At 54.0% G+C, this 215,444-nt stretch overlaps 7 protein-coding genes and 1 long non-coding RNA gene across 10 annotated transcripts; 2 read left to right on the top strand and 6 right to left on the bottom strand.

The window, feature by feature from the left end:
* Positions 1 to 12,700: 12,700 nt before the first annotated feature.
* Positions 12,701 to 16,285, bottom strand: LOC148109612 (uncharacterized). Its single transcript, XR_015725412.1, has 3 exons — positions 16,227 to 16,285; positions 15,080 to 15,252; positions 12,701 to 14,221 (listed from the first exon to the last, which is right to left on the bottom strand). It is a non-coding gene; the product is annotated as an uncharacterized LOC148109612 (long non-coding RNA).
* A 37,194-nt stretch (positions 16,286 to 53,479) lies between these two features.
* Positions 53,480 to 54,811, bottom strand: BLOC1S4 (biogenesis of lysosomal organelles complex 1 subunit 4). The gene has a single exon (XM_045789526.2). The coding sequence runs from the start codon at positions 54,752 to 54,754 to the stop codon at positions 54,098 to 54,100; it is 657 nt and encodes a 218-aa protein (XP_045645482.2). The 5' UTR covers positions 54,755 to 54,811; the 3' UTR covers positions 53,480 to 54,097.
* Positions 54,812 to 57,736: 2,925 nt separating this feature from the next.
* Positions 57,737 to 64,674, top strand: LOC123787069 (MORF4 family-associated protein 1-like). The gene is made up of 2 exons (XM_087864288.1): positions 57,737 to 61,951; positions 62,120 to 64,674. The coding sequence occupies exon 1, from the start codon at positions 58,007 to 58,009 to the stop codon at positions 58,364 to 58,366; it is 360 nt and encodes a 119-aa protein (XP_087720414.1). The 5' UTR covers positions 57,737 to 58,006; the 3' UTR covers positions 58,367 to 61,951; positions 62,120 to 64,674.
* Positions 64,675 to 64,747: 73 nt separating this feature from the next.
* On the bottom strand, positions 64,748 to 67,353 carry S100P (S100 calcium binding protein P). The gene is made up of 2 exons (XM_045789512.2): positions 67,115 to 67,353; positions 64,748 to 65,021 (listed from the first exon to the last, which is right to left on the bottom strand). The coding sequence occupies exons 1-2, from the start codon at positions 67,250 to 67,252 to the stop codon at positions 64,872 to 64,874; spliced, it is 288 nt and encodes a 95-aa protein (XP_045645468.2). The 5' UTR covers positions 67,253 to 67,353; the 3' UTR covers positions 64,748 to 64,871.
* Positions 67,354 to 80,289: 12,936 nt separating this feature from the next.
* On the bottom strand, positions 80,290 to 82,667 carry MRFAP1L2 (Morf4 family associated protein 1 like 2). Of its 2 annotated transcripts, none has more exons than XM_045789510.2 (2): positions 81,834 to 82,667; positions 80,290 to 80,984 (listed from the first exon to the last, which is right to left on the bottom strand). In XM_045789510.2, coding segments are annotated over exons 1-2 (354 nt in total). In that variant the 5' UTR covers positions 82,186 to 82,667; the 3' UTR covers positions 80,290 to 80,982. The 2 variants fall into 2 exon arrangements, with proteins under 2 accessions (XP_045645466.1, XP_045645464.1); XM_045789508.2 differs by having other exon boundaries at positions 81,805 to 82,660.
* A 25,114-nt stretch (positions 82,668 to 107,781) lies between these two features.
* On the bottom strand, positions 107,782 to 109,055 carry MRFAP1 (Morf4 family associated protein 1). 2 transcript variants are annotated; one of them, XM_045789507.2, is made up of 3 exons: positions 108,948 to 109,055; positions 108,396 to 108,829; positions 107,782 to 107,908 (listed from the first exon to the last, which is right to left on the bottom strand). In XM_045789507.2, exon 2 carries the CDS (start codon positions 108,790 to 108,792, stop codon positions 108,409 to 108,411), a length of 384 nt encoding a protein of 127 aa, XP_045645463.1. In that variant the 5' UTR covers positions 108,793 to 108,829; positions 108,948 to 109,055; the 3' UTR covers positions 107,782 to 107,908; positions 108,396 to 108,408. The 2 variants fall into 2 exon arrangements, with proteins under 2 accessions (XP_045645463.1, XP_045645462.1); XM_045789506.2 differs by lacking the exon at positions 108,948 to 109,055 and having other exon boundaries at positions 108,396 to 108,941.
* A 13,007-nt stretch (positions 109,056 to 122,062) lies between these two features.
* Positions 122,063 to 153,353, bottom strand: LOC148109611 (epididymis-specific alpha-mannosidase-like). Its single transcript, XM_087863922.1, is given in 19 exon segments — positions 122,063 to 122,283; positions 123,674 to 123,794; positions 124,549 to 124,661; positions 126,092 to 126,229; positions 128,395 to 128,587; positions 128,665 to 128,775; positions 129,914 to 130,166; positions 130,776 to 130,967; positions 135,375 to 135,649; positions 137,268 to 137,401; positions 139,002 to 139,140; positions 140,144 to 140,334; positions 141,689 to 141,887; positions 143,233 to 143,410; positions 144,663 to 144,751; positions 145,521 to 145,693; positions 148,486 to 148,591; positions 150,769 to 150,915; positions 153,177 to 153,353. Coding segments are annotated over 19 exon segments (3,111 nt in total). The 5' UTR covers positions 153,315 to 153,353.
* A 3,716-nt stretch (positions 153,354 to 157,069) lies between these two features.
* On the top strand, positions 157,070 to 194,640 carry LOC123775776 (epididymis-specific alpha-mannosidase-like). Its single transcript, XM_087863921.1, has 19 exons — positions 157,070 to 157,258; positions 159,520 to 159,666; positions 161,844 to 161,949; positions 164,741 to 164,913; positions 165,684 to 165,772; positions 167,026 to 167,203; positions 173,004 to 173,202; positions 176,431 to 176,621; positions 177,611 to 177,749; positions 179,575 to 179,708; positions 181,328 to 181,602; positions 186,023 to 186,214; positions 186,824 to 187,076; positions 188,212 to 188,322; positions 188,400 to 188,592; positions 190,538 to 190,675; positions 192,107 to 192,219; positions 192,974 to 193,094; positions 194,420 to 194,640. Exons 1-19 carry the CDS (start codon positions 157,121 to 157,123, stop codon positions 194,638 to 194,640), a joined length of 3,111 nt encoding a protein of 1,036 aa, XP_087720047.1. The 5' UTR covers positions 157,070 to 157,120.
* The last annotated feature ends 20,804 nt before the right edge of the window (positions 194,641 to 215,444 follow it).

Here is a 215,444-nt window from a genome sequence, read left to right as displayed (position 1 = left end):
GGTCTTCCCTTGGGCAGCTCTTTCTCACCAGCTTGCTGGCAATTTTGTTTTCCGAGGTTCATCTGGTTTGAATGTACCTTATCACAAGCCTCAGTGTGTTCATTCAATCAACACCTTCTGAGCACCTGTGCTAGGTTTGGCTCCATGCCGGGCGGAGGTGTCCCTGCCCTCTCGGAGCTCCCTTTAAAAGGGAGGGAGAGGATGAAAGGGTATGGGAAAGCCAGGGTGGTCTGGAGCAAAAGAGAGGCAAGTAAAGGCGAATGGGAGTCGAGCTGTCAGGTGCCGCCAACCTGGGATTTCACAAATCGGTGAAATCTCCCTCCAAATATGAGGGATTTGCAGAGCGATCTACATGTTACATTGGTGATATTGCTGCCATCTACACTCATCATTTTGTGAAAGAATTTATGAACAGCAAAAAATAAAAATAGTAGCAATGTATCTCAGATAGTCTCAGAAGGAAACACAGTTGGCAATGTTATAGCTACACACACACACATGCACACAAACACACACATGGAGTTTGCTGGCCTTATTTTTCTCATTTTGCCACAGACCAGATTTTCTAAACCATAAAGTAGTGAAATCAGAAGGCTTCTTAGGGGACGAAGTATTTGAGCAGGATTTGGCTAGGATTAGTAGGATTTAAAGATGGTAGGGGAAGATTAGAGAATGAAAGTATCTTGGTTACTTTGTTTCCTTAACAAAATTGCTCCCTGTCCTTCAGATTGTTTTGATGAAAGTCCAGAAGGTTTGGCTGACTCCAACCTCAGGGCCTTTGCACTTGCTGAATCTGCTGTTCCTGTATGTTTGCAGAGCTGGCTCCTTCTTGTTCCCGTATGTTTGCAGAGCTGGCTCCTTCTCAGGGCTCAGCTATAATGTCTTATGTTCAGAGACACCTTCCTAATCCCCAATTTAGAATTGCCTGCCTTCCCCGTCATGAGGCAACCACCCTGTTTTGTTTTTTTTATTCATCGTTCTTATCAGTATATGCAATTATCTTGGTTGTACGTTTGGTAATTAAACTCATCTTCCCCCCAACCCCAAGACTGGCATCCCAGGAGAGCTGTTGTTTTGTCCGTAGTGGTCACTGACCCATTACAAGACTTGCCAGTTTGTGGGTAAATGACTGAATGGCCATCTGTAATGTAGTCCGAGTGTCTACATGGAGAGAAAACGACTCTGCTTACTCACGTGAGCAATTGGGAACAGCGTCTCAAACACGAACCCTTCACTCCAGTGTGCCGCCCTGCCCGAGACCTTCTTTAAAGCTCTTGAGTAGTGACCAGCGCAGTTCAACCCAGCATAACAGTAGTTCCCGGGCTCTGGAGGGCTGTAATCCGCAGGGAATGAAAGGAGGCCAGAGGACGCTGGTGTTAGGCACAACTGGGGTGGAAGCAGAGGGGTCCCACTTGAGGATTTTCTAAAGAGAAAGCATCTTGGTGTCAGCGTATGCTGCAATCCTCCATTTCGGGTCTCCAGCCCCAGGACCAGCTGCTGCTGCTCTTTGACCCCTGCATGCAGCTGAGGCCATGAGAGGGGGCGTATGACAACTCCTAGCGCCCTCTGACCTGGATGTTCTGGAGGCCAGCAAGGACTCGGGCTGATGCCAGCTGGGGCAGTGGTTTTGTAACCACATTCGTGAGTCCAGGATGCCGCATGGCACGCTGGCAGAAAGCAGGAGCCAGGCGTCCTCCACTCTGGGATCTTGGGTATGTATAAAATCTCCCTCTCCGGGGCTCAGTTTCCCCTTCTGCACAGCAAAGGATTTAGGCAGGAAGATTTCAAAAGTATCCTCCTGTTTGGTTTTTTTTTTCCTCTGAACTTTGGAAACAAAATTTCAATGAAGCCAACTTTGATCAAAGGGGGGAGGCTATCTGGGGGGGGCAGGAGGGTTACAGGAAGTCTCTGTACTTTCTGCTCAGTTTTGCGGTGAACCTACAACTGCTCTTTAAAAAGTGATTTTAAAAATTAAAAAATACGTACAAATCTCAGCTGCCACCCAACACTCACATTACCAGCTCCTGTTTCCTGACCCCAGCTTCCTGCCAAGTGCTCCGCTCACATTGTCCCAACCCCAGCATGGTTGGCAGGGGGGAGGTGATTCCCATTTGCAGTCAGAGACGTGGAGGACTCTGGACAGGTTAGTGTCTCGCCCCTGGCCACGCTGCTCCTTAAGTGGCAGGTTAGGTGGCTTGCCCCGGGCCATGCTGCTACTAAGTGGCAAGCACCAGGATTTGATTGTAGCCCTGTTCTTGCTACTGTGCAACACATTTCCATTAAAGTCCTTCCTGAGTCGGCTTTTAAATGAATGATGCCCAGATAAGAGCCCTAAAGAAGCTTCCCCCATTGCCTCCCCATAGGCCAACACCCTCATTTAGGAGTCTGACAGGTCATCTCAGCTCCAATGCTGCCAGTCAATGTAGTCAATAAACCCCTCCTTCTTGGTTTATCCCCCTGGTCTCCCCAAGCCTACAGCTCCTCCTGACACCTCTCCTCTCAGCAACCCTGCATTCCCTTCAGAAGCAGTAAATGCCATTCCAGCATCTGAAGAGCAGAGGTCAAGGGGCCCCTGGCTGGCTCAGTCGGAGGACTGTGCGACTTTTGATTGCGGGGTTGTGAGTTTGAGCCCCACATTGGGTGTAGAGATTACTTAAATAAATAAAACCTCAAAAAAATAAAATAAAATAATAAGGAGTTGAGATCAAGCCTTTGACACAGCCTCACAGTATGACCTTGAGGAGCTCACTGAACTTCACAGGGCTTCCATTTCCTAATGTATGAAACGATGGAGGGACAATGGCCCCATCCTGCTCAATGTCAGTTACGTTAAGGGCCAAACACAATCAAAGTTATGATGTCCTCTGTAAACTCAAAGATACCATGTAAATGTCCAGTCTCATTACCTTTTTTCAGACTTATTTCAAGGGCTGATGGCATTATCCTCACTCCTGCCACTCCACCCCAGTTCACAGAAAATTCAACGGGGTCACCAGAGACCATCCAATCTACAGGCGGGGTGGCATGCTGGGGAAGCACACGGGCTGGACCACTGGGCTGAACCCAGGCTCTACCACTGAGCTGGCTGACATAGGGAAGCTATTTTGCCTCTCAGTTTCCTTGTCTGTAAAATGGGTATAATGTAACAGTATCTACCTCAGAGAGCTGTAGTGAGGGGATAAGTAAATCCACATAGGGGGTCAGACCAGTCCACAGCACACAGCAAACATGCAACCCTTTTCACTTGGCTGCTGCCCTGCTCCTAAACCCTTCTTTGACTTCCTCTTGCTCCACCCCTTGTCACCCCACTGCTTCACCCCTGTCACTCGGCATGCTCCTGGTGCTTTCATCCACCCTGCAGCCTGAACTCACAAGGAGACAGAAGGATGCTTATATGTCTCTCGGCACCCTGACCTTTCTCTGAGGCCCCAGACCTGCCTCCTGCACCTGTTCACCTTGCTGGGTGAGGCCTCTACCCCAGCGTGTCCAGCGCTGACTTGTGGCCTTCCCCACACAAGCCGTCCCCCGTCGCCCATTTCCATGTTGTGGAACTCCCCCCCCACCCCACCCCCCTGCTGAGCTAGAGTCCTCATGCACTGCCCTATCGAATCTGCTTCAGAAATGGACTGGCAGTGAGGCTGGGTGTGAGTCCAGCAGCTGTGCAGCCTTGAACAAGTTACTTCCCCTCTCTGAGCTGGCTTCCATATCCCCAAAACAGAAACAACCAGAGCACCCTCAGGGAGCAAACACTAATCTCTCTTTTTTTTTTAAGATTTTATTTATTTATTCGACAGAGATAGAGACAGCCAGCGAGAGGAGGGGGAGTGGGAGAGGAAGAAACAGGCTCATAGCGGAGGAGCCTGATGTGGGGCTTGATCCCATAACACCGGGATCACACCCTGAGCTGAAGGCAGAAACTTAACCGCTGTGCCACCCAGGCACCCCCAAACACTAATCTCTTGACTCGGCAGCCCAGGACATGAAGCCCATTCTGACATTTAGGGAATCCTCCCACCTAGTGAGCCCGAGTGGGAAGCGAGACCAAGGTCTAGCTGCGGGAACCCGAAGACTAGACATTGACCACACCTCCTTTCCAACCTGCCGGCCTCAGCGCTGATGGCTTGTCATTAGTAACACGAAGCGATTCATGAGGCTTCCTCTGCACTGTTTACTCCTCCAAGCCCAAGAAGACTCTGGGTCTGGGCAGTTGGTAGGTAAAGGGCTTGAAGGCGATTTTTAATCAAGATATTAACTGCGAACATAGCCTACCCGCAGCTTGTCGGCAACCAGGCCTTTTGTCTTAGAGGCTGTTCCACCCAGGTGATACTTAGAGGCCTGGAGCAGGTGATCTGGAAGCCTGGAAGGCTGTCATCCCCTCTTCTCCATCAGAAGAGGCTCCCCAGCGGCCAGACCAACAGGAGGGCCTGGGAAATAATGGAAGGGAATGCTGTGCAGAGAAGCAGGTCCCACCCCTGGGAAACCTGGGCTGGACCCAGATCCTCTCCGTTTACCCCCACGTCTTAGTCTGGACAAGATCTTGCACCTTGCTTCCGCGGGCACAGCATGGGGCGGATCCCAGCCAGGTAAGGACGGCAGGAATCCGGTCTTTTCTTCCCACCCCTGAGTGCACAGAGCTGATGTGTTCTAGCCACACTTCGCAAGCACTCACGGGTGAGCTGTGTGCTGCATGCTGGGGACCAGGGTGAATCGGACGCAGAGCTTTTGAGGATCGCACTGACTCCTGGAGACGGCACGGCCATAAACAGAGAACTACCCAAGAGCGCAAAAGGAAGGCAGGCACACTGGCCAGATATCTGTTGAGTAGCTGCTGGATCCCTTTCCTGGGGCTTCTGTAAAAAGTACCCCAAAGGAGCTGGCTTACGCACCGGAAATGTGTTGACTCAGGCAATGGAAGCTGGAAGTCTGAAACCAAGGTGTCAGCAGGGTGTGCTCCCTCTGGAGCCTCTAGAGACTTCTCCCTTGCCTCTTGCAGCCTCTGCTGTTGGCAGCCATCCCTGGCGCTCCACGGCTCACAGATGCAAAAGTCCAATCTCTGCGAACACAGCACAGGGCAGCTCTTGCCCATTTCTCTCTTCTTCTTATAAGGACGCTAGTCATATTGGATTAGGGGCCCACCTACTCTAGGATGACCTCATCTTAACTAGTTACATCTGCAAAGACCCTATTTCCAAAAAAGTTCACTGAGGTGCTAGAGCTTAGGATGTCAACATATTTTTTCGGGGGGGGGGACACAGTTTAACCCCTAACACCTGCTATGTTCTTGGCCTTGCACATTACACACACTACCACACTTGACCATCCAGAGAAGGGAGGGGCTATTGTTGTTTTCATGATTGGGAAACACAGCCTCAGAGATTGAAGTGATTCTCACGGGTCCACGGTTCAGCTGGTGCTACGACCGGGACCCCAAGCTTTCAACCCTTCTCTCCTTCCATCTGTCCAATCAACAAACCACTTCTGAGTGCAATGGGACAGGCCCGGGGCCACACTCTAGTAAATCACGCCAGCAGGGCTGCATGGAACCTCCAATCTAAGGCTGGAGAGGACTATAAAATGTTGAAATATATCATTACTAACCGTGATAAAATTTGCAAGAAGCAGCAAACTGGAGGATCGACTTAGCTGTAACTACTTTAGCCTGGTCAGCGAAAGGCTTCGCTGAGGAAGTGATGTCCAGATTGAGTCTTAAAGAATGGGAAGAACTAGGTTCTTCATGGTCAGGAGGGCAGGGGAGGCCCAGGGGAGGAAGAGACACACAAAGGTCTTGAGGCAGGAAAGGTCATAGCACCCCGAGAAACTGAAAGCAAGTTGGGCATGGCTGAAGGATGTCAGATGACTTTGGAGAAGTGAGGTGCACGTGCGTGTGTGTGTGTGTGTGTGTGTGTGCGTATGAAAGTGTGAGCACAGTGCAGATCGAGCAAGGACTTTGGAATTGCTTCACGGTGCAGATGGGAAATGTGGATGCGTGGCAGACACGCTACGGAGCGCTTCACTTAACTGCTCAGCAAGTTCGGATTGAGCTCACGGGACGTGCTTCGTGCTCTGGTCAGTTCGAGGCTGAGGAAGACTAGCTCTTGGCTCTGGGGGTGTTTGGAATCTCAAGTCTCATGAGTGCCAGGTCAGATCTTGGTTGGAAAACGTCCACAAGGCAAGGCCACCACTCAGGAGTTAATGTCTGACTGAGGGGCAATGAAGCAGGAGGAGGAGATGGGGTTCTGAGTCTTGCTTGTTGGGTGACCCCGGGCAAGTCGTGCCCCTGCTTGGGGCTCCTGAATCCTTCCTTGCAAAGCTCTTGGTGCTGTGTGCACTCTCAGAATCTCTGAAGTGGAGAGGAAGAGGACAATCCCTTCGGTGACCCTCTGCCCTTGACTTCAGGCTCTTGTGATGTTGCAAGTTCATATCGGGTCAAGAGCCAGACTCTGGCTCAAGCTGTCTGACTTTGGGTGGCCACTGAGCCTGTTTCCTCATCGGTAAAAGGGTATTAACATATATGCCTTGCAGAGAATGGGCGTTTAGGACTCTTGCTACACCTGGAATTGCCTTCCAGGAAGGTCGAACGAATTTTACCGTTAGCAGTGAATGCCCTTACTGAGCACCTACTATGTGCAGCTATTGTGCTACGAACTTTCACTTGTAGGGGCGCCTGGGTGGCTCAGTCGGTTGAGCATCTGCCTGTGGCTTAGGTCATGATCCAGGGTCCCGGGGTTGGGCGCCACATCCGGCCCCCTGCTCAGTGAGGAGCCTGCTTTTCCCTCTCCCCCTGCCCTTCCCCATAGCTCATGTGCTCTCTCTCTCTGGCTCTGCTCCCTCTCTCAACTAAATAAATAAAATTTTAAAAAATAAAAAAAAAGAAGAAGAAGAATTTTCACCTGTATTGTTTCATTTCAATTTCACCCACCATCTCACAAGTTCCCATTTTACAGGTGAGGACACTGAGGGTCAGAGAGGAAGTGACTTGTCCAGGGTCGCTGGGCCCGGCAACGTGAGCCAGGTCATCTCTCCTCTTCTAGTGTTCTTCCCACTTGCAGCAGCCAGAGGTGCCCCGAGATGGGATGGACCCTCTCAGGAGCAACATGCAAGGGGAGTATTTGTACATGGCCTGGTCACTTAGCCGAGATCCTGTAGGAGGTACTGGCATGGTCTGGACAGAATGATATCCCAGGAGCCCTCCAACCCTGCAAGTCTGAGGCAGGATTGATGGGTGGGTAAAGAGGGCAGTTATTAAGTGACACGCTGGGTAGGAGGCAGGGAGGGTGGTGGTCACAGTTGGAGTCTGGGGGCCTGAGGCCCAGTCACTTTGGGATTCCCCCCAGGGGCCTGGAAATTCCAGACACCAGGTAGGTCACTGTGGAGTCTCCTGGCTGCACGTGGTCACTCCCGAGGCCACTGTGAAGACCCGACGGAAAGGGCAGCAGATGGATGCCGTTGCCAGGTCATGCTCGCGTGGGTACGTTCTGATGCTTCAGCACCTCAGTCCAACCCAAGTTTACGGTTACCGTGACTCCAAGTTCAGAGGACTAGCTCCTCCGCTGGTCAGTTGCATGGCCTTTGGGCAAAGTTCCTTCCCCCTGCTCTGAGCCTTAACTTCCTTATCTCTGAAGTGCATATGAGGATAATAGTATCCACGTCCTAGGCTGTTGTGGGTTTGGAAGGAGATGGATAATCTATGTAACATGCTTGCTCCCTGGCACAAAATCTGAACCATAGGAGATAATGTTGATTACGATCATCAGGAAGGCTGGTGTCATTTCCTGGGGCTCGCAGAAGGCTTTGTTTGGCTGTTGCAGACTTTGCCTGGAGAGAGAACCCGTGGCCTCTATGGGTAATGCATTCAGAGAGGAGCTGAGAGATCTTTCCAGACCTGGCTGAGCAGGAGGGACCATCATGGGAGCCGACATCGGCCGCCAGTAGGAGGGAAGGTTTAGGTGCAAGGAGCGCAGGAGCCAGGACATCTACCTGTTGGTCAAGCTGTACAGGTTTCTGGCCAACCTAACTCCATGTTTAACCAAGTCGTGTTGAAGAGGGTGTTCGTGAGTCGCACCAACCGTGGCCTCTGGTCCTGTCCCGGATGATGGGGAAGATGAAGCTTTTCCTGGCCGAGGGGAGAGACAGCAATAGTTGTAGGGATGGTAACCGATGATGTGCGTGTCCCAAAAGAGGCTTGTGCTCTGCGAGTGGGCAGCCGTCCCGGAGCTGCACCCTCAAAGCTGGGGGCAAGATTCTGGCCTTTGACCAGTTGGCCCTGGGCTCCCCCAAAGGCTGTGGCACCGTCTTGCTCTCTGGTCCATGCAAGGGCTGAAATGTATACAGGCATTTCGGCAAAGTCCCAGGAACCCTGCACAGCCACACCAAATCCTACGTGAGATCCAAGGGCCGGAATTTTGAGCGCACCGGAGGCGGCCCAGCCAGCTCCAGCTACAAAACTAACCCCAGATCCTGGCTTGTTATTAAAAGGATTTGGGATGCAAATTAAAATTAAAAAAAAAAAAGGAGCAGAGTTGTTTAAAGAGGAAGGAGGGCAGGGTTTGCTGGGCGTGTGCACTGTAACTTCCCCTTCTGTTTTCCCACCAGACCTTCCATAAAGCATGTGACCTTGACAATGCTTTTGGAATCCAGTGTGACTTTGGGGAGCATGAAAAGTGAGCTTCCACCCCCCACCCCCCACCTCCTTCGTCTGTTCTCATCTCAACGGCTAGAGCGGTCTGATTCTGGACCACATTGGATCATGTCTCCCTCCTACCCTAAACACTCCAGTAAACACACACACAAGGCCCACCCACCAGGCTTCTTCTGACCTGCTCTCACAGACCTCCAGGCCTCCTGCAGTAGCCACATTGGCTTTTGCTGTTCCCCAAGTCTGCCCGGTCAGCCTCAGGACCTTTGCACTTGATTTGCCTGCCCCTCCAGTGCTCTTTCCCCTCATACCTGTGTGGTTACTTCCTCACTGGGTTCAAGGTGGGTCAGAAGTTATGAGTATGCGTTTCCTGGGACTGCTCTAACAAAGTTCCACAAACTGGGGGGCTTAAAACCACAGAAATTTATCCTTTCACAGTTCCAGAGGCAGGAAGTCCGAAAGCAAGGTGTCAACAGAACCACATTCCCTCCGAAGCCTCTAAGGAAGAATCCGTTGTCTCTTCCAGTTTCTGCTGGTTCCAGACTTTCCTTGGCTTACGGCTGCATCACTCCAATCTCTCTGCCTCATGGTCACTGGGGCATTCACGTGGCCTTCTCTGGGTGTCTGTCTTCTCTTCTTATAAGGATGCTATTTGGGTTGCCTGGGTGGCTCAGTGGGTTAAGCGTCTGCCTTCAGCTCAGGTCATGATGCCAGGGTCCTGGGATCAAGTCCCTGTATCGGGCCCCCTGCTTGGTGAGGAGTCTGTTTTTCCCTCTGCCTGCTGCTCCCCCTGCTTCTGCTCTCTCTCTCTGACAAATACATAAATAAAATCTTGGGGGAGAAAAAACACTATTCATCAGAGTTAGGGTCCACCTGGATAAATCCAGAAAGAACTCATCTCAAGTTCCATCACTTAATTACATCTGCAAAGACCGTTTTCCAAATACAGTCACATTTGGAGGTTCTTGGTGGACATATCTTTTTTTTTTCAAGATTTTATTTATTTGACACAGAGAAAGAGAGAGAGAGAGCACAAGCAGGAGGAGCATCAGGCAGAAGGAGAGGGAGAAGCAGATTCCCCACTGAGCAGAGTCTGATGTGGGATTTGATCCCAGGACCCTGGGCTCATGACCTCAGCTGAAGGCAGATGGTTAACTGACTGAGCTACCCAGGCGCCCCTGGACATATCTTTTGGGTCCACTGTGCAATCCACTATATTACGTCCCTAGTAATCTTCCATGGTCGTAAATAGCACAACCCCTGCGTTACTTGGGTTTTTCTTCCTAGCACTAAGCATCGCGCGCTTCCTTGCATGTTTGTCTTTGGCTCGCTCCCTGCGCTAACTGTAAGTCCCAGGACGGCAGGCTGGGCTCTGTCTGCGTTGTGCACTGTTGTATCCCCAGCCCCTAAAACAGGGCCTCACACACAGCAGGTGCTCAAATAAGGATTTGTTGAACGAATAAATGAAGATCAAAGGATGCCAAACATTTGCAGCTCTGTTTGGGTCATTCCTAAGAATTGTTACTGACAGCTCATGATGCTACAGTGTTTAGAGAGAAAATGAATATAATTGATACTTCTTAAAATGGATGTTATATTTATGTTTACGTGCCACAATTATGTCATAGCCTGATGACAATGCTTAAGTATCCTTGGAGGACGCTAGCATCCTCCAGAAAGAAGTGAGAAGTTACATCAGGTATGCTTGTGGCACAGAGGCGAGTAGCTTTGCTTCTCAGAGCCAACATGGAAAAGTTGGACTGGGTGACTCTGCTGCTTGGCAGTCACAGTGCCTTGGGCAAAGTTCCTTTCCTGGGTGCCTGGGTGGCGTGGTCCGTTGAGCTTCTGACTTTTGGTATCAGCTCGCGTCGTGATCTCAGGACCCTGAGATCAGGGTCGTGAGAGTGACCCTGCATCGGACTCTGCACTGAGCCCAGAGTCCGCCTGGGTTTCTCTCTCCCTCTGCCTCTCCGCCCCCCAGAATAAATAAATACATTTTAAAAAAAAGAAAGAAAGAAAATTCCTTTCCTGCTAAGACCCTTTTTTCTTTTTTTATTAATTTTATTTATTTATTTGAGAAACAGCAGGAGTTGGGGGGGTGAGAGCAGCAGGCAGAGGGAGAGGGAGAAGTAGACTCCCCTCTGAGTAGGGAGCCCGATGCAGGGCTCGATCCCAGGACCCTGGGATTATGACCTGAGCCTAAGGCAGACTCTTCACCGACTGAGCTCCCAGATGCCCCTGCTAAGGCTCTTTCTGCTCAGACTGGGAGAATCAGTGGCAGGAACGCCACCTGCCCTGTCTCTTCTGACCAGAGGCATCCTCTCCACTGCCCCTCTGGAGTTTGGGACGGCCACAGCTGGGCGGCATCCCTCTGGAGGTGAATGGAGAGGATCTGGGTCCAGCCCTCACTTTGAGCAGGAACTCTGCTCACCCTTAGCCATCATTTGCTGTGGCAGAAAGGTCCCCAAAAGCATGACATCCAGGATAGAGCTTCTAGCAGGTGGAGATTTTGGAGGTTGGGGCTGGTAGGCTCCATGTGGGGATGCTGGGGTCCCAGAAGAGGATTCTCTACTCAGAGGGGTTGGCAGCCAATGGAGGCAGAAGGCTTTCGCAGGAGCTGAATGGAGCCAATTCACCCTTCACCACCCGTTCCCCTGATACACTGTGATCAGCAATACGGGGACAGGAGCAAGAAAGAAAACCCATGCCATTGAGCTTCTGCTCTGTCCCTACATCGTCTCGCTGCATTCTCAAAAGTACCCCCAGTCACTGTGCGAATGGGGAAACCGAGGCTCAGAGAAGCGAGTCACCGAAGCAGGGTCACCCAGCATACAAAGCTCCGTGCTAGTGCTGTCTTTCAACGTCACACGCTGCATGGAGCCTCTGCTCTCAGGGCCCTCAGGCCTTTACACCCGCTGTTCCCCACACCTGGGGCACTTCTCGGCTCTGATGAACTTACTTATCCTCCCGAGTCCAGCTCACGGGTCCTCTTGTCCAGGCAAATGTCCCGTGAGGTGCCTTGCTGTCCCCCCGTCTCCTGCCCCCCCCCCCCCGCACTGAGATGCATTTGCTGCCCTGTCTGTCATCCCCACAAGACTCTTTCTCTCCAGCACCTCCCGCCCAGCTGGCAGTCCGTGCTCCGCACAGGGGCTTGTAGAACCAGGCTCAAGGCCTGGCCCAAATGCCACCTCCTCCAGGATGCCCTTCTGGGGCCTGACCAGAGGGAAGCCTTTCTCTCCACCAGGAACTCCATTGGCCCGCCTCTGAATAACCCTACCCCACTAGGGTCTGCCCTTCTTCGCAGGATCTCTTCCTGTTTGCTTGGTTGTCTATTGCCTGTCCTCCCTAAGAAGACGTCAGGACCTGGCCCAGAACAGAGCTTGGTGCATGCAAGGTACTCGAGGAAGAAGACAGTTCCCAGAGCCCAGCAAGGGTGCCGGGGTGCGGGGAGGGCACTCAGGCTTGCTGGAGCTGTAAGAACGGACCTGGCATCCCATCTCTCCCCTCCCCAGACCTTTGAGCTAGAGGGGCCCGGATGCCCTCCCAATCTAACCCTTATGTAGGAGTGGAGACACAAAGCCCAGAGAAGGTGAGTGGTGTCCCCAAGTTCACACACAAGTCACCTGACACCCCATTCTCCTGACTCCATGCCTACTGACTTCTCTCTCCCAGGTTGCCTTCTGTGTCTTCCCTCAGTAAAGCATTCGACTCTTTCTGGAAGCCACTCTCTCTCCCTGAGTGTTACCCACTCAACGGACAATGGCCAGGAGGTTCCTGATGGGGAGTCTGCTAGCTCAGACCTGGGTCTGAGTCCTTCCTCTCATGCTTGCCAGCAGAGGGACGTGGGCAAGTTGGGTCAAATTTTTTTTTTTAATTGCAGTAAAATACACATTACATAAAATATACTCAGGCATTCCTAAGTACACAGCTCAGCGGTGCTAAATACATTCATAACGTTGTGCAAGCACCACCTCCAACCATCTCCGTAATCTTCACCTTGCAAAACCGAAACCAGGAAACACTCCCCGTTCTGCCCTCCCCACCCCCAGCCCCCGGCAGCCACCAACTACTCTGTTTCTAGGAGTTTGACTCCTCTGGAGACTTCACGTAGAGTGGAATCATACAGAATTTGTCTTTCCACAACTGGCTTCTTTCACTGAGCGCGGTGTCTCCAGCTCCATCCACGGCACGGCAGGTGTCAGCAAACCCTTCCTTCTAGGGCTGAGGACCATTCCGCCGCCCGATGCACTGAGTGTAGTGTATCCGCTCGTCCATTGTTGGGCACTTGGGCGGTTTCCACCTCTTAGCTATTGTGACTCATGCTGCTATGGTTCATTTTTTTTTACTCCTTACTCCTCATTTGAGAAATGGTGTCCCTGTCCTCGTATGCTTACATGAGTTCATTCGCCTGCTATTTGCTTAACGAGCCACAGAGGTCTTTTTAAATGGGAGGAAAATGCATGCCATGGGCAATTCTGTGGGTTCTATGAGTATTCATGAATCAAACGCTCATGGTCCGACGAGGCAGGTGCCGTCACCATCCCATTTCACCAAAGCAGGGTCTGCCACGTGGCTGGGCTTATCCCATCCCCCTGCTGAGTGCAGTGTGTCCACGGATCCACAGGGGGCTGTCCTCACAACCCACCGCCTCATGCCTGGTGATGAGGGCAGTTCCAGTTGCCGTGGGGAGGAAGATGGAGAAAGATGCTAGAAGGTTCTGCAGTTCATCTACTTGGCTGGAGGGTGCCCAGTTGTTCCTGCAAAGCAGATGTTCGACCCATCTTCTGAAAAACGAAACAATAGGGGCGCCTGGGTGGCTCAGTCAGTCGAGCGTCTGACTCTTGATTTCGGCTCAGGTCATGATCTCAGGGTCGTGCTGTATGTGGAGCCTCCTTGGGATTCTCTACCTCCCTCCTCCTCCCTCTCCCTCTGCCCTTCCATAGCCTTGCTCACATGCGCTCTCTCTCTCAAAAAAAAAAACAAAAACAAAAACAAAAAAACACCCCATCGGGGCACCTGGGTGGCACAGCGGTTAAGCGTCTGCCTTCGGCTCAGGGCGTGATCCCGGCGTTCTGGGATCGAGCCCCACATCGGGGTCCTCCGCTGGGAGCCTGCTTCTTCCTCTCCCACTCCCCCTGCTTGTGTTCCCTCTCTCACTGGCTGACTCTCTCTCTGAATAAATAAATAAAATCTTTAAAAAAAAAAAAAAAAAAACACCCCATCACCTAACTCGTTTCCGCAGCTAGACGGGGGAAGGCTGGAGGCATCCACACAGAACCCTTGCCTGAAGGGGAGATTGCCCTACGATGACCACGCCCTGTGTCCAGCAGACGCCCTCCCCACTTGCGGCTTCATTCATAGCACCACCGGGACATTGGGATTTCTGCCTCGAACCATCTGGCCTAATTACCCCTGTGGCTGGCACGGGACCTGAAACTGGTGTTGGTTTTGAGGCAAAGGTCCTGCTGCGTCCTCAGAAGAGCCCCCTCCCGTGCAACCCCCGAACCTCGGCTACCTTCCGGCCCGCGTCTGCGTTGGCTGGGACAGTTGTCAGCTGCACCAGGCCTGGAGAAACCAGCTGGTTCTCTGCATCCAGGAAACAAACAAACAAACGAACCTCTTTTACCCCGAAGCAGTTGGCAGTTCAGGGAGGCAGTGAGACGTCTAGTCCTTGTTATTCTTTTCGGCTACAACTACCTGGTCACTGACAACAGCTCTTCTTTCTTGAGAGCCTACTGTGAGCCAGGTGTTTGCACCCGTCCACTCTCCGACCTGCTCGGGGATCCCTCGAGGCCCCCACCCCTTTGTCAGGTGAGCACACCAAGCCTCTGAGGGGACCTGTGAGCGAGTCCCCCAAGGCCACTAAGCAAGGAAGCTGCGGAGAAAGGATTCGAACCCAGCACGGGCAGAAGCCAAAGCCATGCCCCGCCTCCACCCTGAGTCCCTGAGCGTTGCTTCCACTCCCGTCCTGGTTTTTTGCCTCAATTGTTCTGGTTGAAGAGAAAGTCCAAGGCTGCTGTGGGTGGGGCCTTGGGCAGGGGCAGGGGCTTGGAGGAGGCGATTCAGGGTGAAAGGTCAGCAAAACCTAATGTCTGTTGAGTCTGAGCTGCCAAGACCCTCAGAGCTGGGGTCCATGGAGGGAGGGATCAGGATTGAGGTTTGGGGTTCTTTGACCATAAACAGGCCTGAGGGCAAAGACTCAGTGCCAGTGGTGTATTATGGAGGTGAGGTCAGCAGAATAAGGGCCCCCACAGATGTCCACCTCCCTGTCCCCGGGACCTGTGCAACTGCAAGAGGAACTTTGCAGGGGTGATTACGGTTACGGACCCTGCAATGGGGAAATTATCCTGGATTATCTGGCCGATAATCTAATCACACGAGTCCTTAAAATTGGAAGAGGGAGACCAAAGATTGGGTCAGGGAGACACTGTAGGAGGACCTTACCTGCTGGGTGAGAAGATGGAGGAGGGGCCATGAGCCAAGGAACAACACCGGAAGCCTCTGGAAGCTTCCAAGGCTGTGAGCTCCTGCTGGCGAGGCAGGTGTGCCTAACCGGGCTCTGCTTCCTCTATAAGATGCACCTGGAGCTCCGTCTCCCTGCCACAGGGGCCCGGGCTCTGGTGGGAGTGAGCAGAGACCAGCAGGGCATGACTTCTGGCCGCCGGAGCGAGCCCCCAGGTGGAGCTGCAAGTGCTAGAAACTGCAGGTTGAAAGGAGGCCTCCATGGCGTCTACGCAGGATCGCACAGGGACGAGGTGGTGGATTGAGGCCATGGTGCGACTGTCTGGTTGAGGTCCGGAATCACAGTCTTTCTAAGATGCTGATCCAACATGTTACCCCCTGTTCTGAGCACCCTCTTGGCTCTGCATCGCCCCGCAGTCCCGTCCTGCCCCTTCTGTGAAGGGGGCTGCCTGCTTCCCCAGCCCAACCCTACATCGTGCCCCACGGGCACCCACCCTCCAGACGCACCCAGCCATTCACGCTTCTCCGCTTCTCCGTGGCTCATAGTCACCACACCTCCCTGCCTTTGCAAATGCTGTTCCCACTGCCTGGAACGCTCCCCGCACCTCTTCTTTACTACTGTGCTTTCCCATGTGACCTGTTTCTGGGAACCCTTCCCTGCTGCCCCCACCCCCAGGCTGGGGGAGAGGTGTCTCTTGCACCATCCCCTGCACGCTAGCCCCTCTTGGGCCCCCAGCTCACAGAGCTGTGCTCCACATGTCCCACCCCCAAGGCCGTGAGCTCCTGCGGGAGGGGCAGCTGGGCCTGACTCGGCTCTGCCTCCTGGGCACCCAGCCCAGGGCCTGGCACGCACGGGCTCAGGGGAAGACTCTGCTCTACGGAACCCGAGTCATGGGAAAGGCACGCGTTGCTGCCCACAGCCCAGCCCCTGGCCTCTCCGCCCGGCTATTTTTATGTCTTCCCCCTACAGAGCTGAGGCCTGCAGGGCAGGTTCTCCAACCCAGCCAGGGAGACCAGCCAGGCAGGGTGAAGGCACTTGCGGGTGCTGCCCTGGCCAGAGGCCAGCTGGAGCGGCCGTGGGGGTCCTCCTCTGGAGCACAGCGCCTTGCCCGCAGCCAGAGAACTGTACCTTAGAGCCACCAGCGACGGCAGGCACCAGCTCGCCGCCTGGACAGAGTCCCCTAAGATAGAGCCGTGTGACCTTGAACGAGTCACGCATGTCACCTTCTGTGTCAAATGGGTGGGGTCTAGCTCTCGCAGATTATTCTGAGGATCAAATGATAAGGCGATAAGTCTCATTGGAATGTCATTTTAAACAGGTAGCACAGTCACGTGATTCAAAACGCAAAATCTAGAAAAGGGGTATTTACAGAATCACAACGAGCTGTCACCTCACACCTGTCAGAATGCCTAAAATCAAAAACATGGGAAACAAGTGTTGGCCAGGATGTGGAGACAGGGGAATCCTCGTGCAGTGTTGGTGGGAGTGCAAACTGGTGCAGCCGCTCTGGGAAACAGTATGGAGCTGGTGCGTGGGGGGCTCAGTCGGTTAAGCACCTGCCTTCAGCTCAGGTCATGATCCCAGGGTTCTGGGATCGAGCCCCGCATAGGGCTCCCTGCTCCACAGGGAGTCTGCTTCTCCCTCTCCCTCTGCTGCTCCCCATGCTGTGCTCTCTCTCTCTCTCTGACAAATAAATAAAATCTAAAAAAAAAAAAAGGAGAAAAAAGAGCATGGAGGTTCCTCAAAAGGTTAAAAATAAAAGTACCCTATGATCCAATAATCACAGTACTGGGTATTTACCCAAAGGATACAAAAATACTAATTCAAAGGGATACACACATCTCTATGTTTATAGCAGGATTACCTATAACAGCCACATTATAGAAGCAGCCCACTGTCCATCGATTAGTGAACGGATAAAGCAGTGGTATATATACTCAATGGAATATTACTCAGCCATAAAAAAGAATGAAATCTTGCTATTTGCAATGATGTGGATGGAACCAGAGGGTATCATGCTAAGCAAAGTAAGTCAGTAAAGAAAGACAAATACCATATGATTTCACTCATAGGTGGAATTTAAGAAACAAAACAAATGAACAAAGGAAAAATGAGATAAACAAAATCAAGAATCTTTTTTTTTTTTTAGATTTTATTTATTTATTTGACAGAGAGAGCAAGAGAGCACAAGCAGGGGGAACAGCAGAGGGAGAGGGAGAAGCAGGCTCCCCACCGAGCAGGGAGCCCAACGCAGGGCTCGATCCTAGGACCCTGGGATCATAACCCGAGCCGAAGGCAGATGTTTAACCATCTGAGCCACCCAGGCGCCCCAAAATTGAGAGTCTTAACTCTAGAGAACAATCTGATGGTTACTGGAAGGGAGGGGAATGGGGGGATGGGGCAAACAGGTGATGGGGATGAAGTAGGGCACTTGTGATGAGCGCTGGGCGATGGGAGGAAGTGTTGAATTGCTGTATCATACACCTGAAATCAATATAACACTGTATGTTAACTATGCTAGAATTGTAAATATATATATATATACAATTTAAAATATATATCATTTGGGATTGTTGTAGCAAAAAAAAAAAAAAAGAGTATTTTACTCAGTGCCAGTCCAGCCCTCATCCCCAGGCAGCCAGCTGGCTAGCTTCCCTAGAGTCCGCCAGTGCGGCTGTGTTTTCTCTCGATCCCCTCCTTCTTTCCCTCCTTCTCTCTCTCTCTCTCTAACATAGAGAGAGCCAGAGTCTGTTTATAAGCATATATATATGCGTGACATACATCGCCATTGCAGGGAACCTCATCCGTGCCCCGAGCTTCGGCGCCGTCGCCGGTCATAAGCGGTAACTTTCGTACTTCACCGCCCGTCATCATCAGCTTCATAATCCCCAGCTGTCAGCTACCGTGCATGGAATGAGCACCTGCCAGGCACTGTGCTGGGCTCCCTGCAAATCTAACCTCCATTTTATGGATGAGGAAACAGAGGCTGAGGGAGGCTGGGTGACTTGGCCAAGGTCACATCGCCGGCTGGTGGCAGAGCCAGGAGTCAGGCGCCGGTTTGGAATCCCGACGCCGGTGCTCAGAGTCACTGAGCTTCCTCATGGCAGCCGCTGCGAGCCTGACCCCACACTTGCTCTGGACAAGTGTCTCTGCTTCCAGGTATGACAGGTGCACCAAGGCTGTCCCTGTGAGGGCCTCACCTTTGACGATTATTAGGGAGGAGTGTATCTACCCAGCCTCTCGCACATCCAGCAGGGCCTTACCTTCCTCCTGGAGTGACCAGTGTCAAGCTGGAGGACCTGTGCTGGGCAGCCCATCCCCATGCAGTGCCCTAACGTCCAGAGAGTCCGGGGACTTGGACTAAGCCACACAGCAAGGGAGTGACAGGCCCAGAGCCAGAATGGAAGCCAGCCCGGCCCAACCCCATCATATGGGAAATGTTTAATCAGTGCTGCGAGGGTGCTGACCTGTGCCTTATCAGGGCACCCAGAAACATCACTGGGAATCCAAGTCCCAGGTCCGGAGCCCTCTCATGAAACCCTGAGCTCCCGCAGGGCAGGGTCCCCACAGCTTACTTATCTCTGCGGTCCCATCCCGCCCCCCACCACAGCGCTGCTGGGACAGGGCCTGGAATAAGGCCAGATGAATGCATGAAGAATTCTGCTCCTCTGACATTAGGCGTTGCTGATTTGAATCTAGACTCATAAAATAAGAACTCTGGGCATGTGGAAATTCTGTAATATGTAGGTAGCCCTGGGAGTGGGGGGCCCTGGACTTCGGATCGGGGGCTTCTCTGAATCCCAGTTGTCCTACTTAAGGTTGTGTGACATTGGGCAAGTGGCTTAACGTCTCTGAGCCTGTTTCCTCATCTGTGAGATGAAGTAATAAAACCTACCACACACGTCGTGGGAAAGACAAAATCAGGTGGGTCCGGTTAAAGCACCGGGCAGATAAGGATAAAGCCATATGCACCCCACAACAGCCCTGACACACCCTGGGCCCCGTTTCTGTGCAGACATGGTTCTGGGCTCTCAAGAGCCTTTCTGGGGAGGACAGTGTCCTTTGTACAATTTGCTCTGAATTCTCATACCTCTTAAATGTCACTCAGTCGCCTGACACAGAACACGCTAGCTAACTTGTCCGCTGCCCGTTGTCCCTGCGCTAGAATGCCAGGCCCAGGAGGTCAGGGCCTTCTCAGATCTGCTCACCACTCCATCCCCAGTGCCTGGAACTGCCTGGCTCGCTCAGGGGAGCTGTCTGTTAAAGAGCCACTGAGCAATCACTCGCTTCAGTAAAAGATGAGAGGACATCTTCCAGCATCGTGCAGATGGGGAAACCAAGGCACAGACGGGTAGGAGTGGCTTCCTCTCTAAGGCATGACCACAGTCTCCCACCACAGGGAGTGGAGGGGCTCAGACTGTAGGCCCCGGAGCCACACTGCCTGGGTTCAAGGCCTGGCTCAGCTGCCTACTGGCTGTGTGACCTCAGGCAGGTCACTTGAGCTCTCTGGTCCTCAGTTTTCTGCCTGCAAATGGAAGTGAGAGTAGCAGCTGCCCCCACGGGGTTGTTGTCAGAAGACACGACGTCTCTCTGAGAAGTGACTGGCACAGTGCAGGACAGAGGACAGCTCCAGGAACTGTCAGCTACCAGTATGCCATCTGTAACAGTCAGAAGGAACAGATCCAGAGAGCTGACTCAACCACAGTCACCCTGTTCAACTCCAGCCGCTGTCCACCACCCCACACACATCCCACCAGCTGGACGTGGAGACCGACCACACGTGGGGAGTGACCCAGGCTGAACCCTGGGATCCCAAAACAGTTGGGGTGCTCCATCCTAGGCAGGGCCTGGCCTGGGGAACCTGCTATCAGCACCACCTTCAGCTCCTGGACACGGGCATGCCCGTGTTGTTGGCCCCCTGGCCCATTTGGGCTGCAGCTGCTCTGGCCTGGGCTGGGAAGGGTGCAGAAGGGAGTTGCAGGCTTGGCAGGGAGCCCAGGATGTGGGACAGGAATGGGGAGCTTGCCCAGAGGGAGGGAAGCCTGCCTCTGCCTTAGCCGTGCTCAGGCATGGACCCCATCCCATTAGAGGCTTGAGCTCCAGAAGACCCCCTTACCCGTCTCTGGAGGGCTTGACTTCCTTGACCAGACTCACAAGGACCTGATGGCAGGTCGGGATCCCTGAGTATCTATATATAATGAGCCATAGGTCTGTACGGCAGGGAATAATCATGTCCATAGTCACTCTCCCCCAGGACAGAATCAAATTCTGGTTAAGAACTTGGAAGCCGGAGGGGCGCCTGGGTGGCTCAGTTGTTAAGTGTCTGCCTCGGCTCAGGGCGTGATCCCAGGGTCCTGGGATCGAGCCCCACGTCGGGCTCTCTGCTCTGCTGGGAGCCTGTTTCTTCGTCTCCCACTCCCCTTCTTGTGTTTCCTCTCTCACTGTCTGTCTCTCTCTGTCAAATAAATAAATAAATAAAATCTTAGGAAAAAAAAAAAAGAACTTGGAAGCCCCCTCTGGAGATCACTTTGGGGAGGATCACTTGGGACAAGCTTCTGCAAAGAGTTGGTGTGATATGGTTCAAAGAACAAGGGTTTTGATGCCACATAGATCTGTCTCTGTTAATTACCATTTATGGGACCTTGGATACATCATGACCTCAGCCTCGGTCTGCTCATCTGTAAAATGGACATGACAGTTCTTCCTCATAGCCATGTTAAGTGAGAAAGCGTACATAAAGCCCTTCCTTCCAGAAAATCCTTTCCCCAGCAAGAAAGGACAACACATCAGTGATTCTTCGGGTGTCCCCAGGTAGGATGGGAAGACCCCGTCCTTGCCGTGGGGGCCCATCAGCCCCACCTTGCTACCATTACCCTCCATGGTTAGAGCGCTTTACTGGGAAGTCGAAGGATGATCAGAATGTCTCATGACCAGCAGGGCGCTTGTATTTCTCTGAATTCGGTTCATGCCTAGTGGCCAGGGGCTCTGCGGGACCCTCCCGCTGCTCCCGGGCCCGGGCTTTATGCACAGCTCCAGCCTAAAGGGGAGCGGTCCCATGCTCCTCTTTCTACCGTGGAGCGGGCCTGCCGTGGGGTTGGTACGGAACAGGTGGTCTGAGTGTCAGAGCTAAATTTGAGTCCTGACCCCACTGTGAGATTTTGGGCAAGCTACTTAATCTCCCTGAGCCTGTTTCCTCTTTTGGAAAGTGGCCTAACGTGGCCCTGGAAAAGGTTAGTCAGTGTCTGTGACGGGGCTCAGCAGAGAAAGAACGTCTTCCTCCCATCTCTGAGAAGGGGGTGCCTTTCTCCCCCGGCTCTGGGGACAGGCGCTGAAGACTGCAGGGGGTGGACCCTAGAGGGCAGGCTGAGCCCCCAAGAAGATGAGAGTTGCCCGATGAGGAGGCCTCCAACGCGGACTTGGGGGAAGCCGTTGGCTGTGCTCCCCAGCCCCAGCTGCCCCTGGGAGGGGCTTGCTGGGCCTCTCTGAGGGCAGGTGTCATGACGACTGGGAGACAAGCTCCGGGCTACAAAAAGAGGAGCTGGAAGTCTCTGATGGGCCCAGGACTGGCTCAGAGGGGGGCCGAGCCTGGGCGAGTAACTGTCCAAGCCCAGAACCTGGACTCTGCCACATCTGTTCCTTGTCAGCTCTGCTTGGGTCCCTTTAGAATCAGAAGGGCGGTGTCCTTGGTCTCCAGGGAAGCAGTGGGCAGTGGCTGACTAGGGAGGAAAGCAAGGCAGCCCAGCTGGGAGCCAGTGGGAGGAAGCCCCGCTGGGCCAGGAGAAGTGCCCCAGGGCTTAACAGTTCCGTTTCCTGTGAGTCCCCAGGAGCCTCCCACGGGCCTCTCACTTTGATGCCATGAAGCTGAGTCTGTCTTGAGGCCGGGGCTCCCAGCTGGGCAGCAGAATTCGGGTGTGGTGGCCTCCCAGAGGGGGCCACTGCCACTGGACTCGTGAGGCTGGAGAGAATGGGCGTGTCCTGGGATGCAGGCCCGACGGTGCGTCAGGAAGCTCCCTGGTCGTGGGAGACTGGCCACCCCAGACACTCACTCTGAAGGCACTGGACACGCCCTGGGGAGAAATGATTCCAGCAGGGACCTCTGAGAGCAAGGAGAAGAATCCTCGCCTAAGAGGTGTGTGCTGGTTGGACTCACGTGGGCGTTGCCCCGAGGGCCTTTTGTCAATGGGTTCGCACCCATGATCAGTTGCCTTGAAGCACAGGACCACCCTCAGTAATGTGGGTGGGCACCATCCAATCCACTGAAGACTTTAGGAGCCAAACTGGGTTTTCGTAAGAAGGAGATTCTGCCCGTGTATGGCAGAGCCTCAAGCTCGCAGGTCTGTCCTGCAAATTCCAGACGTGCCTGCCAGACCCCACAATCACATGAGCCAATTCCTTAAAATACATCTCTGTTTCTCAGGCGGAAGCTGACGGACAAAGCAAGAAACAGGCGTCCCGTCCCCATTCCACCTTGCCCTTTATTCCTGGAGAGCTGACTGGGGGACCGTGACGTCCTAGACACTATGCTAGACCCAGGGGGGGAGAGGTGGACGCAGCAGACACCCCACAGTCCAGTGGGGACGACCAGCAAGGAAGGGCCGCATGCACGTGAGTGGGGGGCCCCGGCTCGCAGCTCGCACCCTGGCTTGCAGACTGGGCTCAGCTGGTTCTTGAGAGCTGGTGGGCGCTCAGTGCAGTCATTCCTGTTGGTAGCTTGGAGCTGCCCGTGACTGGAGTATCCACACTGTGGAAACTGGTCAATGCCCCAAATCAGCACCCATCCCCACCCCCAACTTACAGCACACCACTGGCTAGAAGAATATAACAAAGGACCAACGTAGATTGGGGGGGTTGGGGGAACCAAGGAGGGCTTCCCTGGGGGGATGACTTCTGAGGGAGGCCCAAAGACGCATCGGGATTTAACTCAATGGGGAGAGAAGAGAATAGTGGCTAGCAAGAGGGAAAGGCGTGTGGGAAGGAGAAAGAGCCCTGTGGTTTGGCCACTGGCTCACTTGTCTGCGTTTCCCCCCAGACCAGGGGCACCTGGAGGGTCTACACTGCATGTCTTGCTCACCATCTCTGTATCTGCAGGCCGAGCAGAGCCACCCTCTGAGCTGAGCGATCTCAGACTCGTTATTACGCCTGCTTCCTCATCTGAAAACTGGGGATAGTGGAGGGTAGGTCTCCGAGTCAGTACAGACTCTTTTCTAAGCTCAGTGAGAAGCCACAGGGCAGAAACATGATCTGATTAATATTTTTTAAGATTTCATTTATTTATTTGAGAGTGAGCGAGGGAGAGAGAGAGAAAGAGAGCTCGCAAGAGGGGGTGGGGGAGGGGCAGAGGCAGAGGGAGAAGCAGACCTCCTGCTGAGCAGGGAGCCAGACCCAGGGCTCCATCCCAGGACCCCAGGATCATGACCTGAGCCAAAGGCAGACGCTCAACAGACTGAGCCACCCAGGCCCCCCTGATTAATATTTTTAAAACATCAGCGATGCTGCCTTGGAGGGAGTGGAAGTGGGGAGAGTCGCTAAATTACACCAACAGAGTTGGGGAGTTCTGAACGGGATGTGAAAAGCTGGATGGATTTCTGCTTGGGGCAGGTGAGGGATTAAGCTGCAAGTCTACCAGGAAGTCTTGGGCTACTGGGTTGGGATCAGAAACAACTAACGGATCTCCTTGCTCGGTCTTCCTGAGTCCTGACTTTTCATCTGCAGGTCCCCTCATGGCCCAAAATCACTGCCTGAGTTACCACCATTGTGTCTTCATCCCAAGTGAAAAGCAAGAGGAAAAGGAAGGGGGGGGGTAAAGCTTGACCAGCTCTCTGTCCCCCTCTTTTAAGGGGCTTCCTGCAAAGCTCCCCTCACCAACTTCTCCCGTGTCTCCCTAGGCAGCGCACCACACCTGGCTGCAAAGGGAGGCTGGGAGATGTAGTCTTTGGCCGGATACATTTCTGCTCCAAATGAAATCAGGGTTTCATTGGAAGGGAAGAAGGGAGGGCGAGACAGTGGGGAGGCAACAATCTCTGTCACAGTCTTCCTACCCGGCTCTCGCTCCCAGCCTGAAGTTTCCAATGCCCCACCCCCCATGGGGGACACCATGAAGCTCACGCTTCTTGCTAAGACCTACAAGCCCATCGCCACATGCGTCTACCTGCCCAACCTGCCCCCAGGCCTCTCCCTCCCCTGTGCCCACCCTCCAGGAATCCCAGACCTGATGCCTGCTCACGGTCACTCTGGGTGCCCTCGGGGCCCTGGCCAGGGTCTGGCCTCAGGTAAAGGCCAAGGTATGTGGGCGGGAATGGGTGAGCTTTCTGGGCCTGAGCTCGATCCCAGGGTTGCTAGTGACACGGAAGAAGCAGGGCTGTTCATTGTCGTGCCCTGGCTGTCCCATCTCTGTGAGGTCCTCCCCTGCGAGAAGACAGAGACGGGGTGGAGGCGCTGAGCGGCGACCCCGCCACAGGGGAGCCACTGCTTTCATGTCCCGGTGGGACCGCTGCTGAGAGTCCTCCGCTACCATGTGAGCTTTAGAAAGCAAACAAAGAGAAACGTTTTACAGGTGGACACACGGCCAAGGAGGCGACAGGACGCGGAGGCCGTCGTGGGCAGAGATCCTTTTAGAGCCCAGGGCGGCCTCTCCAAGCCGCTGGCAGCAACCCCCGACCCCGTCCCCTCATGGGTGGGATTGTGCAGCCTGAAGAGGGACAGAGGGAGGGGTCCAGACGCCCCAGCCACCCTGTGCACCAGGCCCTGGGCACAGAAGTGCAGGCTCACAGAGCCCTCTGAGGTCAGGGGAGTATTAGGTTTCAGCGGAGGGGAAACTGAGGCTCAGAAAGGTTAAGCAGCCTGGCTGAAGTCACCGGGCTCCCACATGCCCAGGGGACGTGTCACATCACATCCTCTCCCCCCACCAACCTGCTCCCTGCCTCCATGCAGCACGCTGACCCACTTTCTCTCTGAAGCCCTCCCTGACCCACCCGCTGTTGTAGGCACCTTTCACCCAGAACTTTCCTCCACGGTCCCCAGCACAATCATGATGAAATCACTGGTCATACTATTTTTCTTGAACACCTGTGTCCTCCACACAGGTGAGCTCCCCGGGCACGCCCCAGTGCTCTGTGGGCACACCGCATCCCGGTGTAGCTTGTCCACGACTCGCACATGCACAGTACAGGTTTGTTGAACGATTGCTTATAGGAGAATGTGTGTGTGTGTGTGCATGCGAGAGAGAGGAAACAGTGGGAACAAGTGTGGGCCAAGGAGCACCGGGGGACAGGGGCAGCCCTCTTGGGGGCCCAGGGCATGGCCCCCCACACTGCGGTTCACTGAGCTGGCACTGCCCCACATGCTTTACCTGGATGCACTCTCACCACCCTGACCAGCATCCATGCGGAAATACCCCCATCACTCTCCTTAGAGACCAGGAACCAGCCCGAGGGAGCTCAGTCCTGCAACTTCACCCAGCTCACCCCAGGCTTTGGGGTGAAGCAGTTAAAAGCCTCTCCAGGGTCAAGAGGCAAGGACAAGGACCCCACGTCTCAATGCAAGAAGCAGCAAGGAGGGGAGCCTGGGTGGCTCAGTGGGTTAAGCATCTGCCTTCAGCTCAGGTATGATCTCAGGGTCCTGGGATCGAGTCCTGCATCGGGCTCCCTGCTCAGCGGGGAGCCTGCTTTTCTCTCTCTCTCTGCTGCTCCCCCTGCTTGTGTGTGCTCTCTCTCTCTGTCAAACAAATAAATAAAATCTAAAAAAGAAAGAAAGAAAGAAAGAAAGAAAGAAAGAAAGAAAGAAAGAAAGAAAGAAAGAGGCATCAAGGGATTTAGGGGCTATGTTTTAAAACCTCTAGTATGCATGATTAGATCAAAGAAAAAATACCTAAACTTTACGAGTGCTTCCTCAGAGCCAGGCACTGGGCTGTATCTACTCATACAGATAATGTGACATAACATACACATTCTTTGTTTTAAAGTGGTTTTTAAAATTTTTTATTGATTAGTTTTTAAAGATTTTATTTCTTTATTTGAGAGAGAGCGTGAAGGAGAGCTTAAGTGGGGTGAGGGGCAGAGGGAGAAGCAGACTTCCCGCTGAGCAGGGAGCCTGACTCGGGCTCAATCCGGGGACTCCGGGATCACGACCTGAACCGAAGGCAGACGCTTCACAGACTGAGCCACCCAGGTGCCCCCAAAATGTTTTATTTTTAATATATTTTTTGTTGTTTGAGTTTCAGAAGTACAACATCGTGATTCCACAATCATCCTCCTTACTCAGGGCTCGTCACGATGAGTGTGGCACCATCTGTCACCGTGCAGCATTATTACAACATTGACGGCATTCCCCGTGCCGTACTTTTCATCTCCATCACTCATCTATTTTATAACTGCAAGTTGGTACCTCTTCATCCCCTTCACCTATGCCCGCCCCTGCAATCATCAGTTTGTTCTCTATGATGTTTTTATCTTTGTTGTTTCCTCATTTGTTTCATTTTTCAGATTTCACGTGTATTTGTCTTTCGATATCTGACTTATTTCACTCAGCCTAATACCCTTTAGACCCATCCATGTTGTTGCAAATGGCGAGATTTCATCCTTTTTATGGCTGAGTAATATTCCATTGTGTGTATATGTGCCTCACATTTTCTTTACCCATTTGTCTATCGGTGGACACTTAGTTTGCTTCCATATCTTGACTCGTAAATAACGTGCATAGAGGTGCAGAGATATCTTGTCGAATGAGTGTTTTCATTTTCTCCGGGGAAATACCCACCAGTAGAATATTGGATTATATGCCACAGCCGTAAAATACACGTTTATATTTGACATTCAAAATAAATGCAAAAGTTAAACCATGTGGATGAAAGTGACAAGGGCGGGGCGCCTGGGGGGCTCAGTCGATGAAGCGTCTGCCTTTGGTCGGGTCATGATCCCAGGGTCCTGGGACCAATCCCCGAGTTGGGCTCCCTGCTAAGGGGGGAGCCTGCTTCTCCCTCTCCCTCTGCCTGCTGCTCTGCCTACTTGTGCTCTCTTTCTCTCTGTCAAATGAATAAATAAAATCTTAAAAAAAAAAAAGAAAAAGAAAGAAGAAAGTTGCAGGGGCCATGCATCTTGCCTGCACATGCTAGTCACGGCGATGTTGGGGATCGGGGTGTCCTCGGGCACCCACATCTCCCCAGGCCGGGGCAAGCGGCCCAGCCGAGCTTTAGCAGCTGGCCGGCTCCAGGCCACTTCCATCCTCGCTCAGTCCTCCCAGCTTCTTTCCTCTGGATGGGCCCTTCAGCCTTCGGAAATCAGAGCCCTCTGCCCCCTTCCATTGCCAACAGCCGGGCCATTGCACCCCCCCCCCACCCCGGGCTGCATTTCTACAACGGGAACATGGGTTGAATGCCCAAATATGAGCCTTGGTCCACCCTTAGCACCCAGAGGTGGGAGGGGAGGACTGCGTGGTGAGCATTCAGGGCCACGCAATGACACTGAGTAACTGCTGGGCTGGGGGACAGAGCTGCCTTTGTCCTCGGCCAGCCAGGGGATGCCTCCCCTTGGAGGCGGGTGACATAGCGTTCCCTCCGAGGCAGGAGGACAGAGATGCAGGCTGCAGTTCACAGTCTCCGCGTTACGACTGGGTGGGGAGCATGTGCACGAAGGACATCTGGCAGGGACTGGGGCCCAAGTGGATGACTGGACTGTCGCGTGGGGCATGGTGTCCAGAAGGTCAGGCTTGGGAAAGGCGCCTTGATGTCTGGGGGGAGGAACAGGACGGGAGCTGTGGTGATGGGGCGAGGGGCGCTGACACCAGGGGCTGATTAGAAAGGGCCTTGGTGGTGCTTGACGATTGCTTGAACATGGGGGCCTTGACCACAGGTCAGGGTCAGATTTCTGGTGGAAGGTGGTGCTCGCACGGAGATAGGAGCCCGGCAGAGGGAGCAGGCTGGGGGCCCCAGGCTGTTGTGCCCGCCGTTTTGGAGGTGTCTGAGACGTCCAAGGAGAAATCACCACGAAGGTCCAGCGGGTAGTGGAAAGGTCTGGCCTGCGGGAGTGACCCGGGGGGCCTTCACCCCTCCTGAACCTCCACATCTGAGGATGTTATGGGGTAGAGCTTGATTCCCTAGGGGCCCAGAGGTCCCTCCAATCCTAAGAGCACCCCCAAGGCAGCCGCCTTCCCAGGGGCTGTGTTGTGCGCCAGGGGTCGGCAAGGACTTTCCAAGTGGCATGTGAGTGCCCAGGGCTTAAGGACCTCAATTTTCAGGTGGTCCCTATTGGGAGGCCAGAGCAGTGCTCCTTCCCCATTTCCCACCAAGCCCCCCACCCACGTCTCCCACCCTATGGGAGAAAGGCCTGGCTGCTCCATCCTGGATTGCAATCCAAGCCACAGTGTGGGCAGAGCTCTTCAATCCGGGCATGGAGCCAGGCCTTCCCCATCTCTGTCCCTACATACCTCGAGCAGGGGCAGGACTGGAGACGGACTGGCCGCTGTGGCTCATGTCAGCCACTCTGGGTTCACACATACAGCATGGGGAGAAAGAGAACTCTCTGTTTTCGGTGTGTTTTTTGGGTTTTTTTTTTTTTTTGGTTGGTTTTTTTAAGGAACATGACTCTCTCTTTTTTTTAATATTTTATTTTAGTTTTATTTTAAGCAGGCTCCATGCCCAGCGTGGGGCTCGAATTCACGAGTCTGAGACCGAGGTTGCACGCTCTGCTGACTGAGTCGGGTGCCCCTGAACATGAGTCTTTCCCTCTGTGCTCTCAGACCAGTTGTCTCGTAGGAGCTGAGCAAAAACTTCTCAGGAGAAACACTGAGGCCATGTCTTATCGGCGCGACTTACTTGTTCCCCTAACCGTGTCTCATTTATCTAGAACTCAGGAGGGAGGTGCTGGCCCTGATGAGTATTGCCACCTTTGCTGGAATTGAAAGATGAAGCCAGACTTCCTCTCAGAGAAAGCATGTCTGGGGGCGCCTGGGTGGCTCAGTCTGTTGGGTGTCTGCCTTCAGCTCAGGTCATGATCCCGGGGTCCTCGGATCAAGCCCCACGTCGGGCTCCCGGCTCAGTGGGGAGTCTGCTTCTCCCTCTGCCTGTCCCTCCTCCTGCTTGTGCTCTCTCTCTGTCTCTCTCTGACAAATAAATAAAATCTTGAAAAAAATGGAAAAAAAAAGATGGAGCAGGGGCACCTGGGTGGCATAGCGGTTAAGCGTCTGCCTTCGGCTCAGGGCGTGATCCCGGCGTTATGGGATCGAGCCCCACATCAGGCTCCTCCGCTATGAGCCTGCTTCTTCCTCTCCCACTCCCCCTGCTTGTGTTCCCTCTCTTGCTGGCTGTCTCTATCTCTGTCAAATAAATAATAAAATAAAATCTTAAAAAAAAAAAAAAGATGGAGCAACGTAACAATTTCGTTTTAAAACAGCAACCTTAGCAGGACGGTGGCCATGGAAGTCAGAATCAGCTCAGGAGCGTGTAACAACCCAGCAGCCGAATCAGCCATCCTTGAGTACGGATGGTGCCGGAGCGTCGGGCCCAGAGTCAGCCGTCGGGGGCAGTCGGTGACCCGAGAGAAAGGCACGGGAGTGGGCCGGGGGGCGGGGGCGGGGGCGGATAAAACAAAACAAAACAAAACAAAACAAAAGAATAATTTTAAAAAATAATAAAATGTCAACATTTACATTAGGAAATTACATTATTTGCAACGGTGTAAATTTAGTCTGAAGAATTGAGAATCCACTTAAAAATACACAACAGAGTACAACAAGGGGATCCTACCCCCTGATTTTTTTAAGGCGGGTGTGAGCAAAAGAGTGTGGAGATCACGGCTTAGAGGAGAGCCCTTCAAAAGCAGACCACAGCGGGATGAGCTCATTTCCCTGCAGTCCCTTCACGTAGAGCTGAGATTTCTGTTTATTTGTTTTAAGGCCCAGAGACGAGACTCGGGTTGAGTGAGTGTCAGCGGAGAACACACGGGCTAAGAGCAGTTGGAGGTCAAGGTCACCCTGCTCCGGGCAAGCCTGGCACTCTGGCAGCGCGCGTGGACCATGGGCTGGCTGCTGGCCTCGAGCTGGGCTGGCAGTAGGGTGGAGGGGCTGCCCCCGAGTGCGCGGAGCTCACCGAGGCCCCAGCTCCACTGGGCAGGGTCAGAGCCTCACCCCGCTCTTGCTGCAGTGGGGGCAAGACACTAAGGTTTCCCAGAGGGCAGCGAGGCACACGTTGGGAAGGTGACCAGGGAGGGACATACATGCCCCCAAATCTGTCCCTGCGAGAGCACCAGCACCACACGGCATCATTCCTGCGTGCTGCCTTACTCCGTGCCAGCCACGGGCCTAGTGCTTTCTGTGTCTAAGCCTCGAAGTGCCTCCCGCGTAAGGAGTGATGGGACCCGGGCAGCCTGACTCTGAGCCACGTCGCGTGGGAGGCACGGGCGTGAACACAGACACATTCTAGACCCGGAAGCATTGATTTGACGCTTCACTCTTCTGCTTACAGCGCTCCGATCTTGGGTAAGACATTAAACCTCTCTGACCCCGTATTTTCATCTGCAAAATGGTTCGTAAGGGCTACTATACTGGACCTTCAGGCCCCAAATCTTTCCGCAGTGGTGACTGCTCTATGCCCGGAAAGGACTGCTATCATCAGAAGACTTTGTGCCTAAATTTAGAAGGCTGAAATCTCTATTTTGAAGTGTCAGACAAGATAACACAGGAGGACAGCCCACCCTGACTTCTGCGGCTGTTCTGGTTGGCTCTGCTTAGAGCACAGTCTGGCATTGTCCATGCCCGGGCGTCCCCAGATGCCACTTGGGGACTGAGCAAACTTTCGTCCTGAACCCCAAATATCATAGCACCTCAGGGCCAGGAGCCATTCGGACGATCCCTCAATGGCCTCTTCTGAACATTTACGGTGAGTGGGCAGGAGCCGTGGGGCCTGTCTGAGAGAAGTCAGGGTGTGGTGGGGGCAGTGGAGTCAATACTCAGAGGGCTGGGTCTTGCCCCTGCAAAGCCACCCAACTCGGGCAGCTGGCTTAATCTCTCTGAGCCTCATTTCTTCACTTTGCTGTGCCCAGCCTTTCACCGGTCAATGCAATGCAGATTTGGGGATGAGTCAAAAAGGCCTTTCCTTCCAGGCACTCCCAGTTTCACGGGAGAGGGAGCCAAGGAAACAGACAGTAACAGTTGTCCCTTGTGCTGGGACAACAGGAGAACTTCCTGGAGGAGGCACCATGTTCCTCTTCTGTAGATTGAGAGAATCGTAATAACTCATGCTTTTTTATTTCAGAGTATAGTTTTATTGTGAACTGCTTTGTTATAAAAGTCATACATGCTCCCGGTGAAAATTTTCAAGAGAACAGAAAGGTAATAAGTGAAAAGGGTCCCTGGCTCATCCCCAGAAGGAACTAACTATTGTCCACAGGATCTCAAGTGGCCTTCCAGAAATGTTCTCTGTGCATGGAAACCCATGTGGGCAAAGCACAGGAACCCAAATCAACAGTCACAACAACTCCCACTTGTCGAGTGTTTACTAGGTGCTCGCTGATGGTGTTTGCTAACAACATCTCTTGGACATACTTCCACGTCCACAGTCAGCTTCCCGGATCCAGCACCAGAAGCCTGCAGAGTCGCAGGGAGCACGGTTATAGACATTTCCCACCGCCTTGGTTGGACTGCGCCTGGCTCCCGCCGGAACTTCCCTGTGGTTGAGTTCCCGAGTCCTTGGTTTCCAGACGGGGAAACTGCAGCTCAGAACATCGAGGCAGGGTGCTAAGGCCACGTGGTGGCCAGAGGCAATTCCATGCCATGAAGCACCATGGGAGGCTCCAGGGCCGGCGGGAGGCCACACTGTCCTCAAAGTCCTGGCTTCTGGGAGGATAAATATAGCCCTGGCAAGCCGGAGGCCGGTGTCGAAAGCAGAGGCTTAACCTGAAAGTACAGGCCAAAGGGCAGCAGCCCCTCCCCCCATGGGGCTGCAGGGCCAGACCCACTGCACTGACCAGTCTCTCCACCTTCAGGCCACCGGCCAGTGCTCCCGCCCACCCAGGTATTCACATGGGCCAGGGCTCTCCCCAGATATGTCATGCGGCAGCTTTGACCTGTGATTCCCCTTCTGGGAGGCGGTGTCCTGGGGATGGGTGCAAACCTTGATGAGGAAAGGGTTCTGCAGTGGACCCGGGGAAGAAGCATTTCGGTTACTTTGAATGTTTTTGGTTTTGTTTTTTAAAAAATTTTATTTCACACAGAGAGAGAGAGAGAAATAGCCAGAGAGAGAGAGAGCACAAGCAGGGGGAGCAGCAGGTAGAGGGAGAGGGAGAAGCAGGCCCCTCTCTGAGCAAAGAGCCCAATACCAGGCTTGATCCCAAGACCCCAGGATCATGACCTGAGCCAAAGGCAGACACTTCACCGACTGAGCCACCCAGGCGCCCCTCGGCTACTTTGATGTCAGTCGCTGGCTGTGTGATCTTTTTTTTTTTTTTAATTAAAGTGAAATTCATCATCAAAAAATCAACTTTTTTTTTTTTTTAAGAGAGAGGTCACACATGCGTGGAAGGGTGCATGGGGGAGGGGGGCAGGGGGAGAGGGAGAGAAAGCGTCTCAAGCAGGCTGTACGCCCACCAGAGAGCCAGACACGGGCCAGATCGCACGACCCCAAGATCACGACTGGGGCCCAAATCAACAGTTGGATGCTCGACGTACTGAACCACCCGGGTGCCCCCAGAATCAACTGTTTGAAAGTGTACAAGTCACTGGCATTTCTCATATTCGCAGTTTCGTGTGACCACTACCTGCATGCAGTTCTAAAGCATTCCCATCACCCCTGAAGGGGGCCCACAGCCGGGAAGCAGTTACTCCCCCTCCCCCAGCCCCTGGTGACCACCGTCGACGGCCTTCTGTCGCTGTGGACCTGCCTGGCCCGGCATGTCGTATAAACGGGACCCGACGCTATGTGGCCTCCTGCGGTTGACCGCGTCGCCTCGGCTGACGTGTTCTGCGTTCATCCACGTCCCTCCCTCGCGGTGGCTGAGTGATCTTCCCCCGCCGGGTAGACCGCATTGTGTTTATGTATTGTTCTAGCCGCGGCTCCGGCTCCGTGGGCTGTTCCCACCTCTGGGCCCTTGCGCGTGTGTCGTTAAGGCACTCGAACTATGTCAGCTTCACTTGTCACGTCTGCAAAATGGGGACAAGGAAAGGACCTACCTCGTGGGGTTGCTGGGCGGCTGGGTGGTTATAGAGGTGAGGCCCTGCCCCGGTGCCTGGCCAGGGCGCCATTGTCGGTTCTGTGCGGTGTTTGCTCACAATCTGACATTTATTGAGCACTTACTGTGTACCCTTTGAAGCACGGTACCTGTATTAACTCATTTATGCCAATGGTTTTCCTCCATTCATTAATTCCTCCAGCAACTCTAGGGGGCAGGCCCCACGGGTCAGTTCTGTTTCAGAGAAAGCCCGGGCCCTGAGGAGTCAGCTCGGGTGTGGCCCGTGGAGGCAGGACTTGAACCAGCCCACCTGACCCTGAAGCCCGTGTTCTTAATGCCCATGCTGGTCTACACTCGTGGGGTTGTTTACACAGCCATCCACAGGGATGCCTGCGGCCATCACCTCTGGATTGGGGCATGTGGGGATTTTCACCTTCTTTTTCCCCTGGACTGTCTCTCTCACATTTCTGTCATTGTTTTTACAATGAGCAAATAATCATTTTGTAATCAGAAAGAAACAGTAAATATGATTTTAGATCATAACACATATGTTAAGTGAAAAGAGCCAAACACAAGCTCTCAGGTACAGCTTGATCCCCGCAGTTCAAACCGTGTACGGAAACCCCCCCAGGGGACTGTTCCCCAACATACTAATGAGGTTTGCTGAGCCTGATGGGGTGATTGTGATGTTTGGTATAAGCTTGTTGTCTTTCTAGCTTTTCCAGCTGTATTTTGACAACAGACAAGTATCACTTTTATATTCGGAGAGAGATTCTAAAAACGAAAGACCCACCTCCCCAGCTGGGCCCCCTGGGTGTCTCCGCCTTGGGCCGGCTGGCCAGGTGAGCCCGATCTGCTGACAGGCCCGGACGCGCATGAGAAGTGGCCAATGGGAGGTTCCTGCACAGAGGGACTGGCCTGGGACTTGCTGGCCGGACACCGCCGTTGGCATTCCATCCAGAGACACAGAGACACAGACAGGACACTCCAGCCTCACCCCAGTGCCTAGACTGGGGCCACCTCAGCCTTGGACTGTCCCTGTGCTGCCCAGCCCACCTGGAGTTCCTGCCCCCCCACCCAGGGGTGTGCTTCCCAGATCCTCACGCTCCCTCTGGTACAATCGGCAGGGCCCAGGGGCGCACTAACAAGGGCGGCTCGTGATTACAAGAAAGTGTGTGTCCTGGCTGGTTTTGCGTGTCGTCAGGCGCCCCCCCCCACCCCCGCCAAGGGGATAAGTCTGTAGCTCCTTCTCCCTCTGCCTGACACACGCTGGAGTCTAGGCCCCCGTGCCCTCCCTGGCCCTGGTTTAAAGTGATCACAAGCACCAGGAAAAGTGGTGGCCTAGCCTCCCTGGACAGGGCTGTGCTGTATACGGCCAGGATGACCAGCCAGATGGCTAAACCCATGACGACAACCCAGCGGGGGTACAAGGCCTGGACCAGCTCTGTCTGGGGGTGCCGTTCCGCAGGGCTGTGGCAGACGGGTGGGAGCTCGACGAGATGAGCCGGGAGGAGAAAGACTTCTCGGCCAAGGAAGGGCGGGGAGGGCAGAGGACGCCGCCTCTGACCCCGTGGCCACCTCTGCCTTGGCAGGACACCCGGGCGAGCCCAGCCCAACCCCGACAGCCCCAGCCAAGAAAACAGGTCAGAGCAGGACGGACCCTGGCGGCATTGCAGGCGAGCTGGGCTGGGACACACGGCTTGAGCAGAGGAGGGTGGGTGGCCCGGGCTGGCCCCGGGGGCCTCCCTGGGGTTGCCGCTCCCGCCAGGACACCCAGGCTGCCCAGCGAGGTGTAGGTTCATCACAGCCCAGCAGGCAGGGTGGGAGAGCGGCCCCCAGCCCAGACCACAGGATGGGTGGGAGCCCTGTCCCCACCCAGCTGTCCTGACACAGCCCCACCCAGCCTCCTGCGGGCTGGTCCTGCCCTTAGCAGGAGGAGGCACCCGGCCAGGCAGGCAAACATGTGGGCCTCAGTGTCCCCGTGGGTAAATGAACGTGAGTCTTCCCTTGCAGATCTCCAGCATATCCCATGAGATAATGTCGGAAAAAGTGCATTGGGTCTTCACCGTTGCCACCATTATTACGACTTTATTAGTGAAGTGTCTACTCTTACAGGAGGACGTCCAGTCCGGTGGGAGAAGAAGACAGATCTGGATGTGATTCCAGCTCCACTCTGGGTAGCTACAGATTGGGGCAGATCACTTTTCCGAACCTCCGTTTCCCATCTGTAATCACCTAGGAAGAGTGTGTCCCTGGGCTCTGCGTTGGGGCGTGGCCAGCCTCGGGGAAAGGCCAAGGTCAGACCAGAAGGGCAAGGCTCGACTGGGGCAGCTCCAAAGAAGCAGCGTCCTCTTGGACCAACACCCGGCCACGGCCCGGGCCTCGGCGTGCGTCCCAGCCCGCGGCTGACCCCTGCGTCCTGTCCAGCCTGCACTGCTAACTCTTACAACCCCTCAGCCACGCACGAGCCCTGGCCGTTCATGCAGCGTTTCGCCTAGAAGGTGCGGCCACCCCCTCATACAAGTAGCACTGTTTCGCGGCTCCTGCGGGCAGGCCCTGTGCTGGGCACGGAGCCCACATGAGCAGCAGGCCAGCAGAGACAGACAGACAACCGCAGTCAGCCAGACAGCCAGTGCCTCCACCGACACACAGCCACAAGGGTTGGGGGCTGGGGAGGGTCAGGCAAGGCTTTGAGGAGGCGGCCTTTGGCTGATCCTCGGAGGGGCCCACGGCCTGGCTTCTGCCCCTCCAACCACTTCTTAAGTCCAGGCTGGTTGTTTGCTCCTGTGCCTGTTACAGAATGGGCGAATAAAGGAAGGAAGGAAGAAAGGAAGGAAGGAAGGAAGGAAGGAAGGAAGGAAGGAAGGAAGGAAGGAAGACACGGGTGGGGGTGGGGAATATTGTATTATCTTTATATCAGACTCTGAATTCTCTCAGGGAGAGAGCTCGACTCTGAGAAAGTACTTAGTTGAGCCTCTTAGGGGGGTAATGGAAGCATGGGAACGTTTGGGGACTGAATAGTGCCCCCCCACCCAGGCCTTCTTCCCCTCCAGGAGGCGAGTAGGTCTCTCCCCAGCCAAGACTGCCCAAGGGCTGGGAAGTCCTGATGGCCAGAGCCCTTGCTGTACTGTGTGGCCTCAGGCTAACCACTGACCTCTCTGGGCCTCGGTCATCTCATCTGTGAAATGGGATCGTGACCGCAGCGCGTAGAGGTCTATGTCAGGATGGGAGCGTTAGCGGGCAGCAAGGCTGTGCTCCTGTGGGATTGTTAGCCTGCTCCCTGCTCTCCGGAACCCCACCGGCCGTGGGGGGGGGTTCCATGGAGATCGAGAGCAGGCAGCTCTCTTCATTCATGCTCCTGGGCATCCCGGTGCCAGCAGGCCTGGCTGCCAGCCTCCCCCTTTAATGATCAGGTCTGTCCCTACACCCTGGTGTGTCTCTGTCTGCCTTAATGCATTCATTTAGGCCCCATAAAATAGGGTGACAACTAGCCATGTCAGAGCTAAGGAGACAAGGCGTTCCAGGGGCCTCCCAATGCAAACAGACACCCAGGAAGCAGTCTGGGGCTCTTGGTGGGCAGCTGGGCTGTGTCTGCCAGAAAGACCTGGCAGGGCCTGGGCCAACCCTCCTTAGAGGGGAGGTGAAGGAGGGAGACACAGGAAGACTGAAACAGAGAGGCAGAGGGAAGAGGACGGGGAGGGGGAGCCTGAGAGAGAAGGAGCTTGAAAGGACCACAGACAGGGTCAGAGTCAGGGTCAGAGACACAGAGAGAGACAGGGAGTCGGGAGGGTGGGAAGGAGAGAAGTCAGGAGGGCAGGAGGGCAGGAGGGCAGGGAGGGGAATCTCCTGAGGGGCAACCTGAACTTGACAATGGCAAGGCCTCCAGTATCTTACAGGTCCTCTTTAGCATAAGACTTTTTTTTGGAAAACCTCCCTTTTTTCTTACTCCCAATTCTCAAGTATATAATCAGCCACCCCACCCAACCCTGGGGCAGCAGCTCTTTCTGCCCAGGGGTTCTGTCCCCGTGCTTTAATAAAACCATCATTTTGCACCAAAGACGTCTCAAGAATTGTCTCAAGAATTCTTTCTTGGTCGTCAGCCTCTGGACCTCACCTACATTCCAAAACTACACCACACACCAGCCAGACTAAATGAGGACCCACCCATATGATCTCATTTGAACTTGATTACCTATGGAAAGACCCTATCTGCAAAACAGTCACATTCTACATGTGGGGGCGGGTGGGGTGGTTAGGGCTTCAAGAAATGGATTCTGGAGACGCACAATTCAGCCCATAGCAGTGCCTCTCATCTCACGCTCAAATCCCTGCTGCACTGCCTGTGACAAGGGCTGCCCAGCTTCGGCTTGCATACCTCTAATGACAGGGAGCTTTCTACCTTCCAAGGGATAAATGGTGGACAGTGATCTCTAGCAATGGCTGCCGTTCTTTGGAGTCCCTTCGGCCCTCCAGAAACCGAGAGGGCTATTTCATCGTCTTGAGCAATTCAAAACGGGTTGCTTTTGCCCTAAACAGCAGAAGAGCTTGCTTGTTTTGGAAGGCAAATTCAAAGGCAGATTCCTGCTGGTAGACTTATCTGTGTTTTGTTATCTGCCTTGAGCAGAAGTGACTTTAGAAGCCCCAGAGTGTGGACGCCTGGTTTGCCCAGATAAATGTCACGTCTGCACCCAAAGGAAGTTATAAATAGGCCACCTGGGAGGGGAGGGGGTGGCTTTAGGGGTGGCCACTGTGAAACTGAACATTATTTTCTTCCCACTCAAAGGATCTGGATTGTTGTTGTGGGGTCCCATCCAGATGGTGAGAGGGGGCCCCTGGGGACCTTCAGATCAAGTCTTACTCAATTCGGTTTGGCTTTAAAAATCCATTCTCAGAGCTCAGCAAAGGATGCGATTATTATTTTTGTACCCTGATTTCACACTGCCATTCAATTTTTTTCTGAAAATCTTTCATATTCCATACATAATACACATTTATTATAAACAGTATGAAAAATACACAATGTGAGGAAGAGGACAAACGTTACCTTGAATCCCATCACCGAAAAACACTGTTAACATTTCGATGCACCCCTCTCACGCTTCCATCAGCGGGATTATACTTTTTAAGAACGGATTACACTGTAGCTCCTTGCACCCACCAGAGGTGACACGTAAGAGTGGTGAGTAAGGGCTCCTGGGCGACTGCCTTCTGCTCAGGTCATGATCCCGGACTCCCGGGATCGAGTCTGCATTGGTCTCCTTGCTTCTCTCTCTGACCCTCTCCCCTCTCATACTCTCTCACTATCTCTCAAATAAATAAAAAGAATCTTAAAAAAAAAAAAAAGAGTGGTGAATAAGACAGCCAAGAGCCCCTCCCCTTGGAGCTCACAGTGGAGGAGAGACCAAAACAACACCTAGATGAATTTTCAGGCCATTTCCAATTTCCCCGTTACAAACAGGACGACAGTGGGTCCTGGTTCTGTGGGTCACCCGGGGCACACATGTCCATTGCTTAGGATGACTTTTTTTTTTTTTAAGATTTTATTTATTTATTTGCGACAGAGAGAGCGCGCATGAGCAGTGGGAGGGACAGAGGGAGAGGGAGAAGGAGGCTCCCCGCTGAGCAAGGAACCTGATGCAGGACTCGATTCCAGGGCCCCAGAATCATGACCTGAGCCGAAGGCAGATGCCTAACCTACTGAGCCCCCCAGGCACCCCAGGATGACTTTCTAAGAGTGAATTTAAGACACAGGGTCTCTGCCGTTAGAGACCAACTGTGATGATGGGCTTCACGCACATTCGTATTAGTAGCATGTCGACTCCACCTGCCTGCGTTAGACCTATAGCTTCTCTGTACTCGTGGGCATTCTGCAGCTTTCCCATCTCAGTGAACCCCTCCTCCCTCTCCCTGGCTAACTTACATACCCCGAGGAACAGAGTGCTCATTCCCTCCTTGGGCAACTCATTCCATCTCTGTGTGGCTTTGCCCAGTATTGAAATGAAATCAGTCTTCCTGGGCTTCCACTAGTGACCCTGGCTTTCAAAACTGCAGAGCAAATCAAGTGAGGCCTCTTCCTCACGTAGGCCCCGCTGAGCTTGGGGCCAGCTCCACATCCTCTTGGAGGGGTGACCTTGCACAGACCTTGCACACGGCTCCCACCCCCGCTGGATGTCAGTTCCTTCCTCAGGACTCCACCTGGGGATTATCTCACCTCCCCCAGGGAGCCTCCCCAGACCACCCCTCCCTGAGGAACAGGTAGTCTGGCTCTTCTACACCCCCGCCCCCACCCCCTCCCTGGAAGCTTCTGTTTCTTTCATCGGGCAGCCTCAGCTGTGTCTCTGCCCCCATTGGGCGCTGGAAAAAAACCTGTCATATGAATGAATGGAGGACAGGATCCTAGCGCCCTTATCTCAGACAAACTCTGACTGTGGGCTCACTGTGTGCCAGATCCGGGCCCCCTGCTGGGTCCACTGAGCTGTATCGGCTACACACTTGCTGCCCTGAGAAGGGGCTATTCCAGCTGGGACCCCAAGGACGAGGGTCCTCACGTGAAGGGGGCAGGCAGCAGAATTCCAGGCCCAGGGAATAGTAGGTACAAAGATCTTCAGATGGGACAAAGCCAGGGCGACCCCAAAATTGATCAGGGGTCATGTGCAGGGCCCTAGCTTATTCATTCAATCACTATTTACGGAGCGAGAGTGTGCGGGGCCCAGCGCTGCTGTGGGTCTGGATACCGCGGCCAGGAAGCTGGCCCCGGCTCGGCCCCAGAAGGGCCTAGAGGTGAGTGGGGAAGATCAGGTGAGTAAAGATACACACCTCAGGCAGGGATTCCTGCCTGTGGGGCCCTGACCTCATGAATTCGTGACTGATCCATGGAATCATGGTTTCACAGACTCACGGGCTCATTTCTTAATACAGGCGTTGGTTTGTTCATTCATTCATCTAACAAATCTCAACGGTGGCTTTCTGTGAACCAGGCACTGTGCTGGGCTCGGGGGAACGGGCCTGACCGAGACACACAGCAACTTGACCCCTGAAGGACACCCTCTCAAGGGACACGACAAGTGCCACCTACGTGGGGGAAATCAAACAGAGCCACGGGACAAAGCCATGGGACAGAGCGGCAGATCCCAGCGTGAGGAGAAACCACGGGCGCTCAGGATTGAAGCAGAGGCAGGAGGCAACCCCGCGAGGCTCAGAGGAGCGGCCGGTGCGAAGGCCCAGCACCGGAGTGAGCTTGGCATGTTCTGGGCAGCAAGGGAAGCCCGCTCCCCAGGGAGATGCGCGGCGGCCCCCGCCTGCACGCTGAACACGTGTTTGTCTGCAACAAATCACCCCTGAGCATGAAGGGGCTGCCGACGAGGCCGGGCCCGCTCTCGCCACACACGGTGTGTGCGCCTTCCTGAAAACCCGCAAAGGCAGCCTCCCCAGCTGGCACAGCCTCCTCCCGGGGAGGCCTGGGGAGCTGGCGGCCGGGCGGCGGGAGAACAGAGCTGCGTTGTGAGCTTTGCACAGGACGCTGGGCAAACAGAAGGGCGGGCAGGGCGGGCGGGCAGAAGCGCTCACGGAGCCTGCGATCGCCAGGCCAATAGTGCAGCCAGGAAGAAGCAGGTCTTTATGAAGGGAAGGGCCGGCACGGCCTGAAACGGAGGACAAGCCAGGCCGTCCATCTGCAGCCTCGGGGAGGCGGGGCCGGGACGCTGGCGGGCTGGACACAGAGCCACAGGCGCGCCTAGAACAGCGAGGCCCCCTTCACAGTCCGCAGACAGCTTGTCTCAAACGGGGGATCCACACCCACGGAGACACGCATCCGACCCCCTTGCACCTCCCTCCCCCGGGGCAGAAAAAATGTTTTTAATTTTCCCACGAAGAGCCGTGGTCCGTGAGTAATGCCGCGTGAGTCTCTGCAGCCCTCGACACCTGAGTTCACGTGCTCCTCCGCGATCCCATGAAGTGGGTGATCCTGGTCACCATCCCCATTCTGCAGGTGAAGAAACTGAGGGCCCGAGAGTTTCAGTAACTTGGCCATTTATATAAATAATTTACATTATTTACATTATCGCTGTAAATAATGGAACAGCGATGGAACCAGGTCTGTGCCAGCCCCAGGCCTGTGCGTTTCACCATCATGGCATGTGTGTGTGTGTGTGTGTGTGTGTGTGTGTGTGTGTGTGTTGTCTGGTGGTTGCAGGGAGTATCCAGAAACCTGACCTGGTCAGGACACCCAGGGTGAGCTGGCTTTGGGAACTGGTCAGGCTTACTTACAGCAACTGCTGGGGAAATCAGCCCCAAAGTACCCCCTGCCAGTGCAGGGGTGCGGGGGGGCGGGCCTTTCAGGCTGGGACATTTCTTTCGTGGGGTCAGGGCTTCGGGGAGCTGGGTCAGTCCCTGGATGGGCAGGAAAAGCAGCAGAGGCCCAGAGACAGAGAAGGGGCATGGGGGGAATGGAGGGAGGGAGGCTCAGGGGCCTGCTGAAGCTCCCAGCCCCCTGGAGGAAGCCCGCCTCCCTGGGGAAGGGGGATCCGAGGTTTATGGGGCTATAACCTCCTCACCGCTCACCTGCCTCCAACCAGAATCCTCCCACCCACCTCCCCAGTGTGGGCCTCAGAGGGTCTCAACCAAATCTGCCCCACCTTCCCCTCCTTTAGCTTTCCTGGGGACAGATTCCAAGGCCTCAGGACCCCCCCCTGTCTCTGCTCTCACCTCCTGCCTCACCTGACTTTGGACTTGGCACGTGAAGAGAGCTCCGCAAGCACGCTGGGCTCACGCCTCTGGGCCCGTGCCCCTGGGCTTCCCCTGCCCAGCGCTTGTCACAGCGGGATTGATGACTCATCTGTCCCACTCCCAGCCACTGCCCTCTAAGGGTAGGGTGGCAGGGGTCCCATTATTCTGGGATATGGAGCAGATTACCTGGAGACTTCCAGAAACAAGCATTTGTTAACACAGATCCTGTGGGTGGGGAATTTGGGCTCCTCTCTGCCCCACGTTGTCTGGGGCCTCAGCAGGAATCCTCTGGCTGTCCCCTGGGGGGCCTCCCCACGTGGTCCTTCCATGTCCATTCACTTGGTCTTCCTCACAGCATGGCAGCTGGCTTCCCCAGAGGGACCCTCCCCAGAGATGGAGGCAGGTGGAGGGGAGACCCCGGGGGAGAGATTGCTTGGTGGGTGGCGTGTCTGGGGCACTATATAAGGAGTGCACACGGGACTACGGGTGATTTTGGGAGATTCGGCTGCTGCCCAGCACGGAAGCCCCGAGCCCAGAGCAGGATCAGACCCCAGCGGCCGCTCAGGTTACCCTGCTCCAGGGAAGTGACCCGAGGCAGGATGTCCGGAACACAAGGCCTGAGAACATGCACTGACTTCTGGGAAATGGGGGGGGGGGGGACAGGTCCTGCCCCTCCTGGGACACGTGGGCAGACTCCTGAACCTTGGCAGGTCTGGCACAGAGTGGGATCAATGCGCATTTGTGTCGACATACCCTGTCACCTGGGTGACCCCCTGTCGGTGACGCCCTTAAAGATCTCTGGGGTCACCGGTGGCAGCTTGCTACGGACTGGACCTGCTGCTTGCTGAGTGCCACGGAGTGTCTGGATGGGACTTCACTCTGAGTTATTCAGGGAAGCCATCCAGTGACTCCCAGGGTCCCCAGGATGAAGGCCACAGTCTTTGAAGTGGCTTTGGAGGCCCCTCCTGCTTGCTGTCTTGCCCTAGCCTCAATGAGGTTCCCGCTACCTGAAGTCAACCATCCACAGAGCAAAATGCCCGCTCTGCAGGCCTGTGGGAGTCAGACCCAAGGCCTAGCTGCAGGTTCTCGCTCCCATCTCCGGCTTAGCCTTTTTTTTTTTTTTTTTTTTTTTTGAATATCTACAATTCATATGGCTGACGGAATTTTCACTAGTTAATTTGACAATAACAGCTCCATTGTATTATGTGTTCTTTCTCTCTGTTACTGTGTATTTGCACATGCTGTTCCCTCTGCCTGGAGTGCCCTTTGCCTCCCATTTCTCTCTGGAACACTTTGACTCACCCTGCAATGTTCCGTTCAGCTATCGCCTCCTCCAGGGAGCTATCCCTGACTACCTACTCCTACCCCGGACCTCACATAGAATGCCCAGGTTTTGTCTTGTGACCACCTAGGATGACTCTTTAGCACTCTCTCCCCTGCTGTTCCTTGAGGTCAGGGCCTGGGTCTTACTTACTAGCCAGGGCCCAGTACATGTGACACACCCCAAACAGTGTTTGTGGAATGAATGAGTGAAGGATGCATTTGAAATGAGGTCATCCAGGGCAGCCAGTCTGGTCCAGCTTCCCTCTCTACCACTTCCAGGCTATGTGATCTTGGGTACTTTTCTTGACTTCTCTGGGCCTCTCATCTCGAAGGCTGGGTGAGTCTGAAAGCTATGTGCGTCTGTCCATCAAACAGTGAGTATTTCTTTGTGGCGGTTCTCACCAGATTCTAGACTGGGAGAAATACAAGAAAGTAGGGCATATATTGGGTGCCCTGGGACGAAGAGCCAGTGTGGAGGGGGAGCCATGTGCCACGAGGCGGGGGGAGGGCACGGCCTTGAGCAGGTCTCCTCCCTGCACCTGGCCTTGGTTTTCTCATCTGGAATTTGAAGCCGGTAGGCTGGCCCTTGAACCAGGTGCTGGTGGCTTCACCCCGCTGCCTCTTTCGTTGCTCTCTGCCTTCTCAGGAGATCCACCCACCCCTCGGCCCCACTGAAGCCTCCTGCAGCCCCCACACTCCTGTCCACTTTAGTATTGAATGAAGTGCGTCTCTCTCTCTCTCTCTCACACACACACACACACACACGCATATGTACACATATCTCCGCACCTGAAAGCATGTGGCTTTCTGTCCTCTCTCCATGTGAGGGCTGTGTTCTCTGGTCACTGCCCCAGATTTATCCAGCCAAAGTCAGGACAAGTGACCAGGAAGTGGAATCCCCATAAACAGAACCCTTAACACCTGACACCAGGGCCGTCCTCCCCTGTCTTCACTCAGAAATCTCATGGAGAGGCACCAGGGGGCCATGCATGCTCCTGCCCCAGGGTCTTTGCACCTGCTGTTCCCTTGTAGTTAGCTGTTTTTCCCCTCATCACGGTTCGGCTGCCACCCTCTCCTGGTTCAGGTCTCAGCATGGATGACACCGCCTGCTAAAGTCTTCTCATTCCTGGGCCATCCCGGGAGAGGGAGTGGGGAGTGTCCTGCATGGGGCGTGGGATGGCACGTGGTCGGTGAGTGTGTGCTGGAGTGGCTTTCCAGGGCATGCGGTGCACCTCTGCTCACAGCCAGATTAGAAGCGAATGACATCTTCTCTGTGCTTCTGCTTCCCGTCTGAAAGGTGGGTTCTCACCCAGCGGGGCTGAGCAAGAGAATGCGAGTGGGGAGGGGGTATGTACTTGACTCAAGACCAGTCTGTGCTGGCTGTGGAATGTGGAAACAGGCTGCTGGGGGTCCTGCTGCCTGGAGCACAGCACTCAACCTGCGGGAGCCAGGAAGCCAGGGGTTGAGGAAAGGGGTGGAGGGGAAGATAGACAATGCCAAGAACAAAAGAACAGCCCCTGACACGGAGACCACCCAGGTAGATCTCAAGGGCATCAGGCTGCGTGAACAAAGCCAGTCTCAGATTAAGTGCTGGATGATTCCATTTATACACACCCTTGAAATTTTAAAAATATATATAGCCATGGAGAGAGAGCAGGTCGTTTGTGGCCAGGGGCTGGAGTGGGGACGGGGGCCTTGTAGGGGCGGCAGCACAAGGCAGTTTTCTGGGGTGGCAGAACAGTTCTGTACCTGGGGCGGTGGTGACAAAGAACTAGGTACAAAGAGGAAAAAGTGAGTGCATGGAAAGGCAGGAGGAATCCAAATAAGGGCCGCCGTTCAGTTAGCGGGAGCGTGCCAATGTCAATTCCTGGGTCCATCATTGCTCAGTGATTAGGTAAGATGTGTCACAGCAGGGAGCTGGCTGAAGGGCACACGTGAGCTCCCTAGACTATTTTTGCAACTTCTATGCGAGCTAAAACTACTTCAAAACAAGAAAGTTTTAAAAACCAAAAACACTGAGACTACTTCCTCTACCAACAGCAGAGCACACGTTCTTCTCAAGCTCCCACGGGACGTTTGCCCAGAGAGACCACATTGAAGACAGACCCTCATACACCCTACGTTGAAAAGAATGGAAACCATGCAATGTGTACTGTTGGACAGCAATGGAAGTGAGCGAGAAATCATAATGGAGACAGTTGAAAAAACCCCCAAATTCTTAGCGCTCAAACAACAGTCTTCTCAATAACACACAGGCAAAGAAGAAACGGCAAGAGAAATTGTAAAATATTTTTGAACTCAGTGAACCCGAAAACACAACTTCTGTAGTTGTAGCAAAAGCAGTGCTTAGAGGGAGACTGCAGCACTCAACACACAGATTAGAAAGCAGAAAGATGGGGCGCCTGGGTGGCTCAGTCGGTTAAGCATCTGATTCTTGATTTGGGCTCAGGTCATGCTGTCAGGGTCGTGAGACTGAGTCCAGCACTGGGTGCGGAGTTTGCTTGGGATTCTCTGTTTCCTTCTCCCTTTGCACCACCCCCACTCATGAACGTGAGCACGTGTGCTCTCTCGCTCTCAAATAAATAAATCTTAAAGATTTTTTTTAGAGACTGTATTTATTTATACAGGAGAGGGAGAGAGAGAAAGGGAGAAACAGATGGCCCGCTGAGCAGGGAGCCCGATGCGGGACTCAATCCCAGGACCCTGGGATCATGACCTGAACTGAAGGCTCAACCAACTTAGCCATCCAGGCGCCCCATAAATAAAACTTTAAAAAAAAAAAAAGAAAGAAAGAAAGAAAAAAAGGAAGGAAGGAAGGAAGGGAGGGAGGGAGGGAGGAAGGGACAGAGGAAGAAAGAAAAGCAGAAAGATCCAAAATCAATCATCTAAACTTCTACCTTACGAAACAAGGAAAAGAAGAGCAAATTTGGGCACCTGGGTGGGCTCAGTGGGGAGTCTGTTTCTGCTTCTCCCTCTCTCACTGCCCCCTCACCCTGCTCGTGTTCTCTCTCTCAAATAAATAAATAAAATCTTTTTAAAAAAGAAGAGCAAATTCAATCCAAAGTGGGCGGAAGGAAACCCACCGACACTGAGAAGGCTCTGCTCCAGTCTCACAGGTCTTGTACAACCTATTGAGAATTCCCGGTGGCATGCTCCCCCCACCACCCCGTGGCCGTGCTTGGGCTCCGCAGGTGTGCTGCCACCCCTGTCTGCAGCCCCAGCGCGCCCCAGCGCCTATTCGGCTTCTCCGGGTTCTCCCAAATCATCAGTGGCTTTGAAGTCAGAGTCTGCATGGCTCTGGCAGGTTGTGCCTCCCCTCGAGCGTCGACGGGCTCACCCGTGCACACTCCGAGGCAAGGGGCCAGCTGCTGCCCCGGTCCCCAGCGCTCCCTGGGATAACGGTGGCGGAGGGGGCAGCATGCAGGTCTCTTTTCTGTGCTCTGAGCTTCAGGGCGTGTGTGCTGCAGTGGACGTGGGGCTGTCCCTGTGGGCAAGAGCTGCTCCAGGCGCCCCCTCGCCCACTGCCAGGAAGGCCGGGTGTCCTGAGGACACCAGAGCAGCCAGCTGCAGCGACCACGGCCAGCGGCCCCCTGGGCTGAAGCCATCAGACAGCTGGAAGCTACCCAGGGGCCGTGGCTGTAATTCAGTAACTCCACCGCCAAGAAGTGGTACCGGGGTGCCCGAGGCTCCCACCTAGCACCCCTTCTAGAGTGAAGGAAGGGGGGACAGGAGGCTTGTCGGCACCCCAAGCACACAGGGGGATGGGGCCCCAGCGGCAGTTCTCACTGTTGGCATGGTCTCCAACCCCTCAGCCCCTTGCACCTGCGAGGATGGCCGCTGTAAACTAATAAACACGAGGGTTGGTGAAGATGTGAGGAAACTGGGACCGTGTGCACCATTGATGGGAGGGTAAGACGGTGTAGCCACTCTGGAAAACTAGGGAGCGGCCTCCAAAACCTGAAATTAGAACCACCCTACAATCCAGCAATCCGCTGCTGGGTATTGATCCAACTCAGTGAGAGCAGGGTTCCAGAGAGACATTTATACCCCCGCGTTCAGAGCAGCGCTCTTCGCAGCAGCCGAAAGGTGGGCGCAACCCAAGCACTGGCCAGCAGATGGGCGGATAAACCAGTGTGGTCCATGCACACGATGGAATATTGTCCAGCTCAGACAGGAAGCACATTCCGACACCTGCCACCATGCGGACAAACCCAGAGGACACTGCGCTCCGGGAAAGACACCAGTCACCAAAAGATGAACACCGTACGAAGCACTGAGAGCGGTCAGATTCAGAGGCAAGGCAGGCGGTGGGCATGGTGAGCTGGGAAGGAGGGGCGGGGGGCGTGTGTTCAATGGGGACAGAGTGTGAGTTCTGCGAGGCAAGAGTTCTGGGCACGGGTGGTGGCGGTGGCCGCACCCCAGCGGGAATGTGCTTAGCTGGACACACAAAGTGGTTAAGATGGTAAATTTATGTTCTATGTATTTTACCACAAATTCTTTTAAAAAGAATAAAAACAGGGGCGCCTGGGTGGCTCAGTGGGTGAAGCATCTGCCTTCGGCTCAGGTCATGATCCCAGGGTCCTGGGATGGAGCCCCTCCTTGGGCTCCCTGCTCAGCGGGGAGCCTGCTCCTACTTCTCCCTCCACGCTCCCGTGCTCTCTCTCTGACAAATAAGTAAATAAAATCTTAAAAAAAAAAAAAGAATAAAAACAATGACTGAACTAAAAAAAAAATTCAATGAAGGGGCCCCTGGATGGCTCAGATGGTTAAGCTTCTGCCCTCAACTCGTGTCATGATCCCAGGTCCTGGGATCAAGTCCCACATCAGGCTCCCTGCTTAGCGGGGAGTCTGCTTCTCCCTCTGCCTGCCCCTCCCCCTGCTTGTACTCTTTCTCTCTCTCTCCCTGACAAATCAATAAAATCTAAAAAATAATTTAAAAATTAAAAAAATAAAACAAATCAATTAGGAAAGAAGACAAGAACACCTGAACAACAGCAACTCCAACTTACACAACTTGCAAAGCAAACAACTCGCTGCTGGCACTTGGAACTGAACTTGTCCCAGCGACTCCAAATTCCTGCCTCCCAGCCCCCCATGTCCTGCCCCACCGGCTCTTCTCTCCGTTAGCGGTGTCCTGGGAAACCACATGCTGTCCACAGTCCACCAGCAAGCTTCCATGGTCGAGAGAGTGACAGGGATTTTGCGTGTGTTGGGGGAGGAGCCTGCCTTTTTCTCCCCCTGAGAAAACCCTGCAAGAGGTTCCCTGGTGTTGCCGGGACAAGGAGCTGAATGACCAGGAACAGAGCCTGGAAGGTGCAGCCCTCACCAGGAGCCCCCTCCCCGGTCCTCCTTGCCCATGGCCCGCTCATCCTCGTGTGTCTTCCGTTCATCCGTCAGATTTGGAGCGCCCGCTCTGGGCCAGGCACCCCGGATTCAGGGTGCACAAAATGCACAAAGGCCAAGCTCCTTGCCCTAGTGGGGGAGACAGACAGACAGACAAGACAGACAAATCGATAAATAAGCATGCTCATTCTGGGTGCAGAGAAGATGGAGAAGGACAGCAAACAGGGTGAGGGACAAGACTGGCCATTGTATACCGCCCCCCCCCCCCAAGACTAGCTGCTTCCATCCCACCTTCCTCCCCTCCCACACCCTGAGCAAGAAGAGCAGGTTTGGGGTAGAGCCGTAGTCCCCACACTGCGGAGCCCTCAGGAGTGGACAGGGCACGATAGCTCTGAATCTGCAGTTTCCAGGGCCCCCAAGGGCCGGTTCCTGAAGGCGGGGCTGGACCGGCACCTGGCCGGGCGGTCTTTCCTGCTGCGGCAGCGCCCCCTGCTGGGGCACGAGCTGTCTTGCAGCCTCGCGGGCCGCCCGGTGCGCCTGTACGCTCCCGCAGGAGGGGCCTGGGGTCTCTTTATTCCCATCCTCTGCCCCAGGGTCCCACACCACCCCCGCCTCCCTTTGGTGATGAAGGCCACAAGGAAGCATCGCTCATTCTACAAGAAACCATTCCCTTCTCTATTGCCAGGGCCGACGATGGGGGTCACTTTGAAAATAGTTTTTAACCTTTTGGCATGAAAAGGAGTCTCTTCAGAAGTAGTTCTGAAAGTATCAACGACCTGGGGCACAATTACGAAGGGGCCCTCTTAGAGCCCACAGGAATGCTTGCACCAGATTTAACAAATTCCATCGCTGAACCTGGGGCTGGACTGAGTTGGCATCTGACCCGCTCACCCGCTCGCCCATCCAGCTCTTGAAGAACAATCAGGTCTTATTTTTCCTGGTGTTCTCAACTGTCCCAGGATGCTTGGTTTCCCAGGAAACGCTTGATTGAATTACTGTATTCGCCTGTCTCCCATTCCATGTACCGCGCCTAGTTTTTGCCTGGCTGTTCATTCACTTGGCTGGCCTGACAGTCATCAGCTCACCAGCTGGGCGTGCTGGGCGCAGTGTTGCTGCTGACAATACAGCAGTGGTGCGGCGGCAGGGACGGAGCCGGTGCCGGCCTGGAGGCGGGGGAGGTGGACCACACGGAGGGACACAGCACTGTGAAGGGACCGCACTGGCTATCTTTCAGGATCAAGGTGAAGCCGGAGGAGTGTGAGCAAGGGGAGAGAGGCCCAGGTCAAGGTCATTGAACGGTTGGGAGCCAGATCCTTTAAGGTGTGGCAGGCCAAAGAACAGAATTCAGATCTTATTCTAATGTCTCGAGAAGCCAAGGATGGTTTTAGGCAAAGCCCGATGTATCTGGCCCATGGTTTTTAAAGACACCTCTGGCTGCCGCGTACCGTGTGGAGAGCAGTTTGGAGAGAAGACGGGGAAGCAGGGAATCACTTAAGAGACTGCTGAGGGGCCCCGGTGAGATGGGGTAGCTGTGGGATGACAGAAATGGTGTATTTGGGATGTGTTTTGGGTGATGCCTGCACTAGTTGTAGTGATGAATTGAATGTTAACTCTCCCCATTTTTTAAGATTTTATTTATGAGAGAGAGAGAGAATGAGCAGGGGGAGGGGCAGAGGGAAAAGCAGACTGCCCACTGAGCAGGGAGCCTGACTCAGGGCTGGATCCCAGGACCCTGGGATCATGACCGAGCTGAAGGCAGACACTTCACCGACTGAGCCCCCCAGGCGCCCCGTTATAGCGTGCACTATTAACAGCAGTTCATTTGAAGCCAAAGTCCTTAGAAGATACTGCTGTGAGAGGGTCCATGAAGCTTTGTTTCTGGTAGAGAAGGTGGGTCTCAAAGCAGGTAAGATGTGAGCGGCGTTCTAGCTGTTTGTGATGTGTCTTGCGTCCAAAGACAGCTGGTGACCGGGGCTCCCTGTCTGCTCTCCTGAGCCCGGCTTTCTCCTGATTCGGGTTCACCAACAGGGGAAAAAAAACCACCCTTAGAACTAATGCTTTCCCGAGCTGCCCCTTCTGAGGCAGCCAAGCTAGTTTAAAATCTTAAATCCCAGACCGTTATTGGTCTGCTCCCCTCAGGTCTTTTGTTTCAAGAAACACCTGAGTTTTATGCGCGCGCTGAGTGCGTATTTGTGTACGTGTGGTCTGTGGCTGCTTCTGCACCAGGGCCAAGGGAGTGGTCGGGAGACCTTGTGGCCTTGTGGGTCTGCCCCTCTGGCCCCTTAGGGACGCGGCTAGCCCGGTCTAGATAATACACTTCGCACGTTCACATGGGGCTAACTCCACTAACTGCACTTTTTTTTTTAAAAGATTTTATTTATTTGAGTGAGCGAGCCCAGGCAGGGAGCCTGGTGTGGGGCTCGAGCCCAAGACCCTGGGGCCACAACCTGAGTTAAAGGCAGACGCTTTACCAACTGAGCCACCCAGGCGCCCCCCAACCTCCGTCTACAGTGGCTCCGCCTCCTCACACATGGCCCCAGACTCCTCTTCCTACAGGTTCTGGCTGGGAGGCAAAGCAGCCACAAGGGGCTGACTAGCTCATTAGTACCCAAGTTTACACGTGTTGATCAACTGGCTCCCGGACGCCCGAGGCTGCCCTCGGACCAGCGGACTAGGCAGATGTCCTGTGGTCCCCTGGACACTAGGCAGCCTTGTGCTCCATAAGCAGGTGTGGGAGTGAAGGACGAACTGACTCCAGTGTGACTGGTGGGGTGTCCCTCCCAAGCTTTATTAAACCCCATCCTGTTTCTTCTTCTAGAAAGTGGGGGAGCTCCAGACTCCCGCAGCAGAGATGGGTCTTGCAGGGGTCACCCAGGATGACAGCTAGCACCCCTCCCCAACTTTATTGACTTACGAGAGGGGTTAATCTCCAGCTGGTCAGGGTGGGAGAGGAGGGAGCCAGAAGGTCTGAGGGTGGCGGCGCCAGAGCAGAGGGGTGCCCGGCTCCCCCAGCCCCGGTTCTCGAGACGAACGAGCTGCATCTAGTACCTGTCTTGCACCGTGCAGACCAGCTTCGAGTCCCCATTCCAAACAAGGCCCTGCACTCATCTCCCTTCAGAACCCTCAAGGACAACACAAGTGAGGAAAATTCCAGAACCCAAGATTGCTTAGAGATAAGCTGCACATGTAATCATGTAAGTGGTCATTGAAACCAGGGCTTGTTTTCCGGTTTTGTTTTGTTTTGTTTTGTTTAAGTTTATTTATATTTGGGGCACCTGGCTGGCCCAGTTGGTAGTGTGCAACTCTTGATCTCGGGGTTGTGGGTTCAAGCCCCACGCTGGGTGCAGAGATTACTTAGAATTAAGATCTTAAATAAAATACTTAATGTTTATTTTTTAGTAATCTCTACAGCCAACGAGGGGGATCGAACTCACAACCCTGAGATCAAGAATTGCACACTCTTCCCACTGAGCCAGCTAGGCATTGCCAGACCTTGTTTTCTTTTTTTTTTAAATAAGATTTTACTTATTCTTTTATTTGACACAGAGAGAGCGTGAGCGTAAGCGCACAAGCAGAGGCAGTGGCAGAGGGAGAGGGAGAAGCAGGGTCCCCGCTAAGCAAGGAGCCTGATGCAGGGCTCAGTCCTAGGACCTCGGGATCATGACTGGAGCCTGGAGCCGAAGGCAGACGTTCAAGTGACTGAGCCACCCACATGCCCCAAGGGCTTGTTTTTTTAATGTACTGCCAGAAAATGGGGCGCCTGGGTGGCTCAGTCGGTTGGGCGTCTGCCTTGGGCTCAGGTCATGAACTCAGGGTCCTGGGATCAGGTTCCCTGCTCAGCGGGGAGTTGGCTTCTCCCTCTCCCCTGTCACTCCCCACTCACTGCCTATGTGCATGTATCTTAAATAAATAAAAATCTTTAAGAAAATTAAATAAAATTATCCTAATTTTTCCAAAATTTGCCCTAATTACTACCTACTTTTTAATATAAAGCACGTTAGCAATATGGATGTTAGGTAAGAAAGCTATTTTCATATTCAGTGACTATATCATAGGGATATGCTAATTACTTACGGTACTACCCAGCGATTGCCCAACATTAAACCTACCTTCCTTGTGCTTTCAGCTTCTAAATTCAGGAGTTCCTTAATTTGTAATCAATGAACTTCCTGAATAAAAACTATAAATGTGCAACACTGAAGGTCCATGAAAGCGAAAGTGCAGATTACATTAGCAGATTTTTTTTGTCCAAGAGAGGGACAGAGCACTCACAAGCAGGGGGAGCAGCAGAGGGAGAGTGAGAAGCAGACCCCCGGCTGAGCAAGGAGCCAGATGCGGGGCTCGATCCCAGGGTTTTGGGATCGTTACCTGAGCCGAAGGCAGACGCTTAACCGACTGAGCCGCCCAGACATCCCGACATGATCAGGTTTATCATGATAGACAGCTAAGGGAGACTATGCCTACTCTTGTCAGCCTCTCTGATCTACAATAAAAGACGCAAAAGTGCTTATTTGAGGACTACAATCTAGGATTAATAAAACAGATTAATAAACAGATTAAGATTCAAATCAAGATCAAAGCCTGTTGTATCTGCAAGACATCTTGAGGATTCCATGCTGTGGGGTCATTCACATGCGTGATTTAACTATTCATTCTGAGAGGAAAGAAACAAAATTCCACGAAATAGTAGCTAAGTCTTTTCACATTTTTCACATTCTAAAGGAGTGTGAAACATCCCAAGCCGCTTTTCCTTACCCCACAATCACGTGCAATGTATTTTCAAACAAACAAAAAAGGAAAGATGTAAAGTCCTTTCCAGAAAAAAAGCTTTTCCAATAAAATTTAAAATTTTTATTAATATTTAAATTATAAACCAAATGTTAGCAACCACATACAGACATGTTTGCTGTGGACAAATCAAGATTCTGAGGGCATACTTGAAATACGACTGCAGAATTAGCTACAATAAATCAATACATCTTCTCAGAAATTGTATGATTTCCTTCGGTTTACAACCCATGATGTGCAAAGTTTAATATAATATGAAATAACTTACCATCTACCCTAAAAGTAAGCTACAGAACATGGAATCGCTATTAGGATCGAATAACAACAAGACTTGAACAGCTCAGAAGTTCTTAAGAGTATAAAATATAGAAACTTCGAAAGGTAATACTGATGGTTGAGCTGTAAAACCCGTAAGAATAACAGTTCAGCCACAGGCACAGATAAACTCATTCATTCAGCTTCCCCGACGCCCCCGACCGAGCAGCCCTCAGTTCAGCATTGGAGAACACAGAAAACCATACATCCTTACGTGAAGTCATGCAGACAGTGAGGAACAAGAGTGTGCAAAAAAGAAACATGCCATACTCCAACATCGTGGACTTTCCAGTTGGCTCGGTCCCCGAGGTCATCTCAGACAGCGTCCCCTTGCAGTGCCGGCCAGCCGACTCAGCTCTGAGGTCTCTCGCTGCAACAGGGAAAGTGGTCTTCGGTCCGAAACAGGACGGGCGGTTCGTAGCCGCTCTGCTGGGGCCTGCTGGAGGGCGCCTTGTTGAAGAAAGAGGGCACGGTGATTGTGTGCAGCAGTTTCCTAAAGGCGCTGGGGAACGCGCCCAGCTCGGCCTCCGCCCTGGCCACCTGCTCCTCCATCCTGGCCACGCTGGCGCCGATCATGCCCACGAAGGCCTCCAGCCGGTCGATCTTGCTGTAGACCTGCCGCATCTCTGTGGCCTTCGCGTAAATGCGAGGCACGCCCTCGCTGACGACGTGGGAGGAGTCCCCGCGCAGCATGTCCAGCATGCCCACGAACTCGTCCACTCTGGTGAGCAGGTCCTCCAGGCTGGCGTCCAGGGCCTCGACCTCAGGCCGCGCCCCGGTTCCCGGCAGCAGGCAGGCGGCGTAGCCGGCGGCGGCGCGGCGCAGCAGCGGCAGATCGCGGCCCGGCGCGCCCAGCTCTGAGCCCTCGTCCTCCCACGGCCCCGAGGCGCTGCTGTGGCTCTGGGACACGTTGCCGCTGTCCCCACTCCAGGCAGCTCCCTGGAGCTCGGCCTCGTCCTCCGCCGACCCCTCGGGCGGCGGCCCACAACCCGGGGGACGACCCTCCATGACCCGCTACGGCCGGGCTGCCCGCCCCGCTTCCGGCCTCCCAGCTCTGCTTCCGGCTCCTGCGCACGCACGCACGCGCGTGCACGCCCCAGCTTCCGGCTCCCGCGCGCGCGCCAATGCCCGTTTCCAGCCCTGGACGTTCGTGCGCGCGCATGTGCTCACCCTCAGAACCCTTCTTAAACTCTGAAGGTGTGGCAGAACTACGGCAAGATGCGTACAAGCTCAGTGCATCGTTTGCATGTTCACACACTCACGTAACCTCCATCCAGGTCAAAATATAGAACATGTCAAAGATCCAGGAGGAGCTTCCCACTGTCTCTAGTTTTTTCTTGCTGCTTATATTGAGATGAAAGAGAAGAGAAATAAACAGAAGGAAAGTCGCCGAAACCTTACTATTCTTGATGACTTTGAACATTCTCGGCTTCTTTCCACATTTTCCCCAACACTTGGTATTGTCAATATTTTCATTTTTAGCCATTCTAGTGGATCGTAGAGTGAGTGCTATCTCAGTATGGTTTTAACTGGCATTTCCCGGTTGAATGGTGAGCGTCAGCAACTTTTTATGTACTTACTGGCCATGTGGATATTTCCTTTTGTGAAGTGCCGGCTCAAGTCTTGCCCAGTTAAAAAAAAAGATTTTATTTATTAATTTCACAGAGAGAGAAAGAACACGAGCAGGAGGAGCAGGAGAGGGAGGAGCAGGAGAGGGAGGAGCAGGCTCCCCGCTGAGCAGGGAGGCTGATGTGGGACTCGATCCCAGGTCCCCAGGATCATGACCTGAGCGAAGGCAGATACTTCACTGCTGAGCCACCCAGGCACCCAAAGTCTTGCCCATTTTTAAATTGAGTTATTTTTCTTTTCCTTATTGATCTATAGAAGTTCTCAATGCAGTTTGAATATGAGTCCTTTGTCATATATCTTCTCCAGCTCTGTGGCTTGCATTTTTACTCTTAATGGTGTCTTCTGATGAACACTTCATAATTATAATAAATTCAAATTCATCAAACCAGGAACGTTTGAAGAATGAAAGGGGACACTCACGGCACACGATATAAAATCTTGGGCAAACCGTATCATATAATTATTATGAACTATAAGGATCGTGGGATGATCATTGAGGATCATGTATGTCCAATGCCCACTTAGAGCAACGGGTGGAAACTGACACTTGGGGATTTGTATTCCAGTTAACCAACTTGTTCAAGGCTACAGAGCAAGTAATTGGAGGGACTAGAAGGACCTAATCCAGGATGTGTCTGACTCCAAAACCTTTGGCATCAAATAACCTCCATTCACGGTCATGATAATTATAATACCATCACCACTTATATCTGCTGGTGCTTTGGTATTTGCAAAACACTTTCCTGCACATCGTCTCACTTACTTATCTTCCCGTTGACAGATATTCAGGCTGGGATCACCAGTCTTCATTTATGAGACTGGAGTACTGAAGCTCCAATCTGTGGCACTGTTGCAAGCAGGATCCCCCCAACATCTGGCTAGTGGGGCACTGGCTGAACAAGGCTGGAAAGAGACTCCATCCATTCCACAATGGCATACTCTCAGTGCTCAAATATTTTTGTTAAATGAATATTAAAGCAGCATTATACTGGGCCCCTGCTGTTTTGCAGGTCCTATAGGTGCTAGGGACCGAGACCAGAACCCATCCTTAAGGAGCCTCCAGTAGGCAGAGGCGCTATATATTTTAGGAAAGGAAGCCTTCTCTCTAAAGCACTCCCTAAGGCCCTACTTGTGTCCAGGCTGCCAGGAGGGGCTAAGGACAGAGCCGAATCAGAAGTGGCCCTTTATCTTGGGTTGCTCACAGTCTGGTGAAGATGATGCAGGCAGACTGGGTCGAAGGACCCAGAGGGGGTCCTGCAGGACCAACCTTGCACAGGATAGAAATCAAATGCAAGCCAGAGAAAGTAAAAGTAGAGTTCATTGAAGAGTGTGAGTGACAGAGTTTAGCAGACAGAGTGTCTGGGAGACTCAGAAAGGAAAGGAGAATGAGTCTCTTCCTCGCTTGGGGTTAGGGGCTTATATTGGAAAGGGATCTAGGGCACGTGTTCCTTCAGGAATCCAGAGTAGGGACCGATCAACGGTGAGTGGCAGGTGAATAATAGGTGTTATTCTATAAATCATCGAAGGTAGGGATTATTGATGCCAGCATCAGCCAAGGTTTGTTCAAAGCTAATGTCCTGGAAACATGTTTGGGATCCGACTCTTCTTACATGTTATCAGGTAAGTTTGGGGCCTAGGACAAAAATTCATAGAATGATTAACTTACTTGTTTCCCCTTTGAAGTGGGAACATAGCTTCGTTGGTTTATTCAGAGGCAAAGTATAGAACATGAGTAAGTGTGGCCTAGCAGAGAAACAGCAGAGACAGAGCCTTTCTAAAATGGAGTTCCTTCAGCTCCCCTACCTCAAAGAGGGACCAAAAACCTACTGACCAGAAGAACCCAAGGCAGCGAGAAAAAAACTCCCCCAGGACAACAATCTGGGAGCAAGGGGTGGGGAGGCCAGCTAGGATCCCTGGTTTTTTACTTAAGTGCCCTGTCCCAGAAGAGGGAGCATGTGCTCTAGTTAAGAGCAGCGACCGTAGACCCGAATGGCTCAGGTTCAAATTCTGACCATAAGCACGGTTTTTAGCCAGTTTTTTCATCCAACAGGTTTGTTATGAGGTTAAACGAATTAATCTCAGCACTTAGAGCAGTGCGTGCCTAATGCACTGGCTGTAAACATCAGCCAGTCTTATTCAAATACTAGGTAGGGAGAATTCCTTTCACTTAAAAAGATAAAGAAAAAGTAAAAGTAAAAGCCGGGGATGCCCTCGCGGAGGAGGTAAGCAAGGTGCCGCAGCGCTCCCAGAGGCTTATTAGAGAAGGGGGCGGGGCAGGGCGGGGGAAGCAGGTGGAGGTCGGCGTGCGCGCGCCCGCGGAAGAGTCCCCTCTGCGCGCGCGCCCGCCACCGAGCGGGTCCCAGGCGTGGCCGTAAGGAGGTCGGGCCACGTCGTGAAAGAGCCGCAAACACGCCCCCCGCTGGTGGTGGCTGCAAGTACCCCACGTTGGCCGGGCCGCAGTGTGGGTATCAGGCGTTGCTTCACGGCGTTGCTTCCCGTAGCGGTTCTGAAGCGGAACGCGTAAAAGGAGGAACATTTAGGGATCATTCGGGAGCACTGCTGTCGCACGGACGCCCGAGGTAAGGGTTTAGCCGTCCCCAGGGGTGCGGGCATGAGGAAGTGGCAGGAGAGATGCGGCCCTGGGAGATCGTCGAGCTGGCGGAGCCCGAGGAGGATTTCGAGCAGTTCCTGCTTCCAGTCATCAACGAGATGCGGGAGGACATCGCGGCCCTCACCCGGGAGCACGGGAGAGCCTACATGCGGAACAGGAGCAAGCTGTGGGAGATGGACAATATGCTCATCCAAATAAAAACGCAGGTGGAGGCCTCGGAGGAGAGTGCCCTGAACCATCTGCAGAACCCCAGCGATGGCGTGGAGGGCAGAGCGGCCAAGAGGTGCGAGAAGGCCGAGGAGAAGGCCAAGGAGATCGCGAAGATGGCAGAGATGCTGGTGGAGCTGGTGCGGCGGATAGAGAGAAGCGAGTCGTCCTGAAGGAGCGCGGGCGGGGCCGGGCCGGGCCGTTGCCGTAGCCGGATTCAGTGGCTTCCTGGGGGGTCGTCCTGTTGTAGGCGTGAAGGTGAAGCGTCAAGCTCACAGCGTCGGAAATTGCAGTGGGAGCAAAGTTGAGGTTGAGAGGAAGATGAGGCCGTGCTGGGTTGGACAGGTGCCAGGAGATGCTGAGTTTTGTGGCTCTTCCTGCCCCCGCTGGCATTAGAGAAAAATCAGAATAATTTCGGGTGTCTTTGTGAAACTGAGAAGTCACCTCCAAAGGGACAGTTGCTGGAGGTAGAACCCCCGAGGCACGAAGGAGGGTGGCGGCGGGGGGACCAGAGAAAACTTGGCCCTAGAGCAAAATAGGGGAGGGTTGAGAACACAGGGAAAGAAACAGAAGTGTGAAGCTGTCGGCCTTGACTAGAAATTTCCGGGTTCTTCTAGAAGGCAGATGTGTCAGAGGACTCTGTCAGAAAGAAGTGTCATTCTTGTGGATGGTTAATTTTTTTTTTTTTTTAATACCAGGATGCAGAATTCTGAGACTCAGCGTCTTGATGGTAAATTTCTTCCACTTGTGCTTTAGGGTCACAGCTGATGGACGCTGGTCACCTGGTAAGGATGGGTTGACACTTTGAGGAAGCTGAAATAGTTTGTTGTTTATTCTGTTTTTGTATGTGTCTTATCTGCATGTAGCAGTCTCCCGTAGGGTCAGTGGTGGATGCACACCAAGCCAGTAAAAGACTGACACGGAGCTTTTGCAGTGAAGGAAAATAGGCTAAGCCAGCATCGGGCTCCCTGCCAGCGGGGAGTCTGCTTCTCACTCTCCCTCTGACTCTTGCTCTCTCTCAAATAAATAAATAAATAAAATCTTAAAAAAAAAAAAAAGGCTGTTCCTTGGTGTGGCTGCACCCAGAAGAACGGGGAGCTAAGGCTCCAAGTCCCAAACTGCCTGATGGCTTACAGGGGAGGGTTTTTAAGGGCAAAATTTGGGGCAGGGGGTGTCTCCTCAGCAGGTGGGTGCTGTTGATTGGAGGTGAAGTCATGTTCACAGACGTTACTTAGCTATTCTGGCCCCATGGAGGTCTGTCTGTTTGATCTTGAGAGACTTGGAATCTGAAAATGTCTTTTTTATTTTTTAAGATTTTATTGGACAGAGAGAGAGAGCGCGCGAGCAGAAGCAGGGGAAGCTGCAGGTGGAGGGTGAAGCAGGCTCACTGCTGTACAAGGAGCCTGATGCAGGGCTCGATCCCACAACCCTGGGATCATGATCTGAGCCGAAGGCAGACGCTTAACTGACTAAGCCAGGCATCCCCAAAATGTCTTTATTTCTTATGTTAGAGATTTCATCAGGTACATCTGGTGTTCTGTGGTTAGGTCCTGTACGTGCCTAAATGAGCTACTTGTCTGTGTGTAAACTAGCGGGGTCGAACGATCAGCAAGCCTTCCCGGCTCTTGGGCCTGGGTCTGCATGTTTCCTGGCCCATCCAGCTGTGCCTGGGGAGGATAAGATCTCCAGTGTTCGTCCTTTCATCTGAGAGTTAACAGGGTGGATACCGGCTTCAGCTGGCGACCCTGGTACAGGTTTAGATTGTCCACTGCATTTTGTTCCTGAAAAATAACTGTTGTATGAGAAATACTCACATAAGGGAAATGGGACTTAGTGAGGAGTTGTTTCAGTGGTCATGTTTATTCTTGTTACTTTGCAGTGTTTGAAATGCTGGGCGTGGCCTTGTGTTTTGCTGTTACCCGTGTGACCTGATTGTTCTTTGGACCTTCAGAACATGTGTAGTCTTGGGGCCAGAATCTTCTATCTGTGGAGATGCATGGAAGGCACTGCTTGTGGTGACCGGTGTAGGGGTGAGACTGCTGTGGGGAGCACTGGGGAGAACTAGACGGCAGTGGGAGATGGAAGATGGTGGGGTGTGTATTCTGCAACTTCGGTTTTGTGCGACACAGGAGGAGAGTTGTGTCTTGTGGCATAGCGCCGGTGTCTGTGGTGTCACCTGGCAGGTGAGTTTATTTAGACAACCTTGCTGGCCCCAAATGACAAAGAAGTTTGGATAGAGAATGATGGAGTACCCCTCGCTGTCGTAGTGCCTGCACACGGCACAGGGGTTTCAGAGATGACATCAAAGAGACAGTCTCCAAGGAGCCGGGGGGATGCTGGAGAAAGGAAGAGGCGTCATCAGGGCCCATGAAGTCCCTTCTAGTCTATCAGGGTAGACCTGACCGGGATTTGAGGTCAAAATCAGACATGTGATAAGTAAGCATTCATTTGCCTCGAAAACCAAAGTTCTGTAGAAAACCTTTCAAATCAAGGTGTTGTGCAGATGACCAAAGCCCCTGTGTGTGTGAATACATTTCTTTTGAAATGGACTCTCTTCTTTCAGCACTGCCATCAGCAGGCGGGACCGGGCTGCTTGAAGTCTGGGGTTCTCTGTGAGCCCGGAACTGGGAGGGAGAATTGCTAGGGCCCGTGCCGTGGGGATGGGATGACAGAACCCTCAGCTCTTAACAGAGACCAACTGCAGGCCGTCGTCGGGTCTCAGCCCCTGCGTCTCGGCGGCCGCAGTGAGTGTAGTCTCTCAGTCGGGGGGAGTATAACAAGCTTCCTGTCCGGTCCGAGGCACCAGGAAGGTGAAGGAAAGGCCTGGGTCGAGAAGGGCTGGGACCAGTCATGGCACTGCGCTGTGTGAGGATCTTGTGGGAGCACGAGGAGGGGCTCAGCACTGCATGGAGGCGACTGGAAAGCTCTTCAGAGCAAACGACTTGCCCCCGAGTGCGGCGTACAGCCTCTGAGTAGAAACCAGTCGGGGCACCAGAAGCTCAGGGAACCACGTCCGCCGCAGCCCTGGGGTGACTTTGGGGGCACTGTGGGAGCCGGGGGGGAGGGGCAAGCAGACGAGAGGCTTCATCAGGGAGTTACTTCACCGGCAGCAGCCTGTGCTGGTGGATGCTCAAAGCCACGGGACAGGCAGGGTGCGGTTTCCGGAATCGCTAAGTGTGGTTTGATCAGAGCAAACCCACGTGCATGGCGACAAGCCGAGACACATGTCTTGGACGAATGTGTACTTCTGTCGTAAAGCACCTGGGCGCAAAGATAGTCCTTTACAGAGGCTGTTTCTGTCTGTGGAACCCTTGTCCATGCTCCCGCCCTGCTGACTTCTTCAGTGGGGACAGAAGTAGTGCTGGGAGCCCTTGAGACCCAGGAGCAGGGGAGCGTCCGTGGTCACATCCGTAGCGTGGGAGGCTTACACCGCCTGCGGTCTGTGCGTCGGTGGGACTTGGGTGAAGGCAAGAATATGGGGGCTGGTGCAGACGGAAGTTGAGAGCCTGACCTGGAGCAGGGGAGTCGAGAGACCCACTAGGCTTTCCTGGGGTCAAGACTTGGTGTCTCTCTGTCCGTCAACCTAAGTTAAACTGGGCTAACACTTCACCCCGAAGTCTTTGTGGCTCACAGCCCACGAAGTTTGTTTCTCGTTCCTGTCAATGTACGTTGCAGGGTTCCGTGTTCTCTCAGGTCGAGGAGCTGGCTGAAGGAGCACCCCCTCTTTGAGATATTGTGGGCCTTGATTCCGGAAACTTGTAAGTTGCTTCACGGATTTAAAAGCAGATGTGTTGGGGGTGGAAAACTTGTTACACCCGTGTGTGTGTGTGTGTGCGCGCACGCGTGCACGCGCTCTGTGGATGTGTACAGTGTATGCGTCGGTTTTCCCCTTGATGAACTGACCGTAGGATATATTCCTCCATTAGGGTGCGTTTCTTCTCTTCATTATCCCGGGCCGTGATGCTAAGCCTCCTTCATGGGAGCCTGAAGGGTCTTCTGAATCATCTTGGACCCTTGGCTCTAACGCGAGCGCTGTGGTGCCAAGCCGGTGTCTTCGCTCGTGCTCGTGATGCGGTGGGACAGAGAGGCACGCAGGGATCTCCCACTTGGACTCATGAATTTTCCCCTAATTGGGTTATGTATCTGGAACTGAAACAACTTCCAGGGCAGCTAGAAAATTTGAATTGCCTTCTGTCGGCAGCTCTGAAATCATTTGTCGTGGATGAGCCCGTCGTGCCCAAACGCCCCTTGCTGTGGAGTCTGAAATTCTGTGTTCTCTTCCGGAAGGCGTGGGAAATTCTCCAGCCGCCACTCGTGTCCGCTGGCTCGTGACGCCTGAGTCTTCCCTCGTGGTTTGTTGCAATACGACACAAAACAATACTTTCGTTTTTCCCGAGAACAGGCGAGTGCCTGACACGCACAGAGCTCGCTAGGCCGTTGTTCAAGTGTCTGCTTACGGGCTGCCGAACCAGAGAGGCCGTCTTATGCTCTCTCTTTAAAACAGCACTGCCCTCCCTGCTACTCTCTGCTCCTGTTTCATCTCACTGCCTGCCACGGGATTATGGATTTGTGTACTGTCTGACCTCTCCGCGTGGAAGGTCAACCCCTTGAGGGCAGGAAGTTTGTTTACTGCTAAATGCCCAGCACAAAGACGAATGCTTGGCTGCGCGGGGTTGGTGCTTAATACTCATTGAATGAACGAGCATCAGTTCAGTATGTAAATTAAATTTGATTGTGGGGCGCCTGGGTGGCTTGGTTGGTTGAGCGCCCAACTCTTGGTTTCAGCTCAGGTCATGATCTCAGGGTTGTGAGATTGAGCCCCACGCTGGGCTCTGCTTGAGATTCCCTCTCCCTTTCTCTCAAAAATAAATAAATCTTTAAAAAAATTTAATTGTGTCTGCTTACCAGTGCAGATAACTCAAACCTAAGTGTCCTTCTTGATTCCTCCCTCCGCAGCAACCCCTTCCTCCTTCCCTACTGTCACTGACACACATCGATTATATGACCAGAATGGAGCTTGGATGCATCCACCCCCTCCCACTGCCCTAGGCCACCGGCACAGTGCTCTCCTAACTGCCCCCCTCCTGTGGCTTTCATGCCAGTCCTGCTCCTTCACAGTCAGCAGTGCCTTGGGCTACACCAGGTCCCAGCTGACAACTATTTAAAAAAAATTTGTTTCGCAGGGACGCCTGGGTGGCTCAGGGGGCAGACTGGCACAGGGATCAGAGGCTGATCAGGGAAAAGTTTTCCATGCCCGAGAGGGGGTGCCAGCAGCTGGAGAAAAATATGAAAAAAGAGAACGCCAGAATGAGCTCTGTGGTATTGGAATGAAATTGGAGGTCCGTGGGAACGTGCGGTTCTGTGTATATGTCGTACAAATGTATAGAGCCGTAGACGTGCGTATGTACATTTATGTACACACTGACGTTCTCAAGTTCTGCCTGTCGGAAGCGGCCGGAAGCAGTGACACGTCAGTAGTAATGAGCACGCTTGGCTCTCTGATCTTGGCTGCTGCTTTAAGATTCATTTTACTTATTTTATTTATTTATTTTAAAAAGATTTGAGAGAGAGAGAGTGCGTGCGAGAGCACAAGTGGGGGAGAGGCAGAGGGAGAAGCAGACTTCTCACTAAGCAGGGAGCCCGGTACCAGGACTCGGATCACCACCTAAGCCGGAAGAAGACACTTAACCGACTGAGCCACCCAGGTGCCCGAATAAATAAAATCTTAAAAAATAAAAAAAGCATGGGGCGCCTGGGTAGCGCAGTCGTTAAGCGTCTGCCTTGGGCTCAGGGTGTGATCCTGGCGTTTCGGGATCGAGCCCCACATCACGCTCCTCCGCTATGAGCCTGCTTCTTCCTCTCCCACTCCCCCTGCTTGTGTTCCCTCTCTCGCTGGCTGTCTCTCTGTCACATAAATAAATAAAAAATCTTTAAAAAATAAAAATAAATAAAAAAAATAAAAAAAGCAAAAAAAATATTTTGCAAGCGTGTGAGCGCGTTTGTGCCGGAGCACGAGTGGGGGAAGGGGCACAGGAAGAGGGACAAGCGACTCCGGTGAGAGCAGAGGCCCCCTTAGATCAAAACGTGAGCAGAGGTCAGAGGTCAGACTGAACCCACTGAGCCACCCAGGTGCCCATTCGTTTCTTCTATAAGTGTGTCACTGTGTTTTACAGCCTTTGTGGCAAAAAACAAACCCCCCCCCAAAAAAACCCAAACCTAGTATCGTGCATTAAAGAGATGTGACTTGAAAACATGTTTGGAGAGATGGAGGGGCCGGGGTTGGACGAGTGGCTGTCTGACCGTCTGGGCGGAGGGACTTGCCGGCCGCGGGCCTCCGTGGGTCCCTTGTGTGTCCCGTGCAGGGTGAGCTCCCTCGGTGCCCAGCCCTGCGAGCCACCCCAGAAGCAGGGCCGGGCCCGCCGGGCGGCGGTCAGGAGGGGGCCCGCCCTACCGCTGACCCGTGTCCTTTCCCGAAGTGACAAATCAGGGGGCTCGCTGTGTTGGGGGTGGGGCTCTGCGGGGTCCGGAAATAATCCAAGGCCGCCAGACCGGGAGCGTTTCACAAGCATTTTACTGCTGGCAGGGGCGGCGGCGCCCAGGGTTCTGGAAGCCAGGGGCCGCGCCCTGCCCTCCCTGCCCCCGCCCCCCCCCCCCCCCGGTCTCCGGGCCTGCAGGGCGTCAGGGCAGCCCCGTCCGCTCGAAGTACTTGTGGCAGGCGGCCGTGAGCGCGGCCACAAACACGATGAACTCGCTGAAGTCCACCTCGGCGTCCCCGTTGGCGTCCAGGTCCTTGAGCAGTTTGTCCACGGCGTCCCTGTCCCTTTTAGTCTAGAGACAGAGGCCCGGGATCAGCTGCCGGCGGTGGGGGGACGGGGGGTCACGGGGCTCCGGGAGGTTGTGAGCCGCGCGCACCCGCAGTCGGGTTTAGGGCGAGTCGGGCTGGCGAGGGGCGGCTCGGGGCGGCGTGTGTCTCACGGGCGAGTCTGGAAGGGGGCGTCTTTGGACTGTTCGGGTGCTTTAGAAGGGGGACCGCCCCCAGGACGGGCCGCCAGCTCGGCGGGGTCACCTCACGAGCTCGCGTTTGGGCCCCGCACGGCACACCTGCCGGGCCTCGGGTCCTCACCGAAAGAGGAAATCCCGGGCCGCGGCCAGGCCCGGGGCAGGGCGGGGGTGCCGAGCCCCGGGCCGTCTGCGGGGGTCTCCCCCGTGCCGGTGCAGGCCTGTCCCTGCGGCCCAGTACCCGCAGCCACCCGCACTGGGGCTCGTGCGGTTCGCAGCCAGCAGCCCCCCAGGACGGCAGCTCCGACTGCACCAGGGGCTGGGGGACTGCGGCCCTCGGGGAAATCTCGGGATCAGTCACGGGTTTTCAAATTGTGTTCCCGGACCACCTGCCTTTGCCCCTCCGGCAGCCCCCAACCTTTGGGCTCAAAATCCGCGGCCCCCCGCCCCCCGTTTAGACTCAAATTTGGCTGGTTATCAGAACATCTGTACCCACGACCAATTCCCCACCCCGGGCAGGGGCGTTCAGTGAGCTTGCGGTTTGAGACTTTGCGGTGGTATTAAGCTCAAAAAGAAATTAAATCGCATATTTAGAATTTCATGCACATCAGCTTTGAGCTTTTGAATGGGGAAAAGGCTGAAGGAAGAGGGAGAGTGTGTTGGGGGGGATTTCTTGTCTCCACATTTCTGTAGCTTTACATTTTCTACCACAAACACGTTTACAAGAGACAAAAACAAATGAACTTCATTTAAAAATCTGTATCCTCACCGCCTTTACACACTGAAGGGCTCAGTGTGTTTGAAAGGAAGACTGAAAATTTTAGGCTTAAGTTTTCAAGAATCAGCTGGGGTAGACCCATTAGAGGGCAGGTAGGTGGGGTTTGGTGGGGCCAGGGGGGAGGCAAGAGGGGGAGAGGAGGAGTGTGAAAGAAGGGGAGCTGAAGAGCAGAGAGGAAGAGGACAGTAGGGAAAGGGAAAGGAAGAGGAGGGGAAGGAGAGAGGGGGAGAGGGGAAAGGAGGGGGGAAGGGAGAAGAGGGGGGAGAAAGGGAGGAAGGGGGAGAGAGGAGGAAGAAGAGGAGGGAAAGGAGGAGAGAGGATGGGAGGGGAAAGAGGAGAGGGAGGGGAGGAGGGAGAAAAGGAGGAGGGAGAAAGGGAGGGATGGAGGGGGAGAGAAGAAGGGGAGGGAAGAGGGGAGAGTGAAAGGGAGGGGGAGGGAGAGAGGGACCGCAGAGCGGGGAGGAGGGGAAGAAAGGGGAAGAGGAAGAAGGGGGCAGAAGAGGCAGCTGGAGGGTGAAGAACAGAAGAGCATCCTAGGGGAGGAGGACAGGGAGGAGAGCAGGAGGAGGGGAGGCAGTGGAGGGTGGGCCCTCTGTTTTGAGGTCCCTGAGGAGGCCTCCCTTGGGCAGATCCAGGCCCAGGGGCTCCGGGCAGAGAAGTGCCAAAGTGGGATCTCCTCCCATCTGCACCCATCAGCCCCACTAACACCAGGCCTGGGAATGCTGGGAGGCCATGGCCAAGCAGACAGGAGAGCAGGGGTGTTTGTGGCCAGCAGCCTCAGCCTCGGAGGGGTGCAGCTGTTAGGGACCAGCAAACCCAGCTTCACGGATGGCCTTGGGATTCCCCCATCCCCACTGCTCAGGTTCAGGTTTGCACCCCCACCCCAGCTCTCCCACTGGGTCCCCGCAGAGAAAGAATCCTGGTGGCTCCAAGTCTGTGTTTCAAGGACTGAGCTGGCCACCCCTGCTCCCCGCTCCTAGAGACCTCCGCCCCTAGGACAGCAGATCCATTGCTGGGCAGGTGGCCTCCCCCTGCCAGTTCAGCCAGGCAGCCCCTTCGGCCTCCCCCACCCTCCTTTCTCCTCCCGCTGGCCCGGGGTGCTCCCTGACCCTCCCCGCATGCCCCCCAGGCCCTGTGCCCCCACCTGCAGGAAGCCTGGCAGCTCCTTCTCCATGAGCACCTTCAGCCCCCCCTTGGTCAAGCTCTGCTTGCTGCCCTCCACACCCGCGTAGCGGGCAAAGACGTTAATAATCATGCCCATGGCTGTCTCCAGTTCGGTCATGGTGCTGGACGCCGACCCTCCTTCCTCCTGGGCGCCGGTGTGGCTGACAGAACGAGGGAATGTCCCCTGCAGGCTTCTTGGCGCTTTATAAGGCCCAGCCTCCTATTGACACACAGGGTGGGACCGACAGGGCCGGCCTGGCCTCACACCCTGCCCCTCCCCGAGGAGGTGCGTTGCTCAGTTCTCCAGAAATGCACTGGCGAGACTTCCTGTCTGAAGCCTTCCCCCAGCCCACGCCTCAGTGCACCCCACTTCCCTGTGCTTCCATGTGTCCTGGGGTCATTCAGCACTGACAACGGTCAAGGGACAGGTGGGGTCTGTGGGGTATGTGGGTGCCTGGCGAGCGTTTGTTGAGTAAGGAATGGCTGGACGGTCCTGGCCCTGCCCGTGTGGCTGTGAGGTGGGCCAGGCACGCCCGGGCCAGCGTGAGGAAGGCTGCTCGAGGGAGTGTGGGAATGACACGGTCTGGCTCCCAGGGCGCTTTGCAGAACACCTTGTGGAGGACGGACAGGCTTGCACGTCCGTCCCGCTCCCCAAACCCGCCGCAGTGAGGGGTCAGGGAGGCAGAGAGACTGCCTGCCCGGGACCAGATGCCGGGCCGCCTCGCCCCACCCCGCCAGGCTCCCCAGAACCCCCTGCCGGCTCTCTCTGCACCTTGCGGGGTGACCCCAGGGGTGCTGTGATTTCCAGACCTGAAACGCGAATCCTGTCTCAGTTTCCTGATGGCCGGTGTTGACAACTCAGTCTAAGAACCACGGGGCCGGGCTGGGAGCAGGCTGTGATGGAGCCTGAACTCTCTGAGCAGAGCTGCCCCTCCCTCCGTCCCCAGGGGTGGCACGGGAGGGAGGGCCGGCTGTTGCTGGGGACGCCTGCAGGGCCTGGCTGCCGCTGGGGACGCCTGCAGGGCCTGGCTGCCGAGGGAACCCCTGGACAGAGCTCGGAGGTCAGGGTGGAGGGGAGATGAAGCTAGCTACACGCAGGGGGCGCAGCCCCAGCTGGCATTGTCTGGGAGCAGCGGTCTTATGACAGTCCTTTCTCCTTTGGACACACTGCCTTTCCCAGGTCTCCGGCAGGGGATCATTCGGGAGCGGGGAAAGCTCAGCCCACCCTGCTGTGCTGGGCAAGGCCCTCTTAGGAAGGGACTCCAGGTCCCCAGCGGGCGGGCAGAGCCACCCGGAGGGCATCCCACAGCCCGGGACCTCACCAGCACAAGGCAAGGGTATCAGAGGCCGCGTTGTGACACCTGGTGAAAAGGAAGAGTGTTCAGGGCTGTCACAACAGGGCTCATGACTGTTGCAACAGGGGGGACACTGGCTCAGCTCCCAGTATAGCAGAGCCTGCCTGGATGGCCCAGGAGCAGTCAGTGGGGGCAGAGGGTGGGAGATTACCGAGAAGAGGCCGACAGGGTTGGGGGATTCCAGCCTCTGGCAGGCCCACGGCTCACCCGGCTCACCCGTCTGAGAGTGGGGGATGAGGAACTTGGGCAGGCTTCAAGGGTAGGGAGGTGACTTCCTGACTCTTGCTACAGCCAGGCTAGGCAGGCAGAAGACAGATGGGCCCAAGGATGAGGCAGGATCTCAGAGTGGGCGCGGAGCAGCCTGATGAAGGGGGGAGTCCCCAGAACTCCTGGGAGAAGACCTGGCAGGGGAAAGAGCCCCTGCTGGGGGCCAGGAGGGGCTGGTGTGTGTTCTCTAGGAGAGGGCCTCTCTGGAGCCTTGGGGGCGTGGAGCAGGGGGTGGTGGTGGTGGCGGACAGCACAGCACGGGCAGGGCAGGGCTCTGATCCCCACTAGCACTCTCCTTGCTAAAAGAGCAGATGCTCTCCCCCACCACCGGGGCCAAGAAAATTTAGTGATGAGTGTGTAGGTTTTTTCCCAAAGTTTTATTTTCAAACTTGTTGCAGAAGTCAAAGCAAGGCCACTCAAAGACCTCTCCTGGTGGAGATCTTTGTAGGGATTAAAAAAAAAAATGGGGGTGCCTGGGTGGCTCAGTGGGTAAGCATCTGCCTTGGGCTCAGGGCATGATCCCGGGGTCCTGTTGGGCTCCCTGCTCAGCAGGGAGTCTGCTTCTCCCTCTCCCTCCCCTTGCTCAGTCTCTTTCTCTCTCAAATAAATAAATAAAACCTTAAAAAAACCCAACGTGGTTAGAGGATCACTGGTTCAGTGAACACAGCTAGAAGAGAATGCCCGGTTAAAGGTCACTAAGACCTCAAGGTAGGTAATATGGGGGTAGGCAACTAACTTCCCAGACCAGTTCTTAACTCTTAAACATTTAACAGAAACCGCTGTTCCGAAGAAAAACTACCTGCAGCCCACTGACAAGTCCTTGAAACAGGCCGAGTGACATTCCTCTAGGAGCTCAGCTGTCTCGATGTTAATGCTTCGCTGGGGCAAAAGGCAGTACTGGCCGGAGCCCCAGGAGCCTGTGGGCCTGCCTCCACACAGAAAAATTCTTTTGGAGACTTCCTTTATCTCTATCTCCTAACATACATGTTGGGAATCATTCCCCAAGCGTCTGACCCACTGATACACATCTGAAGGGTCTCATGACTCAGACTTTATTGGACAGTAATAAATGACCTTTTCCCAACAACAGCCAGCCCCCTCAAAGTCCTGGAACCCTTGCTTCCAAAATTCCTTGAGAGACTTAACGCTCTCTCGACCCCCTCCCAACTTGAAAGTATAGAATGGGCCTTCCTCACGACGTGGCGCGGCTCCTTCTGCCTGTGGGTCCTGTCCTCCTGATTGAATAAAACCGTTTTGCACCGAACACGTCTCAAGAATTCTTTATCGGCGTTGGCTTCGCACCCTATTTCCTACATCAAAATCGCAGGCCCAAACTGGTGTCACTTAGGCCAAGTCCCCAAACTGGGCCTTCATACCTCATCTAGCTACAGTTCCAACCGCCCCCCAAAATGCGGTCCTAACCGGGCAGTCAGGAATGATCTGATCAGCCCCGGAAAGGAACCGGGCAGTGGCTCCCCAGAGGAAGCCGGGCTAACTTGCAGGAGACCCCCTGCTCCCCTCCTCCCAAGGTCAAGCGTGCTCTCCTAGAAGATCCTTTTCTTTTGCTAATAACATCTTGCCGCACCCTCTTTCCTAGAAAAAAACTTCCACTTTGTACAATTCCCGGGAGCTCTCCTCTGCTTGCTGCCTGGGGTGCGTGCCGGTTCCGGAATGCTTAACAAAGCCAATTCGAGCTTCAGATGGACCGGGCTGGCTTTTGTTATTTAACTCTTCATATATCTGGAAAGCTAGTTTCTTCCCAAAAGGAGATCGTGAGTTGCATCATGCAGAAACCCCTTCTGTCCCTGACCAGGTCGGGGTGATTTTTCTTTCTACCCTCCAGACCCGGGTACCCCAAGATCACTAGTGCCAGGGCGTCCTTTACAACATGGGGACTTGGTGGGGGGGGGCGGGTAACAAGAATATCAGCAAGGAAGCTGACCTGGGGGTCACAGATCAGAGAGACTGTTGTCTCTGAAGGGCCGGCCCCCAACTTGCTGGGAAGGGACCAGCATGGCTCTTCTGAGCGGGCTGAGCCAGAGAGAAAAGAGCTCCTGCGTCAGCACACATGCCCGCCCCCCCACCCCACCCCCACCTTATGCTCTCCCATAAGTGGCTGACAGTTGGGGTAGGGTACCGGGGTGGGGTGGGGCAGACAAGGCGTGGCCTGCAGGTGGGAACAGTTCACTAGACACTAGAGTCTGGGACACTCTGATAAAGGACGTCTGTGCTCAGCAAACACGACCGAAGGCCCCTCTGGTGTGGCTGCAGGTCAGCACAGACCCACCAGGCACAGGTCCCAAACCATGTTGGTGCGGGAAGTTCTTCCGAGTGCCCCAGGGCCCCTGCACCCGGCTGCATCGGTGAGAGGCATCCGCTGACCGCTGGAGTGCCTGGCCAGATGGGCCTGCCAGGGAGAGGTGAGAGAGCACAGGGCAAGGAGGCCCGGGCCAGAGGGCAACCAGAGGATGAAGGGAAGTCTGCAACTGCGCTATGGAGAGATGGGAAGTTGGGATGGGGGGGTGCCTGGAGGGGAGAACAGGACACGGAGCAGGAAAGGCCCTGCAGGCTGGCCTCCCTGGGAGCCCGTCCCATAGCCCTTATGGTACAGCAGAGCTCCTGAGTGACTTTAAACACCAGCTGTCAGGGCCCCTCTCCCCCAGATCTGCCAGTTCATCAGGCTGACCCTGCTGAGCAGCCAGCTGGAGACCACTGGGCTGGAGGGTTTTCAGCTGGGAAGAGACATGGTTGGACTTACCTTTCAGGCTAACTCAGCAGCTGGTATGAGATTCACTTGAGGAGAGTGAGGCTGGAGGCGGGGAGGCCAGTGAGGAGGCCCAGAGTAAGGAGCCCTCCAGGCACGCAAGCTCAGGGGTCCTGCAGCCACTGCCCAAAGCACATCTGGGAACTGGTGGAGGCCTCAACAGGGTGTGGAAATGAGAAGGAAGAGGGGGGCCTCACCATCTGATCCAGGCTTTGCAGAAGGGGAAACGGAGGCTCAGGGTAAGGACATGGGTGAGCAAGCCCAGGCTCCTCTCCACTCTCACTGTACAAACAACTCTAGGGTTGAACCGATTTTATCCTCGGTAATGTATCAGACAAATATTTGCTGAGGGAGGAGGTTGAGAGCTAAGGAAATGAGTTTCTCAGGAACAAGTGGTGTCAGGGGTCCTGTACCACGTAGCCGTGGGGGCAGGGGCCCAGTCTCAAGCCGAGGCACATGGCTCCCGGGGAAGGCAGCGGTCAGCGCTGTCTGCAAACGTCTTTCTCCAGTTCAGAAAACTAAACTCCATCTGCTGCCTCCGCTTGCCTTCTGAAGCCTGGAAGTGACGCCCGGAGCAGCAGCAGCTGTGCTGCCACCATGTGGATGAGGCTATAATGGATTCTTGGTGCTTGTGACCCAGAACCGGCCGTGTTTGCTTCCAGGGGCTGATGTAACCCATGACCACAAACAACAGAAACTGCTGCTCTCACAGATCTGCGAGTCCAAGATCAAGGTGTGAGCAGGGCTGCTCCTTCTCGGGGCCCCCGAGGGAGATTGTTCCCTGCTGTTCGCCTACCTTCTGGGGACGGCCTGAAATCCTTGGCGCTTCTGGGCGTGCGGCCACTGAACCCTGATCCTATCTGTGTTAAATGCCACCAAAGGGCCTTGAAGGAGAGAAAAAAGCCCACCCTCCCTGCTATATCTGAGGGCCTGGAGCCCTGCAGCCTCCAGACCGGGGCGTGGGGGGCTCGCCCTCCAGCCTCCTCCAGAGCCACGCCTTAGGAAACTTGGCTGTTTTCTTCTGCGAGTCAAGACTTGCAGGTGATGGGTATCGAAAACCCGTGACAGTCTGCTCAGAATCAAAGTCCAGGCTGGCTGGGGCAGAGGGGACGCAGGACACATTTCCATGTGTTCAAACCCAGGCCTGGCTGACTCTTAACGCGTTAATGTCCTTCAAAGGGCTCTAAGGGATCCTCCCGATGCTGGCATGAATTCTGCCCCGTGATCTGTTTTAAGCAGAAGCACGGGGGTGCTGGGAAGTGTGCGGGTGGCAGGAACCTGGCTCCTGCCCGTGGGCCCGGGGCTGCCTGGGGCAGGGGACTCGCCTCGGGGCAGTGCACCTGGGGCCTACCCGGCCTTGGCCCTGCCAGGCCGCTGACCTGCTCAGTGATTCTGCTGCGTCCCTTCTCTTCAAACTACTTTCCTCCCCTGTAAAATGAGGGGTTCAGATGAGACCTGTTCCAGGACTCTGAGCTCCTGAACCCCACGTTCTCAGCCAAGGTGCCCATCATCCTTGGGGTGCAGTATGTGCCGAGTGTACTGGAACCACCAGGATTTAAAAAGTATTTCTACTGGGATGGAGAAACTCACAGAAATTTTCAAGCTGAAGGGAGCCTTGTGAACACCTGTGGTTTCCATCTCTCGGGCCCGGTAAGTCGGTTCCGGGCAGCCCCGCCAGCCGGCTGTGGGGTCGGGCATCTTGACCCGTGGGAGTCACCCCGCCTCCCGTAGCTGGGTCCTGGGTGATGACAGGGGAGTGTTGGTTTGAGAACACAGAGGAAAAGGAGCTGAGACGTGGAGGAGAGGCTGTGATCTTGCTGAAGTCCACAAACCCCACATTTCCAGACCGCCTGTCCCCCACCTCGCACTTCCTAGCTCCACAGGGCTGAGTGTTAGGCTCAGTGTGGAGCATGGGGCTGGGGAGCCAAGGCCCAGGTCAAACTGGGCCGGGTTTGAGTCTGGTTCTGCCATGTACTGGCTGGGGACCTCTGTGGGCCCAGTTCTGCCCTTGAGAGATGAAGTATTACCCCAAGGGCTGTAGTGGGGGGACAGTGTCGCACCCACAGGCTCCCTGTAAGAAAGACTACAGTCCAAGGGGCTGGAGGTTTTGAAGACTGTTAACATTTTACCTTTAGTCTTTAAAATTTTTATTATTTTATATTTATAATTATAGTACTATTTTGTGTTTTAAATATAGGGAAGTGCAAAAAACAAACAAAACAATGGATCCTAAGCCTCCCACTCAGATAACTTCTGTTGACATTAACAGGAAAATCAAGTGGGTCCTGAGGCAGGAGAAAATCTGGCAAGACTAGAAGGCATACACACGGAGATGGAGAAGCCTTGCCCTGCCCAGCCCCCCGTCTCCCACTGCAGGGGAAATACAGACACTTGCTTGTGATTCCTTCCAGAAAAATGCTCATGTGTGCCCGAGCTTCTAGGAAGCAGCCTCCGCGCGGAAGTGTATGTCCTTCCCTTTCAGGCTCATGAGCGCCACCGCCATCGTCCACCTAACCCTCCCAGCAAGTGCCCGGCCACTTCATCCTTCTGGCCCTGCTGGCCTCCATCCAGCCTTCCAGCCTCCTCCACAGCCTCCTTCTCCCACGTCACGGGTTCCACAGTACTGGCTTGGGAGCTCCGAAGGCTGGGGTAGAGGCCAGCCCTCCTCTGAGTCCAGAGCCCCACCCAGGGCAGCTGCGGGTCGTGTCAGGACAGGGGTGGAGGCAGGGAGCTAGGAGGCTGCGGGCAGTATCCGGTCAAGGGGAGGGCCAGCATCCTGTCAGATTCCGCCACCCACGACAGGCTTGTGGAACTCCCCACAACGACGTGAGCAGAGCCGGCCAGAGTGCCCCAGGTACACGGCTGTCCAGATGGAAACAAACCGTTTCCTTCTTCCAACACTTCCCACCCTCCACGCTTGCGCCCCAGCCGCGAATACCCCGGCCTTCGTTCACACTCAGTGACCGCACTCGTCGTCTCGCTCGGGGAGACCCGCGGGCTCTGAGCGCACGCCTGTCCTGGAGCGCGGGTGCTGCTCCAACGCCCGCTCGGAGTCTCTCTCGCCTTCTCTCCGCTAACCTGCCGGCGTCAGCCGCATTCAGGGACTGGGGCTGAGCAGCCGCGAGACCTCACGGTCTGCCGAGCGGTCGTCACCGAGGGCTGCCCTTCCACGGGAAGAAGGGACAGAGCGGATCTGCTGACACGGTCTACACTGACTCGCTCTGCAGCGAACTCCGGACCAACGGTGCCACCTCTGGGTCCGTCACGGGCTGACCCGCCCGCACCACTCACTGGCACAAGGCACCTGCTCACTGGGTGGCAAGGGAAAGGGCCTCTTAGTCATGGTTCATCCAACACAGAATTTCAGAGTCCAGTCGATTGCTCCAGGAGAGGCCACGGAGGGGTCGGCGCGACAGGGCGGGGTGACCTGGGGAACAAGGCCACGGAGGGGTCGGTGCGATAGGGCGGGGTGACCTGGGGGACGAGGCCCGTCTGGAGTGCCTCAGCAGGCCCGAGGTCCCTGGCACGTGGAGTTCAGGACTCTCGGGGAAGCAGGGAGGCTGCCGGGGAAGTGGCACGTGGACTGTGATTGGAGTGTTCCCCAAGGAAATGTTCTAGAAATAGAATGTCAGTGCTCACGCACCGCTGGCCGCTGGCTTCAGAGAACCGCAGGGAAGCTTATGTTAAGTCAACCAGAGGCTGGCGGGCAGGAGAGGAGGGCGGACTGTCGACCTGTCTCGGAGAGCCAGAGGGGGCAAGGGCCACGCTGCACAGAGGCAGTCCCATCTGCAGGTGCCTCTCTCCATGTCACCCACCATCAAAGAGACCCTCCCGTGAGCCACTCCCCAGTCACCTCATTCCTCTGCCCCCACCCATAGCAGAATTCCTTCAGAGTGCCCCCGTTCTTCTTTAGGCACAGTGCGGGGGTCCCAGTCAGAGGCACCGCCTTGGGCAGAGGCCCTGGGGCCATCACGTGCTCGTCATGGCTAGGGAGCGGCTGGAGTCGTGAAGCCGCACGGTGCGGAGGGGCTGGGGCTGGGAAATCGCCGAAGTCGGCCCACCCCGCCCTTTGCGGTCTACGGCCCTGACTTTGGATTTGGTTCTAAGTGGTAACCGAGACCGCCAACAGATGCCAGAAAGGTACTGAAATAGTATCTCGAAGGTACCAACGGAGACCGCGTCAGCCTAAAATCACACACACAGCGAAACTATCTTCCAAGGACACACAAAACCCGAGGAAGTGCACCATTGTCGCTCCTCACAAAAAGCAATTCTAAAATATGAATTCCGGGGTGCAGGCTGGCCACCTCGGAGGGAAGGACCACAGGCAAGAGAAGAATGGGGAGCAAAGAAATCGGTCAGTAGGTCAGTAATGGATTATTAAACAGAACAATACTTCGTTCTAACATGCAGGTTAAAAAAACCTAGCATACTGGAAGTTTTCAGATCCTTGTGTACTTTAGGAGAATAGAGATGCCAATAAATTAAATTTTGGTAAGCTAATTATGCATGTACAGATTTTGAGAACGATAATTAAAGGAACAGAAAAAGAGCATATGAGTTTTATTTTTTTTTAAGATTTTATTTACTTATTTTTTGAGAGAAAGTGAGAGAGAGAAATCACAGAGAAGAGGGAGAGGGAGCAGTGGACTTGCTGCTGAACAGAGAGCCTGATGTGGGGCTCGATCCCAGGACCCCGAGATTGTGACCTGAGCTGAAGGCAGATGCTTAGCCGACTGAGCCACCCAGGTGTCCCACGTATATGAGTTTTAAACCAGTAAAGCAGGGGGTGGGGTGGAGGGAGAATAAATTTAAAAACTCTTACTCCATAATAAGGCAAGAATGGAAAAAGGAAAAGTGGAACAGGTCAAGATAAGATGGTAAAAGTAAATCTCAATACGTTAGCAATTACAATAAACGTATGAGGGTGTGATTCTCAAGCCAAAAGACGAAGACTGTGGACTTGGATACAAAAATCCAAACCGAGAAAAATCAAGACGCGTGTGGTTTACAAAGAACATACTTAAAAACTTAAGGACACAAACAGATTGAAAATAAAATGGTAAATAATCCCAAGGCAAATAGCAACCCGAAGCAAGCTGGGGTGGCTTGAGCAGCAGACGGCAACGGTTACTGGACAGAGCGTCGCTACACAGGGACAATCGTGCCCACAGGAAGAGCAGCTGTCTCTCCGCTGCACGCACCGACTCGCATAGAACCGACAGCACTGCAGGGAAAACCCGACAGTCGGCCAGCGGAGGGGCGCCGGGTGACAGGGCGGGTGGCAGCTCGAGCCTGTAGGGCAGGGGTGTTCTAAGGCAGCACAGTAAGGGACTCGTCCGTCCTTCTCTGAGTCGCGGTGCGTACGTGTGTGACGTGTGCACCGCGCACCCGCCTGAGGGGCTGCGGAGTGTGGGTGAGCGTGTGGGGCTCACAGGACACCGAATAAGTGACCAGACCACACCCCCCGATCCCACTTCAGGACACCTTTGCCCAAGAGTTACATCGTGGGTGTTGCCAGATGACCATGTGGAAGGGGACCGACGATGGATTTCGGATGGTCAGTACCTTTTCCCAGCTGGGGAGTGTCTCAGGACCTGTCTGAACCCAGCGACCCGCCGCTGTCTAAGTAGACTCAGTCCAGGTACTGGACCCCCATGGAAGGCCCAGGGTAGCCGGAGCTCCCCGTAAATCCCCAGAGCCTCGGAAAAGGCCGACACACCTGCCTCCACGGCTCTGCCTCGAGGGCCAGCACTGAAATTGTCTAAGGGCTGAGTGGTTCCTTGACAGGAATTGGAGACAACTGGAATGTCAAGCACCAAGCAAGCTCTGACAAGAGTGCAAAACCAGCATCCTCCGGTGGCCCAGACACAGTCACCTGACCAGAGTCACAGAGCCAGCTCCTTCTCCTGGGCGAGTTTCCGGGGGCATTGCAGCCCGTGTCCTCACCCGAACAATGAGGACGATAAAGTGACCTCTCACATTTGGGAAGATTAGAGAATGATGTAAAGTGCCCCAAGTAGCTTCTTCGAATACACACAGCCACACGCTGCCCCTGGACGGGAGCTGGAGGAGCTCGGCTATGTGCTGACAGCAAAAACGGACCCAAGCCCAGTTTGCACTTTTGGTCCCTTGAATTACTTTAGGATGGGACCTGTTCCATCCCATTTGCTTCCTAGAGACTGACTTAATCCTCCTGAGTTCAGCGCAAGCAAAGGTGACGATACCAACCACCACCGGTTAGAAAAGGAAGTGGGTCTACAACAGAAATAAGAGTGCGTTTGTCTTAACAGAGACCTCACGCTCCAAGAGAGGGACTCCCCCAAGAACTCTCCCCCATTTCCACCCCTGGTGGTCTGGCCCGAGGGGACGACCAGGACGGGCCTCGGAGGCTGGGGCTCCTGGGAGGGGTTGTGCAGTCCTCAGCCCTGGCAACCCCCGCCCGGCTGCACGCACAGCGCTCCTGGCATCATTTGTTGGTGAAGCCGCGGGGCAACACTCAGGTGCCCTTCCAACAAAGGACTACAGACTCGGGGGCTGGTGGGACAGGACATCGGCTGCTGCAATTCTCAGTGACAGACAGCACGAGCAGCAGAGGAAGCAGAGGCAGCGCCGTGGTCCAGGTCCGCAGTTCCCTTCTGTACCATCCCAGCGGCGGGCTCTCTAACCTCTCAGCCTCGCGCCGTCCATCCTTCACAACCACACGCATTTCCTAAACCTCAAACATAAAGTGTTGTCGACCCACTGAAACCTGGGGCTCCCCATCACTCCACTTCTCCAACGTTTCCAGCGAACCCCCCCTTAACCTACTCGAAATGTGGGACCTTGACCAGCAGCATAGGCACCACTCGGACACTTGTTAGAAATGCACAATGCCAGGTCCTTCGCTGCAGGACTAGACCCTGCATTTGGTAAGGTCCCAGGAGCTCAGATGCGCTCTAAGTTTGAATAGCACTGTCTTAGGGGCTCGATACAGAGCTAGCAGCAGACCCAACCGTGAGGCTTTTTTAGTGAGTGGTAGGTCATTTTAAAAATTAAAAATATCTTTCCTGTCACACATTCAGAAACACTGACTACTCAGAAAATAGCAACACGACACACTGGACAGCACATCCAGGCGCAGCCCGGAGCACAAACACCCAGGTGCAGGAGCAGGGACACAGGATCAAGTTTAAACTCTTCCAAGTCATATGCAGACCTCTATAATCATGTCTCCTACCTCCCCGGTCCCTGCAAACACCCACAAACCCTATCATGTCACATTTCCACCTGACAGACTCCCAGGGTCGGCTCTGGGACACCCATTACCTGCGCCTGGGGGGCTGTTTGGGTGGCTGAGCTCACGCTTCTGGGCCCAGACCAGTCAATCTGAAAAGCTTTCTCACACCCCCCCAATGCTCGGTGGACTCCCTCTTTAGTGCTTCCCCACATGAAAACACAGGGTACCTACATCTCCTTGTCTGCCTGCAGCAGGTCTGGGACCACAAACCACATCACCACTAGGGCCACCTTTCACTTTCAAAACCGCCATTTGACAAATGACAAGGCTACCCTCAACAGGTGCTCAGGCCGTGAGCCTCGAGACCACGGGTGGACCCTTGCACATCCGCACCTCGCCTCTGCAACACTGTCAGAACCCAGTCCACACAGTGGTCAGTGCCTGCAGGAACCTGTCTCCCCCCAGCACCCCCAGCTGTTTGTGGGCTGCCTCCCCACCCTCCTCTTTGCTCCGCCCCCAACTTCAATTCTTTTTTTTTTAAAGATTTTATTTATTTATGTGACAGAGAGACAGCCAGCGAGAGAGGAAACACAGCAGGGGAGTGGGAGAGGAAGAAGCAGGCTCCCAGCAGAGGAGCCCGATGTGGGACTTGATCCCGGAACGCCGGGATCACGCCCTGAGCCGAAGGCAGACGCTTTACGACTGAGCCACCCAGGCGCCCCACCCAACTTCAATTCTTAACCCAGCAGCCGGTGAGTCTCCTCAAACCTGCTCAGATCCCGCCGCTCCTCTGCTTAAACCTTCAAACCATTTCCAAGTCACTTGCAGTCACTGCGACTGCTCCTTCTGACCTTACCTTCCACCACCTTCTCCGAAACCACTTGGTCTCCTGCTGTTCCTCAGCTCTTTCCCTGCCCACTCCAGCTACCCAGAACATAGAACACTCTTCCCCTAGATATCCTTGTGTATATTCCACACATCTGTTTTTGCTCAAATGTCACTGGATCACCTGACCACCCTATGTAAAACAGCAACCCCTCCCTCCCCAATACTTCCTTTTTTTCTACAGAACTTACCACTACCTGGTAACATACACTTTTCTCCAGCCTTAGCACAAGGAGGGACTGTTCTAAGCTTACAAATGTCAGATCCGAGTGTATAAGCACTTTGCTCACTGATGCACCCCAGCATCTGCGGGCACCCAACTTATGTGGCAAACCAAAGACCAGCACTGGGGGCGCTGGACTGTGATTATACGTTTACAGAGCTGTCTTAACCTACCGGATCATCTCTCCTGGAAATTCTTAGCGTCCAGCGGACTCTGTCTGGAGGAGCCCAGAGTCACAGTGAATGTGAAGTGACTGAACGACTTGTCCTGAAGGCAGAGGCCAGACCAAATGCTTTCCTGAGGCTCCTTCCTGCTGTGCCTTCTCCTCTCTCCTGTTACAGTCCCTACAGATGGAACCTTCCTCTGGCCCAGGCTTTTGAGCACATTCCCAAACGACAAACACCGGACGTTCATTTGACAATAACGACAATCAAAGAAAAACTTTCATTCTGAAAAGAATTTATTTATCTCACCGTTTCCTGGCCAAGTCAATGGCTTTGGTTATTTGTACAAAGGTTCTAAAAACTGGCTTTCAGCATTGGTTTTTCCAGACAAGGGAACTTTATCATAAGAAGCTAGAGCTCTGCTCTCAACCCCTGTGAGGTCTGCTCTGAGGACCTAGGCTGGATATCATCTCAGCCTGGAAGATGCTTCCTGCTATCATTTTGGGACCCACCATGGTCAGATCCACGCTCTCCTCCCCAAACCCTCCAGGCCACGCAGATGTCATGTGCAGCTGTGGCAGAGAAGCTCCTGAAATGTGTGATTATATCAAAAAAGTTTCCCCTAAAGTCAGCCAATACACACAGTACCTAGAACTCATCCCCTGTTCCAGGTTACTCACCAGACACGCTACATGATGCGCACCAGTTAACATGCCAGAGAAAAATTACATTTCTAAAAAAAAGGAAACAAGCAAACAAAGAAAATGAAAAGAACACAGCTCTCCTCCTGATTTGACAGACTGCAGAATCCCAAAATGCAGACGCCACCCCTCTCCATGCCCAACAGCCCCCCAGGGGCTTCTCAATCTGATCCAAAGCAGCGGCATCCACATCCTTGACCAGTCTGGGCTCTTGCTTCAGCAGCTGCGGCCAGGCAGTGTCTTCTCTCTTGCAGAACTCTGACCTCAAGCCTCTTTCATGCGTCCCCAAATTCCAGGAAGCATAAAAAACAAAACAAAACAGCAGAGCACAAGAGTATACTTTGGAACTTTAAAAACAGGATAGTCACAGTAACGAATACGACCACACAGCAGCCTACAATCTAGACCCTATTCCCTTAGGTAACAGGATTTATCTAAAAGCTGTCTCTCGAAACTCAATGCACCCAATAATCATAATCATATCTGCATACATAATACTGAATTCCTCTCCCCAGAATGACACTGGAGATTTAATGTTTAACAGGGTAAAAATCTAGGAAAAATACGGGAGAGAAAACGAGACTTGGTTTCGGTCTCTCTTGTCAGTCCTCTTTACCAGCTGAACAGAGTTCATCGGCGGAGAAGCTGGAGTACAAGTGGGGAGATTAATCATCACAATTTAAATTCTAAGACTCTCATATCCTGAAGTCAAACACACCCAACCACCCGTGCAACACGCTACCGCTTGCTGTTAGGTCACGGGCAACGCTCCAACCTCATCACAGCATGTAAAGTTCCCGTCCTGTACACTTCGTTTCACGCTTCTCTAACTCGCCCCCTCGCCTTCTGTTGGCGCTACGGCCTCGGCTTTCACCCCAGGGAGGGGGCTGGTCCACCTTGTGCACACAGGTCACCAACTGCGCTCTCTACGTTTCCCAACAACGAACCCAACTACTTGCTTCTCGTTCCCAACCTAAGAGCGCCACCGTGTGTGTAAGCACCCCCTTCTCCCACGGCCCGGCCGGGCACTCGGCGGCACGGACCCCAGTCCAGCGCGCCGCCTCCCGACTACCCCCGCCGCCCGGCACGTACCCGCCCCCGCGTCTTTCAGGAGCACCCACAGCTGTCTATCTGCCGGTGGAGCTCCACGATCCTCCGCCCCATCAGCGCGGCCTCGGCGGCCTTCCTCTCCGCCTTCTCGCACAGCTTCAGCACCCGCTCCTCCGCCTCGCCGCCCGCACGGCGGCCGGGACCCAGGAAGCCCTCGGCCGAGGCGTCCACCTCGCTCTGGAGCTCGTCCAGCAGGCTCGCCACCTCCAGCAGCCTCCGGCGGGCCCGCAGGTGCGCGCGCACGTGCTCGCGCTCGAGGGCGGCGACGTCCCGGCGGGCGGCGGCGCGCGCGGGGCTCGGGGGGCGGCCGCAAGGATGCTCGGGCCACCGCCGCTCGTCCGCATCCGCGTCCGCGGGCCGCATCGCGCCGCCAGCGCCCGCGCGGCCCGGTCACCGCCCCGGAGAGGCCCGCGGGCTGACAGCGAGCTCCGGGCAGAGGGCCGAGCTCGCCGTGACGAGCAACAGGTTCCCCAACTTTTCGTAGCACAGACGGCGTCCAAAATGGGGCCCTAGCCGTCTGCCAGAGCTGTGCTCACGTGCGGCCCTTTTACGACATGCCGGAACATCTTTGCGGCCGCGCCCGGCAGCCGTCTGTACGCGCGGAGTGTGGACGTCGTCCTTCCTGCGCTCGGTTGGTGCGCATCCTGCTCCCGGGATGGCGCTTACTGGCTAGGGCTCTAGCTTTTTAACGTTCTAATTCCTAAGTAACCGACTCCTGTCGGCACTGATGGGATCCTTTAGTGCAGCGAGAATGGAAGTGGCGAGCTCGGCGTCGGGGTTTCGGTGTGCGCATGGCGGCTCCCCTAATCACCACTCGCTCTGCGTTCCCGGGCGGTGGCTCTCCCCAGCCCTGCCCGGATAGTGCTGATGCTAACCGCCCTGTTCTCCTTGCCGGTCCGCCCCGGCCCCGCCCCCGCCCTGACTTCTTTCTGGAGGATAGGATTCCTTCTGCCTTGCGTTTTGGTTCCAAGTCTGCGCCTCGCTTTCCCGGACCGTGGTGGAGGTCTGCGCCAGCACGGGAGCCTCGGCCCCGCCTGGCGCCCGGTGTGCCCTTGGGCAATAATTATAGAGGAATTCATGCTCCATCAGGCCGCCTAAGGCCTTTCCTAAGACGATAGGCTCTGCAGGCAGGTTCTTGGTTCTGTTTTCCCACAGTCCTTACCTGGCTTGGCACACAGCAAGAGCTCAATAAATGTTGGTTTAACATTATTTCCCAACTTTTTTTACTTTTTTTAATTGTAGTTGACAATGTTACGTTAGTTTCAGGTGTACAACTAGTGATTTGGCAGCTCTGTACATTATGCTATGCTTACTGCAAGTGTAGCTACTGTCAACAGATAATTTTAAATGTGCCTACTATATTGCCATTGTGGGATGGTGAGGTAAATTTCTAGGCTTTTTCACTCTGTGTGTCTCTAGCAGATAATATTGGGGAGACCCTCCTTATGGGTTGGCCAGAGGTCACAGCTCCTTTAGGCTACTCTCTTCTGTGCAAGTGGCCCCTCCATCTTCAAAGGCAGCAACATCATGTCGAATCCTTCTTATCGTTTTAATCTCTGACATCACTGTCTGCTTCTAGCCAGAGAAAACTCTACTTCAGGGGTTCTCATGATTAGATCAGGTGTGCCTGAATAATCTCCCTTTTGCAATATAATGTAACGTCACAGGAGTAACACCAGAGAGCAAAGCTCATGGAAAGCAAAGCCATATTAAAATTATGCCTAGCACAGGCTTCTAGGAATCCTAAGTGCATGATTTCACAGCAGCCAGAGAGACAAAAGTAGCAGTAATTGCGTCTAGAGAGCTAAACATAACCAGAATTGTCTGGCTTTTGGTGCATGAGTGGAACGAATAAAACACATAGGAGACCCACTAAATTTTTGAGGTAGTCATCTTAGCAAAAATGCTGCCACCTTGGATGAAGAAAGACTGAGACTGTCCAAAATGGTTAAGGCTTCTAGACTCCCAATTTTCTACTAGCAGAAAGCAGGCTTGGTAGCCAAAACTGACATATTTTTCAGTGCCCTCTTCAGAAGTGACCAGAGTGTGATGGAAAAGGAAGCACATGTTGGAGAGCACACAGTGTTGTGGAGAACATTGGCTAAAGGCCGGGTCAGCAGGCTACAGCCCTTGAACTAAGAATGTTTTTCACATATTTAAAGAGTTGCTTAAGAAAAAAAGAGGAAGAGGAGAAAGATGTGACAGAGACTGTATGTGGCCCACAAAGCCTAAAAATGTTGATTCTCTGGCCCTTTACAGAGAAAGTGTGCCAACACCTGCCCTATGAACCATTTTTAGGTTGCAGGACCAAGGCCTAATCAAATATTTCTTACCCTTAGAGAGACCAGACAGTATTTGCCCCACAGCCTGTCAACATTGCTGTAATTCAGTTCCTGCTGTCATTCGTCCTCCCTAACAAATGGGCGCTAATCTGTCACGTCACCTGTGTGTGTCGGCTCTGTGTGGGTGTTATGGACTACATGTTTGTGTTCCCCCAAAATTCATGTGTTGAAACCCCAATTAAATGGTATGTGGATTCGGGGCCTTTGGGAGGTAATGAGGTCATGAGGGTGGAGCCCCCATAATAGGATTAGTGCCCTTAGAAGAAGAGACACCAGAGAACTAGCTGGCTCATTCTCTTTCCACCATGTGAGGATACTGTGGGAGGGCAGCTGTCCACAAGTCAGGAGGAGGGCTCTCCCTAGATGCCAAATCTGCCAGTACCCCGATCTTGGATTTCCAGCCTCCAGAACTGTGAGAAATAGTTTGTCGCCTTCAGCCACCCAGTCTATGGTATTTGTTATGGTAGTCTGAACTAAGAGGGCAGAACTTGTCTTTTAAGAAGTGCATAGGCCTCTGGGCCATGAAAAGCTGTATTTGAACCTGATGTGGAGCACAAGATCCCGGACTTCTAGCCAAATGCCATGACTAGAGGAAATTTGGGGGGATCCTTAGATAAGGATGAGGAAATTTTACATGAGTAATCGGGGACAATGGGGACAAACTGTGGTAGGTTGTATAAATGATCCAAGTTCTCCACCCTCTCCTGCATCCACGTCCTTTGCCTGTGTCTTGCTTTGGCCAATGAAATGTTAGCAGACGTGACACAAGCGCATGCTCAAAGCATGCTAACACACTTGGGCCCTCTTTACTCTTGTCTCTGCCTTGCTATGAGAAGAACATGCTGGGTTGTCCTACTCGTCTCAGGAGGAAGGGGAGAGAAACAGTGGACCAAGTTGTCCTAGACAGGCCCAACTTAGATCCGCGGGTCCACAGACATATTAGTGAGCCAGTCGGGATCATCCACGTCCCAGCCAAACTACAGACCCTTGAGCAATGTTTGCTGTTGTTACTGGCACTTAGGGTGGCTTATGCGGCAAAAGGTAACCGATCCACTTGGTGTGAAGCCTGTCTAGGTGAGATTATGGACCCAGATAAATCAAGATGCCAAGCTCCTCCATAGTTTTACCCTACTCAGTCTCAGTTGGAGGAATCTCACCCAGATGCCTAGATGATCTTGGTTTTTTCCTTTATTTTTTTAAAAATATTTTATTTATTTATGGGGTGCCTGGGTGGCTCAGTTGGCTAAGTGTCTGCCTTTGGCTCAGGTCATTATCCCAGGGTCCCGGGATCGAGCCCTGCATCAGGCTCCTGCTGAGCAGAGAGCCCAACCAGGGTCTCCAACCCAGCACACTGAGATCATGACCTGCGTGAAAAGCAGATGCTTTTAACTGACGCTTTTAACTGACTGAGCCACCCAGGCGCCCCTGGGTTTTTTTCTTTAGAAACTTGGGCCAGCGGTGCCTGGCTGGCTCTGTTGTGAGTTCATGCCGCACACTGGGCATGGAGCCTACTTAAAAAACAAAAACAAACCCAAACAACTTCAGAAACTTAGGCCTGGAGTATCTTCTTCAGGAAGTGGTATTCATTCCCTTTGCACCTCCAAACCTTCTTCCATATTCCACTTTCACCCTGAACCTGTGTCCTATTTTTCTGGAGCTCACAGCACCACTCACCAATTTTAGAAAATATAAATCAGCCATTACTACAGACACATTTAATATGACTGCCATATGCAAAAATGATGTTCCCCAAAGTTGTACATTTTACAGTCAAGATCACATTACTATGGTCAGCTGCAAACCACATCACACCACATCGGGGATTCTGGAGGAAGGGGGATCTTTGTTACACAGCAGCAGAGAACCTGGCAACCTGCAGAAAAGTGGAAAAGAGAGCGTGTATGTAATGAACTGGATAATCAAACTAAGGAGTGTGAAGGTGGTGTTGAAGGTTGCTGGATTCTTCTAGTTGTTCGTAGTAGGATGTAAGAGGAAGAAACAAGTGTTGCATATAAAAGAGCCAGGACTTGCTGGGTTGGCTGGATGTCTCATTCCCAGCCTCTCTGGATGGCAGACAGTGCTAACATAAAGCAAGGGCTCTTGACAGAGATCAAATCCACGTTGCTGTCAGGAAAACGTGGTTTAAAGATGAGACCCAAAGGCATGACTAGAAATGCTCTGTTAAAACCTCAGGAAGATTTATGGTGTTGTCTCATAGAGCCTTTCAAACACACAAAAGGCCTGCTGAGGATCTCAAAGTCATGCCTCGTAGATCTTCTCTTGCAAACAGCAGGATCTCTAGGAATCTGAAGGGCACTGTCCCTGCAAATATCACTGGAAGCCTGGGGTAGAGAAGGACTTATCTCAATGAGTTTTGTGGGTGTGGCTTTCATGGGTATATTAATCAATTATGAGTAAATAAGAAGCAGTGTTTCAAAAGGAATCATATCAATTTGAGTTAAGGGAAGCAGAGATCATACAAAATGAAAAGGGAATCTTGGAACCCCAAATTTCTGCAAGCAAGAAGCAGTCGGGGGGCGCCTGGGTGGTGCAGTCGTTAAGTGTCTGCCTTCGGCTCAGGGCGTGATCCCGGTGCTCTGGGATCGAGTCCCACATCAGGCTCCTCCACTGGGAGCCTGCTTCCTCCTCTCCCACTCCCCCTGCTTGTGTTCCCTCTCTCGCTGGCTGTCTCTCTCTGTCAAATAAATAAATAAAATTTAAAAAAAAAAAGAAGCAGTCGGAAAAAACTACTCAGCTGCAATCCCAAACTACATCTTCCGAAAAAAGGAAAGATAATCCAGAGATTGGGACAGCGAGCCCAGAGGGTGGAGCCAGATTCACAAAGAATTGTTCCCAGGCAGTGAGACTGAGCCCTGATGGAGGAACTGGAAACAAAGCCCAGCTGCATGGCAGAAACTGCTACAGACCGGTGATTGCTATATGCTTCCTGTTCCCCTCTCTTGGGTTGTGTCTGCAGCAGCTGGACGATGCTGGTCCCACCAGGGCATGGTGGGTGTCTGGGGCGGATAGAGCATCTCGCTAGTGCACAGGTCTGCGTGCAGCACTGTGGAACTGTCCCCAGGGAGCCTCTTCCATCCTTGGATCTGATCAGGATGACAAGACCCTGGACCTCAAGCCTCAGCCTCCTGACACAATGCGGGAAGACTTGGGGTTCTTCAGGGAGGAAGAGTCTGAGTGTGGTTTTTACAGGGGTGGGGGCATGTGAACTGTTGTAGCCCAAGGATGGACTGTATTCTCTGAAGATGGCCAACACAGCATTTCTAGTCCCATGAGCTCTTCCAGAACCTTGCCACTTCCCTATCAAGAGGAGGAATCTATGTCACCTTTTTGGGAATCTGGATGGGCCTTTGTGGCCACCTAAGAGAGCATGGCCCAGGTGATGCAGCTTTGGAGCCCTAAGGCCTCAAAAAATCCAACTATCCAGAGCCACCACAGTGGACAGACCACTGGAAGAGAGCCAAGGAGATGCCCCAGGGGCCCCAGCTTTCCAGTTTTCTGAGCCCAGGCTCCAGGCATGTGAAGTGACGGAGCATTCAAGATGATGCCAGGCCCAGCCATCCCAACAGCAATTCCACCAGACCCTGAGCCCCAAATGCTGAGCTGAGTCCTGCAAATTCTAGACCTATTGAGTTTTATTTTTTTTTAAAGATTTTATTTATTTATTCGACAGAGATAGAGACAGCCAGTGAGAGAGGGAACACAAGCAGGGGGAGTGGGAGAGGAAGAAGCAGGCTCATAGCGGAGGAGCCTGACGTGGGGCTCGATCCCATAACGCCAGGATCACGCCCTGAGCCGAAGGCAGACGCTTAACCGCTGTGCCACCCAGGCGCCCCTAGACCTATTGAGTTTTAGAGTGATCCTTTATGTAGCAAGAGATCACCAGAATAGAGTGCCAGAAGCTGCTGTTTGATGAAGACTCGATGGACCTTCGGCCTCAAAGCTGACATCGTGTTCTATGGCTGTGTAGCAGATTGCCTACTTGGCAGCTTGAAAAAAAAACCCGCTTACTATCTCACACTTTTAAAGTCAGAAGTCCAGCATGCCTAGAGTCTCTGCTCCTGTCAGCTGGGCTACCTTCCTTTCTGGAGGCCCCAGGGAAGACACCATTCCCCTGCTCATTCAGGTTGTTGGTGGACTCCAGCTGCTTGGGTCCGCGGGACTAGAATCCTGTTTCCTGGACTCATGGCTGCCCCCATCTTTACGTCAGCAACGTGCATGGCATCCTTTTTCTGCTTTGAATCTCTTGGATTTCCTCTCAAGCTCCAGCTCTCTGCTTTGAAGGGCCCATTGGATTGCACTGGACCCACCTGGATAATTACATCTGCAAAGTCCCTTTCCCCTTGTAACGTAACGTGTTTGTGGAAGTAACAGCTAGTGTGCAGGTCACGGGAGCCACAATTCTGACAAAATCTCTGACAATGAAAGCTAACCCTGAAGAACCCCAGGCAATTAGGCCTTGGTTTCTCTCTGCCTGACTTGCTGGTGACCTGCCACCAATGTAACTCAAAAGTCCTACATCGTGGTGTGCGACCTAGAACAGAGTGACACAGGCATGAAGCACAGTGTAATTGGGGAAGCCAGTTCTTTCCACAGCCTTGGGACATAAGCCCCTCTGTGTGGACCACCTCCCTTCTCACAGGGGGTCTTTTAAATACCTGTGACTTCTTTTCAAGCAAATCTGGATTATTAAAAAAAAGGGGGGGGCGCCTGGGTGGCTCAGTCGGTTAAGTGTCTAACTCTTGGTTTTGGCTCAGGTCATGATCTCAGGGTCATGAGATCGAGCCCCACATTGGGCTTCACACTCAGCATGGAGTCTGCTGGAGATCTCTCTCTCCCTCTCCCTCTGCCCCTACCCTCCCCCCGCCACACACTCTCTCTAAATAAATAAATCTTTATTTAAAAAACAAAAGCAGGGGCGCCTGGGTGGCACAGCGGTTAAGCGTCTGCCTTCGGCTCAGGGCGTGATCCTGGCGTTATGGGATCGAGCCCCACGTCAGGCTCTTCCGCTATGAGCCTGCTTCTTCCTCTCCCACTCCCCCTGCTTGTGTTCCCTCTCTCGCTGGCTGTCTCTATCTCTGTCGATAAATAAATAAAATCTTTAAAAAAATAATAATTAAAAAAAGAAAAAATAAAAAAACAAAAGCAAATCTGGAGTGACAGCACCTCCATTCTACAGGTCTTACTGAGGCTCCCTTTTCCTCTTCATATTCATTCACTCTATTAAAAAAGATTTGTTACAGAAGATTTTCTTGGCCCCTCAGCTTCCCATTGCCCCCCATTTTGGATGGAGGAGGGTGACTTTGTTAAGACATTGTGAAGGAGCTCACATTTCCTAGGATTCAAGGAGAGGGGGTTGGCGCTGAAGGAAGAGCCGTGGGCAGAAGGGTCAAGGAAGCAAGGTGGCAACAAGCAGGAGTGACAAACAGAGAACGGGATCCATGTGTCCACCTGGAACAGACTCTGTGAAGACAAGATGTGCCAGCAACCCAGGGCCTCTGAGTGGTCAGCAGACAGCAGGGCTGTCACTCTGGAGATGGACTGCACGTACCCACCCACTAGTTACCTCACAGGAGTAACCGAGCAGCGACTCTCAGGCCTGGAGCTAAACTAAGTGCACTGGGAATTCTGAACTGCAAGGCACTGTGGATGGGGGGGGGGGGCGGGCAGGCCCTGCGCAAGGCTCACCGAAGCTGCTGTGGGAGCAGAAAGCAGGAAAATGGCAAATGGCTAATGCCAACTGGAAAGCTGGGAGTCTGTTCTCACCTGTGTTTCGGGTCATGGTCCCAGGAAGTACTGGGGAAGGGGTTCATAAGAACAGTGATGCATAAACCTGTATCATTCCATCATGCATCTCACAGAAAAGTTGGGTTGATCCAGAAGGGAAGAGGGGACCCCATGAAGGGCTGGCAAGAAAACACAGGGAGCCTAGAGGGTGGCAGAGCCAGGGGTGGGGGCACTGCATCCTAACACAGGCCACAGCAGGCACCCCTCAGCCCGCCTGGAGGTGGCCTGTTACAAGGAGCTCAGGACTCTGGTTGGGGAGGGATGGTGAGGAGGGGAGCTGGGGGGATTGGGGCTGCGGGTGGCCTGTGCTCCCCAGGGAAAGGACACAGCAGTGGGATGGCAGTGCTGTGCCTTCCTGCTCATTGGCTTGAGAAACTTCAGGAGGAGATAAGTGTTCTTGGGGATACCATGCTGCTGGTCGGTTAGCAGAGGCCTCCAAGACCTCAATTCAAGGCGCGCCTGTCTGACAGCCTTCCCAATGTCTGCACCCCTGCACGGCGGACACACTCCTCGGTGCTTCCTAACGACATGGCATTTGCAGTTGTGGTCCAAAGGCTGCAAACCTTCAAGTCCTGGGTGAGTCCCTTTTTCTCACACTCCACTTGCAGCAACAGCTAGTACTTGGGACTTACTTACTATCGAGTATTCTATGTTGTGAATGCTTTACACATTGAAGTCACGTAACTCGCACAACAGCTGACGAGGTAGGTACTATCAGAGTATGCTTTACAGAGGATGTGCCGAGAGGTGAAGAGACTTGCACAAGGTCACAGTCACTTAGCTGTGGACCTGAGATTCGGTTCAGTCCCCACTGTCCACCAGCATCCTGCACCTCACATGCCTACCTGCACTGTGTATTTTTTTATGCACAGAACATATCACTTTATGGCATATTTATGTGTCCTTTCTGAAGTGTTCCCACGCTAAAATTCAGCTTCGTCAGAGCAGGGACACCATTCTGTTTCATTTCAGAATAGCGGGCCCGACACTCCGCATGCTGCATTTCAAGGCTTTTGTTACGAGTCTTCTCTGCCAGGTCTCCTCTCCACATCCCTACTTCAGGGCACGGAGCACAGTACGTGAGAATTTTGACCACGTGTACTTCCAGGCCAGAGCCCGGACCAGCAGATCCCGGGAGGACCTTTCCTGTTGTAGGAATTGTGCGTGTTTATTCCTCTCTCCAGTCCCACTGCGGTGCCCGCTGACGGATGGCCTGCCTTCCCAGCTGCAGGCTTACTGGGTGCCTGAGGAGCCCCAGCCAGTTCGCTGCATTTGACGATGACAATGGGGCACAAACTATAACCCTGAGAAACATTTTTATTATCTGTTTCCTGGCAAAGTTAAAGGGCTCAGGTTTGTTTGGACAAACTTACACATCGGTTTTAGGTCTTAAGCAAATGCTCATTACATGTGGTGTGTGTGTGTTTAAGATTTATTTAAGAGAGAAAGCAAGAGAGAGAGAGGGAAAGTGAGAGAATGAACAGGGGGAGGGGCAGAGGGAGAAGCAGGCTCCCTGCTGAGCAGAAAGCCCCATGCAGGACTCATCCCAGGACCCTGAAATCATGACCTGAGCTGAAGGCAGATGCTTCACCAACTGAGCCACCAAGATGCCCCCACATGTGGTGTTTTAACCTTGAATCCCTGTAGGGCGTGCTATTCAAATGAGTGTAACCAGACAACTGACGAGCCATGACATGGTGCTGTCCCTGTTCAGTTTGGGTCTGTGGTTCTTTCCCCAGACCATCAGGGCAGATTCCTCTCCTTCCAGGCCTCAGAGCGCTGGAAGTGCACTGGGGAGAGCAGTCAGTAATGCTGACCCTTAAATCAAACCACAAGCCAAATATAACAACAAAGCCATGTTCCAGGTTTCAAGTCAAATCAGACCTCACCAGGTTGTCCAAACTCTCCCAAGAGTCCACATTATGTGTGCCAAACAATGTCATTTAACTTCAGAGGGAAGCCCTGTTTGTCTCTTGGAAATGACAAGTTCCAAACTGCAGATAGAACCATTTTCCAGCCTTCTTCCAGTGGTATCTTCCAATGAAGCAGGCGGGACTCCTTCAGCAACTCCGCTCTTGGACAACTGACAGTGTCTTGCTTGGCCCAGAGTCTCCAGCACTGATTAGGTCACACGGGAGACAGTAAAACGCACAGAAACAGCCAAATTTAAAAACACTGAGAAATTCCAAGAGTCAAAAATACGACCACCTCATCAATTTATGGTCTAGACTCAAACTGCCTTGAGGGCCTTTCCCAAGTGAAAGTTCTTTCCAGAATGGAACACACTTGGCAATCTGTATCCCTACAGTGGTCACCACATAGAGTAAGTGCGGATTTAGTGGTATATGTAGAAAGGATGCATACACAGAAACAGAAAGGTGAAAACAAGAGGTTCTCAGGTTTCAGCTTTCCCAGGTGTCAGCCGACCAGTCAACCAGAGTCTGATGGTGAACCTATCGCACAACTGGGAGAAATTTATTTTCAAGGTGTTACCCATGAGAATTATAGAACTCTTGGCCCATATCCACGCTGTCCAAACCCTGGCGCTCAGAGACCTGACCAAACTCTAGCATGGCTTCCAGCATCTTAAGGCTGTGTCCCCAGAACGACCCCAGCCCCCATCCTGTCCCACCCCCCACTAAAGTGCCGGCAGGGGTAAACTCAAACTTGCCGGGAAAATTTACTGTTTGTTCCAACCAAAACCTAGTGATAAGCAGAGAAGCACCTAGGACCCCTGTTAGAGCAGCTCATTTAGAAGCTTGCACTTATAAATCCTCTCTCTGCCCTCTGAAATGTGAATCTTCTACTACCCAAAACTGTCTCAAGGACCTGAAGGCCATCTCTTTGGCCTCTCACTCTTGATCTGTGCAGGAGGATAGGGCCTCACTTGGGTGGGTGCCTGGTCCAACTTGCACCAGTGCCCCTGTCATAAATATAGACGTTTGCTTCTCTGGATATGCTCCAATGAGCAAAACCAGATGGCCTGGTCATGTGGACCAAACCCTTCTTTTAACCCTTCAGTGCCTTTCCCAAGCACACCCAAGCGTTTAAAAAGCCTGCTGCCCTTTGTTTCGGGGGAGTTAAGTTCAGTTCACGCTGGATTCTCTCCTCTATTGCAATAGTTATTACTCAATAAAATCGATCCTTACAGTTTCAGGTAGTGTCCAGCTTTACCTTTGACACCAGTGAGAATCCACTGTCCTGGGGTAAAAAGTGCAATTGTGCATATGCAGAATGCCACCTCTTGCAGAAGGGGCCAAACTGCTGGCAAAATTTAGAAAGAGTCAATAATGGTCTTCTGTTTCACACTTTAAAAAAGTTTGCTCTCCCTCCCCCCTATTCCGCTTTATAGCCTGGAGTTTTCTTTGGTTCAAGCCCCGAACCAGTTGGTAGCTCTACACCTCGTTTTTCTGCTGCTAATCTTTAAGTTTCATTTTTAAGAAAATCAAATCACTTTTCCTCTCGTCACCAACCTAAGAGCGCGACCCTGTGTCTAACGACCCTCTTCTCCCACCGCCCGACACGCGCCGCGCCCGCGTCCTTCAGGAACACCCGGGGCTGTCTACCTGCGGATGGAGCTCCACCAAGGGGCCCCATCCCACAGGCTCGCGACCTCCAGCCGCTTCCGGCGGGGCCGCAGGTCCGCGCGCACGTGCTCGCGCTCGAGGGCGGCGGCGCGCGCGGGGCTCGGTGAGGGGGCTCCGGGGGTGGCCGCAGGGCTGCTTGGGCCCCCGTCACGCGGCCGCGTTCGCGTCCTGCCGACAGCGAGCGCGGGCCACGGGGCCGAGCTCGGCGGGAGCGCCTCCGTGACGAGCAACGGGAGTTTTGTGTACTTTTTAATAAAATTTTCCTGAACTTCTCGACTTAACAGAGCTACAGTCACATCCAAAATGGCCTCCCAGCCGTGCAGCAGCGCCCTGTTGCTTTGCAGCCCCTTTCGCGACAGCCCTGGAACCCCTTTACGGCCACGGCCCCTGTGAGCACCGGGAGGGGCGCGCTGGGCTCTCCCGCCCAGTGTTTGGGTTCGCGCGCGCACAGGTGTGCACCCTGGTCTCAGGTCGTGGCTCTTATCAGCCGAGGCCCCTGGGGTCAGGTCTTCAGGGGGCGGCTTTAAACCCAGAGTTGCACAAGTGGTCTTTCCACACCAGGAAACCCGGGACTGCAGTCAGTTCCGCCCTTCACTTTGTCCCCACATTTCTCCGGGGGCCTACCGCCCAGGAGGGCTTCTTTTTTTTTTTTTTTTTGCCTTCTGGTGCTATTTGGATAAATTTATGTTCTAGACCTGTGGCCCCCGGGCAGACTAAAAGGAAAGATCGGGGGTCCTGCCTGCACAAGTGCCGCAGATTTGGGACTGAGCTTTCCAGGGGATCGAATGAGAGCCCGTAGTTGCGCTTCTGAATACCTGCCAGGTTTTTTGCAAGGATTAACTGGGAGAACAGGCGTGAAGGTCCCTTGTAGAACTGGTAAAAGCACCGGGCAATAGCAAGTGGTGGTGGTGTTACTAGACTATGTATCTGGCGGTTGAGGGCAAAGTCCTGGAATTAGATCTGGGATTTGGACCTTAGCTTCATAACGTGCTGACTGGGAGACTTGGGGCAAATCAGGTAGCAGCCTGAAGATGGCTTTCTGGGCGTTGGTGTCCCCACCTGTACTTAGTGGGGTTGGGCACCAAGACCTCTAGGGAGGCGCAGTAGGCACAGTGGCCCCCAAAGATGTCCATATCCTAATCCCGGAGCCTGCGATTACATTATCAGTTACATAACTTATCTGGTAATGATACATATATTACATGGTAAAAGGGACTTTGCCAATGTAGTTTAAAGGGTCTTAAAACAAGGAGATAGCCTGGATCGTCCAGGTGGGCTCAATGGCTGCCCTTAAAAGCAGAGAATGTTTTGGGCTGGATTCAGAGATCTGTGGTAGAAAAAGAAAGGAGTCCGCAATTCCAGGCGTGGGGTGATTGGACATGCTGATGCTGGCTCTAAGATGTAAGGGGATTTGGACCCCAGCTTCACAATTTGTTGGCTGGGAGACTTCGGACAAATCTAAGGCCTGAAGAGGATTTGCAGTACTGCTGGTTCTGAGATGCAAGTGGCCTTGTAGCAAGGGCGACAGGAAGGCAGCTAGGAGCTCAGGGTGGCCCTTGCTGGCAGCCAGCAAGGAAACAGGGACCTCAGTTCTACAACACGAAAGAATTGGATTCTGCCAACACCCCGAATGAGCCTGGAAGTAGTTTCTTTCTAGAGCCTCCTCCTAAGATAGCTACCCGACGGCTTGATTTTGCTCTTGTCAGACCCGGAGCAGAGAAACCTGCTAACCCAGCCGGACTAATGACATTCAGGATTGTGACAATAAATTGTGTTGATTTGAGCCTCTAAATTTGCGGTAATTTCTCATAGCATCAGTAGAAAACTAGTGCTGGGGGGAGGAAGGGTCTGGTTGGAAGTGGGGCTTGAAATAGTCCAAGGAGCATTTAGATGAAGTTAGGAAAAAGTCTGTCCTGAGCCTGAGGATGGGGGACAGTGGAGGAAGACCCTCCAGGACTTGCCACACCTTATTCTTTGAGCTATCTTTTCATACATTTTGGAGACTTCCTCTCTCTCTTTCTTTCCCCTGCCAGGATATGTGCTGCAAATACCTTCTCTCAATTGAGGCTTGATGAGTTTTTTCAAAGTAGACTATGTTTTAGAACAGTTTTAGGTTTACAGAAAAATTGAGAAGATAGTATACAGAGTGTGGGCTTAACTTCCCACTTTGATTAAGATTCATTTGATAAATGTAAGATTTTAGTTTAAAAAATATTTTAGGGGCACCTGGTGGCTTAGTCAGTTAAGCATCCAACTCTTGGTTTCAGCTCTAGTCATGATCCCGGGGTCCTGGGATAGGGCCCCACATTGGGCGCTGTGCTCAGCGCAGAGCCTCCTTGTCCTTCTCCCTCCCCCTCCGCTCCTCCTTGCACATGCGTGTGCTCTCTCAAATAAATTAAAAAAAAATCCTTAAAATATATTTTAAATTATGATGAAGTACGTATAACGTGAAAGTTACAATTTCGCCACTGAAAGTGGACAGTTCAGTGGCATCGAGCACATTCATACTATTGCACAACCATCACCACCGTGTGTCTCCAGAACCTTTCCTCTTCCCAAACAAACTCCATCCCATTAGACACTAACTCCCCTTTCCCCTCTCTTCAGCCCCTGGCAACCACCATTCTAGCTTCCTGTCTCTGTGGATTTGAGTGCTCTCATTTAAAAAAAAAATTGAGGTGAAATTCATGTAACATACAATTAATCACTTTAAAGTGTATAATTCAGGGGTGCCTGGGTGGTGCAGTCGTTAAGTGTCTGCCTTTGGCTCAGGGTGTGATCCCGGAGTTCTGGGATTGAGCCCCGCATCGGGCTCCTCCACTGGGAGCCTGCTTCTTCCTCTCCCACTCCCCCTGTTTGTGTTCCTCTCTCACTGGCTGTTTCTCTCAGTCAAATAAATAAATAAACAAACAAACAAACAAACAAATAAATAAAATCTTAAAAAAAAATAAAGTGTACAATTCAGGGACGCCTGGGTGGCTCAGTCAGTTACATGTCTGCCTTCGACTCAGGTCATGATCTCAGGGTCCTGGGATCGAGCCCCGCATCGGGCTCCCTGCTCAGCGGGGAGCCTGCTTCTCCCTCTGCTCCCCCTGCTTGTGCTCTCTCTCTCTGACAGATTAATAATTAAAATCTTTAACGTGTACAATTCAGTGATATTTCATGTATTCACAGTGTTGTACAACTGCCAGTTCTCTCTAGTTTTAAAACTTTTTCATCACTCCTCAGAAACACCCGTTACCATTCAGTGATCGCTCCACATTCCCCTGCCCTCATCCCCTGGAAACAATCAATCCCCTTTCTGTCTCCATGGATTTGCCTATTCTGGACGTATCATATCATATCTACGACTCTGCTAGAGTTACCACAATGATATACCACAGAATGGGTGGTTTAAACAACAGAGACGTGTTTTTCTCACAGTTCGCAGGCTAGACGTCCAAGATCAAGGTGTTGGCAGACTTGGTTTCTTCTGGGCCTCTCTCCCTGGCTCACACGCAGATGGCCACCTCGTCACTATGGCCTCTTCTCTGCTCATGAGCATCCCTGTGTCTCTTCCTCTTCTTATAAGGACACCAGTCATACCGGAGTAGAATTCCATCCTAAGGCCTCATTCAACGTGTATTACTTCTTTCAAGGCTACTATGATCTAAATGTTGTGTTGTCCCCCTCCCCTGCCAAATTCTTATGTTGAAATCTTAATGTCCAGTGGCTTGGTGTGAGGAGGTGGGCCTTTGGAAGGGCTTAGGTCATGAGGGCGGACCCCTCTGAATGGGATTAATGCTCTTATGAAAGACCCCGTAGAGCTTCCCAACACATTTGCCTTCGCCTTGTGCTCTGTGAGAACTCAGCAAGAAGTCCCCGGCTAGGAAGCAGGAAGAGAGCCCTCACCGGAGTTCAGCCATGCTGGTGCCTTGATCTTGGACTTCCAGGCAATTTCGTTTCTAGAAACCTTGCTAAACTCTACGACGAATGCTGATGATTTATCTTTAGATTATTTCAAATCCATGAACTGTGAGATATCAGTTTCTGTTGGTTTTAAGCTACCCAGTCTGTGTTATTTTGTTGCAACGGCTACAACGGACTGAGACAAAGGCCCTGTCTCCAAATACAGTCATGTTGGGGGTTAGGACTTCCACATATAAATTTAGGAATACAACATCATATAAAACGAATCATATAGGGACACCTGGCTGGCTCAGCAGTAGAGCATGAGACTTTTTTTTTTAAGATTTTATTTATTTATTTATTTTAGAGAGAGCGCGCGTGTGTGCGCTCATGCATACATGAGTGGGGGGTGGGGCAGAGGGCGAGGGACAGCGATTCCCAAGCAGACTCTGCACTGAGTGCAGAGTCCGATGCAGGGCTCCATCTCATGACCCCGAGATCACAACCTGAGCCAAAATCAAGAGTCAGATGCTCAACCAACTAAGCGCCCCAGGTGCCCCAGTAGAGCATACAACTCTTGACCTTGGGGCTGTGAGTTCAAGCCCCACATTGGGTGTAGAGATTACTAAAAAAAATAATAAATTAATTTTTAAAAATTTTAAAAAGGAATCATATGATATGCGGTCTTTTGTGTAAGGCTTTTTTCACTTTGCATAATATTTTTGAGCTTTCATCCAAGTTGTAGCATGTATCAGTACTTCCTTCCTTGTTACGGCTGAACAGCATTTCATGAATATACCACAATTTGTTTATCCATTCATCCACTGCTGGCCGTTTGGGTTGTCTCTACCCTTTGCCTATTGTTAGTAATGCTGCTCCAGAAGTTCTTGTACAATATTTTAGTTTTGATGAAGACAAAATACCAAGGTTTCCTTTTATGCTTTTCCACCCCCTGGTTTTATTTTAAGAAATCCTTGGCTACCCTGGGGTCATAAAAATGTTCCTTTATATTCTCTTCTAAAAGACTTAGTGTTTGTTTTTTCATATTTGTGGGTAATCCATCCAGAGATGAAGTTTGAGGCAGTGATCTAATTGCAGTTTTCCCCATGTGTGTACTTAGTCATCCCAGCCCTGCTTACTGAATATTTTATCCATTCCCTCTGGTCTTCAGTGTAACCTCTGTCAGGTGTCAAGCCTCCATATTTGCTCGTGTCTGTATTCTGTTCCATTAGTCTCCATCTCTGGGCTTTTATTGCATTGACTTGATTACTAAATTAGATTTATTATAAGTATGGATATCTGGTTAAGTATGACAAGTCCCCCCACCTGCTTCTCCTTCTTCAGAAATGTCCTGGCTTCTCTGCTTATTCTGACTTTCAATTAGTTTTTTAAGTTTGACCAAAACAATCAGACCCACCTGGTGAGATTTCTTTGGGATTGGATTGACTCATTGGGCCAATCTGGAAAAGAAGTAGAATGCCAATTTTGTCAGTCTATTTAGTTGTTCTGTAATGTATTGCAATATTATTTTATCATTTTATGCAGAAAGATTTTCCATATGTTTTCTTAAAATTGTCCCAGTTGCCATTTGTACTGGGTTGAATTGTGTCTCCTCCTTCAAATTCATGTGCACTCTTCCCCTCAGAATGTGATCTTATTGAAAATAGGGTGTTCACAGGGCACCTGGACGGCTCAGTCCCGTAAGCATCTACCTTTGGCTCAGGTCATGATCTCAGGGTCCTGGGATCGAGCCCCAAGTCAGGCTCCCTGCTCAGCAGGGAGTCTGCTTGTCCCTCTTCCTCTGCCCCTCCTCCCTGCTCGTGCTCTCTCTCTCTCTTTTAAATAAATAAGTAAAATCTGTTTTTTAAAAAAAGAAAATAGGGTCTTTGTAGATGTAATTAGTTAATATGAGACCATATTGGATTAAGGTGGGCCCTAACTCCAATGACAGGTATCCTTACGTGAAGACCATATGAAGACACAGAGGCACAGGGAAGATGGCCATGTGACGATGGGGCAGGGACTGAACTGATCCAAGGAACACCAAGGATTGCCAACAGTCACCAGAAGCTGGAAGAGGCAAGGAAGGATTCTCTCCTAGAGACTTAAGGGGGAGCATGGCCCTGCCAATACTTTGATTTCTGACTTCTACCCTCTTGAACTGTGAGAGAATGAATTTCTATTGCTTAAGCCACTCAGTTTGTGGCCATTACAGTATCCCTAAGAAAATAATACACCATTAAAAAGTTGTTTTGGTCCTATCATAAATGATACCATAAATGATTTTATGATTATAATTTTTGAGAGGTAGTTAGGTTTAATTTTTATTTATTTTTAAAATTCTACAGTACACAGCATACAGTGTTATATTAGTTTCAGGTGAACAATATAGCAATTCAACAGTTCTGTCATTTCTCAGTGCTCCTCATGGTAGGTGTGCTCTCAATCCCCTTCACGTAATTCACCAATCCCGCCACCCTCCTCCCCTCTGGCAACCACCAGTTAGTTGTCTATAGTTAAGAGGCTGTTTTTTTGTTTATCTCCTTTTCTCTTTGTTCGTGTGTTTTGTTTCTTAACTTCCACATATGAGAGAAATCACGTGGTATTTGTCTTTCTCTGACTGACTTATTTCACTTAACATTATACCCTCTAGGTCAACCCATGTTGTTGCAAATGGCAAGATTTCATTCTTTTTTATGGCCGAGTATTATTCCATCGAATATATATACCACATCTTCTTTACCCATTCATCTATGGATGGACTAAATGGCACCTTTTAGAAAATATATTTTCTCTTCCTGGTGAATAGAAACACTACTGACTTTCGTGTATTGATTTTGTTTCTAGAAACCTTGCTGAACTCTACTACTAATACTGACGATTTATCTTTAGATTCTTTCAAATCTATGATGTTTGTTTATTTATTTTTAAAGATTTTATTTATTTGTTTGACAGAGAGAGGGAGAGAGCACATGCAGGGGGAGCAGCAGAGGGAGAGGAAGAAGCAGGCTCCCCACTGAGCAGGGAGCCCTACAAGGGCTCGATCCCAGGATCCCGGGATCATGACCTGAGCCAAAGGCAGACACTTAATCGACCAAGCCGCCCAGGCTCCCCATCAAATCTATGATGTTTAAAAAACCATCATTGGTTGGGGCGCCTGGGTGGCACAGCGGTTAAGCGTCTGCCTTCGGCTCAGGGCGTGATCCTGACGTTATGGGATCGAGCCCCACATCAGGCTCCTCCACTATGAGCCTGCTTCTTCCTCTCCCACTCCCCCTGCTTGTGTTCCCTCTCTCGCTGGCTGTCTCTATCTCTGTCAAATAAAATAAAATAAAATCTTAAAAAAAATAAAAATAAAAAACCATCATTGGAATATAATGGTAATAGTTGTGATCATTTAAGAAACATCCACAGATTTTTTGCTCCTTCTCTTGTCATGGTCCTGCTCCCTGCTGAGTTATAGATAGAGACTACATTGGGGGAGTTGCCTCACAAGGTCATCTTTGTACAAATAAGAAGATCATGAGGAATAATCTCCAGAGCCCTGACTCCCTATTAGGGTTTGGGATGATGATGGGGATTTTAACATTATAACGAAGCCGAGGTAACTGTAGGGCACTTCTGGCACTTTCTGATTCCTCTGAGTGGGTGTCTTCCTCGAATGTGTCCTTTTCTGTTCTAGCAGTCTGTAGTTTGTTTCTAAAAGCTAAGATTAACAGCTAGGCAGAAACTTCTACTAGAAGTTTCCTGAGTTTGGGGGTCAGGCTGGTGATAGAACTTGACTACCTTCCCGGGAGTGCAGACGGGCCTGGCCGCTAACAAGCAGAACACAGTAGGAGCGTTGGTGGTACAGCACCGGAGCTGTAGGACTGCAGCTTTCGTCTGTGGTTCTGTCCCTCGGCGGGAGCCAGCTGCCCTGTCTTGAGCTTCCCCCAAGGGCAGCGCACGGGTGTGTGGCCTAGAGGAGCCATCAGAGTCCCCGCTGAGCCCACTGAGCGCCTCCTGGTGGTGGTCTTCGGGAGGAGCCACTCAGGGAGGCTCTTCCTTGGCTATAATCCTCCCAGTCCACACATGAAACACGCCTTGGAAAGGGCGCCCTTCTGGGGGCAGTGCAGCTTCGAAGCCCGTTTCCTGCAGGTGCAGGGCTCACCTGTTTCTCTGAAGTTGGTCAACCACAGAATTTAGCACACCCTGCTTGGAATCTCTTTGCCAGTATAATTTCCTCAAAACCCTGGTATGTTTTCTGTTTACTTTCAGTCAGTTCCAATGTGCATGTAATTGCAGTCAGAAATGTTGTCAAGATGAGTTTTTTTGTTAATGGGTCTCTGTGCTCTGTCCTTCCGCTACTCTCTCAACTCACTGGTGCCCACGGGGAACGAGTGTCTTTGATAAGAAGGTGACAATCGTAATCTGGTCTTTGCTGCTTGGATGGCACCTGCTATCTGGGGAAGAACCTTTCACCAACATGCTTGAGAAAGACCTTGGGGTCTCAGGCTTGTCTCATCTCTAAGATGACTTCTTCTGGAGCCATCTCTCTCTTTTAAATATATATATTTAAATTAAATATTAAATAAATAAATTTATTAATTAAATAATATTTAAATTATATATATATTTAAGTAGGTTCTCTGTCCAGTGCCCAATGTGGGGCTTGAACCAAGGACCCTGAGATCAAGAATCACATGCTCCACAGACTGAGCCAGGCAGGTGCCATCTGGAGCCATCTCTTCCAACGGTTTCAGTTTGGGATGCAGAAACTCTTGCTATTTTCAACCCCAAATAACCAGTAGTGGTAGCCTCTTACATCTCCTTCAAAGAAGCTACTGTAGGAAGCATAGTTGACAACCTCCAGCTGCCACTTCTTTGGCTCTGCCGTGATGGTCATGCCAAGGCCATGCCCATCTGCCCTCAGACTACATTCAGAACTAAATTTACCGTGCTCGTCACCCCTGTCTGTCCCATCGATGAACCAAGTAAAAATCCACCTAGGGCACTATTCTTAGGACAAGTTTCCCATAATGCTCTCCACCCCTAAACCCTCTCCAGGTCCTGTAGGAACTGGTGAGCCCTTGCCTGGCTCCCTGCCCTCCACCCCACTTTGCCCCTTGCTGGACCGTCCCCAGAGAATTGTGCCACATGGTCCTCAGGTCCATGGAGAGAAAGCTGCTGGTTTCCTCATGCTCCTCATGCCTCGATCAGGATTTGGGGCCAGCCCTTCCCCTGGCCATCGCTATACCACTGCGTGTCCTCCCTCCTGTCTAAGGTGGCACTCCTTTAGAGTGTGTGCTGCTCCTCTGACCACCCTCTCTCCCTCCCTCCCATTATCATCCTCCGACCCCCCTCCCGAGTGGGATCCCCCTCATTCATTGTACACTTTGGCACCCAGCTCCTGGCCTTCCTTTCCACCGCATGTCCTGTCATCATCTTGGATGAGTTCCATGGCCATTCCATACCTGGGCCCCCAGGCCCCTGGCCTCCTCACATCTGATGAGCTCCTCAATGTCCCTTGGCCGCTCATTTCCAAGGGTGACTTGGGGCTTGTTATTGCTCCGAACCTGCTCGATATCTGCTCAGCCCTCCTCCTTTCTGACCACGTCCCCATCCTCCTAGGTGACATTTGCACGATAGTCACCCACACCTTTTCTTTTTAACCTCACTGATCCTTCAATTCACTTCAACAGCTACTTTCTCGTGTAGCTCTCCTGCTCTTCATTTCCCCACCCATTCCTTCAATGTATGCCATCCATTGCTGTGACAATGTCCTCGTCAAAACCCTGACCTTTTACGCCTTGTTTCTTTCTGCCCCCACTTTCCCCCACTGTCAAAAATGCAGCCCTTGATCAGTTGTGTGCTGCTAGGGACCATCACCAAAGGAACTGCAGGAAAACCCAGGGCTTGGGGGAGTCTAGTTGCAGCTGTCACAGGTGGTAAAGAAACATTCTTTGAAGAGGCCAAGAATAATATGGGTGAGTTTGGGAATAATGGAATGGAGGATTTCGTGAACCAAGGAGTGTGAAGGAAGGAGGAATGGGGATGTAAACAGGAGACAGGAACTACAGAGCATTATCAGAAAAGAGGAATATAGAATTGACTAGGGGAATCCCTCACCTATTTTGGGGAGCACTGAAGCAAGCGGTGGATGGATTTATTTATCTGGCCATAGTGTTAACCAGGTAACAAATCCCCATTTATCTTTGGAAGATGGTGGAAACTCAGCCCACTCCGTGTTTATCTGCTACCTGGAAGGGGGAAGTTTCCAGGACCAGGGACTGAATTTGGGCTTTTTCACCTTAGAGTCGTATGAGGGCAGAAGAAAGCGAACAGCTACAAATGAATGAAGAAGATTGTTGTTTGGAAATGAATGCCCTGAGCAAGTGGGAGGGATGTGAGGACAAATGAGGCTCTGGACCTAGAGAGAAGGGAGGGCAACCCTTTCATCAAGCATGAGGAGAGGAAGAAAGGGTGAAAGTATCATCATCAGTCACCTAAGTGTGGCTCATTTCATCATAACAATCCCCAAATCTCAGGGGACAACTAAGTTCTAGAACAAACTCAGGTCTTGTTTGTTCTACGTGTTCATCATAGGTGGGCAGGGAAACTACACCTACCAAAGGAACATAGGCTGATGATCAACCACCATCTTGAATGTTGCGGGTTCCTGAATTCTGGAGGGTCTCCTGTTGGGGGTTCCAGCTTGGATGCCACATGTGCTACTTTCCCTGACAAGTCACTGGCTAGAATTCGTTTCTCTCGTTCTCCCTCTCTCTCCCGCCTATGCGCACTCACCCAGCAGGGGGCTAGGAAGTGCAGTGTGCACTGGTGGTCTCTACAGTATTTTGTTCCAGGTGAGCTTTAGTTCCAGAAGTCACACAGAATGTCTGTGCTGGAAATAACCTCAGACAAGCCAGTATCTGCCCGAGATCACCCAGACAGCAGTAGCAGGATGGCTGGGAGCCAGATCTCCTGTTTCCCCAGTCGCTCTGTTCCATGGCGGCCAGGACTCAAAGACCTTTTTTTATCTTCAGCAAGGTTAAGAACTCCTTGGAGTGTCCTCCCTTCACTGGGAGTCTTTTTTTTTTCTTTTTAAATAACTTTCCACTTTATTTTTTAAAGTAACCTCTACAGCCAACGTGGGGCTTGAACTCATGATCCCAAGATCAAGAGTTGTATGCTCTACTGACAGCCAGCCAGGCGCCCCTGGAGTCATTTTTGTTAATGCTTGGCCTCAAGTGTTGATTGAATCCTTGGCTGTTGTCAGTCCTGCCACGTCCACTGGAATTAAACTTGCTTTCCTTCCCGGGGTCATGTCAGCTGAGGAAACATATAGATGCAGAAGCCTCTGTAGGGGTACTTTGTGGTCTCCCCAGCCTGATTCTTACTAAGCGCGAGACCTGCAGGTTGTGCACATTCCGCATACTTTGCCTCCGTTTCTTATCAGAACTTCTGTTACATAGTACTGCCTATCTCCTCTCAGATGCGTTTCCGGAGCTCTATGCTCCCACAGCCCCCATGCTTCTTTCTGTAATAGCATTTGATATAAAAGGACACTTGGCACACCTGAAGTACCCGAGCAAAAACAGGTTCCAACTTCAGGCAGGCCGTGCAATGGAGAGAACCTGGCCAAGAACCCCAGCAGGCCTTTCCGGATAGCTGTCCACGACTGGAACTCGGAAGGACAGAGAGCCCGGGGCTTATAAAGGACATATAAATATATAATAAAAAATTCTGGCAACTCTGGTCATACTCAATGATGTGATTTCACCCCGTAAGACTGCCTCTCAGAATGGTTCCTTAGAACATTCTTTGCTGAGAAAATGGAAGAGATTTGATTGCTCCAATTGCTGGCAATCCAGGATAGATTGCAGGGGCTGGGGACACTGGAGTTGGTGGTTTCTTACAAGAAGGAGGAACTAAGCAAGGAGTTACTGAATGTAATTCAGGACGAAAGTTCTCAAACCTCTAAGAATCATCTGACTACTTCACAATTTATAGGACAATAAACAGTGAACGCCATGTAGCCACTGGAAAAAAGAACGCAGATCTAGGTGTTTAGATAAGGTAAGATGTTCAAACCATAGTTTTAGGTGGAAAAAAAGCACACAAAGGACATTCACAGGTTATACAGTGTGTTACCATCAAAGTAAAAACCAAAAGAAACCCAAATAATCCCCAAAGTTGGGGAGAGTCATTTATGGATATACTCAAATATGCATATTTGGAAGGTATATGATACTGATAAATGTTTGTTTTCCTAGAAGGCAACTGGGAAGATGGGGATAGGAACAGTTCATTTTTTTATCTTTTGAATTTTGTGTCATTTGTGTCACTCATTTTAAAAGTCAGCTAACCAAATGCAATGTGGTATCCTGAAACAGTAAAACAGGCATTACTGGAAAACTGGTGAAATCAAGATAAAGTCTCGTCTAGTTAGTAGTATTGTACCAACGTTAATTTCCTAGTTTTAGCAAATCACCAAACTTAACTTTTTTGGTGGTTGTTGTTTCCTGGTTCATAATTTTATTCTACCCACTTCTTGCCATTAAGACCCATAGAGAAAATTTGCAACTTCTGGAATTTTCTCACATTGTTCCTTGTGCCTGGATGTCCGTTCTCTTCTTGTTCTTAGAAGCTATACTCATCTTTCAAAGCCAAGTTCACCAGTTATTTGCTCTGAAATGCTTAACTCTCCCAGAGACGTGACATGTAGCTTGCCACACACAGGGTTTCCTACTGTTTCACACTTACCAATTGGGCTTCCCAGGAAGCAGACTTCAAGATGAAAATCACAGTGCGGGTTAGGTTTATTAGGGATTAGAACCTGTGGAAGGGGGAGGTCCGTAAGCAGCAGAGAAGTGGGGCTGTGAGGCAGTCCCATCGAGCGCTTCGGCAGACCCCACAGGGAGCTCACAAAGATGCTCTTCAAAGTCGTTCCAACTTGGGCTGAGAGGGAAAAGAGCTCTTAGACGCCAGGTCTATGCGGCCACCCAAGAAAGGGGGGATGAACCTGGCTAAGGTAGCGCTCGTAAGCAGAGGATCTTCTCAAGAGGGCTGACCTGTCAGCAGTACTTCCAGCAGCTGGGGAGTAAGTCCTTCATTTCTGAAGGTGCTGGGAGGGAGTGATTATGACTTATCATAATGTTGCTAATGCGACGGCTAATGTTCTAATCATTTAGGTTGGATGACTAAAGTACTCTGAGTTGGTTCTCTGAAGGCAGTGGCCCAGATCACAGGACTTTAAGAGGTCCCTTCCTACGCTAAGAACCAAGTCTCTCCTTCCCTCGACCAGTTCCTATCGTAGCACGCAGAGATAAACCTTCCCCATGACCAGAGGCTTACCAAGGGCCTCAAAGACCGTAAGAAATTCATCTTCCATTTGGCAATGACAATCAAGGAGCAAGATTTCATTTTGAGACAAACAAAATTTTAGTCAATAACTTTTTACATCTTTTGTCTTTTCAAGCAAATGAATACTTTTATTAACATGGTCATTTTTTTTTTTCTTTTTATTACACATGGTAGGGTTTTGACCTCAAATACTTGTCAGGGCTGCTACTCAAATGAACTTAGAGCAGGACGACTTATGAACTTCAAAAATACCTAGTCCCTGTTCAGTTTAGGGTCCAATGCAGACAGTCCTCCTTTCCTTTCTCAGCCCCTCAAGAGCCTTTGCAAGTATCTCTTCCATTTTATGCCCAGAATCCCCTGAAATGTATGAGTATTACATCAACTTGTACAAAACCCAAGATCTTGCCTCCTCTTCTAGATTCCACATCAAATAAAGCTGAGTTGGGTTGTCCAAACAAACTGACCAGACAGGTTACATCAGATAGTGTGCCACATAAAATTTAAATTTTGAACAAAATACATCTCTTCTCCTTTGGTCTCACACAGAAATCAAAGTCCCAAAATACAGACACTACCATCCTCCACGCCGCCTTCTGATTCATCAGTCCTAGCCAGATCAGCTCCATTCGCGTTCCCACTTGAAGTCTGGTCCCTTCTCCTTCAGCTTCTTTAGCAGTTGCCGCATGAAGTAATCTTCTAGAAGTAACGCAGCTCCTTCAGCACCTCCAGAGCTGGAAACCTCCAACTCTTGAGTCTCACGTGACACAGACTCAAAGTTCCAGGGAGCTATCAAGTCACACACGGAAGCACAAAGCACCTCAACATTTAGAAATAACCAAAGCCCAGGAACAACTGTGACTGCTGCAAGAGCTTACAATCTAGGCCCTAATTCTCGTGCGAGAGCATCTTCCAAATAAAAGTTACTTCCCCAAACAAAAACATTGAACAGTCAGAACTTATTTTGAGGTCATCAACCACAGACCATAGCAGAAACGTAGTGTAAGTGAGGACAGAGTGTAGACAGAGAAAAAAAAGAGAAAACAAAAGGCTCTCTGGTTTCAGCTTCTCAAGGATGTCAGCCAATCTCCATCAGTTGACCAGAATCCGTTGGCTGGAAACCTAAGGCGCAGGTGGGAGAAAGTCATCATTAGGAGGTTAAAATCCTGAAGAAAAACATCAACCAACACCCCTCACAAATTCCATCATGCAGGACGCCAGCTCCTCGGGATGTCCCCTGCCCCTCTCCAGCCTTCTAGCAAAATCTGAACTCGTCCAGTAACGGCCTTCCCGCGGATAATCCTCCCTCTCTCTTTCCCCCGCTCAGGGGCCCCTGGCGTGACAGTTTCCTTAAAGGCCCGCAGATTAGCGTTCCGTAATAAACCGTGACTTGGGGTTCCGAGCACACACACTCCAACCTTCCTTCTCCCCAACTACCGGCGTCAGGAATACGGACGAGCGACCTCCTCCCGCCCGGGGTCCACACCGAGCCCGCGTTCACTTCCCCCCCGCGCCCCGCCTCCAGCCCCGCGGACCGCTACGGATCGGGTTTCGTCCGAGGTCCACCGAGGGTCTGCGAGGGCCCGGGCCCGCCCGCCTCCCGCCTTACCGCCCGCGCTCCTTCAGGACGACTCGCTTCTCTCTATCCGCCGCACCAGCTCCACCAGCATCTCTGCCATCTTCGCGATCTCCTTGGCCTTCTCCTCGGCCTTCTCGCACCTCTTGGCCGCTCTGCCCTCCACGCCATCGCTGGGGTTCTGCAGATGGTTCAGGGCGCTCTCCTCCGAGGCCTCCACCTGCGTTTTTATTTGGATGAGCATATTGTCCATCTCCCACAGCTTGCTCCTGTTCCGCATGTAGGCTCTGCCGTGCTCCCGGGTGAGGGCCGCGATGTCCTCCCGCATCTCGTTGATGACTGGAAGCAGGAACTGCTCGAAATCCTCCTCGGGCTCCAGCACTTCCACCTCCTCCGGCTCCGCCAGCTCGACGATGTCCAAGGGCCGCATTCTCCCCGCCTCTCCGGAACCGCGGTATCGGCGTCTGCTGCGGAGAGAAAATGGAGACTCGCTAGGCTTACCAACAGAGTTCCAGAATATTCTTTAAAACTTTTACCCCTTTTAAACTTTTCGCCTCACAGAAGCCACGGAAACGAGCGACTTACGAGCAGAGAAGCCGCGAACAAAATGGAGTCCCCAGCCGTCAACCAGCGCCCTGCGAGTTGCGGCCCCTTTCACGACACGGCCGTGCCTCTTTACGATCACGCCGCTCGTAGAACGAGGCTCGGGCGCGCGCACGTCAGCGGGGGTCGGGGGTGGAGCGACCACTCTCCCGTGGCCGCGAGCGCGCACGTATGTACCCGCGCTCTTCCTCATTTCCCCGCCCCCCCCCCGTTCTACCCTATGCCACCGCCGTTTTGGGGTGAACCCTTCTGGGGGCACCCTCCTGTTGGAGGGCTTCTGGAGCACTGAGTTAAAGATTTTTAAGTTATAAACACGATCTTCCTACAATAAACGAGGATAGAAAGTCTGTGGCATCCCCAAACTAACTTCGATAGCCCCTTCCGCTCTAGTAGGGCTGCCAGACCCCTCTCAGCTGTCTGAAAGGGTAGTTTTCCTTTTTTGAATTACAGTCGGAAAATTTGGGTGTCTTTTCACCAGCCGGAGCCCCCACACTCCCGGGTACCAGGCCTCGTCTGGTACCTTCATCCTGAGGCTCCACCAGACCCAAAGCTCAGTGGATGTGAAGAGGGTTTTGCTGGCTACCCTTCACACCTTTTACCTGGTTGAAGGTCCTCCGGGGGTCTTCTTATTCAGCTTTGTGTCCCTGAAGCCCTGAGCAGAGCATGGCACACGGTAAACTTGCTTTCGCATTTACTAAACAGAATTTTAAGAAAAGATAAGTTAATTTCCTAGCCGGTTGACATAGTCACAACACAGAAGTAAAAACTTGAGGAATCCATGTTGCACAAGTGTCGTGCGTTTGGCTTCTGTTTTCCTGTCCGTTAAAAGGACACAGATCCTAATTTTGAATATGGCAGAACTGAGAATGAAATAGTCATGAAAATGCTTTGTAAATACCAAATATATACACATGTAAAATCCTTACGTTTTAGACTTTTCTCGGGATCTTTATATTTTGGTTGCTCTACTAAAAATCCAACTTTTGGGCTTCCTCAGTATGTCAGAGGCAGCTAGCTCATAAGTGTTTTTGTATGCGTAAAAATAAATGGCTCAAACAACAGTAAGATAACACTACACCCTTGTTAAAAAGCCCCCAATCCAGAAAACTGACACCACCAAATGCTAATGAGGACGTGAAGCAACAGGAACTCTCATTCCTTGCTAGTGCAAATGCAAAATGGTACAAGGTCACCTTGAAAGTGAGTTTCTTTACAAAACTAAGCATACTCTTCCTATATGGTCGAGCAATTGTGCTCCTTGGTATTCTCCAAATGACTTGAAAACGGACATCCACACAAAAACTTGCACTCAGATGTTTATAGCAGCTCTATTCATACTTGCCCAAACCTGGGAGGATCTAAGGTGTCCTTTACTAGGTGAATGCAAAAATAAACTGTGGTAATCCAGACAGTGGAGCATTATTTGGCCCGGGAAAATGAATAAGGGGAAACCTCACTAAAACCAAATGAGGAGGTTCTGCAGGGGGAGCTCCCATGTTCTCCTTGTCAAGAGCAAATCCAACAGGAAGAGGCACAGGGAGACTTGCAGGTGGATACTACTTCAGCTACTACTTTGCTATCCTTAGCCCGAGGAAGAAAGGCTTACTTCTTCCCCTAGCAACAGTCCAGCCAATAAGGAGCCACTACACTTCACACTCCCAATGGACTTTCTGTTTACAACGACCTGCCTAACTCCCCCTTTCCTCTATAAAAGAGTGTTCCTCTGCTTTGCTGTGCCTCCTCACCTATGGTTTTGCCACCAGTTGCTTGTCCTGGGTTGCAATTCTCTGCTGGTAAAATAACTGGCAGTTTTATTTTCAAGGTTAACAAGGCTCTTCTTTCAGATATCAACATGAATTTCTGGTCTCACCTCCTTAAGACCTTTGATCATTTGCTAAATGAATGAAAAGAGAAGTTAGTTGCATTTTAAATATTTTCTATAACCTTGTTAATGTGTTGTCTGCTTGACCTACCAATTACCTCATTATGATGATGGATTTGTTAACTTCTTGTCATCCTGTCACTTTTTCGCACACACATATAACGTAGACATGCAGATGTTTCATTGGGTGCACAGAGGTTAGAATCATGATTTAATTATCAATTGAAGTTTCAGGAGGATTTTTCTTTTTTTCAAGTCTGCCCAGCCAATTTTCTCTTTTTCTTTTGTTTTATTAAAGTAATATTTTCACAGATTCTTTTTTTTTTAAGATTATTTATTTATTCGACAGAGATAGAGACAGCCAGCGAGAGAGGGAACACAAGCAGGGGGAGTGGGAGAGGAAGAAGCAGGCTCCCAGCGGAAGAGCCTGATGTGGGGCTCGATCCCATAACGCCGGGATCACGCCCTGAGCTGAAGGCAGACGCTCAACCGCTGTGCCACCCATGTGCCCCTCACAGATTCTCATCGCAACTTGTTTTCACATTTAAATTCTCTGAAATTGTGCTGCGTCTTTCATTTGCTGTGATTAAAAAAAAAATGATTCACACTTTAATGGTAGCGTATTCACATTCTTAGCATTACCTAAAAGAAGGGCGAATCTTAAAAATCGATGGCTTCTTAGATTTGACAAAGTCCCATATTATTTCAAAATTTTAATGTGATTTTTCTGCTTGCTCGGTTATCTGTTTTCTGTAGTATCTGATCCTGTACCTTGCTCTAGGACAGGATGTTCTCAACGGCAGGTGATTTGTCCCCCAAGGTATATTTGGTCATGTCTGGAGGCTTTTTTTTTTTTTAAAGATTTTATTTATTTATTTGACAGAGAGAGACCGCAAGAGAGGGAACACAAGCAAGGGAAATGGGAGAGGGAGAAGCAGGCTTCTCACCAAGCAGGAAGCCCGATGTAGGGCTCTATCCCAGGACACTGGGATCATGACCTGAGCCGAAGGCAGACGCTTAACGGCTGAGCCACCCAGGTGCCCCTAGAGGCATTTTTGATTGTCACAGCTTGAGGGGAAGGGCTGCTATGGCCTGTAGTAAGTAGATAGAGTCCAGGGATGTTTTTAGCATTGCCTGACTAATTTTGATAGTCTTTTGTTCCTTGCCTTTTTTCCCCCCTTCAGTCACCTTTCATTTCCTTAAATAATTCATAAGAAGTCATTTTATATTTTATATGTGGTAATTCCATTATCAGTTGCTTTTCATTTCTGTGACTTGTTCATGGTGTTTTGTTTGTGTGTGTGTGTGGGTGTGTGTATAGTATTTGACTGAACTTCATCTGGGGAATCTTAATAGGTTTGGTTGAGAAAGCCACTCCAGCAGGGATCTGTGGTTGTTTCTGTTGGGCACAAACCTCCAGATCTGGTTAAGAGCAATCCCATAATTACAAATTCTCAGAATTCTTTTTTCAAATATGTATTTATATTTTTTATTAGTTGTTTCCACCTATAACCAGAATATACAAACTGGTACCTTTGCACAGGTTGGAAGATTTTCAATGGCATGGTTGGTTCAACCTCTCCAAGACCTACTCTCCCATCCCTCATATTTCTGCTATGGGTAGCTCTGGATTTGATCTTTTCTCATGCATTTGGTTTTAGTATTCACTTCCCTCCTGGCCACCTTTAGGTATTTCTCGTACATTCTTGCAAGCTCAGCAATGACTTTAAAGGAAAATTTGTTGTCATCTATGCAGCCTCTGGGTGTGGCAGAAGAGCATTTTAGAATGTCTTATCCACTATAACTCCAGAGGCAGAAGGCCTCCCTCCAGCCTGCCTTTCCTGCTCTTGCATCCCATCTCATGCTTGGCTGAAAAGTCACAAGATCTGTCCCCGTGAAGTGGGGATGCATCAATTTCTGCATGCAGATGTGTTCACTAACCCAGAAGCTCTCTAAACCCATAAGATGGAGATTTCATCATGTAGGCATAAAGTTATTAACCCCATTTCCAGCCCCCTCCCCTCTCTGCAGAATATGGGGTAAAGCTGAAAATCCCAAACTTCTAATCATGGGTCAGTCTTTCTGAATGAGTGACCGGCCCCCATCCAGAAGCCCACGGAGAGTCACATCATTAGAAGGAAAGATACATCGATCACCCAGAAAATTCCAAGGGATATAGGAGCTCTATCAGGAACCAGAGTCAAAGACCAAATATTAGAACAATAGTTTTTTTTTTTTTATCTGGCTCTTATCACTTAGGGTTTTAAGGGCTCTGTGTCAGGAACCTGGGGCAGTGACTAACATATAGATTTCCCACTATTTCACAAATCACAAGAGCAAAGATCAAACCATTAGGTAGCTATCGAGGCTATTGAATAAATAGTTGTGCTTGTTCTTCCTTTAGGAACGTGGAGGAACTTGAAGCCCCTTGTGTTGTGAAACCAACAACTAGTCCATAATTTTTCTGAATTTCATTAAGAAATGTGAAGGGGGCATCATGAAAGAGATTGACCCCCATGGAGTTCAATAAAGAAAAATTTAAAGCAAAAGAGGAGGCAATTGAAACAATATCTGGATCTACTTTGCAATATGAAATGACCACAACATCACAGTTTTATTTCACATATATTACTGCAAATAATTTGTCATAGAGAGGAGAGGGTATTAAAATTATTCCCTCTGAGTGTCAAATACGCTAGGTACTCCATCAGGAGGTAGAAGAGGGGGCCATAAGCTTCTGCCCCATTAATTTCATTACTCATCCCTGCCAGGTTTCCACTTGGAAAGCAGGTAAGGTGGGACTTGCTGGTATCCAGGTCCTCGCAGTGCAAATAGCTTAGGGTTCTTAGAGTATCTTCCCTCTTAATGCCCCAGGAGGGGTGGAGCTCCAGTGTCCTGAAAGTCCTGATTGTGTTCATTTATATCCTTTATTATGTCCTTTATCATAAACCAATAAACATGAGTAAGGGGCATCTGGCTGGCTCAGTCAGTAGAGCATAGACTCTTGATCTCAGGGTCATGAGTTCGAGTCCCACACTGAGTGTAGAGATTACTTAAAATCTTAAAAAATATATTCTGTCTTTTGAAATTGTTAACTGTTTCAAAATTAAAGCACTAATTAAGAAAATAAAGTGTTACATCAGTGATATAATTTCCTGGTTGCCTAAATTGTGCCTTTTGGTTTTATTCAAATTTTATTAAAATTCACTGGCTAACATTAGACCCTTGGTTATATGAAATATTATCCTACCAGACTAATCTGTAAAGAAAAACTCTGTGTTTCCCTGTTACTCTCATACTACTATCCACACTTACGATACCTCGCTTCACTTCTGACACTACACGTGCGGGTTTTCCACATAGCAGGCAATCCTCCCACAGAATCAGCAGGATGTCCCATAACTCAGTTCAAGTCTGACACTCCTGCGTCTGATCCCACGCATTAAGGGCTCAATCCGGTAAGAGTGTGCCCACTTCAGACACCAATCAAAAGCTCCAGGTTGTTTCTTGTATTTCTGACCAATTGAGTATAAATTGGGGTTCCCATGACCTCCTCCTTGGCTCAATAACACCCTCCCTAGGTTTGCTAGAATAGCTCACAGAACTCAGGGAAACATGCATGTTTACTGGTTTATGATAAAGGACGTAACAAAGGATATGAATGAACAGCTGATACAGACAATTCCAATATCCCAGTATTCCAGCTCCCAACAGGAGCTTCTGTCTCCATGGAGGGGGATGCATTATCTTCCACATATAGTTGTGTTCACCAACCCAGAAGCTCTCTGAACCCATAGGATTGAGATTTCTATGAAGGCTTCATCATGTAGGCATAATCAGTTATTAACCCCATTTCCAACCCCTCTCCCCTTGCTATAACTGAATTCTAGAACATTTTTCTTTTCTGTCTGTCCAGATTAGCAAATTCAAAGATGCAGCTCTGCAGATAGGTTTTTGCCACACATGGGCAGCTCCAAGGCCTTGTCAGCATAATGTCAGGCACTCTTAGCTGGGTAGATGATGTGGGGACTTGACTTTCCCCAAGCTGGAGACTGAAGAACAGTTTGTTGTGGATCCAGTGAGGCGCGGCAGGGCTGTAGGGGTAAGAGTTGGAACTCCCAGTCCTATGACTTGGGTCTGAACCCTGTGGAGGGGCAGAAAGAGGGATTTTTTTGTCCCTTTCGATGCTCTTGTCAGGGGAGGTGATGCTGGGGGCCCAGTGGGAGAGCCTGGAGCACAGACCACCTTTAATAGAGTCCTAGAACCTCTGGACAGCTGGGAGTCCACTGGGGGCAAGCAGGGGAGGGTGGGGTGTGGGATGATGGGGACCACAGCTGTTCGAACACCTGTGGTCCTAGGAGAGCCTGAATGGCTTTGCTGGCCCTCCGAGCAGATGCTCAGGGGCTGAGTCACTCCTGTTGCCAGGGTCGGCAGAAGGCTGGTGTCTGCCTCTAAGGACGTGGAGAGGGACAGGACTCCTCCCTCTTCACCATTTGTACCCTGCAGTCCCACAAGAGCACAGACTGCCATGCTTCCTCTATCTTGCTTCTCTGAGACCTGAACTGAAGCCCAAGGTTGTCCCAAGTGGATGGGGAGAGTGGGGATGTGAACATGGCTCACAGGCTTTATCTTGCTTGGGAGGAAGAGGAAGGAGCACAGGGGACAAAGCCCTCTGGGTAGTGGCGAAGTATAATGATTATTTTGATATCCCAATGAAGAAATATAGGCTTATTCATGATTATTAAGGCAAAAATCCCAGGAAGTAACTACCCATTAAATCGAAAAGACTAGAGAGAATAGAAGAAAACCTGGATTGACTGAAAAAACCATAAGAAAACAATAAAGTAAAATACATTATATGAAAGAGAGAAGAAATAAAGTCCAACTTGCAAGCAATCCATTAAAAAACAAAATGCAGCTGAGTACATTTTGACGCTCTTACAGGCTTTATTCAATTATTCATGAATCAGGCATCATCCCATCTAACAGACAGAAAGAGCTCTGAAGAACTGTGCAAATGAAAGATTTTTGTGGGCAGAAGGGGGCCAGACAAGGAAGTTACCAGCACTGTGGTCCCTTCAGGGGACGGCAAGGACCTATCAGGCAGTTGACCTCACTGGTGCTGACCGAGAGATTGCAGGTGGACTGATTTGAGCCGGCACTGCTGGGAGAAGCTGAAACTGTAATGAAGTTAGGCATTGAGTCTATTTGCTGATGTGGGCTTAGCACAAGTGACTCCATTCTGGACCTGTCCTCTGTCTTTTAACAACACTAAATGTTCTGGGCGCCTGGGTGGCTCAATCGGTTAAGCATCTGCCTGAGGTTCAGGTCATGATCCCAGGGTCCTGGGATCGAGTCCCACCACATTGGGCTCCCTGCTCAGAGGGGAGCCTGCTTCTCCCTCTGCCTGCCACTCCTCATGCTCGTGCTCTCTCTTCTCTGTTGAATAAATAAATAAAATCTCAAAAAAAAAATCCAACACTAGCTGTTCGTTTTTTGTTTTTTTTTAAGATTTGTTTATTTATTTGAGAGAGAGAGAGAGTAGGGGTGGTGGGCAGAGGGAGAGGGAGAGAGACTCTCAAGCAGACTCTGCACTAAGTGTTGAGTCCCATGTGGGGCTTGACCTCATGACCCTGAGATCATGACCTAGCCGAAACCAAGAGTCAGACTCTCAACCGACTGAGCCACCCAGGCGCCCCCAACACTAACTGTTCTTAAAGAGATAAATTGGCAGTTGGAATTAAAACCAGGTATGTGCTATTTGCAGGAACGCAACTATGATGAAATGACAATGAAAGTATACAAATAAAGGAATAAAGTAGAATTTAAGGTCAAAGGCATGAAACAGAAAAATAGAGGGGCATTATGTAATGATAAAAGTATGATTTACAAAGAAGTTATATATTTCCATTATCTACTGCTGTGTTCAAAACACCCCAAAGCTTAAGGACTTAGAATCCTCACATTCACATTCAGAAATTTGGGCAGGCTCTCCAGTTACTTCTTCCATTTCATGTCGCATGGCTGGAGTCCCTCACTCGGCCGTACGGTGTGGCCAGCTGGGACGGGCTGGAAAGCCTGGAGAGCTCTCACGCACAAGCTTGGTGTCTCAGCCGGGATGTATGGAATGACATTCCTCACATTACCTTGCTGGGGATTCCCACACTGCCTTTGTATGTGACAAGTGGGAAACGTAGTCTCTGTGTGTGGAGCCACTACCCAGAGGAAACTGGGTTATGGCATGGATGGGGAGAATGGACTCTGGTAGAGCTAACCACCTCTGCCACAACCAAAAACATCCCCCTGTTGTGTTTGCCAGTTTGAGTTAGGTCTGTGCAGTCTGGGTTGTATAAAAGGAGCTGTTACAGGTAAGGTGTGAATTTGGACTTTTTAAAAAAAATTTTACATGTATATTTTCCACATTTTTTCTTTTTTCTTTTCTTTTTCAAGTTATTTTTATTTAAGGAATCTCTGCACTCAACGTGGGGCTCAAACTCATGACCCTGAAATGGAGTTGCATGCTTCCCCAACTGAGCCAACCAGGTGCCCCTTTTCAACATTTTGAATAATTTCTGTGAACATAACAATATATGTATATATGTACTATATATTTATATAGGAAACATATTTAACATATTATATATGTAATATTACATATAATTATATATATAATATATATAATATATATATATATATATATAAAATTATCATAGTATATAGTTTTAAAGGCAATGCACATGTAAACATCAGCCAGGTCAGGCGATAAAACCATGCCAACACCTCCATAGCTTCTGCTGCGCTTCTTCTTAATTCAGTCCTCCTGCTACCCACCTCCCCAAAGGTTAACCTTTTCTGTGACTTTTGGCTAGCTATTTCTTTGCTCTTCTTTATTGTTTTATTGGCTCTGAATGCAATTGTAAATAATACAGTGGTTTCCCCCCATTTTTGAACTTTGTATAAATGGAATCCTAAGTACTCCTTTGTCTCTTGCTTCTTTTACTCAATATTTTATATATATGAGACTCACCTGTGTTGATGCAGGTAAGTATAGTTTGCTCTTTTTTTTAATTTAAGTTTTTAATTTTAATTCCAGTATACTTAACATATACTGTAATATTAGATTCAGGTGTACAATATAGTGATTCAACACTTCCATACATTACCCAGTGCTCATCACAAGTGCACTTCGTACCCCCCGCCCCCTATTCCCCCAACCCCCACCCACCTGCCCTCTGGTAACATCAGTGTGCTCTCCATAGCTGAGAGTCTATTTCTTGGTTTGGCTCTCTCTCCCCTTTCTTCCCTTTGTTTGTTTTGTTTCTTAAATTCCACAAATGAGTGGAATCATATGGTATTTGTCTTTCCCTGACTGACTTATTTCACTTAGCATAATACCCGTCAGAATAACCTGGAAAACTTGTTAAGACACATACTGCTGGGCCCACCCTAGAGTTTCTGACTCATTTGGTCTGGAGTAGGACCTGATAATTTGTATTTCTTTTCTTTTTTTAAAGCTTTTTTATTTAAGTAATCTCTACACCCAATGTGGGGCTCAAACTCATGACCCCTGAGATCAAGAGTCACATACCCTTCCAACTGAGCCAGCCAGGTGCCTCTGATAATTCGTGTTTCTTTTTTTTTTTATTAAAAGAATTTTTTTTAAAAGTAGACTCCATGCCCAGTGTGCAGTCCAATGTAGGGCTTGAACTCACAACCCTGAGATCAAGATCTGAGCTGAGATCAAGAGGTGGATGCCTAACTGACTGAGCCACCCAGGTGCTCTGATAATTCATATTTCTAACAGCTTCCCAGGTAATGCTGGTGTTACTGGTCCTGGGACCACACTTTGAGACTCACTGCATTCTCTATTTATCCATACTTCTGGGGATGGATCTTTGGGTTACTACACTTTATAGCTATCATGAACAATGAACAATGCCACAACTTGCTCAAGAACAATGGTCATAATCTGTTAGTCCCATCTGCTCCTGAAAACAAAGATCTTGGGTATTTTTGAGAAATTTTTGCTGGAATCTCCTAAAACCTTTTGGTGCCTGGAAATCTCTCTGCACATATCCACCACACAGAGACACAAACTGTACTATCTAGGGTTGTATTGAGTTGAATTGTGTTTCCCACAAACATACTCTGAAGTCCTGATCCCCAGTGCCTGTGAATGGGACCTTATCTGGAAATAAGATCTTTGTAGAAGTAATCAATTGAGGTTGAGCTGGGGCAAGGCGGATTAATCACATTACTCCAATATGATTAATGTCCTTATAAGAAGAGAAGAAGGCACATAGGCAAGATGGCCCTGTGAGCATGGCAGTGTTGGAGAGACTGGAGGGGTGCATCTACAAGTCAAGGAATGCCAAGAACTGCTGGACCTACCACGAGCTGAGAGAGTCAAGGAAGGATCCTTCCCCTGAACTTCCAGGGCCCAGCCTGCCCCTGCTGACACTGGATTTTAGACTTCTGGCTTTCAGAACTATGAAAGAATGCATTTCTGTTATTTTAAGCCCCCTGGTTTGTGGTACTTTCTTATGGTAGCCCTGGGAAACAAATACAAGCGTGGTCTGAAACTTGCTTTCCCCTCAAAGATGGGTCAAGCGCGTTTCCGTAAGCCAATCAGTGGGTCCCTTTTCACGGGGCCCACTGGAGTCTGATGTTCACAATACCCTCCCACCTCTGCCCTGCCCACCTTGTCACTGACCTCCTGGGTCCCTCTGGTGTCTGCCCTTCCTCGGTGGTACTTGGAGAGATTCGTTAACTCAAAGCAATACAAGTGGAAGCAAACACCAGTGGAAGATGGCCAGTGACGCTGGGCTACCAAACACACGTTATGATTTAGTAGTTCCTGTAAGTTGATTATGCGTTTACCCACACCCACACACCTACTCAACCGCAATTCTGAAACCCAAAAAGCTCTCCAAAAGAAACATTTCTTCTTACCTCCTTTGATGGAAAACCTCACCTGAACTGAGGTGAAGACATCTGTGGCACGTATATTACTCCATTCACTGTGAACATCATGTTTTCACTTCATAACTATGAGTGTTTGTGTCAGTCGGCCAGGGTCCCAAGAATAAAGTCACATAGACTGGAGACTTAACAGAAATTTGTTTTTCATGGTTCTGGAGGTTGGAAATCCAAGAGTATCATGTGGGGAGGGTTGGTGTCTTTCTGAGGCCTCTCTCCTGGCAGTGTGGACAACTGTCTTCTCCCTGTGTCCTCACATTGTCGTTCCTCTGTGTGTCTGCACCCTAATCTCCCTTTAAAATAAGGATTGAGGGGAACCTGGGTGGCTCATTCAGTGAAGCCTCTGCCTTTGGCTCAGGTCATGGTCTCAGGGTCCTGGGACCAAGGTCTGGGTCAGGCTTCCTGCTCAGTGGGGAGTCTCCTTCCCCTTCTCCCTCTGCCCCTCCACCCCTTTTTTGCTCTATCACTTTCTCAAATAAATAAAAAAAATCTTTAAAAATTAAATAAGAATTGAATTAAGGCCCACCCATATGACCTCATTTTACCTTAATGACCTTGTAAAACACCCTGTCTCCAAATACAGCCATATTCTGAGGTCCTGGGGGGTTAGGACTTGAACATACCAATTTTGGGGGACACAATTCAGCTCATAGCAGTGTTATTCACAGGTGCTGCCCCAGATTCAATGCAGGGTGTTCTTTGACACGGGACATGTGCTGTTTATCTCTAAGATCTACAGAAGTCTGAGGTCTGGGGCACCTGTTTGGCTCCAGACTTTGTGGAAGGACCTCTATTACAAACAGCTCCTGAGAGCATCTGGGGTGTGAAGTGGGTCATCTCTGACTGCTAGGGTCCAGATGAAGTAACCTGTTAGAAGTGACCTTCTATGCTGTGTGAGCCACCCACACTCCTGAAATTTCCCGTGGCTGGGGTGCTGCTCCACCTACAGACCAGGCAGGAGTTTGTGGCTTTCTATTTGGAATGAGTCCAGAATCTTTTGCTTGGCCATGCCCACTTCTGTCCCCTGCTCCTGGCCAGGGTGGCTGAGGGTCAGAGGGACCCCTTAGACTCAGCCAGGCCCACAAGTGTTCATTGCCATCACCTCCTCCACCATTCACGGGCCTGGAATTGGCATCAGCAGCCACCCAGTGCCTCACTTCCCAGAGGAGGGCATCCAGTAGCCTCTCTACTCAGCCACACTTCGACTTCTTCAAGATCAGCAGCTCCTTGAGAAGGCTACAGTTGATACACCATCCTGTGTGTAGCTGGTGCCTTTGCCTGGTCCCATCTTGGGAAGGACCTCCAGCCTGAGATATTTGTGCAGCCACCTGGACAAGGAGCCAGGAGCCTGGGTGCTAGTCCTGAGTGACACTGGAAGAGGAATTTCAGCAATCCAAATCATAGTTTCCATCAATGAAGTGGAGTCAAGAACCCGATCCACGCAGCATGTAGGAGGCCTCCAGATCACGTCTGTCAGGTGCCCAGGACAGAGCCTGGCACATACAGGAATGGCAATGAGGGGACACGGGAAGGACCCCTAAAGGTGCCTCTGAGGACAAGGGACAGTCCGTTCCACTGCACAGTGGGTCCCATGAGGCTTGGAGCCCAATCCCAGTGGAAGGTGCTGGCAGTCCCCTTCAAGCTCCTGCTCCTACCCCAGGTCCCCGTCCTAGGAGAGCATCACACAACACTTGGACCGTTTCCGACACAGCCCACGGAGCGCCACCCAGGAGCCCTGAAGTGAGAGAAGAAAGACACACCCAGCAGATCCTGCCCCCTTCTCAGCACCCAGCCCGTCAGGGCTCAGGTCTCAGGGCACCTGCTCTTCCCACAACTCCCACCCTGGCCTCGGGGTAACCATTCCACAGCCTTCCTGAATGGATCCCAAGCCCCCATGCCACCTGTGGGATCTGAAGAACCTTTGTCCTAGCAGCGCCCCCCAGTACCCCATCATTAGGCACACAGTAGGCCCACATGTCACACTGCTGGCCTGGACGAGAGGGGGCGGGGCCTGCGTGGCAGGTGCCTTTGCTGTCACACTGGGTATTTCACTCTGTCTTATGGGAGCTTCCTGATGACTCCGCACAGGCACGGGGAGTGTGAGTGTGCGTGCAGACGTCACCCAGGCGCGAGGATAGGAGAGGCCGGCTCTAGTGCCCCAGGAGCACATGTGGGTCTGTGAAGTGCAATTTTTATTTAAAACACAACAAAATCCCCAATCCAACCATTTTCTGCCTTAGCCTATCAGGTGGGGAGCTGGCCCTCCCTCATCCCTCCATGCTGCTTTTCCATGTCCTGGGTCCTGGTTCTTCTCCTGGGGTCCCCGGGGTCTCTCTGGAGCCACGGAGTCGGCCAAGGGCTCGCTGCTACGAAAGTGGATGAAGAACGTCCGGATTTCCTTCGGGTAGATGGTGACCTTGGTGCCTTGCAGGGGTGTCGAGTGAGAGCGGGAGCTGCCTGAGGGAGCAGAAGTGGTCGGTGCTGAGAGCCACCTGCTTCCCCAGGGTGTTTCCACCCAGCATCCCTCTCATACACCGCACCCGCCCACACTCTACTGTGGCTCTTTGATGGAGGCCCTTGGCTGCCCTCCTCCTGCCAGGATTCCCACGGCCATGGCCCCTTGCATTTTGGCCCCCCGTGAGGGTAATATATAGGTGGTCCTGACGTACATGGCCTCATTCCCCATGGGGTGGAGCACTGAATGCCTAGAGCTTTCTCACTGAAGCCATCTGGTGGGGTCTGCTCTTTATATTACGGGTTCCACTAAATTCAACCTTGGGAGGGAAGCCTCTTCATTCAATCATCCATCCATCCATCCATCCATCCATCCATCCATGATCCATTCGTCCATCCATGAATCCATCCTTCCATTTCACCCTTTCGAACACTCATACTTCCATAGATCCATCCCTCCATTCATCCACCCACCCACCCATCCATTCATCAATCCATCATCCACCAATCCATCCATCCACTCATTGATCCATCTATTCATTCATCATCCATCCATCATCCTGCAGAGAGAAATACACATCTACACATGTACCCATCCATTCAATCCATTCATCTATCATCTATCCATCATTCATCATGTATCTATGGGACCATGTATGAATTCATGATCCATGAACTATCCATCTGTCCATCCAATCGTGATCCATTGGTCCATCCATGAATCCATCCTTCCTTTCACCCATTCAAGTACTCACTCTTCCATAGATCCATCCATCCATCATCCATCATCCACCTATCTATCCATCCATCCATCCATCCATCCATCCATCATCCATCTATCTATTCCCAAATGCCTAAGTGCCCAGCTACATAGATGGCACCCTGCTGTATGCAGTGGACAGAGAAGATGCATGGGAAAGAGGAAAGAGAGGGAGAGGAGAACAGAGGAGGAAACTGATCAAGCCGTGGACTCCAAAGAAGCTTGAGTGGGAGTGGGCCAGAGGGAAGGGGACAAGAGTGATTCAGGCAGAGGGAACAGCATGGGAAAGACTGGGAGGCATGAAGTGGCCTGTGGTTCCCAGGAGTTGATGGTGGTGTGTGCAGCGTGAGGCACAGCATGGCAGATGTCAGAACCCGCTGGGATGTGCTTGCCACTTCAGGACTCACCCAGGACAGAGGCAGGGGTGCAGTCTGCAGACACACAGGCATGCACACACACACTGACCTCAGGTGGATTCGAGACGCTACAGAATCAGAGGAGCACAGTAGCCCGCTCAAGGTCACACAGGCCATAGGGGCAGAGCTGGGATCTAAACAAGGTCTGGCCAGCTCCTGAGCCAGGCTGGGGGCAGGCTGAGATTCTCAGGCTCAGCCTGAACCAGGGTCTCCCAACCTCTGCGGTGGGGATGCTCCTGTGTCCTCCAGCTCCAGCGGTGCAGCGTGCTCACGTCCCAGGTCCCCGTGAGCGAGCGCTCCTCCACCGCCACCACGGACCCCAGCCCCTGCAGCACGACCTGAGGGACAGGAGCGCAGGGAGGGTGAGCTACCCCCGAGGCCCCAGGTCAGAGCAGAGGCAAAGCAGGAACAGGGGCGGCACCCACACCTGGGGCACAGCACACATGCGTGAATTCTCACAGCAAATCCCCAGAGGGCACTGTGTCCCCATCTTATAGATGAGGACACTGAGGCCAGCACCAGCATGCTTCCCCAGGTGCTGTGCTGGATGAGCAGACCCAGGGGGAGGCAGTCACAGGAGCTGCCTCCAACCCCCACACCCCTCTTCTGGCTACGGCTCAGGGGGCGGCCCAGGGATGAGGCCAGGAGTGGCTGTCCATCCCCTGTGCCACGTAAGCAGGGACCCAGCCTCCTGCAGCCGGAGGGAAGCAGGTGGCCCGCTCTGGCCGGAAAAGGAAGGGACCATCTGCTGGCCGGGCCATTCTGCGGATCTATCTGCTTGTGAGGCCTGTGCCTGCTGGTGACCACGGGGGATGAGCAGAAGAGACGCAGCCAGCACGCTGACGAGGCCGGCTGCGGGACAAAGTGACCCAGGAAGGGACCAGAGAAGGAGAAGCAGCCAGCCCGCAGGGACAGGAGGGTGGGGTGCCCCTGCGCCCCCAAAGCGCCCGCCTCAGGGGGAGTGAGAGCACCCGCAGGCATCTCTCTGCCGAGGTCTCTGCCGGAGGGGATTTTCACACTGGGGTTTGCCTGCCTGCTGGGGCTTCAGGCCACGGCCAGGGAGGCCTGTCACTGGGGTCTGAGGGCACTTACCTCCAGGTTCACCGTCACGGGCTGAGACAGGACCGGGTCCTCCCCCACCTCATACAGGTGGTGGAGCCGCAGCAGGACACGGTGGAGGTCCGGCTTGGCCTTCCCTCGACGGCCTTCAGGGACAGAAGGACCCCCATCAGCCCCAGTCCTCTAGTCTGGGCCCAGCACTCGACACCTGCCCTCACTTCATGCCTCGGCCTCCCTGGGAGCCAGCTGACGTGGTCCCTGCTTGATGTTACTGCCGCACACCGGCTTTGTAAAATCTCTTCCACCTGTCCCAGCGTGGTGGGGGGTGTGGTTATGGATTTGAGTCCGAGGGTCAGGCAGGTCCTCTGTCTCCTGATGGGGGTGGGGGTGGGGCTGAGGACATGCTGATGTCCAGGACGACACACCTGCTTCATAAGGTGGCCCTGAGCTCGGGGAGAGCAGGGAGGGTGTCTCACTCCATCCCTGAGGCTCCCTCTGCCCCTCACTCGCTGCTCTCCAGGGAGGGGGGACCCCCAGGCCAGCCCCTTTCCCCTATTTGGGGCCAGCTGACTGCAGGAGACCCAGGCTCTTGCCTGTGGCCACGCACGCAAGGGGGAAGGGAACGCTGTGCCTTGTAGGGGAGGTTCCCCGCCCTGCGTCCTCTGTGACAGCGGGGATTCCTGACGATGGGGTTCAGTGTTAGAAAACCACTTGGCTTCAGGCTTGAGCCACGGTCCCCAAGATCTACTTTATCAGATAACAGTGTTATCTGGCATGTTGCCTCTTTCTTTTCCTCTTTCTTAATACTATGGATTCCTCCTGAGTTGTCTTTGGTGCCTGCTAGGACCTGGATGGGGCTCTGGGGACAAAGGGTGTCTAAAGGGCAGCCAGCCCTGCCTTTGAGCTGCTCATAGTGGAAAGGGGAAGATAAGGTGCAGCTGGAGCTTTGGCAACAGGAACAGTCAGTTCATGGCAGGTGTCACCTCCACCAGGTAGCCCTCCATCATGCCCTGCTGGGGGCTCATTGTGAACATCATGGTGGGTGACTTGGCTGCTTCTCCCTCTAGTCTGAGAGCTCTGTGAGTCCAGGGTCCTTGCCTACCTTGGGTACTGCTAATTACCCAGTGCCTGGCACAAGAGACATTTGTTCAGTGAACGAACAGAAGCTCTGGACAGTCAGGCTTCCTGAGTTCAGAGGACGAGTGGGGCTGGCAGTTCAGGGCTCCAGGAGGACTCCCTGAGGAAGCAGGACTGCACTGAAAAGTGAGGATCTGACAGAAGGTGGATGATGAATGGGGTTTGGTGGAGGGGCTGGCAGGGATCCATCGGAGAATGGGTGTGGACAGGTCCTGGGCTGGGGTCCATGACCAACGTGTGCCCTGCTTGCTGAGTGACCCTGGTGCCCCACGGGCTCTCTGTGGGTCTGGGTCTCCCTGTTGGGCAGAGAAGGGGATCAGGGGACCATGCAGAAGCAGGACAACACTGAGAGGAGCCCACATTGTCTGGTGCTATGCGTGGGGCCAGCTTGACGTGGGGAGGGAGCCGAGAGACCGGTTCCCTTGGACGGCGGCCCCACCTTTCTGGAGATTATAAAGGTGCTCTGTGTGGTTGGAGCTGTAGTTCCAGCCTGGGATGCTCAGGGTCTACAGGTGAAGACTCGGGGGCAGCATCACGGCTTCTTGCTGTGGGGGGCCTGGGAGATTCTGGGCAGTCTCTGCGGGGCAGACACACAGAGCCAGGACAAGGGCTGGGGCCAAGCTGCTCCCCCTGACATTGGGAGCTCTGCACACTCCGTGCCCCCGGTCAGGAGACCCAGCTCCTGCCCACGTGTGGCCCACAGGGAGGACAGCCTGAAGCACCTGCTGGTCCAAGCGCCTCGGGCATCCCCTTTCTGCCTTTGCCCACGGACATCATTCCACCTGAATGCCCATTCGCCCATATGTCCAGGGGCTCTAATCCAGAGTCTAAGAGCTGGCAGGACCCTGGATCTCTAGTCCAGCCATTTCAAAGTACAGATGGGGAGACTGCCGCCCAGAGAGGTGCTGGGTTTGTTCCAGATCACAGGGCAGGTTCATGCAGAGCCCTGATTTCAATTCCAGGTCTGGGTGCCTTGCTCAGAAGACACCTCAGCCCCTTCCTCCTTCCAGGAAATACCCTTGCAACTCTGGGCTCCAGCTGGGGCACCACCTCCTCCCAGTCCCCTGGCCACAGTGATTGGTCCAAGCTTAGACCAGGAGCTCCTCTCTGCACCAATTAGAAGCTTTGCCTGGGACTTCTGCCCCCCAGCATGGGAAGATTGAGCTCAGTCCTTTTGCAAGGGTAGGGTGGGGGAGGGCATGCACTGCTCAGGAGTTCACAGCCTCATCCCTGTAGGGAGGGTAAAGAAGGTCTGCAGACAGGGAGAAGCACAGCTGAGAGTATGAGGGAGAAGGATGGCCTCGAGAAGGTTCCACCCCCTGAGCGCCAGTTGCACCCCTAGCCCTTCCCGCAGTCGTGTGCTTGCACCTCAGGATAGAGTCTCCTGGTGGCTCAGCCAGGGCACGTGGAGTTTCTCTCTCTTTCAACCAAGAGACACCAGAGTGGGGCCAGTGGGAGGTGCTGACCTAGCCACCGGCCCACCTCAGACACGGGGACGTCCCCCTCTGTGGAAAGGGCTCCCGGCCTCCTGGAAGAAACCACTGACTCATCCTGGAGCACACTCTGCCCAACCAGCGGCCCCTTCAGGGTCTGTGACTTGCAAACAAGAGAACTCAGGGACACCCCCCATGTTGACCCTGATCTCCTCCAGGCTTGTGGTCCCCAAAGCACAAGGCCCCAGGCTCTTCCCTCAGTACCTCTCTCTCCCTGTGTTCCCTGAAGCCTGGATGTGTATGAGCATGGCTCTCCGGGGGACAGCTCAGGAGAAATCCTTCAGGAGAGGCCGGGCCCTTACCCATCCCTGGCGTGCAGCACACAGCTGGCACTCACTACGTGCTTCATACACCCTGCCTGCTCTAAAGACCTGGGAGGGCGCTGGCACTAAAACTGAAGCAAGGAGGAGGATAACCACATTCTCTCCAACAGCTCTGCAAGTGAGTAGAACACACACAGTTCAAGGATGAGTGAGATGAACACCAACTTGTATCTAGCTGTTTCATTCTTCACATGCTGCTCCGAACTACCATTTCTTTTGTTTTTTCTTTTTTAAAGATTTTATTTATTTATTTAACAGAGATAGAGACAGCCAGCGAGAGAGGGAACACAGCAGGGAGAGTGGGAGAGGAAGAAGCAGGCTCACAGTGGAGGAGCCTGATGTGGGGCTCGATCCCATAACGCCGGGATCACGCCCTGAGCCGAAGGCAGACGCTTAACCGCTGTGCCACCCAGGCGCCCCCGAACTACCATTTCTAAACATGATCATTACCTATTGTATCTCACGTTTGATTATTCTCATAAAGAAATGGACTGTTGTACACCAACAGGGGTGTAAGTGGAGGCAATGCATGAGCTCTGCAGATCAGACCATGGGCTGGAATCACCCTCACCTGGTGACAGCGTACCCAGAAGTCAAATAAAAAAAGGCTTTTAATGTTGGTCTTCCATGTGTGAAGCCATATATGTCACATAAAGAAAGAAAAAGAGATATCAGAGCAGAAAATGAATGATACTCAGGGAAAAAGTCCAAGGTGGAATGGGTGTGAGTCTCAGAAATGTTCCCACTACCTATATGAGCTTCAGTGAACTCTGGACCTCTTTGCCCGAGTTTGTCCGCACGTTAAATGGACTTTATCAGAGACTCCTGAGCTCCCTCTGCTCAACGTTGTCCAGATCAGTGAAGGCCCACAACCCTCCCCAGGTCTACCCGGCCAGGTGGGCTCTCTGGGATGCACACCCCCTTACCATTCAGCTCTCTTAACAGCACAACGGGTCTGTGCTGCAGCGCCAGCCCACTCCTCTGGCGCAGGCGAGCGGTGAGAGGCCGGGGTCCCAGCAGGAGCCAGAGCACAGGGTGGACAACGGAGGTGTCATTCAGTGTGAGGTCATAATCCAGAGCCCAATCAAAGTTGTTCCACAGCCGGCGATGGAGCATGATCTGCAGGGAAGAGCTGTGGGACAGGGCCCCCTCCCACCTGCTCGTGCCCTGGGTGCCCAGGAGGGCCCACTTCCTACCTCCACCTGCCCGTTTCCTTGGCTGGAGATGCCATGTGCCTGCTGGGACAGCACCACCAGCCGGCTTTGGCTATCCTCGATGAAGGCAGACTGAACCATAGGGTAGTAATTCTGTGGACACAAACATGGCCAGACTGGCGGTCAGGGTGAAGGACGGGCCAGGCCTGCTGGTCAGTGTCCCCCTCTGGCCACTGCTCTCAGCCCCCTACACGGGGACAGCCACAGCTCAGGGTGCAGCAGGGAGACTACGATAGAGGATCTGATGTTGGAGACCAACAGACTGTCATTCACATCCAGCTCCACTGCTTCCTGACCGTCTGAACTGGGGACTTGGCCCACTCGAGCCTCAGTTTCCCCACCCGTACAATGGGCCGAAGGACCCGCTGTGCACATTCCTGCAGGAGTGATGAGGGGTGTGTGGGGTCCAGCCTGATGTGGGTGCTGGGCCGAGGGTTGCTACAGAGAGAAAGGGCCGAGCATGGTCTGGGGGAGCAGCCACACTCCCCACGCTCTGTGCTCTGCTGGAGCAACTGTCCCGGGCGGACCCACAGGGACTGTCAGGAGCCCCTGCACAGCGGGGGCATCGAGCAGTAGGGACGACGGACAAGAACTCACCAGCAGAGCAGGGTGGGGACACACCCCCCTGGGACCCCCAGGAGGAGCAAGAAGTAAGGATTACTGAGGCACAGGAGGCCCCCAGGGCAGGCTTCATCTGGATTGTTCCGTCTGACCCTCACAGTCCTGGGGGCCGAGGTTATTCCCTCGATCAGGTCGGGGGCTACCCAGGGTCACAGGGCTGGAGGCCTAGGATGTGGGAGCTGATGTGTGGCTTCGGGCCACGCTCACCACTTGGAAGGAGCCACCGGGTGGCCTCTGTGCTGCAGCCCTGGGGCGGGGGATGGGGGGTTGTCAGGCCCGCTAAGCCTTTGACAGGCATCTGCTCAGAAATCTCAGAGCGACCCCCTGATGAGGCGCTCCTCTTACACAAGAGGAAACCGAGGCACAGACAGAGATGGGGATGGTCTAGGGCCTGTGGGGGCTCCGGATTTCAGACACCAGTGGTGACCTGAGCCTGGGTCTCCACCCCTCCCAGCACAGGTGGGCCGGGGGCTCCGCGGCGTTCCCTCCAGAGGCCTCTGCGGCCGCACGCTGCTGCTGGACCGGGCTTCCTGCTCCGGCCTTCAGGAAGAGCGCCCTCCGGGCTGCCCCCCACCGTGGTTGCAGGACCAGCGGGCCCCCTAGGGCTCACCCGAGCGATGCTGTTGCTCGCGTATTCCCGGAAGAGTCTCCGCTGCATCTGGTAGCCGTTGCTGTCCGAGTAGAGGGTCTGCTGGTTCTGGAGGCTGGTGCTGGTCCTCAGGATGGCCTCGCAGTTCAGCTCCAAGGGGCCCACCCGGTACTCCTGCTCGATGCGACGGCACAGCAGCTCCCCGCCACGGCCGACTGGCACGTGGGCGAGCCGGGAGTAGATGGCATATGTGTGACTGCTGTCCCTCACATCCCTGGAGGAGAACTGGGAATCGTGGGTCCGGTTCTGGGAGCCTTGTGGATGCCCCTCCCTCCTCCTCCGCCCTCCCTCGTTTCCTATCTCCCACCTTCCTCCCTCCTACCTCCTGCCTCCCTGGCTTACTCCCAGCCTAGCTTCCTCCGTACCTCTTCTCTCCCTCCCTTCCTACCTCCCTCTCACTTTCTCTTCCTCTCTTCTTTCCTTCTTTCCTTACTTCCTTCTTCACCCTTCCTGTTTTCCATGCCCCCTTCCCTTCTTCCCTCCTCCTGCAGTCAGGGCAGGGGGTCACGGAGTCTTCCTGGGCAATATAATGGGAAGAGCTTGGTCCCCCGATGATCAGAACTGGGCTGCCCAGGCTGGATGGCTTAGGTCTGTGCTGTCACCGGGCTTCTAATGTAAGTTAGTGTCCCTGTGGGTTCCTGCCCCAGCTCTGAACGTGGACACCCCCTACGAGGTACAGCGCGTGCAGCCGAGCCAGGATGCCGCAGTCAGAGCCATCACATCTTCATCAAGCTCCCATCGAGAACGAGCTGGTATCAGGAGCACACCCGGACCCTGAATCCCTCGTACGCCCACCATCGTGCACAAGGGGGCCCGAGCGCACCTGTAGAAGAGCTGCCGGATCTCGGTCATGAGCTTTCCCGTCACAATCTGCAGCTCCACACTTTCCCATGATTGTTTCGCAGTCTCGGTGGGTGTAAACACAAAGTTATCAGAAATAGGGCCATATTTCAAGTTACCGTTGACACGGTACTCCATGAACTCCTGGGTCACCTGCACTGTGCGGTTACTCTCTCTGCAGAGACAGCAAAGGGAAAACAGTATCATCTTCGTGCACATGTGTCCCGAGCGTGGTCCTCGTCATCTGGAAGCTGGTGACCATCCTGCTATGCAGACACCCACCTCCACCAGAAGCCAAGAAAAGCCACCTCAGCAGAACCTCAGTGACGGTCACGAGGCCGCTCGGTGACACCTGCACGTGGTTCAGATGAAGTCCGTGAGACACCCCTCTCCTGAGCCAACGTGGCCTTAGATCCTTCCATGGGCCAGCAGGGCCCCCAAGCAGGAGGGCGACAGAGGCTGCATAAAGGCCCCCGAGAGCATAAGCAGAGGGCACTCATGCTGCCCCAGGGGGAACGTCCCCTGGAGCTGGGGCCTGGTCATCAGGCGGCCAGCAGAGCCCCCCACACCTTTCAGAGGGACCCCAAGGAGCACAAGCAAGGATGTTGTCATGGGTCCCCCGGTGTCCAGATGTCAAGAGCCAGCACCTTCGCTCACTTCACCACCTCCTCCTGACTCCCGAGGGCAGGGAACGTGAACCCACTTTGCTCCCGAGGCCCAAGAGGCTGGGGACCCTGATCCCCAGCACAGGATCCCATGCCTGGGAATAGCCCAAGCCAGGACTCAGGTTTCATTCCATCTGCTCGATCTGGGCTCAATCCATTCTCTTCAGATACTGGGGTTGGGACAGAGGATGGGGGAAGGGTGGGCAGGGACTCAGAGCCCTGTAGAGACATGGATGGTGTAGACACATGTATGGATCCTAGTTCTGTGTGTGGTCTAAGCAAAGGCACTGCCATGTACTGGGTTTGGGGCATGGTGCTCCCGGGCACAGAACATGAAGTGTCCCTTCCACACCCATTTGGGGGCTTCTGTGCTATTGCGGTGGGCATGGACAGGGAGCAGGGGAGGCATCTGAGAAGGGCCCCTTTGGCCCCTCTGAAGAGCCCAGAAAAGAATCCTGGTCATTCGTCCGGCCCCAAGCCCTTTCCCTTCTGGCCTCAGGCTGCCCGCTTCCCGCTCCCTTCATCAGCTCCCGCAGGTGCCGTCAGCTAGAGACTGGAGGACTGAAACGTGCTCCATCTGTCGCGGGAATAACACTGAGCCAGAGGAGGGACGAGTCGCTGGTGGCCATGGCAGCGTGGACAGACCCTGGATACACGATGCTGGGGGATGGCACCAGTCCCACAGGGCTGCATGGACTGGATCCCCTGGTATGAAAAGTCCAATTTAGACGAATCCAGACCGGCAGAGCAGGGTCAGAGGGCGTGACTGTGGCGATGCCCACGTGGGCTGTGAGTGTCCCAACACCGCAGATGGGGACCATTTCCAGGGCTGATCTGCGGGGTCTGCGATTTCGCTCCGTAGTGCTGGATTGTAAGGGTGAAGCCCCCCCCCCCAACCCGGGCCTCTGCACAGGAGGCTCCTTCTGTGGAACAGTTGTCCCCTCGTCTGTGCCCACGGATTCTCTGGCCCGTCCAGTCCTCAGGCCTGGCTCCCAGTGCCTCCCGCCCACCAAGGCTGCTCTGAGCCCACCGCCCTCCATTTCCACAGCCCCTTGTCTCTGCAACCAGGGCTGAGGCGCTGGACTAGCAGTTTACCCCGGAGGGGATTGCAGGGATCCACAAGAAATACCCAGTCCTCACCCCAGCCAAAAGCAACAGAGATGGATGGGGGTGAGGGGGATGGTCGGCAGGTCATGAGCTGTGGAACTGGACCTGCCAGCTGGGGGTCATGGCTGCGGATGAGGCCTTCATGGGATGCACACAGGGAAGGTGAGGTGGAGCTGGCCCCACAAGGGCTGTCTAGTTGGGGTGTCGGGCCTGACTGGAGAAGCAGCCTAAGGCCCGCCTGGGGTCTCTGCTCTGACCAGGGAGGCTCAGAAGTTGCCTGGCCCTGCCCAGGTTCCACGGCTCTCCCCACTCTCGCTCCCCACCCACGCTGGCTGCAGTCAGCCCCTTCTACCTGCCATGCCCTCTCTCAAGGGGATCTGCAGAATGATGAAGGACAGGGCTCAGGTGCGGCCCTTCTGTGGGGCCTTCCTAGCGCTGAGGCTCCAGAGCTGTGCACAGTGGCCTTGGGGCTGAGCTCCAGGTACCGGTCACCTCACACCCGTGCTCCTCCCTCCCTTCTCTTTCCTTCCCCAGACTTTCTGCCAGCTACTCCTCCAGACTTCCTGTTCCTCCCCCACTTCCAGTGTGGGGGGGTCACATCAGGAAATGGAAGTGTCTGCTCTGGCAGAGGCAGCTAGAGTGCAATGAGGACTATCTGGGATGTGGCCTGAGGATGGACAGGGCTGGCCCAAAACACCTGGCAGGCTTTTTCCTGGGGGTCACCTGCTTTCTCTGCTGTCAACAATTAGTTGCTGAATGAATGGATGTGGAAATGGATGGATGGATGGATGGATGGATGGAAAGATAAACAGACATGGATAGATCTAATGGTAAGTGGACAGATGTATGTATGTAGGCATGAATGAGTGGGTAAGTAGGTGGATATATGGATCGGTGGGAGGGTAAGTGGATGGCTGGGTGAGTGTATGGTTAGGTATGTAGGTGGGTAAAAATATGGATGGATGGGAGGTGAGTAAATGAATGAGTAGATGGTTCAGTGAGTGAGTGGATGGCTGGCTGTATGTTTGGATGAATATATAGACACTGGGAGGATAGTAGATGGATGGAAGGATGGGTGGCTGGATATATGGATTGGTGGAGAATGGATGGATGTGAGGGCGTGTGAGGGGGTAGCTGATGGGTGGATGGGTAGTTTGGTATGTGGATATGAAATGATGGTTGTGGGTGTTAGTGGATGAATGGGTGGTTGGTTAGTTGAATAAATGAACAGGAAGGATACTGGATGGAAGGATGGATGGATGGATGGATGGATGGATGGATGGATGAACAAACATATAGACAACTGGGAGGATAGTGGATCGATGGAAGGATAGGTGGTTGGATGGCTGGATGGCTGGATGTTGGATGGATGTGATGGTGTGTGGGAAGAGTAGATGAATGGATGGATGGAAAGATCAACAGATACATGGATAGATCATATGGTAAGTGGATAAATGTATGTGTGTAGGCATGAGTGAATGGGTAAATAGGTGGATATATGGATGGATGTGAGGGTAAGTGGATGGATGAATGAGTGAGTGTGTGGTTATCTATGTAGGTAGGTAGATATATAGATGGATGGGATGTAAGCGTGAATGGACGGATGGGGGGTTCAGTGCGTGAGTGGATGGACGGATGGTTGTGTGGTTGGTTGAATATACAGACAACTTGGAGGATAGTGGATGGATGGAAAGATGGGTGATTGGATGTATGGGTGGATGGAGGATGGATGGGTGTGAGGGTGTGTGAGAGGGGTAGCTGATGGGTGGATGGGTGGTTTGGTTGTGGAAACAGAATGATGGTTGTGGGGGTTAGTGGATGGATGAGTGGTTGGTTAGTTGAATAAATGGATGAACAAGAATAGTGGATGGAAGGATGGATGGATGGATGGATGGATGGATGGATGGATGGATGGAAAGATAAACAGAAATGGATAGATCAAATGGTAAGTGGATAGATATATAGCTGTGCGCATGAATGAGTGGGTAAGTAGGTGGTTATATGGATCGATGGGAGGGAAGTGGTTGAATGGGTGGATGTTTGAGTGAGTGAGTGGATGGATGGATGGTTTTGTGGGTGGTTGAATATATAGATGAGTGGGAGGACGGTGGATCCACAGAAGGATAGGTGGATAGATGGCTGGCTGGCTGGCTGGCTGGCTGGCTGGCTGGATGGATGGATGGGAGGGCGTGTGGGAGGGTACCTGGGTGGGTAGATGGGTGGTTTGGTGTGTGGATAGAAAATGATGGTTTGTGGGTTACTGGATGCATCGGTGGTTGGTTGGTTGAATAAATGGATGCACAAGAAGGATAGAGGATGGATGGATGAAGGGACAGATGGAAGGGTGAGGTGATGGATGGGTTGGTGGGTGGTTGGACAGATGGATGAACAAGTTCACTGGGTGGATGGATGGATAGATGGGTGAGTGGGGAGTGGATGGGTGGATGGGTACAAAAGGAGATGGGTGGATGGATGGTTTAGTGGCTAGTGGCTAGATGGATGGGTTTATGTTTCTTTAAATTTAAGAAAGTGGATAAAGTGACTATTATATATTCTCCCTGAGTGGGTCTTCAACATCGACTTTGTGGATCGACAGCCCTGGAATGACAAGATTCATGAAGGGCTTTCTTGTACTCACAATTGGTCTACTCTCACAACTGCAGAAATAAAGACAGTAACACAGGAGGGTGTTGGTGTCACCAACTTCAGGTGATTCCCCTAGCAGGTGAGGACACGGGCAGACGGGGGAATGACCTGACTGGGTCCCAATGCATGCCTCCAACTCAGAGCCCGCAGTGGCTGAGCCTCACCTCTCTAAGATGCTGTACATCAGGTTAGTGTCCCGGTCCAGGAACACAGTGTAACAGTCATTCTCCACACGAACCAGGTGCCTGCCCCTTGGGCCAGCAGGGCTCTTTGTCTTGCGGGCAAAGTTGGAGGTTCTAGCCACACTGGCACCCAATTGCTTGGTGTCCTCTTGGGTCCCCTGGGTGCGCCTGATGCTGTAATGTCGGTAACTGAGGCCCGGGATCGTAGTCAGCACATACAAGTCGTAACCAGGTTGCTTCTCCTTTGATTCCTGGACCTGGAAGGTCGGCAGAACGAAACAACATGGTGGATATCAGGGTTGGAAGATGCTCGGTGTCCTCAGTCAACTGTGACTTCCATACCCCCTGGGCGGGGTGCTCACTACCCACAGACAGCAGGGTCTTTCCATCATTGGACTGTGTTGAGTTCCCTGCAGGCCTCCTCTGTGCTCAGCAGGATCCTGCCCCAGCCCCATCTCCCTCCCTGGCCTCCCTCACTCCTCAGACTCCAGCATCAGCAACTGCCCTCCCTTCTCAGCAGCCCTGCTATTCCCTGCCTCTGAGCCTTTGCTCATGCTGTTCCCCTTCCATGGAAGGGATCTCTCTGAAGGCCCTTATTTCACATCCTCCAATTTCCCGAGGGAGCGTTTTCCTGTTCACTCTCCTGGCCTTCCCCAACCCCCGTCGCCAGAACTGGGAGGGATGTTGGAGGACACTGGGCACACTCGGCCGGCCCCTCACTCTCCAGGGGAAGCATGCAGCATCCAAGCCCCTGTGGGAACCTCGGGGGCCCTATTACCAACCTCAGGATGGCTGCACACACTGCCCCACCCAGGCCTTGTGGGACAGACAGCAGACGCCCTGTCCCTGCCCCCATCCTGCTCTGGGGATATTCCTCATCAGAGCCACCACCATCTGTCACATTCCACACGTTCTTATTTGGTTTCCTGCCTGTCACCCAGGGCGAGAATATGAGTCCCCTGCGGGCAGGGACTTCATGTGCTTGGTTATTAAGGAATCCCCGCACCTAGGCAGGGCCTGGCACACAGTGGGTCTCCAAAATATTTGTGCAGTGCATTTACCCTGAGTGGTGTTGCCTGTGGGTGAAGAAGGGGGTGCTAGGGGTTGGGTCTGCTGAAACCAACACCGTCCCGTCTCCCTGCCCAGGTCAGAGGAACTCCTCCTCCTTCTGCATCAACCAAGGTCTGCTACCTGGCTCCCGGGTCATCACTCCACACCACACATGCCCTTAAGTGTCTGACCCCCCTCTCCCCACAGTGGCACTGCTGTCCAGGGGATCAGCACTCAGCCCGGCTGGACCAGAACGTGCCGCTGGGAGAGTCTGCTGAGTGGCTGATGTCAGCACCTCCTGGCCCCCGCAGGGATGCACTGGTGCTGGGGGACAGGCAGGGTCCCTGGGGTCCCCCTCTGGCTCCAGGCAGCGGCAGGAAGTGAGGACCGATTGCGCACATGCTGGTGGCTGGGTGTGCAGACACAGGGCGCTGGGCCAGCCTGGAACATCAGCCCCTCCACAAAGCGCCCGTCTGCAGACTTCTGTGGCCTTCCCACAGAACGTGGACGTTTACCTGAGAATGTAAATATGCCCCATGGCGGGGGCGGGAAGGAGAAGCCTCCCAATCAGTGCAGACCACCCAGGACACCCTGCAAGGAGGCACAGTGGCGGGACTTCTGGGCACGTCATTTGCTCATCGCCCAGTGTCAGTCTCCTGGTGGATCCCACAGACCCTAATGGATAAGGGTCCCCATGGCGATGGCCTCCAAGTGTGGCCCCCAGGGTCACATGTTCACGTGAACTGCTCCTGTTTCTGGAAGTGCCCTCCTGGAGCAGGTGTCAGCAACAGCAAGCATGTCCCGTGCACGCTGTCATGGCCATACCTGTGCAGCCACCGGCCGCCCAGACTCATCGGTGACGTTGACCTGGGAGAAGCGCACAGTCAGGGTAACAAGGGTGGTGACCATCCAGGCCAGGGGGTTGTACACCACGGCAATGCGTCCCTCAACTTCCGGGTCTGCACACAGAGAACCGGCATTACCTGCTGCCATCGGGCTCACCCAACACACCTGGGTGCCGTGGCTACATGGGAAACTGAGGCAGGAGACACATGGCCCTGCAGAGCTGCCAGGGCAGCTGAGTATGGGGACCAGTGGGCTCATGTGCTCCTATACCCAGCAGGCCGCATACTCTGCTCACGGCTCTTTTCCAGTCCCCAGGCAGGGGAGGGTAGAAGGGAACACACTATGTCCCTCTGGACAGCGAGGTTCCCCGTGCTCCTGACACATCACTCCCTGATAGCCCCACTGGACTGAACAGGGATCTGAGGCTTGGAGAAATACAGTCACCTGCACAACTTGACCCACTGCTAAGCTGTGGCTCCCAAGCTTTGAGTGCTTTGCATAGGGAAGGACCGGAGAATTCTCCGAAGGCTGGAGGGTCCAGTCAATCGCCTAGCCCAACATTTGAGCCGCAGCGATGTGGCCCTGGGTTCCTTCTCTGTCCATCCTTTACCCCCAGCGAGGTAAACTCTGGCCATGTCTGATGATTTCTGGAGCCCTGAACACTTCACACACGTTCCAGCCTCCTGCCTCCACCCAGGCTCTTCCCTGTGGCTGGAACACCCTTCTTGACCTCCACCTGCTCACTGCTTGGGCAAGCCTCCCTGGTGAGGTCATAAAAATGGACAGCCCCACCAGGCAGGAAAATCAGACCCTGGTTCCAGTTCTGCTGCCGCTGTCTCTCTCAGCCAACCCCAGCATCTGCGGGCTGGGACCCTGTGTGCTGAGTGCGTGGTTCCCGGGGGCCTCCCCAGGTCTGAAGGTCAGATGGCATTGCACACAGACACAGAGGGGAGGGAGAGCAGGCCAGCTGAGCAGGGAGGTCAGATGTGAGGGGTTCACCATGACAGAGCACAGGCTGAGATGGGGAGCTGGGGAAGGTGTAGTAGGTCTTGTGCACATGACATCAGGCACTGGGAGGGAGGTCAAGGTGTCCCAAGCCCCTAGGACTTTCTGGTTCAAAATCCCTCAGCCTCAGGCTGGCATGATCAGTTACCCTGTACGTGTGAACCCTTCACCGTCAAAGAGGCCGGGCATCAGCTCCCAAACTGAACTGAGGAGGGAGTTGGGGGATCCTGCTGGGCTCAGGTCCCTGAAGACACCTGTACCCTCCACAACCCTGCAGCGCCGTCCCTGGGCTCAATCCCTGCTCTGCTCCTTGCTAGCTGGGTGACCCTGGGCATGTCCACAACCTCCGTGTTTCTGGTGTGTCCTCAGCTACACAGTGAGGATAATAGCACCCCCTAGCTTACAGCTCTCCACGCATTGCAGTAATCACTGTGCTGAGAGCTAGCAAATGCCAAGCTGAGTTGGCCATTATGACGGGATCTAACGGTAACCTCACCCTTTTCCCGGACACACAGAACATGGAGGCTCCGAGCAGCCAAGGCTCATGCCAGGCTCAGGCCAACGGTCAGGGGTGCACAAGCAGATGTGGTTGCAGAGTCTGAGGCTCAGATTGTTCCGGTCCTTTCCGTGACCCCCAGGCTCTCTGCTCAGAAAGGGTCAGAGCCCCCTCCCAGACCTGCAGGGACATCCCACAGGGGCCTCGCTCACCTGAGAAGGCTGGGGTCCCGTTGTGGACGATGGAGGCCACCAGTTCTTGCACAGCCTGCATCCCTGACCTCAGATTATTCACGTACATGTCTCTCACCTTGGGGGTCTCAGTCCCGGTGATGGCGTCATGGTGCTGTACCTGCGTCCCGACCAGAGAGGCAGGGGATCAGGCCTGCCTCTGCAGACCAACCCCAGGGGCTGGCTCTCCTTCCCTCTCCCCAGGTGCTCTGGAGCAGGTGAGGGTCCCTAACACGTTCCAGAAGAGGAAATTGAGGCGCAGAGAGACTGATGACCTTGTGGAAACCCATTGAGTCCCCTAGCTTGGCCAGAAAACAGACCTCTGCAAGGGACCCGTCCCAGCTTCATCTCTGTTGTGCAGTCTTCCTGCGAGTGCCGCTGGATTGTTCCAGGCACCCTCCATTCTCTGTACCAAAGTGGGGGTGGGATGAGCTTGTCTTCCCCAAAGGGAAACCGAGGCCCCACCAGGCAAAGCCACGTGTCCCGCTCACTCTGATGGGCTCTAAAGTGTATCCATTTCACCCCCAACACAGTGACACATTCTGCGGGCAATGCCCTTCAGGCGAGTGCGCCAAGGCATGGCCAGCATGGCCCTTTTGTGGCAGGGAGATGACAAGTTACAGGATTTCTGGGGTCTCAGTGTTCCCATCTGTACAGTGGGGGACGAGTGGAGACGGGAAAGTGGGAACGACTTGCTATGGGGCAGCCACTGTGCCAGGCGGGTCACGTACACTCTCACATTCACTTGCCACCATCCTGGGGTGGGCATGAGCTTCTCATTGTCCAGGGAGGGAATTAGGGCTCAGAGAGGCAAGGCCTGAGCCTGAGGCCACACAGCGGAGGGGGACTGAATCCACGCAGGACTGCGGGACATTAATGCCGCTCCACTTTGCCCTCTCTCCTCTGGGTAAATTTGGCTCTAAAGCCTACTGAAGCCACCAGCTGAAGGCTGTCATGACGACCCTGCATCTAACCTTGGCCCGGTGTCCACATGCACCTGCCATGTGACCACAGGCCACCTCGGTGTCTCTTCTGGAACATGGACCTGTAGGTACCAGGGGCTGGGAATCGCACTGCACAGGAAGTTTCCGACCTGATGGTGTCGCTGACAGGTGTGCCGTTACCTCGGAGACGGCCCAGCGCAGCTGCTGGAGCTGCTTCAGGGCCTGGCCCAGGTCCAAGTGCTGGTGGGGAGCTGGCCACACGGAGCGTGTGAACATGGACTCCCCGGCATACAACAGAGCACTGGCTCTCCTTGCCAGCCTCTTGAGTCCACTGCGGGACGCGTAGAAGCCGGTCCACGCCTGATATAGATCTGGAGAGAAGGGCTGGCAGTTGGCGTGAGTCTCCCTGGCCTGGAGCCTTCCTGAGCCCACGTCCCAGTAGAGCTGTGGAAGCTGGGGCCTGGGGTCTGGCTCTGCCTGGGTCACCTATGGAGGCAGCCATAGACTCCTGCTCCACCCAGGCCAGGAATGGCCCGGGGAGCCCAGGGAGGAGCTGGGGTAGGTGTGAGGAGTAGGTGTGAGGATCGGGTTGGGCTAGACCAGGCCTGGGATGGGGGATCAGACAGCCCAGGGTGGACCTGGGAAACCTGGAACAGCCTGTGAGCCACGGGCCTGGGAGACCTTGGCAGAGATGGGGGCAGATGGGAGCCAGGTGGGCAGCACCCAGCTGATGAGGTCCTGAGTGCTGTCAGAGGCTTTGCATGTGGCTCAGAGGCAATGGGGAGTCCGGGACAAGCCTGGGTTCTTAGCGGTTCCCCTGGCAGCCCAGGGAGACGGGATGGGGGGGGGGAGCTGAGGGATCCCATGCTGCTGCGCTGACGTGCACACACAGGATGACTCCAGACCAAGGCTCAGGTGGGAGGGGCAGGTCTGGTGCCTCCCGGGGGTGTGCCGGGGTCTCACAAGGTGGTTGCCTGTTCCTACTGCTCTTGCCTCATGTTCCGCCCAGGCTGCATAGTGTCTCCATTCCCTGACCTTCCCCCACAGGATCTGAGCGCAGCAGGAAGGGTAGCCCAGTGATTTGGGGAAAGGTACAGGCTCCGTGGTCAGGAGACCATGTTGACCACAGCTCCTCCAGCAGGCTGTGTGTTCTGGTCAGGCAGGAGCACTCTGCAGCCTAAGCTCTAAATCCCCAGTGACTCCAAGCAGGGATCAGGATTCCCGCACCTGTCCAGTCTTCGGAGAAACCCTGTCTCTGCTGGGAGGGCGCACGAAGCCAAACCCATTCAGAACACCTGCAGGACATTGCCCTTCCTCCTCCCTCCTCCGCTAGCCCCGCCCGCTTCAGCATAACCCCGCCCACACCCACGTGTCCACCCCTACCTGGGCTGTAACCACGCCCTCAGGGATGTAGTCCTTGAAATGCACATGTAACCCCGCCCACATCAATTTGCCCCTCCCACCTGGAGTGTAAGCAAGCTCACACCCTTGTAGCCCTCCCACATGAAGGCCCCAAGGCCGAGTAGATGTGGAAATAGGAAGCTACGGAGCCATTCTGCGAGTGTCCCGTCATCCAGGATGTCTAGCGATCAGGGGGTTGGGGGATGGGGTTCAGGACCCCTGGGCCCCAGTGACTCTCAGAAGCGCCATCAGCAGGGCAGCGCGGACACTAGGTGGGCGCTCTCCCTGGCACCGGGTTGCACCGGAACCTGCATGGGCTCATACCTGAGGAATAGGGCAGGAAGTCTCCGTGCTCACGGACGTGCCAGCTGACGTTGCTCCCGTGCACCGCACGGAAGTATTCGGCCAGCGTGGCGTACTCCACAGAGATGCCCAGCTTGGATGTATTACTGTTGATGAAGTCCAGCAGAAGGTCCATGTTTTCGAACTGCAGTGAGGCGTTGAAGAACTGCTTGTCACACCCCTGCAGCCGGGAACACAGCGCAAAGCCTTGGAATTCCGGGTGGAGCCCAGCCCAGTCCTCATTGCCCCCACCAAGGGCCCTCAGGCTCTCCCTGGGAGAAGCCCCAACCTGCTCCCGGAGGGCATCCCTGCTCCTGCCTGCCTTCCTGCCTTCCTGCCTTCCTTCTTTCCTCCCGCCCTCCCTCCCTCCCTCCTTTTTTCCTTTCCTCCTTCCTTCCTCTCTCTTTTTCCTTCATTCCTTCCTGTTTACTTTTCTCATTTTATAAAATCTTGTGACTTTTTAAATCATGCTGTACATTATCTCCAGAACACGTGTCTTGTGTAACTGGAAGTCTATACCTTCGACCACCATTGCCCGGCGCCTCGTCCCACACCCCTCACTCTGGGGACTGCAAAACTCATTTCTTTTTTCTACATTTCATGATTTTAGAACCACATTAAATGAGATCGTGCACTATTGGAATTTCTATCTAGTTTATTTCTCTCTCTTGGCCTTTTAAGACAAACAATATTATTATCAGTATCATTAATTATAATATGATAATTATGAATAACAGGGATAAGAGCCAACACCCACAATTACAGACCTCCTATGCACCTTCCTACAGGCAGACAAGATGTAAGAAGACAGGCTAGGGAGTGCCCTTCCGGAGCCCGAGCACAAATCCCCATCCTAGCTGCCCTGCTAGGAGCTGTGCAGCCTCAGGACAATCCCTTGGCCTCTCTGGGTCTCAGTTCCCTCATTTCCAAAATGGGATACCAGCAGTGCTGCATCCTAGGCCCATGGGCCAGATGAAGGGGATGAGACGGATATACCACACAGAAGGTGCCTGGTGGTCCGGAGGTGCTCCGTGAAGTTAGCTCTGAATGTGAGGGGGAGGGGGAGGAGGACGAGCAAGAGGAGGAGGAGGACGTCTGTGTCTGACACTGTCACGGGGCAGGTCTACTCTCGGGCTCAGTTCAAGCCTGTGAAGCAGGGTCTGTCATGATCCCCACTTTAGAGATGAGGAAACTGAGACCCAGAGGGGCTAAGGCACACAGCGAAGGAGCAGGGGGCCAGGATTCCCGCCCAGGCCCACATCCCAGCTCTGAGATGGGAAGAAGAGGAGGAGGGAGCTGAGTGGAGCTGGGGGCTGGCCTGGGCCAGGGGCTAGATTTCAGGTGGGAGAGGCTGGGCAGTCCAGGGTGGTGGGAGGAGCTGGTGGGAGGGGTGAGGCAGGGAAGAGGCACTGGCCCAGGGCTGACGATAGCTGCCTGGCCAGGCCCCTGGAAGAACATGGTTGGGTGAGACAGGACAGGAGTCCAGGGCTGTGTTGGGGACACCGGGGCCTGGGACCCCGCTTTACCCAGGGCCAGAGGAGGTGCCGTGTCCGGAACCAGGAGGCACGCTCCTTCACATTTTCCAGAAGGAGGTCGACGTAGTACTTCATGCTCTTCTCACTGACACGGATATTCATGTTCGGGTATAGCCTATCTGGAGGAGGCTCGGGGAAAACGGCCGAGCCATCCCAGTAAAAACCTTCCCTGCAGGGGAGGGAAGGGTTAGCAGAGCCCCACCCTGAGAAGGGGGGCAGCTCGGGGTCCCGGAGCACAGGCAGGGTGCAGCCGGACCCAGTGCAGCTCAGGGAGTGCACACCGGCTTGCAGGCCTCCTTCCCCCACCTGCGTCATGGGCAGCTCAATGGTGGCCCACAAGAGCTCTGCAGACAGAGGGGGCTCAAACCCACGCGTCATGCTTCCACAGCTGTGGGGCCCTGAACACGGCCCCTTCCCTGGGCCCACACCGCCTCGGCCGCCACATGGAGCCCACAGCCTGTGCATCCCCACTTCCACTACTGGGAATCTCATGGGACTCCTTTGAGCACAGGATCCTTGGGGCCACCGCGGTGCCCGTCAGACCTGGGTCTAAGGCCCCGAGCCGGGCTGGGGCAGGGTGAGGTGAGAGGCACCGTGCTCCAGGGTAAACTGTAAGGCTGTGCCGAGTCTCAGTAGGGGCATAGAGATAAGTTAGCGTCATATTTCAAAACTCAGTCTACATGCAAAACAAATCACCATGAACAGAATCCCAACATTCCCCTAGGACAAAGGCAGTATCCGGGTTTCCCTTCTGCCTCGGGCTCCAATTCGGTCTGCATGGCAGAGACCCCAGGATCGACTCTGGGGGTCTGGCTGCCCCCATTAGTGTCCTCCCTGCCTCACTCAGGGCTGCACAGGGTGACATGGGGACCCTGGGCCAGCCGCCAGGAGCTGCCACTTGGATCCTCTGAGCCTCTGTCTCCTCGTCCATAAAATGTCCTGATGGCTCTCATGAAGGATGAATGAAAGACATCAGTGGAAAACCCTGGACTGAGGCCTGGCACAGGGCGGGGCCTGACAGAGAAGAACTACGGGTCCTGAAGTCCGCGTCTGGCATCCTTCTCGCCAGCTGCCCTTCACTTTGCCCGCGAGTCTCTCCTGTTCAAGGACGGGCAAGCCGCTCGCCCTCAGCCTCTCAGGTACAAAGGGCCAGAGCCGGTTGAACCCAGGGACCCCACCCCTAAGAGCCCACAGGCCGGCTGCTCCCACGAAGTGGAGGATTTGGAGCCGGCCACCTGAACCAAACTGACACTGCCACCACTGACCACGGGGCTGGGGCTGAGTGGCCCTGCCTCGGTTTCTCTTTCTGTAAGCTGGAGAACTCAGGATATCTCCCAAGGGGCTGGACTGGAGGGTGGGTCATTTCTCAGGTAATACAGGGAGAGTGCTTAGAACAGGGGCCGCCCAGGGAAGGTGCTCACGAGCAGTAGCTATACTGGTCCAAGACGTGCGTGAAGATTTCCTGCTCAGCCGACAGCGACGGGGATCCTCTCCACACGAACTGCAGCCCCTGAAAACCCCAAGGGAACGGAGTGAGGGCCCAGGGGCAACACGGCCGCCCTGGTTCTGCCTCCCCCAGCCGCACCTGGGTCCCCATCAGTGGTTCAGGACTCCATCCCCTCTGCTGGCTGCTCTAGACTCCCTCTGACGCCCCACAGCCACGGATGGTGGCGGAAAGTGGCCTCCAGAAGGAGCCAGCCTGCTCGGGCACCCCCACCCCCTAGAGCAGCACTGGCTCTGCCAAGGCCTCCCAGAGAAGCTCCCTCAGGCTCTGCGTGAATGCCTCCTGGCACAGGGAGTGCTCGCCTCACTAAGTGCTCGCTCACTAAGCCTGTGCTCTGTGTCTTCAGGGCTCTCATGGTTAGAACCCGCTCAGGGTCACAGAGCAGGGAGAGATCTGCTTCTCTTGAGCACTAGCCAGGGGGACATTGGGACCACGCATATGTTCCCTGTGTCCTCCGTGCGTGGTGCTGCACGGGAGTAATTGGGGGGCCCAGCCCCGAGCAGCTCACAGAGTCAGCCGCGGGAGAAATGAGCCGGCGTGGGAAGGGAGCTCAGCGCGCAGCGTGGCCCGTGGTGGGGCTCAGTGTGATGTTGCTTCTCGAGCCCAGCTAGAGCCCAGCTCCACCTCCGTCCACTCCTGCCGGCCGTGACCAGCATTTGCCTCAGACCGCTCTTCCCTGAGTGATCCCGGAGCGAACACTCGTTACTGCAGGGGCTGGCGAACTCGCCCCCACACACAGGGAAGGAGGCAGCGGCGCACAGGGCTCACGGCTCACCCGCGTTTTCTGCATGCTGTCCTTCAGGTCATAGTCGATCCGGGAGATGATGTGGGCGTGGAAGCCCGCCAGGGCAAATAGCGTGGGGGTCGTGGCAGAGGCGCCAAAGGGGTCGACTTGCCAGGAGAACCGCGGCCGGATCCCAAAGGTTTCGTACAGGAACCCATGTCCCTCTGCAAAGAGAGCATCGCCTTGCTAGTGACCCCTCGCCACGGGCATACTCAGGGCCCCTGCCCTTCCAGGGACCTGCAGTGTCATCCTGGGCTCTGCTGCAAGAGATCCTGACACAGAGGGGGCCACACCAGGACACCCGATGTTTCCTTTACTCATTCATGACGTTACAGCCACCACATGAGCCTGATGTCAGGTTGAGCGCTGCAGGGCAGAGAAATCCCCAGACTTGCGTCAGCCACTGTTTCTGGTTCCCCAGGCCTCCCCCCACCTGCTGTGTCAGAAAACTCTGGGCTCTGGGCTACGATCTGAATTTGAAGGAGAAAGCCAGGCCTCGCACAGCTGAGAGAATGGTCTCCACTCACACTGCCTCTCACTGCCCATCCCCAGGCCTGAGGACCTAGGCTACCGCCCACAGGACCCCGGGCTTGGGGGACAGAACCATGAGCACACCAGAGGTCAGGCCCAGACAGGAGGGGTGACTGCTGGCAGGTGTGGGTGGCTGAGGAAGATGGGGTCTGCTGCAACCTGGAGGGGACGAGGACCCGCCAGGGGGCATGGACCTGGCGCGGGACTTCTGGCCCTCAGGAAAATAGAAGGGGGAGGCGGAGGGTAAGCGGGAAGCAGAGGAGAGCAAGAGGCAGCGGCAGAGGGGAGGGAAGATCAGGGGATCGTGCTGTCCGGGATTATGAGGGAGCGGTCAACAGCATCACGGGAGAGAGGGCAGGTGGCACGAGGAACGGCCCTCTCTACAGACAGGGAGGCAGAGCGGGGCAGGCCTGATGATGCCAGTTCAGTAGCCCCTTCTCTTGCGCTCACAGAATCCTCACTTTCTTCAGGGGGCGCCATCCCCACCCCAAGGGAGGAATTCTCACTGGTCTCAGCCTCTCATGGCAAGTTCATTCCCCTCTGGCAGACACTCGTTTTCTTGGCCTGTCTGGAAGCTAGAGGTGGTCACGGACCAACGTTGGAGCCAAAAAGATGTGTGCATTAAGCCTGCTTGGCTTTGGGGAAAGATTTCCCACCCTCGTTAAAACGAGTGAGGCAGGACGAATGTCCCTTTGTCCCTTTTCCTGACTTGAGTGGGGCTATATGGCAACACGCTGCCTGGAGCTGAGGCAGCCCTTTGGGACCTGGAGGGGAGGCGCATGAGACTCAGGGAAACATCAAAGAGCTGCCCAAGGGGACCCCAAACCAATCCCCCCAGTGTAGGAAACGCGACATATCCTTAAGACTCAAGTCGCTCTGGCTCAGGTTCCCTGGCCCTCCAGCACAAAGCATCCCTGAGCCCCAAATGAAGAGCCCCGAAACTGCTGATTGTCCCATGGAACGGCGCCCTCCCGCCCCTTCTAGTATTGGGAGAGCACCCTGGCGGTGAGCTCCAGCAGGCGCAGATCCGCTCAGCTCGACCCCGCCTTCCACCACCCGTGCCTCCACCCTGGCCAATGGGCTGTGGGCTGAGTGTTGTACTAAATTCCCCAGCATCCCTTGAGGCCCGCTCAGGTCATGTGACTCCCTCCGGGCGGGGAATTTGGACTACAACCCCCAGGATCCGCTGCGGAGGGGAGCCGCTGGGGGGGGAGGGGCTGTGGGCGGAGGGTCCTAGAGCAGGGGTGGGCAACCCCGGTACAGGAGCGGCCCTGGACGGTCACAGGTGTGTCCTTCCCTCCTGGCCAGACCTTTCCCTTCCCTCCAGTGCGGCCCTGGCGCCGCAGCGCCTGACCCGACCAAGGTCTGTCCTGCTAGGGACGGGTTGGGGGTGGGGCTCTCCCTAGGGCACCCCTCCACGCCGCTCCGCAGAGGATCTGGGCTGGGGAGCTGGCCCCTCAGCGAGGGGGATGAGAGCTGCCATCCCCGAGGGCGAGGGCGGTGTCCACACTCAGCTTTTCCTGGTCAGCGAGGTGCTGCGGGCAGATGCCTCTCCCCACAGGGAATTGTCGGGTCTCAGACTAAGCTGGGTGTGGGCTACCATCCAGAGCAGGAGTTAGGGAGGTCCCTCCCTCGCCTCTCTCCTGACAGGCAACCAGAGGGGTCTGTCATGGGGAGAGACGCCTCAGAGCCAGGAGGAGCGGCATTGCCCCGGCCACCGAGGGCTGGAGGGGGTATGGCAAGGGCAGGGGAGGCGGCGGTGGCTTGATGGTGTGTGGGTGGGGTTGTGCGGTCAGGAAGCTGGTGGTGATGGTGCTGGAAGTGATGATGGTGGTCATCATGACGGTGACACAGGTGGTGTACGTGGTGCTGTGGCTGTCAGTGTGGACAGCGGTGGTGTGTCGATCCAGGTCGTGGCCATGAGGCTGGTGACATGGCCTGTGTAATGGAGGCAGGGAGGGTGGCCGTACTGGTGCTGAGGACGCTGTGTGTGCTGGCGGGGGACGGCGGGACGGCATCTAACCCTCACGCTCATTTCCTGGGAACCGCGGGCTCCACTCTGCGTGCTCTCATGAATTGTCCCAATTTGCTCCTCACAACTACTCTGTGAGGGAGGCGGCGACATCAAACTTGTTTAAGCCATGAGGAAAGGAGGCCCAGGGAGGGGACGTCCCTTGCCTGGGGTCACAGGGTTGGGAATGGGCAGGCGCAGGATAGAGCCAGGCCATCTGGTGTCAAGTCCACGCTCCACACCCCTGCACCCAGTGGCACGGGCAGGAGGATGGCACTGGCCCATGACTGTTTCCACTGCACACAGTGTCCTGCTCAGAGCGGGAGACGAGGCTCAGAACCGGGGCTCAGGAACCCAGTCCCAGCCTGATTGGAGACCCCAGGAGAGCCTGGGGTTGGGGAAGGGAGCCCTAACCTGTGAGCTGAAGGATCTGGTCATCAAAGTGGGTCACGGCCTCGTCATGCATGACCTGGCCCCCGATGACAAACTCCAGGCGTCTTGTGGCCAGGAGATGGTGCACCTTGGGGACAAGCGGAGAGAACAAAGCCCGGTGAGAATCGCAGTGCTGGAGGGGGGCTGTGGGGACTTGCCTCCAGCTTCTCTCGGTGCCTTCCAGCAAACCCTCACGTGCATTCATTCTGCGAGAGCAACAGGTCAGCGTGGCCTCCCGCCCCCACACCAGCACCTGGCCCGTGGCTGCTGCTTGATCTATGGTGCCTGCACCTGTGACATGACCTCTACCCGGAGCTCCCTCTCTACCTCCACCTCTAGCTCTGTCTCTACTTCTGTCTCTACCGCCATGTCTACCCCGAATCTACCTCACGTCCACCTTTTGCTCTGTCTCCGTGTCTGTATCCATAGCTTTTAAATTTTCACTGCTGAAGTAATTTCAAATTTATCAAAAACGTGCCAGAATTGTGCCGATGGCTCCCGTGGATCCCTTCCCCACATTCGTTCACTGTGAATCTTCTTTACCTATTCGCCGTAGCACTCCCCGACGTCCTTGTAACCTGGACGATGTGCTCTAAGCCATGTGAAAGCACCCGTTAGACATGCTGTGCCTGCCCCCCCATTCCTTCACTGTGTGTTTTGTCAGGACAGGGTAGTTAGAGCCATAGTATAATTCTCAACATCAGGACATTTAACATTAATGCAACACTGGAGCGAATCCAGACTTCGTCCAGGTGACCCCAGTTGTTCCATTAATGCCCTGTTTCTGGTGCCGGGTTCAGTCCAGGATCGGGCCCTGCCTCCCCTGTCATGTCTCGCCATTGTCCCGTATTCCCGGCAGTTCCTCAGCGGCGATGTCCTCTTGATGGGCTTGATCATTCGGGGATTACAGGCCAGGGGTTTCAGAGAGGGTCCTCCTGCTTGCATTGCCTTGTGATTGGCTAGTAAGTATTTTTAAAATAAATGAAGGAATGGAGGGAAGGAGACATGGCTGGTAGGGAAAGACAGCGGCCCTACGTTCAGCGAGCTGCTTGGAGACTGGTTTGCATTTGCTTTCAGGATCTACAGGGTTCGTGATCCTTCACTCAAGCAGGATTGAATGGGCTCCTGCTGGGTACTGTTTTACAGAACACCTACCACAGCCCATGCACTGCCCAGGCGCTGGGATTCACGGGAGCAAAGGAGACAAAAGTCCCTGCTTCTGGGGACTCGTGCCATGAGTGGTCTGCTCGGGTCTCTGGTGGGCCCCGTCTCTCCCTGGGTGTAGGGGACAGATGGTTGGATTTGGGGGTGTCCATATAGAGGGCGGCCTGCCCCTTGGAAACCCTGAGTGAACTGTTTCACTCAGACCTGCCCGGCTCAGTGTCCCACCTTTCCCGTATCAGCTGTGTGACCACGGGCCATTTGCCTGCCGTCTCTGACCAGGACTATCTGCAGCATGGGGTTACTATGCCCACCACACTCCCTGTTGGGAGGACACAGGAACGTGAAGCGTAAGTAGAGGCCAGCACGTGGCCAGCGCCCACAGCGTGCGAGGCTCCTCCTCATGACTGCACAGGCTGCAGGTTCAAGGCTCCCCTCCGGGGGGATCCAGTGAACTCTCCCCTTCATCTTCACAGCTTTGCTCCCTTGACAAGTCCCTCACCTCCCTGACCCTCGCGTTCAGTGACTGTTCTGAAGGAGGGTGAATGGCAAGGAGGGGACCAGGTCCCCGATGTCCCCCCAGGTGCTCATGTCCTGCATTCATCTGGGCCCAGCCGCTCTGAGGAGGGGGGTGTGTCGCTCCCATTTGCACAGGTGGGACCCGCAGCACGCAGAGTGCACCCCTACCCCTGCCTGAGGCTGAACCAGCTCCCAGGCTGGCCCCCGTGGGGTGGGGCCTCTTGGAGCCTGCCCCCTGTGATGCCTTCTGCGGCCCAGTTTAAGCGCCGGGACTGGGGCACCCTGGGCAGGGCGGTCGGCTGCGAGCCACGGGGCCATGCAGATGGTGGGCGAAGCGGGAGGTCACCAGCTGAGTGCGCGGCTGACTTGCCAAGGCTTCGTCTTACACCAACAGCCACAAAGGCGGATAAAACCACAGCTGTCTTGTGGACTGGGGCTGAGCACAAACCTGGTCTACACGAGCCCTGTGAAGCGGCCAGCGGGCCTGGTCCAGGAGCTTTGGGCCACAGGGTCCCGGCCACCAGGGTATCCTGTCTGGGCGCCCACCCCCCTCCCACCTCCGGAGGCCCCTGCAGGCAGCGGTACCTGGCGTTTCTGCCTGTCCGAGGCGATGCCGTCCCACCACAGCCGGAAATACTCCTGCTCCACGGCGATGAAGCGGCGATGCTTCCGGAGTGTCAGCTCCTCCACCACGGAGGTGTAGACGTTGGCTGCGTAGGCCCGCAGGCTTTCCTGGGGAGGGGGGACCCCATCACACCAGCCCCCGTGGAAGCTCCTGGAGGCTTGGCCCCAAGGATCCAGGACTACAATCCAAGGGTGACACAGGGTCCCTGGGCCCTGCCACTCCCTGCGGGCACGTGCCCTGGGCTCTTCCTCTGCTCCCCCTGTGCCACTCTCGTGGAGGCCCACGGGGGACTGCTTGTGCCTGACACTGCAGTGCAGGCTGGCCCTGAGACAGCGACATGGCTCTCCTGCCTCTGATGAGAGCCTGCAGTTCTAGGAGAGAGGTGATATTCCAGACCATGACACACGATATGCCCAGGGGTCAGGGACAGCTTCCCCGAGGGGGCACAGTAGCTGGCCCTGAGGGTGCGGTAGGGAGACAGCCCAGTGAAGCCACGGGGTGACAGGGGAGGAGGTCCAGGGACCCCACGGGGCCTGCCTGGGCTGAGATGAGGGGAGCCGGTGTTGAGACCTGAAGCTGAGAGGAGCTGTCCCCCACACCCCAGCTGGTGGTGGGAGTCTGCTGGCCTGCCTCCCCCGGGCTGCGGGCTCCTTGGGACAAGCCGCAGCTGCTTCCCATATGTGTCTCCAGGCTGGCACGGTGGTCCTCAGTGGGGTTACTTTAATGAAATGCAGAGATCCCTGGGCAGGGGGCCTCAGAAAGGGGGGTCATTCCTGGGAGCCCTCAGGCAAGTCACCAACCCTCTCCGGGCCTCAGTTTCCTCTTCTGTAACTGAGGGTGGCAAGCATGCTTCCCCGCCCTTAAGCCATCTCCGCGGGCAGCTGAGTGTCCCCCCAGAGGCAGCCCAGTGCTGCCCAAGACTGGACTCCACCTGCCCCCCCGCCCCAGCATCAGATCTTCTTGCTGCCTCTCTCTCCTGTTGAAGTCCAGCTGCCCACTCAGTAACATCCTCTTTGGGATCCCTTAAAACAGCCACAAACACCCATAGAGCTAAGCCACTCCACCCTAATCCCAGAAATGGTTTGTTCTCTTCTGGGTTTCCTGCCTCTTCCCACAAAAGAGCTGGAGGCGGCCTGGGTGACAATATCCAGTCACCTGACCCAGGATCCTGAACAAATCTGAGGCTCTTCATGCTCCTTTTCCTGCCTTCCTTCCTTCGTGCATTCATTCATTCCTGCATTCATTCATTGCTGTAGTCATTCATTCATTCCTGTGTTCATTCATTCCTGCATTCATCATTCTTTCCTGCATTCATCATTCTTTCCTGCATTCATTCATGCAGTCATTCATTCCTGCATTCACTCATTCATTCATTCATTCCCGCATTCACTCATTCATTCATTCATTCCCGCATTCATTCTTTCATACACTCCTGCATGCATGCTTTCATACATTCATTCCTGCATTCATTCCGCAGCATTCATTCATTCCTGCATTCACTCATTCATTCTGCAGTCAACATTCCTGCATTCATTTCTGCATTCATTCATTCATTCTTTCTTTCTTTCCTGCATACATTCATTCATTGATTCCTGCTTTCATTAATTAAGTCCTGCATTCATTCATTCTTGCCTTCATTCATTCATTCATTCTTTGCTGTAGGCATTCATTCATTCCTGCATTCATTCATTCTTACCTGTATTCATTCATTCATTCATTCATTCATTCAGCAATACGTGGTGCACCTCTTCCGTCTGTCAGGGCGGAGAGGACATGCCAGGAAATAAAACATATAAAGTCCCTGGCCTGTGAGGCTAGCCTTCTGGTGGGCACAAGGGACTGACAGCAAGCCCCCCTACCTAATGTGCATGGAAGGGAGGAGGGGGAAGGGAATGGGGGCACAGAAGGGGATGCCAGGAAGGCGCCACCAGAAAGCACCTTCTGCGGAGCCCCCCACAGGATGGGAGGGACTGACTGTTGCAGGCCTGTGGGAGGAAGGCCTCTGGGCAGAAGGAACAGCCCGTGCAAAGGGTTAGAGCACGTGCCATCCGACAGAAGGGGACACGGGGGCTCAGGAAGGGGGTCACAGCCCACCCAGGGTGCCCCCGTCACAGACTACGACCGTGGCCTGAGTCAGGCCCATGCCTCTTCATCCGACTTTTCCTAGCACGGATGGGGAAACTGAGGCCTGAGACAGGAGGCAACCAGCTTAAGTGAGCCTCCCCGGTCTCCAGCAGAGTCAGGTCATAGCCCAGGCAGCTCCCCCAAGGATGTCAGCAGACCCCAGGCTTCAAACCCACCCTGGGATCTGGCAGGGAGAAGGAAGCTGAGCTCCAAGGGCACCTGGGGGCGGCGACCGGGCGCCTACCTGCACCGTGTAGAGCCAGCCCACGTCCATGTGACTGTGGGGCACCACAAAGACCCTGATGGGGCTCTCGGCCCGGGCCACCAGGAACCGCAGCAGCACCAGCTGTGCGACCACAGGAAGCCAGCCAAGGGGCCACATGCTGGTGGCAGGTGGGCAGAGGCTGCTGCTGGCAGTCACTTGCCGTCCACTGGCGACTGGTCCCCTAGGCAGAGAACAGGGCTCCTGACCCTTGTGGGGAGGCGGGAGCAGGAGGAGTGGCAGCCGCAGTGGTGCTGTCTGAGCCAGGCAAGGGGCTGGCTCTTGGGCGCCACTCTTTGGTGCTCCGCCCCCATCTCCAGTGTCCTGGCCAGTGCTGTCCACTTCTCAGCAGCGTCCCAAGCTCCATCTGCCCAGGGCGGTTGTCACAGTGTGCCCTCCCCTGGAGCCCTGTCTGGAGGAAGCCAGCACCCACGTCACGGGTCACTGCAGCCTTCCGCGCAGGGGTCAAACAGGGAGGAGCTCCGGTGTCCTGCCCATAGCCAACACGGGCTCAGCTGCCATGCAAGCCAGCCACCTGCGAGCCGCTCCTCTGGCCCAGCCCCGGCTCCAGGAGTCCTGGCCGAATCCTCACTGCAACCTCACGAAGGACCGGGAGTCGGAAATACCCGGTTAATCACTCCTGAATTTCTCACCCCAGAAACTCGGGTGCTAATGGGTGTTTGTGGCTGCTTTAAGTCCCAGTCCTCAAAACAGTGTGAATCCTCTCTCCCCAGTGTCCAGTCAGTGACCAGGAGCCACCTTGGGGAAGGGATGGAGGAAGCCTTCCCATGGGCCCCTGTCCGGCCCTCGCACTCCTTCCTCCCAGGGACCCAGCTATCCTTCCATCAGTGGGTTTTGGGTGTGGAAACTGGCTCAGGTCTAGAATCTGGGCAAGGGATCCCAAAGTGTCATTGGGGTGGCTACCCTGTGTCTGGACTCAGGGATCCTCAGTGGCTCCGTAGAGGACATGCAGAGGGTGTGCGTGTCATCTGGCCGTCTGTTTTCCCGCTAGGAGCACCGTGTACTGTCACCTCCATGGCTGGCAGTGGTCCTGCTGCCATTCCGTCCTCCACGTGTCCCAGGGATTGACATGACCTTGCTTCCGACGGCTCCGTGCGGGCACCTGGCCCCTTGTTTCTGTGTCCTGTGACCTCCCGAGCCAACAGCCCACCCAGTTCTGCCATGGCCCTGCTGCATCAGCCCGGCCTGGAGTGGCTGGTCCAGCCAGAGGGTGACAGGCGGCAGCAGGATGAGCACCCGGCCGACACACATTGCATAATGGAGAGTGCCACATGCTCTTCAAGAAAAACAGCAGAGCAACTCCGTATCCCTTGTTCTGGGTCCTACAGGGGACCTACTGAGATTGTGACATGTTGAGCTGTGGTGAGGACCAGGCTAACCTTACACACGGACATGGAAACAGACTGAATGCTATGGAGGAGGCATGGGAGGCCATGGAACGTGTCTCTGAGATCATTTTACGGCCAGACGGAAAGTGGAGGGAGCTGCTTCTCAGCAGAGGAAACAGCACGTACAAAGGGCCTGAGGCATGAAAGGGCTTGAAGTGCAGGGAGGATCTGGCCGTGCAGCCCTGGTGGAGGGAGGAAGCCAGCTCACTGTGGCCCGAGGAGCCACGGCAGCCAGGAAACAGCCAAGGACAAGGGTCGTGAGGATGGGGAGCAGTGAGGCCTGACAGCAGCTGCTGCAAGGAATGTAGTCGAAGGGGGTGGGAGGTGAGGACAGAAGGGCTAGGGGGGCCGCTTCCGAAAGGGTCTAAGATTCAGGCAGAGGATCAGGGTCTGGAGGAGAGACACTGGGAACTACTGAAAGCTGGAGGCAGGAGGAATCCGGGGTCCAGGCTGCCAGCCTGGGAGGTCATTGGCACTGGGGGCAGCCCCCAGGCACACTGACCATCCACCTAAGCCTCCAGGCCTGTCCCACGTGCTCCAGAGGACAGACAACACTGAGGTCACAAGGTTTCACTGGGACATGGTGCAGGGGTGCCCATCCACAACGTCCTACAGACCCACAAAGAACATTCAGGACGTTCCTTCTTCTAGATCGCCCAGAACAAGTCCCGGGCACCGTCGTGTGCAGCGGGGGCCGGATCAGGAGTCACAGGCAGGAGAACCCATGTGTGACACTGGGAACACGTTCCCTTTGCCACCAGGGAGCTGCCGGCACCCTGCGTTCTTTCTCCGGAGCTTTGACTCAAATGTGTGGCACCTGAGGGGCATCTCGTTGGAGCAGGAAACATGTCTCCCGCTGCCTTGTTCCCGACAACTTGTGCTACTAGTGACAGAACTCACGGAATCCAGGAACCGAAACAGCCTCCGGGGGCTGGGCCCACCCGAGCCTGTTCCAGAAAGTTCCACTCCTCCTCCTCAACCTCTCTGTGCAGCCAATGCCAGCCCCCTAGTCGGGGACAGCCGGAGCTCTGAGAGGGCCACACAGGCCACCCCGACCCTGTCCCCAGCCCTGGGCGCTCCCAGCCTCCAGAACTTGACATGGAGTCGGACCCCAGGCTGTGGAATCTTGGGTCGGCAGCTCCGGTACATGACGCTGCCGTCGTGAGGATGGTCACACCGGGGGCACGGCTCACATGCCGGACGCAGCTCTGGAGGGTGGAGAGGGTGCTGCCCACACGGTGGAGAGGAGGTGCCATGACAGAGGGAGGAAGAGGGATCAGAGATTCAGACAGGTGGTCACGGGCGTGCGGGAGGATGGTGTGTGAGGTGAGAACCCTCCAGGTGACAGTGCTCTCGGAAGGCCCAAAGGACACTCCCATTTCCCAAGCACGTGCATGACCGAGAGCTCAGAGATGGGCGACACACTCCAGGCTGGGCTGATGCAGCAGGGCCATGCCAGAACTGGGTGGGCTGCTGGCTGGGGGGGTCACGGGACACAGAAACAAGGGGCCAGGTGCTCGCACGGAGCCATCGGAAGCAAAGTTAGGTCAATCCCTGGGAACACGTGGAGGACGGAATGGCAGCAGGACCATTGCCAGCCATGGAGGTGACAGTACACGGTGCTCCTAGAGGGAAAACAGACGGCCAGGTGACACGCACACCCTCTGCATGTCCTCTACGGAGCCACTGAGGATCCCTGAGTCCAGACACAGGGTAGCCACCCCAATGACACTTTGGGATCCCTTGCCCAGATTCTAGACCTGAGCCAGTTTCCACACCCAAAACCCACTGATGGAAGGATAGCTGGGTCCCTGGGAGGAAGGAGTGCGAGGGCCGGACAGGGGCCCATGGGAAGGCTTCCTCCATCCCTTCCCCAAGGTGGCTCCTGGTCACTGACTGGACACTGGGGAGAGAGGATTCACACTGTTTTGAGGACTGGGACTTAAAGCAGCCACAAACACCCATTAGCACCCGAGTTTCTGGGGTGAGAAATTCAGGAGTGATTAACCGGGTATTTCCGACTCCCGGTCCTTCGTGAGGTTGCAGTGAGGATTCGGCCAGGACTCCTGGAGCCGGGGCTGGGCCAGAGGAGCGGCTCGCAGGTGGCTGGCTTGCATGGCAGCTGAGCCCGTGTTGGCTATGGGCAGGACACCGGAGCTCCTCCCTGTTTGACCCCTGCGCGGAAGGCTGCAGTGACCCGTGACGTGGGTGCTGGCTTCCTCCAGACAGGGCTCCAGGGGAGGGCACACTGTGACAACCGCCCTGGGCAGATGGAGCTTGGGACGCTGCTGAGAAGTGGACAGCACTGGCCAGGACACTGGAGATGGGGGCAGAGCACCAAAGAGTGGCGCCCAAGAGCCAGCCCCTTGCCTGGCTCAGACAGCACCACTGCGGCTGCCACTCCTCCTGCTCCCGCCTCCCCACAAGGGTCAGGAGCCCTGTTCTCTGCCTAGGGGACCAGTCGCCAGTGGACGGCAAGTGACTGCCAGCAGCAGCCTCTGCCCACCTGCCACCAGCATGTGGCCCCTTGGCTGGCTTCCTGTGGTCGCACAGCTGGTGCTGCTGCGGTTCCTGGTGGCCCGGGCCGAGAGCCCCATCAGGGTCTTTGTGGTGCCCCACAGTCACATGGACGTGGGCTGGCTCTACACGGTGCAGGTAGGCGCCCGGTCGCCGCCCCCAGGTGCCCTTGGAGCTCAGCTTCCTTCTCCCTGCCAGATCCCAGGGTGGGTTTGAAGCCTGGGGTCTGCTGACATCCTTGGGGGAGCTGCCTGGGCTATGACCTGACTCTGCTGGAGACCGGGGAGGCTCACTTAAGCTGGTTGCCTCCTGTCTCAGGCCTCAGTTTCCCCATCCGTGCTAGGAAAAGTCGGATGAAGAGGCATGGGCCTGACTCAGGCCACGGTCGTAGTCTGTGACGGGGGCACCCTGGGTGGGCTGTGACCCCCTTCCTGAGCCCCCATGTCCCCTTCTGTCGGATGGCACGTGCTCTAACCCTTTGCACGGGCTGTTCCTTCTGCCCAGAGGCCTTCCTCCCACAGGCCTGCAACAGTCAGTCCCTCCCATCCTGTGGGGGGCTCCGCAGAAGGTGCTTTCTGGTGGCGCCTTCCTGGCATCCCCTTCTGTGCCCCCATTCCCTTCCCCCTCCTCCCTTCCATGCACATTAGGTAGGGGGGCTTGCTGTCAGTCCCTTGTGCCCACCAGAAGGCTAGCCTCACAGGCCAGGGACTTTATATGTTTTATTTCCTGGCATGTCCTCTCCGCCCTGACAGACGGAAGAGGTGCACCACGTATTGCTGAATGAATGAATGAATGAATGAATGAATACAGGTAAGAATGAATGAATGCAGGAATGAATGAATGCCTACAGCAAAGAATGAATGAATGAATGAAGGCAAGAATGAATGAATGCAGGACTTAATTAATGAAAGCAGGAATCAATGAATGAATGTATGCAGGAAAGAAAGAAAGAATGAATGAATGAATGCAGAAATGAATGCAGGAATGTTGACTGCAGAATGAATGAGTGAATGCAGGAATGAATGAATGCTGCGGAATGAATGCAGGAATGAATGTATGAAAGCATGCATGCAGGAGTGTATGAAAGAATGAATGCGGGAATGAATGAATGAATGAGTGAATGCGGGAATGAATGAATGAATGAGTGAATGCAGGAATGAATGACTGCATGAATGAATGCAGGAAAGAATGATGAATGCAGGAAAGAATGATGAATGCAGGAATGAATGAACACAGGAATGAATGAATGACTACAGCAATGAATGAATGCAGGAATGAATGAATGCACGAAGGAAGGAAGGCAGGAAAAGGAGCATGAAGAGCCTCAGATTTGTTCAGGATCCTGGGTCAGGTGACTGGATATTGTCACCCAGGCCGCCTCCAGCTCTTTTGTGGGAAGAGGCAGGAAACCCAGAAGAGAACAAACCATTTCTGGGATTAGGGTGGAGTGGCTTAGCTCTATGGGTGTTTGTGGCTGCTTTAAGGGATCCCAAAGAGGATGTTACTGAGTGGGCAGCTGGACTTCAACAGGAGAGAGAGGCAGCAAGAAGATCTGATGCTGGGGCGGGGGGGCAGGTGGAGTCCAGTCCTGGGCAGCACTGGGCTGCCTCTGGGGGGACACTCAGCTGCCCGCGGAGATGGCTTAAGGGCGGGGAAGCATGCTTGCCACCCTCAGTTACAGAAGAGGAAACTGAGGCCCGGAGAGGGTTGGTGACTTGCCTGAGGGCTCCCAGGAATGACCCCCCTTTCTGAGGCCCCCTGCCCAGGGATCTCTGCATTTCATTAAAGTAACCCCACTGAGGACCACCGTGCCAGCCTGGAGACACATATGGGAAGCAGCTGCGGCTTGTCCCAAGGAGCCCGCAGCCCGGGGGAGGCAGGCCAGCAGACTCCCACCACCAGCTGGGGTGTGGGGGACAGCTCCTCTCAGCTTCAGGTCTCAACACCGGCTCCCCTCATCTCAGCCCAGGCAGGCCCCGTGGGGTCCCTGGACCTCCTCCCCTGTCACCCCGTGGCTTCACTGGGCTGTCTCCCTACCGCACCCTCAGGGCCAGCTACTGTGCCCCCTCGGGGAAGCTGTCCCTGACCCCTGGGCATATCGTGTGTCATGGTCTGGAATATCACCTCTCTCCTAGAACTGCAGGCTCTCATCAGAGGCAGGAGAGCCATGTCGCTGTCTCAGGGCCAGCCTGCACTGCAGTGTCAGGCACAAGCAGTCCCCCGTGGGCCTCCACGAGAGTGGCACAGGGGGAGCAGAGGAAGAGCCCAGGGCACGTGCCCGCAGGGAGTGGCAGGGCCCAGGGACCCTGTGTCACCCTTGGATTGTAGTCCTGGATCCTTGGGGCCAAGCCTCCAGGAGCTTCCACGGGGGCTGGTGTGATGGGGTCCCCCCTCCCCAGGAAAGCCTGCGGGCCTACGCAGCCAACGTCTACACCTCCGTGGTGGAGGAGCTGACACTCCGGAAGCATCGCCGCTTCATCGCCGTGGAGCAGGAGTATTTCCGGCTGTGGTGGGACGGCATCGCCTCGGACAGGCAGAAACGCCAGGTACCGCTGCCTGCAGGGGCCTCCGGAGGTGGGAGGGGGGTGGGCGCCCAGACAGGATACCCTGGTGGCCGGGACCCTGTGGCCCAAAGCTCCTGGACCAGGCCCGCTGGCCGCTTCACAGGGCTCGTGTAGACCAGGTTTGTGCTCAGCCCCAGTCCACAAGACAGCTGTGGTTTTATCCGCCTTTGTGGCTGTTGGTGTAAGACGAAGCCTTGGCAAGTCAGCCGCGCACTCAGCTGGTGACCTCCCGCTTCGCCCACCATCTGCATGGCCCCGTGGCTCGCAGCCGACCGCCCTGCCCAGGGTGCCCCAGTCCCGGCGCTTAAACTGGGCCGCAGAAGGCATCACAGGGGGCAGGCTCCAAGAGGCCCCACCCCACGGGGGCCAGCCTGGGAGCTGGTTCAGCCTCAGGCAGGGGTAGGGGTGCACTCTGCGTGCTGCGGGTCCCACCTGTGCAAATGGGAGCGACACACCCCCCTCCTCAGAGCGGCTGGGCCCAGATGAATGCAGGACATGAGCACCTGGGGGGACATCGGGGACCTGGTCCCCTCCTTGCCATTCACCCTCCTTCAGAACAGTCACTGAACGCGAGGGTCAGGGAGGTGAGGGACTTGTCAAGGGAGCAAAGCTGTGAAGATGAAGGGGAGAGTTCACTGGATCCCCCCGGAGGGGAGCCTTGAACCTGCAGCCTGTGCAGTCATGAGGAGGAGCCTCGCACGCTGTGGGCGCTGGCCACGTGCTGGCCTCTACTTACGCTTCACGTTCCTGTGTCCTCCCAACAGGGAGTGTGGTGGGCATAGTAACCCCATGCTGCAGATAGTCCTGGTCAGAGACGGCAGGCAAATGGCCCGTGGTCACACAGCTGATACGGGAAAGGTGGGACACTGAGCCGGGCAGGTCTGAGTGAAACAGTTCACTCAGGGTTTCCAAGGGGCAGGCCGCCCTCTATATGGACACCCCCAAATCCAACCATCTGTCCCCTACACCCAGGGAGAGACGGGGCCCACCAGAGACCCGAGCAGACCACTCATGGCACGAGTCCCCAGAAGCAGGGACTTTTGTCTCCTTTGCTCCCGTGAATCCCAGCGCCTGGGCAGTGCATGGGCTGTGGTAGGTGTTCTGTAAAACAGTACCCAGCAGGAGCCCATTCAATCCTGCTTGAGTGAAGGATCACGAACCCTGTAGATCCTGAAAGCAAATGCAAACCAGTCTCCAAGCAGCTCGCTGAACGTAGGGCCGCTGTCTTTCCCTACCAGCCATGTCTCCTTCCCTCCATTCCTTCATTTATTTTAAAAATACTTACTAGCCAATCACAAGGCAATGCAAGCAGGAGGACCCTCTCTGAAACCCCTGGCCTGTAATCCCCGAATGATCAAGCCCATCAAGAGGACATCGCCGCTGAGGAACTGCCGGGAATACGGGACAATGGCGAGACATGACAGGGGAGGCAGGGCCCGATCCTGGACTGAACCCGGCACCAGAAACAGGGCATTAATGGAACAACTGGGGTCACCTGGACGAAGTCTGGATTCGCTCCAGTGTTGCATTAATGTTAAATGTCCTGATGTTGAGAATTATACTATGGCTCTAACTACCCTGTCCTGACAAAACACACAGTGAAGGAATGGGGGGGCAGGCACAGCATGTCTAACGGGTGCTTTCACATGGCTTAGAGCACATCGTCCAGGTTACAAGGACGTCGGGGAGTGCTACGGCGAATAGGTAAAGAAGATTCACAGTGAACGAATGTGGGGAAGGGATCCACGGGAGCCATCGGCACAATTCTGGCACGTTTTTGATAAATTTGAAATTACTTCAGCAGTGAAAATTTAAAAGCTATGGATACAGACACGGAGACAGAGCAAAAGGTGGACGTGAGGTAGATTCGGGGTAGACATGGCGGTAGAGACAGAAGTAGAGACAGAGCTAGAGGTGGAGGTAGAGAGGGAGCTCCGGGTAGAGGTCATGTCACAGGTGCAGGCACCATAGATCAAGCAGCAGCCACGGGCCAGGTGCTGGTGTGGGGGCGGGAGGCCACGCTGACCTGTTGCTCTCGCAGAATGAATGCACGTGAGGGTTTGCTGGAAGGCACCGAGAGAAGCTGGAGGCAAGTCCCCACAGCCCCCCTCCAGCACTGCGATTCTCACCGGGCTTTGTTCTCTCCGCTTGTCCCCAAGGTGCACCATCTCCTGGCCACAAGACGCCTGGAGTTTGTCATCGGGGGCCAGGTCATGCATGACGAGGCCGTGACCCACTTTGATGACCAGATCCTTCAGCTCACAGGTTAGGGCTCCCTTCCCCAACCCCAGGCTCTCCTGGGGTCTCCAATCAGGCTGGGACTGGGTTCCTGAGCCCCGGTTCTGAGCCTCGTCTCCCGCTCTGAGCAGGACACTGTGTGCAGTGGAAACAGTCATGGGCCAGTGCCATCCTCCTGCCCGTGCCACTGGGTGCAGGGGTGTGGAGCGTGGACTTGACACCAGATGGCCTGGCTCTATCCTGCGCCTGCCCATTCCCAACCCTGTGACCCCAGGCAAGGGACGTCCCCTCCCTGGGCCTCCTTTCCTCATGGCTTAAACAAGTTTGATGTCGCCGCCTCCCTCACAGAGTAGTTGTGAGGAGCAAATTGGGACAATTCATGAGAGCACGCAGAGTGGAGCCCGCGGTTCCCAGGAAATGAGCGTGAGGGTTAGATGCCGTCCCGCCGTCCCCGCCAGCACACACAGCGTCCTCAGCACCAGTACGGCCACCCTCCCTGCCTCCATTACACAGGCCATGTCACCAGCCTCATGGCCACGACCTGGATCGACACACCACCGCTGTCCACACTGACAGCCACAGCACCACGTACACCACCTGTGTCACCGTCATGATGACCACCATCATCACTTCCAGCACCATCACCACCAGCTTCCTGACCGCACAACCCCACCCACACACCATCAAGCCACCGCCGCCTCCCCTGCCCTTGCCATACCCCCTCCAGCCCTCGGTGGCCGGGGCAATGCCGCTCCTCCTGGCTCTGAGGCGTCTCTCCCCATGACAGACCCCTCTGGTTGCCTGTCAGGAGAGAGGCGAGGGAGGGACCTCCCTAACTCCTGCTCTGGATGGTAGCCCACACCCAGCTTAGTCTGAGATCCGACAATTCCCTGTGGGGAGAGGCATCTGCCCGCAGCACCTCGCTGACCAGGAAAAGCTGAGTGTGGACACCGCCCTCGCCCTCGGGGATGGCAGCTCTCATCCCCCTCGCTGAGGGGCCAGCTCCCCAGCCCAGATCCTCTGCGGAGCGGCGTGGAGGGGTGCCCTAGGGAGAGCCCCACCCCCAACCCGTCCCTAGCAGGACAGACCTTGGTCGGGTCAGGCGCTGCGGCGCCAGGGCCGCACTGGAGGGAAGGGAAAGGTCTGGCCAGGAGGGAAGGACACACCTGTGACCGTCCAGGGCCGCTCCTGTACCGGGGTTGCCCACCCCTGCTCTAGGACCCTCCGCCCACAGCCCCTCCCCCCCCAGCGGCTCCCCTCCGCAGCGGATCCTGGGGGTTGTAGTCCAAATTCCCCGCCCGGAGGGAGTCACATGACCTGAGCGGGCCTCAAGGGATGCTGGGGAATTTAGTACAACACTCAGCCCACAGCCCATTGGCCAGGGTGGAGGCACGGGTGGTGGAAGGCGGGGTCGAGCTGAGCGGATCTGCGCCTGCTGGAGCTCACCGCCAGGGTGCTCTCCCAATACTAGAAGGGGCGGGAGGGCGCCGTTCCATGGGACAATCAGCAGTTTCGGGGCTCTTCATTTGGGGCTCAGGGATGCTTTGTGCTGGAGGGCCAGGGAACCTGAGCCAGAGCGACTTGAGTCTTAAGGATATGTCGCGTTTCCTACACTGGGGGGATTGGTTTGGGGTCCCCTTGGGCAGCTCTTTGATGTTTCCCTGAGTCTCATGCGCCTCCCCTCCAGGTCCCAAAGGGCTGCCTCAGCTCCAGGCAGCGTGTTGCCATATAGCCCCACTCAAGTCAGGAAAAGGGACAAAGGGACATTCGTCCTGCCTCACTCGTTTTAACGAGGGTGGGAAATCTTTCCCCAAAGCCAAGCAGGCTTAATGCACACATCTTTTTGGCTCCAACGTTGGTCCGTGACCACCTCTAGCTTCCAGACAGGCCAAGAAAACGAGTGTCTGCCAGAGGGGAATGAACTTGCCATGAGAGGCTGAGACCAGTGAGAATTCCTCCCTTGGGGTGGGGATGGCGCCCCCTGAAGAAAGTGAGGATTCTGTGAGCGCAAGAGAAGGGGCTACTGAACTGGCATCATCAGGCCTGCCCCGCTCTGCCTCCCTGTCTGTAGAGAGGGCCGTTCCTCGTGCCACCTGCCCTCTCTCCCGTGATGCTGTTGACCGCTCCCTCATAATCCCGGACAGCACGATCCCCTGATCTTCCCTCCCCTCTGCCGCTGCCTCTTGCTCTCCTCTGCTTCCCGCTTACCCTCCGCCTCCCCCTTCTATTTTCCTGAGGGCCAGAAGTCCCGCGCCAGGTCCATGCCCCCTGGCGGGTCCTCGTCCCCTCCAGGTTGCAGCAGACCCCATCTTCCTCAGCCACCCACACCTGCCAGCAGTCACCCCTCCTGTCTGGGCCTGACCTCTGGTGTGCTCATGGTTCTGTCCCCCAAGCCCGGGGTCCTGTGGGCGGTAGCCTAGGTCCTCAGGCCTGGGGATGGGCAGTGAGAGGCAGTGTGAGTGGAGACCATTCTCTCAGCTGTGCGAGGCCTGGCTTTCTCCTTCAAATTCAGATCGTAGCCCAGAGCCCAGAGTTTTCTGACACAGCAGGTGGGGGGAGGCCTGGGGAACCAGAAACAGTGGCTGACGCAAGTCTGGGGATTTCTCTGCCCTGCAGCGCTCAACCTGACATCAGGCTCATGTGGTGGCTGTAACGTCATGAATGAGTAAAGGAAACATCGGGTGTCCTGGTGTGGCCCCCTCTGTGTCAGGATCTCTTGCAGCAGAGCCCAGGATGACACTGCAGGTCCCTGGAAGGGCAGGGGCCCTGAGTATGCCCGTGGCGAGGGGTCACTAGCAAGGCGATGCTCTCTTTGCAGAGGGACATGGGTTCCTGTACGAAACCTTTGGGATCCGGCCGCGGTTCTCCTGGCAAGTCGACCCCTTTGGCGCCTCTGCCACGACCCCCACGCTATTTGCCCTGGCGGGCTTCCACGCCCACATCATCTCCCGGATCGACTATGACCTGAAGGACAGCATGCAGAAAACGCGGGTGAGCCGTGAGCCCTGTGCGCCGCTGCCTCCTTCCCTGTGTGTGGGGGCGAGTTCGCCAGCCCCTGCAGTAACGAGTGTTCGCTCCGGGATCACTCAGGGAAGAGCGGTCTGAGGCAAATGCTGGTCACGGCCGGCAGGAGTGGACGGAGGTGGAGCTGGGCTCTAGCTGGGCTCGAGAAGCAACATCACACTGAGCCCCACCACGGGCCACGCTGCGCGCTGAGCTCCCTTCCCACGCCGGCTCATTTCTCCCGCGGCTGACTCTGTGAGCTGCTCGGGGCTGGGCCCCCCAATTACTCCCGTGCAGCACCGAGGCATGGAGGACACAGGGAACATATGCGTGGTCCCAATGTCCCCCTGGCTAGTGCTCAAGAGAAGCAGATCTCTCCCTGCTCTGTGACCCTGAGCGGGTTCTAACCATGAGAGCCCTGAAGACACAGAGCACAGGCTTAGTGAGCGAGCACTTAGCGAGGCGAGCACTCCCTGTGCCAGGAGGCATTCACGCAGAGCCTGAGGGAGCTTCTCTGGGAGGCCTTGGCAGAGCCAGTGCTGCTCTAGGGGGTGGGGGTGCCCGAGCAGGCTGGCTCCTTCTGGAGGCCACTTTCCGCCACCATCCGTGGCTGTGGGGCGTCAGAGGGAGTCTAGAGCAGCCAGCAGAGGGGATGGAGTCCTGAACCACTGATGGGGACCCAGGTGCGGCTGGGGGAGGCAGAACCAGGGCGGCCGTGTTGCCCCTGGGCCCTCACTCCGTTCCCTTGGGGTTTTCAGGGGCTGCAGTTCGTGTGGAGAGGATCCCCGTCGCTGTCGGCTGAGCAGGAAATCTTCACGCACGTCTTGGACCAGTATAGCTACTGCTCGTGAGCACCTTCCCTGGGCGGCCCCTGTTCTAAGCACTCTCCCTGTATTACCTGAGAAATGACCCACCCTCCCGTCCAGCCCCTTGGGAGATATCCTGAGTTCTCCAGCTTACAGAAAGAGAAACCGAGGCAGGGCCACTCAGCCCCAGCCCCGTGGTCAGTGGTGGCAGTGTCAGTTTGGTTCAGGTGGCCGGCTCCAAATCCTCCACTTCGTGGGAGCAGCCGGCCTGTGGGCTCTTAGGGGTGGGGTCCCTGGGTTCAACCGGCTCTGGCCCTTTGTACCTGAGAGGCTGAGGGCGAGCGGCTTGCCCGTCCTTGAACAGGAGAGACTCGCGGGCAAAGTGAAGGGCAGCTGGCGAGAAGGATGCCAGACGCGGACTTCAGGACCCGTAGTTCTTCTCTGTCAGGCCCCGCCCTGTGCCAGGCCTCAGTCCAGGGTTTTCCACTGATGTCTTTCATTCATCCTTCATGAGAGCCATCAGGACATTTTATGGACGAGGAGACAGAGGCTCAGAGGATCCAAGTGGCAGCTCCTGGCGGCTGGCCCAGGGTCCCCATGTCACCCTGTGCAGCCCTGAGTGAGGCAGGGAGGACACTAATGGGGGCAGCCAGACCCCCAGAGTCGATCCTGGGGTCTCTGCCATGCAGACCGAATTGGAGCCCGAGGCAGAAGGGAAACCCGGATACTGCCTTTGTCCTTAGGGGAATGTTGGGATTCTGTTCATGGTGATTTGTTTTGCATGTAGACTGAGTTTTGAAATATGACGCTAACTTATCTCTATGCCCCTACTGAGACTCGGCACAGCCTTACAGTTTACCCTGGAGCACGGTGCCTCTCACCTCACCCTGCCCCAGCCCGGCTCGGGGCCTTAGACCCAGGTCTGACGGGCACCGCGGTGGCCCCAAGGATCCTGTGCTCAAAGGAGTCCCATGAGATTCCCAGTAGTGGAAGTGGGGATGCACAGGCTGTGGGCTCCATGTGGCGGCCGGGGCGGTGTGGGCCCAGGGAAGGGGCCGTGTTCAGGGCCCCACAGCTGTGGAAGCATGACGTGTGGGTTTGAGCCCCCTCTGTCTGCAGAGCTCTTGTGGGCCGCCATTGAGCTGCCCATGACGCAGGTGGGGGAAGGAGGCCTGCAAGCCGGTGTGCACTCCCTGAGCTGCACTGGGTCCGGCTGCACCCTGCCTGTGCTCCGGGACCCCGAGCTGCCCCCCTTCTCAGGGTGGGGCTCTGCTAACCCTTCCCTCCTCTGCAGGGAAGGTTTTTACTGGGATGGCTCGGCCGTTTTCCCCGAGCCTCCTCCAGATAGGCTATACCCGAACATGAATATCCGTGTCAGTGAGAAGAGCATGAAGTACTACGTCGATCTCCTTCTGGAAAATGTGAAGGAGCGCGCCTCCTGGTTCCGGACACGGCACCTCCTCTGGCCCTGGGTAAGGCGGGGTCCCAGACCCCGGTGTCCCCAACACAGCCCCGGACTCCTGTCCTGTCTCATCCAACCATGCTCTTTCAGGGGCCTGGCCAGGCAGCTATCGTCAGCCCTGGGCCAGTGCCTCTTCCCTGCACAACACAAGGCCTCACCCCTCCCACCAGCTCCTCCCACCACCCTGGACTGCCCAGCCTCTCCCACCTGAAATCTAGCCCCTGGCCCAGGCCAGCCCCCAGCTCCACTCAGCTCCCTCCTCCTCTTCTTCCCATCTCAGAGCTGGGATGTGGGCCTGGGCGGGAATCCTGGCCCCCTGCTCCTTCGCTGTGTGCCTTAGCCCCTCTGGGTCTCAGTTTCCTCATCTCTAAAGTGGGGATCATGACAGACCCTGCCTCACAGGCTTGAGCTGAGCCGAGAGTAGACCTGCCCCGTGACAGTGTCAGACACAGACGTCCTCCTCCTCCTCTTGCTCGTCCTCCTCCCCCTCACATTCAGAGCTAACTTCACGGAGCACCTCCGGACCACCAGGCACCTTCTGTGTGGTATATCCGTCTCATCCCCTTCATCTGGCCCATGGGCCTAGGATGCAGCACTGCTGGTATCCCATTTTGGAAATGAGGGAACTGAGACCCAGAGAAGCCAAGGGATTGTCCTGAGGCTGCACAGCTCCTAGCAGGGCAGCTAGGATGGGGATTTGTGCTCGGGCCCCGGAAGGGCCCTCCCTAGCCTGTCTTCTTACATCTTGACAGCCTTTCTTGTTTTTATGCATCTTTAGCTGTTTTTATTTGTTAGTACTCTTTTATGTGTGTGAAAATATTAATAAACGAATGTTTAAAGATAAAATTCCAGTTGGTAGACACATAAGTCAAAATACAACTATATGTGACTTTATATGTGTGAACACATAACAGAAGTTTAAGTAGGCAAAGAAAGAAGCAAAGTAATGATAAATTTACTTTCTCACGAGTTCAAAAATTGCACGTTATTTGCAAAGGAGAGCAGAAACTCTGGCTACAGTGACCTGCGTCTGGATCCCCAAACCCTGCCTGGGCTGCTCTGTGCTCTCTGTCTGTCGAGGCACCTTGAGGTCTTCCGCGGTGGCTTCCCACACCCGCCCCAGTGTCATCCGGCCTCTCACACGTGGCATCGCAGCGCTCCCTATGTGGAGGCCGCTGTCTGCAGGAGCCCTGGTGGGAGCCAGGCCTGACTCGGCTCCAGTCCGGCTCAGGGCCCCTGACCGCAGCGGGGGTACGTGTCGCTCTGCCGCCCCACGCCCAGGGCTTGTGCACAGCTGACAGCAAAGGGAAGTTGAGGATCGCGCTCTCTCTCCCCATTACTCCGGGTTGTGAGTTCACACCAAAATTCACAGGCGAGATGACGGGGATAGATGCTGTGAATCCCTGTCCTCAGGCAGCGGGAGAGCTGATGCCCCCGCAGGCCCATCGCCCTGGCTTCATGTGGGACTTTTGTGGCCGGGGCTCACCTGCATATCCCGTGAGAACTCCTGTTCCTCTCCTGTCCTGTGACGCGAGGCAGGCAGTCACCGCCCCTGGGAAAGTTCCGGGAGCCAGGCATGGCAGGTGATTCAGCAAAGCGATCGGAGCTGGTGGGGCGCAGCTACGGTGCAGGCATGGTATAATGTGCCGTGTGGCCAGTTAGACCCACTTCACCCAGACTCCCACTCCGGCTTCTGCAAACGTTCGAAAGGAAAACTGAGAATTACTGTGACTGTTTGGGAAGAACTTGTGTTAATGCTACAGCTCTTTCTCGCGTTCTTTTTTTTTTTTTTAAGATTTTTATTCATTTATATGTGAGAGAGAATGAGAGAGAGAGTACAAGTAGGGGGAGCAGCAGGTTGAGGGAGAAGCAGGCTCTCCACTGGGCAAGGAACCTGATGCGGGACTTGATCCCAGGACCCTGGGATCATGATCTGAGCTGAAGGCAGATGCTTAACTGACTGAGCCACCCAGGCATCCCTCTCTCTTTTTTATTGAGATAAAATTCACGTATCACATGATGTTCATTTCAGGTGTGCAACATGGCGATTCCATATTTGTCTAGGTTGCAAAATGATCCCCACAGTAAGTCTCCTTAACATCCATCACCATACACAGTTAAGAAAGTATTTCTTCTTGGAATGGGTACTTCTAAGATCTCTTCTTTTAGCAACTTTCAAGTATACAATACAGTATCATTAACTGTAGTCACCATGCTGTCCCTTACATCCCCAGGACTTACTTGTCTTCAAACTGGAAGGTTGTACCCTTCGACTCCTTCACCCATTTCACCCACTTCCCACCCCTAATTGCACCTATAAGTGCAATCCCACGGCATTGTCTTTCCCTGTTGGACTTATGTCACTGAGCGTTCTGCCGTCAAGTTCTGTCCGTGCTGTCCCCAGAGTGGGATTTCCTTCTTTCTCTGGTGGGCATGAGTGCCTTACGGGTATATGCAGCTTCTTCATCCACTCGTCCTCGGATGGACACTCAGGTTATGTCCCTATCTTGGCAATTGTGCATAATGGAGGTAAAAGAACATAGAAGAGCATGGAAATGAACACAGGGGTGCATACATCTTTTCGAATTAGTATTGTAGTTTTCTTTGGGTAAACACTCAGAGTCGGATTGCTGGATCATGGCATAGTTCCTTTTCTCAGGTTTGAGGAACCGCCATACTATTTTCCTTAGTAGTTACACCAATGCACACTCCCACCCATGGGGCAAAAGTGTTCTCTTTCTCCACATCCTCGCCAACACTTGTTCTTTCTAGTCGTTCTGACAGTAGCCATTCTGACAACTGTCAGGTGATGTCTCATTATGGGTTTGCATTTCCCTGATGATGAGTGACGTGGACCATCTTTTCATGCACCTGTTGTCCCTCTGTAGGTCCTCTTTGGAACAATGTCAGGTGTTCTGTTCTATTTTTAAATGGTTTTTTTTTTTTGTTCTGGAGCATTGAGTTTTATAAGTTCTTATATATCGAGGATATTAATTCCTTTTTTAAAAAAAGATTGTATTTATTCAATACAGAGAGAGAGCACAAGCAGGGGGAGCAGCAGGCAGAGGTAGAAGCAGGCTCCCCGCTGAGCAGGGAGCCTGATGCGGGGCTTGATCCCAGGACACAGAGATCAAGACCCAAGCCAAAAGCAGACGCTTAACCATCTGAGCCTCCCAGGCAGCCCTGGATATTAATTCCTTATCAGATATTTGATTTCAAATATTTTCTTCCTTTCAGTAGGTTGTGATTTCATTTTATCTGTGGTATCCTTTGTTATGCAGAAGTTGGTTTTTTTTTTAATGTAGTCCCACTTGTTTAGTTTTGCTTTTGTTGCTTTTACTTTTGGTGTAAAATCCAAAAAATCATCACCAAGATGGATGTCAAGGACTGTGCCCCCTCTGTTGTCTTCTAGGAGTGTTATGGTTTTAGGTTTTATATTCAAATCTTTAATCCATTTTGAGCTAGTCTGTGTGTATGGTATAATACCATGGCCCCGTTTCATAATTTTGTGCGTGGTAGTCCAGCTTTCCTGACACCATTTCTCCAGCGTATATTCTTGGCTCCTCTGTCACAAATTCACTGACCAGATACGAGTGGGTTTATTTCTGGGCTGTCTATTCTGTCTGTTGATCTGTATGTCTGGCTATATGCCAACAACACACTGTTCTGAAAACCATAGTTTTATAATGTCATTTGAAATCAGGGAGTGTGATGCCTCTGGCTTTGTTCATCTTTCTCAGACTGCTTTGGCTCTTCAGGATCTTTCGTGGTTCCATACAAATTTGAAGACTGTTCTATTTCTGCAAAATATGCCAGTTGAATTGTAACAGCGATTCTATTGAATCTGGAGATTGCTTTGGGTGGTATGGACATTTTAACAATATTAATTCTTCCCATCCGTGAGCACAAGATATCTTTCCATTATTTGTGCCTTCTTCAAGTTCTTTCCTCTTATGGTTTTCTGTGTACAGGTCTTTCACCTCCTTGGTTAAACTTCTTCCCAGGTATTTTATTCTTGTGATGCAATTACACATGGGGTTGTTTTCTTAATTTCTCTTTCTGATAGTTGATTATTAACATACAGAAATGCAACCAATTTTGCATGTTGATTCTGTATCCTGCCACTTGACTGAATTTGTTCATTACTTCTAACCATGTCTCGGTGGAATGTTTCAGGCTTTTTATATGTAATACCATGCCATCTTCAACTCATGACACATTTCCATCTTCCTTTCCCATGTGGATGCCCTTTGTTTCTTTTCCTTGCCTACTTGCTCTGACAAAGTCTTCCAATGCAATGTTGACTGAAGGTGGACAAGGTGGATATCCTTGTGTAGTTCCTGATTTCAGAGGAAAACCTCCCAGATTCCCACCATAGAATACGATGCTAGATTTGGGCTTGTCATAAATGGCTTTTATTATGTTGAGGCATGTTCCCTCTATACTCGGGATCAATAAATGGATATTGAATGTTGTCGGTTGCTCTTTCTGCATCTATGGAGAGGATCATACAAGTTTTATCCTTCATTTCATTAATGTGTTGCATCATGTTGATTGATTTGTGGATGTCGAACCATCCTTGAATTCCTGAAATAAGTCCTACTCTATCATAGTGTATGATCGTTCTGAGGGATTGTTGACTTTGGTCTGCTAATAATTGTTGAGGATTGTTGGATCTGTGTCTATCAGGGACATCGGCCTGTAATTTTCCTTTATGTGGTGCCCTTGTCTGGTTTTGGTATCAAGATGATGTGGTTTCTGTGTATGAGTTTGAAGTGTTCCCTCTTCTTCTGTGTCTTTGGAAGAGTGTGAGAAGCAGAGGTATTAATTCTTCAATAAATGTTTGGTAGAGTTCACCAGTGAAGCTGTCTGGTCCTGGACTTGTGTGGGTGGGGAGGTTTTTGATTCCTGATTCACTCTCCTTAGTAGTAATTGATCTGTTGAGATTTCCTATTTCTTCCTGATTCAGTCTTGGTAAGTAGATATTACTAGGGATTTATCCATGGTTTGACTTTGTCTTTTTGAAAGTGAGCTCAAAGTCAGTTCATGTGAGTCATAGCTGTTATCACTGTTATTCATAATTTTCTTATCATTAAAATTAATGATGTTGATAATTAGTGATACAGATGTGTGTGAAGAAGAGCCCAGAGAGTGAAATAAGTTAGACAAATGCCCATTCTATATATTCTCACTTGTATGTGGGATCTAGAAAAACCAAATTGATGGAAATAGGGATTAGATTTGTGGTTGCCAGGGTACCGGGGTGACACGGTCAGTTGAGCATTGGACTCTTGATTTCAGCTCAGGTCATGATCTAGGGTTCTGGGGTCGAGCCCTGCATCAGGCTCGATGCTCAGGTTGGAGTGTACTTGGAATTCTTTCTCCTCCTCTCCCTCTGCCCCAGCCTACACTCACATTCTCTCTACCTGTGTCTATAAAATAAATAAATATAATCTTAAAAAAAAAGAGTTATGGCTGCCAGAGGTGTGTGGATGGGGAGGTGAGGGAATTGGGTGATGGTGTTCATTAGATACAGACATCCAGTTATAAGATAAAGAAGAACTTGAAATGTAACATATGAAAGAAAGAAAGAGAGAGAGAGAAAGAAAAAGAAAGGAAGAAAGGAAGGGAGGAAGGAAGAAAGGAAGGAAGGAAAGAAGGAAAGAAGGAAGAAAGGCACAGGGATGCCCTCAGGGAGTTGGTTGGGCCTTCTGCCAGAGAGAGCTGGAGGGCTCTTGGTGGGGGCCATGAGGGTTGGGCTGGGCTCTGCCCCAGAATTCCAAGGCTTTGCACTGTGTTCCCGCCTGCAGGGGTGTGACAAGCAGTTCTTCAATGCCTCGCTGCAGTTTGCCAACATGGACATTGTGCTGGACAGCATCAATGCTTACAAATCTGAGCTGGGCATCTCTGTGGAGTATGCCACGCTGGACAACTACTTCAGTGCCTTGCACTCTACCAATGTCAGCTGGCGTGTCCATGAGCACAGAGACTTCCTGCCCTATTCCTCAGGTATGAGCCTGTGCAGGTTGGGGTGCAGATCTGGTGCCAGGGAGGCACCTGCCTCCCTCCCCCCTCCCCCGGCCCTGCTGATAGAGCATGTGAGGGTCCCTGGGGCTGAGATGGGCCCTGCCCCCCCACCCAGCTGTCCCGCCTAGACATCCTAGCTACCCCCACTTTGGTGCCCACCAGGTTGAACCTCTCACTATTGCCCGCACACAGTAGTTTCTTGCTGGGAGTGCTCCACCCCCACCCCCCCTTCCCTTCCCCCATATGTCCTACTTTTCTTGCAATGTCACCTTCTCCCAAAGCCTTTCCTGACATTAAGGCTAGATCAGGTGGCTTCTTGATGTCCTTATGGTCTCCGTGTTTCCTTTCATCAGTATTATCAGAATTATTGGGGGTCCTGCCTGCTTCATGCCTGTGTTATTGAGGCGGGGACTGTACTGGCTGTAGGTAGCACAGCCTAAGGGTTAAAGGGGCCGGGCTTGGAGTGAGCTTATTCCCTGGCTGCATGCAAGAGCAAGAACTGTCCTATGTCAATAGGACTGTGTCGATAAAATGGAGATGTTCATGGTGTTCAGTCCATTGAGTTGTAAAAATGAAATGAGGCAAGAAAAGACCTTAGCCTAGAATCTGGCACAGAGGAAGGGACAAGCACATGTAGCCATCATAACTCTATCATCCCTGGTCCTGTTGGGCCAGTTCCTGCCATGGACATGATCAGTTCATCCCTGTGAGGAGGCTAACTTAGGGCCTGCAGGGTGCTGTGTAGGCAGCCCAGCAGCACCCCTCCCAGGCCTGCCCCAACCTGTCCCCCATTGTGAGCCCCCTGAAGATCCCATCTCCCCAGTCTGCAGTCCAAGCTAGAATTAGACCAAGTGCAGCATGGCACAGAGTGCTAGCGGAACAGAGAACACCCTCCCTACCCCTCTCCTGGACCCTGTCCTGGGACATCACTGGGGAATAGTGCTGACCAAACCATTGACTTTCTAACATCTTTATTGCGTAAAATGTAAGAGCCCTAGAAGGGTTTCTGTGGTCCTGCTCCACTCCTGCACAGACGGAGAAGCCAAGGAGATGTGAGGTTGTGGTGGGGTAGAAAGGGGCCAGGACACCTTAGGGAGCCGAATGTAGCCTCTGCTCCCAGCCAGCATCACCCAGTAGTGGCTATCAGGCTATGCACACGCTATTCAGGGGCAGAGGTGGCTTAGAAAGGGAGAGAGGAGATGGGTGGCTATACCAATCAGACAGGTGGGAGACCAAGGCTTGGAGGGGTCCCCACTGGCTGAATGTTCATCACAAGGTCAAGTGTCTGGAGGGAGGCCTGGCCTCCACCACTGATCAGCAGCCAGAGTGTCTGAGGAGGGCCAGCCCAGACAGTGGTTCAGACCCATACCTGGGTTTGGATCAAGCCCCTTTCGTCAGACTGTGAGGCTTCAGGTAAGTGATGTTACCCTTCTGAGCCCTGGTTTTGTCATCAATGAAGTGGGTTCTAGAAATATTGAGGGGGGCATCCTTAGGAAGGCTCAGCAGTGACCACTGCCCCAACCTTCATGTCCCACCTGCATCCTAGGATTGGAGAGACACTTGTATAAGAGCTCCGTAGCTTCCATTTTCCCATCTCCCCATTTGCTTCCTTTCCAAAGAGATGCCAGTGTGGATCCCAATGCAGGCTGGATCTGGGCAGCACTGCCCTGGCTCGCCCATAAGTTGGGTTGGTCTGGTCCTTTATCACCTTGGTCTCTTGTCTGTGTGGTGAGAATGTGGAGCTACATTGTTCTGAGACACTACGATTCACACCCTGTGGTTGCAGCAGCTGGCTGATGGTAGACACGAGAGGAAATCCATCTATGTGGGTGTGGTCGCAGAGCAGGTGGGAGGGACTATGCGATGTGGGAGGAGTAACAGTCAAGGTGAAAGGGGATAGATTGAAGTGGGCAGGGTACAGGTAAGCTAGGAAGGGATATTTAGACTTGGGGGTTTAATTCAGTGTGGGGTGATACATGCAAGTGGGCGTCATTACTGCCACAGTGGCGTGGCTACCCCAAGGGGGAGAGGGGGACAATTGAGATGGAAGGCCACATCCAGGAGGCCTTGGCTGCCTTCATGTGGGAGGGCTCCAAGGGTGTGAGCTTGCTTACACCCCAGGTGGGAGGGGCAAATTGATGTGGGCGGGGTTACAGTTGTAGTTCAAGGGCTACATCCTTGTGGGTGTGGTTACAGCCCAGGTAGGAGTGGACACGTGGGTGTGGGCGGGGTTATGCTGAAGCGGACAGGCGGGGCTAGCGGAGGAGGGAGGAGGAAGGGCAATGTCCTGCAGGTGTTCTGAATGGGTTTGGCTTGGTGCAGCCTCCCAGCAGAGACAGTGTTTCTGTCTGGGCAGGTGCGGGAGTCCTGGTTCCTGCTCAGAGTCACTGGGGATTTAGAGCTTAGGCTGCAGAGTGCCCCCGCCTGACCAGGACACTCAGCCTGCTGGAGAAGTTGTGGTCAACATGGTCTCCTGACCACACAGCCTGTACCTTTACCCGGATCACGGGGCTACCCTTTCTGCTGTGCTCTGATCATGTGGGGGAAGGTCAGGGAATGGAGACACTGCCCAGCCAGCGCGGAACATGAGGCAAGAGCAGTAGGAACAGGCAACCACCTTGTGAGACCCTGGCACACCCCGGGAGGCACCAGCCCCCCCTCCTCCCACCTGAGCCTTGGTCTGGAGTCACCCTGTGTGTGCACGTCAGCGCAGCAGCACAGGATCCCTCAGCTCTCCCCCCATCCCGTCTCCCTGGGCTGCCAGGGGAACCGCTAAGAACCCAGGCTTGTCCCGGACTCCCCATTGCCTCTGAGCCACATGCAAAGCCTCTGACAGCACTCAGGACCTCGTCAGCTGGGTGCTGCCCACCTGGCTCCCATCTGCCCCCATCTCCACCAAGGTCTCCCAGGCCCGTGGCTCACAGGCTGTTCCAGGTTTCCCAGGTCCACCCTAGGCTGTCTGATCCCCCATCCCAGGCCTGGTCTAGCCCAACCCGATCCTCACACCTACTCCTCACACCTACCCCAGCCCCTCCCTGGGCTCCCCGGGCAATTCCTGGCCTGGGTGGAGCAGGAGTCTATGGCTGCCTCCATAGGTGACCCAGGCAGAGCCAGACCCCAGGCCCCAGCTTCCACAGCTCTACTGGGACGTGGGCTCAGGAAGGCTCCAGGCCAGGGAGACTCACGCCAACTGCCAGCCCTTCTCTCCAGATCTATATCAGGCGTGGACCGGCTTCTATGCGTCCCGCAGTGGACTCAAGAGGCTGGCAAGGAGAGCCAGCGCTCTGTTGTACGCCGGGGAGTCCATGTTCACACGCTCCGTGTGGCCGGCCCCCCACCAGCACCTGGACCTGGGCCAGGCCCTGAAGCAGCTCCAGCAGCTGCGCTGGGCCGTCTCCGAGGTAACGGCACACCTGTCAGCGACACCATCAGGTCGGAAACCTCCTGTGCAGTGCGATTCCCAGCCCCTGGTACCTACAGGTCCATGTTCCAGAAGAGACACCGAGGTGGCCTGTGGTCACATGGCAGGTGCATGTGGACACCGGGCCAAGGTTAGATGCAGCCTTCAGCTGGTGGCTTCAGTAGGCTTTAGAGCCAAATTTACCCAGAGGAGAGAGGGCAAAGTGGAGCGGCATTAATGTCCCGCAGTCCTGCGTGGATTCAGTCCCCCTCCGCTGTGTGGCCTCAGGCTCAGGCCTTGCCTCTCTGAGCCCTAATTCCCTCCCTGGACAATGAGAAGCTCATGCCCACCCCAGGATGGTGGCAAGTGAATGTGAGAGTGTACGTGACCCGCCTGGCACAGTGGCTGCCCCATAGCAAGTCGTTCCCACTTTCCCGTCTCCACTCGTCCCCCACTGTACAGATGGGAACACTGAGACCCCAGAAATCCTGTAACTTGTCATCTCCCTGCCACAAAAGGGCCATGCTGGCCATGCCTTGGCGCACTCGCCTGAAGGGCATTGCCCGCAGAACGTGTCACTGTGTTGGGGGTGAAATGGATACACCTTAGAGCCCATCAGAGTGAGCGGGACATGTGGCTTCGCCTGGTGGGGCCTCGGTTTCCCTTTGGGGAAGACAAGCTCATCCCATCCCCACTTTGGTACAGAGAATGGAGGGTGCCTGGAACAATCCAGCGGCACTCGCAGGAAGACTGCACAACAGAGATGAAGCTGGGACGGGTCCCTTGCAGAGGTCTGTTTTCTGGCCAAGCTAGGGGACTCAGTGGGTTTCCACAAGGTCATCAGTCTCTCTGCGCCTCAATTTCCTCTTCTGGAACGTGGTAGGGACCCTCACCTGCTCCAGAGCACCTGGGGAGAGGGAAGGAGAGCCAGCCCCTGGGGTTGGTCTGCAGAGGCAGGCCTGATCCCCTGCCTCTCTGGTCGGGACGCAGGTACAGCACCATGACGCCATCACCGGGACTGAGACCCCCAAGGTGAGAGACATGTACGTGAATAATCTGAGGTCAGGGATGCAGGCTGTGCAAGAACTGATGGCCTCCATCGTCCACGACGGGAACCCAGCCTTCTCAGGTGAGCGAGGCCCCTGTGGGATGTCCCTGCAGGTCTGGGAGGGGGCTCTGACCCTTTCTGAGCAGAGAGCCTGGGGGTCACGGAAAGGACCGGAACAATCTGAGCCTCAGACTCTGCAACCACATCTGCTTGTGCACCCCTGACCCTTGGCCTGAGCCTGGCATGAGCCCTGGCTGCTCGGAGCCTCCATGTTCTGTGTGTCGGGGAAAAGGGTGAGGTTACCGTTAGATCCTGTCATAATGGCCAACTCAGCTTGGCATTTGCTAGCGCTCAGCACAGTGATTACTGCAATGCGTGGAGAGCTGTAAGCTAGGGGGTGCTATTATCCTCACTGTGTAGCTGAGGACACACCAGAAACACGGAGGTTGTGGACATGCCCAGGGTCACCCAGCTAGCAAGGAGCAGAGCAGGGATTGAGCCCAGGGATGGCGCTGCAGGGTTGTGGAGGGTACAGGTGTCCTCAGCGACCTGAGCCCAGCAGGATCCCCCAACTCCCTCCTCAGTTCAGTTTGGGAGCTGATGCCCAGCCTCTTTGACGGTGAAGGGTTCACACGTACAGGGTAACTGATCATGCCAGCCTGAGGCTGAGGGATTTTGAACCAGAAAGTCCTAGAGGCTTGGGACACCTTGACCTCCCTCCCAGTGCCTGATGTCATGTGCACAAGACCTGCTACACCTTCCCCAGCTCCCCATCTCAGCCTGTGCTCTGTCATGGTGAACCCCTCACATCTGACCTCCCTGCTCAGCTGGCCTGCTCTCCCTCCCCTCTGTGTCTGTGTGCAATGCCATCTGACCTTCAGACCTGGGGAGGCCCCTGGGAACCACACACTCAGCACACAGGGTCCCAGCCCGCAGATGCTGGGGTTGGCTGGGAGAGACAGCGGCAGCAGAGCTGGAACCAGGGTATGATTTCCCTGCCTGGTGGGGCTGTCCATTCCCATGACCTCACCAGGGAGGCTTGCCCAAGCAGTGAGCAGGTGGAGGTCAAGAAAGGTGTTCCAGGGGCGCCTGGGTGGCACAGCGGTTAGGCGTCTGCCTTCGGCTCAGGGCGTGATCCCGGCGTTGTGGGATCGAGCCCCACATCAGGCTACTCCTCTATGAGCCTGCTTCTTCCTCTCCCACTCCCCCTGCTTGTGTTCCCTCTCTCACTGGCTGTCTCTATCTCTGTTGAATAAATAAATAAAAAAAAAAATCTAAAAAAAAAAAAAAAGAAAGAAAGGTGTTCCAGCCACAGGGAAGAGCCTGGGTGGAGGCAGGAGGCTGGAACGTGTGTGAAGTGTTCAGGGCTCCAGAAATCATCAGACATGGCCAGCGTTTACCTCGCTGGGGGTAAAGGATGGACAGAGAAGGAACCCAGGGCCACATTGCTGTGGCTCAAATGTTGGGCTCGGCAATTGACTGGACCCTCCAGCCTTCGGAGAATTCTCCAGTCCTTCCCAATGCCAAGCACTCAAACTTGGGAGCCACAGCTTAGCAGTGGGTCAAGTTGTGCAGGTGACTGTGTTTCTCCGGGCCTCAGTTCCCTGTTTAGTCCAGTGGGGCTATCAGGGAGTGATGTGTCAGGAGCACGGGAACCCTCGCTGTCCAGAGGGACATAGGGTGTTCCCTTCTACCCTCCCCTGCCTGGGGACTGGAAAAGAGCCGTGAGCAGAGTATGGGGGCTGCTGAGTATAGGAGCACACGAGCCCACTGGTCCCCATACTCAGCTGCCCTGGCAGCTCTGCAGGGCCATGGGTCTCCTGCCTCAGTTTCCCATGTAGCCACGGCACCCAGGTGTGTTGGATGAGCCCGATGGCAGCAGGTAATGCCGGTTCTCTGTGTGTAGACCCGGAAGCTGAGGGACGCATGGCCGTGGTGTACAACCCCCTGGCCTGGACGGTCACCACCCTTGTTAACCTGACTGTGGGCTTCTCCCGGGTCAACATCACCGATGAGACTGGCCGGCCGGTGGCTGCACAGGTATGGCCATGACAGCGTGCACGGGACATGCTTGCTGTTGCCGACACCTGCTCCAGGAGGGCACTTCCAGAAACAGGAGCAGTTCACGTGAACATGTGACCCTGGGGGCCACACTTGGAGGCCATCGCCATGGGGACCCTTATCCATTAGGGTCTGTGGGATCCACCAGGAGACTGACACTGGGCGATGAGCAAATGACGTGCCCAGAAGTCCCGCCACTGTGCCTCCTTGCAGGGTGTCCTGGGTGGTCTGCACTGATTGGGAGGCTTCTCCTTCCCGCCCCCGCCATGGGGCATATTTACATTCTCAGGTAAACGTCCACGTTCTGTGGGAAGGCCACAGAAGTCTGCAGACGGGCGCTTTGTGGAGGGGCTGATGTTCCAGGCTGGCCCAGCGCCCTGTGTCTGCACACCCAGCCACCAGCATGTGCGCAATCGGTCCTCACTTCCTGCCGCTGCCTGGAGCCAGAGGGGGACCCCAGGGACCCTGCCTGTCCCCCAGCACCAGTGCATCCCTGCGGGGGCCAGGAGGTGCTGACATCAGCCACTCAGCAGACTCTCCCAGCGGCACGTTCTGGTCCAGCCGGGCTGAGTGCTGATCCCCTGGACAGCAGTGCCACTGTGGGGAGAGGGGGGTCAGACACTTAAGGGCATGTGTGGTGTGGAGTGATGACCCGGGAGCCAGGGTAGCAGACCTTGGTTGATGCAGAAGGAGGAGGAGTTCCTCTGACCTGGGCAGGGAGACGGGACGGTGTTGGTTTCAGCAGACCCAACCCCTAGCACCCCCTTCTTCACCCACAGGCAACACCACTCAGGGTAAATGCACTGCACAAATATTTTGGAGACCCACTGTGTGCCAGGCCCGGCCTAGGTGCGGGGATTCCTTAATAACCAAGCACATGAAGTCCCTGCCCACAGGGGACTCATATTCTCGCCCTGGGTGACAGGCAGGAAACCAAATAAGAACGTGTGGAATGTGACAGATGGTGGTGGCTCTGATGAGGAATATCCCCAGAGCAGGATGGGGGCAGGGACAGGGCGTCTGCTGTCTGTCCCACAAGGCCTGGGTGGGGCAGTGTGTGCAGCCATCCTGAGGTTGGTAATAGGGCCCCCGAGGTTCCCACAGGGGCTTGGATGCTGCATGCTTCCCCTGGAGAGTGAGGGGCCGGCCGAGTGTGCCCAGTGTCCTCCAACATCCCTCCCAGTTCTGGTGACGGGGGTTGGGGAAGGCCAGGAGAGTGAACAGGAAAACGCTCCCTCGGGAAATTGGAGGATGTGAAATAAGGGCCTTCAGAGAGATCCCTTCCATGGAAGGGGAACAGCATGAGCAAAGGCTCAGAGGCAGGGAATAGCAGGGCTGCTGAGAAGGGAGGGCAGTTGCTGATGCTGGAGTCTGAGGAGTGAGGGAGGCCAGGGAGGGAGATGGGGCTGGGGCAGGATCCTGCTGAGCACAGAGGAGGCCTGCAGGGAACTCAACACAGTCCAATGATGGAAAGACCCTGCTGTCTGTGGGTAGTGAGCACCCCGCCCAGGGGGTATGGAAGTCACAGTTGACTGAGGACACCGAGCATCTTCCAACCCTGATATCCACCATGTTGTTTCGTTCTGCCGACCTTCCAGGTCCAGGAATCAAAGGAGAAGCAACCTGGTTACGACTTGTATGTGCTGACTACGATCCCGGGCCTCAGTTACCGACATTACAGCATCAGGCGCACCCAGGGGACCCAAGAGGACACCAAGCAATTGGGTGCCAGTGTGGCTAGAACCTCCAACTTTGCCCGCAAGACAAAGAGCCCTGCTGGCCCAAGGGGCAGGCACCTGGTTCGTGTGGAGAATGACTGTTACACTGTGTTCCTGGACCGGGACACTAACCTGATGTACAGCATCTTAGAGAGGTGAGGCTCAGCCACTGCGGGCTCTGAGTTGGAGGCATGCATTGGGACCCAGTCAGGTCATTCCCCCGTCTGCCCGTGTCCTCACCTGCTAGGGGAATCACCTGAAGTTGGTGACACCAACACCCTCCTGTGTTACTGTCTTTATTTCTGCAGTTGTGAGAGTAGACCAATTGTGAGTACAAGAAAGCCCTTCATGAATCTTGTCATTCCAGGGCTGTCGATCCACAAAGTCGATGTTGAAGACCCACTCAGGGAGAATATATAATAGTCACTTTATCCACTTTCTTAAATTTAAAGAAACATAAACCCATCCATCTAGCCACTAGCCACTAAACCATCCATCCACCCATCTCCTTTTGTACCCATCCACCCATCCACTCCCCACTCACCCATCTATCCATCCATCCACCCAGTGAACTTGTTCATCCATCTGTCCAACCACCCACCAACCCATCCATCACCTCACCCTTCCATCTGTCCCTTCATCCATCCATCCTCTATCCTTCTTGTGCATCCATTTATTCAACCAACCAACCACCGATGCATCCAGTAACCCACAAACCATCATTTTCTATCCACACACCAAACCACCCATCTACCCACCCAGGTACCCTCCCACACGCCCTCCCATCCATCCATCCATCCATCCATCCAGCCAGCCAGCCAGCCAGCCAGCCATCTATCCACCTATCCTTCTGTGGATCCACCGTCCTCCCACTCATCTATATATTCAACCACCCACAAAACCATCCATCCATCCACTCACTCACTCAAACATCCACCCATTCAACCACTTCCCTCCCATCGATCCATATAACCACCTACTTACCCACTCATTCATGCGCACAGCTATATATCTATCCACTTACCATTTGATCTATCCATTTCTGTTTATCTTTCCATCCATCCATCCATCCATCCATCCATCCATCCATCCATCCTTCCATCCACTATTCTTGTTCATCCATTTATTCAACTAACCAACCACTCATCCATCCACTAACCCCCACAACCATCATTCTGTTTCCACAACCAAACCACCCATCCACCCATCAGCTACCCCTCTCACACACCCTCACACCCATCCATCCTCCATCCACCCATACATCCAATCACCCATCTTTCCATCCATCCACTATCCTCCAAGTTGTCTGTATATTCAACCAACCACACAACCATCCGTCCATCCACTCACGCACTGAACCCCCCATCCGTCCATTCACGCTTACATCCCATCCATCTATATATCTACCTACCTACATAGATAACCACACACTCACTCATTCATCCATCCACTTACCCTCACATCCATCCATATATCCACCTATTTACCCATTCACTCATGCCTACACACATACATCTATCCACTTACCATATGATCTATCCATGTATCTGTTGATCTTTCCATCCATCCATTCATCTACTCTTCCCACACACCATCACATCCATCCAACATCCAGCCATCCAGCCATCCAACCACCTATCCTTCCATCAATCCACTATCCTCCCAGTTGTCTATATGTTTGTTCATCCATCCATCCATCCATCCATCCATCCATCCATCCATCCATCCTTCCATCCAGTATCCTTCCTGTTCATTTATTCAACTTACCAACCACCCATTCATCCACTAACACCCACAACCATCATTTCATATCCACATACCAAACTACCCATCCACCCATCAGCTACCCCCTCACACGCCCTCACATCCATCCATTCTCCACCAATCCATATATCCAGCCACCCATCCTTCCATCCATCTACTATCCTCCCAGTGTCTATATATTCATCCAACCATACAGCCAGCCATCCACTCACTCACTGAACCATCTACTCATTCATTTACTCACCTCCCATCCATCCATATTTTTACCCACCTACATACCTAACCATACACTCACCCAGCCATCCACTTACCCTCCCACCGATCCATATATCCACCTACTTACCCACTCATTCATGCCTACATACATACATCTGTCCACTTACCATTAGATCTATCCATGTCTGTTTATCTTTCCATCCATCCATCCATCCATCCATCCATTTCCACATCCATTCATTCAGCAACTAATTGTTGACAGCAGAGAAAGCAGGTGACCCCCAGGAAAAAGCCTGCCAGGTGTTTTGGGCCAGCCCTGTCCATCCTCAGGCCACATCCCAGATAGTCCTCATTGCACTCTAGCTGCCTCTGCCAGAGCAGCCACTTCCATTTCCTGATGTGACCCCCCCACACTGGAAGTGGGGGAGGAACAGGAAGTCTGGAGGAGTAGCTGGCAGAAAGTCTGGGGAAGGAAAGAGAAGGGAGGGAGGAGCACGGGTGTGAGGTGACCGGTACCTGGAGCTCAGCCCCAAGGCCACTGTGCACAGCTCTGGAGCCTCAGCGCTAGGAAGGCCCCACAGAAGGGCCACACCTGAGCCCTGTCCTTCATCATTCTGCAGATCCCCTTGAGAGAGGGCATGGCAGGTAGAAGGGGCTGACTGCAACCAGTGTGGGTGGGGAGCGAGAGTGGGGAGAGCCGTGGAACCTGGGCAGGGCCAGGCAACTTCTGAGCCTCCCTGGTCAGAGCAGAGACCCCAGGCGGGCCTTAGGCTGCTTCTCCAGTCAGGCCCGACACCCCAACTAGACAGCCCTTGTGGGGCCAGCTCCACCTCACCTTCCCTGTGTGCATCCCATGAAGGCCTCATCCGCAGCCATGACCCCCAGCTGGCAGGTCCAGTTGCACAGCTCATGGCCTGCCGACCATCCCCCTCACCCCCATCCATCTCTGTTGCTTTTGGCTGGGGAGAGGACTGGGTATTTCTTCTGGATCCCTGCAATCCCCTCCGGGGTAAACTGCTAGTCCAGCGCCTCAGCCCTGGTTGCAGAGACAAGGGGCTGTGGAAATGGAGGGCGGTGGGCTCAGAGCAGCCTTGGTGGGCGGGAGGCACTGGGAGCCAGGCCTGAGGACTGGACGGGCCAGAGAATCCGTGGGCACAGACGAGGGGACAACTGTTCCACGGAAGGAGCCTCCTGTGCAGAGGCCCGGGGTTGGGGGGGGGGGCTTCACCCTTACAATCCAGCACTACGGAGCGAAATCGCAGACCCCGCAGATCAGCCCTGGAAATGGTCCCCATCTGCGGTGTTGGGACACTCACAGCCCACGTGGGCATCACCACAGTCACGCCCTCTGACCCTGCTCTGCCGGTCTGGATTCGTCTAAATTGGACTTTTCATACCAGGGGATCCAGTCCATGCAGCCCTGTGGGACTGGTGCCATCCCCCAGCATCGTGTGTCCAGGGTCTGTCCACGCTGCCATGGCCACCAGCGACTCGTCCCTCCTCTGGCTCAGTGTTATTCCCGCGACAGATGGAGCACGTTTCAGTCCTCCAGTCTCTAGCTGACGGCACCTGCGGGAGCTGATGAAGGGAGCGGGAAGCGGGCAGCCTGAGGCCAGAAGGGAAAGGGCTTGGGGCCGGACGAATGACCAGGATTCTTTTCTGGGCTCTTCAGAGGGGCCAAAGGGGCCCTTCTCAGATGCCTCCCCTGCTCCCTGTCCATGCCCACCGCAATAGCACAGAAGCCCCCAAATGGGTGTGGAAGGGACACTTCATGTTCTGTGCCCGGGAGCACCATGCCCCAAACCCAGTACATGGCAGTGCCTTTGCTTAGACCACACACAGAACTAGGATCCATACATGTGTCTACACCATCCATGTCTCTACAGGGCTCTGAGTCCCTGCCCACCCTTCCCCCATCCTCTGTCCCAACCCCAGTATCTGAAGAGAATGGATTGAGCCCAGATCGAGCAGATGGAATGAAACCTGAGTCCTGGCTTGGGCTCTTCCCAGGCATGGGATCCTGTGCCGGGGATCAGGGTCCCCAGCCTCTTGGGCCTCGGGAGCAAAGTGGGTTCACGTTCCCTGCCCTCGGGAGTCAGGAGGAGGTGGTGAAGTGAGCGAAGGTGCTGGCTCTTGACATCTGGACACCGGGGGAACCATGACAACGTCCTTGCTTGTGCTCCTTGGGGTCCCTCTGAAAGGTGTGGGGGGCTCTGCTGGCCGCCTGATGACCAGGCCCCAGCTCCAGGGGACGTTCCCCCTGGGGCAGCATGAGTGCCCTCTGCTTATGCTCTCGGGGGCCTTTATGCAGCCTCTGTCGCCCTCCTGCTTGGGGGCCCTGCTGGCCCATGGAAGGATCTAAGGCCACGTTGGCTCAGGAGAGGGGTGTCTCACGGACTTCATCTGAACCACGTGCAGGTGTCACCGAGCGGCCTCGTGACCGTCACTGAGGTTCTGCTGAGGTGGCTTTTCTTGGCTTCTGGTGGAGGTGGGTGTCTGCATAGCAGGATGGTCACCAGCTTCCAGATGACGAGGACCACGCTCGGGACACATGTGCACGAAGATGATACTGTTTTCCCTTTGCTGTCTCTGCAGAGAGAGTAACCGCACAGTGCAGGTGACCCAGGAGTTCATGGAGTACCGTGTCAACGGTAACTTGAAATATGGCCCTATTTCTGATAACTTTGTGTTTACACCCACCGAGACTGCGAAACAATCATGGGAAAGTGTGGAGCTGCAGATTGTGACAGGAAAGCTCATGACCGAGATCCGGCAGCTCTTCTACAGGTGCGCTCGGGCCCCCTTGTGCACGACGGTGGGCGTACGAGGGATTCAGGGTCCGGGTGTGCTCCTGATACCAGCTCGTTCTCGATGGGAGCTTGATGAAGACGTGATGGCTCTGACTGCGGCATCCTGGCTCGGCTGCACGCGCTGTACCTCGTAGGGGGTGTCCACGTTCAGAGCTGGGGCAGGAACCCACAGGGACACTGACTTACATTAGAAGCCCGGTGACAGCACAGACCTAAGCCATCCAGCCTGAGCAGCCCAGTTCTGATCATCGGGGGACCAAGCTCTTCCCATTATATTGCCCAGGAAGACTCCGTGACCCCCTGCCCTGACTGCAGGAGGAGGGAAGAAGGGAAGGGGGCATGGAAAACAGGAAGGGTGAAGAAGGAAGTAAGGAAAGAAGGAAAGAAGAGAGGAAGAGAAAGTGAGAGGGAGGTAGGAAGGGAGGGAGAGAAGAGGTACGGAGGAAGCTAGGCTGGGAGTAAGCCAGGGAGGCAAGAGGTAGGAGGGAGGAAGGTGGGAGATAGGAAACGAGGGAGGGCGGAGGAGGAGGGAGGGGCATCCACAAGGCTCCCAGAACCGGACCCACGATTCCCAGTTCTCCTCCAGGGATGTGAGGGACAGCAGTCACACATATGCCATCTACTCCCGGCTCGCCCACGTGCCAGTCGGCCGTGGCGGGGAGCTGCTGTGCCGTCGCATCGAGCAGGAGTACCGGGTGGGCCCCTTGGAGCTGAACTGCGAGGCCATCCTGAGGACCAGCACCAGCCTCCAGAACCAGCAGACCCTCTACTCGGACAGCAACGGCTACCAGATGCAGCGGAGACTCTTCCGGGAATACGCAAGCAACAGCATCGCTCGGGTGAGCCCTAGGGGGCCCGCTGGTCCTGCAACCACGGTGGGGGGCAGCCCGGAGGGCGCTCTTCCTGAAGGCCGGAGCAGGAAGCCCGGTCCAGCAGCAGCGTGCGGCCGCAGAGGCCTCTGGAGGGAACGCCGCGGAGCCCCCGGCCCACCTGTGCTGGGAGGGGTGGAGACCCAGGCTCAGGTCACCACTGGTGTCTGAAATCCGGAGCCCCCACAGGCCCTAGACCATCCCCATCTCTGTCTGTGCCTCGGTTTCCTCTTGTGTAAGAGGAGCGCCTCATCAGGGGGTCGCTCTGAGATTTCTGAGCAGATGCCTGTCAAAGGCTTAGCGGGCCTGACACACCCCCCCCCCGCCCCAGGGCTGCAGCACAGAGGCCACCCGGTGGCTCCTTCCAAGTGGTGAGCGTGGCCCAAAGCCACACATCAGCTCCCACATCCTAGGCCTCCAGCCCTGTGACCCTGGGCAGCCCCCGACCTGATCGAGGGAATAACCTTGGCCCCCAGGACTGTGAGGGTCAGACGGAACAATCCAGATGAAGCCTGCCCTGGGGGCCTCCTGTGCCTCAGTAATCCTTACTTCTTGCTCCTCCTGGGGGTCCCAGGGGGGTGTGTCCCCACCCTGCTCTGCTGGTGAGTTCTTGTCCGTCGTCCCTACTGCTCGATGCCCCCGCTGTGCAGGGGCTCCTGACAGTCCCTGTGGGTCCGCCCGGGACAGTTGCTCCAGCAGAGCACAGAGCGTGGGGAGTGTGGCTGCTCCCCCAGACCATGCTCGGCCCTTTCTCTCTGTAGCAACCCTCGGCCCAGCACCCACATCAGGCTGGACCCCACACACCCCTCATCACTCCTGCAGGAATGTGCACAGCGGGTCCTTCGGCCCATTGTACGGGTGGGGAAACTGAGGCTCGAGTGGGCCAAGTCCCCAGTTCAGACGGTCAGGAAGCAGTGGAGCTGGATGTGAATGACAGTCTGTTGGTCTCCAACATCAGATCCTCTATCGTAGTCTCCCTGCTGCACCCTGAGCTGTGGCTGTCCCCGTGTAGGGGGCTGAGAGCAGTGGCCAGAGGGGTCACTGACCAGCAGGCCTGGCCCGTCCTTCACCCTGACCGCCAGTCTGGCCATGTTTGTGTCCACAGAATTACTACCCCATGGTTCAGTCTGCCTTCATCGAGGATAGCCAAAGCCGGCTGGTGGTGCTGTCCCAGCAGGCACATGGCATCTCCAGCCAAGGAAACGGGCAGGTGGAGGTAGGAAGTGGGCCCTCCTGGGCACCCAGGGCACGAGCAGGTGGGAGGGGGCCCTGTCCCACAGCTCTTCCCTGCAGGTCATGCTCCATCGCCGGCTGTGGAACAACTTTGATTGGGCTCTGGATTATGACCTCACACTGAATGACACCTCCGTTGTCCACCCTGTGCTCTGGCTCCTGCTGGGACCCCGGCCTCTCACCGCTCGCCTGCGCCAGAGGAGTGGGCTGGCGCTGCAGCACAGACCCGTTGTGCTGTTAAGAGAGCTGAATGGTAAGGGGGTGTGCATCCCAGAGAGCCCACCTGGCCGGGTAGACCTGGGGAGGGTTGTGGGCCTTCACTGATCTGGACAACGTTGAGCAGAGGGAGCTCAGGAGTCTCTGATAAAGTCCATTTAACGTGCGGGCAAACTCGGGCAAAGAGGTCCAGAGTTCACTGAAGCTCATATAGGTAGTGGGAACATTTCTGAGACTCACACCCATTCCACCTTGGACTTTTTCCCTGAGTATCATTCATTTTCTGCTCTGATATCTCTTTTTCTTTCTTTATGTGACATATATGGCTTCACACATGGAAGACCAACATTAAAAGCCTTTTTTTATTTGACTTCTGGGTATGCTGTCACCAGGTGAGGGTGATTCCAGCCCATGGTCTGATCTGCAGAGCTCATGCATTGCCTCCACTTACACCCCTGTTGGTGTACAACAGTCCATTTCTTTATGAGAATAATCAAACGTGAGATACAATAGGTAATGATCATGTTTAGAAATGGTAGTTCGGAGCAGCATGTGAAGAATGAAACAGCTAGATACAAGTTGGTGTTCATCTCACTCATCCTTGAACTGTGTGTGTTCTACTCACTTGCAGAGCTGTTGGAGAGAATGTGGTTATCCTCCTCCTTGCTTCAGTTTTAGCTCCAGCGCCCTCCCAGGTCTTTAGAGCAGGCAGGGTGTATGAAGCACGTAGTGAGTGCCAGCTGTGTGCTCCACGCCAGGGATGGGTAAGGGCCCGGCCTCTCCTGAAGGATTTCTCCTGAGCTGTCCCCCGGGGAGCCATGCTCATACACATCCAGGCTTCAGGGAACACAGGGAGAGAGAGGTACTGAGGGAAGAGCCTGGGGCCTTGTGCTTTGGGGACCACAAGCCTGGAGGAGATCAGGGTCAACATGGGGGGTGTCCCTGAGTTCTCTTGTTTGCAAGTCACAGACCCTGAAGGGGCCGCTGGTTGGGCAGAGTGTGCTCCAGGATGAGTCAGTGGTTTCTTCCAGGAGGCTGGGAACCCTTTCCACAGAGGGGGACGTCCCTGTGTCTGAGGTGGGCCGGTGGCTAGGTCAGCACCTCCCACTGGCCCCACTCTGGTGTCTCTTGGTTGAAAGAGAGAGAAACTCCACGTGCCCTGGCTGAGCCACCAGGAGACTCTATCCTGAGGTGCAAGCACACGACTGCGGGAAGGGCTAGGGGTGCAACTGGCGCTCAGGGGGTGGAACCTTCTCGAGGCCATCCTTCTCCCTCATACTCTCAGCTGTGCTTCTCCCTGTCTGCAGACCTTCTTTACCCTCCCTACAGGGATGAGGCTGTGAACTCCTGAGCAGTGCATGCCCTCCCCCACCCTACCCTTGCAAAAGGACTGAGCTCAATCTTCCCATGCTGGGGGGCAGAAGTCCCAGGCAAAGCTTCTAATTGGTGCAGAGAGGAGCTCCTGGTCTAAGCTTGGACCAATCACTGTGGCCAGGGGACTGGGAGGAGGTGGTGCCCCAGCTGGAGCCCAGAGTTGCAAGGGTATTTCCTGGAAGGAGGAAGGGGCTGAGGTGTCTTCTGAGCAAGGCACCCAGACCTGGAATTGAAATCAGGGCTCTGCATGAACCTGCCCTGTGATCTGGAACAAACCCAGCACCTCTCTGGGTGGCAGTATTCCCATCTGTACTTTGAAATGGCTGGACTAGAGATCCAGGGTCCTGCCAGCTCTTAGACTCTGGATTAGAGCCCCTGGACATATGGGCGAATGGGCATTCAGGTGGAATGATGTCCGTGGGCAAAGGCAGAAAGGGGATGCCCGAGGCGCTTGGACCAGCAGGTGCTTCAGGCTGTCCTCCCTGTGGGCCACACGTGGGCAGGAGCTGGGTCTCCTGACCGGGGGCACGGAGTGTGCAGAGCTCCCAATGTCAGGGGGAGCAGCTTGGCCCCAGCCCTTGTCCTGGCTCTGTGTGTCTGCCCCGCAGAGACTGCCCAGAATCTCCCAGGCCCCCCACAGCAAGAAGCCGTGATGCTGCCCCCGAGTCTTCACCTGCAGACCCTGAGCATCCCAGGCTGGAACTACAGCTCCAACCACACAGAGCACCTTTATAATCTCCAGAAAGGTGGGGCCGCCGTCCAAGGGAACCGGTCTCTCGGCTCCCTCCCCACGTCAAGCTGGCCCCACGCATAGCACCAGACAATGTGGGCTCCTCTCAGTGTTGTCCTGCTTCTGCATGGTCCCCTGATCCCCTTCTCTGCCCAACAGGGAGACCCAGACCCACAGAGAGCCCGTGGGGCACCAGGGTCACTCAGCAAGCAGGGCACACGTTGGTCATGGACCCCAGCCCAGGACCTGTCCACACCCATTCTCCGATGGATCCCTGCCAGCCCCTCCACCAAACCCCATTCATCATCCACCTTCTGTCAGATCCTCACTTTTCAGTGCAGTCCTGCTTCCTCAGGGAGTCCTCCTGGAGCCCTGAACTGCCAGCCCCACTCGTCCTCTGAACTCAGGAAGCCTGACTGTCCAGAGCTTCTGTTCGTTCACTGAACAAATGTCTCTTGTGCCAGGCACTGGGTAATTAGCAGTACCCAAGGTAGGCAAGGACCCTGGACTCACAGAGCTCTCAGACTAGAGGGAGAAGCAGCCAAGTCACCCACCATGATGTTCACAATGAGCCCCCAGCAGGGCATGATGGAGGGCTACCTGGTGGAGGTGACACCTGCCATGAACTGACTGTTCCTGTTGCCAAAGCTCCAGCTGCACCTTATCTTCCCCTTTCCACTATGAGCAGCTCAAAGGCAGGGCTGGCTGCCCTTTAGACACCCTTTGTCCCCAGAGCCCCATCCAGGTCCTAGCAGGCACCAAAGACAACTCAGGAGGAATCCATAGTATTAAGAAAGAGGAAAAGAAAGAGGCAACATGCCAGATAACACTGTTATCTGATAAAGTAGATCTTGGGGACCGTGGCTCAAGCCTGAAGCCAAGTGGTTTTCTAACACTGAACCCCATCGTCAGGAATCCCCGCTGTCACAGAGGACGCAGGGCGGGGAACCTCCCCTACAAGGCACAGCGTTCCCTTCCCCCTTGCGTGCGTGGCCACAGGCAAGAGCCTGGGTCTCCTGCAGTCAGCTGGCCCCAAATAGGGGAAAGGGGCTGGCCTGGGGGTCCCCCCTCCCTGGAGAGCAGCGAGTGAGGGGCAGAGGGAGCCTCAGGGATGGAGTGAGACACCCTCCCTGCTCTCCCCGAGCTCAGGGCCACCTTATGAAGCAGGTGTGTCGTCCTGGACATCAGCATGTCCTCAGCCCCACCCCCACCCCCATCAGGAGACAGAGGACCTGCCTGACCCTCGGACTCAAATCCATAACCACACCCCCCGCCACGCTGGGACAGGTGGAAGAGATTTTACAAAGCCGGTGTGCGGCAGTAACATCAAGCAGGGACCACGTCAGCTGGCTCCCAGGGAGGCCGAGGCATGAAGTGAAGGGCAGGTGTCGAGTGCTGGGCCCAGACTAGAGGACTGGGGCTGATGGGGGTCCTTCTGTCCCTGAAGGCCGTCGAGGGAAGGCCAAGCCGGACCTCCACCGTGTCCTGCTGCGGCTCCACCACCTGTATGAGGTGGGGGAGGACCCGGTCCTGTCTCAGCCCGTGACGGTGAACCTGGAGGTAAGTGCCCTCAGACCCCAGTGACAGGCCTCCCTGGCCGTGGCCTGAAGCCCCAGCAGGCAGGCAAACCCCAGTGTGAAAATCCCCTCCGGCAGAGACCTCGGCAGAGAGATGCCTGCGGGTGCTCTCACTCCCCCTGAGGCGGGCGCTTTGGGGGCGCAGGGGCACCCCACCCTCCTGTCCCTGCGGGCTGGCTGCTTCTCCTTCTCTGGTCCCTTCCTGGGTCACTTTGTCCCGCAGCCGGCCTCGTCAGCGTGCTGGCTGCGTCTCTTCTGCTCATCCCCCGTGGTCACCAGCAGGCACAGGCCTCACAAGCAGATAGATCCGCAGAATAGCCCGGCCAGCAGATGGTCCCTTCCTTTTCCGGCCAGAGCGGGCCACCTGCTTCCCTCCGGCTGCAGGAGGCTGGGTCCCTGCTTACGTGGCACAGGGGATGGACAGCCACTGCTGGCCTCATCCCTGGGCCGCCCCCTGAGCCGTAGCCAGAAGAGGGGTGTGGGGGTTGGAGGCAGCTCCTGTGACTGCCTCCCCCTGGGTCTGCTCATCCAGCACAGCACCTGGGGAAGCATGCTGGTGCTGGCCTTAGTGTCCTCATCTATAAGATGGGGACACAGTGCCCTCTGGGGATTTGCTGTGAGAATTCACGCGTGTGTGCTGTGCCCCGGGTGTGGGTGCCGCCCCTGTTCCTGCTTTGCCTCTGCTCTGACCTGGGGCCTCGGGGGTAGCTCACCCTCCCTGCGCTCCTGTCCCTCAGGTCGTGCTGCAGGGGCTGGGGTCCGTGGTGGCGGTGGAGGAGCGCTCGCTCACGGGGACCTGGGACGTGAGCACGCTGCACCGCTGGAGCTGGAGGACACAGGAGCGTCCCCACCGCAGAGGTTGGGAGACCCTGGTTCAGGCTGAGCCTGAGAATCTCAGCCTGCCCCCAGCCCGGCTCAGGAGCTGGCCAGACCTTGTTTAGATCCCAGCTCTGCCCCTATGGCCTGTGTGACCTTGAGCGGGCTACTGTGCTCCTCTGATTCTGTAGCGTCTCGAATCCACCTGAGGTCAGTGTGTGTGTGCATGCCTGTGTGTCTGCAGACCGCACCCCTGCCTCTGTCCTGGGTGAGTCCTGAAGTGGCAAGCACATCCCAGCGGGTTCTGACATCTGCCATGCTGTGCCTCACGCTGCACACACCACCATCAACTCCTGGGAACCACGGGCCACTTCATGCCTCCCAGTCTTTCCCGTGCTGTTCCCTCTGCCTGGATCACTCTTGTCCCCTTCCCTCTGGCCCACTCCCACTCAAGCTTCTTTGGAGTCCACGGCTTGATCAGTTTCCTCCTCTGTTCTCCTCTCCCTCTCTTTCCTCTTTCCCATGCATCTTCTCTGTCCACTGCATACAGCAGGGTGCCATCTACGTAGCTGGGCACTTAGTCGTTTGGGAATAGATGGATGATGGATAGATGGATGGATGGATGGATAGATGGGTGGATAGATAGTTGGATGATGGATGGATGGATGTATGGAAGAGTGAGTACTTGCATGGGTGAAAGGAAGGATGGATTCATGGATGGACTAAAGCATCATGGATGGTTGGATGGATAGGTGATGAATGATGAATTGATACATGGACTCGTAGATACACGATGATTGATGGATAGATGATAGATGAATGGATTGGATGGATGAATGGATGGATAGATGTGTATTTCTCTCTGCAGGGTGATAGATGGATGATGAATGAATGGATGGATTGATGGGTGGATGGATGGATGGATCTATGGAAGTATGAGTGTTCGAAAGGGTGAAATGGAAGGATGGATTCATGGATGGACGAATGGATCGGGGATGGATGGATGGATGGATGGGTGGATGATTGAATGAAGAGGCTTCCCTCCCAAGGTTGAATTTAGTGGAACCAGTAATATAAAGAGCAGACCCCACCAGATGGCTTCAGTGAGAAAGCTCTAGGCATTCAGTGCTCCACCCCATGGGGAATGAGGCCATGTACGTCAGGACCACCTATATATTACCCTCACGGGGGGGCCAAAATGCAAGGGGCCATGGCCGTGGGAATCCTGGCAGGAGGAGGGCAGCCAAGGGCCTCCATCAAAGAGCCACAGTAGAGTGTGGGCGGGTGCGGTGTATGAGAGGGATGCTGGGTGGAAACACCCTGGGGAAGCAGGTGGCTCTCAGCACCGACCACTTCTGCTCCCTCAGGCAGCTCCCGCTCTCACTCGACACCCCTGCAAGGCACCAAGGTCACCATCTACCCGAAGGAAATCCGGACGTTCTTCATCCACTTTCGTAGCAGCGAGCCCTTGGCCGACTCCGTGGCTCCAGAGAGACCCCTGGGACCCCAGGAGAAGAACCAGGACCCAGGACATGGAAAAGCAGCATGGAGGGATGAGGGAGGGCCAGCTCCCCACCTGATAGGCTAAGGCAGAAAATGGTTGGATTGGGGATTTTGTTGTGTTTTAAATAAAAATTGCACTTCACAGACCCACATGTGCTCCTGGGGCACTAGAGCCGGCCTCTCCTATCCTCGCGCCTGGGTGACGTCTGCACGCACACTCACACTCCCCGTGCCTGTGCGGAGTCATCAGGAAGCTCCCATAAGACAGAGTGAAATACCCAGTGTGACAGCAAAGGCACCTGCCACGCAGGCCCCGCCCCCTCTCGTCCAGGCCAGCAGTGTGACATGTGGGCCTACTGTGTGCCTAATGATGGGGTACTGGGGGGCGCTGCTAGGACAAAGGTTCTTCAGATCCCACAGGTGGCATGGGGGCTTGGGATCCATTCAGGAAGGCTGTGGAACGGTTACCCCGAGGCCAGGGTGGGAGTTGTGGGAAGAGCAGGTGCCCTGAGCCCTGAGCCCTGACGGGCTGGGTGCTGAGAAGGGGGCAGGATCTGCTGAGTGTGTCTTTCTGTTCTCACTTCAGGGCTCCTGGGTGGCCCTCCATGGGCTGTGTCAGAAGTGGTCCAGGTGTTGTGTGATGCTCTCCTAGGACGGGGACCTGGGGTGGGAGCAGGAGCTTGAAGGGGACTGCCAGCACCTTCCACTGGGATTGGGCTCCAAGCCTCATGGGACCCACTGTGCAGTGGAATGGACTGTCCCTTGTCCTCAGAGGCACCTTTAGGGGCCCTTCCCGTGTCCTCCCATTGCCATTTCTGTATTTGCCAGGCTCTGTCCCGGGCACCTGACAGAAGTGATCTGGAGGCCTCCTACACGCTGCATGGTCTGGGTTCCTGACTCGGTCAGAGCGATCAGAGTCCTTCCCTGCTCCCTGCAAGCTCCATCGTGCACTCCAGCCTCGGGTCCCATCCTTCTCTGTGTCGGCCATACCAACCTTCTCATGGTCCCTCTGTCGCCCAAGCACAGTCCCACCCCAGGACCTTGACACATGCCGTTCCCTCTGCCTGGAAACCCCTACCAGGTGGCCCGTACCGCTCCCTCCCTGACTCATTCAGGTCTCTGCTCCAGGTCACCTTCTCCTCTGACCACTCCATGGCAGGTGTTGCCAACACCGCCCTCCCCCTGCCATTCTCTCCATCCCGGCTTTCTCTTCCTTCTCTGCCCTTCCATCCGCCCTTGCTCATTATGGCTGGGATCGTCTGTCTCCTGCCACTGGATGTGTGCTTCACAGAGGAGGAAACTTCTGGCTTTCCCCCACTGTATACCCAGGCTGGAAGCAGACGTGGGCACACGTGGCCCTCGATCAAAGTTTAATCCCTGAATCAAAGCTTCAGCAATGAAGGTTGTCTGTGGTTTCTGTTCAGAGAAGAATGAAGAGGGGAAGATGGGGTCACCCCGGCCCCATTGACCTTGTGCATCCAGGGCAGTTGGCCTGGGACTGACCATCTCCTGGAAGGGCCCATTCGCCCAGGGCCCTCACCCTGGCCCCCGCCTCCCCAGGAGGGGCCCCAAGTGCAGTGTCAAGGCTCTGGGTCACCAGGTTGGTCATCTGAAGTGAATCCCAGGGTGTGTTGGGGCCCCAGCCTTCCCAACAGTAGCCCCAGGGCCCTGCATGGCCCACACCCTCCTGGCACCCAGGGTTGATGGTTCAAGAGCCATGACACGGGGACAAACTGCTCTGGCCCGAGGATCATCTGAGATCCTGTGGGGACCTGAGGGAGCTGGGGGCTCATGGTAATAAAAGCTGACATGGGAGGAACGGTCACATCAGCCGAGGGCGCCCCGAGGGTGTCACTCACCTGCTCGCGGCCCTCCGCAGCCCCAGCTGGCCGGTGACAGGGAGCACCAGGACCTTTACATCTGGGGGAGGAGTAAGAGTGATCCAAAGCTTCTCTTAAGCTGGAACAATGAGCCAGAAATCATTCAGTGATCCGGATGCTGTTTTCTGGCAAATGTGAGCCCCACTCTGCTGCCATTGCCCCGAGCCCATGATGCTGCTCTCGGATCCTGACGCATGAACCCAGCTGCTGCCATAACACGTACGCGGCTGGTTCTGGAACGGAGAGAAGCGGTTGCCCACTGGGCCTTTGAGCTGCAGGCCGGGAGCTGGAATCTGAGCCCGGTCCCGACAGGCACATGCCGAAGGACACCCTCAGGGTCACCAGGACCCGCTCTTGGGATGGGCAGTGGCAGGGCAGCTGGGTTCCCCCAGAGAATCACTGGAGCCTCTCCAGGAATCTCACGGGGTCATGGAGGTCAGCACGATGAACCTCATGACACTTTGATGCATTCATCCATTCAGTAGGTGGCTCTCCCCTGGCGCTGGGCTGGCCTCCGGAGAGAGAGACCCATGGGGGAAAGAAATGTGGTCCTGGCCATCGTGAGGGAGGCCGCTCCTTGGCCCATTTCACAGATGAGGAAGCTGAGGCTTAGGGTGTCCCGGGGGCTGTGGAGTCGCTTCTCCCCTCCTTACTGGGTAAGGACAGAGGGGACCACGGTGTGTTTCCTCGTGAGAACAAGCACCGCTGGTGTAGCGTTTCCCAGTGCTGGAACGAGCGAGTCACAGGCAAGCCGAGCCTAAAACCGAAGCCCAGGGTGCCTTCTGCATGGAAGGGGGTCATCTGGGGACGCTGGTGAAGAGAAACGGCAAGTCTCTCTCTGAGCTGTGACCTGGGTCTCAAAAGTTGACATTATCCCCTTCATTTCAACGAGAGCCCAACATTTTACCTGTTTTCAAGAACTGAACGAAATCCAGAGGATGTATGTCTTAATGCAAAGAAGCAAAGTCCAAAAATAGTGTCCAGTACTGGTTTTGCAGGGAGAGGAGCACGTGTGGAGGCAGCGCGTACCTGCGCAGGGAGTAGCGCCCCCAGCGCCTTCCCCAGGTACCACACTCAGCATCTGGGCATCAAGCCACCAGAGCTTGGAGCTGTGTCTGTGAGCATCTGGGCTTTTTCTCGATTTCTTGTGTGTATCCATTAGTAAGATTTGTTGTAAGGTACCGGAAAGGCATAAAAGTGATTTTTTTGGGTTTGGGAATACTCCAAAATTTTTTCCATATAAATTAATGGTAATTGCTTCCTGGCTTTATTCCATTTGGCTCATGAAAGGTTTCATAAGAATGCCCTACTTTTGGAGAATGGGGGAAACCTGTAACTCAAGGTGCTTGCTGGCCTTAGGTGAAATGGGGACCTATCTCTGACCTCATCAGCTTTGGGCAGTTAGGGGTCTGGCACACGTGTCTTGCTGCTGTGGAGGTCTCACGGGGGAGCAGAACCACGTGCTGATGAAGAATAGATCATTTTTCTTTCTGAGCTAGCCTCCTGTGGGACGAGCTGTTCACCATGTGATGGAGCACTGACTGCAGGTAGGACTCTGCCCTGAGAAGCCCAAGGTCATTTTCTCCAATCCTCTCCTAAACAAAGATAGCTGTTGAGGTCTTCAGGCATCCAGGGGAAGAGGGACAACACATTCTGAAACATGAAAACCATGAGTCCTGCAGCTGCTCTTGGCTTTGAACTTTAACCGACCTCTCCCGGTGGGAGACAAAGAGGGAGTAGAGAGAAAGACAGCCTTTCCCTCCTGACTCATCCCGTTGGTGCCCCAACATTTGGCCAGGAACAGAGGTAGTGGTCACCAGGGGCAACTTATCAAGTATCCGTAGACACATCTGGGCCACACATGCTCAAAGAAATTTGCAAACCCTATGTCATCCTCTCCACCCAGACAAACTGAAGTCCAAAAGGCTTAAGTCGTTTGCCCAATATATGAATGTGGGTGTTAAGAGTTCAGGTCTTGGATGTGAGTGTGTCCAAGCTCAAAAACTGCCCCATCACTTATGACCTGCCATGAATTTACCTCCCGAGCACTCATTTTCTTCCTATTGACATACGAGTCAATAAAAGTACCCGGGTCATCCGACTACTGAGGATTGAATGAGATAACCCACATGAAGTACTTACCATAGGGGCTGGGACGTAGGAAGCACTCAGCAAATGTTGGCTGCTATTATTATGTGTTTCTGATCCCAAAGCTCTGATACTGTAACAGATGACTTTGGCGATTACTGCGACCATCTGTTGTATTGTCACAGCCGGCAGTGGACACAGGTATACCATTTACCTTCAGAGCAAACCTCAAAGTAGATGCAATATTCTTAAGATGCACGTGAGAACATCGCTCTTTATTAACCAGCTCAAAGTCACGCAGTTGGGAAGAGCAGAGCTGGGACGTCCATTCCCAAGGTAACATGGCACTAGCCTACCACGGATGGCCTGTCTCATCTAAGGCCTGTTAGGTCTTTATAGAGCCCTGAACCAGGGGCAAGTTCAGCAGTGTTCCAGGAGTCAGGCCATCTTGAGATCAAGCCACTTCTGCTGTTGATGGGCAAGTAATTCAGCACATTTCAACAGACAGTCCCCGACCTCTGGTGTGGGGGAGGTGCCAGACCCTGGAGATTTGAACTGAATTACCTCAAAGCAGTCTCTCCCATCCCGCATGCCCATTCGTCCTGTGGCTTTGTCACTCCTTCCAATGAGAGGTGGAGTCCGATTCCTCCCTACTAGAATCTGGGCCAGGCTGCAACTTGCCTTGACCAACAGAAAGAGGCAGAAGTGGCATTAGGTAAACTTAGAGATTTTAATTTGGCACTTCTGCAGCTCTGAGCCACCCCACAAAGAAGGTTGGCTCCCCTGCTGGACTCTCCATGTAGAAGGGAAAAGGCTCAGCCAGGCTCCAGTGGTTCTAAGCATCTGGCAGATGCATCTTGGACCATCTCGGCCCAGCCAGCATCTGAATGACTGTCAGGGTCACTGAGTAACCCAAGGTTAACCAGCAGAAGAACCACCCAGCTGAGCCTGGTCCAGATTGCAGAATCACAAGCAAATACACAACTGAATCAATCCATTCTTAGTTCATCACATTCAAGAGGTCTGTCTACCTCTGATCCAGTGAAGCACCCTTGGTAGGAGACCTCACCTACCCTGGTACCCACCTGCACAGGTGTGAGCAATGTCACCCTGCACCAACTTTTCCATCTTCTCTTCAATCTGGCTCCAGCACCTTCTAGTTGCCTGACCTTAGCTCTCTGTGACTTAGTTCTCTCCTTTGGTTTCCACGGTGCTAAGAGCAGTACCTACCCTTTCTCCCCTTCTATTCCAACAATGGACTTGAGTAGTGCCTGGCAGGGGTGAGGGTTCACTGTTATCGGTGGTCCTTAACCTCATTCCCTGTACCCCGCATGTCTAGCGGGGATCAGTTGTTCTTGTTGACTCCGTTTGCACAACAGATCTCAAATGCTTCTAACTTCCTCCGTATCCATGGCCACCGCTGCAGTCTGCACAGCCACCATCTCTAGGCATGATGACCCTAGGCACCTTCAGACTGTTGTCTCTATCTCCTTCCCTGCTCCCTCCAAACTATTCCCTGTGCAGCAGGCCGAATGGCCTTTTAATATGTGAGAAAGATCATGTCACCTATCTGTTTAAAACCTTTCCCTTTGTGCATAGAATAAGCCCAAACTCCAACCCACACCCACATGGCCGGGCCCTGCCCCATGTCCTCACCTTACCCCACCACTCTGTCCCCTGCTCAGGATGCTGGAAACTCACCAGCGTCTTTCTGCTAGTAGAACATGGCTGGGTTGTGGCTAGTGTGGGGTTTTGACACTTGTTGTCCCCTCCCCTTGGAACTACACCCCCAAATCTACCCCTTCCTGTTCTTCCAGTTTTGGTTCAAATGCCACTTCACTTATTTCAAATGTTCAATCTCATATATTCCCTGACCATCCAGTCTGAAGAGGCTCTGCCGCCTCACCTTGTGTCCCAACACTCTGCTTTAATTTTATCATAGCTTTATATCTCTCTGAAATTATCTTCGTTCATTTATTTGTTTATTTCTTCATTGTCTGTGCCCCTGCCCCACGCACATGCACACACACATATGCTTACATTCAGGCATGCATGCATGCATATTTGCACACACATATGTGCATGCAAGCACAGTTACAACATGCAGGAATTGCATGCATGCACATGTGTGTACCCACACACATGCACATACTCTGGAATGTAAACCTCCTGCTCCTGTCTTGTGAGCTCTGTATCCCTCAACCCTGGAATGGTACCTGACTCATAGGAGTCCCTCTCAGAAATATTTGTCAAATGAATGAATGAGACCAAGTATCTGATTTGACCACCAGTTTTGACACTCACTAGCTGTGTATTTGAGAAAGTCCCTGAGTTTATTGTAGTCTCAGTTTTCTTATCTATAAAAATAGAGATAATAATAATAGTTTCATGGAGGTTATGTGAGGGTTAGCTGAGAAAAACATGTTAGATACTTAGACCAAGGCTTGAAGTGCAGTAAGTGCTCAATAACTGTTATTTTTTCTGGTGATGATCGTTAATGGTGGTGGCGATAGCAGTGGTGATGGTGGTGATGGTGGTGGTGATGGTGGTGGTGGTGGTGGTGGTGGTGATGGTGGTGGTGGTGATGCTGCTGATGGTGGTGATGGTGATGGTGATGGTGGTGGTGATGGTGGTGATGGTGGTGGTGATGGTGATGTTGGTGGTGATGGTGGTGGTGATGGTGATGATGGTGGTGATGGTGGTGGTGGTGATGCTGTTGATGGTGGTGATGGTGTTGGTGGTGGTGATGGTGATGATGGTGGTGATGGTGATGGTGGTGGTGATGGTGATGATGGTGCTAATGGTGGTGGTGGTGATGATGGTGGTGATGTTGGTGGTGGTGATGATGGTGGTGATGTTGGTGGTGGTGATGGTGGTGGTGGTGATGGTGGTGGTGGTGGTGGTGATGGCAGTGGTGATGGTGATGATGGTGGTGATGGTGGTGGTGGTGATGGTGGTGATGGCAGTGGTGATGGTGGTGATGGTGGTGGTGATGGTGATGATGGTGGTGGTGGTGATGGTGGTGGTGATGGTGATGATGGTGGTGATGGTGGTGGTGGTGATGGTGGTGATGATAATGGTGATGGTGGTGGTGGTGATGGTGGTGGTGGTGGTGGTGATGGCGGTGGTGATGGTGGTGATGGTGGTGGTGATGGTGATGATGGTGGTGGTGGTGATGGTGATGGTGGTGGTGGTGATGGTGATGATGGTGGTGGTGATGGTGATGATGGTGGTGGTGGTGATGGTGATGATGGTGGTGGTGGTGATGCTGATGATGGTGGTGATGGTGATGCTGATGATGGTGGTGATGGTGATGGTGGTGGTGGTGGTGGTGGTGATGGTGGTGACAGTGGTGGTGGTGATGGTGATGGTGGTGGTGGTGATGGTGGTGGTGGTGGTGGTGATGGTGGTGACGGTGGTGGTGGTAATGGTGATGGTGATGGTGGTGGTGGTGATGGTGATGGTGATGGTGATGGTGGTGGCGGTGGTGGTGATGGTGATGGTGGTGGTGATTACTGATGCAGGAAAGATTGGCAATGAGGCATCGTTGGGCCCTGGCTCTGTACATAACATATATGAGTGCTTAGGGTGGTGCTGGACGAATGGTAAGTGCCTAATAACTGTAGGTTCCAATTTGGCTCAGTTTAATTAAAAAGCAAATGTGTCATCTTATGATAAAACCCAGTGCAGCCAGATCCAATAAAAGCACACTATAAAATTCTGATTTAACAGCATTCGCTGGTCATATCAGGATTATAGAAAGGACTTCACTGTATTTTATTGCATCTTGGGGAATTTTGTAAATAATTAATTTTGCTCGAAATGTGAGGACTTTAAACAGACTTACTACAGTTACTATAATTTGATGACATCTTAGAGCTAGAAAATTTTCCAAAGAATACACGATTCAGTCATTCACTCACTCATTCATTAATTCACAAACATATACTAGGCATCTACTCAGTAAACCTGTTCATTTTTGAGAAACTCGGATCTTCCTGGAGGCTTCGTTTTTCAATTCAGTGTAACAAAGAAACCCTGGGATGAGAAGGAGTCTGTCCAAAGAGTGAGGACAGAGATGAGTGTTTTCAAGGAGCTGTGGTACAGGCATAGAGAGAGGAGGGAAAGGAGGGAGAGGAGGGACCTCACTGGATGGGAAAGAGGGCGAGGAGCAGGGGAAAGCAAAGTTTCCTCACAGGAACCTGGAGGGAGGGCGATGGCAGCCAGCCTGGCCTCACAGATGGCCACCTATTATGACTCCGTGCCACCCCACCAGGCTGGAGAGACTTCGTGTGAGCCAGGTGAGCGTGAAGGGGACAGGTGCAGGTGTGAGGATGGACAAGGCCAGACCAGTTCACAAAGGCCTCCAAACCAAGCCAAGGGGCAATGCGGACTCAGGGACATGTCGCACACAGGAAGACACCCTGGAAGGGGTGGGAAGGGAATACCTGGGCTGGAGAGGCCCCCTCTTCCCTGCTTTGCCGAGTGTTCTACTTTGGGGAGCACTCACTCTGCAGACACCGCCCATTCTCTCCCCTCATTAATGACCTGCAGTTCAGAATAACTTAGGAAAATATTTTGCAAATCTCTCGTGAAAATAAATCAAATCAACACCAATTTTGAGGCATTCTAAAAATGTTCAAATACAGATGGGATGGATAAATTGGTCTGCTTCTATTTAGGAAGCGGACCAACACAGAAACAGAACCCTGTTAGCGAGTGCCGAATTAATTTTATGTATGGAGAAAATAACTTTCCTCCCTTTGACTTTGTTTTTCTTTTTGGAAAGTACAAAACTTGGTATTCTTTTCTTGCATTATTATTCTTTTCTTAGTAATCTAAATAGCAGGTGAAAACATTGTATAATGAATCTTTTCAATTTTGTGAGCCTCTGATACTAACAGAAATTCGACTTCATTTATGGGACGAGCCACCCAACTGGGAGATCTGATATTCTAGTCAGTTCAAGAAGAGTTGGTTGAAGAGCAGGTAGAATTGGGTACCTCCAGGTGTTGGTGGATCTGTCCCCACGTAATTGTCACACCTCTCAAGGAGGCATGGTTATGGCCACTTTTATAAGAAGTTCTTGGAGATCAAAAATGTTACCTGGTTGGACCAAGGTCTCGACACCGTGAATCCACACTGGCTGACTCCAGAGCCCTTGATTTTTCGGGGACTGGGCCTCCCTGACCTGCATACACGGGGATGAAATGTACTGATTGACCTTGCTCTGAAGGGAGAATGTTCAAGGTGCCTGAACTATTAAATTGGGGAAGTTCAGATACGTGGGTTCAGAAAGTGCCGGAAGAAGGTGGAATGGGGATTAGAACAGGATGAGCCCAAGTCGGCTTCTGGCAAAGACTGGCGCGTGTTTGTTTTCCTCGGTTGCCATAGCAGAGCACCACCAACTGGGAGGCTGCAAACAGCAGAAATGGAATCTCTCACCGTTCAGGAGGCCAGAAGTCTGACATCAAGGTGTCAGCGGTGCCACACTCCCTCGGGGGGCCCTCAGGGAGAAGCTGTTCCAGGCCCCTCTCCCGCCTTCCTTGGCTTATAAATGCATCACAATTATCTTGGTCTCCGTCCTTACATGGCGTTTTTTTCCTGGTGAGTCTCTGTGCCTCCGCTTATGACACCAGTTATGTTGCTACAGGGCCCACCCTTTTAATGTGACCTCATCTTGACTTGATTCCATCTGCGAAGACCCTATTTCCAAATTAGGTCGTATCCACAGATACCGGAGTTAGGACTTCAACATATCTTTTTGGGAGAAGCAATTCAATCCACAACAGGATGCTCCTGTCGATGGGGGCTGGTCAGGGAGGGCGTCTTGGAGGAAGTGACAATTTTAAAGGTAGAATCAAACCACCTCTTATTCAGTAAATCTTGACCAGTCATGTGGAGGCTGTAGCTGACTGGGGTGGAAAAGTGACCCTTCTCTTGTTTGAGAACGGAGGACTCTCACAGAATCCCAGAACGTTGTCAGCACATCTGGGGAAAGGCAGTGACCAAGCATGAGGCAGTGAGCATTTATTGATCACCTACTGTGTGTTGGCCAACAGGCTGGGAGGCAGTATTGCGGTGCTACCCAGCAAGGGCTTTGGGGGTCCAGCTGCTTGGCTTTGCATCTTAGCTCAGCTGCTTGCATGACCCTGGGCAAGGGGCTCCTCGCTCTGAGTCTTGGTTTTCTCCTGTGTAGCGTAAGAACTGTAGCGGCACCTGCCTCAAAGGATTGTCCGGTGGACTAAATGAATGAATCCCCCTTAGATACTTACAAGAGTGCTCTGCGTACTGTAATCATACAGCTATTTTCAATCGTCAACAGATTCTACAGCCTGGTGCCTGCTGTACAGCAAGCACTCACTACGCATCATTCACTCGGCAAGCATTTATTAGGGTCCTACTGTGTGCCCACGCTGTGACAGGTATTTGTATCCATTTTCCAGGGCTCTGTCACCAAGTACTGTAGAGAGGCTGCAAGTCTGAGATCAGGTGTTGGCGGGCCCAGGCAGCCTGCTGAGAGGACCCTGACAAGGACTTCTCGTATGGAAAGCAAATGGCTATCCATCATTCTCACGCTATCTTCAGTGTCACGTAGAGGTGGGCTACACCAGCCCTATTTGCAGATGAGCAAGCTGCATCTCAGAGAGGGGCTGCTTATCCTTTCAACCCAGTATCCACACACCCGAGCCCACCCATCTGCCCACCCTTCCCCAAGGAGGGGCAGTACCTCAAAGCCTCAGGCTCTGGGGCTCCCCTTCGCCAGGTCCTGTGGGCATGTGCTGTCCATCCCTGTTTTCATAAGATTCTGGAAGGATTAGAACAGCAAGAACACTGAAGATAGATTTCCATTAAAAAAGAATGTGTTTGGGCAGAAGGGAACATCAGCGTGAGGAAGCAAAGCAGGGGAAGGATCTGGCACACTGTGGCTGGCCTTGAAGATGGAGGGGACTATGCCTAAGAAACAGAGAGGCCTCCAGGGGCTGAGAATGACTCCTTTTCTCTTGCCAGCAAAGAAATGGGACCTCGGTCCTACAGCTGCAACTTGTCTGAGCTCCCAGGAGCCTCTAGATAAGAGCCCAACTCGGCTGACACCTTGCTTTTGGCCTCATTATACTCGGAGCATAGAACCCGGCTGAGCCCACCTGGATTTCTGATCTACGGAACTGTGGGGTAATAAGTGGGTATTGTTATAAGGAAAACAATATGTTCAATTTTCTGACCTGCCCTTTATTCTGAGATTATGTGTTTTCCACTTTTTGGAGGCATTAACACAATACTTCTCTTATGACATGATGGTGATAAGTGCTTTCGGAAGCTCTTATGTGGCAAAACGAACAGCTGTGAACAACGCTGGCCCCGTGAGTTTCTGTGGGGAGATGCCCCTGGCTCATGAAATCCTGCCCTGGCTGACTCCGAACTCCCTTCCCCGGTACAATCCTTCAACAGCCGTGAGCAGTATGCAGGCAGGGCGCTAGCTACCTCATCCCCAGAGCGTCAGGAGCTCAGAGCGCGTCAGGCGGCTATTAATAGATAAGGCACAGTTTTCTTTAAAAAGCCCTGCGGCAGTGAGCTCCCCCAGCAGCCCCCACAAGGCCCAGAAATAACTCCGTGTGGCCTTCCCCTCTGCCAGCCCCTGGCGCCGGGAAAGACACGGATGCAGATACGCACTCTTGCCCCCAGGTGGCGCAGCTGGCAGAAGGTGGGCAGGGCCTGTAAGTCAGGCCTGCGCAGGACTGGCTACCCTCAGGGACCACTGCCTGGGACCTGCCCTGTGAGATCCCTCTGACCTCAGCCTAACACGGAGCCCTAGAGTCAGCCCTAGGGACCAAAGCCAGGCTGCACAACTTGGTATCTTGGGGAGCCCAGAAAATTTCCTTGGCCTCCCTGGACCTGGCTCTCTCTTCCGGGAAATGGCAGGAATGGGAGGGCCGAAGTTCCAGGGACAGTAAGAAGGTGCCGGGAGACACAAGCATCCCTCCGCGCTGGGTATACTGCTGTGATCAGTCTCTGAGTATAGGGCATCCTTGTCTTGCCAGTGGGGAGACGGAGGCTCTGAGAGGGCCTGTGGCTGGTCGACAGCACTGGGAAGTAGGAGAGAGAAGAAACGACCTCTCGGGCTATCCAGAAAGTCCTCCTACAGAAAAGCATCCCCTCCGGATACTCCTCCTTTCTTCCGTTCAAAGTTTCTGCACACATCTGCCCCGTGAGCATCCGCTGCGCTGAGCTTAGGCTTGGGCCTGGGGCAGGGACAGGGAACATGTGGGTTTGGAAGCCAGGGGGACAGGGTCCCACGCACAGCTCCCACGCTTCCAGGTGGCTGAGCCTCCATTCCTCCCTGCCCGTGCAGAGGCCGTCGATCATCAGGGCTGCCTGGGCTCAGGGTGAGTCTGGCAGATTCTGGGGCTCAGCCTGGGGTACCTCTCATCCTTTGACATAAGCCACACTCTCCACTTTCAGCTTTCTGGTAACAAGATTGATATTTTGATGTCCCTTCTGCCTCTCTCGTCTGTTAATTGGCCCCAAATCTGGGATGAGAGGTTACATACTGGCCTCCTCGTATTCTGCTCCCACCTAGCCCAAACCTGCATCCAATAGGCATTAGACAGGAACCTAGACTTAACCTATCCAGAACAGCAAACAGTCCCTCCCCAAACCTGGGCCTCCCAGACTCTTCCCTTCCCTGTCCCCGCAGAGGTCATCACCACTGCTCACCTCGCCAAGACCCTAGCATTCAGCCTCACCTCCTCTGTCCCCGCCCTGCACTAGACCCTTCACCTCTCTCTCAAGGTCTGCCCCAAGACCTCCCCCATTCCCAGCTCTGGTGCAGTGTCCCCCCAGGACCCCCACCTCTTACCTGGAGCAGTTGGATGGAAGGGCAGTGGGAAGACCCTCATCAGATCAGCCCTTGCTCCTGATCTCAGAACTCCCCCCCCTTCCGCTTGGACCTCCCATCAGCCCTGGCTCCTGCAGGCTGGCCCTGCCACACCTAACTGTCCCTGGCTGGCCTTCTTCCGGGTGTCCTGCTGCACCTGCAGCCCTAGCTCAGAGCTGATAGCCCTGCAGACGCCCCTCGCAGCCCTTTCCTGAGGCTTGGGGTTGGTGGAAGGGACTGGGGTGCAAAAGGGACTGGTCTCCAAGGCTCTGAGGCTCAGGACACCTGCAGGACTTTAAGCCAGCTGGGAAGACTGGTGGCAGCTGTCAGAACCGGCAACAGACTGGACGGTGGCCTTCCGAAAAGACACGTCCATGCTTCACCCCTGAAACCTGCGAACGTGCCCTGTGTGCAGAGGGGTCTCTGAGAGGTAATGAGGGGAAGGACCTCGGTGGAGGTGATTAGAAGAGAAAGGAGTGGGGGAGTTCAGATGGGGCGGTTGGCTGTGTGAAGAGGGAGGCAGAGGTCAGGGAGGGTGTTGGGACGAGTCCCGGGAGGCCGAGAGTTGCCAGCAAAGCCGCAGCAGCTGGGCGAGAGGCCTGGGACAGTTTCCCCCACAGCCTCCAGACGGAACCAGCCCTGCCGACACCTGTATTTTGGGCTTCTGGCCCCGATGCTGCGAGACTTTGAAGTTCTGCTGTTTCCAGCCACCCAGACGGTGTGTCATTATGACGCCCACCGGAAGCAATGAAGTGCTCTTACCAGGGCCAGGAATACAAAGGAGGCATGAGTGCCCATTCCACAGATGAGATCACTGAGGCGAGAGTCCCTGGGGACCAGTGGGGTCCCAGCAGCCCTCCGTCTACGGCTGGCATTCCTGTAGGGCCTGGCGTCCTGTCCATCCCAGCGGAAGAGCAGTTCTGTCCCCGAGCATCTCGCCATCCGCCCTCCTCTGGACAGGGTCCCTCGGGTGCTGTGCTGAGTAGAGCGGTTTCTGGCCCGCATCTGCGGCAGTCCCGCCAACACCATCAAGGTGAGAAGTACAGTCACACGCCGGGGAGGGGCTGCCGGAAACAGATCGTGACAGGGCTGTCCCAGAGGGCAAAGCACGACCCCATGGGTCTCTCTCCGGAGGCCAGCCCAGCGCCAGGGGAGAGCCACCTACTGAATGGATGAATGCATCAAAGTGTCATGAGGTTCATCGTGCTGACCTCCATGACCCCGTGAGATTCCTGGAGAGGCTCCAGTGATTCTCTGGGGGAACCCAGCTGCCCTGCCACTGCCCATCCCAAGAGCGGGTCCTGGTGACCCTGAGGGTGTCCTTCGGCATGTGCCTGTCGGGACCGGGCTCAGATTCCAGCTCCCGGCCTGCAGCTCAAAGGCCCAGTAGGCAACCGCTTCTCTCCGTTCCAGAACCAGCCGCATACGTGTTATGGCAGCAGCTGGGTTCATGCGTCAGGATCCAAGAGCAGCATCATGGGCTCCGGGGCAATGGCAGCAGAGTGGGGCTCACATTTGCCAGAAAACAGCATCCGGATCACTGAATGATTTCTGGCTCATTGTTCCAGCTTAAGAGAAGCTTTGGATCACTCTTACTCCTCCCCCAGATGTAAAGGTCCTGGTGCTCCCTGTCACCAGCCAGCTGGGGCTGCGGAGGGCCGCGAGCAGGTGAGTGACACCCTCGGGGCGCCCTCGGCTGATGTGACCGTTCCTCCCATGTCAGCTTTTATTACCATGAGCCCCCAGCTCCCTCAGGTCCCCACAGGATCTCAGATGATCCTCGGGCCAGAGCAGTTTGTCCCCGTGTCATGGCTCTTGAACCATCAACCCTGGGTGCCAGGAGGGTGTGGGCCATGCAGGGCCCTGGGGCTACTGTTGGGAAGGGTGGGGCCCCAACACACCCTGGGATTCACTTCAGATGACCAACCTGGTGACCCAGAGCCTTGACACTACACTCGGGGCCCCTCCTGGGGAGGCAGGGGCCAGGGTGGGGGCCCTGGGCGAATGGGCCCTTCCAGGAGATGGTCAGTCCCAGGCCAACTGCCCTGGATGCACAAGGTCAATGGGGCCGGGGTGACCCCATCTTCCCCTCTTCATTCTTCTCTGAACAGAAACCACAGACAACCTTCATCGCTGAAGCTTTGTTTCAGGAATTAAACTTTGATCGAGGGCCACGTGTGCCCACGTCTGCATCCAGCCTGGGGATACAGTGGGGGAAAGCCAGAAGTTTCCTCCTCTGTGAAGCACACATCCAGTGGCAGGAGACAGACGATCCCAGCCATAATGAGCAAGGGCGGATGGAAGGGCAGAGAAGGAAGAGAAAGCCTGGATGGAGAGAATGGCAGGGGGAGGGCGGTGTTGGCAACACCTGCCATGGAGTGGTCAGAGGAGAAGGTGACCTGGAGCAGAGACCTGAATGAGTCAGGGAGGGAGCGGTACGGGCCACCTGGTAGGGGTTTCCAGGCAGAGGGAACGGCATGTGTCAAGGCCCTGGGGTGGGACTGTGCTTGGGCGACAGAGGGACCATGAGAAGGTTGATGTGGCCGACACAGAGAAGGATGGGACCGGAGGCTGGGGTGCACGATGGAGCTTGCAGGGAGTGGGGCAGGACTCTGGATCATTCTATGTGGACTTCACACCTATTTCATTCCTTCAGTTATCCTGATTCAGGTGTTTTGGAGGATTTGGAAATGAACTAGTCCTTCCCCCAAGCAGGTCATGGCTGGGTTTCTTGTTTGTTTGTCTGGGTTTTTGTTTGCTTGTTTGTTTGTTGTTCCAGCCTCTCCACACAGGTCATGGAGCTCTGGACAGCAGGGCTTCGGATCCTCCCGGGACTTGTGGGAGAGTCTGACAGGAGGAGTGACCCCTGTGTCCCCCTGTCCGTCACCCCCACCATCTGCACATGCTGCTTGCCATCCTGCCCGGGCATCTGGGTCGTCTCCTGTGCCCTCAACAGTAAGGGAGAGAGAGAGAGACAGAGACAGGGAGAGACAGAAGGAGACAGAGAGAGACAGAAAGAGACAGAGGCAGAGAGACAGACAGAGTGAGATCATCATAGTTCTTTATTATCATCTAAGAGACCAGTCACATTACAGGATATAGATTTAGGGACATCGGGTCAATAGCAGCCCCACTAGGAAACATGCTGAGGTGATAAGGGTAAGCCAGAGAAGGCTCAGGGAAGAGAGTCTGTCCCTGCGGCTGGCTGTTTGAGCCACTCTGTGTCCCCACAGCACAGCCAGCGGCTCCTTGGGCTCAACAGGGGGTCTGCTGCCGGGGGGGTGGGGGGCGGTGAGCTGGCTGCTGAGGGTGGCTCACCGCGGCTTCTCTGCTCAGCTCCCCGGGCTCTGCAGGGTGTCGGCTCCCCCGCCTCCGGGTGTCACCTCTGGCGGTCCCCTTAGCCAACTGCCGTCCCTCGTTATTCCGCAGCACACCTGCTGAGGGCACTCCACCTCTCACTTCTTTGTCTTAATGCTTTTTCTAGATTTTAAATTATGAAATCCTTGATACACACGAAAGAATATAAGATAGAGGCTGTGCTGATTACAGAGCGTGGTAACGTCTGTGAACTCCACGCCAAGCCCCAGCGTGTTATTCTGGCCCTCTTCCTGTCGCACCCCAAACCCTCCGCTTCCCTGTCTGCAGAGTGACTGCTGAGCTGTTAGGCGTGTCGTTGCCTTGTTTCTCTTCAGCTTTATCACACAGCTGTAGCCCGGAACCGTCTAGCGCAGCGAGCACGGCGTTTGCACTTCGATAAATAGAATGTTCTCTGTGTGTTTTTCGAGGACCTGGCTTTTCTCAATCCACATGTGTGTCGACGCGTGTAGTCGGTCTGCATTCACTTTTACTGCCGTGCACGGTTGCCCGCCGTGGACGTGCCAGCGGTTACCCATCCTCTTGTGAGGGGACGTTTGGGTTGTCACCCTTCCTTTGTTCGTAGGACGATGAGCTATGGCCATGACCGCGTGCGTCTCCAAGGACGTGGCTGGAGGACTTTCTCCAGGCGTGTATTAGAAATCGCTGGGCTTGGGGTGTGTACAACACCAGCTATACTTCATCATGACAACTAGGGCTCTGACTCCTTAGTACTAGTTCACCATCCCTCAGCGGCTTGAGACCTCGGCGACTGTCCACATTCACACACTTTCCAGATTTTGCCAAGCTGGTTTCATGTGATTTTAATTCCTATTTCCCTGGTGATCTTCTCGCTTCTCACAAGCTCCTCTATGACATACGCGTGCTGGTTTTTGCAAACCCTTGTGTTGGGTTCTTTGGCCGCTTGTTGACAATTCAGAAGTTCTTTGCGCGTTTCCCGTATTAATCAACTGTTCACATCCTGGGTAGCCAACGTGTTCTCCTTGCGTGTGGCTCAGCTTTTCACTCTGTTTATGACGTCTTACGTTTGTGATTTACTGTAGTAAAATGTCTTCCTCCTTTTGACTTGTTTAAGAAATCCTATCCTACCCCAGGGTCATGAGGGTAGTCTATAATGTCTTATCCATGTTTTCAAGTTTCGCCTTTCCCATTCGAATCTCGAATTTACTCAGAATTGATTTTTGTGTAGGGTTTGAGGTAGGGGTCTAAATGAAGTTTGTTTCCAAACGGAGAACAACTCCTCCAGGACCACTTAGCGAAGGGTCTACCCCTTCTTGCTGGTCTAACCAAGACGTCCTCTCCACGTTATAGCAGTTACGTGTGTTCTGCTCCGCTAACCGGTGTCATAGCGCCTGAAGTATTAGGGCTCTACCGTAGGTCTTGCTGTCTGATAGGGCAAGTTCCCCTCCCCCTCCAACACCCTCTCCTCCCAGGTCCATTCTCCTTCTAAAAATAAGTAACGAGCTACTATAGTTCCATTTCTGCAGACACACTCAGCTTTTTGTCATCTTCCCTTTGCCCCTGGAACTCTTTCATTTCTCTGGGGTGCCCTCTTCCCCCTTCACCTGGGTAAGTCCTGCTTGGTCGTAGACTCAGCTCAAGCACCACGGCCTTAAAAGCTTCTGGAGCCATCCCACAAAGAAGAGCGAGGTGGTTGTTCTTTGGGTTCCATAATCCTCAGGTGCTGTGTTGCACTTGCTTGCTGCTTGCTTGTTCCCCCCACCCTGTCTCCAGCCCCCTAACCCCCCGCCTCGGCCCTGACTCCCTCCATCTCCACCTGCCCGGCATCCACCACCGGGCCTGATGCACAGAGGGCCTCAGGCAATGCCCATCCGAACAAACTGTATTTCCACCTCAGCTTGCCTTTTCTTCCACCTAAAATACTCCTTCCTACAGTCCTTCATCATGTATTTGTAAGTCATGAGTCTTCGCAGTGAAAATGAGAAGAAGAACGTTTAAGCAAAACCTTTCTTGTACCCATTTCAAAGATCTGTTCTCAGAGAATCCCATCCTCAGAGGCCCCGGCTGGCTGGTGACCGCCCAGAATTACTTTTGATCTAGTTCTTTTCAAGCTACAAATGTTTACAAAGTTAGAATTTTCTTTTCATGTGTAGTGGGTTGAATTTGGTTCCCCAGAAAGATATGTCCATTCCTAACCCCCAGTACCAGTGAATGTGAACTGATTCGGAAATTGGGTCTTTGCCGATGTCATTAGATTGAAGGATCTCAGGATGAGAGATTGTCCTGGACTTGGGGTGGGCCACAGATCCAATGACTGGTGCCTCATAAGAGAAGGGAGACTGGACAGATACAGAGAGGAGTCAGAAATGTGCCTACAAACCAAAGGGACGCCGAAGATCACCAGCAGCCACCAAAAGCCAGGACAGGCACGGAATGGCTTTTCCCCTAAAGCCTCCGGCAGGAACTAGCTTACTAACTCCTCCATGTTAGCCCCGTAAGACTCATTTCGGACTTCTGGCTTCTGGAACATGAGACAACACATTTCTACGGTTTTAAGCCACCAAGCTGGTGGCCATTCGTTGCAGCAGCCCCAGGAACGTCATGCACCATGCAGAAGTCATCCAGCAGGAGACAGCTGGGGAAGCGAGCCTCCGACCCTGCCCTCCCTCCTGGACAGCACTGCTGTGTCAGCGTGAGCTGACGCTCACCACAGCCCTGGGACGAGGACTCAGGGAACTGTCAGCTCCATTTTCCAGGCAGAGAAGGTGTCCCCACCGCTCCCTCATCCCAACTCAACATTGCTTTCCTTCTGAGTCACTGCCGGAGCCTGCAGTGAGCTCAGACAAGACACTGTGCCTGTCCCCTCCCTGGGGGAACTTGGGGGACAAGTAAGGACACCGCTCAGCACCCCAGGACCAGCTACCTCTCAGGCCCCCGGGGACCGACCACCTCTCAGCCCCCTCCCCGCCCTGCCACATGTGCTGGAGCCCGGCTTGCTCACTGGTCGGGGTGGCATTTGCTGCACTGACACAGACTTGCTGACACTCATTGGGCTCGGGCGTGGCAGAGATGCCATTGGGAGGGCCCAGGTGGCGGGGTGGCCTGTCCAGAGCCTGCACTCAGACAGCGGCTCAGGCTGGCCAACACTGTGGCTCTCGCCTTGAGGCCCCCCTTCTGGCTGTGGGGGCCACTGGGCAGGGCGGGAGGGACAGCTGGAGCGTTAGGGCCCTGGGCCAGCAGGCAGCTGGTGGATTCGGACCCTCTTCTGCACCTGCTCCTCCTCTGTGGACAGCTCCTCCTGTCACGTGGGCAGCAGGCCCCTCTCTCCCTTCCTCCTCCTTCGACACCTCACTCTCTTGGCCCCTGAACCTGTTCGGCCCTTTCGGAGACACTCAGTGTCTCGTGCCTCCTCCACGAAGCACGGCCCGGGCCAGGCCACCGCCACCTTGGCCTGTGCCGTTGTACCAGCCTCCGGCATCACCTCCACGGCAGCCTCTGTCTACACAGCAGCCAGAGAGTGGTTTCTGAATCAGCTGGGCGCTTGGCGCTTTGGTTCATGTCTGTGCTGTGTGTTCAGCTCCCGGCTTCCAGCCACACTGGACGGTGGGCAGCCAGGGAGGGGCCAGGTGTACTGTGTGCCCCCGTTTCCTGTTCCTGGACCCCCAGCAGACCCCTTCCCCCTCCTTCAGACTCCGCGTGGGTGACACCTCCTCCGTGGAGGCCTGTCTGGAGGTGTGAGTATCCATGTGGCCCTTCTCTGGCCCGCCCTGCCCCTGCCCCTGCCCATGCACTTGCTGGCCACTGTGAGCTGGGAGCATCTTGAATTGGGATGGGGTTTGTCTTGTTGCCTCCTGTAGTCTGAGCGTCTGCATCGAGTCCGGCCTGGGCCCTGATCTGGGGAGTCCTGTTGCTTTCGTGTCACTGTTCCAGCGGCTTCTCCCCAGTGGAACGGAAACTCTTTGAGAGCAGGGCCCAGGCCTCACTCCTCTCTGCCCGTGGGGGCCGGGCACTGGGCCTGACAGGAAGGACGTGCTCAGTAACTGTTTGTTGAATGACTGAATGATTACACAGATGAGTGAGTGAATGCAGGACGGGCTCCAATGTCACAGTACCCAGGGGGGCCTTCATATCCTTATGGACCCACCCTTATTGACCCACTATGGTGGGTTATTGGGGAACCTGCAGGAAGGACTGGGGTTCCCTGTCCATCCAGACCCTCTGTAGGACCAACCCAGGTCCCCTGGATATAGGGCTGAAATGGAAGCCCTCAGGGTGGACGGCTAGGCCTGGGCCTGGGCCTGGGCCTGGGCACTGGCCAGAGTGTTGAAAAAGCACAAGAGATTCATGCCGAATCAGGCAGGCCATGAGGGTAGCTTAAAAATGTACCAACGCAGGTGCTCTATGAAGCCAGGTGGCAGGAAGGCGGGTGCAGGTGGGGCCCGGGGGGCAAATGAACATGTTTGGATTGAAAAAGGCCAAAGCATCTAACAGCCAGGGAGGTTTGCTCTAACATTCCAGCATGTTCTGGTGATTTATGGCTGTTGCTAGGTAACGGTACACCGAGGCGGGTGTGATTTTAAAGCCAGGGCTCCCAACCAAAGAGCTGACAGAAAGGGAAAACGATTCATCGGGCTGGGGGGCCGGGGGAGGGTGTAAATGCAGCCCGGAGGACCAGATACTGTAAGACGCGATTAGAGCGAAGCCAAGGGT

This window comes from Ursus americanus, chromosome 8 (assembly GCF_024610735.1).
Source record: "Ursus americanus isolate L20-20 chromosome 8, mUrsAme1.1.p, whole genome shotgun sequence".
In the NCBI taxonomy this organism is placed as follows: domain Eukaryota; kingdom Metazoa; phylum Chordata; class Mammalia; order Carnivora; family Ursidae; genus Ursus; species Ursus americanus.
The sequence above is the reverse complement of the archived record's forward strand: the minus strand, read 5'-3'. Positions and strand labels throughout refer to the sequence as shown.

Bases quoted from the DNA above. Each gene is read 5' to 3' on its own strand.
- BLOC1S4 (XM_045789526.2), bottom strand. From the start codon at position 54,754: ATGGAGGGTCGTCCCCCGGGTTGTGGGCCGCCGCCCGAGGGGTCGGCG.
- LOC123787069 (XM_087864288.1), top strand. From the start codon at position 58,007: ATGCGGCCCTGGGAGATCGTCGAGCTGGCGGAGCCCGAGGAGGATTTC.
- S100P (XM_045789512.2), bottom strand. From the start codon at position 67,252: ATGACCGAACTGGAGACAGCCATGGGCATGATTATTAACGTCTTTGCC. The intron at 65,022-67,114 runs GTGGGGGCACAG...CTCTGTCTCTAG, and splicing joins AGCTGCCAGGCTTCCTGCAG to ACTAAAAGGGACAGGGACGC.
- MRFAP1L2 (XM_045789508.2), bottom strand. From the start codon at position 82,185: ATGCGGCCCGCGGACGCGGATGCGGACGAGCGGCGGTGGCCCGAGCAT.
- MRFAP1 (XM_045789507.2), bottom strand. From the start codon at position 108,792: ATGCGGCCCTTGGACATCGTCGAGCTGGCGGAGCCGGAGGAGGTGGAA.
- LOC123775776 (XM_087863921.1), top strand. From the start codon at position 157,121: ATGTGGCCCCTTGGCTGGCTTCCTGTGGTCGCACAGCTGGTGCTGCTG. The intron at 164,914-165,683 runs GTGAGCCGTGAG...TGGGGTTTTCAG, and splicing joins ACAGCATGCAGAAAACGCGG to GGGCTGCAGTTCGTGTGGAG. The intron at 188,323-188,399 runs GTAGGAAGTGGG...TCTTCCCTGCAG, and splicing joins AAGGAAACGGGCAGGTGGAG to GTCATGCTCCATCGCCGGCT.